The sequence below is a fragment of the Catharus ustulatus genome, chromosome 2, assembly GCF_009819885.2.
Source record: "Catharus ustulatus isolate bCatUst1 chromosome 2, bCatUst1.pri.v2, whole genome shotgun sequence".
Taxonomy (NCBI): domain Eukaryota; kingdom Metazoa; phylum Chordata; class Aves; order Passeriformes; family Turdidae; genus Catharus; species Catharus ustulatus.
In genome coordinates this window covers 84,268,019-84,511,811 of record NC_046222.1, presented here as the reverse complement: position 1 = coordinate 84,511,811, position 243,793 = coordinate 84,268,019, and the positions used below count along the sequence as shown (strand labels likewise).

The 243,793-nt window shown below is 41.4% G+C and overlaps 2 protein-coding genes across 5 annotated transcripts; both read right to left on the bottom strand.

Annotated features, from left to right (window-relative positions):
* Positions 1-1,933: 1,933 nt before the first annotated feature.
* Positions 1,934-192,030, bottom strand: CLYBL (citramalyl-CoA lyase). 4 transcript variants are annotated; one of them, XM_033052011.2, is made up of 9 exons: positions 157,885-158,033; positions 103,051-103,240; positions 53,447-53,635; positions 49,808-49,909; positions 47,945-48,038; positions 46,420-46,587; positions 41,308-41,432; positions 26,096-26,195; positions 1,934-2,112 (listed from the first exon to the last, which is right to left on the bottom strand). In XM_033052011.2, exons 1-8 carry the CDS (start codon positions 157,926-157,928, stop codon positions 26,100-26,102), a joined length of 1,008 nt encoding a protein of 335 aa, XP_032907902.1. In that variant the 5' UTR covers positions 157,929-158,033; the 3' UTR covers positions 1,934-2,112; positions 26,096-26,099. The 4 variants fall into 4 exon arrangements, with proteins under 4 accessions (XP_032907902.1, XP_032907900.1, XP_032907901.1 ...); XM_033052009.1 differs by lacking the exons at positions 1,934-2,112; positions 157,885-158,033 and adding exons at positions 25,545-25,697; positions 191,976-192,030; XM_033052010.2 differs by lacking the exon at positions 1,934-2,112 and having other exon boundaries at positions 25,545-26,195; positions 157,885-158,032.
* A 14,296-nt stretch (positions 192,031-206,326) lies between these two features.
* TM9SF2 (transmembrane 9 superfamily member 2) lies at positions 206,327-236,953 on the bottom strand. The gene is made up of 17 exons (XM_033052204.2): positions 236,694-236,953; positions 231,929-231,996; positions 230,654-230,747; positions 229,836-229,963; positions 224,343-224,472; positions 222,636-222,760; positions 221,648-221,759; positions 219,638-219,717; positions 219,448-219,556; positions 219,192-219,324; positions 218,821-218,940; positions 215,963-216,020; positions 215,165-215,324; positions 213,605-213,756; positions 212,466-212,577; positions 210,973-211,144; positions 206,327-206,986 (listed from the first exon to the last, which is right to left on the bottom strand). Exons 1-17 carry the CDS (start codon positions 236,823-236,825, stop codon positions 206,919-206,921), a joined length of 1,953 nt encoding a protein of 650 aa, XP_032908095.1. The 5' UTR covers positions 236,826-236,953; the 3' UTR covers positions 206,327-206,918.
* Positions 236,954-243,793: the final 6,840 nt, after the last annotated feature.

Genomic DNA, 243,793 nt, shown 5'->3' with positions numbered 1-243,793 from the left:
CATCCCACAATGGGCGCTCTGGGGCGTCTCCAGCCTGACCTCTACCCGGTTTTAATAGTTTCATAGGAACTTCATTAAATCAATTACTTAGTGAGCACATCATCATTTATTTGTAATTAGCACTGAAGAGCTTGATTTTTGCAGCAGCCCGCAGCCCGGTTCCCAGCGGGGTTGGCCATGTACTACAAGCACTTTTGTTTGCTGTGTGTGTTGACTCGTGGTATTATTCGGCCGCCACAATAAAAGTGTAATCTTCACGTCTTAATCTAGCGTTCAGGGGGGAAAGGAAAACAAACACGGCGCGGACGAGGCACCGGTTCCTTGTCTCCGTGTCCCCCCGTGCTCGGGCCGCCGGCCCCGCTGCGCGCGGCGGGCGCGGTGCGGCTCCCGGGCCGTGCAGCGGGGAGGAGGGCGGAGGGGCGGGAGGGTGGGACGGAGGCCGGGGCCGAAGGGGGGGAAAGGGAGGAAATGGGTCATCCGCAGCCAGGACAAAAGAGAGCGGCTCGGTGCCTTGAAGGGCATGAAATAAGGGCTGCAGCTGCGGGTCGGCTGCCCGCGGCCGTGGCTGTGCGTGTTGGGGGGAGACCAGAGGGGCTCAGAGCTGGGGGCGGGGGGGCGGGGGCAGCAAGAAGGCTTTTGGGGGGCTTCGGGGCAGGAAAGGGGATGGGGCAGGGAAAGCCGCATCGGGCGTGGGGTGAACCTGACTGTGTGTATTGTGGGCGGGAGGAGAAGAGCATAAACTCCCCCCATGTAACCAGCCAGGCCTCTTCCGCTTCTTCCCGCAGCCAGCCCCTTGCCATCGCGGTTCCCCACGGGGAGGCGGCTCCACGCGTGGGCCGCCCCACGGCTGCCCCCAGGCGACAGCCCCAGCCCCTTTCTCCCACCGCGGGAACTGCCGCGGCCGCGTCTCTGCGCACCCCGGTCCGGGCCCTGTGCTGGATCCCGGGCCGCCCCGGGGAAGGAGGGCTTTGCAGCCCCCTCCTTCCTCGGGCTGTGCTGGCCCCCAGAAAGAAGCCCTGCAGGCAGGCAGTGTTTGAGGAGTGGGGGCTGTTTTGGGGCGTCTGCCTGCCGGCCGCTCCCATTAGAGGCTGCAGCGCACCCGCAAGCTCCTGCGTTTATGCGCCCCACGCGTAGCCGGTCGTGAGTGGGCACCGAGGCTGCGACCCAAGGGAAAAAGAAAAAGGATGCGGGTTGGGCTGTATGTACCCCTGTATGGAAATAGTACCGTGTTCGGCTTTGACGACACTCCCACTCTTGGCACTCAGGCGCTGCCCACATTTCGGCAGTTCACCTGCAAATGGGCTCCCTCGCCCCGCTGCCGGCTCGGTCCTTCCCTACGGAAACCCGTCCTGGTGAACGGGACCAACAGCCCCGCCGGTAATTGCCTGGGTCGGCTCCTACCGGCTGAGGGGATGGGGAGATCCTTGATTTCCAGTCTCGAAGTGGTGAGAGCCCGGGTCCGAGGCAAGACAAGTGCAGGGGAGGGTGCAGATGTCACCCGCGACGGCGCCGCCCCTCACCGTGCCGTCGGGCATCCCGTCGAGCGTGATGGGTCTCCATCCACCCCGGCCCGGGCCGTAGGGGAGCGAGCCTCGGAGACCCCCAGCTTCAGCGACCGCTGGCGGTGCTGGCAGGGCAGAGGTCACCGTGCAGGGCTGCCGTGGCAGCTGCCAGGTCGTTCCCATACGGATAAGACACTCCGGGGTGGGTGGCGAGCCCTCTCTCCCCTCCGCCCAAAACCACCGCTCGGCATTAATGTAAGGGCCAGAGGTTCCCAAATAGCAGTGAAACTCATCTGGGAGTCGGTGAAGAGAGAGGCGCTTTACTTGCGCGGAGCAGCAGGGACACGGCGTGATTTTAATTGCTACATATTTTTAATATTTAATAGCTTAAACATCGAATATATCCAATCTCTTCTGTCTGAAAACGACGGTCCGAGAAGCCGAGCGGGGCGGGTTTGTCACCGCCGGGGTTGGGATAAATGGGAGTTCCCCGGAGGCGGTGAGGGAGGCTGCGCGGACGCGGAGGTTGCGCGGCGGCCGAGAGCAGTCCCAGCGCGGCAAGCTCTCTTCTTGCCAAGCAGGAGACCAAGCTCGGGATAGAGCCAAAACCCTAAACGTTGAAAAGATAAAAGTGTTTCCTGTGGGGCAGAAAACCCGTACCATCCTCTTCCCCTCCTCCTCCCAAATCTACAAATCCCGCAACTGAGTCCACGGGGAGTGCTCACGCAGAGTCACGGAACTGGTACATGTTGTAGGGTGCTATTTTTAGGGCGTGGGGCTGGAAATGGAGGGATAACCCTAGGCTTTGCAGAGCAAGAGACCTGCAGGTGGGGAAGGTAGCGCCGGTTGCAACCGGACGAGTCAGTGCGTCAGCCGTGGGTGACACGAGTTGCACGTGGGAGGAGGGAGAAAGAAAGAAAAGAAAAAAAAAGAAAGAAGGACCCCACGCCACCCATCCTCCCCGTCCAAGCCAGAGCCCAAATTTGCCGGCAGCCGTGGCGGTGCTTGCTCCCGCTGTGCGCGGCTCCAAGGAGCAGGGGCGGCCTGCGGCAAAGACACCTGCCCTGACCGGGAGCGAGTCCTGCCCTTGCCCGTGAGTTTTACGGAACTGCGAGCAGGTTCCCAGCCCGGACGTGTTTTATAGTCTAACTCCCGTTAGGGTGGGTAGCGGCGTTGCCGCTGCGCCGTCCTCAGGCCCCACGGGGAGTTGTGTCACGGGTGGAGCCTCGGGAGTCGCGGGCAGTGTCCGTGGGAGGCGGTTCAGCACTCCCCAGGCTCTGGCTCCGGTCTCTTCTGCCCCACGGCCCGTCCTGCCTGTCCACGAGTGTTCCTGCTCGTGCCTGCCTGGTCCCACTTGTGCCTGCCTGTGCTTGTCCGTCCTGCCCGTGCCACCCCTCCTGCCTATACTGCTTGGTCCTGCTTCTCCTGCCTGTCCCTGCCTGCTCAGTCCGTACCCCCTGGACCAGCAACCCTCAGCCTCTGCCCCTAGTGCTGTTCATCACTGGCAGGGAGCTCATGGACGTTTGTTGGGGGCTGTACCCTCTCGCACTGTACATCCCTTTAATCTGTACTAAGGAGGAGGGAAGCTGCTTCCTGTGGGAAATGGGTGAGGAGAGAAGGGTCAACAGGACAAACCCACTCAGCTCTTCCCTATCCCGAACCTGGAAGCAGTTTCCAAGACACCTGCCATCACCAACCTAGATGGCAATTCATGTTTCTTAGTTGGGGCCATGCTACCAAATATTTTATAGCAGCTGTTTAATGTTCTCCTACCCAGTTATTAAACACAAATGGGAGTAAATTAAAATGGCAAAGTAAAGTGAAATAAACCCCCTTCTTTCATTCTACTAAAAGACAACATCTAATTAAGGAATATTTGAATTCCACAAAAATGCAGACTCTCCACAGTGACATAAGACATCGCTTTTAAAGCTATAGCCAAATACAAACCAGCCCAGCTCAGACCAAGCTTAGGCACAGCCTCGATCCCAAGGGCCAAGGGCCAGGGCAGGCCAAATACAAGGGCCTGCTGCTTTAATTCTACCCCAGCTCAAATACCCCCATTGTGGGGGGTCTCCTTTGACTTTTTGTTCTCATTTCTTGCAGGACAGGGAAGCAGGCTTGGCCCAGAGCAGATTTTTAGGTTCCAAGTTTGCTGGTGGTGAGCCAGGGCAGCACCAGGCGCTGGCTTCAACAACCATACCCAAGTGCCCAAGCGTGCCTAACTGTTGGGGACAGCCCTTGGATTCTTTTTCCTCCTGTTCTCTAGCACAGAAAAAACCCCAAAACTCTCCCTTGAAATTGTTCATCACGCAATGCCTGAAAACCTTGAATTATTTTATGCCATCACCCGACCCAGGGCAATCTGCCCGGGATTTTATCAACATTTACTTCATCAGTACTTAGGTTTCTATTCTCTAGTTGGCAATGTTCATATGCCAGATGCATTTGCCATTTAGTGCATCCTGCCAGGGTTAGAGAAATATAACCGAGGAAGGAGATTAACCTGGGAGCATACCTGTAGGGTTGATGCTTGCAGCTGGCATCTGGGATCTTTTCAGGGAAATGAACCTGCCTGGCAGTCCTTGGAGAGGGAACTTTGAGCTGGGGGCATGCAATTCTGCACCAGGTGTCTCTCAAATAGAAAGCAGAGAAAATGGGAAGAACTTAACCCCAAATAGAAGAATGAATTGTGGGCATTGAGCTCTTCCAGTGGGGTAGAGAAACAGAGAGGTCAATAGTCCCAGTTGCCCCAGACAGTAATGAGTTGGCAAGATTTAGCAACATTTTATAGCCATGTAAATGGAGCTACCTTCAGTATTTTGTAAGGTACCATAAAATGTAAGTCTCTCTGTCTCTCGGCTGCTCCCGTTCTGCTTTGTGTTTTATCCAAAAAGAGACAATGTCTGCAACTGCAACTAAAAGCCCTCTAGACACAGATAACACATGCATGTACAGATAGCATGTACCTTACACCTGGTTCCCAGCCCTCCCCTCCACACAGGCACTGATCTCACCTGAACACCCTCAGATCATGTTCATTAGAAGAATAAATTCCACAGGGATTTTCCCAGAATATAAGGGAAAGAAAATCAACCTTGAAAGGAAGATGATGCTGCTGGCATCCACTTGCCTTCTCCCCTGAGCTCTCCAAGGACACTACCAGCCCCTTACCACCGTAAGGCGCATGGGGCACAGAGTGACAGCAAGGTCCCCTTTAATGGCAGATGTGGCCTTATATTAACAGCCTGTTTTGTAGTGTTTTCTTTATTTTTATTACCTTGTTGCTTAAGTAGCAGAGTCCCAGCTTTTCTAGGGATTAAGGTGTTTCTCTTTCCCTTTCTCTGCTCCTGTCTGTTGAACAACTAAGAATTCTACAAAACCCATTTATTGTATCTAAAGCAAATTAAAAATGAAAAGGTGGAGGATTTTCTTTAATTTTTTTTTCTGACTGCCAAAAAAACATGGCGCCAAATCATCCTCAAGTCCATCTCATCTGCTACCGTACCAGAAGCATCACTTGCAGCTTCCACTCTCCCCAAAGAACCCGGAGGTCTGACAAGCCAGCAGGGGCGGGGTGGGGAGGAACATGTATCCCATCCTCTGGCAGGGCAGCTGGGCAGCCCAGACATGGGACTGGAAAGGGTAATGTTGAAATGAATGTGCAGACAGACCAAGCTGGTCCCCAGAGGAGAGGACCACGCACATTTTGTCTGCAGCTTCTGTCTGCTGCTTTGAGGAGGGCAGCCTTCACCTCCTGAGGGAAGGACCCCACTTCTACCCTTGTTGGGGCAGTGCCCATACTCTGACACGACAGGACACCTTCCAGCTCAGGATTCCCCATGGCAACACTGGACTTCTGACTCATGGAGGGCAGCACAGGCCCTGGTGCTCCCCAATGACAAAAGGGAGCAATATGACAATACGTGAATTGCTGGTGACATGGATGTGCAGGCTTGTCTGTGGCTGCCAGCTCTGGGAATGAGTGCAGCTCAGTGCTGGCAGAAGGTGTTTGATTGATGGTGGGGTATTATGGGGCTGCAGTAGATGTGTTGTGCCAGCTTCTGTGTGCCCAGTCCAGAAATCCAGGGATTATATCAAAATGGCAGCTTACAACCATGCCTAAATAATAAAGGTGGTTTCTTACAAGCGCAGTGAACCCAGCCATTTCCTAATGCCAGCACTACATTTGCTTTCCACATTTGCATCTGTGGCTTGTCTGAGCTCTGCACGTTGGGGAATTTAAAAACAATCATTCGTATTTTTTTCCTTGTTTCTGAATGAACTAGGCTCCTGCAGAAAAATAGCAGGGGGGAATATATTTCTGTTCAGGGATATAGCATTCTAGGCATTTGGAGAGTAAAAACATAAATGTACAAAGCTGTGAAGAGATAATACATGGGGAAATGATTTTTAAAACACAGAGGTAAAACCAGGATTACACTTTTCCAGAAGCAATTTTTAGACTCTGTGGCAATAAGAATTGGCATGGCAAGTGTGAATCTTGGCTATGCACATATAGATGCTATAGGGATCCCTCACCAGCCATTTAAGACAAATGATTAAGGCCACAACATGGTGGTGTGCACACATTAAGGTGAGATACATGCTCACACACAAACACAGACATGTATGTGCACACACACACTATTCTTTCATTTTCAGAAGGTTTAGAGATTTTGAAGCACTCTCATAATTTATGCTTACCTTTGGGGTCTCAACCGTTGGGGAGGCACCTGGTTTATTTCTTGTTGATGTTGATGTCAATAATTTATTTCAATGACCAGAGGGGATGTGCTATGCATTAATGATTACTTACGTGCTCTATACATATTCAGATTTTGACTCCTGAGACTGTGCACATTTAGTTTGCCAAGAGATGCTGCTGACTCTCCAGCAGGTACTACGAACTGAGGCAGCATTAAAGCATCAAGAGGGGCATTGGGAAAATATCCCTGATAGCTGAGAAGAGCCAGGAAGAGATATTAAACTAAACTTCACTAAAGCTGAAATACACTCAGGACATTATCTTTCAATGAAAGATTATTTAAAACTCAAGTCTTTGAGCGCAGAGAACATAATGGGATCAATTACATTTTAGAGCCAAAATTGTGTTGCCAGGTTATAAACTCACATTTCTGTCATGGTCCAGTTGCTGCTAGCTAACCATCTCTTCAGCCAGCAGCACTGCATTTTTAAAGAACAGTTTGGGAAATGCATGACTTGGGAGGAACCAGGGGTGCCAGGGAGTCAGTCTGGTTCAAGACCGACTCTTTCTTTTTGTAGCACGGGGTGGGGAGCACTGGGGCCACGGCACCGTCAGCTCAGAAGAGTCAAGGGAAGCACAGACAGAATTACTAACCACATCTCCCTCCATGACAAACTTGTTTCCCTTGTAAGAGGTGAGATACTTCCTCAAAGCACAAAGGAGAGGGGATAACTGGCAGGTGGGGCTCTGTTTGAGCATGTAGAGATTTTCTCCCCCTTCCCTGAGGTCTGTTTTTTGTGGTTGTGGCTGCCTTTGAAAGGCAGTAATGAGGTAGGAAATCTCCACACTCCTTTTGGTGTTGAAGGGTTTCAGATCAGGATTGATGCTGGATGGCTGGAAAGAGAAAGTCCAAAACAGGAGAAGCGTTTTGAGGTAGTGTAGTTTTTTTTAGTGGCATACATTCAAATAATTAGATATTAGTGAGTACATGGACAGCTAGCAGAGCAGGATCATTTACAAGTTTTCCTTAATGATGGTTCTTGTTGCTGATTGTCATTATGCAGACTTGATTATTCTTGCTTCTGAAAGCCTATCGTCTTTAGGGTCTCTCTGGGATGATGTAAAGTTTTAATTGACAATATGGATTTCTATCTCAGCTAATACTAACAGTGCCCTTAAGACAAATCATCACAGCATTGGCAGGAAGAAATAATTCCCTTAGTGGAAGCTGGAAGGCGTTTCTTTTCTCTCTTGTGGGAGAGAAACAAAATTCTGCCCTCAAATCTGCTCCAAGAGACATGGTCTGTGCACAGGCCTGAGAGCTGGGATGCACAACCACTAATCCCAGCCCTGACAGACCCCCTTGGTGGCAAATTTCCCCAGCCTCCCTTTCAACACCTGTAAAATGGAGAAAATGAGCAGAACATCCTCCCTTCCTTGGGGTTCAATGCGTTAGCTGCCGTGTGCGGAGCTGTCAGGGGCTGGTCCCCCAGGCGTGCCTGCGTACAGCCCTGCTCCGCGCGCTGGCATTTTGTTGCCATTTGGTTGGCATAAATACCCCACAACAGCACAGTGCTCCAGACGATCACGGGCAGGCATGTAGCACTCATCCTTTGTTTTCTTTAAATGATTTTAACCAAATAACGTCTCTTTTTCTGGAGCTGCAGGCAAACCATTTGGCCTTCTGGCAGACAGCTTTCCTAGTCCCCGTGATCCTACTGCCATTTACTGAAGAGGCTCGTGTTGCGTTTTCTGCCCCTTTCCCTCAAAATGTTCCTTTTGGGGAGGGGAGGAGGGGAGGGGGTGCTCTCATTCTCTTTTATTTCATTTTTCCAGCCCCAGAGCTGGCAGAAAACAGCTACCTCAGAACTGGTAGAGAGCAATGGCTGTGGTGGGGATGCTTCCCGTCTGCACGGGCTGTGCGCCCGTGATTGAGATCACTGTCATAGAGAAAGCAGCACTTCTACAGGGTTTTTCATAAAGCACCCAGCAGAACCCAGCATGAAGCAACAAGAGACCTGGCAAATGCCAAAATGGCACTCAGAGTGAATTTTCTTGTCCTTGGAGAGATTTTTAAAAAACTCTTCTATATTGACAAACTGTCAAGGAGAGATATTTCTGATTTCCAGGCTGAAACAAAGCACGACTCACACTACGGCCCTAATAAAGGCAGGCAGGTGAAACAAGAAAGGAGGGAAGAAACACTTTCTTGGCTCTTGCCCCCACAAATTTGTCAGTGTCGCCTCAGCAAGCTGCTACCTCTGCCACACAGCCACCACCACGGTGGCCCACAGTGTCACGGGGAAACTGTCCAGATGCAGCCAAGGCCAGCAGCCACCAAAAAACAAAAGCCACTCCCTGCCTTTCACCAATTATGTAATTTCCCCCCCATTTTTCTTCCCTGAGAAAGTCATGTATGAAGTTGTGGCAGAGAGGGCTCAGGCCACATCAGGGACTGGAATTTAAGAGAGCTGAATCCTACATCCACCTCCTGTCCCGTCCCTCCATTTTGGAGACAATTGTGTTGTGTCTGTCCTTCTTTCAGTTGTCCTGTTTTTTAGGTCAGGCCTGTTCTTGTTATTTGTACCATAGGTAGAACCAAGGGGGCTCCCAATTCACTGTGGAAGTCGTAGTAGCAGTAGTAGTAAAAATAGTAATTATAATTATATTAGGAGACTGAGCTGTAGCCAAAACAAAATCCCTTTTCACACATTCCTATTGAGATGTGATCCATAAAACCGCATTTTTATGTTAACACATTGGCAAAGCCATAACCCAGAGGCTGGAATAGGCAAAGGCATAGCTATATGCATATTTATTTTATATCAGCCCATTTTTACACCAGTGTGTGTATGATTACATGGCACATAATAATTTATTCTCCTGTGTTCACTGAGATAGGCATACATAGCAGTGATCCATTTACACAGCTGATGTTAAATGAGTAGTTTGTTATTCTGGACAGTGCACAGGTAGCCTAAAGTTTTTTGAACAGATGAGAGCTTATCTAACTCTTCTATGGTGCCAGAAAGGATCACCAGGCTTATAACTTCATGGAGGCGAGGAATTGGCCCTTGCCACTTGTAGCTTAAAAAAAAAAAAAAAAAGAAAAAAAGAAAAAAAGACTAATTGGCTAATTGCAGGAGGTGCTACTACCCTCACTTCCATCCTCTGATGTGGTATCTCCCATAGCAGCAGATTGTCTCTCTGGCTTATGCAACCCTGGAGTCAGTTGGTTGTCAAGATCTGACTTTTCCCCCTCTGGTATTTTGGCTCTTGGTCTCTAGGTTGGAGGCTGCAATTTTCAGCACCTGCTAATAATTTTTCTTAACAGATGATAGAAAGGAAAATTTCCAAATGCAGCAGATACAATCTGCTGTTGCCTGGGTCAAGCATGGACCACAGGATTCATTTGCCCCAGACATGGGTGGCTAATGATGTCTGTGGTTCTGGCAATTAAGTTGGGTTCCTTTAGGATGATGCTCAGTGTGGCACCCTTGCTGTAGAGGAGAAGCACACCGTGTGTGACCTCTCCTCCTCCTGCTGCAGCAGTGACCAGACCCTCTGATATCAGGAAAATCCACACTGCCAAGAACTGTAATTTGCATTATTTCAAACACACTTTCATTTAAAATCCAAAGGAAACATTGAACTGATTCAATATATGCAGGTTCAAATTGCAGCACTGCCACAGTAAGAATTTAGATGCTCTGTTCCTTGCAGAGATTGTGTCTAAATCAAGCCTTGACATAAAACCCTGCTTCAATATTTCTGGCAGCTCTCTGTCCCATGACTTCCACCACCCTTTGCTAAGCAAGTCCCTTGCCCCCTTCCCTCTGTTTTTCTTGTGATAGTGTGTGTATTTTAATCCAATATAACTATTTGTTCTCATAGCCTTCCCTGGCCAGCAGGAAGTAATGGGACCTCTGAACGGCTCTTGAGAGGCAAGGGAAATAAATAAAAGACAAGGAAATTGAAAGAATAACAAAGAACAGACCATCCAGGGCAGGTTTCCATTAGGCTCAGGAGGCAAATGACAACAGGCATGGAAGGTTGTAGATGAGACAAAATGTCTCGTAAGGTTTTGTCACTCTCCAATGACACTGGCTAGAAATAAATATGCCTTTTTGTCTTTCTTCTGAGTCCTAAGCTGATTCAAGGTGGAAATCAGGAGAAATATAGAAGGTTGAATGTTTTCAGAGTGCATGTTATAGCTGGGGCTTTTCCAGTGCTTATGTATATAACTACATGTACACATCTGTAACGTCAGCCATGTCTCTGTGCTGGTGACTGGTATGGGAGAGCTGCATTGGCTTCCTCCAAGAGCTTTTTGTTCATCCTTGTCCTAGCCCACAGGTGATGGATACACATGCTTTTGCCCTCCTTCCCTGCTTTTTAATTTTTTTTTTTTAATTTTTATTTTATTTGCTTGCAACACTCCTTTTCAGGTTTGTAAATTAAAGTTATTTTCCTGCCAATGTTTTCTGATTCCATGTGGCAAACATTCCTCTTTCCAGTGGAGCAGAAGCCAGCATGGCTGCCTCTAGCATGCATTGGTTTTGTGTATCCTATCAATTCTTCCCCAGACAAAGTGAACAGTCCTGAGATCTGTTCTGCTTCCCCCTAGCCCACTGTCAATCCTCAGTTTTAGCACACCATGCATCAACCTGAGGCAAAGTACTGGCTACTTTTTCCCTTGTAAATACAATTTTGAGGACATTGCTTGTTTTATGAGAACTATGAAACCTTTTCCAACTTTTCCCTGTACATTTTCAAGCTTGGCTATACTGAAAAAAGTGATCTAACACCCAATGCACAGACTGCCACAGGATTGGGTCTGAGCGACTGCTCATCATATTTGCTCAGGTCCCGGATAAAGGGATCATTTGTCCTAATTGCTCATTATGTGAACTTTTTGTAAGGACTCTGGCCCTTACAAAACACAGATCAGTGTTGGTGCAGAGTCTGAGACAGTGCAATGAGCTGGGGTATCTCACTGTCCTTTACAGATGGAGGAGGTGAGTGAGCTGTGGAAGTGCACTGGAAGTGTCAGTGCTTACCCTCATCCTTTCCACTGGGAACCCTGCACACACCCTTGGGGACAGGATTCATGGCTTGCTGGCTGTTATTTGTCCTGAGATATAGTGCTTATACTCAAGTAACAAAAGCATGAAGCATAAAGGAAAAGAGCTTCAAGACAAAGCAGGGTTTTTTTGTCAGTGCATCTTAAATACTTCTGTCGATTGTTCTTGCTACATTTGTATTCTTTCCTGCAAATCCATTTATAAAATCAACAACTATAGGAGTTGTATGCGTTTGCTAATATATAGGGCTATGCATCTCTTCTGGATAAAATCCATGGTTGTGGATGAGTATTATCTTGAAACAAGCGTGTGCTCTTTGCCATGGAGAAGTCCCAGTCCATGGGAACTTGGATCATGAACTGGAGTTTTCTATCGTGTGTCTGGTTGTGTCTATTGAGGGGCTTAATTATGGAGTCAGTAGCTCTGGGTCCTAAAAAATTATGTTAGGCTGATTCTCTCTCCTTTTAACTTTGTTTTCATATTTTGCATTCTGGACAACAACGATTATAATATTGTCCATGTACTGTTCCTTTTTCACACAGTATGAACATTGCAGCCTCTGTTGAAGAGTTTTTAGCTGTTTGCTGAGTAAGAGCAGATGTAAAATGAAACAAGATTTCAGGTCATAGCACAGACTAAGTACCAGGTTTCAAAAGCTGTATTTTGGGATATGTTTTAAGTTTGGCTTCAGTTTTTATGATAAAATTGTTTACTGTGTTGTCAAAAGATTAACTTCTGCTCTACCTCTGCCCTTATGATACCTGTACTGATGACTGGTTAACTCTTGCCAGAGCGTGTCTCCCATATTGTGAATAAATTGCCACATTTTGCTCTCATTGAGGAATCACTGTTTTATTCATTATGGTGTTGCTATGGTTCTGCCATGATGGACTTTGAGTGTGATTCTGTTATTCTCAGCAAGTATGTGAAAAAAAATACACTGTCTTGTCCTCTGATCTGCCACCTATTAATCAATGAATATGACTTGACATGATTTGACAGTTAATTGCCAAAGACATATGCCAGTTGGGACAAGTCCAAAATGATTTTGGAAAATAGCTGATAAACTCATGGTCACTCAGGGCAGAATTTGCCCCTGCAATTCCATTCAAATAAATCCAGAAATGCCTCCAAAATAACTGTTGCTTCACCTATACCCTCTTCTTTTGGGGCTACTATTTATTTCTATCACTGGATTAGGCACCATAACAAAGCAGTGGTCCTGAGAATTGCAGAGATTTATTCCATGATATTGGAGTCTTGGATCTGTGTCACTGAAGATTTCCATATGCTGGTAGGGCAGGTACAGAGGGGAGTTTCGAGAGCTGCAGCCATTGGATGTAGCATGAAGATGAAGGCTGGTACTTGTGGTGATTATCTGAGAGCTTTTGTTTTCATGACTAATTTCAGGGAAAGGATGAGGCAATATAGGGGGTGAAAGAAAGCAGAAAAGTCAGACTGCCAGGAGGTGTCTTCTAGACCTCTAGCAAAGAGTTTAGGCCATGCACCTTGGCAGCTAACTGTAGTCAAGGAGCTCATAGAAGCCCACCAAGAGACAAGGCACAGAGCTGAATGTAAGCCATCTGACATTGACCTTGAGCTCTGATGGAAGCCAGATCATTTCGGCAGTCCTTACCCAAACCAGGCTCTCCTTGGACCAGCAAGGCTTTGGTCTCTGTATGGACTGCAGATTCTGGGCTCTGACATATCCTGTGGTGGCAGGCTTCTGCAATAAACTGATGGTGCAAGGCCATTGCTCGGGGCTTCACCAGGAGAGAGCGAGCACAAGGGGAAGGGATGTTTCCAAATGAGAAATATTTTTTTTTTTTTAATGAGTGATATGTTGGCTTCAGGCAAATGGCAGAAGGTTTTACTGAAACGGCTTCTTTATGGGATTGTGGTTTAGCTTGGGGTAGCTTAGAGAAGTCTGTAAACCCCAGGAGCTCAAGGGGTTTGACAGGTTTGACAGGCCTTCCTGCTACTTATGAACAGGAGGCTGGAACAAGTGTTCTTGAAATCACCTCCCTGTTTTCCATCAAAGCATGCTGGCAAGCCAGACGAAGAGAGAAACTGTTTTCTTCCTCCATTTTATTTTCTCATATAAAGACAATCTTATAAATATTTTTTTTCTGGATCTTTAAAACTTGGCGCTTTTTTTGGGCTCCTCTCAATACAAAATTCCTTTCCACATTTCTAGGCTTTGGATTAGATCCTTCCACGGAGCCTTGAGCACCTTAAAATCATTACAGCAATAATCACTAGTGACATACCAAAAACTGGTATACATCACCTCTAAAGAACCTGCCAGCTCTAAAGAGCCACTCTCTCACCTGGACCCCATTACCACTGTTAAGCCTTTTTGTGTTCATTTAACTGTACCACACTCCACACGCTGCCTTGTCCCAAAGTGAAAAAATAATGGAAATAATGAAAATTATAAAAATGATGAATGAAAGTAATTGAAATAACGAAAATGAAAATGACTGTATGTGTGTCTACTGTGCATAGAGCTCTACATGTGTCATGTGCAATGATAGTAAGAGCTGCATGTCCTGGTGCTGACAGGGAGAAGAGCCCTCTTTACTCTCCCTTTACTCAACTATGCCTCCACACTACCCCTGATCTTACTCTGTAAAGGGAGTGAGTGCTTCTAATTAACACCACATACTTGCCAGGTTTGCAAAGCAAAGGGCTTGGATTTCTGCTGTAACAGCAGTGGCTGCTGATGCAATACTTGAGGCGTCACTGGTCAGAGAGCTGTTGCAGTGTTTGAGCTGGGGGTCACTGCCCTGCAAAGGGAAAGCCTGGAAAGAATCAGTAATTCATGAAAAATGTACACATAAGGAGGAATTTCCTATTTCTTTGAATGACAGTAATTTAATTTAAGAAGAAATCCAGTGACAACTTCCTAGGAAATAAATGCCTTTTTGTAAATCTCTGTGGTGAAAATATGCTTAGGTGAAAATCAACAGAATTCTTCTTACTCTAGTTTCTAAACATGCCTGAGTTCCTAACCCAGCCCTATGCTTGGAAACTGAAATGAGCTCTGACACCATGAACAGAATGCTTAGGGCAGAACAAACCCAAGAGATTAAGCTAAATTTGCCAGCTGAAGGAAACTTCTAAGCTTTATCACACATACAAGCTGGAGAAAACTCTGAAGGTGGCATGTGAGCCTGCTAATATCTTCCACAAAATCTTCCAGCCACCAGGAGCTCCTCAGACCTGGGGAGGTCTCCCACCTCCTGAGGATAAGGACCAGCTTAGCTCCAGAGGCCAGCCTGTAATTCCATAGCCTTATCCCTGGCAGCACCTGACCAGCCCACCTTATCCAGCTGGCCCAGGTGGGAGGCTCATGGGCAAACCACTTCATTTGGCACAGCTCAAAAAGAAGAAATTATAATCCCATAGGCAAAACACCAGAGAAGGCTAGCTGGAGTGAAGAAAGAAAAGCAAACTCTTCAGCATAAATCCTTTAGCTCTATTCTACTTTAGTCTTTTTGTTTTTTAAAAAATATTTTAAAAAATTATTCTTATTGAGGTATTTTAATACAAATTATGTATTTCAGCCTCTTAATTCTCATACAAAGCCAGTTTCTGCTTTTCTGTGCTCTCTGTGGTGGACTATGTCCTACCATTCTCAAATATTTTCATGGAACAAATATTTTGTCCCCCTTCTGGATAGAGAGTAATGAAACCTTGGGGTTTCTTTCACATCATCTAGACATTTACCAGGTTTCTTCAATTAGGGCAAAGACTGCAATCCTCAAACTGCTTTGCTAGAGCTGTGCAATCACAGTAAGAGGTGACCTGTATGCCAGACTGCATCATCTAAATAGACAAGACAAAGGAAACACTAATGTTCCAGCTGAGTAAAGAGGAACTGATGTACACTGAAATTTCAGAGAAATTTCCACATAGGAAATGTATGCTAGGAGAAAAAATTCAGTTTGGTCCAACTTAGTGCTTTATTACCTTGTGGTTCTCTCTCTGAGTAGCTTTCCTCTCTGGAATTAAATGTTACCTCCCAGATTTGCTTTTTGCAGGTTCAGATCAACCCAGCGGGGCTGGAGGAGTTATCACCACAAATCACAGATGTCTTGTGGTGGATATGGACCTGATGATGCTCTGAGCTGCAGCTAGCTGCATAATCACCCAGATCACATCCTACAAATGAAAACCAGAGCATCCCTCACATACCTCCATCATTAAACAGTTGGCTACAACCATATGAAACCCTTCAGGAGCTGTGGGAATTTCCTTGTGGCTCCCAGTCTGGGATTTGGCGTGCACCTCCCCCTGTAGTCCTTCCTAATGAAGCATCCCTGTGCTGGTGACCGCCTTTTGCTTGAGTAAGGGATGTCCAACATAGCTTTTCAATTTGAACTCAGCTCCCACTCCACAACTCATTTTTATTTTACTGGGATACCGGTGAAGCTGTAGCTCAGTAACTGATGTTAAGAGGAACTTTTAACACCTCAACAGCAAATGGAGGAGAATGTTTCCCATTAGTGGCTGAGGAAGTAGTGCTCCTGTAACTTCAGCCTTGAAAGCTAATGAAGCTCAGATTGTGGCCGTGGCCTTTGATGTAGAGATGCCTGAGGTCAGTGTAGCTTTCAGAGGTGCCAGTGCTATGCTGTGTCACTGCATTCGTCTGGGCGGGGGCCCAATAACTCTAATCCTGTAATCATGTTTCTGTAAGCAACAGTATTTATGGTGCAGATAGTGCGGGATAGCTGCAGTGGTAATTAAATCAGGGATATGCTGTAGAGGAGAAGCTAATCCAACCCTGTAAGATTTCCAGTAGAGGAAGTTCCCGCCAACTATGTCAGTAAATAAGTAGCAAAATACTGGAATCAGTGCAGGGAGAGAGTGTGGGGATTAAAATGCCATGTTTGGCCATCTAATCCATCTCCCTGCCATGACCCTCATTCTGCCAGGGGAGTGATGGGAACACACTGGCAAAAATCAGGCAAAAACAAAGCTGTGCCTTGACACTGCATCTTTGGCTCTCATGGGGAAGGGGGTTAAAGCACCCACTGATTGTTTGGCACAGCTAGCTTTGAATTTATTTCCTTCTCTTCATCTGTTTTGCAACCTCAGGCCACACACTATGTATTTTATGTCTTCTAATGTAGGCTGCTGTCTCCCAAGTGCATGTGAATTGTTGGAAAAATCCAATGATGTATCCCACTCTAGTGGGGGGAAAAACATGTGTTTGAGTAAATATGGTTTATCCGGGAGATGAGGAGAGCCATCAACAAGCTGTTCTGCATAATTAATGAGTAAGGGTATAGACATTTCTGTTATTTTATCTACATTATCTATTTATCTACTCCATTGTAGATAAATATCTTCCTATGTACTTTTTGTTAAATCAGAGGTCTTTTATACCCTCACTATTTTAAAGAGGAGAAAAAAAAGGGAGTACTTGGTATATTCCTCCTTTTTGATGTGGATATCTCTAACTTTGGTGGGGATTCTGTGTGCGAAATTGGTCGCAAAGAATCCACTCTACAGATCAAAGAATAAAGAAAAATGATGGTTTAAGGAAAATCTAATGTCAGACTGCAGACTTCAGTTGCATTACTCACAAATGCACACATGCACATACACAAATAGACTAATATATAGTATGTATGTATATATGCATATATGTCTAGAAATATACACTCAGAAATGTATTTCCTTTAGCTCAGTGCCTGAAAGTTCATTTGTGGGCATCCTGATTCTTGATATATTATTTGTAAACAGAGGGCCAGGGGACTGGAGTATTTCCTTGACTTCAATGGATGATGAGGCTTCAAGCTGTGCACTCAGATTGGGACCTCTAAGTATCCTGCTGCTACCTAACAGCTTGCTGAAAAATGACATAATTTGTGACATCAGCAATATGCTGCTTTAATAGGGGTTTATAAAGCGGTTTCCACCCTTGTGTGTTAGGACAAAAACATCTATAGTTACTAAATCTGAGGTGGCCCCCTCCTGTACTCCTCACACACCTTGCATCCTTTGTACTTTTTCGGCGTATGTGGCTATAAAGTCCCAATATGGGAAGAGTGATAAGCAAGCATTCAGCAACATCTGTGCGAGAACTCCCTCCCCACCAGTGCCAGGGAAGATGTCACTTTTCAGAAGAACAGTGGCTGCCAGCGGGAGGTTCAGCAATGCAGATTTTAATGTGGAGATTTAATTTCAAATACAATTCACAGTTTGTATGCAGTTGAAAAATGTTTATTACCACCTGGATGTCCAGGACATTGTTTCGGATGAAATAAATTTCAATTTGGACAATTGCTGCTTTTAAAGCATTTCATAGCTCTGTAAACAATGTGCTTTATATAATTCTAATGGTAACAGTGAAGAGCACACCAATTTTAAAATCACCCAAAATAATTCCAAAAAAATAACTGGCAACTTTGGATAATGGGACATTAGTCCAAAATTGATTCAAATATGAGGGTTATAATGACTTTTGCAAATCTTCCATTCTGTAATACAATAAAAAAATAATTATTTGCCTCTGGTGTAAATTTGTTTTAAAATAAGATGCAAACTAAAACCCCTCACATTTTGAAAAACATAAACATCATCAGAACCTGACCAGCAGTAGGAGTGAGCTTCAACATGAAAGAGTTGGTGCTCTGGTGTCACTGCTGTGTCACTGATACATGAAATGAAGTCAGTACCTGACAGAAAATGAAGTCAGTACCTTCCACCCTGGAAGACGAAATTGCCCGGTCACACCTTCAGCATCTACTCAGATTTCTGGGTGGAGGGAGGCTTGACATTCATGAGAGAGGGGTGTGACTCCTTATAAATGAAATGGGAAGGTGCCTCAGGAGACAGATCATCTCTGCAAGTGAATACCTGATGGAGGAGGCAGGGTACCTGCCACTTCAGAAGACCATGATCTGGGTTTTCCAGTCCACCACCACTTTGCCCTGAGGCAAAGGGGAACTGAGTTGAGAAGAACATAGAATAAACCAGGGAGGGCCCAAGCTAAAATATAGAGTTCTTTTTCTTTCTAAATAGTAGTGTTGTAGTAGTGGTGGAAAGAAAGAAAGAAAGAAAGAAAGAAAGAAAGAAAGAAAGAAAGAAAGAAAGAAAGAAAGAAAGAAAGAAAGAAAGAAAGAAAGAAAGAAAGAAAGAAAGAAAGAAAGAAAGAAAGAAAGAAAGAAAGAAAGAAAGAAAGAAAGAAAGAAAGAAAATTTTTTTTTTCAAAGAGAGAAGTTGTTCATTAGTGTAGCTATCTAGGCAGCAAACTGAGATGCAAGAATGGCTTGAAAAAAATAGAGGAGTAAAAAGTAAATTTCCTATTCTTCCCTTGTTCATTTTTAAAGATTCCTCTTTTCCCTCTTGTTTTTGTTCCATCCCTGTACATTTTATAACATCAAAAATTTGCTACAGTACAAAAGATTCCAAGAAAAGATCTCAGACACCTAGTCTACCCCCTCAGGAAGGCCCTGTGGCAAATGTTTACTTTACCTACCTTTTCTAGAGAAACTTCATCCCTTTTCTTTAGCAACTCATCTCATTGTGCAACTGGTCTTCAATTAGATTCTTGTTTTACAAATAGTGAAGATGCTCATGGATGCCAAGAACAAGGGGATGACACCACTGCAGGGTATGAGGGAATAGGCATACATCTGTCCTCTCCACTCCCATTCCTCAGCCATTTTCCAGCCACTCTCTACCAGCAATTCCCATGCCTGTTTGGTCACATCTCTGTTAACATTTGCTTTGAAAGTTGTTTTACATGCCCATCTACTTTTACTCAGAGTTGGTTCTTTGTTCAGGCTGTTAACTGGATGCACCAGAGAAGTAGCACAAGGGCTTCCACAGACAGCTCTGGACAAAAATCACCTCAGATGAGATTTTACCACGGGGAAAGATGGTTTGCCAGATATTCTAGGACTGAGCGGGAGGCAAGTATGGAAGGGGATCTGTAAGAGTAGAACTCAGTGGGTTGTGCCAGCTTCTCTTCAAACGCCACCAGAACTGCAGTGATGCAAAGAGGAGCACATTGAACTCACAATGCAGCTGGGCTTCAGCCCTGCATTTACTTCTGTGGTAACAGACATGAAATATGGTGTAGAAGCAAAAAACAATTTCTGATTTTATCCGTAACACTGAGTTGTAGCTAACATTAGCTCTCTGCTGATGCCTTGGTTTTATGCACATTGACTGTATCCGGAGGGAAAGCCATGGCTTCTATTTTCATACTTGGTTCTCACATGAAATAATGGGGGGAGAGGAGGAGGGGGGAAGATGCAGCTGCAAAAACAGTCAGTGAAACATAAAAATCCCTATTGTTTTGTTGTAGTTCTCGGTGCCCTTCAACTTCTGGGCACAGACAAGACCTCCCCCTGCTCAGGTTCAATACGCAGGGGAGCCTTGAGGCTCAGAACTCCCTTCCTACTTTTGCCTAAGCTTTGCTGTCAATTGTGCTTTTGTTCACAGAAAAAAATATTAGCCCAATGCATGCTAATTTATAGCCAGGGAAGCAATTAAAAAAAAGTTTATTATCCTTTCCCCCCTGCCTCTCAAATGGAGTGTTACAGCAGCGGGGTTTTTTGGTAAACTTGACACAAACTGATGTCAGTGATGGGGGAGCAGGGCCAGGAACTAAGCACAGGTCTTTACATCTTCCCTCTATGTGAAATGGGACAGCCTTCCAATTTTCTCTGTCTGCTTGTACTCAGGAATGTGCATGCTTTAGGAAAACCTAGGCACAAAGACATACTTTATTTCCTTAGGCTTTGTCTGTTAGTGTGTTCTGTACACACTGCCCTCACATACCCACTTTGAGAATTGCTTGTTAAACATTAAAGAAAGGATTGCCTAATATAGCCACAATGTAGAGACATATTTACCTTTTATTACTGAACTTACTGTGTGCCTTTTTCTGTAAATTATGGCATGTTCTTAATATTCAACAAAATGTTAGACACCACCTAGTCCATATGGTGAGGTAAGTTAACCAGCTTCCCTCTGGATTTTGCAAAACCTTAGAACTGTACCAACAGAGAGTTTGCCATTAGCACAGGACTGGCCTTTTCTTTCAGGAGATGTTGTTTTTTTTGAAAGCTGATTGTAAAGAAAGCAACAGATATCTCTCCTTACTACATATTTTAAGTGGTGTCTGAGTGGAGTCATGATGTGGAGTTGAAAGTGCCTGAATGCTTTCAAATGAGCAGGGAGCTTTCACATGTGCCTCAGAAATCACACAGAGCAGGCAGGGATGGGCAGACTCTGCAGGGTGAGCTCCTTTTGAGGCATCTCATGGGCAGAGACCATGCATTTCCACCAAGTACCACAGACCTGGGGGACTTCCTTCCAGCAGTTGACAGTAAAACACAAACTCTTTGCTGGTGACCCAAGTGCTGATCATTGAAGAGGGTGGAAGTGATTTTTTTTTCTCTGGCCTGTGCTCTCACTCAGTAATACAAATGATGTAACCAGACAACTCTTTCTGCCACTGGTTTCCCTCTCATTTTGCAAGTATTTAATTCTGTGTTGTACAAACAGGCCTCTTGGTGACAAATCTGGAGGCAGGGCTGTCAGTGATGGTCACATTTGTAGTGATACATGCACTACTGACTATCTGAGCAGCATTTTCAGACAGAGCAGGACATAGAGAGTTAACATGAAGCACTTCCAGTGGCATCCCATAGAGTAACAGACAAGCACAAACACTACTTAATATACTAGGGACTACTGTAAAAGCAGGCTAGGAAGTAAGTCAGGTATCTGGAAGCCTAGACTAGGTCTTCCCAGCAGCATGAACATCTGCCATAAATTCTAGGTTATTGCAGGCATGTGTCACACAGAGACAAGGCTTTTACCTTCAGCAAGCTTCAGTTCAGAAAATTCTTAACCGGTGTTTGTGCTTGATAACACAGTATTAGCAGCACCAGAAGAAGTAGGAATAAAATTCTAAACATAAGATCAAAACCTACATGAGTCACATTTCAAATTACAGAGGCCCAAGAAAGTAGCACAGGCATTTATCACTCCTCATTCTCATCAGGATGATCAGTTTAAAATGATGCCAGCAGGCAGTGGGCACCTACAACAGCCTTAGAAACAGGGCCTCTTGCACTTCTGAAGACATTATTCTGAGCATCACCTTACAGTACTGGCTTTGATATCACATATTGGGAGCTTCAGAATTAATTGAGGAAGCAATAACCCTAAACACAGTGAGGTGTCTGGTCTCTCCCCTGATTGCAGTGTGGGCATTCTCAGGACATTTCCACTGTGCATCCTATTCCCTGCACCCCAGTGTGAGGAGGAAAGCCCCCATTCTCTTCCCACTGAGGGACACCCAGTGCTGGGAGGAAAAGGGAGGTTTGAGGAGCACCATGAACACAAGACCAAGGAATGCTGTGGGCCTGAGGGTGGCTGGAGGAGACCGTTTTTGTGTCAGAGTAATGAATGTGATTAAATCACTTCTTCCTCCTTCTGCCGTCCTTTCCCTTTCCTCCCTTCCCTTTCTCCTCCGTGGACAGGGCTCCTGGCAGCAGCCCGGAAAGTCACGGGACTGTCCTGATCCCTGCGGGGCCAGGGGTTGCCATCCATCCATCCATCCATCCATCCATCCATCCATCCATCCATCCATCCATCCATCCATCCATCCATCCATCCCATGCCCGGTCTCGCAGCTGCAGCCCAGCGGTCCCGCAGCAGCGCAGAGCGCTCCAGGAGTTTTCCTGCCCGGGCACCACTGCCAGATTCTCAGCTCCGGGTGGGAAGGACACCCGTCCCATCTGCGGGGCACCTCGTGCAGGTGCCAGCACCCCAAAGCCACCCGCAGTGCTCCCCCGCCCCGCCGGGCGCTGCTCCCCGGGGCTCCGCTCCGCGGATTGCGCGGCTCCCCAGCCGCAGCCATGGGGAAAAATAGAAGATAATGGACTTGCCCGCACGAGCTTTTATTCGCTTCTTCCCACTTTTTAATCTTTATAAGAGTTGTTATAAAAAACTAGCCCTGCCTCGGGGCTTTGCCATGCTCTGAACCTGAGGGAGGTGAAAGTGGGAGAAGAGGGTTGGAGGGATGGGATGGATGAAACGCAGTCGAAGTTGGTTCCCCCCCCCGACCCCCCTCCTCCTCTAATTCAGAATTAGAAATTACTGCCCGAGGAGCAGATACTCCGTTTTATTGGCTCGTTAAAAAAAAAGTTTTTCAAAGCCTAATTTCGACCAGATACATTGATTTTCCGTTGAAAAGAGAATTAAAACAATACGCGCGAGTAGGTGCCATTAAAGCTAAACCATCTCTGGCTGTTAATCACGGGAGAGAAGGATTAGAAAAGTCAGTAAAGGAGCACTGGGTTTGAAACACAGAAATCCGGAGTTTAGGAAGAGTAAGCTCAGAGGGGGCTGAAGTAGCTCAAGAAACAAGGAGAAATCTTTAATAAGAGTTAAAATTCAGTGTCAGGTTACTTCTCGATATTGCAAGAAATACGCCGTTCCTGTAAGGGATTTGTGGTTGTGAAAGGCATCTCTTGCTAAAATACCGTTTGGTGTTCGTGCTGAAGAGAAAACCAAAACAATATTTTTTCCTTTAAAATCCCGATTTCAAACCCAAAACCAAACGCCATCCAAATTAAAAAAAAACACCCCAGAAAAATCCCACTAAATTTCCAACCGCAGCTTTGAACAGCTTTCCTGGCGAGATTTGCTTCAGATCTCACAAGCGCAGTACCCCTGTGTTCCCAAGGTCTCCCTGCCCTCCCTTCCCCCTTTTCTGCTGCTTGGATGGTCGGCAATGCCCGGCTAAATAATTGCTAGAATTTGAAAAAAAAAAAAAAAAAAGAAAAAAAAGGAAAAAAAAGAAAAAAAAAGGAAAAAAAAAAGAGAGAAAAAAAAAAAAGCCGGGAAAATGCGCACCAGCATTCAGGTGCTAACCTACTTATTTGAAAGCAATTTATTTTCCATTTTGCCCGTTTTCCCCCTTTAAAACAGAACGCTGAAAGAAAGAATAAGTGCTTTAACATTTCAGTGTTGTGCCCTGGTAATTACTTTTTCACTTTTCCCCTAAGTTCCAATGTGAAAACCTCGCAGGGGGGTCTTTGCTGTAGCAGGGCTACAGTTCCCAATCCCAAGCGCAAGATCTGCAATTACAAACCCATTCGGTGCCCTTCCCTATCATTAATATGCACAAAATCCTGCTGCTAATCTTATAATCTGTTTTGTTTCATCAATTGCTTGCCTAGCACCAGGCGGGAAAGAAAAAGAGAGAAAGAAAAAGAAAGAAAGAGGGGAAGAATAAAGCCGGAAAATCGCGGAAAGCTTCGGAAAGTAAACGGAAAAGCCAAATAAATCGGATATCATTTTTGATAAAGCAAAAATCGTTTAGGCTGATAAAAGGAAGCAGGATTTTCCGCTGGAGGGGTGGGTGTCAGGGAAATTTAAGGAAAAATCTGAATATATCCAGCATTTTATTTGCATATTCGATTTCTCCGCGTACGGGTCACGAAGTTCCTTAAGCAGCCAGCTGCGGAGGAGGGAGGGGGCGCGTAAACCTTTCAGGAGAGCGTGTTACAGTGTGTTACTGCTGTCCCCTCGCTTTGCCCAGGGAGAGGAGGCGCCGAGCGCGGGCGAGCTGTGGGTGCGGGTCCGGGGGCACCCCCGCTGCCTTCCGCGGCCATTAAGACTTGAGTAAAACAATGAAGACATTAGTTTTTGAAATCGTCCTCATCCTACTCCCCCCTCCCCCCGCTCCCTCTTCCTGCGCGGTATTAAGGGAATAAAACCATCTGCACCACACGCGTCCTATGGAGATTAATGTAAAAATTATACCAAAAAAAGAAAAGGAAACAAAACCATATCCCCCCAACCCACAACAAAATAACAACCCCAAACAACCCTTTTCTCATATATCTTATGCTCCGTGCCCCGCGCCAGGCCTCGCCGCCGCCTTGCCGTGCACCTGATGATTTATTAACGCAATCTGCGGGGAGAGCGACACGCGCGCCCGGCTACGGCTCGTCCCAGCTCATCTCCTAAGTAATTGTTTCTCATTAGTTCTGATAATGTTTTAATGGTGCTGCCCATAATTTAGTCAGCCTGGAATTAATAACGGAGGGTGTCCTGAAACGCGCGGGGATGAGGGGGAGCCGCAGTACAAGCAGGTAGTCTTTAATTAATCAGATTAGCCCGGAGGTCCCCGCGCTGTAAGGGATCCCCCGGCGCAGCGCTCGGACGGGACCCGGGGGGCGGAGGGGGAGAGAGGGGGGTCGGCCCTGGCTGCGCATCCCCAAACTCCGCGGAGCGGCTCCGGGGGGCTCTGCTCTTCCCCGGCGGGGAAGGACAGGGGTGGGCGGCTCTCCCGCTCCCCGGGCCGCTCCCGGGAGGCCGCCTCAGCCCCGCTCCTTCGCCGCTCCCGGGCCGTTCCCGGGGGAGCCGCGGAGAGGCGCTCCCGCCGCCCCCGCGCTCCCTTCCCTCGCTGCTTCCACGCGGGCCGGATGGTGGGGTTCTTCCTCCCCCCTTTCCCTCTCCCCTTAATTAAACCAAAAATAACCCAAAATAAGCGAAATCGCTGCTCGGAGACGGAGGGGAAACACACTAAGCGAGGAAACGGGAGGTATAAGGCACTGTGGCTTCATACGCGAAATGGCCACGGAGGCGGTGAGAAATGAAACTAAAAAACAACTGTTTTCTATTTACAATTTTAAATAAACAGAACAGCCTTCCCCGCGGTGTTTGTCTAAGTGCAGCAGCATTGCTGCTGTGTAGGTCATGAAAAGGTTGGTGCATAGTTTAAAACTTCCCATTCTGTTAATTTCTTAAAGAACAGTCGTTCATAGTCTGAGCACAAAAGCTCATGATTTAATGAGGAACAGAAACAAAATCTCTGATTGTTGGTGTTTCAAACTTCATTGGAGTCCTCTGGCAACCACAAGTTGATCCTCTGCAGCTTCAATACCCTTTAGCCCTCCATATAAGAGTACATGCTGAATAGAGGACAATGCCTGGTTGTTATGTTTATTTACCCTTACTACAAGCTGGGTTAACCTCTTCAAAACAGCTTTACTAAGCCCGTTAACCACACAGCCCACATGATCTGTAGCCGTATCCCTAATGTGATGTAAATCTGACTCGAGACCATATGCACAAGTTCTGCTGTATTGTGTCTCCAAAAACTACAAGTTTATTGCCGTCCAATCCTTCCCGGGCTGGACGCTTCCAGGAGGAAACTCTCTGAATAGCAACTGCTTAAAAAAAAGAGAAGAAAGTCAAGAGTCCTGCATTGTTGGAGCATTATTTTTAATGGCTGTTGCACATTTACAGAAGGGCGGTGTGGGGGGAAAGCAAAGCTCACACAGGGTAAAGATTTTCATTGCAGTTATTTCAACTGGTGCATAATTACTCGAATCTTTCTCCTTTCTGTCAGGAGTTCTGCAGCAGAGCAGGAAGAAGCACAGAAAGAAATAGAAACAATTGAACTAGCTTCCATCTGCTCTTTTAACAGGGCTCAGTGCTTCCGTTTTGCCCTTCTCCTCCAGTGAAGTCGTAATCTCTCATTTGTAGTAATTACTGTGATGTCACAGATTTGGTGATGTAGCTTCATTGCAGGCTATGACTAGGACATGGGCCATGCAGGAAACGAGCAGTGGTTTGAGTTGGAAATAGTTTTAGTAATTAGCAATTCCGGCAAGCAAACTATGACAGATCAGCAAAATGGAAATTAATTTCTGTTTAAGCCTGACGTCTTTAATTTTGCCCACCACCCCCCCAAGTATTATAGTCATCTTTTAAAACAGCTACTGGGGCCCCATGGCGAGAGCTTCATTTACCAGCTCATTTTTTCTTGATGGCTGTGGCAAGTGTAACAATGTTCTGTGCCTGCTTCAGTAATGGCATGTCGATCATGCTCCCGCGGAAAGTAAATGCTCCCTGGAAAACAGAGAATATGAACTTCCTGAGACACCTCTGGAAATTGTAGTTGGCATATCTTGTTCTTTACAAACATATCTGTTTGCCAAGAAACATCTTCTCCCACAGGAATCCTGAAGAAGTTTTAGGAGACAAACTTATCGAGACAGCACAAGTGCATTTAAAGAAATGTGAAGGGGAACAAGCTCTCCAAAGAGGAGAAAAAAGAGAGAGAAAGGAGAAGCCAGGGTGCAGCTGGCCTGTTTCTGCCTCTCTGCAAACACTGAGGGCCAAGAGCACTGAGGCTGTGTGTGCCAGCTGGGCAGAGGGGCTGGCAGACACCACACTTGGGGGACAGCTCTGTTCCCCGCTTTCAGCATCAGCATCCATCCAGGGCTGTGCCACAGGGCCAGTGGGAAACTGCCTGCAGACAGAGGGCAAAGCCAGAAGTTATCTTTGTCAGTAAACAGTAATGGGTGTTTGTGTGGCTGGAGAGAAGTGTTCTTGACTCGGGGGTTTGCTGACGTTGTGCTGCTGCAGCATCTCTCCATTATGTCCCCAGTGCTAAAGACTGGGCCTGTGCCGAGAGCCAGGGACTGGGATGAAAATTGAAATAACCAAGTGGGTGGCACAATAACATTGCCCCAATCTCCTCCGGAGCCAAGGTAAAGCCCATCTGAGCACCACTTATAGGGAATTTCCCCAAATGGATGCAGAACTACTCTGTGTGCCTCAGTGGTGGTGATCTGGGAGTCAGGATAGGTTTTGAAAGTCACTTTGTATTCCTAAGCATTTTTTGTTGGTACTATGGTGACAAGTTTGAAACAATTAACTATGAATCATAGTTAAATCTTTAACAGAAGACATATGTTTTAAATAGTGCCAAACCTGACTTGTTCCTTTAGATGCTTTAATCCCACATGTCTCTGAGGTAGGATTTGGAAGATAAACATTGCATTAAAACATGCTGAAGTTCAATGGCAAAAAAAAAAAAAATCTTACTTGCAATTCTAACAGTAGTTCGACACATTAATAAACCTCCAAACAACAAACCCAAAAATCCAAGTACAAAGGTGCAATCCATTCCCTGAAGAACTCAGAACTGAGGGCTGGCCCCAGCTCTGCATAGGGCAGCTCTGTGAAGGACTGCAGACCCTTTTAATGTCCTGCTACAATCGGTACAGGATCACAGGCTGGTCTTGGGTTTGGCAGCGAGCACGGCTAACTGAGAGCAAGGAAGGTCCACAGCAGCACATGTGTCTGTGCATGAGCAGTGAGAGAAATGCACAGGAGAACAAACCTTTCTCTGGTTTTTATTTGAGGCTTGATAATTATTAAACAGAGGACTCCAGCAAGTAAAGTGAAAATATAACCCATTTACAAAAATATTTAGGAAATGTGTTGCACCAGTGGCATATCTAGCTAAACTGAAGCAGTATTAATTAAATATTAAATCATGTTCTGGAATAGTTAAGACAAAAATCCACCTTAAACACTAATCTAACACAAATCAATATTCTTGCATGTGAGAGCAGGCTGTATTAAAGCCACTGAAAACACAACAGTAAAAACTATTTTTTAATTCAAAGTAGATTTTCCTACTATAACTTGGAATATTTCAGGTAGGTTTGCAGAATGGGACTGACAGATACTCAAGGGCTGGTTCATCAGATTGAACTTTTTTGTTTACTGAGCAAAAAATCAACCCTACCTTTACCCCACCACCACCATCACCGTCATCATCATAATAATAATTATTATTATTATCACTATTATTATTATTATTAATAATAATATACCACTTCTAGTTATAGCTACATCTCTGCAATTTTCAGTTATACTTTTAAAACTTTAAAGAAAATGCAATCTTAAACTATTCAATTTATTAACTGTTGTGAAAAAAATGGGAAGAAAGTAAACATTTCATGACATAGGACTTATTTGGAATAATTCAGGTCTATGCAGTGATCTCAAACCGTAAGGTACATTTTTTTAGCTGTAAGAAAAACATGGTTAAAAATATGTCCTTATTTTCCTGCAGGCATTCAGTAATGCCCATTCAGTAGCAGCTAATTCAGTAGCAAAATAAAGAATAAAGCTAATTCAGTAACAGCAATTGCTTACAGAAGAAATTTGCATGTGGGATGACAGTCCTAAGTAGAAATATAAGTCTCAAATCATCCTTCCCAGTTCTGTGAAAGGTTGATTAGGAGTACAGTTATCCTAAGTACTTGCAGTGGTTTGCAGAAAGAGATTGTGCTTATCAATGCCAATTCTGATCTCTGGTGGTCCAAATCATGGCTGGGAGGGTCTCAACCCTTCCACTGACTGGATACAGAGTGATCTAAAGTCAGACACCCCTGCAGGTATCTAAGCTGTACCATGATGAATCTGGGTCAGAATGTCATTTTTATAAAGCAAGAGTTAACTGAACACCATGCTTGTCCTCTCTTCATTAAAGTAATATGTTTAAAAGCAAAACAGGATAATGGTGTGTACATGGACACACAAACACCGAACCATGTGAGAAATGCCATACTTGTCAGTGTGCAGCTGTACTTCCTTCGTGTTGCTAGGAATTTGAATTCTTGAAGGAAAAAAATGCCTTTTTCTTTCCCTAACAGCAAAGGGTAACATGAAGTTGGCTTCTCTGCCTGTTCTCTCTGAGGCTTATTTTCCCCCTGCTAATTTGCAGTGTTGAGCTAAAGTCCAGAAAAAGAAACCAATTTTAATGCCATTGAATATACCCTATTCACTGACTCTCTTTCCACCCACAGGTTTCAACAGATAGGAAATACCAGTAATTACAGCTTTGTCCCCATGCTCTCTTTTCCAATTCTGCTAGATGAAATTTGCCTCTAGCATTCTTTTGATTTTCTCTCACATGAATATAAAGAAAACAAGACTTTCTATAAACACCATTTGTTTGATAGCATTAATCTGGGGATTAATTTAGTCATAGATCTAAATTTTCTTTTTGGCTAATTTTCTCAACAATCTCACACTTCCAGCCTGTACTTAGATTTCCAGTAGTTCAACTATGGGACCAAGGGCCTGCTCTTAAGGAAGTTTGCAGCACGAACGGGAACAATGGCGTGTGGGTAATGCAAGGCTGGGATTTCCATCCATCGCATTCGGTGGCTGTGCTTCTTGCTCACCATGCAACCATATAAATCATTCAGAGGGAGCCTTTTCAGAAAGGGACTCTGTTATCAGGCTAATCAAATGTGTCAGACCTGCCTTGGGAAGGGACAGGCCCTCCAGGTAAAGACTGATGGAGAGGTGGGGAGGATGACCATCCAGGAGGCAGAGCCGTAGATGATGGGCATAGCCTCCGGGTGACAATACCTGGATGCAAATAACTCTGCTGTGGGGGAATGGAGGACAGCTGTGGCAATCACCAGACAGCAGTCTGGAAGTGCAGCCCTACTGAGGAATGGGCAGATCTGTGGGCCAAAGACTCTGCCCCTGTTTAAAGTGATGCAGCACAGATTCTGCTGTGCCTATTCAATGCCATCCTTCATGCAGCCACACAGAGAATGTGCTGAAGGAAAAGCCCTGTGAGAAATAGGGTGACTTTGGCACTCACCAGTCTGCAGTGTATGGAAGCTGTAAGGGCACTTTGGCTGGTCCACGCTGTACAGCTGTGAAGGCAGCAGAATGCAGCAGAAGGGTTTGTAAATACAAAATGTCTGTGCTCCCTCAGCCTGATTGCTCTACAGCTCTGTCAGGGCAGACTACCAAGAAGGAATCAAGGAAGAAAGATAATGGGCAGCATTCCCTGTTTGGGTTATCACGCAGACTATCTAAAAGTCCTTCCTGACTGACTGACAAGCAAAGAAAGACTCAAGGCTTTTTCTTCTGACATGAAGTATTGTTCACAATGACATTTAATCATCTATTAGGACAGTAGTAGCATTTTTAAAAAGTGACAGCAATTTATGCAAGGTGCAGGCCAAGTTGAGTAAGGTCTTAACAGCTCTACTTCAAATTTCAGTATATCATAAAGTGCTGTGAGGATGGAAAAAAGATTTGGCAAATATAGAAAACAGCTGCAAATGAATTAAAATTATAGACAACTGCTAGGCTGCTAGATGTTTTTTATTTATTTATTTATTTTTTCCTCAGAAGGTAATGGCAAATGACAGTCTTAGAAAAATGCAAATTCAGAATGGTCAGCTCCAAGCGATGCAAGGATCCAGCTTACAGGTAACAGAAGCCATAAGGCATAACTGACAGAGAACAGTCATTTTTACAGGTCAGGACATGAAGATACAGGCTTGTGATAAAGGAGGGCAAATCAGTTGTGCAATAAAAATAACAAATGCAACAAATTTCCAGGTGGTTGTGGAGAGACTGAAGAGATGCAGAACCAAACTTTGTAACACACCAGTCTGGCAGATTTTGTGCTTGCATCATATGAACTTCCTTTTAGATAAATGCAGCCGCTCCAGCACAGCTCAGACCTATCAAAGTTCAACATGTAATTGAAGGCTCTTCTTTGACAACTTAGAATACAACCCTGGCTGCCATGGATCTCGAACATGGCTCTTGTTATATCTGTATGACATCCTCAAAGATTTCCTTTACCTATAAGAAATGACATGTATCAAGTCACAGAAAGAGTCTCAGAATTGGGCTGCCATTTGCCATGGCAAAAGATGAACACATCAATGGAATGTTTCCTAGAACATCAAGACCTCCTCCTGTATTCGGGAATATTTACTTTGTGAAACTTCTGTGAATAGTTTAGAGCTTTGTAAATCTCTAAGACCATTTCATAAACAGAGTAATACTGGTTTTTAGTGGCAAGAAGCATTTTACCTTTCTAGAAGTTAAATGGAAGGGATTCCAGGGCCATAATTTCAGTGTTGTCTGGAGATCAATATTTTCTGGTGGAACCAGGAGAGGGGAAGAAATTGTACAGGCAGTAGTGTTTATCATGGGTATAATGGAATTGTGTTATATATGAAATTGTGTTGACTTTAACTACACAGGGGATGGACAGGATGGTAAGTGAGGTACCCTTATGTTTTTCCATAGGATCAGGGAATACAAAGTTTTATACTTCTTCATCTGTACCAAAACCTTTTCATATGATACACAATTTTACATGGGGTTTTACTCTCACCATATTTTATTTCTTTATGTACCACTGGATTAAGGAGAGAAATAAGCAGGATAAAACTATCATGATACAGAATGTTTAAGGCAACTCATAGTAATGTGACACAATTATCTCTGAGTTGTGTATTATAAAGCACTTGAGTTAATTAAAATCAAACAGTAATTGTTCTGGGACATGTGGGACAGTGATCAGACGAGCTAGTCCCTTTTGGTTGGCAATACAGAAGAATTAAATGTACTCCTGCACCTGGGAATGCTCACAGCTTTTTCCTCAGCATTTGCTCCATTGGTGGTTACCCGTGCCTCTAACCACATCTGTCCTGATGACTGCAATGAGCTCCCTAAGAGGGTTACTGCAGACCCTTCAGTTCTTAGACCACTGTAATCTATTAATCATCTGCATTGGTATTGATTATGAAGACTGGCTTTCCTAAAACACAGGAAGTATGTAAATTTTGAAGTACCAAATAACTCCTGTAAATTCCAAAAAGTCTGCTGGTTCACTCTCTGTTGGAAGATGGGACTGTAAGCATGAGCATCAATTTTGAGAACTCTGTGCCGTTTTTGGAACCACTGCTGTGATCCACTCAATCATTGTCCAGACTTTGCTAATACACCTTTGATGTGATATCTTGACCTCATCATACATGTAGCCAGCAACTTTAACTCTCATGTGATAGTTGCTAGGATTTTCTCAGATATATTTGTATAGGTTACATTAAGATCATGGCTTGTCTACAGCAGAAAGAAAAACCGAATTGTCTTGCATCAGATGAAAGAATATAGCTAATAGTGCTACATTAGAGTAGGTAAGGTTTTGGCATGGGGGACATTCTGGGCATCTAGGCTAGTGGAAAAAAAGGAAAACAAGACAAGCTAATGTTCTAGGAAACTGCAATATGGACAAGAAATCACCTGCTGCTGAATTTTGAATTAAGTATGGGTCTAAATTAGGGGTTATCTAATGCTTAAGGAATTGCTAAAACCCCCTCTTCCACTCCTTAGGGGAATACTGATTGTATGACAATCTTACAAGTGAGGCGAGGCCTAGGACAGTACTCTGCTGTCACACAGTTAGAAACAGTGCCCCACTGATAAAGATTTTTTTTTTCTAGTTACTTTTCTCAACAATTTTGCAATACTTTCCTTTGCAGACGAAATCCCTGCAGAGTGTGTGGCAGTGTGGTTATCTCCTTGTTCTACTGGGCTGTCTCTGGAGGGGGTGTGCATCTAGGACATGGGGGAAATGGGTGTAAGGGAACCAACAAGCCACCACCCTTCTCTCCTCCACCCCTTTCATCGGTAGGAGAAGTTGTGAGTCAAACAGAGCTCCCACACTGCTCTGGTACCATGGGCCAGAGGCTGTGTGTGAATACAGCCATTGTGTAAACAAGTAATTATGTAAGTCCCCTTCCAACCTCGGTGACCTGTGTCGGCACTCGTGGGCAGATGCCAGGCTACATGGAAATGAGCAGAAGGGGTGATGCCAGCTGGCCAGGGCCAACCCTGTGTACCTCCTAACCCATATAGACAAGTGACCTCAAGTCCACAGACACAAGAAATCTTTGGTCCACAGTTACCTGAGAAACACTAGTTCTTTCCATGGTAATTCAGTGTCTCTCCCACTTCTGAAACCCAAAGGTCTAGTTATGACTTTTTGGAGACACCAAAAATACAAGGAATAAATGCACTAAAATTTGCTTGGGTCTGAGAACACTGCATCTAATCCTGTACAATATTAGCTGTTATAAGGAAATAAGAGTTTTGTGTTCTGCAAGCAGGGCAGATTTGGTCTTCTGAGGAGGGAAGGGAGCAGGTGGATGGCAAAGGCTTCCTCTAAAAAGCATGGCATTCATGAAGATAATTCCGCTGGGATTAATGAAAACACACGTTGTTTTAGTGACTCCCTGCAGAGGAAATTTGGAAGTCTTTGCTTTGGGGCTTAAAAAGAACTCTTGGATTTGCTTACAGGTAATGAACAAAGGAGAAGAGAAGCCTGGTCACAGCAAATGGTGTTGGGTCTGTGCCTGGGGGAGGAGTGATTATCGTCAGTACAAAGGAATGATCTCTCTTGAAACAGAAGGTTGAGACCATATTTTTGGGGAAGTCAAGAGCTAACAGCTGTGATGGTGCTGAATGCAGGTTTAATTAATTTTTTTCTTCTGCAAGTTGTAGCCAAAGAGCTGTCATTAAGAGCTGGGTCATGATTCTACCTTCTCATAACAAACTTCCAAAGGTTAGTGAGCTGCTAGGAGGTGTTCAGTGAAATCTGGGTCAACTGAGAGTACGTTCCAGACTGTGATAAGGTAATGCTTCTTTCTCTTCTCTGCTCAGGTCTGTCCTGCCTCCAGAGCAGGCTCACACATATCTCTGTCTTTCTTTAAGTGTCTTTGCAGTAGGTAAGGAATGCCAAAATAACCAGTGCAGTCACATTTGGCAAACTGAAGACTTCACAGGCAGTGAGCTGTATGGACAAAGCTTTTTGAGCTGTGTATTTTCATATTCTCTCCTTTGGACCCTTTCACATTCACCCCTTTTCTGTAGCAACATAATGGGTGGAAAGACACTTGTACACAAAATCTTTGTGGAAAGGAAATGATTCCTGAAAAGGTTCATCAAAGATACCTTGACAAGAGGAGACTCAGTGAGTCTCTGATCTGTTGATGAGTGCATGGGGAGGGAAATCCGCAAAGTATCATTACCATTAAGTTTCTGTAGCCTTTTTGCTGATATGTAGAAAACATTAGAAATCACTACCTTTTGCTTCTTTTTGCCAGTATAATCTTCCACTGGAGTAGAAGCAGTCAGTGAGTTCAGAGAATAAATCAGTTTGTAAAGCCAGGAGCAGGCCTGTTTGTTTGAGATACGCTTCTGCCTCTAGGAGCAGATGGAAGGACACAAAAGGTCAAGAAAGAAAGAGCAACAACCACATGAAATAGAGATTGATTTTTGCCTCAAATAACTCCTGAGCAGCAGTGCAAGAACTCTGACAGAAGAAACCCTTTCTAAAGCTCAACAGGTAGAAAGGACTTTGTGATCCTTCAAGTCCACAGTGGGGCAGGAAAGATGAAGAACAAGGACCTACAAGGTCCTTCATTTCTTCTCCACCTGGCATTACTGTTTCCAGCCCATGTATAAGGGTTTTGCCCTGCTGTGTGAGCCAGACAAGCTGTTTTTCCATCTTACAGTCCCCCAAGCTGCCTGAACCACCAGGGATAGCCCTTTCAGCTGGGGTAGGCCTGGAGATGCTACTTGGTCCAGCTCCAGAAACTCCGCAGACCACCAAAGTCTCTCCCTCTGCCTGAACAAACAATCTATTTAAGATCCCTGAATAAGAGGCAGAGATGAAGGTTTTTTATTGCTGTCTTTGCATTTTCTTTAGTCACCTTCTCATTGTGTTTTCTGCCTTCCTGTGCTCCTGAGCAGGAAGGATGAAAATTAAAGAAGCAGAGTAAAGTTCTAGAAATCAGGAATACTGTCCACTGGTTTTCATTCTCTGTCTTATACTGTATTGGGAACGGAAGAATCCTAGAGAGCACACTTGCTGCTGCCAAGCAAATCTTTATTTTATAGCACAAAAGCAGCTTCCTGGACAAACAGCCTATCCAGCCATGCATTTTTATTCCCTAGTGAGCATCATGGTTATTATATGGAAGAGTGAAAAGTAACTAATATTAAGACTTTAGGATCCTCAGATACCCTTCATTTAGTAATTTGGGATTAACTTAAGGTTTATAGTCATGGAAGCAGTTTGTTAAATATAAACTAGAAAATTCAATCTGAAAGTAAATTACTACAGGGCATGCAGATTGCATTTGATACCAAAGGGGAAGGTAGATGTAAAATACAATGAAATTGAGAAAAATAATAATAGTGATGTAATAACAAGCATGGAGTTGTCCATATTTTTATATTCCATGTTTTTCCTAATTTCAGATTATTTTCTGAATAGGATTGAACAGCCATTTTTTACTGTGATTCTCTATTTCAACCGACAGAGCTTTTGCAGACAGCTACTCCAGGTTCCTGAAAAAGCTGGCTAGCACAAAGAGGAGTGAAAAGGCAGCAAGACTGCTGCTACTTAAATTAACTGAAACAATATTTTGGCTGTACAGGCTTCTGAATTCCCTCAGTAAGGCTTAAAAAGAGCCATCTGGTCAGAACATTACCTCTCTAGTTAGATCCTGCTTTGGAAATTGAAATGAGGCTCATGAGCGCCCGTTAATGCTTTTTAAACAGGGATTTTGGAGGTGGGTAGTTGCCTTGGTGGGTTGCTTGGTGCCGAGCAGGTTTTGGCACGATGGTGGGCAGGTGTCTGCCGTGCTGGGTGTCTTCCCACTCCATGCTCACAGCAAAGCATCGCCTGCACTGGGAATGTGCTGACACAGCATGGCCCTTCCAAAAGCAACCCAGCCTGCATTTGCCTCCTTGAGCCGATAAGGATGGAGGACTTGTGCCTTGCCCAGAGGAGCCCAGAGAGGTGCCATCCTCTGCAGGGTTTGTGTCCCCTGGGACTGGAGCAGCTGCCTCCTCCAGGGGGATACCTCCAGGTGGAAAGGCTATGGAGGCACACAGATCCATCCTGCTCCTGGCTCACGGTGAAACTTCTCCCCGCAGGAAATATCAATGTGCCATCCCAGTCCTTCTCCCTCTGCCTTTTGGACACAGGTCTTTAATGAGTGGAGGAAAACAGATTAAGAGCCACCAAATGCCTGCTGGGGAGTGGAAAGGGCAGAAGCTGGCAAGAAAATGGTTTTGTATGAGTTTCTGCCCTGCTTAGAAGCTTTAGCAGCCCCATGTAGTAAAATCTGTCTCCTTCTCTCCCCACCTGGCACAACTCCCTCAGGACTGATTGCACCAATGTAGGAACTAGTATAGCACAAGCAATTAGCTAATACAGCCCCTTCTGCTCTATTGTAGAGGTTCAAAATTTGCCCTAGATGGATATTTGTAAGAGAAAAGCCTTCAACCATGACGCAAAGCATATTTATAAAGCATTTTTCAAACACTAGAAGTGTATAGAGAAATTTTGAATACTAACATGAGCTCTCTCGATCTTAGTTTTCACATTAAAATTTCATTTGGCCACTTTTAAAAAAGATAAACAACGTAACTGCGGCCGATGCTTAAATCCCACCCGCACTCTTCATCTTTGCATAGAGATGCACCTGAGCCTATATTTCTTATGGCTGGTCCTCCTTAAAGGTGACAATTTATCACAAATTTCTGAATTCCTCACTCTACAGTGAAAGGAATACACATTGCCTAATTAACGTAAAGGACAGCACATGCCCTGTGCTCTCGGAGGGAGGGCTGACAGCACTGCAGCCCAGCACACACGGAGGTACCCTGTGCTGCCACTGTCACACTGGGATGGGATCCAGCTTGGTTGGTGGCACCTCAAAACTCATCAGTTTGTCCTGGGCAAGGGGAGTGGGAGCCTGGGCCGCTCCCTCACTCCCAGCTCTACATAAAGCCCTGAGATATAATGCCCTGTAAAATGCAATATAATCCCTGTGGATTGATGGGGTTTGATACAGCCCCATGCCAGAGGGATGCTCCCGTGCACCCCTTCCTAGAGGCACCCCTTGGACATGGTCCCACTTTCCTAGCAACCACGGGCTGGATTGAGATAGCGTGGATCCCAGTTGGCTGGGGAGCCCTCTTGGGGTCCATGGCACAGCCAGGAGAGGGAAGAAAGCTGGGAGGGACCTCCCTGCAAGGCAGTGGAAGCTGGAGCTGGCCGAAGCACGAGGGCGCGTCGTCTCTAAGATACAGTGGCTTGGGATAGCTTTTCCTAAACAAAGAGCATTATAAGACAGCCACTGCTGGAAATTTCCATTCCTTTGTTGGGTTGATGCTGTGTAAATAAATGCATTCCTAAGATTTTTTATAATCCTGCAAAGGTCCGTAAATGAAACTGTATAGTTTGCCAAATCACTGGAGTTCAAATATATTATTCCTCAGCTGCTGGGAACACGATATACAATGGCACAGAATATAATGCAAGAAACATATGCTAAAGGTCTTCTTAGAAGCACTCTGTGCATTTGTATGTGGCATGTACAAGTATTTCTTTAGATTTTGCTCTATGGGATTTAAATATTCAACCATATTACAACTTGGGTTTGTGATACACGTACCTTAACTCTAAACAATCCTTACCTGACAAGTGATCTTGGCAGTAGCATTTAGTTATTCCCTAGTTTAATATGTGGGTGCTTTGAAAGCATTTGTCAATTAATATGTGAGGTAAATGTGTAATCAACCTTTCACTTTATTCTTCAGCTTTTCCTTATGTTTGAATTTTATTTAAAAGTCAGGCAATTTGGGAAGATTCAATTTCAATAATGATATTGTGCCTGATGTATTTACACATTGAATGGCTTAAAAATACATTTTCAGTATCTTACATTTTTGTCATATATAAGCACTAACTACTTACAGAAAAGATATAGTCCTGTATCCAGTGTACTGGCAATGTAAAATTCAGGAGTTACCTAAGTAGTAAAGACTATTATGCCCTCATTTTTAGAAATCAGGTATTTTTTCTTAAAAGAGGCTAATAACTTCTCCCACTAATTCTACCCCCTTAGATTTAGTTAATCGTAGTATCTTTAAGTATTTATAAGATCACTTCCCTGTTTAATGTAGAACAAATGCTTTAGAAATTTCTAACAGAAACTGTCCTTTAGACTACTGGAATCATGTTTATCACCTTTCATTTTTAATTTTTGAGCACACCAACATCTATCTTATACTTAGACTTTCTGACAGTTATACCTTCTTTCTCTAGGATAAATATTTTGATTTTGAAAATCATATCCCCTAGTAATGCAGTTCTACTGGAAAAATATTGAAATGACCTGGAAATAACACTTTTCTTTTTAAGCACTTTCCAGTTTTAGATCTCAAAGTTTTATACAAAAGAGACCACCTAATAAATAGTTGAATAAAGTACAAAATCTACTTTTTCAATGTTTGTTTCTACTTGTCCAAAAAAACAACATTACTATTTATTTCCTAGATATGCCATTTCTAGTTGAATTAGAAATGCAAAAAACAGCCCCACAAACAACACAACCTAGAAAGCAAACCAAAGCAACCTCTCAAACCCCGTAAGACAAGCCCAAATACCTTTGGCTAGCTGCTTGGCTCTCTAATTTCCTTCTGTTTGGACACTGCCACAGAACCTCTAATTCTGAGATCCTAATTTTTCCTGACCTCAGTACTCACATTTGGGGACTACTATGTCAAAGCATTTCAGCATCCAAAATGAAGTAGCCTGGTTTAGCCTTCTTTCAAAAGAATATTATTATGGTAATTGTAGGTCTCAAATTGGAATAGATTATAAAAGCTTATTGCTGTATTTTAATATAAAATATTGTTAACTAAGGACATCAAACTTTAAGCCAAATTAATAGCAAACTATGATCCTAGAGACTGCAGAACAGTAACTTATCTACCACACAAACAGCTGCACAAATCCCTCACATTTATTTTTTCCAGGCTTTCAACTTTGATTAATAACATGGTAAAACCATGCAAGTCTCAACCATATTAACCACAGCTATATTTTTAGCCTTACTGACATGAACACTTTAATATAATAAAAGGGAAAGGAAAACAGAAGAGGTGTTTCATTAGGACATGAGGATTACTGAAACCGCTGTGTGGAGCATTTGCCAGGAGGTGGTAGGGGAAGAGTTATTACTCACATTTTAGCATGTTGTTAGGATGTGGAGCGAGAGGATCTCTCAGTGAGATATGTTTGCTTTGGAAAAAAAATTAAGCAATCAGACCGTCCAAGCTCTTCTCACTGATGCAGTCATAATAGCAAATTAGAAACTCAGTTAATGAGTTTCCAGCATTACATGGAAAACTATTTTTCCAATTTTGTTATAAAATCCAGTAATATGACTGTGTTATGAGATCCAGAAGTTCACATATTAACCTGCCAGTCCTTTTTTATTGATAGATGGCTACATGCAAAAATATATGAAGCATGCAACCTGGTTGGTTAAAAAAATAACTTGCACCAAAAACCCCCAGCAATTTTGCCCTTGCAGCTGATTACAGAAGCTTACAACATATTTTAAAAGCATTTATGAAGAGAAAAAAAATCCCCCCAAACCCAAATAAAACCCCTGAATGCTGATAGAAACAAAAAACCTCAGCATTATGTCAGTAAAATAGCAGCTTCAAAACAAATCTAAAGAGTAACACTTGCCTAACATTAAATTATTCAGTATTAAATGTGTTTGGCTTAATGATTGTGTGATACTGGGACTAGAGGTAAATTTGGTCCAGTGTCCTAGTCAACTGCTCATATGATAGGGGTGTTCCTTAGATGAGTTTCTGACACTAAACTCAGCTGAATGAATAATATTAAACACATCATAAAAAATATTTGGCTAAGTAGTCTGACTTTTTTCCTGCTGCATGTACCTGCCTACACATTTGCACCAGCAGTATGTTTGTAATGATGCCTTTTGTAAGGGAGCCAAGCCTTGTAAATCGGAATATTGGGCAAAACCAGTCACGTATTTTCTATTTCTATATCGTTTGCATGAAGAGAGCTACATTTCAAAATTGAGGGGGAGAGAACAAAGAGATTCATGCGTACAGCATCCTAATAGTGACCCTGAAATCTCTGCTCTGGACAGCACCCAAACAGCATAGTCATGGCTGTACTGCAAACAGCCAGGTACCACAAAGGGGATGCAATAGCCCAGCACAGGAGAAGGGCCAGAGCAATATCAAACACCTTGTCACACTTTAACTCTGAGAAGAAGCATAATTTCTGTTTTGACCTTTGCAGCATTTCTAATGCACAGCATCCACAGTATAAGAATAGCAGGAGAACAGGGAAGGCAGACATCCCAATTTTTTCTAATCCACTAGAAGTGGAAAAAAAATGTGCAAATAACGTTTATATGGCACCAGTGAAGTAAGACCTATGTACAGTCTTATAGACAAACTTCTCGACCAGAGGGATTTGTCTCCTGCTTGAATGCCACACAAGCACGTGTGAACCATTCCCACTCATCTGCACTCCCCATTCTGACATCGTGACTTTCTTTTTTTAACTAGCCCAGGCTTGGCTGAGACTAAGATAAACATGTTTGGCTGCAACTTTTTTTTCTTTCAAAAAGAGGCAAACTGGATTATAGCAAATAACCTTTAAGATAATTAACTGACAATGCCGCAACTAGCATAAAATCTTCCTTCAGGCGACCCCTAATTTAAGTATTACTGGCACAAAGTGGAGACAGATTGTGCATCACCACCGCAATATTTACATAGCAGAAACCCACAGAGCAGGAAACGTGAGACTCAATGATGCACTAAATTAGGAACAATCATATTCTAGTGTTAATTTGCTTTCTCCTCTATCCAAAATTCAGGTCCAGCAATTGGTACAAACGCACATAAAACATTCCCATTTTTAATGATTAAGAACCACAATCTGCAAGCAGTTTCACTCAAAAGTACATTCAGTTACTACTGGGCATGTTTGAGGGATCGAACCCCCAAAAGTGAAACAGGTCTAACAAGACAGAGATTTTTTTAGAAACCGAAGGCTTCCTAATCCATTTATTCTTTCCATAAAAGATGTCTGTGCAAGCAGTCTGAGTCCTCTGTTAGGCTATCTGACTTCTGGTTGCAAATATTTTCCTCTGACAGTAACACTGTGGTTCTGTGGCATAATGAAGAAGCAGTTTTAATTCTCTGATGCTGTAGATACCTGCAGGTACTCAAAAGGCTGTGTAGTCAAAGAATTAAAGTTAAAATAAGGAGGAAGGAAAAGATAGCCATTCTATTTCTCAATATATTGGGAAGTGATAAATTCATAATATACACTATCCAGAGACAGATTTCACAAGCAATACTCTTAGATACAGCACACTTCATAAGATAAAAGCAAAGAGCCATCACTGACCTTTCTAAATCTCAAATATTATTCAAATTTGGTTCCACTATGGCATATTAACAAAATATTTACCTTGCCTAATCGCTGATGCTCCTCAAAAGCAGAAATCAGTTCTTGTGCCCACTTTATTTTTTCAGGGCTCGGAGAGAACTGTTCCTGGACAACAGCAATTTGGTTGGGGTGAATCACCTGCTTACCTACAAAGAAGATTAATAACACCAGAATCATGCATCGACAAACAGATGTTCAAGCAAAATGTTCCAACCACTTGAGGCTCTCATATGCCTTGCAGACTTTCTTGCTCTCTAACTAATTATTTTATTTGGTTTCCTTTATTTTTAAAACTGGAAAACAGGCAGACAGCTTTTTGACAGATTATTTTAAGAGCAAGAATACCTTGTGCTATGCTTGCATTCAGTATAGTTTAAAAGAACTCATTATTCTTTCTCTTCCCTCCCCATTTTGATCCATACATTCTCAGTCGTTTCAGGTGAAATTGTTTGTCTTGGGCAGTCAATAACAATTAAGTATAATGCATCTCTGAATTTGACTATATAAATAAGAGCACCAGCCACTCTTGAGTAAGTTGTATTTAAAGTGTGTTCAGAAAATGAGATCTGAAGAAGATGACAAGAGATCTGTAGGGCTGAAAAGTTACCAGTACCCAAAGGATCATTCCCTAAATTCTCAGTATTGGTGTAGCATCATATAATCCTCAGTGTTCTTTAAACTGTTGTTGCTGCAATTATTGGTAGTTGCAGGTAGGCTGCAATATTTATTTAGTCACTAGTGCAACAAACAACCACCAGCAGTGCCCTGAGGTTTTGTGAAGCAGTTTTTTTAATCCTTTCTTGTATAAACATAAGTTAAGAAAATAAAAATAGATGTTGTCTTTTTTCACTAGAGATTTTCAAACGTGAATAGACAGCCACATAATCCGTTTTAATCTGTGATTGAATTTAGCTACCTTAAAACAAATACATGTCTAATTTGTTTGACACTTTAAAAAGTGCAGCGTTTGACGTTATTAGTCCATTTCTATGGGAATTTCACAGACCGGTGTGATTTCTGTGGTTTGCTTTTAAGGCGTATTAATAAAGAGAGGCTACCGTAATTCCCAGCTTCCTTCAGAATAAATGACTCTCCTCGGTGCCAGACAACAAAACTAGTTAGAGGGATGAGCCTGATCCTGCAAACCTGCCAGCAAGTGAGCAGTGCCCTGCAGTCCCACATCCCTGTTGCCGCTGCAGCCTCTTGTGCGGGCGAGGATTTTGCACTTTGCCAGGAAAAGTTGGAAGTGTCAGAACTTAAGGAGTTTCCTGCACAACGGGGTCTGCTCCCATGTACTTACTGACACAAAGCCAGCTGTACTTTAGGAATCAGCCCATCTCTGGTTCTGAGAAGCCTCACACATGAGTGCAGGAATACACCTATTTTCAATGAAATAACCACTGCAGAAATCCCTGGGATTACTTTCATCGGGCTGCAGTGTGTCTGAGTGATAACCTGGAGCACAAAGAACCTCTACTTAATTAAATGAGCAAAGAAATAGTAGTCCTTTAGTGTTGCTACGTTCCTTTGCTAAAAAGCCATAAGTAGCTCAATTTTATTTCTTGTTAAACAACTTTTAATTTATATTTTACAGGCATGCAACTATTGGTTTGAAATTTCAATATCATGACTATTTTTAAAATACCTTAAATATAGGTAAAAGCTTAAACCCCATTAAAAGCTATAATTTTTGAAAGAAATTACACAAAGAATTTTTTTAAACTAATGTGTTTTATCTTAGGTCTGCTCAGGAGTTTTTTAGTAATTTTAATAATATTTTCATAATTAATAAGCTGATGATGTTCCTCATTTGTAATACAACAAATTCTCCATAGCTAAACCATTCATTCCAAAATTGAAGTGTGTACAATTTCTTCAAAAATCCTAAGGAGCTTAACTTTCTGAAAAAATGTTGAGTATATTTAAATATATTTGAAGTAAATCTCTAACTATAACAAAACTAAAAATAAATATATATGATTTTTTGAAGTGTAAAACCATTTCTGTAAAAAATACTTGCTTTTGATAAAGATACCTATAGTAGTAAATTATGCTTTTAATCATTAAAACACTACTGAACAATTTAGAGGGAATGAAATGTAACTTTTGATTTATAGTACTTGGTTGATTTTGTCACAGACTATTTATCCAAATAACTGTATAACGGACATAATGCCGTGCAGGAAAGAAGCAAATATTTTAAACAGAATTGTTGTTATTGACAAGCTACTGAGAGAGTGCAAAATTGGAAGACATTAAAATTTATGACCACGAAATCCTTTTACAGTACCACTTGATATATTGTGCTTCAAATCAATACTTGTCAAGTCTTTTAGGTTAACTGTGTGATGGTGTCATTTTAGTCTTCTAGAAAGACTGAAAAAGAGAGGACACCTAGACTGCTTCGTGTTTATATCTGCTTTCTCAGCATGTAACACATGACTTTTTATAATGACTAAGCTGTTAAAGTTTATGGCAAGGTTTATCTAATTTTTACATAAACATTCCCAAAACCTATGCCCATTTATATAGGCAACACAGTGATTTAAAGTCCACAGGTAGTGTAAAACATCTTGATGGATGTCTATGGATATATAAATATATACATTTTTATAAAAATGTATGTGAAAGGAGTATTAATTTGGCTGGATTATATTTGAAAACATTTGATTTTATGTTTATACATGCATTGAAGGAAAACAAGGCTGATTTTCAGATAATTGGAAAAGAAAACTTGGCTGCAGTAAGCAGTGAGGTTCGCAATAATGTTTAAATACCTGGTAAATTTTTCATTATATTATTTTGCTTGTTTAATCTCGAGGGAAGCATTTTGATTACATTAAGGGGAATCTTAATGACCTAATATGGGAACATCTAAGGACATATAACTGCTGAATATTTTGGATGTGCATTGCTTTGGAGGGTGGTGAGTTCAGCCCTGTTCATGCAAATAAGTGAGTGTTCTCCAGCTATGAGAGGAATTCGCAAGACTTAGCTCATTTTAGTTCCATTAATTTCAGTGGTTTTGATTCCTTATTTAAAAAGTAGTAGGGAGGGATCTTACATTTAAAAATTAGACGAATTGCACATTTTGAACTTGTTATTACGGTGACATTTCAGTACTTTCACATTATCAGAGAACTGTCAGTGGCAAATACAATGTGCATACTTCTGCTTTATACAAGGTCATGGATTAAGCCAAGGCCCATTTGTAATTTTCTGTGATGAATATGAAATTGGAAATGTTAAAATGTTTCACTTATATAGATTTGGAAAAAACAGTTGTATAGGTTTTTGCTATCAGTTTTTAAATTATATTTTATTTCAATCAAAATAAGCAGGAAAGATTATAAAAATATTAGATAAACTGAGAGCAAAAAACAAAGAGCAAGAAAAATATTTAATATTGACCTAAAATATCTTATTCTTTTTGCAGAAGGAAAGTAAAAATACTGTTTTGTTTTAGTTTAAACAGATTGTAAATTTTTTTCTCCTCAAATCCGTAGTCAGTATTGCCCCACCTCTAATTACAGTTGGACTGATTGTCAGGTTGTTTGCTGAATTTTGGAATGTGTTTGATGATAGCTGCAGAAAGGCAGGAGGCAAAGGGCAGGTGCTGTGAGTGCACCTTAATAAAATCTGTACTTTTCCCAGACTTTAATCCCTGTATGGTATGGAAAGGCAAGTATGACATATGTACAACTAAGATAAAAAGTAATTTTACACCCTAAATTGCTATGTGACCTTTTTATTTGTCTTCTGTCTGGACCCTGTTCTAAGGTCAGACAACTTCCACCATAAAGTCAGTGGAGTCCAAATCACCATCAGCATTGGTTATGCTGAGCATTTCTGAATTTCCTAAATTGGCAGCCTCAGTTAAGCATTTAAATGTGCATTAAACATTCAAAGAGAGTGCTCTCAAAGGTGCTAGGCACCTGCAACTCCATCTTCTGTCAACAGGAGGTTCAGATGTTTATGTTTTTTCAAAAATCAAGCCTTTCCTTAAGCTAGGAAATATTGGTTCAGAGTAGGTAGCCGTCAGCAGGTGCTACCATTCAGCAGCTCTATTATTTTCCCAACTTCAAAGGCAGCTGAGTGAGGGATAGGAAGTCCACACGGCTGTGGATAATAGAGATGAGAGGAACTAACCATTTCACCTCCAAAACAAGACTTGGTTTTGCAAATGTCAAAGTTCAACAGACAGTAAAGCAGAATTTGTGCCAAAAAGCATTGTTTGCTATTCTATCACTGGCATGCCAAGGTCACTTAAAATTGCACTTATTTTTCTGTTTGATGCTTTAAGATATCCAGCTAACTGTAAAACCAGAGTTTGCCAGGTGGCACTGCCAGGACCCACGCTTTTGGTAACAGAAATCTAAGGGATGTACTATTTTGTATGTGTATCCTGGATGGTGGTCAGAGAAAAAGAATGTAATGTTTGTTAGAATTCTCTAACGCATGAGTCAAATGGCTGATTTCTATTGCAACCCCCCAATCTTTGCTGGCTTGCACTGTCCCAGTGAGGTGCCTGAGTGACCTGGTACACCAATCACTGGGTAAACAGGCCTGCATTACAGGACTGTGGGGCAAGGAGCCTGCTGCTCTGCTGTCTGCCAATACCCGTAGGTGTCACCAGCACTTACTGGGGGGAAAGCCAGGAGATGAAAAACAAACAAAGAAAACAATAAGGAAATAACTTTCCCTAGCAGTTAGCATATGAGATTTTTCTTCTCAATTTTTTTTTTGCCTAGAAAGCATTTTCTAACTGCTGCTGTTCAAAGAGGAAAGGGCTCCAGTTGTAGGAGGAGCCATTGCAGAGTACAGTATTGCCTTTTCCCGTGCTCTGTGAAGGGAGGAATCACTGCACAGCCTCTACCCCAACTTCTCTTCAAATCCAGTCACACCGCTTCATGGCATGCGGTTTTAAAAAGCAGCCTGTGACTTTCAGGCAAAATTTCCAGCTGCAATTTTAGTTGTAATAAACATAGAAGAGCTTGTTATCAATGAGTTTTTCAATAAATGACCTGAAACAAAAATCAAGTTTTTTGTCCTAAGCGACAGTAAAACGTAGCGACATATTTAAAATGAACAAGACCCGCGTTCTTTTGAGACATCGGCAGAAAGAAGTCGTACCAGTGAATCCCATTGAGGCACCTTCCCTCGACTGCCTGCGGAGCCCATCTTCATCGTGGAAATCAATGTAAACAAGGTCTATTGCTTGAAGGCCAAATGCCTTTGCTGTGACTATTATTTTTTGCCTGGCATATAGAATATCGTGAGTTTCCTTACTGCTTGTTGCACCTAGGAAAATAATAAGAAGAAAGAAAAGCTGACAAGAGTGTTTTTAAACCTTTCTGTTTTAAATAATTTTTTTTTATGTTAAAAAAGGGAATGTTGAGATCTCTATTTAACTGATTTAGAAAATAGAAGAGGGGTGTAAGGCTATACTATAGAGTCAAAATTATATCCTTCTGAGGAAAAAAAGAAAGCTGCTTTAGCAAAAATAAAAACAATGTTCTTTAAACACTAGCTTATGAATTCAGATTTTGATTTCGTTTAAATCAGAAGTTGAAAGCCTGAACTCAGTGGAAGCTTTGTCTGGTAAGGACTGCTGACTTGGTTGAAATGAAAGTAATGATTTGATTTTACTATTTACTGCGTGTACAGTGAGAAGCATTACATCAAGAGAAGCTTTACACAAATTGATATACTGGATCCAACTAAATGGTTAAAAAATTCACACTGAGAATAGAATTGCACTTTCCTTGGTTCTGATTCTTGTCACAACTGATGTCCTAAGCTGAATATTTAAGCTTTAGTATTTGAATGAAAAATTGATGGTAGATGACTTCTGAGAAGAAGCAAAAGTATTCATGAGACTTCATGCGCTCACAAGGCTACCAGCTAAGCAATGTACTCATGTGAAGGCTAGTGGGAAAAAATAATAACAATAATAACCATAAGGTAACTATTTAGATACAGATTTTCACTCTGTAAGGAATATTTTAGTCAAGCAATACTGATTTTATATTAACATACTTATTTTTAATGTAGAAGTTCATAGCTCTGTTTTTGTCTTTTATCTTTAAACTAAATCAGAAGTTAAGTGCCTGCTTATAAAAGAAATGGTGAAGCACTTTTTAGTTTTTAAGAAGACAAATAGGGCTTTCATGTGAATATATGGCTGTATTGACATGTGACATCTTTAAAATAAATTTATGAAAGCAAAATTTGTGCTTGATGTCAAAAGCCTGAGTGACAGTTCTATGTAAAGAAGTGGTGTAGAGGACACCAGAATTTTAGGACTTTCAACTGTAGTTCTAAAAAGCATGTGAATATTTTTATGAATATGATATTTTAAAATTATTTCAGTGACTCAACAAGGTGTGGTTTTTTGTTTGTTTGTTGTTTTTTTTTTTTTTACTAACTTTTGATACTGACTGTCAAGAAGCACAAGAAAGTCTCAGGGCCTGTAACACAAGGACCATATTTTAAATTGCCAGTGGTACATTCTGCACTGAAAAGAATTAAGGGGAAAAATGAAAACATAAAATGCATACTCAATGTCATTACTTTAATTATTGCTGCCAGAAATTTCCCAGGCTTCTCCAATGCAAATGCCACACAAAAACATTTATAGTAAAGAGACAAGTAACACCTATGCTGGCACGGAAATCCTCTCCTCCAAAGACAACTGCATCCAAATGAAAGCCAGCCTGGGATCCTGTTCTCAGTGCTTCTTCACAGACAGCCTTCAAATGAGAACACAGGATTAAGTGTCTACAGAAAAGCAGGGATGCAGAGAGACTACAGAGGATATTACAGCAACTCAGTGTTACCAGAATCCTTCAGAGAGTATTGCTCCTATTATGCAAAGACACTATAGCTGTTTTGACAATGCACAATGCTTTAAAAAATGACTCAGCGAAAGAGAAAAAAGTATTTGCTTTCCCTAATTCACTCAGATAGCAAATACAGGACATCGATAACAGGTTCCCACCTTCTGGCTTGCATTATGCCCCGGATGTTACTGTGACCATGACTTCAGCTATTTATGTAGCAATATGAAACAAAATATTGGCAAATATTGTGCAAAAACAAACAAAATGTATTAAATTTGATTCCTTTGACATGCAATATATTTTCATGAGAAACAGAAATAAGAATCAGAATCTCTTTTATGAAGTAAACAGTATGAATTGTTTACAATTATTTTAAGTTCCTTACAGGATAGAAGGATTGTCAATTTAAAGTCCTTCAGCTACATATAACTAAAAATAAGTTAAGAAGTTAAAAATGCAACAAGTGCTGCAGAAAAGCATTAAAATACAAGTAAAAAAAATGCTGCTGTAGCTTTTTTCAGTGAGGAGAGTAGTATTGCCATTTTATATTGATGTTTGGATAATATTAGTATCTTATAAGGCTAAGGTACATGGAGAGAGACACGTAATTACCAGCTCTACTAATGGGTGTTCTTCTACGGCAACTGGTGGGACACAGAATTATTCCTTAACAGAGTGTGCTTTAAAAGGGAACTCTCCTGCCAGCATCAGCAACTGCAACATTAAACTCCACTATAAAATACTGTAGGTGAAGAAAAACCTCAACGGTTTTAATATAGGATCTAATTCTGTGTTTTCACACCGTTTGTGTGTCCATTTGGTTACTGCTTTATCATGCTAGCAGATAGGTTAGGTGTGTGCTGTAAGATAAATGGCCATATCAAACGATCTGGCTGCCTGTGAGGTACTTCTGGAGGTACTTCTGATCTGTTGTGTCCTCAGCTGGTCCTGAAACTTTCCCTTAGAGCTTGGAAGAGGAACGCAGAGTTTCCTTGTGCATGCACGAGTTCTTCATTTCATTTACCATGTTGCCTTGCCTTTCTACAAAACCTGGACTCGACAGTAAGTGTTGGAGAGTGATTTATATTAAAATGAAATGTATAAATTGGATTTTATCTAAAAATACCCTAAAAAATAAGCATGTTCTTCAAGTATTTTCAAAGGTTAGCTCTGTTTCTAATCTTAGCATTAACCACTCCTTAATACATACAAAGACATGATAACATGGATTTGGTTGTAATGTTATTAGTAGAAAACCATTATAAAGATGCAAGTTTAGCAATAGCAAAATGATGATTAACTCTTATTTCAAGCTAAGTATTATACAAAAGTTGCATCTGACAGCTACTAAATAACCTGTAACACTGAGTATTCCAATTATTTTGAGAGGCCCATTTCCACTCCAAGTGTGTTCAAAACAACAACAAGAATGAAGAGAGGTTTTGTTATTTGGTGTGGATTGTCTGAAACTGTTCTGTCACTGGAATGTGTTGAATTTATGAAGGCCTTTATGATACAAACATCAGAGTTCAATGTGCAAATGTTTTTGGGGATTGAACAATATGTTTTGTAATTTTTTAACCTCTTTTCCTTGGTGAAATTAGGGAGTTACTGAGGAATATTCTGCTTATCCTAGTTTGCTGAGATGGCAAAATAGGAACACTTCAAAACTTTCTTACCTTAAGATTGAGCAAGCCCATTGCAGTTTCCACAAAGGGGATAAAATTCATTGGTTCTACAAGTGTTCGGCCTTTTAGGTGATGTAAGAATTTGTCTGAAAACTAAAACTAGACAGAATGAGCTATCAGAGGGGAAAAAAAAAGAACAGTCTACACGTAAACACAACATGGCAAATATTCACCTGACTGCAACAAACACCTCTCCCTCCCCACAAAAAACCTGATAACTGAAAAAATTAAAACAGCTTTCAACAAGGCCTGTGATTTGAAACTGCAGCATTCCCATACATTTCTAAATTTGGAGGCTGGTTTGCACAGAAAAAAAAAAATAAAAAATTCCAAGCTTAGCACCTCTCACCCTGGCTTAGTGAAATGCAAATCCGTGGGCTCTGGAAAACAATAAAGTGCTGCTGTACCTGAGGTCCGGTTTTGTTTCAGGTCCAGCACTGCCATCACTGGAAGCGCTCCCCAGCCTTCTAAGTGGCATCCGTATTATTCATTACGGCACCGTTACCCTTTTGTTCAATAGGCTTTTCTTCATAATTTTTTAGCTTACCTAGGAAGGCCTTAAAAAGGAAGTTTAATTCTTTGAAGACCAAAGCTTGCCAATTTTTTCCATGAGACCAGTTCACAGCTAGCTCTGAGCTGCCAGTGGGGTAGCCCAAATTCCAAAATCTATCATCTGGAAACATACAAAAGCTCTTGCACAGATTTTTTCCCTTTCAAAAGGGAAAAAAAAAAAAAAGTGGGAAAAACCTTCAGCCCTATATTGTAAATGTATTATGTCTGTCCAGATGAGTAATTTGTGTCAAGATAAACATATTGCAGGTACGCAAAAATGTTAGTAAATAAAGACAAAAATCACATATGCATATATTTTAAATTTAAGGAATATTCGACTATTAATGGATATCAAAGGAAAGGGAATTTTAATCATCTCTCCATTCAGTCTCAGTTGGGTAAATCATATCTAAGAGATTTGCATAAATATAAACCATCAAAGACTTTTCATCTTCAAAGGGGGTTTCAAGACCCTATAAGCTTTGTACTGTAATCATCGCAGGTCACAACCCTGCAGGAATAAGGCTGCTATGGCAACATAAAAAACTAATGCTTAAGGCTTAGCATAATATTCTGACTAATAGAAAGGAAACTCATTTTAAAAGCTGGCAGCCTATTTACCAGAAGCTGGATTAGAGGTGTTATTTCCCCTTTTAGCTTCCCCCTACCACCCCTCCCCAAAAGAAGGAAAATCTAATCACCCAGATCTTGGAAAAAAAAAAAAAGCTTTCCAGCAATTTGCAGTAACTTTACAATTAGACCAAAATAAATCACAGCTTTCTCTGATGAAGAATTCTGCCCTCCCATCTCTGCTCTGCATCACCACCACGGCCCTCTTGGTAACTTTTCTTTAATGAAGAGAATTCCACTCAAAAAGGCACAACGAGGGAAAAAAATCAATTCAATTCAATCTGTACAGTATGGCAGGTTACTACAGTGACAGAAAACAGTAAAGTTCACCCAAGCAAGTGAAGAAAATGAGGTAATATAATGGTATCAGTATAGCTTCTTAAGACTTCTAACTTATTTTTATTTTTTTAAGGGGAGAAAAAAAAAGTAAAAAGTGCTGCTGTGTGTATATTTCAGGAGCAAGTTTTATTTTTTTTATTTTAAAATATTTTAAAAGTCACACTTCTAGAATTCTTGCTATCTTTTTTTTTAATGGTAAAGCAAAAAAAAAAAAAAAAGCACATTTAATTAAATATTGCCTCCCTTCCTCTCCCTTGTAAAAGATTTGCAATAAGCACCAATACAAAAGGTAACGAGTGGAGAAGTTTCAATTAATTTTTTTTTTTTTCAAAAGGAGACGATTAAATGTTTCCGGCCTGGTAAAGTGTTCATTTCAGGGAGAAAGGGGAAAAAAAAAAAAAGAAGGCGGAGGAAAAAAAAAGCCCACAAAGCTTGGGGAGGGGATGAAGTAGCAAGGCCTCAGCAATTCTTTCAATTCCAGTGCACACCCAATAGTGTGTCGGGAAGAATGCACACTGGTCGGGATTTGTGGGAGAATTGTCCCGCCACAAAGGAGGGAGAGTTACGCTTGTTATAGTCCAATAAGCCATGCCAGTCAAACAAGTACCCACACTAGGGACAAAAGGAAAGCAAGAGATTCTCACACAAAAGAAAACAAGTAAGCCCATCTTTTAGTTGTGCATCAGCCTCCAGGTTTTCTGCTGCAGATAAATAAAAATGAAGGGGGGGAGCGGGTGTGTGTGGAGGGAAAGAAACAGCTTCTGGGAGGCTGAAAAATCATGCTGGAGTGAATATTTGGAGATTTGGGAAGAAGGCAGCGGCGTTAGGCAGAGTATGTTCTTTGTTTGTAAAGGTTGGGCAAAGGAAGAGCAAAGCAAAAGAAGGACATTGAGGCAGAAGCTTCTGGGCATGGCTTGTTTTCCATGATGGAAATAAAAGTTAGCAAGAGGGAAAGTGGAAGAGGATGAGAGGGCAAAGAGTCCTGGCATCCCATCTCCCTGCAAAACCTACTTGGTGGCAGCAAGGGCTCTGCCATTTTGGTATCATGAATATTCATCACTGACAAGTTACATCTAACACTTCCATGGCTGTAAACCCTGAGAGGTGCACTCTGGTTAATTTAATTACCCATCGGTGGAAGAGGGTGGCGAACCTTCCATGGCGAGTGGCAGAGGCCGAAGGGGCAGCGCCACAGAATGGACGGGCCCTGTCACACACCCGGCGTCTGGAGCTGTGTTCCATTGTGCACACAGGCCCATCTCAATGGTTTGATCAAGGTTAGATGCTGAGATTAAAATAGATCCTAATATGCTTGCCTGCTTTTCATCACAGCTTGCACGCATGCTGGTTGCTCAGCTAGCGGTTTGCAAAATATGAAGTGAATAATTAAGCATTATTCCTTTACGGGTGTGTTATAGCAATAATGGTATATCCAAACAAATATCCCTCTTTTTTGACAATTAAAACAATTATGGCATAATTAGGCCTATTTCAAAGTTTTCTTAAGTAATTTGACATGCCAACCATTTACATTTCAGGTTTTTATTGGCTGAAAAGTCAGTTGTGAAACACAAACACACCTGTCAGCAATTAAAAAGGAAGAAGTAGAGAACTGTTCAGGAAATAATATCTGTGCTAATTAAAAACACTAGTTAAAAGCTTCCTGTTTGTTCCCCCAGTTGCCCCAAGGAGTGACCTTCCCCCCAACCCATTTTTTCATATGTTGCTAACATGGTTTCCCATCTCCTGCTTCCAATGCACGTAACTAAGGCTCTTGGACAGACAATAATTTTGCTTGTTAGGGTAGTCTGAGAAGAGTCAGGCACTTACCCTTCTACTTTTGATAATATATTCTGACAGCAATATTGGTTCTTTGTCAGCCGTGGGAGAAATACACCTGGTTTTCTTTATAAACGTGTTCCATATATGCTTTTTATACAGCCCATCACACACACATTTAAGTGGATGCACTTCCCAATTACCTCAGCCAAGCAACAACATCATGTGGTATTTGCAGCCTTCCTCTTAACTCACAGTCATTCATCTCTGCGCCTTTGTGAACTTGGCCCAACCGTTTCAGTCAAAAGCTACTGTGTTGTTGGTACCTACCCATCTTATTTCTTCAACATTTTCCACCTTTGGCAGCATCATGCTTGAAGGAAGGGTCTTAGACTGCAAAAGCACCTCTAGATCTTCTTCTGCAAGGCCGCTGGACACAGAATTGATCCTGACACACTTTTCAGCATGACCAAAATCAAACTCTTCAAGCATTTTCATGATGGTCAGTCTTGCTTCTCTCTACAATATATATAAGTTCAGATGTTGAAATGACACGGGGGAAAAGTTAGACAGCCAGTATAGTGGTATCCCCAAAATGTCTGTCACTCTTGGACTTTACTGAAGCAGTCACCACCAGAACCTCACAATTTTACCTTCCTCTTTACTGTTTCTTTATAACTGGTAAATTCAATGCATGGGATTTCTACCACTTGAAGAAAACCATTTTTTGTGTCAGCTAGTGCTGAACATGTGTAACAAACACAAATCTTTATGCTAACATAATGTGTTTCACTAACTGTCTGCTCTCTCAAAAATGGAATATTCTTAAATTTGCATAAAACAATTTTCGTAATTTAGCTCTATATTAACTGAACATCAAAAATTACTTGTATATATACTTAGATGTATATATACTTTGGTTTTCCTTTAGTCCATGTATTCAAAGAGCAATAAAGGCAGTAACAGAATTCACAACTTGCATATACAAAAAACATTGAAATAACTCTAAGGTTTTTCTTAGACCACATAAAAGGGTATTCTGTTGGCACAAAATAAGATCTCCAAAGACACACTTCCCCTGGTCGTTTGCTATTTTTGTGAATGCAAATTCACAAATCTGTTTAATAGTTGATTTGCATGAAAAATACTGGCATACTTTTTTGAAATGAAATGCATTTCTTGGCCTGGAGAAGGGAGTAGAGGTCGAAGGAAGGTGCTGGGCTCCCTGCTTCCTGCCAACTGAAGTTTCAACCCCAAATTCCTTCCACTCACCAACAGCCCCTAACAAATTTGCATTGTCAAAATGCACACTTATCAAAAGTAATTTCATTTGTGAAGAGTTTTTATGGGGCTAATAAAACTTTAAAGCTCCTGACTCATGGAGGCTCAGGAATGACTTTAACAATATGCAGTTGCTGAATAGAGATGCTTTTCAAGAAAACAGGCAAACTCAGAAGGGAAAAACAACAACAACAAAAAATCATCAAAGTTAATATCCAGGCTAATGCAAATCAGCCAGAGAGCACATGACAGTAGATTTAAACCAGACGGATGCAAACCTCTGCGGGCAAGAGGGGCAGAGGTGGTTTCCCAATGTGGTCTGAGTTAAACAGTGTGAGGGAACAGTAGCTTACAGTTGTCAGGACTGATGAGAACAGGGTCTGCCAGGCCAGTTTAAGACAGCTCTGCAGTGTACTGATTTACAGGACTGGGACCCCTGATAATTAGGGTAAGTTTAGAGAAAAGCAATTGGTGGCTCTAACTGGTTAAAAGGAAGGAATAATGAAGCAGAAAGTTAATGAAATCTGAAGCAAACAGCCTTCAGCTTGGGGCTACTAGCCGTGTTCCTCCGAAGGCTGGGAGCATATGCCCGTTAATCGGACAGACAGGAACAAGGCACCCAAGTACGTATCCCTGGGCTGCGATCAAGGGGCACATTCAGAGGTAATCTCTGGAAAATGCAACCCAAAACATTCCAACTGCTGTGAATGGACTCTGTCTGGGGCCATTAGGAAAGCCACATAAAGATGTAGGCAGTTTAGTACAAACACATCCAGCTGGAAGACAGCTCCAGTGCATGGCTGTCTGAAATGGCTCTTCCAAATTACGTAAACCCAACCACATGATGACAATACTGGGAAATACAAATCCCCTATGTTTTCCTTCTCTGACCTGGAGTAATGGGTTTCTAGGGCTGGGCTGTATGTTTCTGGATATGATGGAGAAGGGTAGCTTAAAAACACACACCAAACCAATTTATGCTTTTAATTGAAGTCAGATTATCACCGTTGCAGCATACACTGATGCAATCTGCAAAAGAGAGATCTTCCCAAAGTATCCTCTAAGGCAGCACTCAATTCCAGCTGAAGGCACATCTCCAGCAAACTTGCAGCCTAATTTGTCATGGTTTTTTTTCAGAATATAATAATGAGCACTAGACCATCTCATATCTATTTTTCTCCTCAGTCTGCAAACTCCCTTCCCAAAAAAGACAGATCGTGTCTTTGTAGGTATATTTCCATACAAAACACTTATTAACAGGCTGTTGCTGTTATCAATTTACATAAACTAAATGTGCAGCCCTCTGGTACGTATCCCAAAAATAACCAACAACTTCACTGAATTTATACCAACCAACAAACATGGGGAGGGGGTTGTTGTTTTTTTCCCATATTTTAATAGAAAATATGTTGCTATGTTAGTTAACACACCCATGCCATCTGTTGGGTTGAGAATTTATGCGTTTTCTTAGAACCGTTATGTTTTAGATCTGTCTGCCTAGATTCCCTAGATATGGAAATGTTTACTTTCCATGATATAATACTTCTACAATTTAATTTAGTTTTTAATTGTGGAACAAACTGATGGGACCTGGCTGCCAAAGCCAGAGTTTGTGAGGGGGCTGACTCAGTGCCTATCCTTCCTACAATGGAGGAAATCCAACTGGTGTTAGTAGGGAGTATCAGGTTCCCATAAAAGTTTCCACTAAAACACTTGATGGGTAAATAAAAAAAGAGTATATACTAAAACCTTTCACCAAATGTATTAAAAACATGGAGAAAAGTGAGACTGCTTTCTACTTCAATAAGCAGGGAAATGTAAATGCTCTTCTTAATGTAGAATTAGCGCAAAAGCTAAAATCCTAATCTACGTAAACTACTTCAACATTATAACAGAGAAAAAGGTAGTCTTTGATGTAATGATATCCTTACTGCCAAGAATAGGAAAACTAGAATTTTTAAGGAATGGTGAGAAAAATATTTGCCCTATTCTTCACATGAGAACTAGAACATCAAATAACACTTTGTCATGAAAGAATAGCTGATAAAGAAATAAACCAAATCCTTAAGTAAAATATTTCATGCTCAGGTAGCTTGGTATGGTGATATCCTCCTTGGGTCCCATGTGAGTTGGGTTCTTTATCAAACTGAACAAGAGGGAAATACAACAGAGAGTTTCGTGGTAAATCGTTATATATTAAAATACTCTAAGTTTGCAACTTGCACTGGAAAGCTCACTGAGGGGTAAAAAAGGGTTGGTCAGGGTGGCTACTTTAGCACCCTTCTGTTTAACTCTGAGGAGGACACAGGAAGAGGTTCATTACCATGTGCAGCTATGCCAACTGGTGAAGATAAAGGTGACGCAGCATTGTTGACAAATCCATTGCTACCCAAACACACTGGCACCGAAATTAAAAATGGGAATATGCACATTGCTGGCTCCACTGGCACCCATTAAACCTAATAACTAACCATCCTCATGAGTTTCTAGCTCTGAATTATCAAATCTGCAAAGAAAACAACATCCGTCCACTTTTACACTCCAGTGGAAGAGGTGGTCCCTCGCGGCAGGGCTGCGCAGTCTCGCCATCTGGAGAATAAATCGAGTGTGAAGTACAGTATAGTTTGGGACCAAGCTCCGTGGCAGCAGCCCAGCAGTTAGTTCATTAGTCCCAAACTTGCGGGGATTAGTGCGGTATCAGCTCTACCGTCGGATGGGATCAGGCAGGCAGAGCGCGAGACTCGGAGAAGGGGGTGGCGGCAAAGAAGGAGCCCCTTGGGTTTATTGGTAAAACCATACTGTATTAGTGCACTTGAATACGTGCTTTTGGTAACAGTATTTGGAAACAGTTTCCCATCATCTGAATCAGTACTTTTCCATTTTTCCTTTTTAAAATTCTTTTTGCCTTTTTTTCCCCTTTACGTTATATGTCAAAACATAGAAATTTCCACGTCAGAACAGAAAAGAAAGAATGCCACAGAACCAGAAGTTCAGCCGCCCACTGTTAGTATAGCAAAAATGAAGCAAAGATGGTCAGATTAACAGTAGATGGAAAAATTACACATCCCTACAATACTGCTTTTCAGCACTGTGATTTCTATACCTACCTGATTTTGAGGACAAAATCTTTGTTTTGCTTCATTTTTCTTGACTAATCTTTCCCCTTTTTTTTCTAAAGACCTTCAGGTCTTCATGTAAAGATAGTGGTCATACTTTAATATATGTTTGTATATAGATCTCGTCCTGTTAACATCTTTTGGTAACAGTTCTTCATATGGAAATGTAAATATATGATGCACTAAAATGGCAGGCCAGAATCTATCATCCTCAATGCCATAATAAGTTGGCATGCTTCAAACAGGAGAGGAAAAATTAATTACTATAATCACAATTCAAGTTCTTTTTTTTGTGATGTGTCTGACATGGTAAAAACATACAATTATGTGTTAATGTTAATTCCTTGGAGTGGTTTGTTTACAGAACTTGACATTACTGAATATTTTGCCACTTGTATTAGTGCATGCCATGTCAATGCACCCCTCAAATTAGATTATGCAGAAGTGCATATATAGATATATATAATATATCTATAGTAGCTTTTGTGCAGAATAGAGTTTCTGCGGGAGGAAAGTCTGACATTTTCTGCATGCATAACTCTCCATCAATGAAGTGATACCATACAGAATGATAGCATACAAGTGCCATTTAGTTTCGAATTCACAAATGGGATTGGCAAGAGAAAAGGCAAATTACATTTGTTTTTAAGGAAACAAAGAGAATCGTAAATGTGAAGCAGAGCACTTCTGAGAGTAGGAGGTACTTGTCTCATGGGACTTGCTTTCTCCTTTACACCTATCAGGTACTTGTGAGAATAAATCTTTAAAACAGCAAATACGTATTTCTAGTTAGTCTTGTTAGACTGAAAAGCTGCTGTAAAATACACGCAAAGATTCCAGGATGTGGTTATTAAATATTTTCTTATTTTTACCTCTGAGCAGTTAACAAGGTTTTAAAGATTTAAGAAATTTTAGAATACATTTTCTTTTGGGTCGACATAGAAACAATCCTAAACTCAGCATGTAACCAATCCTAAAGGGAAAAAGGGGCAGGAGTGGGGAGGAAGAGGGAGAATAGAGTTTCTATCACGTATGTTGGTGTCTCTCTGTATTTCAAGTAAACATATATTTTAGCGTACTTCAAGACACTGATTTTGCTGCTACTCTTTCCTGAAATCTTCATATTATTTCTTTAATAATAATTTGGTCTTTTTTATTTTTATTTTTATTTTTAATACCAACCTTTTCACTTGTCTGAAAAAGATTCTTCATGACACTAAAATGAGTCATCTAACTCTGTGCTCTTCTAGCATCTGCTGCTTTTCTCTCTGCTCTGCTAATTGTCCTTACATGCAGTACATGATCTAGCAACACTGACATGATGCAAACGTCAGTAGTCAGCATTGTGAACTAAGCAGCAATTTAATTATGCTCTGCTGAGGAAACCAAATTTCTTTGCCCATTTCTCTAGAAGTTTCATTTAAGTTTCTCCCTCCCTCTACCAGTGTGGACAATGTGGATCCTGAAGATATTAGGTAGGAGTCCATCCAACACCATCAGAGTTGGGCAATTTCCACATATGATGGTCAGGCGGCCTGTCCTGAATTGCTGTGAATGTGGAGAACCAGTGAACAAGAGCCTGAGGTTGTCTCTCTCAACAGCCAGGAACCAGGACTCATGAATCCCAGTAAAGCTTCAGGGGCGCTCAGCTATGTAAGTACTAAATTTCTGCTGAGCCTGAGTATACAAGGATGTGGATATGAGTGCAACAGCAAGACATTTTCACAAGTTGTCATCAAGGTATTTTTCTGACTTGCACATATCTCAGAGAAATTTAAACCGAGGCAAGTAGGCTGCTAGATTGAACTAGCACATAGCAATATTCTCATAATATGAGGACTGAGTATAAATGTCTCAGTAGCAAAAATGATACAGCATGGTGTATGTGTGTGTGTCTATATCTGGGTGCACATAAACACAGGGACAGGCTTATACCTTAAGACTATGTATACAGAAATGTTTCAAGAGGTTTTTAATGACAGTAATACATGCAGCAGCTTAAATAAATCAAAGTTTTGTTCATGTAGGTAGGTAGCTATTCTTCTGTGTGCCAACTTTATAAACACTTACAAAAGAGATGTAAACAACCTTTCAATTAACACAAGTCAAGCTAGCACTAATTTAAGCTGGCTGCAAGAAGTAGTCTGTTTACTTTTTCCCCTGGCTTTTTGAAGATACTTTTGGTTTTGTGACAGATTAGCATTGCAAATGAAAATTCTTTAGAAGCATTAGTGTTAATTACTCTTCCTGGACAGTCCAAATGAGCTACTGCATGATGCAATAAGGCCACAAAAATAAGCAATCTAATGTATCACTTTAAAAAAAGGTTATACTTTTCTTTCATCTGAACTTAACAGTATGTTAATTTTTATTTAAAATATTGCCGTTTAAGATGTATTTTATTGGCAGCATGTAATAGATAACTACGGAAAATGTGTATGTTTAGACATCTATTTATTATTTTTACAAGTGCATTTTTTGTTAATGCTGATAATGAAATACACTGCTGTTTGTCAAAAGTACATCTGCTTTAGCAAACTATCAATCCCTCTTCAGCTGTTGATTGCAGATGTGATGATTCTAAGTGAGATATGCATGAAATGTTTTGAAGATGGGCAAATTATTGCCTCAATTATTCAAGAAATCAATCGAAAAAACCTCCAGAACTTAAAGCCAAGATAGGTAAACAGAGGTTTTCTGAAAAAAACCCAACTGGTTAGAACTTGTACTGGAGGAACCAGTGTCTGCCCCAAACTGCTTAATAGCTCCTAGGAACAAGGAAGGTATTAAGAAAAATCAGGTTAGGTGTGCCATGGTGTCTTTTATCCTTCCTCTTTTGTGGAATAAACTTTTCCCAGTCTATCTACAGTCTCAATAAAACAATGTGTTTCAAAGAGAAGTCTTGAAACAATGGTTGTGTTTCTGGTGTTGTGCAAACACTGATTAACAGCTCTATCTCAATTTTCAAAAAGTGCCTTATCTGCATTGGTAAATTTGCAAATTGATATTTTGTAATGTGATCAAAGCCTCACAGAATGGCCTAGGTCCAAGTGTTCAAAGCTCATGTTCACAGTAAAACTGTAATGGTACAAAAAGCTCTCAACTCTTCATTTTCAACTTACATTTTAAAGTTAAGTGGTGTCACCTTGTAGATGCATGTATTTCCATGCAGTGGGGATGCAAGACCAAAACTGGTCACTCAGGTGGGTAAATCGCACTTGGATGGGTGACTGGGGTGAGCCAAGAAATCCAAAAATCCCCTGCACCCCAAATGCAGGTTTTAGCATGTTTTAGCAGACAACATTTTCTCAGATGCTCCATATGATGATGCAAAGCCCATTACACCTTCTGGCAGAGTCCCTGAAGGATGGGCAGTACCACAAGAGCAATTCCCTCCCTTCTTTCCACCCCCACATCCCAGAAATGGGAGAGGGGAAACAGCACCAGAACGCCATGTCCCATGTGTCCCCGTACTGGCAGTGACTAGCTGAGGCAGAGAGTGATCCCTGATACAAAATATAATTATTAAAAATAAACTCCGTGACTCATGCATTCATGGCAAGGAGTATGAACTTTTCAGAAATAAATTCACTTGTTTTCTGTGAAAACCTGACAATGAGAATTTTTCCCTGCCTAGATATGTGATTGGTGTCAAAGGAACAGTTTTTTCTTCAGTTTGAAAGTGGGACCTGAGAAGCTGGTTGTTTTCTAGGTCAGATCTCACCCGTGTCAATCCTACAGTTGTAGGGTGGTATTTGTACATCACTGATCGATGTATTGTACTGGTATAATACAACACCCACATTTATAGACATGGTGAGAATTGCTTACTGGTGTTCTTCAAAACCTCTTTAAGTTCCTCATTTAGATATTCGTGACTGCAGTGGAACAACTTAAAGGGCCTTGTGACATTTCCTTCCCTAAGCTTTCCCTCAACTTTACTTCCCTGATGAAATAAATTATTTTTAAATGCTAGGACTAAGAAGGTGCTCCTCAACGGGGCTTCTGGGATATCTATGAAGTTTAAAGTAAAGTTTGTGCATATTCCCCAATAAAATGATAAAACAAACCAATATATGATTATTTCTGCAACATCTAAGCTGTTCCTACCCTCTGCTGCTTATTCCCATTCCATGCTCCGCTTTTTCCTTAGGCAAACATTTCCAATCAACTTTTTCTCGAGCCAACATGCAAACTGGATGATTAAAGCAATCCCATTAGAGAAACTCAGGTTTTTCTGTGTGGGAGAGTAGAATTTTGTTTCTTACCCCAGCCCATTTAATCAGTCCTGTTTACAGCCTGGCCAAACAAACAATTGCACCACTGCAAGCAAGGACATGGCAAAGGATGACAATAAGCAGCTAGGAAGGGCAATATGGAAAAGGAACTTCTTGAGCTGTTTTTTGTTTTTCTTTTCCATCAGAACCCAGCCAGATGAGCACCCAGCACTGCACCTACTTTGGTGCAGTGCCCATGGGAGAGTAGAAGGTAGGATTCAAGCAAATGCCTGCATCCCTTAAAAACTCTCACTAAAAGCCCCCATTCTGGCATCCATATGCATTTCCCCATAAAATGACCTCAGCACAACTGACAGGGGCATCTGGAAGCAGAGCACCTTGTTAAATCATTGATTACTCAACTAACACAACTTTTGCCTTCATTTATGTGGTTCACCTCCTAACATTTTTCCAGACCTGAATATGCAGGGCTCCTTCACCTGTGCTTTTGTAACACACTCATGCATTTGTCCAAATCTGACACAAATTTAATTCACTTCAAGCAGACTGTCAGGGTTTGAATTAAAATTCTTTACACATGGCTTATCAGGTATTTTCTCTCACTTTCTGGAGAATGATTCTGCCAAATCTAGTGTAAGTAAAAGACTAATAAGAAAATGGGTTCAGCTTTGAACCATTTCTAAAAACATACAATAAATCTTGGGGTCAGCCTGGACTTTGTACTGATTTAACTACTTCAGATTTATTTGACACCAATAACATTTAGTTGATGCAATTCTCTGGCATGAAACTATTTGCTAAAATGCTACTAGCAATATAATTTATTCTCCCGTGTGAATAAAATTCATGGACAATCAGGATTTTACAACTATACAACTGCATTAATACAGTACTGCTGTTTTGTTTATCTTATATTAATTTTAAACCAGCAGTGATAAAATACAATTCAGTGTTTACAAGTTTGACACCCATTAAACTGCCTTTTTTCCCTCACTTTCTTTTCCTCTTATATTTTGCCCAACTTTGTTTATTGTTGCGTAACCGTTTGAACAAAGCATGAATTTTTTTTTTGTCCTTTTGACTTTATATGACGCTCGTTCTTGTTCAGAATGGACTGCCAAAAGAGATTAGTGAAAATGTGGTCCACTTACCTAAAAAAAACCCGTCTTTTTGGGGAGCTGTTTTACTTTACTTGCTAAACCTGTTTGTATTTTTTGATTGCCCCTGTAATAATGTGTCTTGTATTGCGAACAGAAGGTACTTTTCCCCCAAAGTGCTCAGAGACATTTTCTCCAGCCAAAATCCCCACTCCCATCACCTGCATCAGGTGCAGGTTAACCCTGGTGGGACTCAGGTGATACTCCCCTCTCTTTTCTTGGCAGTGGCTTTTCCCCAGGCTGCCAGCCTGCCACCAAGCATCGTGTCTGCTTGGCAGCCACCCCTGCAACCTCCGGAAGTTCCCTGGCTCCATTTTGTCATTCCAGCTGGGCACTGAGGCACTGTCCCTGCCAGTGTGTTAGCAGTGCTGGCGTGTGGTTATGCTGCTGGATACTACAGAAGGCTGTTCATGTCCTTTCCTGGTTAAGGTGTCTTTGCTTTTGCTTCGGATGGGGCTGTGGCCAGCACAGTCCAAAGTGGTCCTGTGGTTATTCTGCATCTAGAGAACTTCACTTATGTTCCGAGGACAAAACACACAGTGGCATTAATGCTCTTTGGTTTTATCTGTTGGCAAGTTCCCTGCCCATTGCTCTCCTCACTCTTTGATTTGGCATGCACTGATCAATAAACTTCCTAGGAAGTCTCCTCTTTAGAAGTAGGTTTATGCAGCATCAGTGCAGGAACAACTCCTTCTTGAACCCACTAGACCACTCCAGTATCTGAGGTTGCTCTACAAGGTACAATAATACCAGAAGAATATTGTAAAGTTTATATCTTACCAAAGTCTCTTTTTTTCCTGGTTCTTCATTTGATCTATCACCTCCCCCACTGAGCTTCAGATGAAGCCAAAGAATCGCAGGATTGCTGTGATTGAGGGTGGAAGGGACCTCTGGGGGTCATTTGTCCAATGCCCCTGCTACAGCAGGGACATCCAGAGCTGCACACCTGGGACTGTGTCCAGGTGGCTTTTGAATATCTCCAAGGATGGAGACTCACAACCACTGGGAAACCTGTCGGTGCTCAGTCACCTACACAGTGAAAAGGTGTTCTGATGTTCAGAGAGAACCTCCCATGTTTCAGTTTATGCCTGTTACCTCCAGCTCTGTCACTGGGCATCACTGAGCAGAGCCTGGCTCTGCCTTCTTCGCATCTTCCCTGCAGATATTTATATACACTGATGGGATCCCCCTGAGCTGAACAGCCCAGCTCTCTAAGCCTCTCTCAGAGGAGAGATATTCCAGTTCCTTCAACTTTTTTGAGCCCATTCCTGAATTCTCTCCAGTATGTCTGTGGCTCTTGAGCACTGATACATCTGGCATTCTCCTCCACATGATTTGCAAAGTTTAGAAGTCCTCTCTGCTCTTTGTCAGACATCTTTGAGCATATTAAAGCTGTCTACTTTTTCTTTTTTTTTAATGTTAAGATTCACTTAAAAATAAAATTGCTAGTATTCAGCACTCAGTTTATTTATTAATATTGTTGTTTAAAAAATTCTCATGTCCCTTCATGCTCTCAGCATCACCTTTTCCAATACAATTCTCGTTTCCAACTGAGTGATTTGATCTTTGCTTTAAGATAATTTTTCATCTGTTGCTTATTTGGCTTTATTTCTTCTTGACCACATTTCACAGCTTCAGACTCTGTGTTGGCAGTTTCTTGGCCAGTTTTCCTTTCCTATTGACCAGATATAATCTCTGCCAGTATGGATGCTACGTCCTCTATTGCTGGCCAAGCAAGAATCAATCATGCTGGATCTTACTAATATAAATTTACACTTAATAGAAATGCAATCCTCTTGGGAATTAACATCTGCCCTAACATAAACTTTGCCACATTTTATGAATGCTTATGAATATTCATTAATTATTCTAGCCCACTTACATGCATGTTTGTAAATAGACAGCTATTAGGACAATTAAAATAGCAAGATGAGTAGCAAAATGGCTTCAGTCTAACAGCTATATAAAAATATATGTATATATATTTAAGAATACTGCTTCTGCCTGTGTTTCTCAGGACAGGCCATTGCTCCACTCCATACGCATGTGGACCTACTTTCCAGCTATTCTTGTTTCACATCTATATTGCAGCATCACTGCAGAGCCACAGGCAGGATGAACTCCATTGTCCTCTAGACCATTCAAGCTTAGCACAAATGCACGATCTAGCGATGAGAGCTTTCACACAACCAATTCTGCGTGCCCAGAAGTTCAGCTCAGCTTTTTCATCCTGAACAATGGGGAAGCAAGGGGGATAGCCTAATATTTTATCCTCTGTTTTGCCTACGTAGTCTTTGTCCACCAATGTTTTGTGGCATTAAAGGTGAACCTCTTTCATGCAATAGCTATCAAAAACCCTTCCTCCTCTAGACAAGGCAATGATGAGTTAGAGTCACTATTTGCTATTATCCTGATCTGCTTTTCAAATGAAAATGCTTTTTCTATCATCTATATAACTTGTTCTGCTCCTTCCGTGTCTTCCCGCACCACAGCACACAATCTCTAGGTTAAATAGAGGACAAAATTCTGAAAATTTATTTTTCTGCTGTCCTGTCTCCTCGACATCCCCCCCGCTTCAAGCTTCTCATGTACTTTTTTCACTGCTTGTAGTCAAACAAGTTATTGAAATGTTTTTGTTTGTTTTTTGGTGTTTCCCTCCCTCACCTTCCATCGATGTTTGTAAAGCATTTAACACTACACTAGGCGGGTTAATTTACTGCTCTGGTAAAACAGGCTATTTGGAGTGTCTTGCAACACTGACATGTTTTCAGCTTGAAAATCAGATGTCTCCATCCCAAAGGAAAGAATTCTTGCCAAAGCTTTGTTTATATCGATGCCAGGTGCAATCTGGCCCAACAGTGGTAATGACATATGAACACTAAACAGTTTGTAAAAAACATACTTCAAAATGAAATCTGAATCCTGTCTATAAAGACCCAGGTAAAGGTCTTACTAGAAATTTGCCTGGTGTGGAAAAGTATTTCTTTGTAGAAACATTAATTTGGCTTCTGGACTCCCTTTAGTGTTATTAGTGGCCTCTGATTTCAGTTTTTCATGGCAGTTTGTTTTTCTTTTGCTTCTGGTAGAGTTTTCAAAGCCAAAGGTTTATTGTGTAAAAATATTTTAACAAAAATTACTGTAATTACTGTATTTAGTATTTTATTTTGTACATGGCTGTTGCATGTATGATTAGCAAAATAAACCTTTTCTTTTTTTGCTTCACAGAGAGCAACCCTGACCTAGTGCAAATTAGAAATACTGCAATGCAAAGCATACTGCAGCACCTCTTGAAAGGGAATTGCCAGAATTTAATTGCATCCTCCTCTTCTTAAACAAGTTCAAAATAGGCTTTCATACCTAGAGGCGATTTTTTGGTTACTGGTAAGTTAAACCTGTGTAAGAGTCATGACCCTTAGATGAAGTAACTCCCTGCCCGTAGTGTGAAAGCATCAGAAACCCTGGTAGGCTGCAAATTGCATATGTTTGTCTGATCTCTGTGATGGTCACATCCTTTGCAAACTTACAGTCGGATAAAACTGGGGAAAGCAGAGGTGGGTAGACACACTGAAGCGTTTTTAAAATGTGTCCAGATTTTGTTTGCAAATCTGTATTAAATTAACACACCCACTAAATCAGCGGCCATTTAAATGAAGATCTGGCCCTAAAAAATCAATGACATTTATGCAGTGATCAGATTCTTCTCTCTTCAGAGGGTCAGCGTTAGAACCAAATGCTCATTGCTGCTGTCAGTATGTGTGCTGCTGTAAGGAAGGTGCCCAGTGTGATCTACATATCCTATAGGCATAGAGCAAATCACTTCCTCAAAGAGTAAACCAAACAAAAGCCAGAGAACAAAAGCAATAAGAGACTATTTGACAAAAACCTATTCATGTGCAGAACCCATTACCTCACCACATACCTAAGAGTGAGCCACTGGCTTTGGTTTTTGTCTTAAGAAGAAGCCGAGGGAAATTTTCAGGATGCTTTTCCCATGTGTTCGAAGTAAAACCAGGAGATCAGTATGCCTTTAAAATGAGAGATTAGCCTCTTAATACTTTAACTCAAACTTCACAAATCATGATTTTTGAATCAGTGCCTCAGCAGAAAAGGAAAGACTCAGATTTGCAGATGGCAAGTTGCTTGTTGCAATCTGAAAGGGTCTATACTATAATGGCAAAAAATATGACTATATACACTTTCTTCCTCTGTCCATCTGCCACTGTTATAGTCTAGTGTGGGGGTGATTTTATTTAAATTTGGACTGTTTGCAGGCTGATTTCTCATTTGTGCAATCATTAGGTTTGTCACAAAAAGAGTAAATAGATTTTTTTTTTAAATCCCAACTGCTGCCTTGGTGCTGTGTGACTTAAATGGTGAAATCATTGCTATGGACTGCCACAGAAGAAATCTGTATACATCTGCTGCTGATCTGCATGGTATCTCATTCAGTGACTGTATGTGTACATATATACATGGAGGGAATCTTGGTAAATCTTCTGAATTCTTGCAAGTACTTTCTGAAATGGAAGATGCAAAATCTTCTAGTAGTAATGACCAGACAGACTAAGAACAACAGAAAAGAAATACATTAATAATAGAAAATGAGTAATGCAAATAGATATTTAATTTATCAAAATTTAAAGGTCATAGGAAGAATCATCTTGTTTTACTCACTTATTATTCTCTTTCATCTAGGGAAATTACACAGTAGCTGCCCTGCAAACTAGTTTTCCCCGCACTCATAAGAAAAAAAGTCAATGGACAGAGGTATGTATTTATCAAGACACAGAGATGTTGAAAAGCTGCCAGGAACCATGACTGCAACATCAGATCATTTAACTTTCCCCTTGCTCAAGACTTGCCAGGAAGAGGACACACAGATAGAATTTTGTTTTCTTGTTTTTCGGAGGCAGTGGATTTACCTAGAAAAGCCTTTGTGCTTTTTGCCATCAGACTCTCATCATTGCAGGGACCATTTGGTGGGTCTGCCTCTTGGAATGCTGGTCCTCACGGACAAATCCCCCCAGCCCAGACTGGTCCCCTGTGCCATCCTCATGCCCTTGGCTCTCAGTGGCACTGGTGCATGAAGTTGGTGTCCCCAGGCCTCTGCAGAGTCACCCCCCAGCACTCCTGCTTCCCTGAAGTCAAGCTGGTAACTGCAGGGAACAGAAACAGCTGTCTAAAGCTGTCAGCTCTGCCATGCTGATGGCAAAGGAATTGCATCAAATAAGAGAAATTGGCTCCTTGATACATTACATTTTTAAAATGCCCTGTGATGTTACAGAGTAAATTTTTTTAGGGTTTGTAGATCATTAGCTCAGGAGATCTGAAAAAATAATATCTGAAGACAGACTTTTAAAGCATTCACTTAAATAGCTTATTATGTGAGAATGAAAAAACATCAATCTGAAATTATTGCAGAACACTGATTCCCATCTCTTTTGCACTGCAGAAGAAGTGTCAGCGTGTAAGATGGAAACTCAAGCCCACTGGGACAATAAATATTTTAGATCTGTGTTTTTTTGCAAGATGGAAGAAAACAAAGCAGCTGCCCACAAGGTTTCATCTTGCTCTGAGTCTCATGGCAACCCCACCAGAGAAGAGGGGAGACAGTTTGGCCCATTGCTTGGCAACACCTTGCAAAGTATGCATGGAGGTATCAGTCATCTGCTTGGTCTAAATACCAATGAAATGTAGCCACCTTTTGGATGACCCACCTTCTGTATTTTTTTACTTTCTTTCTCCTTTTTCCTTTTAAATTTAAGAGGAACTTTGATTTTGTTAGAGTTTACATTAGATATTTGTCCTCCATGAAGATGGTATTGATATAATTTGGCATGCATATTGTTCTAAAGTCTTTGAAAACAGTGGTAAAGAGAACTGAAGAACATTGTTTGCCACAGATCTGGAAATTTATAAACATTAATATATTTGTTTAATATAAGAAAATGAATAGGCAGGACACATTTTGTTGCACAGTTCTGAAAATTGGCTCTTTGTCTAAAGACAGTGTAAAAAATAAATGGTTTTTAAGCAATGTAAAGTTTAAACTATCCAGCATCTTTGTCACTTATTCCATGTCAAGTGGGTATAGAATGTAGTGATTGCGATAAGGAGGCTTTTCACATCTATTTCTACCAGTAGTAACCCAAGACGCAGAGGGGGGTGAAGAACAAGGGTCATATTTATAATCTGGAATGCTGCAAAATGTATCTCTTCAAGTTTTCAGCTGAACTGAGATATTTATCTTAACAAGATCTAATTAGACCTAATTTCCATAGCATATCAATTATTTTCCTCATTAGAGTAGCTAATGCCATGTTCAGATATCATGGCAATCAAGCTTGCGATTTCTGGAAAAACTGGTTAGAAGGCTTAGTATTAAGTGTGTTTCCAACTGTGAAATTTATCCTTCTGAGCAATGCCTCCCAGTTTACTCACTTTGTTCCAGGATTCTCTGCAGCATATGGCCACTGGAACCCATTAAATAACACAAAGTAAGACAGGCAGCGATGAGTCAAAAATAGCTGCACTAGTGAATCGCCTTTCAAAATTCTGTCTCTAACAAGAAAAATAATGAAGAATAAGACATGCAATTAGAAGAAATTAAGGTCAATTTTCAAGCCGGGTTGCCGACATGGTGGTTTCGAAATCCATGTTAGGCACCTCAAATAAAAGCAGTCTGATTGAACACCTGCAGCTCTTGGCAATGCACTCGTGTATATAAGGCAGCCAGACAATTCTTGCACTCAGAGTCTCTACCTCTTGATTTTATTTTCCCCAGTTCCTAAATGCCCTAAAACTCTGGGTTCTAATCACCAGGTTTAACATGTTCCTTTTTCCTCCAAAGGAAGATGCCCAGTGCTTCCAGTGCAGGGCCATATGTGTGCCATATACTAGTTGGACAAGTCCCATTCGCTCAGCATGAGAGTGAAGGCACTTTTTTCATTACAGGAGCTTGTCGCATTGTATTTGGCCAAATGCGTTGTCACAATATACTTGGATTCCTTGCATCCAGTCTGAGTCATCTACAAGTTTGGTGTCTGCCTCTGAAGTTTTTGCTAGAGGTTTTGTTACAGAGGTCAGTATATCTGCAAGGATATTTATCTTCTAGAGTGGCTGCCTGAGGCATTGAGATTATTTGTTCTTTGGAGGCACTCAGCTCCCTCAGCTGAAGCACCTTCTTCCTAGAGAGCCACAAGAGTCAAGCTGAATCTCACCTCAGTGTTTTCAGGGCTGGTGTCTCCTCTCCCAGATGAGACATACAGCATTTTGCTAATATAAAAGGCAGAGGTAGAGATCTCTGCTGCTGTAAGAATATTACACTAGCAGTGGGTCTGAGCTCAATGTGTGGCTGTACTGACATGCTGCATGGCAGAGGGCAGCTTCCATTCACAGCAACACCCTAACCAAATATTTATTTATTTCCTCTCATTTAAAATATGTCTAATGCTCTGAATCAGTGCACCTTGAATGAGGCAGAGGAAACATGCAAGTTTCTGAATAAATGGAATTCTAGTTGATGCATTTTCATAGAATCACAGAATGGTTTTGAAGCTTTCTAGTTATTATTTGGTTACGTTTATATCCAACTCCATTCGCAAATAAAAAGATACTTCATCTGGCTGTCCAATAATATACTTAAACAAAGTATACCAGAAGATAAAAAACCTGTGCTCTTCTGACCTGTGTTATGAACAACAAAAAGTTACCTAAAAGTCCAGAGAAGGTACATGCTGTGTTTGTCCCCTTACACCTAAGCACGTATATGAATTTAATGGGCATATTCAGGTATTGTGCAGATAGGAATCCAGCCACATTTCTCCTAATTGATTTGAAATTATATGGACAGTAACGGTGCCAGAAGACAATTTAGTTTGCTCTTTCATACTGAGCTGAAGTTGTTTGGTTTTCTTAAAAGAAATAAAACTGATAATTGTCACTACAGTAAGTAAATATGTCTGAATACATGCAGAAAGCAGATCTATTGGGTAAGAAGGTTACAGAATCTCATTTTGTGGTCCATCTGCTCCCTCTTTGCTTCCCAAGCCAACAGACACTAATCTAGGATGAAGAAACTGACAGGACATGGGGGAGGAGTAGACGGTCATGATTCCTGCACGTTTCAGCTTTTTGATATATGTTCATGCTATTGTGATATAATAGAAGGAAAATAACACAGTGGAGTCAGGAGGACAATTCCAACAATTATGCATTGCAGCAGCATTTTACTGCTCAAGATTTTCTCACATATTCAGAGCAATTTACATATTTTACCACTGAGATCTGAGCACTCAAAATTAATGTTCAATGGGGAAAATATGCATTTCTGGAAAAGACTGTTAAGCAGATAATAAGCTGAAATAAACAGTAAAATAATCAGATTGAGTTAAGAAAAGTGTCCAGGGTACTCCTGATGGATTTTTTCCCTAATTTGTGTCTATGTTGATGGTCTTGGAGAAAATGTGAACATCATCCTAGTAAAAATTTCTAGTGGCCGTAACATGAAATAAAATCAAAAGTGGTTAAAGAGGATGCGATTTAAATAAAGAAGAGATAAGGATAAAAACAAAATTCAAAGTCACAAACCATGAGCGAGAAAGACAAAGCCAAAGTGGCAGTGCGACTAATGAGGGATGAAAATGAGAGAGGGATGTGCTGTACGACTGTGCAATAATCAAAAAAAGGGCCAATGGAGCTGTATCATCTCCATCTCTGCACAGCTCACCAACAACAGCACTGCCAGTTTTTACTCCTAATTCTGGCCACTTTGTCATCAGAAAGACAATAATGAATAGAAATAAGTTTCTACAGAAGCAAAAAGGAAGAAAGTAAAATAATAGAGATTAAAAGAGATAAATATGTATAGTTTCAATAAACTATAATCAGCATGCAAGGCATGTACAAATAATTTAAGTGTTTGAATGCTTCACTAAAAGTGGTAAGTTCTTGAACATGATAAAAGAGAAGCATCACTAGCATTTTGGAAAAGTACTATGAAGAAGTTACAAAAACCAAAGTTGTCAGCAGGGAAGTGTGCCTAATGATTAAAGCACCTAATCCAAGATTTAAAAATAATTTCAGCCACATGATTTGAAGCACTGATGCAACATAAGGTCCCTCTGCCAGGTTAAGGCTGTTCAAAATTTCTGACTTTGGCCCAGATCAGAGGATGTGGGTGTGCACAAAATGACTGGATTTCCCTCAACTAACCATGGATTTGTCATGGATTCCTTCTTATTCCCTTTCCATTCTCACCCTTCTAAAGCCACCTGGCTGTCCCTTGGATGTGGTTACCCTCCCTTACGTGCAGGGCCATGATGATTCATGAGTAGAGTGGCTTAACTTTGATGCATGAGCCAAGATGCTCGTTCATCAGCCTAGAAGAGCATGGGTCCAAGTCACATCCTGATCTGTGTGATGCCTTCAAATGGTCAGAGTCATCACCAAAAAGTCAGTCTAAGCTCTGTCTCCTCACTCTCTTGTATTTTGGAAGCTGGTCTGATGACATTCGTCTTCCAGAGAGGCTGGCAAAAATTCTCAGTTGGAGCACACACAGTCCCTGAGTTTCCATGGCCTAAGGACTTTCCTTACAGGCTTACTCTCACTAGGATTAATGGCTATGAATTACGCGATATTGATTTTGTGAGAGCCAGGAATTTTACACAGCAAAGCCGATACATAATTACAGATCTTTCTATGAACTTCATCTGATGCATCAGGATTTATAAAAATCAAACTTGCACTTGAGATAACATAGAGATTCCCAGCACAGCAAGCTTTTCCATTCAAACTGGCCCAGAACTCTTCTCTTACGGTTTAATGTACTGTGGGCACAGTATGTAATCATGGAATAGGGATATGCTTGGCATGAGCCAAGACGCGCATTCGTCAACCTAGAATAGCATGGGTCCAAGTCACATCATCTGGTCTGTGTGATGCTTTCAAATGGTCAAAGTCATTACCAAAAAGTCAGTCTAAGCTCTGTCTCCTCACTACCTTGTATTTTGGAAGCTGGTCTTGATGCATTCATCTTTCAGAGAGGCTGTCAAAAATTCTCTGTTCCCAGCAGCAAGAAGAAAATAACTTTCTCCTTCTATCTTCAGTGGACCAGAGATCCTTGGAGTAAGTGGCAGGCACTTTGTGATTAATAGTCTCTGACTAGATTATTTCATTAATATACTCTTGCTTTTTGACTGATGTTCATTTCCACACTATCGAAAGGAAAATGAATCTAACTGTTCATTGTGTGAAACAGAGCTGCTTTTTGATTTGCTTGGAACGTGCCACTTAGTAATTTTTCTTGTTTGAAGCATCTTGGCATCCGCAGCCAAAGGCAGACAACTCAAGGACACAGCTGGTCCTACAGGCTCTAGAGAAACCCTGGGAACAAAACCAGGGCTGCAGAGTTGAGAGAGAGAGAGAAGACTCCACAGAGTGAACTTGCAAAATCAGACTTGGTAGAGAAAGCCACCATGAGTGTGGAGCCAGGCTACAGTGAGTGCCTCAGTGGAAAACATAAGGGCCTTTGTCCAGAACATGACTAGCAGAGGTCAGCTAATGAATAATACAGTAACAACACTTTGTCCTAGTCTAAATCCCACGTCCAGCCTTTACATCCCATCTCTTGATGCATCTGGAAAGCCAATGCAAGCAAAGACTACATTGACAACCCATGTGTCTATCACCCACAGGAAGAGAGGACCAACACTCTGCTGGCTTTCACTTTGCAGTCACAAACGTTTGGTAATGTAGTAGAGAAAGCTATGCAATCACCAGCTTCCAGGTGGTCATGGCCGTGGTTTTGTTCCCTCTTTGCAAGGGAGTTCATTACCCATGCGTGTGGTCCTTCTCATCCTGCAGCTCTTGCACTGCTGCTAAGTCCTCACTGCAGCTGCTGGAGCCCCTGCCTGTCCCTCTCCTGCAGGACAGACACTGGAGTGCTCTGTAATTCCAGATCCACCCACAGTCTGGCTGTGGGTCTCCAGGCATGGTCTGGATGGCACAGGAGATGGTACTGGTGGCTGCAGGTTCCAAGAACAGCTCTGATCCCCTTTATAGGGTCTTTGTTTTCTCCCAGCACATGCTTCTGTACTGTGTGAGCTGCTGACAATCAAAAAGTGTCCTGGAAATGGCACAGTTTCTGTGTCAGGTTATCTGATGTGGTGGCCAGTGCCCCACACTGCGGGGGTGGGAAAGCCAAATGCAACAGGGCAAGGGATGCTGTGCACCAGAACTATGTCCAACACTGGCAAAAAGAAGGGAGCCAGGCCAGCCAAAATTACTTAGGTGGGCAGGTTGAAGGAGCTAAGTAATCCATCCCAACTGAGCAGGACCTAGATAAAACTGCTGCCAATCACGCATGTAGAGAAACCACTTGTTGTTGTAAAACATACCCTGAACACAGTTATAAACAGAATTAACATGAAAATACGGATGTTCGGATGAACAAATTAAAAGCAATGACAATTTTGATAGGTTACAAAACACAATTAATTTTTTCCTGCAGATAAATCAAAACACACAACTTGCAAAGGAGAACCCAATGCACCCTATATGGTTTAGGTCCAATATATTTAGCAAAAGCCAAATTTAAGAGATTTAAATAAATCTTTGGACACTGTTGATGAAGAATCCAGCCCCTTGATTGCAGATCATGCAGGAGCTAGTGCTGTCCTCTGTCTGGCAGTAGATTCCACCCTTTCCACCAAAATAACATTTGCTTACTAATGTCTCTTTCTCTGAAAGGTGCAAATGGGCCCTTGTTTGAGCTCATCACAGATTCAGCTATATTCTTTTATCTCCAGTAATCTGGAGATTTTTTTCCCTGCAGATAGTTTCTGTGTTCCATTCGCTGCTATTTGCTAGAGAAAGACTCTTGGGCTTTTTGCCCTTTGTATTTCCTCTCTTCTTTCATGTGGAGAAGACTGCCAACGTGGGATTTGCAAACTGCTGCCAATATGGGATTTGTGCTGCTGCGGCTGCCAATCTTTAATTTAGCATATGTATAAAGCTAATTTTTGGACACGATGCTAGTGCCTGGCATCTCTGCAGGAGTCAGCCAGGTTGTAATGTTTGTATTGTACTGCACTATAAAAAACAATAAAAAGAAAATATAAAGGAAAAAGCCTTTTATCTCTAGCTTTATAGCTACAGATATGGTCTAAATACTTGTATTCTCCCTCTGCATCTAAAATCCGCTTCTTCCTTTCTGTGCCATAGCCCTTTCTTTTAGATTTGCAGTTTGTGTTGCCTGTAGTAGGAGCCAATGACAGGCTTCTGCTCCCTACTGAGAATATCTTCATATTAAAATGTATAAATTCAACTCTTTAGAGGGAGAAAAAAAGACTAGTTTCCCTTTAATTATATTTAAAATACACAGTTGCATGCACAAAGAAATATTTTCTCTTTCAAAAAAATATTTTAATACAGAGACTCAGAGAAAAAAGAAATTAATCACTCAGGAAGCATCTTTCTTATGGAAAACATAAGCTTGAATACCCTTCCTTGGCAAGGACATCTACGGTTTGGGAGGATGTTCCTGCAGTGAATTCTCTAAAATATGGCAGTGCCATTCTGGCCACTCAGTGGGAGTGCGAGTGAGCTGAATTCCAGCTCCAGAAGCCCCCATTTGGAAGACCCCATGCAGCTCCAGGGAGCTCCTTGGTCAGGCCTGGAAGCAGGCAAAGGGAAAAGCTTCTGGGGAAGCCATGACTGCAGGATGGGCTGAAGGAAGCAGCTTTATGCTGCCCCATGATGGTGGCTATAGCAGGACAAAGGCTGTACACTTACCAGTGGTTCTAGATGGATTCACAGGAAGAGATGGATTAATAGGAAGAGCCTTCAGTGTCATTTCACAGTTCTTTCTTATGGAGAGGATTTCCTAAATCTTTACTTAAACTTATTCCAGCCCTTGTACTTGAAGGATGGTATTCAACAGAAGGTGTGTGGCATGAAGGAAACGCCAGTGAATGGGCTGTGGTTTGGAAAAGTCAGGCAGACCACAAGAGTGACAAACTCAGCTAGGGACTTGAAGTCGCACCCACTGACTACACACAGTCTGAGCATCTTTCCCCATGTGCAGGGGAAAAGATCACCAGACAAACAGAGAGAAATACAAGGATTTTGTAAATTTGCTTTTTACAAATATTTACAATATCCGTGGGCTATTTTGATTTTTTCTTTTGTTATCAACAGAGATTTTTGCAGTTTCTTTCTCCACTAGAGATATCAGATGAAGGAAAAGGAAATGGCTCTATCCTGGCAGCACTTTTTCATTTTAATTATTGTGATTTAAATTACCCCATCTACAGAAGTCCACAATATAGTGTTGACTACCCAGTAATAGAAGGTAGTTTTTCCGCACGGCTAGACTGGTATTTTCTAAGAAGGAGATCTGCTAGCTTGCCTACTTTCACAGCAGCAGTGCCATGGGTCGTAATGAGACAGGATTATTGTTGCAACTGCTCTTGAAGGCCTCTCTCCCCAGGCAGCCAAAGAATGACTGAGTCACGCAGGTGATGCATTCGCTGTAATGAGACGGACAAAACCCTGAAATCCACATCCCGAACAATCCCCCACATATTCACGCCTCTGGAGGAGGGTATGGGGGGGTGAGAACAAAACCACTGATGCCAGCAAAAAAATACCCCAATCCAAACTGTTTATTTAAAATAAATAAAAAATGGGGTGGTGGTGGTGGTGGTTGTGTTTCTAAGACCAATATGCCCTGCACAGTCATGCAGAAAAACCGGAGTTTGATTTCTAATCGCAGCCTCTCATTCCCCTGGCTGGCAGGAAGCACACATGGGGTGGAAGGAGGTGCCATGCATCACTCAGCAGCAGCCCCTCTGGCTGCCTAATGAAAGGGGTTGACAGGCTCTTGTGGGAGACCCATCCAGCCCGCCTTGGCTGGAAGGATGATGGCCTTGGCACAGAGCACAACACCACGGGAGGGGATTTTTTTCCCGGCTTTATAAACTACATCCTTGAGGCCCTGTGTTGCTGCCAACTTCTCCTGCCCAGCACAGGACTGTCTAGGACTCCCTCTGGGGCTCATCCGCCGGCTGGAGAAGCTGTTATTGAGAAACACAGGATACCCTCTCGCAGAGTGCGCTGAGCTGGACCACCCTCACTGAGCTTCCCGCACCTGCTGGCAGGGAGACCGAGCTTTGGGACTGGGAACAGCCACAAGAATAGTGCCATTGATAGAAGCAGAAATGTAGAGCAATTATTTATCTTGTGCTTGGATGTGCGAGGTGGCAATTGCGTCGAGACCTCTGTAAGTTAGAAATCTGCTCTATTCCCAGAGCATGGGTGCATCAAGGAAACTCTACTGACAGGCACCTCAGAAATATGGAAGGATTAGCACTCTAAATACCAGGATGGTGTCACCAATGTTGTGCTCACATTAGCAGACATGCTCTGACTCCCCCACTCTCTTCTGAAATGGGGGCAGCAGAAGGAAATGCTGTTATCATCTTTTCAGAGTCAAGCATTGCCACTGAAAGACATGAGACAAATATTATTTTAAGATCTCCATGAAGCTTCAGGATTACAACACAAAAATTAACTTCCAATTTGTAGTGGAGAAAGGAGGGGAATTTTTTCATTTTTGCCTTGATTTGCAAGCTCCTGCACTGGGCAGCAGCTGTGAGCACTGGTGACTGCTCTGGGGAACTGTTCCTTGTGACTAAGGTCTCATTTCCACCACGAGTACCTGCTGTGGTTTGGATCAGTCATTTAATTTCAGAGCATACAGGACTGTCCTCTGCTATGTGCCAGTTGCATCTGAAGCAAAGCAAGCAGTTAAGGATACTTCAGGCCCATCTACCAGGATAAAACCTACCATAGGTTTTGTTTCACTTGTGTCTGGCCCTTCTCTTCTGATTAAATGCCATAATTTATTAGGCTTGCCTGATGCAGGCAGAGCCCAAGCACCTTGTTTTCCCTAACAAGGTATCACATAAGCCCATGCAAGCACGGCTCATCCACAAGGCAAAGATTTTATCCCGGCACGGCAAGAACCAGCCACTGTCTGTGTATGACCAGCCACTGGTGACTCTGCTAAACGTGCCAGAAAAAGGGCTGCTACCAAGTATTGTTTCTGTCAGAGAATTGTAATCTTTGACAGTGCCAACCAGGAATAAATCTGAACCAAGGGGAAAGTACTTACACTGCATGCTGCATCATGAAACCTACTCAGACACAAAACCCAATCCAATCCATACAACAATAAAAGGCTTTTTAGGAGGTCTTGGTATGACCTCATCATTGACCTGCTGATTCACCATTCAGTTAGGCAAAGGATTCATATGACACTAGTCTTCCCCAATCATGTGAGAAGGGTACCAAATAAAATGGACTCACTGGTGTGAAACATGAAATTATCCTCTCACATTTCATCTGTCAATTATTTCACATCAGCAGTCAAGAAAAACAGATGTAATGAACAGTTCATCATTCAAAACAATCACCCACTAAACCCAATTCCCTTGCTAAATATATTCAGGGGAAGATCAGCAATGGTTGGATTTACACACAATGTAAACTGAGTTCACTGGCCTGTGTTCCATGTTGGGCCACACCAGCCCAGCTGTGCCCAACACCTCTGAGGGTCCAGGCAGCTGCCTGCTCCCAACACGTGACCCCTCACTGCACAATACCATGTCCAAAGCCAACTCTAAAAAGAAGTGCAATGCCTCGATGTCACTCACTTGATAACCTGGGCATCTACCTCTCCCAGCATACCAGTGCTCAAAAACCTAACTGGTACAGGGCAATAAAATAGCCAGGATAGGAGAAAAAACACCATTGTGTCCAAGGTGGATCATAATCAACAGTGAAAATGAGAACACATAAATGTTAAAGTTTCATTTCAAAAAAGACTGATGTTCCCCAAAACAATCCCTATTTAAGAGACAGGCAGACACCCATATCTTTCCATCTATTTTTTTCAAGCCTTTGACATCCTACTCACATCTGACTTCAGGACTACCAAAGCTTGAACACTGCTGACTGTATCTCAGTGTAAGAAACACCTTGGCAATTGCACAGATGAGATAAATATCACTGCAGACTGCTATTTAAAAATGTGTTACTATGACTTAAGGAAGATGAAAAGAGATAATTTTTTTGATTTCTCATAATATGGTACACACAATCATTACATCCTGAGCTTTTTACATACAACCTTTTGCTGACGTAAACGCTAGAAATGGATGCTATACGGTCAACAGAGCACTGCTGAAGCACGGGCAATCACACAAGAGTGACGTTTCCCACCTAATTGCACAAACACAGCAACAAACCGCAGCACCTCGGTGGTCTGGTTCCTCACTGATATTTCAGTTGTTCAGCTGCCGCAGCCATGGGCACAGTGAATTTTGAATTAAACACTACTGCTCGGTGATGCTGACACTCGCAGTCAAGCATATCTTGATGAAATTAGAGATGCAGAAAATATTTTTTGACAGAGTGCACGAGCAAAACAGTCAGAAGTGTAGCGAGTTCGGTGTGAATGGCTCGTGCAGAGAGAGAGACCAGGGAGATGTTGAAAATTGGACTCTCTGATTTTGGCAGGAAGAGGCGAATTTTATTAGCAATCTATGCCGCAAACATAACTTTCCGACTATTAACAGTTTTTAGTTGCCAAAAGAAAAACACCATTTCTAATTGCTTCTCAGCTCTTACATTTTATAATGGCAGAAGAAAAAAGGGGAAGGCAAGCAAACTTACATCTCCATTATGCAAAATATCAGACCAGTGGAGAATACAGCAGCATTCCAGTTTAACAAAATCTTCACAAATGTAAGCACTTTACAACCTTCTGCCCAAACCTGTAATTCCATGAGAAATTAGCACACACATTTTAAAAATGTGCAGGAAAGTTTTGCAAAGCATCATAGACTATACAGGAACTGGTCAAATAAGATTGATTATTCTTGCTACCCCTTAGTATACAGGGTCATAAAAGTCTAAGGGCATTTTTTTTCCTTGAAGAAACATGATTTTCCTTTAACAGGATGGAAATTTTAAATTAACGCAAGAGACAGCAGGATTAATTCCAACCTGTAAAGCTCCAAACCCCACCAGTTTCACTGTATTTCTTCCTCATCTAAGAAGGAAAATATAGCCTTTCTGGCTCTGCAAGCACCACCCTGAGTCGAGAAAATTGCTATGAAACAATACTTTAATTGTCTTTGACTCAGAGGTTTGGATGGGCTAAATGAGACTTTTAAAGTAGCATGTCTAAACTTCATTGAAAAGATGCTCTTTTTAGATGCCCTCAAAAGTTCACTAAGACACGACTTGTAAAAAATTACTAGCTAGCTCCTTTGCAGAGAAAGGTTGGCAAGATCAACTGGGCAATATCCTTCAGTCAGAGCAGAGAGAGTGGCCCTTGGGGAAGGGCCCAGATAGACTTGGGTCCCATCGGCAGCTATTTCACCCAGCCAGAAACACACAGCTTGCCACTAATACCAAACCAGCTGCTCTCAACCACAAGGCTGTGTAGCTAATAATTGCAAAGGTGTCTGATGATACTAGTTGAGGTGCCCACACACGTGAGTTTGCCAGTTGCATAAGAAACATTGACTAGCTGCTCTATGAGGTGAGTGGGGATATTTCTTACACTGCATTGCCAGAACATGGACAGCATATATATTATTAGCTTGCGCAAGACAGGGTCTTGAAAATGAAATACAAATTCTCCTACATGTTCTCACTGGAGCCATGGATGCTGGAGGGAAGATAATGGAGAGCTGAGCAGTGCCTGGTGTGCAGTCGTTTGGAACCCATGCAGATGACAAACTAAAGGAGCAACACTGTATGAGGGCACAAGCAAGGCAGGAGAGATGTGTTCCACAAGAGCTCTGTGGTCTACAGCTAAAGCATGCAGCTGGTGGCCACACTTTCTCATTTGTCTCTGTGGCTGGGCATAGCCAAGCATGTGTGACAGTGGAGGCTCATCCTGAGACTCCTGGGGCCCTGGATGCCATCCATATCTCTGCAGCAGTGCTATGGTATAGCCTTGGGTCATGGTACTCTCCTTCTCCATGAAATATTCCCAGACCAGAGGTGACACAGATGAGCAGGAAGCAGCCCATCCTCACAGAAGTCTCTGGTAGAACCCAGCCACAAGGGCAGACCTGATGTTCCTGCGACCAGGTCTAGCTCAGCTCTCATGCGCAATCTGGGTCCCCAGAGTGAGCACGGAGGAGCAAGGGGAAAACAAAACCCAATCTTTCCTTCATCCTTCTGTGAGATGCATGTGTGTGCTTGCAGCTTGAAGCCAGGCCCTAGGAGATGCAGCAACCATGACAGCCTGAGCATGGCGTGCCCTGCCAGGCGCCCGCTGGGCTCTGCACCCACCCCTACTGCTAGCCCCCTCGCAGTGCAACAATTTACCCTTGAATAAATAAGCAATAATTGGAAATCCACTTCACTGGACCTTACGCAGCATGACTAATGTGACTCACTTTTTAGCTCTGTTCCTTTTGTGTGACTACTCAGCAAAGAGGGTGCCTTAGAAAAGAGAAGAACCAGTAAACTTTATGCTATGGAAAAAGAAATTACAGTCTCTGAAGAATGATATAAAGGTTTAATGGGTGCTTTGGATGCACAAGAAGCGAGTGTGCTAAGAGTGCTGTGGGGCACAATGCTCCTACTGATGGCTTTTTGCCTTTGTATCCTTGTCTTTACCTTTCAGATGGTGCATGCTAATTTTGTGGGCATGGGGACAAGGCTCAGGGAAGTCTCTGCAACAACTCTGCAACAAAGGCAATACAAATCTGCAGAACACAAATTATTTTGAAGAAAAACTCCAGACTTTTGCTGCTTACTAGCAATGTTGCAAGGGCTGAGTGGGCTGCAAGTTATCTGAATCTCAGCTTTTGTCTTTGCCTAGATCTCTTATGAGAATGTGGTTAAGCCATTTTAACTCTTCATTTGTGGAAAAAACAATATTAAAGGTTATTTAGAATGGTTAACACAGAGAAATTACAGCATGAAAATATTACATGCCAGAAAGGCAACTTCTAAGAAACAAGAGTGCAAACACTGTTAATTCTGGAGTGTCACATCCATTTTCTTTCATAACTCTATTCCAGCTCATTGTATCGACCTAATTGCCAGGCTATGTTTTTTCAAAAAAAATAAAATGAGGAGCATTCAGCACATAAATGCCTGTGTAAGCCCTGTAATATAGCACAGCTACAATATTCAAACAATTTGGCAAACTCTGTGCACTCACAGTAACTTGCAACCTGGTATATGAAGTAAGCACTGTGTATTACAATACAGAATTTGCGACATAATCAGTGTGGGTTTATTAATGTTATATGCAAATGCCATGTTTAAATATTTATCTTTTGGTACCTGCCAACAGGTATTTTCCATTCTAGGGGGAGTACTTTTCTCTTGATTTATGCACATAATTCCTACTACATGGAGCCCAGATATGCATGCTGAAGGAGAGAGAAATGCATCCCTGTAGCTATAATTTTTTCTAAGACATTAGTGAGACAAGTGTTTCACAATTGCTGTGCAGGATCCTTAAGCAGAAATTGTGGTGCATGAAACAATCCCAATTTCCAAGGAAAAAATTATACCCTTTCATTCTCATAGCAGCATGTAACTAAGGTTTAGATGAGTGAACAGATGCATGCAAAAATCAGCCATGAGAATGGAAAACATTCATTTTCACAATCTGCTAAATCTGCTAGGTATGCATGAAACGAAGCCAAAGAGATCTCCAGCAGAACGCAATGTCACAGTCTTGGCACAAAAGGGAACTTTCTCAGATGCTGCTTGTGCCAGCACTGGCACTTTTACTGTACAGCTGTGTTTAGAGATCACTGAAATACACTGGAATCTCAAAGAGTTAATGATACAACTGCTATTAAAATATATTCTCTCTGCTTCCCACCTTTTCAGGAAATTAGATGTGATTTTTTTCTTATTATTGCAGCTACTGCATTACATGAAGTAACAAGTTCAAGAGTGACATTTTTCCAAGTGTGTTTCCCTCTGCAAAAATATGAGTCCCTTATCAAACCCTTTCAATGAAAATCTGTTTTTATCTTCACATGCCACTTACATGACCCTGGCTTAGTGACCTCATGCAATGCTGAAAAAATCTTATACTATTTTTTAATATTACTGTTATTCTCAGCTAGAGAAGAAATGAGCATATAATTGGACTGAGTAGATTAGATTGAATTAAAGAGCATAGTCAAATCTTCTCTTAAATAGCAAGTTCTCAGCAATACGTCTTCTGACTTTTCAAGGATGAATTACATGTCTTATTCTGTTGAAATGCAGATCTTATCAATGTAACGTCACAGCTGATGTCTGGTCCTCCAAAAGCCTGACTCTTTAAACCCAAAGAAAGCAACTACACCACCTTGTTTCATTTTAGCATGCTGCAAACAAGGGTGGTGGGCAAGAAACGATACATGGAAAAGCAGGAAAGGAGAAGACTGTTCTTGAGTGGCAGGCTTCCTCCAGTAGCTCCTTTGTGCCTCCTCTTGGTGTGGGAGGTCCTCCCATTCTTAAAGAAGGCACTTCAGTGTCTTTTTCCCTAAATGCCATTGCTTGGAAGAACTTGGTTTTAGCAGCACCTTCACGATGAAGGCCTTTTTTGGAAGTGATAGGGAGAGGTTTTCTGAAGAGGTAGCATTGTTTTCTGGTCTCCTGATGGGATTCTTTTTCTTTGGAAATCTGGCAGCTTCACACACAAGGGGAATTTCATAGCTTACCTTTTGGGATCTTGGATTGATTTTAATGGCAAAAAACATTAAAGAACTTGTCACATGGCTTCTGGAACCACATGGAGAGTCAAGGATGTCTCCAAACTCCAAGGCTGCTGCTCAAGCATTGCATTTATATTTCTTGGCAAAATCCGCATTTATGTACTCACTAGATTTCCAGAACAGGGTGAAAACCAGATGCCCTTCTTTGCACCATGCAGCTTACTCCCTGGGATGTCTACATGAAAGATATTGTGATGATGGGGTTTATTTTAAGAAGGTGGTTGATTGGAAGCCTACAGTGTTGCCCTTTTCATGCCACACTCTGGAAGAGAAAAAAAATAACTATGAAAGGAGGTGTGCTTGCGCCAAGGCACTCTGTGAAGTATACCTTCCCTCTGATCTATGACCTGGAATCAGTCCCCAGAGGCAGGGAGGTAGAAGCTGCCAGGATGGCCCTTGGACTGCTTACAAAACTCTGCTGGAGTCCTGACATGAGGAGGAGGAAAATGAAAGGAGTAGTTTAGAAAAAAATACTTTTGTTTAGGCCAGATCTGTGACCTGTAAAGCTGCCTCAAAAGGAATACACAGCCTCTATACTTCCTTCAGAGGCTCCATCAAAAGGAATGCCTGGAATCTGCAGCTCCATGCAGTATAATGTTTCATTGCATACTCCTTACTCTTTGTTATGCTCCAGAAGTGTGCATTACAATTTTGTACCTTCTTCAATGACTTCTCCTTTTGTAGGGTATCTCTCTTTTTTGCAATTTAAAACATTTCCAGGGAAATTTCCACCAGAAGAATGGACAAATCATCTGTCTGAGTCAGATGCAAGATCAGCATCTGCTTCTCTGGCTTGTCCTATAATTGACAATAATGATTTTTAACACTGCTTTGAGGAATGAGTATTCTGTATTTAGGAAATCCAAGCAAGGTCTGCAAGTTTTTCAATATTGTGATGAAAGGCCTTTCCTACTGTGGTGAATGGGGTGCAAAGCCATGCTTTGGGATGCTATGTCATGGGTTACAGAGATGCTTTCACATAAATGAAAAACATGTAATCCCCATTCTGTGACAGCCTGGTGCAGCCACTTGGGAAAAAGCCACAACAACAACAAAATCCAGAACTAGTTCACTGTGGTTACTGCAAAGCAAGCTCTTTACTGAACCTGCTGTGAGGCTACCTTGGCAGGGCTATAGGTTGCTTCCACAAGACTGACAAATGCTGGGGAAACCATTTGCATGGTTTGATGAGTCCATAGGAGAGAAGATGGTGTGCAACCTCGGCAAGCGTTGAAAGCGCAAGTCACAGAAACGTGTAAAGTGCCAAAAGGGAGCCGGCAGAACATTACACTTGTATGAAATGGGAGTAATCTCATTACCAGAGGTGATAACATTGCACCCCTGATGGAAATGCATAATTACTGAAAACAGCTAATCAACTGCAAGAGCAGCAGGGTAGCCAGAAGCCCCCATCTAAACTATCAACTGTGCTTAACCCAGTTGAGAGCTGCTCCTCCTCCATCACCTTCTACAAAAGGATCAGTAAAACATGCTGCACATACAGACCCTCACATGTGGGTCAGCCCAAATGAGTGATACAGTTCTTTGAATTTTTACTTGCAAATAAAACATGTATAAGTAAAGTCTCCATCTTAATTCTACAAGATGCTTGAGCATGCCACACTTGCAGCAGTTCATTTCACAGCTACATCTGTAGATGAACAGAATTTGAAATAACAGCATAGCGCCTGACTTCTGTTGAAAAAAACAAGGTGACAGCAAGCTTCTTGTTTTTAATTCTGACTTTGAGAAAGTTTGCCTTTAATTTACTAACAATATATATGGCTATGGACAGGAAGAGGTGGTAATTCTCAGGATAATGCTAATGTAAATTGACCTGTTAATGGGATCTGAGGAAGACTTGCTTAGCCTCATTGATGGTGAAACAGGTACTAACTGGCTACTGGATTCAGCAGCTTCAAGCACATTATTTTTTAATTGTTCTGATACTTGCAGTGTCTATCCAGGTACTTCCAACAAAAGGAAGAACTGGCTTGGATTGCTTATCGAACTGCAACAGGTGAGGGAAGAGCTCAGAGGGAGGGAAAAAGTAGCTCTTGACAGTTACAAGTAAAATATATAATTTTCCAGTTACAATTAGAAAAGCAGTAAAAACTGCACAAATTGTTCCTAGGTCTTTAAACAGGGCAAGCTGCTCATGGAGCTGGCAGCTTAAAAAACCCAAAAATGACAATTTCCCATGTCTGTTGAGGATCTGGTTTCTTGATTATGGTAGTAAACTAGGAATAGAACCACACAGGGACACATGCACTATGATGCTTGAAAAAAAGCCATAGATCAAAATGTACAAGCTCTCCTCGAGGCACAGATATAAATCCAGGTCTGTCTTCTCTTCGTTCATGTCCTGACCACTAAGCTAGAAAGTCAGCTTCAGGCCTAGACTTGGGCTGTAACCCAGTTAATATCTACTTACAGTAATTTCACGATTACAAGCCGCACCGTTTTGACTAAAATTTTGCTCCCACCCCGGAAATGCGACTTACACTCAGGAGCGGCCAATATGTGAATAATTTTCTGACATTTCCAACCCCAGAAGTGCAAACTGAGGTGCAGAGTCGAGCACCTGGCAGTAAAACCTGGCTTTGCGCGATTGTTACAAATTGGTTACTCTGTTGTGTGGCGGGTGGAGCCTGGCTCCATGCCAGCAGCATGGGGTGGGTGGGGGGGGAAGGCGAGGGAGCTCCCTCCTTCAGGCAGCGCAGCCTGAGGGAGGCGGGGGGCTCCCATCCCCGTGTGCCGCTGCCGCCGTGGGCGCCAGCGGGCTCCATCCCCGCCTCCCACCACCGCCACAGGTGCTGACGGGTTCCGTGCCGCCCTGCCACCGCGGGGCAGTGCCGGGCCGGGGTGAGCGAGCCCAGCAGTGGCAGCGGCCAGCCCCGAGCGGCCCTGCCGAGTGGCAGCGCCGAGCTGGGCCACCTGGCCCCATCGGCAGCCCCGCAGCCTCACGGCCTGAGCCGAGCCAGTAAACCCCGTCATGCCGCAATTCTGTTACTATTTGGTAACTTTATTGCACGTGGGTCCTCGCTGCGAACGACAGAGTGGCTTAAAATTGGGTGTGGTTTGTGTATGGACAAAGAACGAAATGTTTGCCAACACCCGGCAATGCGGCTTATAGTCAGTGCGGCTTGTAATCGTGAAATTACTGTATTTAAAGCAAGGTGGAGGATGTCTCTACCACAGGGGTGCATACATACAGCTGGAGCACCAGAGTTTTATTTAGGAAGCAAGGTGCTGCTGTCATCACTCCAGATAAGGACAAACAGGTCTGTGCTCCTGGCTTCCGGCACAAGTTTTCTAATCACTAAGAAAACCATGCAATCACACGTCTGTTTCAGGAAGGAAAGGGACCTCAGGCAAGCACCTCATCCATCTGCCTCCTCAAAGCAGGGTTAACTACCACTCTACACCAGGCTGATAAGGGTTTCACCCACCCAGGGCTTGGATACTCCTACGGAGCAAGGATAGACCAGTGCTCTGAACAACCTTTTCCAATGTCTGACCATCTGCTTGGGAAAGACTTTATTCCCTTTGTCTCCAGGCAGCATCTTCCTTCAGGCAGGCTGTGGCTGTTGATTCCAGACTGTCTTTGGCCTTCCTCATTCTTCATGCTTACATATATGCGTACATACCCAGGTAATATTTCTCTATTCCTCCTTGGTAGCCCATTCCTGCATCCATTTCCTGCATGCTTCCTTTTCATGTTTGAGTTAAATTGAGTTCCCTGTTCAGCAAGCTGGCTGTCTGCCATGCCTGCCTATTCTTCTACCCTTCAGATGATTTTTTTTGCATTTTGTGCAGATTGTCACTGAAGTCTGAGTAGCTCTTATGAGCTCCCTTGCCTTCAGGGGTAGCTTCATGTGGAATCAGTTCTGTCTACCAGCTGAAGTCTTGTGTCCTTGCCTTCTTGCTGCCTTCAGGATCATAAACTCCAGCATCTGACAGCTCCTGCAGTCTAAACTGCTATTGACTGACAGTTCATTTTCATTCAGGATTCCAGCAAAGCATCTCCCTTAGTTAGCTGTTCAGCACTTGCACCAAAAATTTGTCTTTCTTGCATTCCAGAAAACTAGGTTTCTTGTGACCCATCACCTGCTCCTGTCATTAGATTCTAGCACTGTTACAGTTCTCCATGAAAGTCAGAAAGAATTTGAGATACTTCCTTCAGTTGTTTAAGGAAATATTTCTCCGCAGTCTCTCTTTGATCAGTCACCATCAAGACATTCACGTATTCTGGCTTCCCCTCTGACCCTGATCTCCCAGCTTTCAGTAAGCCTTTTACCCATGCCACCATGGACATACTATTATTTCCTTTTTCCCATCCTAGCCATTTTTAAATAAAAAGGCCATGGCTCATGTGCTTTGCATGTGTCTTTTGTCAGAGTCTGGTAGGCAAATTTGATTGCTCAAGGCCCTCAGACAGAAGATATATGTCTGATAACCTTGGCATGACAGGGACAACAAGCTACCAGAAGAAGACAGAAACACTGTTAATTAGGGAAAAAAGCAGACTTTGAAGCACTTAAGAGCATATTCAGCACATCCCAATGTGGCTGGGAATAGCACTCTCGAATGCAGCTGTCTAAAGTTAACTCAAGGCAACTATAACACGTTCCAGTGCTAAGGACACTTCAAAATACCTGAAATTGTGAAGTTGTATGGTGAGGTAAGAACAAAGTCTATTGTTCATGATATCTATTTATTCCAGCTGGGTAAAGAAGAAGACAGGACAGAACAAGATGATGTCATGATTTCATGATAGTTACTCAGGGCTGGTGAAGCTGCTCCTGAAATACAATCTCCAGCTTTAGCCACTTACTTCGAGAGAGGTGTTGAGAGACTATGGAGGGCAGTCGAGATGTGAGAAAGCTTTTGACACCGCTGCATAAAGCAACTTCAAAGGAAGCGTGCTAATGCGACAAACGATCCCAAATGGAAGTTCTAGTTTCCCCAAAAGGACATAATTCTATAAATGCTCTGCTTCACTCAAGGAATTTGGCTTAATAGCCATAGCAGATTTACTACACATACTAAGTTTACTAAGCATCTATGGAGTTCAGGGTGTAAGAAAGACAGTTGTCTGGCTGACAAGGTGGGAACTTCCTGTGTGTAACTTGCCAATTTAAAAGGTAGCACAAGTTCTCTTTTCTTAAAGAGTGAGAGTAAAAAAAGGGCGTATAGGCAGCCCCATGGGAAACCCCAGACAAGACTTCATTGAGCTGAGAGGCTGCTGCTTTGTTCCAGTGTTCCTCAGCAGCACCTCATTTGCTTCCCTGGCATTTCCTCACACCCTGTCTTCCACTTACCAACTCTTGGACCACACTGGAAAAGAGCCTCTTTACCTCCATCTAGAGTGGACACAACCAGCTCATGGATGTCAACTCTGCCATTATCTGGACTTCCTGGCACTACCTGTTAAATATGCACAACATACAATATTATTATAATTTTTTTTACTTTAGTCTGCTTTCCAACACTATATGCCTTTGAAAGGTGAGACTTGTGGCTCTATTCACCACTAGCAGCACAATGAAATCCTAGAGATTCCATGGCAAAAAAAAAAGGCGGGGGGGGGGGAAGTCTCTGAGAGCCCTTGCTTATGGCAAAGACCTGCTGCTCTTCCTCCAGGAAACATCTCCCCCATGAAGCCATGAGCCACACAATGTTTTGCTATGTAGCACCACATCTCAATGAAGAGGTGGATGTAGGAAGAGGTGATGTCTGCTGACCAGGAATGGGAATTGCTGTCAGAGGCTAGAAGCCAGTTGCTCTTTCTGCTAGTTACTGTCAACTCACATCAAGCACTTCTCAGAGGTTGCATGAATCACCTCTAGCTACAAAGTAAAGCATATGTGTGCAAGGCTGCTTGTAACAGCCTCAGGCACTGAAAACCACAACCCACCTTCACATTTCTGGGCATTTCTTTTTCTTCTCATCACTTTCACTGCACCTCATGGATGATAAGCAAATTTGACAATATGAAGCCAGATTCTGAGGTCAGGTGCCCTGACTGGCAATGCTCAGGCAATATTGCTGTTATTTTCCACATGTTGGCCCTGAATGAGCTTCTACAAAGCATCTACTCCAGAAAAACACATACTCAGATACAAGAGTGCTGAGTGGCAGAGCAACCATCCTCCATCCCTCCCTCCCTCCCCATCCAACTCTTCCACAGTCAGGCAGCAGAAAGTTGCAGCAGGCATAGGATCATCTGGAGGAAGGGTCTTCTGCTCAGTAAGCCCATTGCCCCCTTGCATCTCCACCTCTCTCTTCCAGACACTGAAGGCAGCAGATGATGAGTATCCAGTCAGGTGATGTGGCTGCAACTCTCTGGTCATATGAGTCTCATTGCACATAATTTTTCTTTATTTGTCATTTGACAGCTGCTTCCATATAAAAAATGGAAGAGCTAAACCTATTGACACAAGCTGAGGAGATAGACAAACATTTTAAAAACAATCTGTCTTATGGGCCAAGTCTGCATACCTTCCAACTCTTGACAGCAAACAAGGAAACAAAGTGCCATAGCATTGCTCATTACTTAGGGGGGAAGGAAAGATAGATCCTTTATCAAGGACTGTGTGCTTCTGGGACACATCTGATGTGAGAAATCACAGGCACTTTGTCATTCAATTTCTCTGAACATTCCCAGCACCTCAGAGGGTTGTGGCAATGGCTAGAAGATCCCTGTGTGCTTTAAAACACCAGGTTTATGGGTTGTTGCATATGGAATGAAAAAACACATTTGGAGGACAGATTTTTGAAAAAGAGACACAACAGAGGGTGAACAACTCTTTCCAATTCCTATTAGGGCTCATTATTATTGGTGCAAAATGCACACAACAGGATATAAATCTTGGTCCTGTTGATGCCTAATGATGTGAGTTTTCCCACTTGAAATAATGGTTCCAAGGCTCTTCCTCATGGCACTGCCTTCAGAGGAGGATAAATAGTTTGGCAACTTAGATATTTCACACTCCCATTTGTAATTATTGAAATTCTCTATTTGAGAATAAAGAAGAAATTTATGAGACAAGATGGAAGCCAAAAGAAGTTACGGTAAAATCTGTACTGGGTCAACAACACTGAATATGATGTTGCAAAATCTAGAAGAAATTGTTTGTCATGTTTTTGTGACTGGTAAATTAATTAAGTGGATTCTTCTTAGCCATTCACACAGAAGATTACTAATTTCATTATTTCAATGCTGCAACTGTGATTAAGTAAAGCCTTGGATTCTAACCACAGAACCTTTAAAATAATTTACAAGAGATGTATAATTCACAATTTTAAGTAATAAAAGTTTTGTTCTGCAACTGTGAACAAAGTTTTTAAAATTGAAATATGCCATGGTACATACCCTTATAGCTATTCAGTCTATGTATTGCAGGACGAGCAAGTTCATTGTCCCACTCATCCCCTGTACTGCCTACAGCAACTGCCCCAGAAGTGTTCTTAAAAGCGTGTAAGGAGAACTTCATCAGGGTCTCTGTGGAACAGCTTGATGGGCCTTTCAGTCAAGGGATGAGGGTTCTTTCTGTGCTGCTGTCAGTCTCTCTACAGCTGGAATGCAGAGACAGCCTCCCAGGACAGGAGAAGGCCTCGGTGATTATCCCATGCTCATTTGGATAACTGGGAATTAGCCACAAGGCATGTACAAATCAATGTGTGGGTTATATAGGAATTATCAATTGCGTTATCTCTTCCTACTCAGTGTATTTCTTTTGTATTTGAGACAGAACATGACCACTCCCAGATTTCACCTCATGCATATTTCTCTCAATTCTTCCTTCCTACACTATTTGTACCATTTATCTTGTCCTATATTCACTTTCTTTTTTTCCCCTACTTTTGGGAAAAGCATCTAATATCCCTGTAGCATTAGTTTTTCTTTGTTAATGTCAAAAAATGTTAATCCGTGAAGACTTGCTTCCTAGATAATGTTAATTCAGCTGCCAGTTTTATAATAGGATTATGCTTTCCAGGATTTAAAAATCCCACTTGTTAGCTACAAAACAGACTTCTACTAACAGCTATAAAATCTAATTTAATCCCTATTGGCATTAACTAAATAGCTGAGGTATAATTTCTGTCTAGCTGCACTTAACACCCTGCTATTGCCATAAATATATAAAATTCCCTTTGAAGTTATAAAAGAAAATGTTTGGTAGGATAAACAGGGTCTCGTGAGTCCAATCATATGTTATCTCCAAGGCATAACAAATGTTGTTTACATATTGTAAGGATTTGTGGACAGCGTATTTAAATAGATTCATCCATGTTTACATGTATTAATTTGCCCCTTTTTCTCAGAAAATGCACACCAAATTATGATCTATAAATATTCTATTTAAAAATAATTGGTTAATGAGTGGAAGATTTGGTCTGTGTGGAATCAAAGATTAAAATGTAACCAAATAACCTGACTAAGCTGGAAGAAAATACTAATTTGTTCAACATATCCCCTTTTAATACACAATTGTATTGTGAAACTTTAGAAGATAAAATTATCTTAAGTCTGGCATAGAAGCAGCTATTTTGAGGCAATCTAGCAAGAGGCTGTAACAAGTAAGGAGGAAAGAATGAGCAAGCCATGGTTTATAATCATCCTAAAATGAACAGCCAGGATCTTTATAACCATTTGCTCCCAAATGAGGAACAACACAAGGATTTATCATCTTCTGCAGCTCAGTGATCAAAATAAAGAAAAGCATTTATAATTATTTCTCCCATCTTGAAATAACTGGTTAGTACATTGTTCTGGAGAGGGTAGCCCTACTGCACTGCAGTGAAAGAAGAATAGCAAAAGAGCCATTACAGCGATCCACAGTAGGCAGCACTATGTTATGCAGGAGTTAAACCAGCAATCTCAGAGCAACCAAGCTGCCTTAAAGATAGAAATTGTTAGTGAAACTCAGAAAACACTAGAATCTCATTTATGCTTTCAAAAAGATGCAAAGTACTGATCAGACTCCACAGTCAGCTTATCACTTTCCTCATCGACAGACAAAAAGGCAGTTAATTTTGTGATATCATAGCCAAAACCAAAGATGAGCAACCTCAGCAAAGCAGCTGACATTAACATCCAAATCTGTTGCAGGTTGGATTTGTAGACATGTGCAGTTGTTTTTGGAGAGTTATACAATATACTTTGGACAGTACATTTAGATATGCTAACAACTGCACATGTTCTATACAGCTATAAAAACCACTCTCAAAACAGCTGCTTATCAAATGCAGCTAGAACGTTTTTGATTTACCCATAATGAAGAAAAAAACTGGCAAGTTTTTCACTTCTTTATAAAAGAATTTCTTGCTTGGAAGAAATGCCCAAACTCTGGGCATGGCAATGTGTAACCTAGGGATGCATTAGGAGCTTTTCATGTCCTGTGAGCCTACTGCATACTGTGGAGCCAGCCAAACTGTGCAGGTTTACATGGGAATAAACAAATGCATGAGTTCCTAATGCTCCATTCCCGTTTGTTATGGCTTTTATGACAGGGACTAGAAAAACTTGCATATTGTGTTTTATTCTGTATGTGAGTGCACATTAAATTTGTAGCTCTGGATGCCCTCAGCTATCTGTGAGCCTAAGATTTTGGGTATCAGCTTGTTCCATGAAAGTGCATTCTTTTGGTGTATAAAGCACAGCTTTACAGTCTTTCACAATTTGGAGAAGAAAGTAATTCACAGAATATGTAAAAACCAGGGCTTTAGGAAATCGTAATCCATGCGTTTTGTCTTCTGTTGAACAGAGATAAATCGCTCCACTCTAAGTTAAAGGGATGTCATGGCATGAGTTTGATTCAGAGTGGAAATAAAAGGCTGGGTTTAGATGATTCTATGCTTATTTTGCAACCAGCAGTTCACATGCCTTCAATTCAATGTATGCTGGTGTATGGGAGGAAGAAGCTCCAACTCCCTAAGGGCTTAATTCTGAGTTACTAATTTAGACACAAATGTCCTTAATTCATTGTGAAATGTTATCTGAATAAGGACAGCAGAATCCATAGCACCGTCAGTATTGTGTGTCATACAGTGGAAGGAAATTAGGCTTTTGCATAGGTACTGGTGGTTTAGTTCCCACCACTGAGTGCTAGGATCCTTTTATCTGGTCTCCAGTAGAATAGTAGATGAACCCAAAGATACAGATGTTAAACATCATATTTTTTTGGAATCTTGGCTGCTGACACCTGCCAAGATTCCCAAGCCTAGTCATGACAACACACACCTTCACCTTCATCTGTGACTCCCACATACATGGTTATGCTGTTTCTACACCTGACATAAAACATTCTTTTCTCTTACCCCATATCTCACCACATTTCCTTGTTTTGCTACCTAATAATACTACTAAAACCCAGGTGAACAGGTATTGTTTAAACAGTTTGGTAAAACAAACCACAGATTTCCCCATAATCTTCTGAGTATCTCTGAGGTTCTTCCCACTCCTCAGTGGGACAGGTCCAGCTCTGATGGCACCAATGCATTGGGAAAAGTACCATGCATTTCTAGTTTTCCTTCCCACCTATCTTGCCCAAATCAGACCAAAGGACCACTGTACCACTGCCTGTGACCATAGAGATACCTTGTAGACAAGTTTACCAAAGAGGGCAAGGGCTGTCTGTGTGTCCTACCACTTTCTGGTCCATGTTCCTGGTCATGGAGGTCTGTGGGTTTTCTCATGCTTCACTTGTCACTCTGTTTTTGAAGTGTGGGCCTTGCAGTGAGGAAGAATAAGTAGGGTGGACTACTGGCTATGAGCACAATGAAATCTTAAGTTCAAGACTAGGTTTCAAGATTAATTGCAATAGAAACTTGGATACACTGACACATTCCAATGCCTGCTCACTGCCAACAAAAAGAAACAAAGGGGATCTGGAGAAAACGGTGTTAAGTGCTGAGTACCCCTGTGACTGAGACAGGGGCGGTGTCTTTATTGTTTCCTCACCTGTGGTGCCATTGCAGCCCTGACAACACAACACAACACAACACAACACAACACAACACAACACAACACAACACAACACAACACAACACAACACAACACAACACAACACACATACAAAAATGCTTTGTAGGCTTTGCATACAAAAAAAAGTGCACAAATTTGATTCCACAGATTGTTTTTCAGTTTCAGTTCAGTAAACTGAACTTTTTTAGTATTAGCTTGGTTTTCTGTAGCACACTTGAAACTCAACAGCTCCCTTCAAACTAAGTGCTAGGTGCTCAATGGCTGTGCAGTCAGGTCCCTTCTGCTATGAGGACAGATGAAATATTGACACTTGGTCCAGAAATGTGTAGCAACACATTCTAGTCCTGCAGTTAGCCTTCAGTACCCAGGTATGCTGATGTGCCTGCAGACAGTCGACTACACACAAAAGCCAAAGGACTGTGACTTACAAGTCTATGCAAATATTAACTGTATAGTTTAAAATATTTTCCCAGGTTTATTAATGTATTCCTGTCTGAAATCCCTGTTAATACTGAGCCAAGACATTTTCCCTAAGTTTCTAGACACCGTTCTGTCAGCAGTAATAGTTATATCAGTACATGTCCAAGTCAAACTTAATTGGATACATCTGAATCAGTGGAAAAGAAATAACTGGCAATTCAAAGGCTCTGCTCGAAGAGAAACAGGCATTACTGAGCTCATTAAGAAGAAAATTGCTGAATATTGCGATCTCCTTATGAATCCTCAAATCTTTATGTAACGAAGATGATTGGCTTGTAGAGTAAAACAATAGGAACAAAAACTTTTATTGTCACAGTCAGTACTCAGGAGTGGCAGTTCTTCCAGGACCATGGTGGGATTAATGAGGAAATGAAAACACTTTACAACTTTCATAAAAATGTATATTCATCAGAACTCTTCAAGGATCAAAAAGGCCTTGCAGAGTTTCACCATACAGTTCAGCTCCCCTACAATAAACCAGAGAGACTTTTGGACTCCCCAATTCCTACAGAAGAAATTTCCCATGCTTCTCAGACTTTTAATAATGGCAAGCCACTGGGGAAAGCAGCATTCCCATTTTAATTTTGTGCATCTTTTGAAGAGAAGTCACCCTACTATGCGCCTGTGTACATTTAATCATTCTCTACACACTTTATCAGCAAGCCTTCTCCCTGTAGGAGGAATACAATTAGGTACAGTACTAATTTATTATAAATAAAGCAAAGACCTGGTAAAATAACCTAGTTATCAATGTTTCATGCAACTGTGCCTATGAAGTACTAGCTAACAGTCTCACTATGAGCCTAGAGAAATACCTGCAGCATTGATAAATCCTAACCAACACGGCTTTATTAAAAAAAAAAAAGAGAGATTATCATCATATAATACAGGAAAACTGTTGGTTTTAATTGAAGTAACTAGAGATTTATGGAAACCAACTGGAGGTTTCTTCCACTAATACAATAAAATCCTTCAATACCATCAATAAGGAAATGCATCTCAACAAAGAAAGCCTTGAATTTTTTTTTTATACCATGCTGACCCATTTAATGTATTTATCTCCACCCCTGAATTTAGTTGAAGTGTTGTTTTATATGCAAGAGCCTCTTGTCATCAATGATAAGGAATAAAAGGGTCAGAAGGTCTCAGATTAAGGGGAAAATGGTAGGCAAGGATGCCCTCTCTCTGGTGTGCTGTTTGTTCTGATCCCAGGATCAGATCACTAGAGAGATGGAGGAGGTATTCTCACAGGGAGAAATCTCCATAAAATCAGCATGTTTGTAGATGATCTGCTACTAACTGTAATGAACTAAGAGTCATCTCTTACATATGTGTTATTCATAACGGAACACTTTGAAAGGTGGCCAGGCTTTAATCCTATTTTTAAAAACAGACAATTCAAAAGAATTACAGTAATTTCACGATTAAAACCCGCACCTGATTATAAGCCGCACGTCTGGGTGTCGGCAACTTTTTGTTCTTTGTCCATATATAAGCCGCACCGGATTGTAAGCCATGCTTTCGTTCACAGCGAGGATCCACGTGCAACTTTCACAGAGTTGCCAATTAGTAACAGAATCACGGGATCGTGGGGTTTAATGGCTTGGCCCCACTCAGGGCGGCTGCCAGGGAGCGGCCCCGGCCCCACTCACTGCTACCGCCAGGAAGCAGGGGTGCGGCACGCCTGGTTGCTGCTGCTGCTGTGCTTGCCGGGGCCGGGCTGCGCCATCGCGCTTGCCGGGGCCAGGCAGCGCTGCCGCATTTCACGGGGCCAGGTTGCACCGCCGCGCTTGTTGGGGCTGGGCCGCGCCACTGCTGCCATGCTTGCTGGGGCCAGGCTGCACCGCTGCTGTGCCACCGCTGCGCCATCGCTGCCCCGCCACCCGGGGCTGGGCAGGCTCCGGCTCAGCTCGGATCTGCTGCGGGTTCCCACATCCAGTTTGGGAAATTTTCGAAATTTGTTCATATATTGGCCGCTCCTGAGTGTAAGCCGCACTTCCGGATTGGGAGCAAAATTTTAGTCAAAATGGTGCAGCTTATAATTGTGAAATTACTGCACTTGATTTCTCCTTCTTCCATGACACAGCACAACGAGTTTTTAAGTGGCACCATAGTAGGAACACAATTGTGCTATGATTCTAAGAGGACTAAGAGGACATGCTTCAGATTAGCAAAATAAGTCCTCCCCTATACCTCCTCTTAACACAACCAAACTCCCCTTCACTGTGGAGGAAACTGGGGAGAACAGGAGAGGCTCAGGAGCCACCATTTCCCTTCTCAAGGAAGGAACATGGAGAAGGGACAGAACTGAGGCTTCCCTTTCCCCAGCTTCTCTTGCTTTAGTGCTGGAGGAGAGAGCAACTTTTTCCTAAAAGAGACAGTGACATAATAACAATTCACATTAAATAAAGCTTAGGACCTAAGCTCTAATTAGTCTGACATAATTTTACAGTGCAGCCCTAATTATCAATATTTTTTAATTGGACGAATGAGGTCTACATAGTTCCTGAGGACCAACAATAAAATTTTCTATTTTCAAGTGTTTTATGTTAGAGGAGCGCACAGACATTTCTCCGCCATATGTACACTCCAAGGGATTGCTTTTACACCTCTGATTAAAAAAAAAACATGAGCAGAGGGAACATGGGGCTTTGTTTTGATTCTTAATTATAACACCAGCATTCCCCATGGAAAGAAAAGGCCAAATCCTAGCACTTCCAAAATTTGCCTCAGAGAATTTTCAAAGGTCATCTTTGGCAGGAGGGACTGTGCCCTGGCTGGCCTGATGGCACACTAAAGGGAGCTGCAGAGTGCACTGTATTATCCCAGATTTTCAAAATCACCCTGCAGACCACCAACAAGATAAAGCCACAAACAGCATTGGTTTGGAGGTGTCAAAATTCTCCAAAACTCTTGCCAAGAACTCAGAAAGATACACAAAGACTACAGCAGTAACCCCAACTGTTCTCTTGCTAGGTTGACCTGATACTTAACATCTCCTGGATGCTCTGAAGAACAGCACCACCCAGACAGGATCCTGCTGGAAAAAATGCAGTTTTAGAAAACTCTCTTGTAAGGGCAGTAACTTTACATAATCCATGAGAACTAACTACAAAATCTCATCTCACTATGTCCTTGGGAAATGAATTCACTGACATAGAAATCTCCCTTATTCCAACAGGAAGAGAAAACTTTTCCATCTGATAATAGATCCACCTGACCTACAAGCACAGTGAGTAATGCAGAGGAAAGCCATAGCAGGGACTGCTGACTTGGCGGAGAGCCCTTGAGACAACTCAGCTCCTACACAGAGATCTTTCAATTTCATAAGATGCAATTCAGCTTGCTGGCTTATATGAATCATACAAGTATGTCAATGCAGCCATTTTTAAAACCTTTTTATTTTTTTACAATCAAAATGAAGGCATATTCAGACCTTTTCCTGTGAAGAGCTGAAATAGATACAGGCTATTTTTGTCTCTAAGAGCGTGATGCATTTGTGACATATCAGCACTGCAATCTGTATTATTTCTAATGTTAAAGTTTTAGAATTTTTATTTGAACTGTTGACTTTAAAATATCACCAAGTCCATAACTCTGAGCAATTTCTTTAAAATGTATAACAACACTTGAGAAACTTCACATGTACATCAGTGGCAAAGAAATCCTATCTTTCTCTGTGAATAGTACCTCAGGGAATGTAACTTCCCTTTACTAATATTCAATTGTTCCCACAACCAAAACTTAAATTTCTGTTGTAGAAATACCCAATGTCTTAAAGAGTCAGATACCTTAAAAGGCAGCTGACAGTCCACATCATATGACACTATGCATCTGGACCTCTAAAAACAGCATGTGGATCCCCAACCAGGATTTGAGAGCAGCATGACTTGTAGGGTATGTTCAGCAAGACTAAAGCTACCTTTGTAAAAGAGATTTTCAGCAACATCAGCATATCTTCCTATCACCTTTCCTATTCTGAATTTTTGAAGACATTCTATCACTCTTCCTGGTCCCAAAGGTGTTGCAAAAGCCTCTCTGCTACTCATACCAGGATCAGGTCTAATCCTACTTTCAGGGTTAGTACTCAGTATACTAGAACAACCTTGCTTTTTAGCCAATTCTTCCCACTGGCTCTCCTCAGAAAATTCCCTGGAAAATTTTCCCCTTCTGAATGCTGTGAGATTGTTTCTCTTTTTCTGATATAGTCAAAATATCAGCTAGAAAATAAGATAGAAATGAAGGAGAAAGAGATGACACGTGAAGTTGTGGTCAGTGCTGCAGCTCTTGAAATTAAGAAATGGTAAGGAGATTAGGGTATGGGTATGGGTTCCCCTCTCATGGTCCTGTCAGTCATTAGAAAACATAATCATAAGGGTAAGGCACAGGGATCTGTTAAAACTTCATTAAAAATATTGTATAGAAAATAGTTAAACATTTCCATTTTATGGCCACAGCTTCAAAAGCTGCTACTGCAACCAAATGCAGTTTTGCAAATGTTATCAGTTTCAGTAATAGGAAGTTCATAGTTTCCTTCTGAATGAGCAAGCAAATAGAGCTGCTGACATGCCAGATTATCAATTTGTCAAATTTCAACTTAATCCTAATATAAACCACAGAGCATCTTGTTAAAATAGACCCATTAGATGTGGTTCAAACTTGCTGCTTGGAGTTCATGCAAATGAAGATCTGTAGACAGGCAAGTTTGGCCCAAGGCACTGTGAACCTTCAGTCAGGTCCTGTTTTTTCCCAAATTCAACATTTCTGCAGCAGTTTGGAGGAAGTCCATAAGCAGCATTTTAAGTAATGTAAGACACAGCAATAAATAGTAAAATTCATCAGTACTGTTTAAGAATAATGAATAAAGGACAGACTCATGTTGCTGTGTTTCCTAGTGGGTTTTTTCCCTCAGTTTGAAATGACCCATTTGCAATGAGCCACTGAACATTGTCCCTCAATGCATGTTTTTGACATATCTTTCACACAAAGTCTCCAAACACCTCATAAACATTAATAAATTAAGCTGCAAGAGCAATAATAATTTCAGCTTCACATTCATAGAACCTAAGTCTCAAACTCTTCCTGAGTATCTGTGGCAGATCTAAAAATGAAATTCAAACTTCCAATCACTTTGAATTAGGCTTCTCTACTAAATCATGCAATCACACAGTCTGATTCAGGTTGGAAGAGATCTCAGGAGACCACCTCAAAGCAGCACTAACTACTGCTCTACACCAGGCTGATCACAGCTTCATCCAGCCAAGGCTTGAGTGCTCTCAGGGAGGGAGGATACACCACCAATGGACAATCTCTTCTAGTCTCTGACCACCTGTATGGGCAAGATATTTTCCTTGTCTCCAGTCAGCATCTCCCCTCATGCAACCTGTGCCCAAAATTTTTTCCTTGCAGCATTTCTGAGCTCCTCTGAGAAGAGTCTGTCTCTGCTCCCATTCAGCTCCCCTCAGGAAGCAAAGTGTCCATCAAGACCCAACTCAGCCATCCCATCTCCAGGATGAAGAAACAGCCCCTCAGCCTCTCCTCTGTGCCATGATCTGCCTGATGGCCCTTCATGGCCTTCTCCCCATTGGTGAGCCTCTCTCTTGTCCTGGGATCTACAGCTTGGCACAGGGACTCCACAGACTGTCAGAACCAAGTGGAGAGGAAGGACTCTTTCCCTGGACCTGCCGGGTGCAGCTGTGCCAGCACAGCTGGGAGTGGTTGGCCTCCCTTGCTGCAAGGACACACCACTGACCGTGTGCAGCTTGTTGTACAGCAGCACCCAGAGCAGGGCAGAGGTGCCTTTCTCCAGGCTCCAGGAACATCCCCCAGCCTTGACCTTTCAGTGATGGCAGACAGCAGCTTTGTGATGACACACGACAGCTCCCTCAGAGGCCTCCAGTGTGTCCTGTCTGGTCCCACAGAGCAGCTTATTTAAATAGACCCTAACTCCATCCTCCCCTACAGGGCTGCTCCCTCTATCCCCCGAGTTTTGCTTCTAGGCCTGAGACTGGGCAGACTCTGACAGTAAAGTCTGCAGTTTCATGGAGTAGTGCATCCATCTGACTGGTTTTCCTTCTCATTTTTACTGCTGATACACTTTAGTAGCCATTTTTGCTGTCCTGCTCATCCCTCACCAGTTTTGATTCCAGACAAGCTCTGAACTTCCTCATTCTGCTCCTACAAGCCCAGACCAACACTTTTCTGTTGCTTCTTGGTAACTTGTCTCTACTTCTACCTCCTGTCTGCTTTCTTTTTGCATTTAAGCTCAGGCAGGGGCTCATCTGTCATCTCAAGTTTCCATTACCAATATTCCCCCTAATTTCTTTGAAATGTTATACCCAGTGGCACAACTTCACTTCAACAGAGCTAGAATTTTACCACCCTTGAGAAATTACTACTGTCAACTTTCTCATCTTGATCATAAAATGCTGGTTTTCTGTCACTGTTTATTACAAATAAATGCTTATGCTATAAATTATTTTATATAATTAAGCTGCACCTAAAAACACTTCAGTTTGATAGATAACTACATCTTGCATCATCTTACAGCAGCAGCCTCTGAAATGTGATGAAACAATGCTAATTCACTGTGACAGGAGATATAACTTAGTCTTTCAACACAGAATTTTAGGAACTGAAAAATACTTTCCAATCATCTTCAGCAGCACACAGGAACATCCAGCAGTGCTATTTTCACTTTTCAGAATTAAAAGAGGTACATGCAAACTCTATAAAATTTTTCCTTTCCAACATACCTGTAAAGAACTGAAGGTTAAAGAGAGCACTATCCAAGAGAGTCCTTCTGGAAAGCATTAACTCACAAGAAAAATAAAAGAATAACATTTTTGAAAGGACATGAGAAAATTTTCAAGCCTGTTTAACTTTCTGGACAAGACATTTATACTCAAACCCTAAATACTTCTTTCTGTAGTCTAAAGCATGGAGACACAGTTAGGAAAATCAGCAAATACGAAAATAATGTGGCAGGAAACTTACATCCCTGTTGAGAAATAGTTTTCACTAGGAAACGTTTGCACCAATTTCTTGTATACATTGTTTAAGATGGCTGACTTGGCAGTTACCTTTAAGGTTGGACTCAGTGATCTTAAAAGTCTTTTCCACCCTAAATGATTAAGATATGGAACATACTAAAATGGCTACTTCCATAAATTAAAAAAATTAAAAATTATTTGCAAGCGAAACTGAACGCATGCTAGATCATTCTCTCTTTTTCCACAGTTTAAAGTTAACAAAAACTTGGCACGGGTACATGATACATCTACATCCATCTCACACTCTGCTCTCCATCCCTCTTTCAAACACTGATATGCTCAGGATCTAACTTCTCCTTCCTTTAGAAACATCCCTAACAGCATTTCCCCCAAAATTTCAGGAGGTGTATCTTCCCAAGGCTCAAGCCCAGACTCACACTGTTCTGCTCACAGTCTGAAGATGCTTTTATTTCAATAACAAACCATCCACCTGGTAATTCTGAACTAACGCTTCCTTTCCCACACCTCTTCTTACAGACTGTTTCTTCCTCTTCCCTAAGAAATGTGTTGCAATAATAACAGTATCTCCCACTCTTCTGTGATGACAGCTTATGCCCAGTACTGTATTCCTGCAAAACTCCCTTCCTGCAAAACTCCCTCCCTGCTTACTCCTACGGGATCTCTTCGAGCTCTGGGTAACCAGATTTTCCCAACGCCTTCACAAAGCCTATCATTGTGACATTACTTTGTATATCTTAAGAATTATCTTTGTCCTTCTGGTTGTCACTTCCCCAAGGCAAAGGCAATGTTCTTCCACAAATTCTCTTTAGTGCTGATTATATCACACAGATAATTTTTAATTACCTTTCTGTTCAGAGCCACACCATCTTCACAGTCCAACACTGCACAATCTACATTTAGTGATGGGATTTTTCTTATCTTCTTTTCATCATCCGCAGGTACGTACAGCACCGCCCGTCTGGGAACATACTTGTGTGATGATGTAAAGTGATAACTAAGCTTAGGAACACCATCTGGCAGAGGAGAATCCACCCTGTAAAGGATATTGTTGAAATTAGACTATTGGTAGCAATGCTGCAAATAATACTTGACTATATTTTAAAAGCAAAACATTCCTACCTAGATAGTGGCTGGTTTGGGGCTATTTATATGTATTTTTTCCCTTTGGAAGAGCAAGTTAGGGAGATATCAGTATTACAGTTAATTACAATATAAAACTCCAAAACCACTGTCTTCAATAGAAGTTGCAAACTTCACCATAATTGAAGACCTGCCAGGGCTGAGATTTATCCATGCAGCCTTAATTACACTGCCTGTCTGGGTGCTATGGCAGGTATGAAATACAGAAGGGTGGTGGTTGGTTTTTTCCCTGTCATAGGACTCCTCTGTAGGATGCAGATAGTGCTGGGAATGGATCAGCGCTGCTGTGGGGAGGAGGCTGCTATCTGCCACATATCCTCCAGGAGCTGGATGCCATGCTGTGAATGATGCAGGGGTGTTGGTTAAAGCAAACACAGGTTTGTGAAGTTCATTTTGCAACCTTAGTGTTATATCAACAAATGTATTTGCATACAAATTTTAAATAAGCAAGATAGATGGAGGGGGAAATGAAGAAAACAGAATGCAAGCCCCATGTAGTGCAGAACCTCACTACTCTCTTCAGACCTCCAGATCCACAGCACAGACTTCCACCGACAGAGTTCGTAAACCCACCAGCATCAGCAGCAGCAGAAGGCTTTTGGCTGTGGTGTCTTTTAAAATTTGTAAATGTTTTATACACTGCACTTGAGTGCAGGTGTGAGTGCCACATGGCTTGAGAGGATAATATCCCTGTGGCCCATAGGTGTGAGATCTGGGGTGGTCTCCACCACGTGCTGACATTCCTGGTGAGGGTCCAGCAAACCTACTCCAGGCAGGAGCTGGGTTAGTGCACTTGGAGGCTGTGGGACTGCCAGAGGAGGCTGCTCTTGAGTGCCCTGGGGATCTTGCTTTGCTCCATAATTACAAGCACAGAGAAATAAATTATAGAGGGTGCCACTGTGTTTCTTGGCCTTCCAAAAAAAAACCCTTGCCTGCTCCTGTTCCTCCCCACTGCATGCTGTACTCCCCAGGCCTATTCTGCTACATCGGAGATGAGGACAAAAAATAATACAATTTACCTTCATACTAAGCACAAGCACTTACACCACAAAATAATCCTACCATATAACACCATTATGCATTATCATGTATATTATTCAGCACTTTGAATAATGCAAAGCTTTCCTAGCACCATGCTGAACATGTCATTATCGCATCATGTCAGGGACCCATGCATTTTCCTATGCCCCTCTTAATAATGCTTCCTAAGTTGCTAGACTTGGATGACACATGGCTACACACACATGTGGGTTTTCTTCAAAGCAAATATGACTAACGCTCTCAAATGCTTGGAAATGAGTCCAGTCAATTTAAATCAAAACCAGTGCAGTACGCCACTGACAGACCACTGTAATATTCACCTTTCTAAGCTCAATCTGTTGAAGAACCCTCTCTTTCCTAGAAAGTGCACCCTAAAAGTTGAATATAAGACTTGGATTAAAAATATGAAGAAAGTCTTCATCACATTTTATCTCAGTAAACTAAATTGAAAAGGAAAACTATTTCATCTGCTGCATCTCTGCATATCCACTGTGAATCCACACGAAGAGCCTACAAAAACCACTACCAGGCTCTTCTTTGCAACATGCCTCGTAATGCTTAATTCAGTTTAAGAAATGGGATAGCTTGGAAGTTAAATAGAAATTCTTTTATTAAAAGTGCCAGTGTTACCCTTGTTAATAACAGCAACAGCTTCAAGACAGGTGGTGGGGGTTCTATCAACACCTGCAGACATGCAACTGGTATTCAATGAGCCACTTCAAAGTATTCTCTTTGCCTCTCTCTCACCAACTACTTCACGTTCCCTGCTTCAGGCTGAAGTGGGGATGGTAACAGAACTTGTGGCAACTCAAGTGGCTGCTAGACAAATCCACTTATCTAATTTTCTTGCAGTAGTACACTTTGGGAGAGCAAGGACGAGGTGGAAGTGTGGTTTATCTCAAATGGAAAGGGGAGGATCTTTTTTTCAGTGTGACACAGAGGTCAGTAAGAAGTCTGCAGTCCTTCCCTAAACATATATGAGGGAACAAAAGTGATTAGTTTCTATTCTCTTTCTCTGATGGCTTCAGCCTTGTGGTTCCCAAGGGCACAAAGGAGTCAAAGAGCTCAGTCCATTAATAGTTAACTCCAGCCTAGAGCCAAGCAGTGCCTGAAGCCCCCTTAATGACTGCCTCTCACCAACCCTCCAACCTGACAGAAACCTGATAGACACGGCTAACACCATAATCTCAGAGCATGCTGAGATGAGATGTATCTTCTGTCACACACGTTTCCCAGGATTTCTTCTGGGCTGTCATCAAACCAAGGACTGTTTGACCAGCCGTTTTCCCTCTCACTGCTGCAAGCCCCATGGAGGCAGCCCTGCTCTGCATACCACACACAATGGCATGTAGGTGTAGGTGAAAGCACCATTACCTGCAGACCAGATTTAGTCCGGTGTCACCATCCAGGTCTGTGAACTTGTGTTTAGATGGAGGAACAGAACAGCTTCCTCAGCAGACCACCTGACTCCAAACAAGTGATAGACTTAATCCATTAAAACGCCATCATTTAATAGGCTTATGCTGGAAATGCTATTGCCTGGTGACTATTGGTACCTCCCTCCTCAGCTAAACAACTTTGTAGCCACATGGGCTCAAACAACAGGTTTCTCCAGACACAAATTATTATTAAAAAATATACTATTGATGTGTCAAATTATTAGTTTTACGGGATATCTTAGCATGTTGAAGAAGAAATATTTTTTTCGAAAGATATGGCCAGGAAAAAAATATATACAGCAGAAACTGGTGTCAGTGGACCAACATAGAATCCTTCTCCTTTCAAACAAAGAGCTCTAGAAATATTCATATAAAATAAGAGTTTTCAGCAAGTATCTTTAGGTATGACTGCAGTAAATGGTATCACATGCTAATTCTTTGACATATATTCTTTAATTATCACTATGCATTCTCCTTTCAAAGTCATAATTTATGTTCTGCAATAAAAAAGCAGAGGAAGACATGGATTAATTATTAGATCTGTTTGTCTATAGACTTATTTTAAACAGTGGCAAGGCTTGGGGTGCTCTGTATATGAGCAGTTAGCTAGTCTGGTAGGAAACATACTCCTGATTATCTTGACTTCTGTTATTTTGATAGAATAAAAAAATCCCCAGCAGTTGCTTTTTTAGGACAAAAAACCCACACAGCACTGCAGTCTCGATTATACTGTTAACCCTGTGCCATAAAGAGGAGGAAAATCTTACATATGTTTCCTGGCTCCAAGTATTTTAATGATTCAAACTAAGCTTGACTATGCTTTAAACTAAACACATGGACAAAAGCCAAGTGAATTTGCTAAGACAATGTTTCTTCCTTTAAGCACTGTAAGTTAAAACAAGGACTAGGCTATTGGGTAATGCTCATTAAATTGTTTTACAGCAGCATATTTTCATTCATAGCATCTGGCAGCATGCTGAGTGCTCTTGGGTCTTGGAAATAAAACTAAATTTCTTCAGCAAACATAACACTCTACTAAAGTCTTCATCAAATATGTAAAAGTAGATGGCAAGTTAAAGTTACTCATGGTCCTATGAGAACCATTTCACCCAAGAGTGAATAGTTCATCCTCAGGAAGGAGAAAAGAAAACCTATTTGACTACTAAGAGACACTGCAGTTTGCAATGGCAGCCATACAGTGTGACTGTGAACAGTGAAATTACCCCAAATTATGCAAATTTCCCTGCTGTAAGCTTCATTTTCACATTCCAGCATTGCTCATACTCATACTTAACTGCACACACCTGTGCAGTCACACTGGAGCCAACAAGATATAGCTCACAAAGTAAAGTATTCGCACAAGTGATTTCCAGCACTTTAACCTGTGCCTCTGTTCTTTGTTTATTTGCTAAATCAAATCACCCCTGGAAGATCTGCCAAACACATAGAAAAATATTCATTGCTCAATAGGCCAAATCTTTCCTTCTACAATCTTTGCATAGAGTTGGCAAAGTGCAAAAAGTCTTTTTAGACATTTTACTAAAAATATTAAAAAATCTGGATAATTCCCACAACATGTAGTTTTGATCTCTGTGCATGTAACTGCATACCACAATATCTGCAGAGCTGTAGAAGAAGGACAGAAGTGATCTAAGACCCACAACACCCCCTGAACAAGACCCAGCTAATGCAGGAAAACCTCCTAGAAATTATTTCTGCAATATGTGCAAAAAAACCCCACTATGGAGAAAACATAATGGTTTTCCTGTGTTGAATTTACCGGGGAGTAGCACACCACCGCACACAAATAATCTGCCAAAAACAAAGGAAACTTATACGGAATTACAAAGCCCCGCAATTTGCATAGTAATTCTTTCTAATTAAGAAAAGAAGATACAAGTTGTTTGTTATAAACATCAGCAGGCCCTGTGCAAATACGAAGGGCTCACAGCCGCGCTGAGTATTTGTCGAATCAAAGCGACTCGCTGGAGAGTTTTATTGGTACAGCTGCGGCGCATGCATTTTATCACACATGCTAATAATCCTGGTTATGGCACTAACATTTTAATCATTTGTTCTCTGGGCTTGTTTCTCAAACAATTAGCACTAATGAATGGCCAAAATACCTCGGATCATATATGTCTAATTGCAGTCAAGAGCGGTTATTGTCCGCATGTACATTTCAATTCACCTCTGGGGATAATGTTTGTTAATTGTATTTCTTTATATAGCAAGTGAAAAAAGGCTGTTCACTCAAAAAGGGACTAAGTGTTCTCTTCTTTCCCTTTGTTCCCACAAGAAGCTAAAGTCACTTCAAGAGGCACTTAATCCCATCATCCATGGTTACAATTGCCTTACAGCATCAATCAAAAAGAATCTGAAGTAAAATGATGCAGCTATATTGTGTAATTAAAAGCAATTCAGGTAGTTATTACTTGGGGCATTTTCCAGGTCCAAATACTTAAAATGGCACTGCGGGGATTCTAAATACTGTAGTGTTTTAAATTTGGTGAACTACAATATCTCACAGAGAAAGGGAAGGAATATGCAAAAAAAAAAAAATCTCCTAGTGTGTATTGTAAAGTGAAAGAAAAGAGGAGGAACAGCTAACGTTTGAAGTGACAAAATCTACAAGTCTCCATATAAAAGGGAAATAAAAATATCAAGAAGAGAGAAAAGGGGAGGAAAAAGAAAAGGACAGCAGTTTTCAAGGAAAAGAAATTCCTCGTAATTGTTTAAAAGTTAACATGTGAAAAAATGCTAACATTTCCTCGGATGGAAAACAAAAGCTCATGTCACAAGCTTTACCATCAGAATGCAGGTCCCCAAAATCTTAGTGCTCTCCTCGTGAAAATAAATACGGGTAAAGCAAGCAGCTCTTCTTTAGGATAAAAAAAAGGAAAAAAAAAAGAAAAACACTTGGGTTAAAAGCGAAGAGCTATGATATTTACTTTTGAATAAAATGTAAGGGAAGGAACTTTACGTAACAACTGTCACTAACCCTGATCCAATTATGCTGAAATTAAAACTGGGGGGTTATCAACATACCAAACACTCAGCTTTACATTTTGATTTCTTCCTTTGTTCCAGACTCACTACGGTCATTTCCCTGACCCTCGAAGAACTAATTAAGAAACCCCCCAAACCTAAGCCCTTGCCAGGGCAGGCAGAAGCCACCAGCTCTCATAGTTTGAGATCTCTTGACAAGCAGTTTTCTTTACCAGGAGAGGCTTTGCCTGATTTAAACTTCCCACCATAAGGCTGATACTATCTTGCACAGATGTAACACGAAGATTAATTCTCCTGAAGCTGATGGAAGACATGAAAGTATAAAATTGGTCCCCCAAAAGTGTGAAGAAGGTGAAAGAATAAACCTTAATACTTCCACAGCATCCGGAGGGAGACAGGCGGTCTGCACCCAGCTGCGGGGACTGAGAGTGGTGAGTTGAAGAAGCACTCACAAAAACTCAGCGAATTAAGAAATTTAACCCCCGTAACAACCAGCTTTGGATATCAAAAGGGACAGATTGGAGGGGGTTGCTCCTGAGAGTGCTTGCCTGCTGGAAAAACTGTAGCAGGGAGAAATGAAAAGGGGGTTTCCAAGTGATCTTTCACAAGCACTCACTCCAACTGATCAGGACACATTGCTTTATAGCCAAAAAACAGAGAGCTGAACCAAATGGGGAAGGAGAACCTCACTGATATAAAAAAAAAAATTTAAAAATTCATGATACAGAGAAGTGTGAGTGGAAATGAAAGTTAACCACCAAATCCAAAGTTGCTGGAAAGTAATTTTAGGAAAAACATATGTCTTTGTCTGCTATTTATAATTTTTTCCTATCTCCAGTAAATCCGTGTAAGTTATATAACTGGGCACCAGAGAAAAGATTGAATACAAACCAGGAACTTGCTTGAAAGGCTTAAAATTATGGACCCCTAAGCCATAAAATGATAAAAGGCTATCATAGGTTAAATAGTTAACCAAACTTTCTCCTCCCACCAGCACTAAATGTAGGGAAAAAAAAAAAAAAAAAGACCTTTTATTTACCTCACCATGTTCTTTCAACTACATTTGACCCTGTTGTTTTGGTTCACTCTGAGCTCCATCATGCCTTAAATTGCTTTGACTGAAGATCAGGCTTTTTTTTTCTCAATTCAAAATGGCCAAATTAGACAGCGAAGATAAAAATAAAGGACCACTGGCTTCTCATATTACTAATGTCTCCTGTTTTCAGGGCAGCAAAAATAGTCTGTTTGTGAGGAAGAGGAGAGTGCTATGGTTCTTTGACTTAAGAAGTGAATTTCAAAAGAGATTTAAATAATGGCTCAGGGTGACAAGGGCTGCTGCTTCCTACTAATGGCAACAGGCTGCTCCTCTCGGGCAGCCTGTGTGTGTGTTTGCTATCATCCAAGGTTAATTGGTGTCCTGTCTTGGGGTGCTTTAGCATATGTGACATACAGTTGAGGCTTTGCTCCCTTCCTTACGGTGTGGATAACTCTGAATAACTCGCCATGCCCATAAAGTATTCTCAAGCTGAGTTGTACCTCGCTTTGCTTTTACCACTGACAAAGTGTCTGGCTTCTTGGGCTTCTTGGGATGCTTTCTGCTGCTTAATCAGACTCACAGTGCTGCAGGACAATGGAAAAGCACTCTGTCTGTCTGTAACACATTCACTTTGCCACTTTCACCTAAGGAACATGTAGTTAAGATAACAATTAATTTCACTGTCTTCTTAAATATAAAGATATAGATACAAACACTAAGTATGGTCAGTTTTTGCTTTAAGAAAAATTTAAGTGCTTTCATTTATTTAACTAATTCAATTTTAAGTTGTATTTTTAAAATCTACACCACTGTAAAGAGATTTTGCAAAGTTTTGTTTAGTTGTATGTTTTCTTAAGGGAAACTCGCGCATTACATTTTTTTAAACAGAATTGCAACTAGCAGCTGCAACAGAAATTTGCAATGTGTTTTAAAAACAACAAAAAAATCCCCAAAATAAAGATGAAGATCTGATACCAATATCAAGAGGTTTAGAAAAAAACTACACATAAATTAGCCTTTTTTAAGGTGTGCATTGAGAAGCAAGAAGATGCTGCTTTGAATGCATGACAATGTATGATTTGTTTTGATTTCATTTTGGGTTTTGTGTACAAACAAATATGCACCAAGTGTTATCAGAGCTGTGTGGCACGAAGGAAAAAGGATGTCTTTGGAGGTTGAGAATCTTCCAATTAATGGGGAGGACCAGGCATATATAACCAACAACCTGTCCTGGAACATCCCATGCCAAAATCTGTCTTAGGAAGTGAATATATAAAACCCACAAATCTGCAATTGTTGCCCTTTTATACAGTCAGACCCATTCTGGTGGCCTCTGCAGAAAAGTTGAACTTTGAAGAGATTCTTTATGTCACTGCAAAACCACTCTTGGCTCTCCAGTTCTCCCCTCCATCTTACCACCAGGTACTTACTTCCCTTGCTCCTCATTCTGCCCCAGCCTTTTCTCACACTGGCTTTGCTCCCACCCATCTCAGTGTACATGCACAAAAATCGGTAACTATGTTTGGGCAGAATTTCTTTTCTTCTCAAACATGCTTTTCCTCTCTTTTCTTCCCCACTGCCCTCTATTCCCTCCGCGTCGGTTCCCACACCAGGACACCGGGAGCATCCCCAGCTCTTGCAGCCCCTGTCACCGGTCCAGCTGTGTGCGCCTTGGCTAAATGCTACAAGGTCAAGATCGAGACCAGGATTCAAAAATTCCACGCTAATTACTGTGATTAAAGCCTGAGTCCCAAACTCATCCAAAGACTCCTGAGCAGTTTAGGAGCAGGCTGCTAATGAGTTATATACAAAATAAGAAACAGGCACTTGATAAAGTCAGAATCAATAAAGTGCCATTCCTGCCTGTTAAAATGATCTTGCCATCCCTAACAGACAGTCACTATGTTCACCAGAGCCTGTGCAGGTTAGATATCCATGTCTGCATGGTGTGAGACAAAAGGAAAACAGTACAGTCCTTGAAAGCTCTTCTGATTTATATTTGAGTTTAAAAAAAATTACACTAAAGTTGTGACTGACAATATTTGCAAAAGGAATTGAATGGAATGTCAATGTACCAGTGTTGCAGAAGTCAGAAGAAAGAAGAAATTTGTCATCCACTTCAGGTCTTTCAGAATTTCTGATTTTTTATTACAAACTGTTGTCTTCATAGTTTTGGTTGTGGTGGGAATATTTTACAAACTGAAGGTCCCTTCACACTTCTAAGAATTTTTCACTGGTAGACCATATTTTATCTCAATTTGCAATTTATGTCAGTCTACACTTAGTCAAACCGCAAACATTTTGATGATTCCTGTCCTTAGAAACATAGGTAAATTATAATACTAAATTAAAGCACAGAAATTTTTACCATATAGGAAAAAGAAAACAATATTGCAGTCTTCTCTGCATTTTGAAATTGCTCCTGTAAACCCACTTGAGCATGTGTCTAGCCCAGAGAAATCAAAAGGACTAGTCAAACACTTACAGTTAACCATGTACTTAGGTGCCTCCAGGACTGGGGATTAATTTTAAATTATGAAACTGTTCCATCTCCATGTGTTCTTAGGCTATACATGAGTTAACCTGCTTTTTTCAGGTTTTCGTACAGAGACTTATGCAAAATTGAGACTTAGATGCAGCCCAAGTAGTGAATATCTTTATATCTTTTAAACAATATAAAGATGCCCAATTTCAGCTGGAGGAAAAAAAAATCAAACTTGCATAATATTTTCAGAATAAGATTAAAAGTAAAAATATTATTTATGTTTAGCTAAGTACTATTCTGTAGAATTATTATATTATACAGAGGAATTATTAAATGGAAGAATTATTTTGCATTAAACTGGACTTATTCAGAATGTTTCTGTGCCAAATAACTGAACAGTGAAGAACAATTTAGCAAGCAATTAGTAAATATTAAACCGCTGAAGAACAGAACTATAAAACTACAATGCACTGCAATTACTTCAAAAAAGAGAAAATGTTGTAATTACATCAAAGCTGATGCAATATGACAGAAAAAAGAACGAATACACAATGCTATTAGTTCAACAGCAATTGTGGCCACACTAATTGAAAACCAACTGCTCTCTGGTTTTGAATACAAGCCTGGTGGAAATTTAAAAATATTTCCTAAATGGAAGATAAAGAAGAACAGTTACAAATCCTGCAGTGCTTCAGGCAACACTTAACTTTGGAAATGTCTACAGGCAGAAATACTACCCTGCAATATGGCTCAGGATGGCACAAACAAGCATCTGTGTTTATTTTTTAACTAGTGGATTTATAAGAGCAATGAAATCCCTACATAAGCATTTTATATTGACCTGATATGGACTTACTGTTTTAACCAGCTTTTTAACTAACTCCACAAGTTAATAAAGGCAACTACATGAATACTTACTGCCTACACATTAAGATAAGAAAAACATTCATTAAGTAATATCCAGACTGTTTTAATTACAGGAATATCACTCTTATTTGTAGTATAATGTTCGTTAAGTACAGTATAACATTTTCTTAAAATGCCCCAGAGGCAGTTAAACTCTTGATTAGCTATTAAAAAAAAAAAAAAATTCCCTTAACTTCAATCGCATGAGTTAAAGCCTACTGCAATGAAATTCCAGCACTCATAATCATGCAAAAATGTCATATGCAAATCTTATTAACCATGAAAACATTATATAAGATCAAATGAATTTTCTGTGCTTTTAGCACTACTCAATGTGAGCAGAATGTCGGAATCTTTCCATGATGATTGTGGTAGTAACAATAATAAGCCAGCCCTACTTCCTTTGAAAATGACATCAATTGAAAATCAGCTCTTATTTTATTAAGTTAAAAAAATATAGCAAGGAATGCCCAAAAATTCTGACTTCTATATTTTCATGCCTTTAACTACATCACTGTTCTATTATTCAATGTTAAAACATACCAAACTAGTAGCAGTGAGTGGATTAAAAAATATTATAAAGACAGAACCTTCATGATCTCCAGTAAATAAACACTTTATTTAAGTGCTGTATTATCCAATAATGAAACTTCCTTTTTTCCCCCTGCCTTTTCCAGTACATTACAAAATTTAATAGTATTGCTGTTATTGTACAGAGGACAATGAAACATCTACATTTTCTTCAGTATTTATCCCACATCTCCCTTTATTCCATACATCTCTTGAAAAAAAAGCTGTTCATTTTTTATTTGCTAACACCATCATGAATTAAAAAAAATCGTGAGCAAAATGATGCATTAAAAATTGCAATATTTTAAAAATGCATGTTGCAACATTGTTTTTTGGTTCTGGGTCCCTGTCTTCGTATTTTCAAACTTTTTCAAAGACAACAATTTCCTTGAAAAGTAAAAAAAAAAAATGTTAAAGGTGAGAATCCAGGATTAAAGGAAATAACAAATATGATGATGTTAATGATAAATAGGTGACAATTGTCAGCTCATTTCGATCTTTTACATAAGCAGCTGAAGAATAATTCTATTATATGGGAACAGGCATGCCGAACCCTAGCTCAGCAATGGCCCTCCAAAACCACTTCCTTAGCAAGGTCAGCAAACTAAAAATTGCAAATTTAGCACCCACCAGTCTCTTCAAGCTCAGCACCTCTCTATCCACAGAGTTCCCCACAGTGACTGATCAGCATTTGCTACCCTGAAAGGGTCAAACCCCTCACTCTACTGAGCTGCTGGGTCAGTCCTGCCACCCCCAAGGGTGCATATTTGGGGGGTGTGGCCAAAGCCCTGGGTGCACCTTTCAAGGGCAGATTCAGCCATAATCCTCCTCCTGACCCAGGCAGTTCCTGGTGTCCCTTGAGGACGTCAGCATGCTTCGGGGAGATGAACCCCACGCCAAGGTATCCACAGCAGGGAACCAATTTCAAGGAACACATCAGTCATATCATTACAGCCTGTCCTACTTAGGCATAACCTTTGCTGTGTAGGCAAGCTCAGAGACCATAAAGGTGCTGAACTTACCAGGCAGATAATACGAATGTGTGATGGAGGATAAACATTGACCAAGTAATACAATTCAACACTAAATCAGAAGATTGCTATAGCTTTCTTTTTTTAGCCCTATTCCTAAGTTAGTTTTCTAATTTAGTTTTCTAAACATTTTCACAGAACTCTTCAGATTAGCTTTCCCGCATCCCAGGAAACGTAGAAACTTGTCCTAAAACCATGGTTCCCAGGTCCCTGTTTCAGATCCCCCACTTAGAAAGTCCTGTCCCATTTGATGGTCAGTTCATCATCAATATGGACACTTTAAAAAATCATCCAGACTGTAAGTCAAACGGAGTGAAAATCAATTCTCCGCAAAACAGTATGATTTTATTTTCATGAAAGGAAGAAAGGAAGGCAGGAAGGAAGTCAGGAAGAAAGAAAGAAAGGAAGAAAGAAAGGAAGAAAGGAAGAAAGGAAGAAAGGAAGAAAGGAAGAAAGACAGGAAGGAAGAAAGGAAAAAAGGAAGAAAGGAAGGAAGGAAGAAAGGAAGAAAGACAGGAAGGAAGAAAGGAAGAAAGGAAGAAAGGAAGAAAGAAAGAAAGAAAGAAGGAAAGAAAGAAAGAAAGAAAGAAAGAAAGAAAGAAAGAAAGAAAGAAAGAAAGAAAGAAAGAAAGAAAGAAAGAAAGAAGGAAAGAAAGAAGGAAAGAAAGAAAGAAAGAAAGAAAGAAAGAAAGAAAGAAAGAAAGAAAGAAAGAAAGAAAGAAAGAAAGAAAGAAAGAAAGAAAGAAAGAAAGAAAGAAAGAAGTCAAATTATTAGGTAGCAGCTCTTTTTTGGGGCACTTGATGGGCCTGTGCAAGTGCAAGTCCAAGCAATCTTATTTTATTACATGCTCTGTGGAAGATTCTTATCTGTATTTCCCAAGTGAGATTACTTGTGTGTTATGGTTGCTATAACAAATATTTACCCTGGTCAGTAAACACATGAAGAGTCCCACTGCCACTGAGGCAAAGCTGAAGAATCAAAGCTGCTCTCCTCACCAATGGCCTTGTTTCACAGGATGCCCAAAACATCACGGTTCTGTTAAATATGGATTTTCTATCTCACTGTATTGCAACACACATCTTCATCATTGGTTCCCCTCCCTTAAAACTAAATTTTAGAAAACAGCCTTGTCCTTAATGGTTGCCTAGAGGCAAGGAAAGAGTTGGACATTAGAGAGAAGTTGGCAGAGAGGGAAGGGAAAAAAAGAGACAGAAGAAGAGGTCACCAAGCACACAGCTTGCTTGGGAGACCCATGAAGAAGAAATTCTTCCAACTGCCTTAGTTTAAGAGTGAGGGTTTTCCCCCTCTAAATTCTTGACACAGGCTGTTCAATATTTATTTAAAAATAAGTGAAGAGGAAAAATCCACTGCCTCCCTTCCAATCTGCACATATAAAGAAAATGGCTTTTAGCTCTTAATGACGGCACATTATAGATAACCAAATTCCTGGATTACATGAAAATAAAATCTATAAGGAGAAATAGGATTAAGTCTACTTCCACATAACAGCTTTTATGACATTTAAATGTGCAGCTGTGTTTCTTTAAGTGAGTGTTACTGCATTCCACATCTGTGTAAATCTGAACGACAGACTCCCTCAACTCACTGATACATATAACCTTGTGAGGAAAAAAAATCCTTGTGAAAGTGCATAAAAGCATTGTTTGGCTTTCCTTTGAGTCTTCTTTAACAACCTGTGTCATGAATACAGGTTTAGGCTTAAGGAAATAAGACAGTTAGATGACATATGTCTTTTGTCCTGTACTGGATAAAGATAAAAATTATTCCATTACTGAATCAGCCAACTTTTTTTCTTTGGGTAACATTTTAGATATACTATAATGCAAAGGCCTTGAGATACATTTTAATTCTGCAGTGCATGCCAATAATCTGTAAGACTATTAAGAAACAGTACCCCCCAAAGCTGATATAATATATAAGGAATTTGGATGTTTTGAACCAGTTTTAGTTTCACTTGTTTACCATCATCTGTTTCCTTGCTGATAGGAAGAATGTCATGGATGTTTCAATTTTTATCTTCTTCATGAATAACAGTTTAGTTGAGCTGATGTCTCAGTAATGGCAAAATTTGTTGACACAGACTAACATCAGATGTGGTGAAAAAAAATTGTGGCTTATCCACTGTCTTCTCTAGAATACACCCAGCAGGCAAAGCCTTCCTCTTTTTTTGGTGTTGTTTGTGTTTAAAGGAAAACATGCAAAACAATGACCTCACTAGTTCTGTGTGCAAGCAAGAACAGAATTTGAGAGTCCAAGCAGACACTAAAATAGGCCCAGCCTTAAAGGTAAAGTTTTCTTTTGGTCTGCAGCCACAACAGTCGGAGTGAACACTTATATGTGTGCGTGCTTATGTTTATATATTTATATGCCTGTGTATATCTATTTACATACACAATCTATTTATGTATTTGTGCAAATACAAATGTACATATATAAATGTGCATACATGTACACTTGTATGTATGTAAGAAGACCCAACATGGCATAGTACAACAGATGCACTGATCAGTGGAAAGTGGCAAAAAGGATTTACTTCCATAAATCCTATAATAAAAACGGTTTTCCCCCAACTTTTAGTCTCAAAAATTCCTCATACTTTGTGGAGTAAACTACTTGTTCCTGCATCTCCAGCAAAGGCATCACAGTGGGAATTCTCCAGTGGAATACAAAGTGTCCCCAGGACCTCATATATACTAGACTGAAGGCTGAAGTTCCACCATCACTTATCAATGGTGCTGCCTTGCTTTTGCAAGGCTTGAAGTCTTTGCATCACACACTTTACATCCACACACTGTGGGCATCCTGTGTATCTTGCAAGTTCAGGTGTGACCCCTGACATATTTACAGCTGCTGTAGACTGAAGCTGTGTCTCAGTGAGCCAAAGCAGTGCTGCCCCTCATGTTACTGCTATCTTTGACAAATCTCTGCCAGAATAAACAAGATGTGTTTTTTGCCACGAGTGACACTCCTTCTTTCCAGTCCATCTCTTGGAGCTCAACATTTTTAGCTATGAAAAAGTAAACACTCTTATATCCTCTTTTCCTTGATCCTGCTCATACTACTTTGGAGGCGAAGGAGGGAATTTATGGGTTGTTTCACCGGTTCTCTACTAGTATACATTAATAGGGGAGAAGAAAGACTAATGGCTAAAACAGGCATTTACAGCAGTACCTAGAGGCATTAAACTGAACCAAAAGAGTGGGGGGTTGGGAGAATAGATAGCAATTCTTTCTTTTTTCCCTTTTGAGAAGTAACAGGATAAGGTGGGGCATACTCTTGCCATGAGTATTTAGGGGTCTTTTCCAATCTAAATTATGTTCTCCTTCCCTTTTCTAAGGGCCCAGTCTGAGTTGTGAAAACCGCAACTGAGGCCTTAGAAAAACAGATTTTGTTCCTGTCCTAAGCAGATATAATGTAAATTGTTTTCCCACCATGACAACAGTCATACATGTTAACTTGAGCATTTTGAATATGTTGTTAGATTTCGATCCACAAAAAGATATTACAACTATTAATAGGTACATTTATTCATGCCTCTGTGGCTTATATTGGTTTGAAAAATAAATAACCAGTAGTTAAGTTGCAGGTGGTTGCAATTATACTAATCTTCAATATTGTGTTTCATTATTTTCTAACCTCTGCGAAAATGTTCCTGTTATGAAGAAAACAAACAGAAGACAGATTCTAGACCAGGATAGATTGAATTATGGAGAGGTGAAGACAAAAGAGGTTGGAGAGACAAATAAGGTTTGAGGTGGCTGCAGTGTATTTATTACCCTGTTATTTTAGCAGACATTCACATCTTGATAGACTTTTATTACTCTCTACACCTTTTCAATTGCTTGGAAACAGCAATCAACAAACCAATGTTTAACCCACCACAAGGAATATTAGGGTGGCTTTGAAATCAGGGGAGATAGAGAACTTTGTAAGACTGTTCATGTTTGAGGGTCAGTAAGGAAGAAGCCTAAAAACTGTCCACAAAAGAAAGAGAATGAAAAGGCAATTGTAAGCTGCAAGAAGCCAGGTCTGGCAGAGTAATAAAGTGAGGAAAGCCCAGGACCTGGGCAGCACAGACATGAAAAACTGACACAAAGCTGACAACATGCAACAGGCAGCTCTAGAGTTGAGTCAAAGCAAGAGAGGCAGTCCTGGACAGCCACCAAGGCAGGATGGTCCAATTGGCCAGGAGAAGGGTGACAAATGCATAGGGTCCTGGTGAGATGGCCCCCAGGCACCACAAGGGTGAATGGATTTTGGCTTTGTACAAGTGGCAAGGCAGACTGTGCCAGGATATGTCCCCAACCAAGCCACCACAGAAGATAAGGAAGGACTGTGGGAGAGAACAAGGAAAGGATGTGAGACCATGGAAAAGAAACCACACCATTTACCAGGGATGCAAAAAAAGGAGACATAGTAGGCATTCACTTAGAAAGTCTGAAGAAAACAAGGTCAAAGACAAGATTAAAAGAGCAAGGTGAGGATGTAACTTTAAAAAAAAAGGAAGAAAAAGGGAGAGGACGAAGTCAGTGGAGATTTTGATGAGGGAAGAATCGGTGAAGCAGGGACTGAGGAGTCTCTTGATGCAGCATCAGAGGCAGAGAAGATGTATTGACTCAGGGCAGCCAACTGTATCACTTAAGGAAAACAGGGGTAGAGTGGCATAAGTCTTTGAGGAATGAAGCAGTGGAAAGAGGAGTCAAGGATGGGAGCATGGGGGAGGAAGAGGAGGAAGCAAAAAGGAGACAGTGGGATCTTGATTCAGCCAATAAGCTGAGTATAATGTGAAGAGTCTGAGCACTCGTGTAATATCACTTGACTAACCACCACTTTGAATCAGGGCTTGGTTCAGGAGTCTTCCAGTGAAAGACTGGGGAAGAAGATGTGTAAAACACACAGAACATAGTAGTTCAGCAGAGAGAATGGAAATGAAATGGAAACTTCAACGCTCATTCTAGAAGAAGCTCTTCCAAAACTTTCTAAGTGTGACCTTTCACCTCACTTTGTACAGAAAACAGAAAAATGTTTTTACTTGGCCTACATACTGATTTCCTGCATACAATAGATAATTTTAATTTAGGCCTCTAGATTGTTTTGCCAGCACTTAATGTCACATAAAAATAAAGAAACTTCAGCTCCCTGCAAAGCAGTGCGAGTGACTGAACTTCCTTTCCGTAGCCAGAACTGCATCTATTAAATGTGTGAAATGCTAAAGGTAACAGTGTCCAACAATAGAAAATGAAGCAAAAGGAATTTAGACCAACCTCAGGAACTAGTTTGCCAAAATTATGGGTGAATGCTAGGGAAAAAGGACAATTAATACAGGGACAGATGGCTAAGCAAAAACAAAAGCCATTATCTAAAACCTGGCTAAGGAAAGCTTAGCAACTGATTGTTCAACAGAAGGAATTAAAGAACTCAATTAAATATAGTACTATCAATAGTTTGGATCATAAGGAATAAGAAAATAGAGGACTTGCTGTAATTTGTGGCAATATTAAATTCTTCCTGTGCTTACATTAAATATTAAGGTGTGCAAGTTTTATACAGAAACAGACAATTCTCATCCTTGTGAGAAGGTGGGTTATAGAATACAAACAAACTCTAGGCCAATAATGAAAGCTTCAGTGACTTAACAAGTCTTAGAAAACCATATCAGTGTTCTGAAAGTGGTCTGCAGCTGAGGAGATCTTGCTGAAATATGACAGTCTTTCCCTCCCCTCTTGATTCTCCCCCAAAACACACACGCATATAGTCCTGGGGATGATGAGACAGGCAGTCTTTGACTGTGTCTCCATGGGAGTGAAGGGTTACTCCAGAAGAGCAGAATCATTTTTTGAAGGTGAAACACCTGAAACACATCAGCTGACAGCCACCACTGAGTAAGAGTTGGGTGAAAAGCATGGGAAGTGGTACAAGGAAAATATGTCTGACATGTGCTTAGAGTCATGCCAGGATAGAGATCTGTGACCTCTGGCAACTCTTAGCAGAAGGAGGGTGTAGCACAGGCTCTTACAATCAACTGAAGAACTGTATCGCAACCTGAAGTGCTCTCTGCCAAGCAGCCCATGTAAAACTGCATCTGTGGGAGTCGCAGTTGCCCTCCATGCTAAGAGCAGGCACACACATTGCTGTCAAATCACTCGGTCCCCTACAAAAAGAATTAACTCCAAATAAATGTCTGAATTTCTGCCTGCAGCCTCAGTACAAACATTGACTCACTCAGGGGAGCACTCCATGAAGAGTTGCACAAGTAATGGAACTGAAGCCTTCTAACAGCTTTGCACAGCACAAAATGATGGCTAAACCTGTCTGCCATCACTGCCTCATACGAACAGTTTGAACCAATAGGCCTCATTCATACGTGCAAGTGATGTTTGGTTCTTTTCGATACTTTTGCATTACTTTAATTATTTTAGTAATTAGTTGATATGCATTGTTTCAACATATCACAGCTCCATGGTGGCATCTCAGTTTGCAATAGAGGTTTCTTTAAGAAAAGAAACAGCTTCTTAATTTTTTTATTTAAAAAAAGTTAATAATTACAGGAACACTGACAGTGTTGCTATAGTTACGACTATATCAGCCTTTCACTTACAACTCCCTGTTTTCAAGGGTCAATAACTCAGTTGTCAAAAATCCCACTGGGCAGTAGCCTGACACATCTTAGACATAAATGAAACAACTGCATAAATAAAAATCAGCTGTTAGACACTTGTGAACATTTTGAATCAAATCAGTCTTTCCATATGATATTTTTGAGCATCCGACAGTAGGTTTTGTGGCTTTTTTTGTATACATTTTTTGGCAGGCTGTTAGTCCTATAGGTGCCCCAGCACTTTTGGCAACTGCCAGAGGGAAAGGTAGAAGAGCCATCACTTTTTCCTCCAGCCATTTCATCCCATCCCACCAGAAAGGAAGCAATTCTGGACGTGCCCGCTATGCTCCCAACAAAACTTCCCCAGGATTTTCAGGCACAAAAGCTTCACACGCATGTGCAGCAGCTGGATTACCACAAAAGACCATAACGGCCCTAAGAGCCGTTACGGTATATCAAGTGAGTAAACCGAAAACTAAGAAGGATTTACACAATGACCATAGTGGCTCCCTGGGAGCCGTTACGGTCTATCAGGTCAAAAATCCACTTTTCAAAGAGCGCCTAAATATGTGTATACCCAACAGGGCCTTGAATCTCCAGAGCAACTATCATACACATTTTCAAAATCAGCCGGGGAAGAGAAGGGAGATTACACCAAACAACATAAAGAGAGAAATTTTTTACAATGAATAAAAGACATATCATGCGAATTCTAAAGACCTACATTTAAATGGAAAAAAGTGCATGTTAAGTTGAGAAATGGGACATAACATGACTTCTTCATTGTCAAAGCAGGTCCTCTGAGGTTTTTTTTTAAATGAAAATTAAATGAAGAAGGAAATTTCCCACTAAAGCAAATCACTTTAAAAAATAAAAAGTTAGGTTTCAAGAAGTGCAAATAAAATGCAACTACAGCTGGGTTTTGAGTTGCAGTTCTACTGCATTTCAAGTCTCTAGTCACGGCACAAGTTGGTAAGAAGACTCAGCTTTGCCTTCCTCTAATTCTCTCCCATTGTGTCACAAAACGAACAAGTTATTCAAGACAGTAATTTTCTCCGTAAAAGTCACGTCTATTTTTTTCCTAAAAAGAAATCTGTAATAAATCATCAGCCTACTTACTTTTTCTTCTTCCCTTTCCTTTACATGACATATTTGTTCCTGCAGCAAACCTGTAAGAGAACACTTTCTCTCTATGACCTGAGATAACGGTAATGTTGAAAGAATGGCCTCACTTGTCAAAGATTAGAGGGCTGTCTGCAGCCTACACTCGTCTTTACTTCAGCCAAATAGGCCCAATAAATGCTAATACTCAGCATGACGCATTGAGAACGCTAAGCCTCAACACTGACTAAGAAGAAAGTATCACAAATTTACTGAAATTATCTATAGCACAATAGAGAAGAGAAGGAATTAATCAAAGTCTCTCTCTTAATGCAATGCTTGATTGAACTATCCCAATCCCTTTTTAAATAGGATAACCTAGTGGCAAGTGACCCCGATGACATATCCTAGAGAGGTACACAAGTACCACTTGTTCTATTTTTTTTCTTTTATGACCTCATTAAGAAGGATTTTGAAGATTGTTCCTGAGTATGAGAACAAAGTGTCTGAAGATATCTCTAGCTTTTTATGTCTTTGGCCTTTTGCTGTTGAAATGGATTTTGAACAAGTGTTTATAAACTAAGTACATGCACAAGCAAAAAAAAAAAAAAAAGTCCTTAAAAATCAAATCTACTAAAGCTACCTTTTCTTAAATGCAAAGACTAGCTAAGTCTCCAAGAAACAAGAAAGTTTTGCCAAGATGAACTCATGATTGCATCTACCCCCCGCCCTGTATTCCCTCTCTCTCCTTTCCTGTTATAGACCCCATTAATTAGATTTGGCGGCAATTTTCCCTTCCTTATCAGGGAAGACAGAGTCTGCCAAATCTGCTAGTGTGAAAATACTCCATCGCCAGTAACATTTTTTCCTAAGTGTTTGTTGATTCCACGTTTGGATTTAATATCAAGGATTATATTTTATAACCAGAAACAAACAAACAGATTTATAACTGAAGACTGAAAGGAAAACAGCAGAAAAAAAGCAAGCCAAGTACTGAACCTAAATGTAGCATTTTTATTGACTTCTTAGAAACCAAATAACCTGGCATATTAGTGTGTGCATTCTGCAACAGACATTCAGCCCCATTGTACTACTTAGAAGAGAATAAAAAGAAACCCTACTGTTTGAAATCCAGCGGAACATCCCCACAACAGAGCACAACTGTTCCCTCATGCATGAATGGGAAGGAGATGAAAGAAAAGATGGACTTCTGAGGTACAGCAAAAAACAAAGACAACAAAAGTGCTGATCATGAGGGAATGACACAACTCATTGCTGCAAAAAGGATGAGAGAAAAGAGCTCAAACAATAGTGCAGACAGCTAAGTGACATGTAGAAGAATTGAAAAATCTACAGAAGTGTCTTTTCTTTCCACACTTGACGAGAAACAATTAAATGTTGGTACATCTGTCATAAAAAAGATAATTGAAACCTGTTACCATCATTATAGACGGTAACTTAACTACCAAAACTGTAACTGTCCAATTAAGTGTTGCCCCCTCTGTTATCTATACCACTTGCTAAAATGAAAAAACCCTTTAATGTTGGTGATGATTTAGCACCAGTATAGCTGTTACAAGCCATGGAGCTGAACTGGCACGTTTTATAAGGTGGATGTTTAGGCTACAGGGTACCTATGTCTATTTGTACACACACAGATGGGGGAAAGCAGGCACACACGGGTGCATGCAGGCTCACATGCGTGAGCGCACGCATTCATGCACTTGCTCTCGCACACCCACCAGCAAGGACAAATTTTACAAACAGATGAGGTTTTTGACAAGGAATCCAAAAAGCCCAGATAATTGCCAGAAGCCTCACTAGGTGTTTACTCCCCTTAAAGTCCACCAGCCTGCGAAAACAACACTGTGCTAAACTAATCCACTGACTGTTGCTACTTGCTTGATAACGTGCAACACTCCACAAAACTGCAAAGCAGTTATTGACCCTGTCAGAACACCTGATTAATGGATAAATGCTGTAATTGATTAGCAGAGCAGTGTGAATTAAAACAGAATACAGCATCAATAATGAGCCACTGACAAAAGGTAGCTGACATAAAATGTAAAATGGTAGCCTGCAGCCATAAAATGTAAAATGGTAGCCTGCAGCCATATCTCATCAAAGACATGCATTTCTTAAAAACAGAAGAAAACACTACCCCTGAAAAAAACCCACAAGTGCGGTGTCCTGTTCTCTGCATTCTTTAGGCTTTTCTCTTGGTAATGATTAAACCACCAGCAAAATGTTATGGGAACTACTCGAGAATCCACTTCATACATCAAGCCAGGCAAGGCAGTTAAATGACTGCATTATCTTCTGGGCTTCTCTACCCTTAAAGAAATTCATTGCTCTCCATTTCATCCCGGTGAGCTGTGATTTTGGAGTGGCGCCGGGCACATCCAAGGCTGCCTTCGGTGGGGTGCACAGGCGAATCCCACAGTTCTTAGGTGCACAAGGGAGCCCCTCAATGGTGTCACACCAAGGAGACAACTTGGAGCTACAATCATCACATTGTTACACTTGTTTTCCATTCCCTTAAGGGCCTTAGGAGGCCAAATGATCCCACTTTTGTTCCTTTTTCTTTCTGATTTAATCCTCCTCTAAGGCCTGACATTATGCCTGACATTATATGAAATAGATTATATAGATTTCATACAGCACCCGCAAACACACACATGATGTTTCCCTGCTGTAGGAAAGCGAGTTTGTAACACAGTGTCAGAAGCACTAAGTTGCTTCCTTTCATGGCACCTATCTTGGTCTTCCAGCTCTTTAGGCACTGCGCATTACTCTGTGCATTAGGCAAGTTGACACACCTAATGTAATGCCATCAGACATATCAAAGCTGTCCTGGTACAAGCAGAAAAAAACATTAGCTTGAGTAGAGCACTTAATGCAATTACATTGCTCTGACTTCCTGAGCTAGCTCACTCAGAAGTAATTTAAGCATTTCTACATGACACTGCATTGTACCCAGCAAACACAGCCTCTGCTCAAAATGGTTGTTGCTACTGGGTAAGTCTCTCAGAAGTCTCTATATATCCTTTTCCCCTTTAAAATAAAACCCAGAAACTGTTAAACTGAAGAGCCGTGCTTTTGATATGAAAAATACAAATAATGAAAAAAGTGGCATTATTCCCTTGCAAGAATTCTCTCAAAATTTGTCAATCTGATGCCCATTTTACATTCCTCTGCAAAGCATAACATATTTTTCTAGCAGTTCTACAGATTCATAGAAATATATTCAGAGATGTAGTCCTTTGGAAATCCACATCTTTTAGGATAATATTTTCTTTTTTCGTCAGCTAACCATGAGACTCAATTTAGGCACAGAATGGTTTTTCTGCTTTCCCAGCTGCTTCAGGGCTGCTACCTTTTCAGTGGCATCACAACTTTTTCAATTTAAAATTTCAATTCCAGAGCAGATTTCATTACATCTCACATCTAAAGGAGTAATCTAAAGCATTACCTGTGTAGGTGATCCCTATTTATCAAACAAGAAAATCAGGCATTTCCAAAGAAAAAGCCTGGTGTCTTTGGGTTGGAAGATCTGCCCTCCCAATGTGCCTCTCTCCCTTTACTGACTGTAGAAGTTACCCTAATAACTTGTACTTTAAAAGCTACAGCTACATCACAAGGCTTTTGTATTAGCAATTTAAGATAATTGCAATTAAGGAGGATTTTTACCCTTCCTATATTATTCTGGTGTCCTCAGTCCTCCGCAGCTCTTTGTGAGGACCAAGGGATGGAGAAACCAAGTGTGCTCTAATGAGTCCCCTCCTTACTGCAGAACATCTCCAGGCTATCAGGAGCTCCCTCATGGGCACCTCTTTGTCCTAAAACAGGAGGGGCAGGTCACTGTGTCTATGAGTTTGTCCAAGGAAGGGGGTCCTGGGTCTCCCCTTCTGTCCATGTTCTCAGAGAACATGTTCTCCGGTGCTCCAGGATACCAGCTGCTTTGGGGAGGACTGAGGCATAGGTACATTTCTGCCATATAAAAAGCTATTGGCATTTCTTTCTTGCTGAGCTTCAACTGGAAGAATAAGGGATCCTTGATCAAAACAGCAAATGGCTGAACAACTTGGGCATTTTTGGAGTTTGAACTTGGTCAGAGTGATGGTGAGACTGGGCCCAGCTCTCACTGACAGGGCAGGTGGGGTAGAAGTGGAATATCAGAAATACAGGCACCAAGGCACTCCTTAAAAAAAAAAATAAACAAGGGGACTTGCTGGCAGCTCATCTATTTCTTGGAATAACTGTTTTACTTACCTGACTCCAGAGAGCCTGCTGGTGCTGGATCCCCAGAGCTGGGGGACAGCTGCCCACAGCCCTGATACAGAAGTTTGCAATCGGTAATAGGAGAACTTATACCATCTATAACTATGTAGAAAGCACCAGCTTTCTACTGCTTATTATCAAGCCCAAACTGTTTTTACAGAAATAGAATCTTGTCTCCTTTCCTCAGCTATTTTTATATTGTATTGTAAAATATGAAACCTGGCTTCAGCCTAGAAGTATACCAAAAGTAACCTAAAAAATACTTCCAGCAGCTGAAAAGAGGAGCTTACCTTAAAAAAAAAATTCTGTCAAGAGATAAAGTTACATCAATTTCAATAGAAGCAGGATTAGGCCCTTTAACTTTTTTTTGGGGGGGGCGGGGGTGGGGAGTGTAGGGAAGGGGAGAGACAAAACTCTGGCAGCTGAAGGTTCAGCTTGATCCTCAGAAATTTTAAAGAAGACATTCTTCTCCACAGCTATTGTCAGAGCTGGAGACAAAAGTAGAGGCCCTTTCAGCCGCTGAACTTAGCCAAAAAGCCATTTGTAACTCCTGCAGAGTGGTGCTTTTATAGGTCAGGGCATACTCCAAAAAGATTTTCTCTCTTTTTCATTCTCTTTTTGGAAGATTTGGTTAGGACCCAGAAACTTAGCTCAGAAATAAGCAAAAAACATTTCAGCACATTACAAAGAAAAGAAAGGTCTCTAAGTGCATTGTTTTAACACAAACACAGTTTTCTGATTCGGAATTATCTTTTACTAGTTGGTGTACACACCTGCAGCAGTCATTGCTTCTCAGACATAGTTGTCCATGAATTTTTGTTTGGTTTTGGGTCTTGAGATATATTAATGAAGAGGTAAAGAGGAATTGAGGAATCAAATATTTCTTCTAGTTCCTTAACATCAAGAATCTGGAAAACAGTTTTAGCACAAACATTTTACCAATTAGAAGGTGCTAAATTTTTTTTGCCTAATAAACTCAATCAGATTGGCCAGATGAGAGGGGTGCAAGGATCTACCAAGAAAATGTGAAAGCAACAGCCTTGCTGTTTTTGCACCTAGCTAGTAGGACAAAGTTTCCTGGAATGCATGTCTGACTGCACTCAAAGGGCTGTGTGAGAATTCAGGCTTTAACTGAAATGGTGATCTCAGTACCTGGGGGACCAGATCCTCACCTAAAAATCCTTCCTGTCCCCCAAGAAACATAACTGGAACTATTTGTTACAAACAAGCAAACAAGAAAGGACTAAATCCTACAGAATTAAACAGCACAAAAGGAAATGTAGTCAGAGAGAAAAGAAGGAGATTTGAGAAGATTGATAGAAGGACATCAGAGCCATATAGTTAATATAAGAGCAGGAAACAAACCTGAACATTTTGTCAAACGAGAATATTTTAGAAATGCACATGCCCAGCACTCTTGATAAAACACTGCTCTGGTAAGACGCCCATTGATTTCCATGACTTATTAGCTAATTCCTGGTACACATTTAAAGAGAACCATCTTATTTAAATATGTTTTCTTCATATGAGTCTGCATGGCTAAATCAATGATAATCAGAGGCTTTCAGACAATGGTATACCCCAGGCCTGCCAAAACCGAACAAAATCTCTGATGTGTGCAGGTGTTGAACATTACACTGGTAATCAGAGTGATTGCCTGGCCCGTATTCATATTTACAGTGGTGGTGAATGAGCAATATTTGAGTGGGTTAGAAGGTATTTTTGACACTTCTGCAAAATGAAAATATGGACTTTGTTTCACCCCAAGTAACATTACAGCTTTTTGGTGTACTATTTTCAGTGCAAACCATAACTAGGTGCCCTCCTTTTGATATATGCCCTAATTTCTTTAAAACATTTTGAATACCACCTCAAGACATTGTCTAACAGTAATTTGCACTTACAACTGAGCACATGCAAGAATAGCTCCAGAGATAACAAGAAGTCACAGCATGCACAGCAGAAGGAGGTTTTGAAAACAATTTTGGGTTTTTGTTATTTTTGTGTTTTTTTACATGGGTAAATTAGGGTACATAAATGCTGCAAAATGAGGTCTGCTTCTTCCAAAATACCCAAAGCTCTCAGTTCACCAAGTGAAGTCACACAGAAGTGAAGACAACCTTTTAGAAAGAGGATTTTCAGTTTCTAGAAAGTTACTGTGGATGAAAACTTGTGCCAGCTGTGGATGAAAACTGCACCAAGGCAACCATCAACCACCTTGAGAAGCTGATGTATGTTTGCAGGAGTTATTTAAAAGTCACACAGCGTATTCTACATAATGCTACTAAAATATACTCCAAAGTTAAAGATATATAGCATGAATACTTTCCAAAGTTAGTTAGATATAATACTTTGCAAAGTTAGATATATAACATGAATTTACAAGACTTAGTCTGAATTGAACTGTATGGTTACCTATAATGTTTGGCCCTTAAAATTTAAATTTTTCATGTAGTATAGACCTTCTTCACTAACCACAGGAGTTGTTTTACCAATCTACACAGTTTTTCAAAGTCAATTGCCATTGCTTGCACTGATCTCAGCCAGTCCCATAAAGATGAACAGAATGTGTAGTTCCTTAAAATTACTTTATTACAAATCTCAGTTTACACCAAATCTATACCATGCAATCATTAGCTCCTCCTCCAATTAAAGAGCAAGTAAATAGGTTCAAGAAAACACTTTTCTCCATGACACGCACACAACAAAGAACTAACACTCTCATTTCCAAAAAGACTAAAGTTTGGGCATAATCCAGAATAATGATCAGTACTTTTATGGATTTTGTATTATACAAAGGAGATTAAATTCTGCCCAGTGGATTTTATAGCAAACTCCTGTGCTGTAATTCCACCCTGGTAAATCTCTTTAGTATATAGTTAGTAGTGGCATGAGACACTAAGAGTTCATCCAGGCTTACAGTTTGTTTGTTTGTTTGTTTGTTTGTTTGTCTGTTTAACACAGTGGAACTTTGTATCAAATCTATTCACAAATTAAGGAGGAATCTTGATGACTTTGTTCTAACACTCTCCTCCCTCCCTGCACCCCTCAAAAAAGTGTTTCTGGATGAAGAGTCTTTCTCACTGGGTTCACTGATATCAAACTCGGTTCACTTTTAGGTACTTGCCTCCAAAGCAATGCCAAAGTAAGAAGTTCAGGAAGTCTTTCTAATAAATCCCATTTTTCAGTTCTGCTTTAGTAGAGTTTAATCGACTTTAATTGACTGAGACCTCTAATGTGAAAGGCAGCTGCTCAGTCCTCATGCAATCTCATCTGTAGCCACAGAGCTCAGACTGGACAGGTTCTTTCAGTGGGTGCAAATAGTCTTTAATTTTTTACCCAATGATATTGGCTTTGTGGCATAATAAAGTGGGTTGCTTTTAGTTGATTGTAAAATGAGAAGGTTTTTTTAATCTCCCACCTTCAGGTCAGTGTACTCATGTTTTTTGATGACTTGTGGTGACCTATCTACTTTTCATGTTTAGTGTAGAAGAGTTAAGTGACTCCCACATGAGCAACATAAACTTCTTCTATGTTTCTGTAGAGAAAATGAATCACACGAGACTTCAAATAAAATTTTGCTTTTTAAAATCTTCTGCTTTTTCGGATAAGACATTAAAATATCGAGCTGAAAGTGCAAAGATCTTAGTGAAAACCACAGGGATTGCAGATGGATTGTCCTGAAAAGATGTTAAATCAGGGCTCCTTTGCCCCTCTAAAAATGTCATAGAGTAACTTGTGGTGCAGCATTTTTTCTAATGTTCCTACCCTGCTTATACCCTGAGTGTGCCAGGTCACAATCATATACCATGTTATACTGATTTGTACCAGACAACTCTTAATTACTTCCATATAATTTTAGGCACATGTGCTCCGAACCCTGCTGCTTGCTTCTGATACTCCCACAGCACCTGCACACGCTCCAGAGCTGGGAGCCGTGGTGGTGGGGAGCAGACACATCTCAAGGGGCACCTTCCCTCCCCTTCCAGCTCCCCAAGCTGCGGGCTGAGCCCCAGAACCGCGGCTGGCACCTTCCCCGGCCGGCTTTGCGCAGGGGAGCCAAGGGCAGGCGGGCCCGGCGCCCCGGCACGCTTATTTTCTTCCGCCCGCGTGTGCGGATGCCAACTCCGCGTCCATAAAACTGGGTTACATCAAACAGACCAACCGCCGTCATCTCCCCATCATTACCCCCGACACAAGTCCTGACAAAAGGCCGCTGCCAAGGCCTCCGCTGACAGCCCGAACAATAGCGGCCACAAAGGCCCTTTCTGCCTGCGCAGATGACATAAATCTGATGCTATAACGCCGGCGCGACTTCAGCTTGCTCCTTATTTATTTATTTAATAAGCCACTGTCATCCATCTCGGGAAGGTGGCTTCCAAACTCCAAATTAATCAAGCCACTGAATGCGAATTTCCATATTGCTCTGCCAAAGGTCTTCTCCACATCAATTGCCGGGAGAAGGCCCCCGTTGTGCTTTGGTGTATTGTGTGCGGAGCTACTGCTGCTGCTAAAAGCCACTCTGTTTTTAATAAACATGCATTGTTCTTTTTGTAGTAAATCCAGGAAATAATACCCAACTGGGAGTTTGGGTGCAGGCTTTTTCGTAGCATGAGCAAAGCGATGGATGCATTTTCATGTCTGTTAGTGCTGGGATGGCTCCATTTGTTATTGCTCAGAAGGTATTTAATTTTTCAAAAATATAAATTAAGCCAATATTGAAGCAATACTTTCCTCTTTATCTTGGGAAACCTCAAGCTGAGCCCACTGATCCTGCATTTCTGTGTCGGTCATGTCACTTCACCAAACAAGAGGTTTTCTTCAGGTGCCCTGTGCCCAGCCATTTAGCTGACTGCCAGAGCAGGGTTTTCCAGAGCACCATGGAAGAATTACACTGACACTTCTGAATTCAACAAAATCAAAACCTCACTGATTTAACAGAGCCAGGATTTTGTTAGTTTGCCTTTTAACATTCTTTAGTCGACTAAGTATCAGGTATTGAGCCTACACAAGTTATGTTTCTTTTAGGCAGTCTGTTCATAAAGAGGAGCTCCCCATGGAATGGTTTATTGCCCCTGTATCAGGGATGAGCTGAACTACCTTCCTGAGGAAAATCATGATTTCTCTCTCTTTAATACCTTTAATACCTTTAACACCTACCACCCTGTGTTGCACAAGCCCGACCAACTTCCCTGCTGGCAGAGAGGACAAGCAGAAGGGTGGCAGCCCCAAGATGGCAGAAGCAAAATAAGAAGGGCTCTCACATGAGATGGTGACTAGAGGGACTCGTTGTACATGTGGCTGCACAGTGGCCCCATGGACAGGTGTGTATCACAGTCCAGACACTTGAAAAACACTCCTCGGTGGCATAACAGGAAAGGAAAATGAGAGACAGGTCAACATCAAGAGCGAAGGCAGATTGATAGGTCTCTTTCATCTGCTCTATTTGAGCACATATATGATGCTTTCCAGGGCTTACAGATGTAGAAACAGAATTTATCTGCACCACAGCAGGTTATTTAAATGCATAAAGATGTGATGTTTTTTAATTTAAAATGTTTATAAGGAGTTTTCACTAGAAATTGAAGTTGAGGCCTCACCTCTTTTTCATGAAGGATGATAATTTGGAAACAAAGCATGTAAAAGGCTATAAATAGTGCAATTAAAAATTTCTTCTTCACTCAGCTAGTCAGCTTCTGAATTTGCACAAAAATTTAGTAGTATTTTTGAGAATGAAACCAAAAATATCTCTCAATAGTTGCATTGCAAGACAACAAAACAAAATACAGATGGCACTCATAATATGAATAGAGTTTGATGGACAATAATAGGCATAATGAAATCTACCAGTGAACCAAGAGATGAGATAATTATAGATACGTTCGTAGTATTTTAAACATTCCTTTTCCATGAAATAGCAACAGTAATTTATCAACTGGATATTCTTGCTTGACTAAACTCTTCTATCCAGAAATAGTAATCACAACACTAATAGATAGCAAGTTTTGTACTTCCACAACCTTAGAAAAACCCAGTAGAAAATATCAGGTTAAGTTTCACAGTCTATCTCAAATGAAAAGTAATGCTTTTCTAATGAGGGTTAATTATTTTCTTTTGAGGAACAGACAGTGAAGAAACTGCTGCCCAGAGCAAGAGCTGGGATTCCCATGCTGGGCTCAGGCCCCAGAGGCTCAAACACATGACAACCCACAGTAGGGACTTTTACAATCCAGTAATAACACACCTTTGTTATCCCTGCAAACAGGCTGCTTGGTTTCCAAGAACAGAAAATGGATGGGGGTGGAAACTACAAAGAAGCCTGAATTTGCAAAAGAGAGCAGGTCTGGGGAGGAGCTACCTATATCCCAAGCTGTGCTTTCAAACTAGTTTTGCTTTTTATTCTATGAGTCTTCTGTGGGAAGAAGTAGCCTTTCTATGAAAGCAGTGGGAATGGGAACTACCCAGCAACCTGTGAGACCAGACAATAAAAAGTTTTGGAGCAAACCTGAATGGTGTGTCTGGAAGAAGCTTGACCATCTGCAGGCAACTCCATGCAGAAGAAAACATCTGAGGTGGCAAATCAGACTTGGAACAAGTCATAGGTGAAACCCTTAAAATAAGGAGAGTATCTCCAGCTTGAAATTACAAACACACTGAGTTGCACTTTTTAATATTGTCCAACGGTCTCAAGACAGACAAACCAAAGTGTTAGCAATAAGCACAAGCAAAAAGACTCCGAACCAAAAAACACCTTCATAAACTCCTACATGAGAAAGATCATTTCCCCTCCCTGTTTCAGCGTCTAAGTATCTTTCTGAGTAGCTATTTAACATATAATTTTGACACCATATTAAAGACAACCATAAAAATACATGCTTAAAAATATATTATAACTTGCTTTGTTCCTAAGTAACGTACTACAATGTAAGAAAAAAAAAGAATTGTTAATTAATACTGCTCACTGTGTTACAGCCTGACTGATGAAGGGAAATGCATTCAGGCTCCTAAAATGCCGGTCTCCAAGACCATCAGGGTTAGTTTCTGAGTGGCACGTTTTAAAAACATTTAATCAGTGATCTGAATATGTGTCAACACTTTCTGGTAGTGTGCTATAAAATGTGAACCTTGTCAACAGAAACATAAAAAGGCGACACACTTGGGACACAGAGCTTTTATGCCGACACACTGTAATAATATAATTTTAAAATTTATCATCTGTTTAGCCACAAGCAACAATTAATCTTTTAACTAATCACACAATGTTTTAAATAACACCTCCAAAAAAAATCCACCCCCAAACCCCAAACACGTTTCATTTTTACTTTCCTTGCCTTCATAATCGTGTCGCTTTCAAAACCTTATGAAGCAACACGCAATAAATTTTGCAACGAGGATAAAAATGTTAGCGAATAATATGTTTCCCCCTCCTCAGTTAATAAAATTACTTAACACCGAGCCTGCAAGCAAAAAGAAAACCCCAGGAGTAACGCAAGCCTCAGCGGGTTCAGTTCTGTTGTGTTTCTGTCGCATTAAGTGACATTTTATTCCCAAATCACTTAACCTTTGACTTTTATGACTAAATATACAGACCCTGAATTGTTACCGTGCAGGGGACCAGCGAGCGACACTGCTGCCAGGCACTGAAACCAAGTGCCCCGCAGTAGTGGGCAGCTACAGGATAGACATAATATTTGCTCACAAGAGCCCAAGTTTCACTCCTTGCCACCTGGAAAAGGAGGCAGAAAGGAAAATGGGAGTAGGGGAGATATTTCTGCTAGGGACCGCTATGTAACACTAGATGCATGTCCCCAGGGACCTCAGGTACTGGACCTCAGGAACAGTTTTCACAGTTTTCCCAGCAGTGGTGCATGTGCCAGGCAAAGAAGAGGTTAATAATCAGGCAGAAGTAGGAAAAAGCCACTTTATAATTAAAATGTAAATCTTGAGCCCAGCTGGAGCTGCATGAGGAATAATGTCAAACCATACAGATAACTTTGGGAGGCTTTTGTGCAATAAAGGCACAGATAATCATACATGTATGTTCATGTAAGCATGTTCACATTAATAAACAGAAAAAGTGAAGGCATCTCCTGCTTCAGCTCCAAGACTGACTGCCTCCTTCTGGGTGCAGAGGAGCAGGGGGACACCAACCATGTCACTGAATATGACTCCATGGCTGGACAAATACAGTCTCATCTAAGAGGTTAATTTTTCTTAGAAAACTATCACAATAGCAGAGTCTATTAAATTGCATATCTAGCAACTCAGAAAGCTTCTGATTAAATATGCAATCACATTAATAACTTTCTTCTTCATTGCCCAGTGGCCAAGGACTTTGTCCTCTGCTCTTGTCCATGTGAGAGACTTTGCTGGTGACACATGTGATGGTGAGAAGGCAAGGGGAGGAACTTGACTGCCAAAATCAGTAAGGTACTCAGTCAGTCATGTCAGGATTTAGTTTCCAGTCACAGTCCTTGTAAATTTACTGTTTTTCATTAATGATTTTCATCAATAGGATGAAAAAAAAATATTAAAATCTTCTGGGCTAAATACAGATTAGTTCCCAACATACTTTACTTCTAAAGGACAGTGTAATTGCTGGAATCCATCAACTGTAGAAAAGTGGACTCCAGACAGTCTGTGAAAATCACCCCAAACACAAGTTAAGAAAATTACATATTAATTACATACTTATGACTGATGTCTCTTTAGAGAATGGATCATCTTCCCAAATAATAAATATTTGGTGTAACACAAGGGGGTTTGCTCTGTGATTACAGATCATTTACACTCCAGAAAAAAGTATGTTGAAGTTGTATCTTGAATTAATGACTATTTTGGAAGTCTAAGAACTAGCAAAGCAATCCTCAGCTATACCCATTATTAGAAAAGGTAATTATGATCATCCAAAGAAACTAACTATTAAAATCTGTTTAATGAGGGGAAGTTTTTCATGGTATGGAACAGGGACACATGCTTCTTACAATGCACTCTTCAATTTACAGCACACTCTTAATTAATTGCAACATTATCCACATTCTACATTTCAAAACGCATACGTATGGGTAAGGGTATCAGAAAGTGGAAATGGAACAGAAAACATAGCAAATATAAATGTGATGAATGACATGTTAGTAGAATTGTTGTGAGATGGATGGATGAGCAATGACATTTTGCCCCCTCGTTTTATGACTAAAACATCAAAATACTACTGCCATCTGTTGTGCTTGTAGTTACCCTCAACTCTTACTGCTAGAAAAGATAGTTGTCAGCTGCAGCTGTGAAGACTATGCAAGGGAAGTTGACCATTTGCAAAAAACAACTTCAAGAGAGTTGGCCCGGACCATAGGAAGTCATTTGTTCCTCATCCCAGATGACATTTTCCAGTTACTTTACAAATTGCAGAAGCACCATAAGACTTCAGCAGAGCAGTGACTAATGTAAAAACAAATATAATGCTACTATGACAAGGAAGGTGTTCACAAACTGCAGGAAGCAGTTTAAAATAAATTGATGTAGGTTTTGAATTGTCCACAAGTTGGGTTTAGCTTGCTTCCATTTACCTTTTACTGCATTAACATTTCTTTTGTGGTGGCTGCTGCTGGGAACCTATTGTAAGTTTGGGCAATTAGGATTTTTGTTCCATCTGTCCCTCCCCTCAGTCAATACTGTAGCATCAAAAGAGGCCAATTCAGTGTAGGCTGGCTCTGCTCTAAAGCCAGCTAAAAGAGATGTTAGAATTCACTACTGCTCTGGGAGGAAAGGATGCGGGAGGAGGGGGGGGATGGAAAGCTATAATCATAAAAATGCTGTTTCAGGCTTGTTGAGTTCTTAAAATAATCTGACTTAAACCTCCTACACAATGCACACAAGTCAGAGCATGGTAATATACTTCAATGTAGGTTGCCTCTCTCTCCCTAAATCCAAACTAAAATAGATGTTAGAAATCATTACTGCACTATGTCAAATACAGACTAGCACTGTAATCAGAGGGCTGCGGCTTCAGGTTTCAGCGGTTCTTAAAATAATCAGCCTTAAACCTTCTGCAGGAATCAAAGCCTGGTCATTTATATTTCTGTAAGGCTGAGGATTCCATCACCTCAGGCTTCTCCCTGATAAAAAAGCAGCTTGCCTTTTTTTTTTTTTTCCCACTGAAATAACTTGTGCATGTCAGATATAGGCAGGTAGACAGTGGAAACTAGGTACTTCATTTTTGTCGGAAGGTTAACTCCATGTGGAGTCAGGGTATGACCTCAGAACAAAACCCAAGTGCCTTGTCTTCACTGTGTTTTTACCTGAGCTCAGCAGATGTATATTAGCTACCTGAACTCAAAACTGCTTTTCCCAGTGAAGACAATCCTTATATCCCACTATGGAGCACTGTGTTAAAGCAGGCAGCTTTGCTGCTTACTCAAACCACAAATTCCTAGTCTCTGATTTTCATGTCTGCAATCCATGGGTTAGCTGTTCAAGTACAAACGAAAACAAAATAAGGTGAATGCATCTGATTGGGAGTTTGCTCTTCCTCCACTTGCCCAAGAGCTCCTTCTGTGTGATCAATTAGTTCTCCCTTGCTCTAATCCCACCCTGCTCCTGCCTCTTTATTTAATACAGGTTTTCTGTGGCTGCAGATTAACCACAGCCTTATTTTCAAGTGTAAGTACTTCTAACAGAGCACAAGTTATCTGTGATTCAGGCTATAGACATGAAAAGAAGGTAATCTTCCTATTCTTTTGCAAATGTCCAGGAAAGAATATGTTTAACATTGTGTAATAACATCCGGACCAGGAAGGGGGTGGGAGGGAAGGGTGGGAAGAAGCAGGGATGATCTTGCCACACTGATGCAGTCATTAAAACTGAATCTAGCCCATGAAGAGAAAATGGGCACAAATAACCACACTCATAGGGGTATTTGCCTGTTCTCATTTTTGTCAGCGTATAGGATGCTCACTTTGCCTTGGGATTTATAGGCATTATAAAACATGGTATGCTGTCTCTTGTTCACCCTTCCTTTTTGAGAGTCATAGACCTACAGGATGATTTTTAAAAGAGGGTAATTCTCAGGACTGTCTGATTGCTGAGAAAAGTTTGGAAATGTGGCAACCCCACAGTTCAAAGCCAGAACACTCTCAGCATTATTATTACAAGTGCTGAAATCTTGTGAGTTTTAATGTTTCAGGTGCAAATTCATTGAAACCTCATTCACGGAGGAAATCAGAGACTCAAGTGCTCCAGCAGGCCCAACACCAAAGCAAGGCAACTGAGTGGGGTTACAGCATCAGGTAGGATTAATGCTCAGTGCCACACACAGCTAACACAGCCCCAAGCAGACCTGCTTCTCAGCCACACTCAGTTTGTCATGAGGCAGGGTCTGGCCCACCTGTTGCAATTTTTCCACAATCAAACACCAATCTTAAAGGCAAGGCAAGTTCCAAGAGGCTATAGGCTGGGGAAAAACCAGCTTTCCAAGAGGTAGAAATGTCTGAGACAGCCCCACTGCCTCCTGAAGTAAGAAAGGAAAAAAAAAATCACATTACACCTCCTTTGCCCTTATAGCAAAGCCACTGACTTGGGACTAATATGCCTGCTCTCCTTTTATGGGACTGAAATCAGTGGCTCCCAGGAAGTCATTGAAATTGGAGAAGTGACCAAAGTAGTAGTGGGAGAGAGTCCAGAGGAACTATTGCAATATTCAGGTTTACCATCATCTAAAAGAGCTGCAGGTTTTCTCTCAGCTTCTTGTGCTTTTTCAACAAAGGGCCAGTGCAGCTGAATGAAGATGGTACAAAGCCATGCAATGGCTACAGCATCGTGAGGAAAAGAGCTTGTGGTTTACCCCAGCCAGAGCAGGAAACCAGGAACCCCAAATCCAGGGTTAGGTGCAAAACACAAAAAATCAAAACTTCATCTTTGGAGCAAATATCAGAAGAGGCCTGTCTCATGACAAGCATGGTCACTGGAAAAAGATGGTCCTGAGCCAGTTTGCACTGGTATCACGTCTTGCATCAAACCATGGGCTGTCTGTCTGACAGGAAAAAGAAGCAAGCTTCTAAAGAGTTAATCCTAAACAAAGGGTTTCAAGTGCTAGGGAGAAGTGGCCACTGGTTACCCAAGTGATTTAAAGTACTTCAGGATATCTACGCCACATTAATCTTGCATGTATACCTGTCACATTCTTTAGAAATAATTCCTTACAAAAAGATGGTAGGCTTGTCTTAGTAAGATAAAATGTTTTAGGCTTTTCAAAACCTGAAGTTTTTCTGTATGAGGGAAACATGAAAAAGGATTGTGCAGTTAAGTAGAATCCACCCACATAAACCAAACAGGTCTGCACCAAACGAATCGTGCTATAAACCTTGGAATTTTACAAGCAAGTTTTATATTAATTCTTTAGAAACCCTTTGTGCTTATGGTTTCAGACAGAATATAAAAGTACCATATAAATATCAGCACAATATAGTAGGCAGCTGTTAGGTACTTTAACCATTCCCAATCAATTATAATAAACAGAGCAAGCACACTGAATCACATCAGAGCACCATGTAGTAACCCTCCACCTCTGACTTCTCCTTCCTGCCATGTAAAATTAACCTTGCAATAAATTACTTGTTAAATGACAGAATCTGGAATGTTCTGGAAGTTTCTTGGTAGGCTGGGATGGATAGATAGACTAAAACCACTTTTTGAATAACAAACAGCATTAATGGCACTAAGAGTCTTTATTTTTTTCATTTTTTTTAACCAGCTGCAAAAGAGCAGCAGAATGACCCAAACTATTCCATTCAAAGAAGGGAACCCAAAATGTTGGTTCTACAGAAGCACTGGGAAGGAGTGCAAGCATGCCTATCAGATGAGATTTGCTTAGTTGGCTTAAAATAGTACAAAAATAAATGCAGCACTCAGGAGACTTGGGAGACACAATGGGGTGGCAGTAAAGTACAGCAGGGAAGGAGGCACAGCCTCTTGGAGTAGGCAGCACGAAAGGAAGGAAAAGTGGGAAGATAACCACATAACATGTCAAAAAGAAAGTCACTTCTGGAACTGATGAACAGGCAAACAGCTTCTTAGGTGCAGACATCAACTGTCTGTCCTTTGCTTTCCATTTACACACCTCTAACCCCATCCACTTGGATGTGCTGCTTACTTCAGATGGACATGAGACTGAGCCTGTGGAAAACTCACACTCAAGAAAAACAAGAACCTCGTTTGTGTGTTTGCTAAACTGCTTTTACCCAAATATGTGCAGTGCTATTCCAACACCCACAAAATCATCTAAATTATGCAAGGCCACAGGCATGGCTCACCATGACTGCTCTCGCATACTGGATCTGGCCGTAAATGTGGATGCTGATTGGTGGGGTTTGTGTCTGGAGCACTCCTGGGTCAGGCACTTTGTGAATCCCACAGGCCTTGCTGAAATTATACTTTTATTTACAGTATGCTGTGATATGTGAGGTAGGGAAGACAAAATCTGCTGTGTTTATTTACTGTTTCCGCCCACACACACATACTTACAGCTGGTACTTTTTTGGCACTTCAGTAGTCACATGGCTCCTAAAATTACATTAATTTGAATTCAAATACTGTCAGCCAGAGCTATTCTTAATAATTGACATTGTTTTCTATGTAATAACTAATCATTTTAAAACTCCTCTAAAATGAGAATTTTGCAAACTTTGCTTTCATGCTTCAAAACTCTTAATTTAAAAGAAAAATCTTGGAGCTCAAACAACTATCAGCCTGAGGAGCAACTTACGATCTATTTCAACAATGTCAGATTAACCTATTGCAAACTGGCAACAAAGACTATGTTTTTATTTGCACTTCATATTAATACTGCAATTTAATATTATCTGTATCATCAAACAAGTGTATTCAAAGACTTGGAAATATTTTCCCTTGCTGCAGTAAGACTTCCAGACACATAAGTGATAACTAAATGTAGATATCATCCTATGCACTAGACTACCTTAAACTTGGGAATAAGAAAATCAAAAGAAAACATGGAAAAAACATTTTCCTCTAGCTTTCCTCTCAGGCTGACTTTTCTTTAGCACTACATTTTGGTTCCTAGCAAGAGGATGCTCCAGCAGAAGAAGAGCCAGTAATGCACTGATATTTATAAAACTTGACCTTTCAATGATCCAATTCAACCTAGGAGAAGCCGAGGAAAATGCATTTAGAAACCAAGGACAATACACAAGGAGGGGTAACAGAGGTAATGATGATTAGAGCACTTTTGGGCCCAGGCAATACAGTGACTGCTGAGCCCTGTATTCCTATTTCAAAGTGACAGGGTCAGAACATGGTACTGTTTCCTAAAACACAAAATATGAGACAGAATTAAACACTGTATGAGACAAAATAACCCTCCTGGAGCACCTTCCCTGGTTTGTCAGCAAGTCTGTCCTCTCTCACAGCAATAAAACATGGTCTGCAAGGCTCCAAGCCTTTGTAATAAAGAACTATTTCTGACATGGTGAATCATGATGTAAGCTTGGGACAAGCAGACCATCCCAACAGATTTTACTGCTAAACACTTACCACAGGCTCGCATTCAACACTTGAATTCAAGTTAAGATGTGTGTATGTTAAAGAAACCAATATCTGTGATACAGCTCACCCTTTATATCTATTTACCTGTTCTGTGAAATTCTGATGTGTACTCGAGTCACATCTCTCTCAGGAACAGGGTTTACTGAATGTAGGAAATTAATAGCAGTGGATTGGTGGGGAACTTGACCCTTTGCCCCATAGCATCCTCCCAGAAGCTAGCAAAATGGATGTCCCTTCCCCACAGGCATTTCTCTCACAGCACAGCAAATACAAGCAACATAAAACCTCATTCCATAAGGTAGCTGTAAAGGGAGAGCTACAATGGAAAGCCTTAAACAACCTGTGGTACTATTTCATTAGCATCTGAGCCACAATATAAAGCAACAATATGTTTCCAAATGACAGCGTTTTAATAAAGTTATAAAGTTAAATAGAGAAATAAAAATCTGAGCTTTTATGAAACCCCTAAAAGGCAATGAAACACTCAAAACAGTGACAAATCATTCTAGAGGCAAGTAAATCCTCATCCAGCAGAGTTTACAGTTGAATTCTGGTAATACATATGTTTTACAACATACCAATATCTGTATCTCTGGTGCTTCCCATTTTTCTGCCATTTTGCAGCAGAATACCTACAACCCAAAATACTGCCACAACACACACAGCCAGCCTGTCACCTAAATTTTGAAGACAACATGACACAGAAAGATTCTACAGACAATTTAAAACAGGGAGAAGCAGAATCAGTGGTTTATAGTTTCCAGTTGCAAATAAAATTTTTTGGAAAAATTCACTTTAAAACAGCTTTAAATGAAAATCTATATAATTAAGGGAAAGACCATTGCTTCAAACAGATTGACTGTCTTCAACAAATTTCTCTCTTTCTAGCTACTCAGATATGCTATATTTCCTAATTATCACCTTTTAAGGGCCATCTGGGCCCCATTCCTCACCATCAGGGGGCAATTCCATTTGCATTGTTCATAGGCTTAGTCATGATCAAGTAGTCTGGTGGTAAAGTTCATTAGAAATTAGAAGAAAAGCATTAAACCTCACACAGTAAACTAAGTAGCTGATACCTACATACCCACAGGAGAGATAAGCATTTAATGCATATTCTCACACAACTTAACAAGTCTTCAATGAGTATTTTTTTTCCAAACTGCTTAAAGAATCATTTAGACTGATCCCTGACCAGGTATATAATGAAAATTCAATTCAGTCTCTGCATACTCCAAAATATTTCTCAATTAAAGAGAAATGAATGATAAAAAAATCTATTAAATAACATCATAATCTATTTACATCTGTGAGCCTGAAAAGTCTACCAAGCTAATGTAATGATACTACTATTTCTTCTGTTTTTCAGATGCTTGCTATGTATTGCAAATCAAGGGCAAGATTTTTCTAGTAATTGAATGGAACATGAAAATACAGATGCACTCTCATACACTGTGCTGTTATAAAATTACAGAAACATCAGTTTGTATTAACTATATGAGAAGAGTTACTTTGCATTGTCATGTAGCAAGAAATACCAAAATACATTTCCCAACAGGTTAGTATAAACATGCATGGGGTAACAGAGGAGGAAAACTGGGCAAGTCCTTGGCCTTGTACCTCGTTCCCATAGTGTAAGTCCGTATTTCATCATTATGGCCTCTTCAGACACACATTTTTTGTCTCTGCAGCTTGTGCTTTGGGTCATTTCATATCCTGTAGCTGTAGCTTCTGGGAACTCTATGCCCATATTAGAGATGACTTACCACTTCTTCTCTATGAAAAATCACTAGGGGAGATCCTGGTAAACTGCACTGAGACCCACACAATAAAAATTTGGGAATTAAGGACATATGGACACTACCGGCTATCTTTCCACATTATTTAATTCTGGAAGTTTTTTAGTCAGCTTGAGAAAAGCTGAAATGATGGTGTTAATGACAAAACACTCAATGCCATTAAATGTGATACACTATAACTTGAACACTATAAATACACTTGCCCAGCTGCATAAAAATTGCAGTATTACTGAGGTAATGTGATGCATTATGGATGTTTCACAATTTTGGGGTGAAAATGCAAAGATCAGCAAATCATTGGCTATATCAAGAAACTGCAGTCACATATTAATGGCTAGACTGATCTTTTGAGTATTGTAGGCTGTTGTAATGTCAGTCAGAGATGAACTCAGGCTCCAAGATTCTGGAGTAATTGATTTTGATTTTTCAGTGCTTCCTGTGAAACAGATAAGATAGCTATAAATTTATTTCCTGAACAACCTTTTGTGACAATACACCTCATCGGGTACTCCACTCATCTCTTGAAAAGTGGAGGACTCCTCTCAGAAGCAACATCTGCGAGCTAATACTGCACCAAGGAGCAGGTCCCAGCCAGCAGCACTGGCAGACAGCTCTGCTCCTTGATCAGGAGGGCATGGCAGGCCCATGAAGGGATGTCATTACAAGGCTGCCCAGACGGCTACTGAACGTTGCTGGGAAATGCAAGATTTGGAAGCTTTAAAACCTCCTTTCTGGTTTTAGGGAAGATGTATAGGGCAGCTGACTTCTTGCCTCACACTGGTGTAAATTAAACTTCATTGGCACTTAACAACTTGATTGTGTTGTGACCTTTTAGAGGGTGTTTTGATTTTGGACATATGAAAGCAAAGGAGATGTGCAGGTTCCAGGTACTTCACACTGGAAAAAAATCAGCATGGACAAAGCCCACGTTTGAGGAGATGAATGGAGCTCTGATTGCCAGCTCCTCTTGACACTTTTTCTTCTTGTAAAGTAGCAGACAGAGAAAATATAACCTTGGTAGAAAACTTTGGAATTGTCTTTTGCTTACAGATTGTGAAACTCTCATTTCTCAAGCATTATTAGTGATCTAGTGTATTATCAATTATTTCTTAATGATCCTTGGTGTAGGACAACCCTATGGATTTCTGAATGTAGCTCCAGAGGGAAAAAACTAACATTGCATGGAGCAATTAGATTTTGTAATTTGCAATCTAGCTATGCACTTGCAAATCAAGAAGAGCTAAAAGGTTATTAATGAGAATAAACAATACCTCTGATTTCATGGGTTGCCTTTCCTAGAAAGAAGCGTACAATAGATTATCATGGTTAATGCAAAATAATCCAGGTTTTATACCAGATGAAATTTACTGCATCAGGGTTTGGAAAATAATCAGAAGCTCATATAAAATACCACATATGGAGATCTTTGACAAACAAAACTAAAAATCTTAGTGCATTAACTGAAAGTAAAGCCAGACTACTGGAAACTGGTGACAATGATTAAAATGTAGTGACAGACTATCCAACACAAGTTGTCAGGACAATACTGAAATAGCGGAATTTCCAGTTAAATACTGGAATTTCCAGTTGAAAGTCTTGAAAATGACTGTATTTTCTACAGAAAGCCTTGTCTTCCTATTCCATAGGTGAAATAATGTGAAATAGAAAACACTTTGTCCTCTTGGAGGTCCCACCACCCTGATGATTTTGAAAAAAAACAAAAGGAAAAAAAAAAAAAGGCACTAACCCCCCCCCAGCTGTTCTGCCTTTGCTGAGGTTCAAAGACCGAATGAATGTTTATTCTGTAGAAATATTCAACAATTCTAGAGATATTTCAGAAAGAAACTGTATTAATCAGATCAGTCTTCTTTTCTGGATGGCTGTTTTGCCTGTCAGTACCTCTGGGAAGCACTGGTTCATCTTTGTCTTTGGACAGGAGCATGGCTGAGATGAGAAGTCCCCATCACCTGCCAGCACCATTGGTGACCAAGGGCTGATTTTGGCCCTGGGCTGAGAGTATGCAAAATATTTTCAGGCACCTCAAAGAAATGCTTACAGTATAGCCAGTCTGCAGGTGATGACCTAGAGTTTGCAAAATAGACGTTGCCATTTCACATTAAAAGTACAGGTAATTTGCCAGCTTTTCCCTACAGCTGTGCCTTTTACTAGAATAGCTTACACCTGCTTTTGAATATTGTTTTATTATTTTCACTGAACAGTAAAACTTCAGTAAAAATGCAAGCCTTGAGTGGACCTATAAAGCCAGTAAATGCAGTAAAATGTCACTGCCATGTTACAGAATTGCTTTACTACTTAACACTGCACAAGGAGTGTGTTTTCATAGTTGTGTTGAGTTTTAGCTACCTGGCTCCTACTGACTTTAATGGGAATCACACTGCTAAAACTCCATGTACCACTTTGTTACTTCAAAGTAATTTTTCAGTCCCCTGGAGAAGGTCATAGAAATATTAAAAACTAAAGCATTCTCCAAGGATCTCAGATTAAAGACTTGCATCAGACTTTATAAAAGTGATTGGTCGAATATATAATATACTCTTAATGTTCTAGCTCATGGTTTGTTTTCTTTAGAAAGAACCTTTGTGATGTTTTTCACAAAAGGCAATATAAAGCATAAAAAACAGCTCAGCAAGGCATAACAAGAAGACATAGAGAAGAGTTACTTGATACATTTTTACAGTAGTCAGGAATTATTTCTTTTTTTTAATATTATGAGCAAATTCAGAGCAATTCTTAATTAAGACATTGTTACAATTGTATACCCTTTGATTGCAAGCAATACTGTAACACAAATATTTCTATTCCCTTTGATGTGTTCCCTGTCCTTTTTTGTCCCCACAATAATGTGGCTACAATATATAAGCCACATTCCATATGTCTCTCCTAAAGGAGGTTGACATAACTGCTCTTTCAGACCCCAGCATGCACCTGCTGTCCTCTGTAGTTGGTTTCTGGACATACACAACCTTCTTTCTGCTTAGAGCTTTGACATCCTCACAACTCCATTAGGCTTGCCACATTGAAGGCAAAGTGTATCTACACCATAAGCTGCACAGACTGACAGTGACTGAAAGCATTAGGAAAGATAATAAATTAAACATTAATTCAGGAAACTTGTATTAAATTTACGTCCAGATTACTGATGGCACAAGCAGCAACCAAGGTCATAAACCAATTGTGTGTCTGGTTGTGTTACCAAGAAAAAGTCCTTTTATATAAAAAATAGTAATATTACAATCTCAATAAAGATAAAAGTAGCTATCAGAATGTAAGCAGCTTAGCCACAGAATCACATAATCACAGAATCATTTAGGTTGGAAAAGACATCTGAGATTATCAAGTCCAACCTTTGACTGATCATCACTTTGTCAACTAGACCATGGCACTAAATGCCATGTTCAGTCATTTCTTGAGTACCTCCAGGAATGGTGACCCCACCACCTCCAAGGGCAGTCCATTCCAATATTTAACAACACTTTCTGTGAAGAAATTCCTCCTGATGTTCAACCTGAACCTCCCCTAGTGCAGCTTGAGGCCATTTTCTCTCATGGAGTCACTTGCTGCCTGGGAGAAGAGGCTGACCCCCACCTGGCTACACTCTCTTTTCAGGCAGTTGTACTGGCTCCCCTGAGCCTCCTTTTCTCCAGACTAAACAAGCTCAGCTCCCTCAGATGCTCCTCAAAGAACTTACCCTCTAGTCCCCAGTCTTCTCTAGATCTCTTCTTCACACCAAACTCAACATCTTGTTTAAATTGTAAAACTGGAAAAGCAAAACTAGAAACAAATTTTTAAAAATTAAATGCACATAAACTGAAAACAGAATATTTTAAGAATCAGCAAGTGCCTTCCATACAGTGATGAAATACCTTCAGCCCTTCACCTGGAAGCAAACTGAGAAGCTCACTAGCCATACCACTTCTCCCAAAATACTACAGCCTGCATAAAAGCATAGCCAAGGCATGTGGGATAAACCCATATTTATTAACAGGCAAGCCCAGCTATAATCTTAAAAATGTGAATCAAGATAAATATAAGCATGTGTCAATACACAGACAAACTCTGAAGTGGGACATGCATGCCCCTCTCACACCTCCAAACTATCACATTTAAGGAGAAGCATATACATACATGCAACAGATTTCTGTAAAACTGGTAATTTTTTTGTGTTTCCATGATCCCTACACACAGTTGTCAAGTTACAGACCAATTAAGCCGAAATAACCTTCTGCTAAAGTCTTGAACACAAACCAAAGCACAAGGATGATGCAAAGCAAGTGTTACCATCTTAGCCAATTCACATGAAAAGTGACTGTGGCAATATCATCACACTATAGGTATCCTAAAACAAAACAGGTCATGTTTTGCTTTTTTTTGTCACAGGAAAGGCAAATTGATGCATAATTAACAATTGGCTGATGCAAATTCTTTTACATCTTTTAATTGGTGTTAATTAGATTAGAAGTAAATTTTCTTTTATCTCACCATTCTAATGCGAACTAATCTTCTCAGCAGCATGTCAAAGTTTCCCTTTTAATTAAACTTTTCAGCTGGGAACTTCACCAGCACTCAGGCAGCAAGGATATAATTTAAGGCACGAGAATTGTGCTGGGTTTTATGAATGGAACATCTAAAATTTAAAGCGATGATTAAAAAGGCTCAGCAGAATTTCAGAAATCTGAATTTTGTGGAGGCAGCAGTGAGCTTTTATAGCGACTTCAAGAATGCACCAGCAGCACTCTCCAGCCACCCCTTCCACATTCAAATCCATCCTTTTACAAAGGAAAACTACCCCAAATGCAAAACATCTTCTGTGAATTAACTTCCCCCTTTCATACTGCTTCCCCCGAAATATTGCAGCTCCTCTAAAATTGTTAACGTGCAGAGTAAACCACAAAATACATTTAATATCTTTTATGGGAAGTTGACCTAAAATAAAATTTTATGTAGTTAAAGACTTTTGATAGTTCTTCATCCAACTTTTTTCTCTCTCTATGGGGCAATGGTGATTGAAACCTAATGTCTGCTGCACAAAAAGGCCATAAAATGTTTTACACAGAAGTAAAACAGTAGCCATTAAGTTTTGCTATGATGTTTGAGTAGATATGCAGCATGAAAACATGATAAAAGAGCCATAAACTGATTGTGATCAAATGCAATTACAATGACTTCTCTCCAATGAATGACATGTACTAAATGCACTTACAGTTCCTTGCAAAATTACTTTGGGCAAAGGACCAAGAAAACACTATATCCTTTTTACGAACGGCAGCTTGCCAGGGAAATCGCAAACACACGAGCTTTAATATCTATGGCCAAAAAGCACTTGGGAACTCATTAGCAAAAGGTTTAAAAGACTCGCTTGTGAAAGACAGCTTTTTTTCTGCGATCAGAGCAGCATCCTGGAGAGTCCAGCATTTGGGGTGTTGGGAAGAAGTGCTCCCAGAGAAAGGAGAGAGGAGCCCTAGGCAGGGTGGGTATCCTTTTTCCTCGCTGTGTCTTGTTCCCATGACAAAAGTATGCTCCAGAAAAAAAAAAGCAAGTTGTTTTGCAGTTTTTCCCATGAAAGTTTTATATCATGCCCTGACAGAGGACTGGTGAAAATGGCATCATAGCCTAACACAGATTTTGCTAGGAGTATTGTCCTTCAGCATTGAATAGAAGCTGACAGATTCGAAATAAGATAAATCTGATGACTCTTTACTGTGAGAGTGGTGAGGCACTGGCACAGGTTACCCAGAGAAGCTGTGGATGCCCCATCCCCTGGGGGGTTGGAACTAGATGGAACTAAGGTTCCTTCCAACATTCTGTGATTCTGAGTCTGTGAAGGGGGCTCTTTTTTAAATGTGAATAGGAACCAAGATCTTGGGAGTTTCATCCTTTTATTGTGTTTTGCAATTTTGATTAGATAACCTGGTTTAACTTTTACTTCTCCAAAGGACTTCTATATTTTGAGCAGTCAGATCAAACCTCTGGATTTCCTGAGGGGTACACACCAAAGACGAGACACACTCAGGCATTTGACATGTCAGAAGGTGGTGAGCAGTGCCAGGTCACACTTTGGCTAACAAGATTTAAGGAAGATGGTGCAGAGATACTCCAAGTTATCTCTGTGTCAAAACCAAACATGCAATATTAATGTGTCAACAGCAGTAATTTCCTTCAGAGTGAAATTGCCGTGAAGTATTTTGAAAAATGCACACCTGGTAGCCCTTCTTCTATAATACCATGATTTTCTATATCTACCTGCAAATAAAGGGAATGGAAATCAGGACTTTCCCATGGAACTTAAGACATTTTTCTTTATACAAGAAGGACTAAATAGGGTTGGAGCTAGAGATGCAAATTTGCCTGTTTCTATTAAATAGAGCAAGAAAAATTCACAAAACTGTCACTTCCATTGACTAAGAAATGATATAATTATTACATTTTAGAGGCACCTAGAAAGTGCAGAAGGGACTGCTGATGCTAAGTACAGGCACTTAATGGGCTACTGAAGGTTAGGTGCCCAGAAGCAACCTGAATAGAGAACTGAACCCTCTGAGTGAAGAATAAGTTCACACCACACCACACGGATTCGCTTAATGGAAACTTAAGATTTAATTAATTTTATTTTCTTTTATTTCATTAATTTGATGCTATTTACAACTTATAGAGTTGCTCAGAAGTTGAATTATTTATTTTAAAAAAAGAGAAAAAAATACTAACTAACCAGAATTATTCTAATTCACTACTAATTATGTAGAGCAGATTTTTTTTATAGTGGGGTTAGTTAAGGGCTTATCAGTCCATTTTATATAAACTTTAGGTTTATAGTTTGCATTAAAATTTTAGCAAATATTTCAATGCTATAGAAGGTGTCTTTGTAAGCACCTCCCACTACACTGCCGAGTACAAACCAAGAAAGGACAGAAAAGAATCCTTTCTAACCCTTAGCCTGTCTGAATAATGTCATGCTAGATACCCGTATCACCAGTAAGAGTGAGGAAACACACAGTAACTCGAGCTCCTTACCCAGAAAGCCAATAAATCTCTCCTCCTAAAAACCAGAGCCTGCTCAACCTTCTCCTGCCTCATTAAATCATAAACCACAAAAAATCCCCAAAACCAAAACAGCAACAACAACAACAAAAACCAAAAAAAGCCACAAGGCGTTGCTGCAACTTCATATAATTACTGTAAGGCCTCCTAGACTGTTTTAGAAGATGGGAGGAGAATCTGGATATGAAAGCGGTGAAGTTCACTGCTCCAGAAGCAATGCTATAATGCAGCACTGGGTTTTGGTGGTGAGGAACCTCTCTCCTCCAAAGAGCTTTTTTTTTAATCCTATACATTAGTTTTTTAATATTAATTGTCAATTCTGCAACATGGATGCAGTCAGTAATTGCTAACGGTAATTAAATTCAACTGAAATGTAATGGGAAATGTCTATTCCAAGATGTATCTGCTTATGGTACAAAAGCCTTCTACAGCAGCACATTGAATAAGAAAAGCTACAGTATGTTTCAAATCGGGGACATTGAGACTGACTACACTCTCACTCTCCTTTAAAGGTGTATTAATGTGGTGAGGAGTAGCTCTTTTCTAGGTTTTTCAGAAGAGCCCAAACTTATCACGGCTAAACTTCTACACCTTAAAGAAGTGCAAACTGCTCTTGAGCATGACCTGGCCCTCAGCAGTGGTGTGCACATGGGTAAGACACAAACCAGCAGCGCTAACAGTTTAGACTGTGCAAGTATAAAGACTGTATGAAGAAGTGACACAGCCTGACTCTGACCAGTGTCCCTCAGAATGGGAAGAGTTAGGCATTTGCTTTGGTGTTTAACACAGCACAAGCACTACAATTCCTTCACAAAGCCAAGGGAAGTCCCAGAAACTCCGACTGACTTGAGGCTGGAGGAAGCTCCCACTTCTCTAGGTTTTTTGAAACTGCACTTCCACCTGCACCAAACCCACACAACCAAATAAACAGTAACATCCAAGAATAACCTTCTGGGGTTTGCCTGGTGGTGCTCAGTCAAAGGGCACAGGTTCAAGGATTTTGACAGGCTACATTGATGTCTGCTGTAAAGCTGGAGCTGCATGGACTATGCAGCATCACTTCTTCCCTCATTTCCAAAATTGAAAAATTGATAGCAGCCTGCCGCAAGCATGAAAATTATGCAAGTGTTGGACTTGCAAATAGTACTTAAACTCCTCCAGAAAAATAACTACTTAAAAGAAAAACCCAAACAAAACCCTTTGGAGTATGGTCTGCTTCTCGACAAAACCTCTTCAGCTTTCTCTTTCTAAATACCTGGCCATTATAATCTTGGCCATGCCTCTAGTGTCTGGAGTTAAAATACTGAAAAAATAATGTTGATACATGTCAGGCAACCAAAAATTCTCTTGATGGGAAATAGAAGATTTGGTGAGACTGAAACTTACATGCAATAGTGAAAATTCCCCAGAGAAGCTGTAAAATATCCAAGTGCACAAAAATTCCATTTTACTTACAGAAACTTTTTGCTAAGCTGCTGCCGTGGGAGGATGATACAAGGAGCTGCTACCTCCAACATAAAGTGTTTGCTGGTGAGTCTCTCGCCACCTACTCAGCCCTCACCAAACTACCTACCCCAAAATGAAATGATCTTTGGCACACACAAGTAAATTGCTGCAGCACAGACATATCTGGACAGTAATTAATCACTTCGAATGCTCAATGTGTTTGGATATAAAATTAAGAAAGTCGGGTTGTTAAAAAATGACAGATTTAAGCACCATCTGGGCTCTGTGGCCACAGTGGCGCGAATTCCAAAGGAAGGCTTAACAGTGCATGATCCGAGAATCCCATCTGTCTCAGCTGAAATGAAACAAATAAATAAATAAACCAGCAGCCTCATTTGCAAGGTTTTCTCATGTTTCCAATCTAAAAATCATCTTGCAATAGGAAAGAATATAGACTGGAATGTATTACATCTTCAAAACACATCTCATACCTTTTATATACATTATTAAAGTATTATACCTCTAGGGAAAAGTCTCTAGAGAGGTACACCTATCCAGATCACACATTGTGAGACAGCATTTCCTACTATGAGCATATTTTCACAGAAATAAAGTGATAGTAAAGAATTGATGTGATAGGACTCTTCCGTTGATTTGGGAAAGCCAAAGTGCATTCTGGCACCCACAACCTCCCTCCTCTCCCAAGCCATGGCTCACCTGCACCTGCCCCATGGCAGATCTGCTTGTGGATGAAATGCAACCTCCCTCAGCTGCACCCACTCGCTGCAAGGGCAGAAGCCACACAAAACAAAAAGTCACCTGCAGCTAGTTAACCTACAGGATGTCTTCAGTAAAACTTGCCTGGCATGAGAAATGCAAATAAATAAATGAATCATCCAGGACAGATGAACACTGAATATGAACACAACTATTTGCCTCAGAAAAGCTTAACCAGGTGGATTTAAATATAGAGGTGAGGAATACTCTGGTGAAGTTCCTGGGAGTCTGGTCCAAGTGCCTCCCTCCAGCTGGCTGAGCACCAGGCAAGTGATGGAATGGACAACATCTGGTTCTCAAGTACTGCTGTGCCCCAGTGCTCAGGACAGTGCTCTCTGTGTCAAGGTGCTTCTTTTGCTCTGCCGGAAAGATGGGACTTTCCATTCTTGGCATCTTCTGCCCTCGGCATATACCCTGATCCCCACACTGGCCCAACCTGTATGGAGCTAACCCAAAGGAAGAAAAACCCCAAAACTGGTGCCCATCAAAGCCATACCCTCTCCTCCTCCCCCAAAGCCACATGCTCATTTTCCTACTGTTAAGGCCAAAGGAAAGATTGCTACGGACATCTGTGGGCCTTTTCTGAGGTCCTAGGAAAGGGACTTCTCCAAGGGGTTTGACTCTGCCTCATCCTCTTCTCCAGCCAACAAGTGACCACCTCTCTTGCATAGTCACTTTTCACTAAAACTGAGTTATTCTTCCCATCCTGCCTACCTCCAACAGCTGGAAGAGGCTCCCCAGACATACCAGCAGGAAATAAGACCAAAAAGTACTAGTTAGTAGTTTTAGACTTCAATAAAAGATAGCATCATACTGCATAATATTTTAGCTTCTTTCAAATAAAGACATTTGTATAAAGGCTCAATCCTGGAAAATTTTATTGATTTTACTTTCAGTACCACTCTTTGCACCTGCAATATGGAATATGTGGGTACATTCTTCTGGATCAAGAATGTAGCACCCTGTTCTTATGATGCAATTTCCAATGTACAATTTTGCATATGAATTATTTGGACCCAAATGGGCAAGCAAATAGATCATATATTCTGTCATTTAAAATTACTTTAAAATAAAGTAAAATAAGTGGCACTAAATTTGCTTATTCTTTCCTTTTAAAAAAATTTGTTGTGTAGTTTGTAGGGGTCTCCTTTCAGTGAACTCATGCAAACTCCTGTGGGCATTGCTGACAGCTCATCGAGATGATAATGCAAATTATGAGTTTCTACATAGCTCCATATACAAAATTTCCACACGTTAAAAGTAAACAAACTGTACTATATTCTGCAAAATAGGAATTTGCTACAAATCGTAAAGAATAGACATAAGAATGGGGAAATGTGATTATTCTTAAATCTTCTTTCAGGAGATGTCTAGCAGGAAGATATCTCTGCAAAACTAGAGAAATCAAGCAATCTGGAAAAATCACACACAAGACCAAGCTTCTGTACAACAAAATGAAGCTGGGGCCTGATGCTGGCAAGCAGCAGGCAGCAGCCACCAGCCTATTGAAGTCACTCCATGGGAAGGTCTCAGCACCTCTGATGCTTGGGTTTGGTGCCCTGTAAAGGTGAGCCAGCAAGGGCTGCCCAGCTGCTCTGCGTTCCTCTGTTGCTATTGGTCTGCTACTAAAATAAATGACATTTGCCACCACAATGACAGCAGCACAGCAATTGCTGGGCAGGCAAAGCCCCAGTGGTGGGGATGGCTCATGGTGAGCGCAGCCTCCGTGTGCAGAGGGTGACTGGCAGAGCTCACCCTGGCATTCCTGAGCACCTTTCCTGGGAGCGCTGCTTATCTGAGACACTTCGAGATGCCCTGGTTTTGGAAGATGACAAAAAGCACAAAGTACTAATTTAATTTCAATCAACAACAAATATTTTCTCAATAAACACTATTCATGAATTTCCTAGGAGTCAGACAAAAGACGTGTCTGTTCTCTCAGCACATGTTGCATAAAAATGAATCTGCTTCCCAAAAATGGGTATCCATTTTTTCTCTGTAAGTAAATCAGCACATACTCATAAATTTTTCTTTATTCATCAGTTTCATCAGCTTCATTAACTTTAAAATAAGATGAAAATGCATCCTTTTTGGTAGATTTTTGGTATAAAACCCTTGGAGTGTAAAAATAGGCACAGAGCACTTCAGATAAGCTGAAAGAAAATACTATATTTTATATATTCGCATATTATTGTATGGCCTATTAAGTATAGTATTTTTACAATACAGTAAATTGAGCTATACTATTAATAAGATACATTTTGTTCCTCTATAATTTAGCCTTTATCACTCTGGTTCTTTCCATATTAAGACTATATACCGTGTTTTATATGTACAAAACTGGTACAAGTTTCCCTGTGAGTTTTTGTACTGGTTAGTTAAGAAAATAATGAACTCAATCCTCATCACTGCACACCTTCTCAAGGACACAATCTGCAGAAAGGGTAAACATTTTCATGTGTTGTGGTGGGCAAGCCATGCTTGGTGTGCACCAGAGTGGAATCAAATGGCCCACAGGCTACCAATCCATTTGCATTGCATTTGGTATCATCTCCTCCGTTTACAGAACAGCTGTGTAAACTGAAGGGCAGGGAAGGGAGGGCAGCAGGATTTAGGCTGGGGTTTGAGGGTGAACACACACATAACAGAAGAAAGAGACAAGTAAAGGCCAGGCATTCCATCAGCAGCTCCAACACTGGACACCAAGCATCCCTGCGTTACCCATAGGGAAAGCAAAAGCAGAGCACGTTGCTCTGTGGGACACACATGGGGACACAGTGGGAGCCAGCACTGGAAAGCCCAAGGACAGCAGGGGAAGAGCATAGTCCAGCTTGGCCAAATTACTTTAGAGAGGGCAGAGTACAAGGGGCTGCCAGAGACAAAAGTACTGCTCCAGATAGCAGCCTTTGGACACAGAGAGTGCCTGCTTTGGGGCACCACGGAGGGCAGGTGCATCTCCAGCAGGCATGCTCCCTGTCCAGTGGGGGTGGCTGTGGGACCAGGGAGCCGAGTGGGGTGGGACTGCCGGAGCTGGGGCAGCCTGTGGGGCTGGCCGAGGGCACATGGGGCCTGAGTACTAAAAAAAAAAACGGGTTACATTTTCTATTTTGGGCTTGAGAATGTTTTGGGTGCACAGCAACCTGTCTGCACCTTGCAGTTTTTTTACTGGTAAAAGGACTTGAAATGCATGCCTGCGTGGTAGTGCTCTGCTCTTCTAGAAGGAATTGTAAATACTTGGAGATTCTTGGAGGAAAGGAGTAAAAAAGTAATTACCATAACCACACTTAAGAGTTTTCCTTACGGGGAATGCCTCTTGCTTTACATAAATTTTCTATGCAAATTATCCCAAGGTAATTCTAGCCACATGAAAAAAAAAATAGATCTTATTAAATGTTCACGTTATACTGAATGCTGAAATTGGCTGGGTGACACTTCTGAAGAGTTCTGTTGTAAAAAAAAGTAAAAACTCAAGCAAGTAAAAGGTAAAACAAAAGTCTTTCCTTAGTGCTGAACCCAAATGATGGTGAAATCGAGTTAAACAACAGCATGTGTTGGCACTAATTTCCACTCTCAGAGGCAAATTATTTCTGAAAGTCCCCAAACTCGCTTAATTACCCAGCCGATGTTGGCTGTCTCAGACCAAGCACGGCACCATTTCAGCGACGAACCCTTACAGAAGAGGCAAAGCCACCGAAGTTATATATGAAGATTAATAGAAATCTGAACTGCGCTACCTCTAAAATAAACAAAAGCTTTTGTAGGCGCGTTGAAAGGCCCATAAAAGTAAACTACAACCTCGGCAAAGCCTTTTAAACTGACAAAACCGGACGGCAGAGGTCAGGGAGGCAGGCGGGTCAGCAAAGCCGTGCCTGCAGGTTTGGGGGTCGCTCCGTCTCCCCGCTCGCTCGCATGGGGGCCTCGCCGGGGCCGAGGAGAAAGCGCACCGCCGCTCCTCCTCCGCCGGAGCAGGAACACTTGAACTGCCCTTCTGTCTCAACAAAACTTTAGTTTGCTGATTGGGCACGAAACAAAAGAAAGACAGCGGGACGCGATTTATAAGGGGGCAGGGTAGGCTGACATGCTATTGTACTCCAGAGGTATCCACAAGCTGTTAATTCCATTTTAACATTGTTAATAAGACTGTTAACACATCTGACTTTGTTTAGAGACTTTGAAAACATCAACAAACTGAAGGAAAAAACAAAACAAAACAAAAATCAAGAACCCCACCCGCACTAGGAACAAAATATGATCTTTTAAAACAGCATCAAACATCCAAATATGATACTTCTGCCTGTCCGGACCTGGCAGAAAGGAGGAGATATGGCAGGGAGGCTCAGGGACGTGCATCCGCATATTCTTCATCCTCTCGTTTGACTATTTAACTATTCACATTTTCCAGCTTAAATTTAAAGGACTCGTTTCTAACACTACCGCTGTTTTGAGAAGGAGAGGGAAGAAACCTGGACTCCCCCCTCCGCGCACACCTCCTCTCCCTCGCTCGCACTTGCACGCAGGCAAATGTGCAGATTTAATCAGTGTGGAATGTTTTAAATGAATAATTGGGTCTGACAGATTTATTGCAGTTAATTTTGCAATAGAATGGAAAAATGTTTGGATCTCAGCCTTTAAAGTATTAGGAAAACAATTAATCCATCACATAACGGAAATTCCTGTATTACACCCTCATGTCCAATTAAATAATGTCAAGTAATCTTACATTGTAAAATGCTGAAAATTGAAGCTCAAATCATTGAGTGGGATATGTTTTAATTTTTAAAGGAACCTTGGAAAAAAAATCACATCAAATTAAAATCAGATGCTTCGATAAATGGCTTTTTTGGTTTGTTTTATATGGAGGGGAAGATGTTTTTAAATGTAAAAGAGAAAAAAAAAAGCCTTACTCAAAAAACATTAATTTCTCTTTTGCTCTCCGGTTTCTGCATCATGAACACTGCCTTAGCAGGGCAATCTGAAAGCAAATTAAAAGCTTTAGGATGAAGTCTGTGACCGCATTTTAAAAGACCTCATTCTTTTAAAGAACTTTAAAAGGAGATAACCAGCACTTCTCTTTTCCAGCAGGCAGAGGGGCTGATTCCCGGGTACTTACTCAGACACAACTCTCCGAGACTTCAAGCCGTGTTTTGCTTGAATAACGTCCCGTAGGATCGAGTCCCCAGTTTAGGACCGACTGACAGCAAACTTCTGAGCCTGAAAGTAAGCGGGATTCGTTTGTTTTTGTTTACAGCCCAAAGCTGCTAATGCTGTAAAATTGCTTAATGTCACACTCCATCTCCTTTTTATTAAAAGTAAGGGGAAAAGAAAAAAAAAACCAAACCTGCAAATCAAAGAACTTTTCTAGAATAACAAAACCACCGACTTACAAATGTCTTGCCTGCCCCTGAAATTTGAAACTTGGCAAATTCATCTCATTCGGCTGCTGTACAAAAGGTCCCTGAAGCGTGTTACAGTAGGGACCCGCGAGCTTCCCAAATACTTTGACTGTTTCTAAACTAGGGGATACGGGACTGCGGTCTCAGGGCTCCCTCAGCTAGAGCGAAATGAAAGCGATGGTGAAATTTTAATACCGCGGAGGTTTAAGGGGAGTACGTCCGGCTGTTTTTACAGGGGGATTGCCGACGGTCCTGTGGCAGGCGAGGTAGGGAGAGCGGGGACAAAAAGGGATTGGAGCACGTGTCGCTACAGAAAGGCAGAAAAAAAAAGTTGGAGGCACTGAAGAAGGAGTAAATATAAAGCATAAGGAAATATCCTTCTAGTATGTCAACGGCAAAAAATGAACTGAAACCTCAGGTCGCATTTAAGGGCAATAAATACTGTAATGACTTGCTGGCACCTTCGTTAAGGCACTGTCGGCATGGCTGGATAGAAGAAAATAGGGATTACACTGAATGAAAGAAGTGTAAGACTTGGCCACCATCGTTCAATTTGTTTTTCCAAATTCAACACGCTTCTTATTTTGCTGGTTTCTTACAATCTTGACGTTCTGGATACCCACATTGCCACCCAACTATTTCTGTTGCCATAACAACATCAGAAATTTGTTCCTCGATGTCCTTTTTAATAAAATAATTTTGGGATTTGGGAGTTTTCAAAGACGGGACGGTTTCTCAATTTAGGCAGCTTACACCTTTCTCACAAGGAACCTATTTGTTTCTGTTTCCCTAAAAAAACAAGGTAATTTGAAAGCGATGCCCCCTCCTTCCCCCCTTGACTTTGGAAACAGGCCTGTTGCTATAAACAGTTTTTCTGGGGGACTTAGATTTTCAAGAAACAGGCAACCTACAGCAGCCAGGGGACCACCTCCTAAGGCTGACAGAAAAGGAAAGAAGTACTGTACATGCAGCCCAGCGTCTGAAATAACGGCCAAGTTTTCACCCCCTATCCGCAGGATGGGTTTCAATATCTTCAAAAATTAAATATACAACCAAAAATTACTAAGGAAGTGTAATAACGCTGTATATTTTGTATGATGTCGCTTAGGAGATCCTCATCCGTCCCTGAAGGTGACTAAAGCTCTTTTCGAGAGCTGCTCCTTGACGTGGCTATTTTTTTCCCTTATGTTTTCTTCTTTTTCTTTCTCAAATCAGCTCAGAATGAGTGGAATAAGAAATACAAAAACAAAAACAACAACAACAAAACCCCACCAAACAACCCCCGTCTCTTTACCATTAAATAAATTGGATTCTCAGCACAAACAGCAAAACAATGGCCAAGAGGATGTGACTAACAAACGCCGAGGGAAGAGTCAAGCTGCCCTCTCTTTGCATATGCAGCCAAACAGAAGTCACTGGGGTTGGGATTCTTTCCCTTCCTATTTAACATATCTGTGCATTTCAATAAATTGAGATGAACAATGCCCGGCTTTCAAAAGTTGCAAATTACTGGGAATACATTGCAAAATGTGAATAGCCCATAACATTGGAAGATGTTTAAAACTATTTTTCTTTGGGTTTTTGTTTTGTTTTGTTTGGGGTGGGGGATTTTTGTTTGTTTTCGTTTGGGGTTTTTTTGGGGGTTTTTTTGCGGGTTTGTTTTGTTTTTGTTTTTGTGAGTTTTTTGTTGTTGTTGTTGTTTGGTTGTTTGGTTGTTTTTTGGGGTCTTTTTTTTTTTTGTTGTTGTTGTTTCGAGATTTTTAAAGAGGAAAAGAAGAGGGAGAAATCATAATGTTCCAGGAAAAACCAGACTGGGAAAAAGTGTGCCCGTGAGATATGCAAGAAACTTCAAGGGATAAAAATGGTTTGAGTGTGTATTTTGCAAAAGAGCAAATATCCAATTATCTCATTGGCTGGTTCAAGCCAGATAGGGAGTTCTTGCTCATGTGTATTGATGATCTTCAGCAAGATGTAAATATTTCTTGTCCTTGCAGCCGATGGACACCTGCACACCTGCACCTCGAAAGGGGAAAAATTCCCCTTTTCGCTGTTACCGGAGGAATTTCCATAGGTGCTAAAGCAGCGTGATGGGAAACGCGCCCTTTCGGAGCAGCCGCTTTGGCAGCACAAGTCGGAGCCCGCCAGGCTCAGAAGAAGGGAGGGGAATACTCCCCACGCAGGAAAAAAACTCGGCAACCCCCTTGGTAAAAAACCGAACCAAACCAAAACCAAAAAGCCAAACCCGAACCACCCGACGCTTTTAAAGTGTGGGAATGTCTGTGTGGAAATGCCTCTCTCTGGACCCTCCGTGGGGTGGGACGGTCACCGCTCGCCCCGGGGTGACCCCCCCGCGCCTCTCCGGCCCCGCGCCCACGGCACGCCGGAGCAAAGCGGGGCCGCGGCGACACCCACCGGCCACCCCGCGAACTGCAGCCAGGGCCGCCCGCCCCGACGGGCACGGTCGGCCGGGACACGGGCAGGGATGCGGGCAGGGACACGGGCAGGGACACGGGCAGGGATGCGGGCAGGGACACGGGCAGGGACACGGGCAGGGATGCGGGCAGGGACACGGGCAGGGACACGGGCAGGGATGCGGGCAGGGACACGGGCAGGAATGCGGGCAGGGACACGGGCAGGGATCCGGTCAGGGATGCGGGCACGGACACGGCCAGGGACACGGGCAGGGATGCGGGCAGGGACACGGGCAGGGATGCGGGCAGGGACACGGGCAGGGATGCGGGCAGGGATGCGGGCAGGGACACGGGCAGGGATGCGGGCAGGGATGCTGGCAGGGACACGGGCAGGGATGCGGGCAGGGACACGGGCAGGGTTCGGGCAGAGATATGGGCAGGGATCCAAGCCGGGATCCGGCCAGGGATGCGGGCAGGGATGTGGGCCGAGATCCAAGCCGGGATCTGGCCAGGGATGCGGCCAGGGATCCAAGCAGGAACACAGCCAGGGATGCGGGCAGGGATGCGGGTAGCGGCAGGCAGGGGTGTGGGCTGCGGCAGGCAGCGCGCTGGGAGAGGGTAGGGAAGGGGCGGGCAGAGATGGGGATGGGGCAGGCTGGGATTCGGTCAGGGTGCGGGCAGGGGCAGAGAGGAATGTGTGCAGGGGTGCGGGCAGGGGGCAGGCAGGAAAGCCATCAGCTCAGCATTCCTGGCTGGCTTTAGATCTCCACAATTGTTCCCCCTTCCCTCCCGGCGGGGTGAGAAGGGAAGCAACCACTTCAAAGAGGAAACTTTCTGCATGAGGCAAAGACGAGAGTTGTTGTGTCTCTCCGTTACCCGGACTATTACTGTTATTAATATTTCAATATTCTCGTTCTTCTCTTCCCCCCCGCCTTTTTTTTTTTTTTTTATTTCCTTTTTTGTTTTTCGCTTTGTGGGGGGCGTCTACCTCTCTGCTTTTTTTTTTTTTTCTTTTTTCTTTTTTTTTTGTCAGCTTGCTAATGAAGCTGTTGTTATTCCTGGGAAAGGAGAAGGCAACACGCGGTGAGGGAGGCGTGCACACCGATAACTCCCTTTCCAATTTGTTTTCTCCTGAAGAAAATAGAAAATATCTCTGGCGAAGGAATTGGCCAGCAGCTCTCTCTGGATCCTCCGCTCCCCTCCTCGCCCCGTGGGGCTCTGACAGCGGCAGGACTCCGGGGTGAGCCTCTTCAGCCCCAGGGCAACCCGCAGCACCTTCCAGCACCTTCTGTCTGAGCATTTTCAAAGGGCTGCACAAACACTAATTAATTACCCGTGCTTCGTATCCGTGCAAACGGGGACCCGGGGATCCATTTTACAGATGGGGAACTGCTTGCACGAGGAGAGCCAGTGAGTCACCACAGTCGAGACAGAAACTAAAATACCAAATTTCTCTTCTTTAAATATACAACCCATTGACCACTTTACCATTCCAAGGGAAGGGGAGAGACAGGCTGATGGAGAAATTAATTCCCCTTCTTGCATTCAGCTTAGAGAACACAAAAAGCCTAACAGAAGCATAACAGGCAGCTTCCCTCACATTCATGACCATTTGCACCGTGTCGTTTACCCTCAGATGCTTTACACAGTCAAAACAACACCAAGAAAGAATTAAAAATCATTAGGAGGAGAGGAAAACTAATTTGAAAAATATGGGAACGCTCATAGCTGCTCAACTGAGCTTTTAACCAGCTGAAGAGCCAGTTTGGTAGAGAGAAAGGAGAGGGATGTCCCTGGTGTTAGGAACTACAAAGGAGGAGACTCCTGCATCAATACAGGCCAGAGTGCAGGAGACAGAGACAGAAGACAAATATTCATGGGAGCCGGAGGGGTGCAGTGGGGTGGCGTGGTGTCACAGAGATAGATGGGGACCAGATTTTCCAGGGCAACTGAAGATGCAGACAGGCACCTGGCAGGATTTTCAAAAGCAACTGAGCAATATAGGTACCTAAATCCCAGCGATTTCAGTGGATGGGAGGATGTCTAACCTGCTTATGCTCTTTTGAAAATCCTATTAAGTGCCAGCTGCATGTTTAGGAGCCCAAACACATTTGAAAATTTATTGTAAGGCTCCAGGATGGATAAATTTTAAGAGAAAAGTGTCGTTGCGATGATGTCAAGAATTAGAACAACAAAGCCAGATTCCCTCTCTGTCCAAAAAGAAACCTGGTGGTTAGGAAGTAAGAGGATACTTCTTTCTATTTAAATACATAAATTTGCATCTTCGAATTTAGTCTTCCTCATTTCCAGCTCCTCTTTGTCTTTCATAATAAACCAACTGGAGTGAGTAGGGGTTTAAGGCAGAAAACAAGTGATGCTGCCAGGCTCCTGACACAAAGTGTGCTTGTGGCAGTGCTGGGGGGACACACAGATGGGTGCAGGGGGGGACAGGTACTGCTGGGCTACACAGGGCTGCGGGGAACGCTGCTGGGACAGCGAAGTGTTGCTGCAAATGCAGGGAGGCAGGAGACAACAGGCAGGCATCCGGGAACAGCTTTGTCATCACGCTCAAATGCAAAACGATGTGACCGAGGACACCGGGTGACATCCCTTTACTTTCAGGGGGTGCTTTGGGGCAACTCAGATAAAGCAGTATGCTACCATGAAATAGCTGTATACAGCATGTACCTTGTCAAGAATTTCAACACTGATGACAGACGGATTATTTCTTTCTCAGAATCAAGGTGATTTTGCCAGCATGAATTTTCCTGTAAATTTTGATGCTCTCATTTATATTTTTTTGAAAACTGTTAAAACAGGATTGTTAGGGACCGCCGGATTTTCCCATGAGTTTGCTTTAAATATTTAGGTAGCAGCTGTCTCTTGATAACTGATCACTGATGAACTTTAAAATCCACAGAGTAAAATCTCAACAAACAATTGTGTAAAGACAGAGACTTTCTGAGAGAGTCTACAAAAAACCCCCACTATTTTTAAAGCATCTTAGCGCCACCAGTTAAACTGACACAGCAAACCCATTGTGTTTTGCACCAGTTTTGTTTTGCACTATACAGCTGTGTTTTCACAGATGCAAAACCATGTGTCTTCAGCAAAAGGTCTACTCTTCCCTTCAGATGTGAGCGAAGATCAAAGGTTCAAACACAGAAATACAAGCTTCTTTTCCCTTTGGAACATGTTTTTATTTTTTGCAGTGGCTCTACACCAGAATTTCCATCTGTTGTCCTTATGCAGCGTACAGGTTAACCTCAACAGCCGGGTTTGCGATGCTGTTATCTCAACCCAGAAGCACAGAGATGAATCACTCTCGCATGCAGCCTCTGAACATCTCACCAAGCAGCAGAAGCAGAGCTGCCTCAGACAGCCATCATCTCATGGAGGTGGTGGCTCAAGGAGACTTGCGCCTTCCTTTCCAACACAAAATGAGGAATTTCCTGAATATCATATGACTATGTGATGACTATGGTCACATATAAAATTCTCTAGCCCTAATCTCTGTTATAACAGAATGGTGAGAATAATTTAAATGGCAGTGTCTCAGTTTGTAACACGAGGCACTTTGGTCTATGGCGTTTAGACAGAGTCACTTGACATTTTGTCTCTACTTCTCCATCAGAAGAGGCTGGAGAACAGCCTCGGAATTAATGTTTCCCTGGAATGGCCTGGTTTGGAAGGGACCTAAGAGATCCTGGCTGGTTGGAAAGGGCCCTGCATTGCTGCTGTTTCCACGACTGGCAGGGAACAACTTATCTATACTTCACCATAACGTGATATTCAATATATTAACACATTAATAATTACCAAGCAGGTAAATAAGAGTGCTGGCGGCAGCTGTGCCCAGAGAGCAGCTCTGAGGCGCCGTCAGACGCCCCCGGCTCCGAGCAGGCCGCGCGCCGCTCCGCCGGGCCGGCACTGCCATCTAGCGGCGCCCCTGCCCCGCCGGGCCGCCCGGCCGGGCCCGCTCCGCGCCCGCCGCCCCCGCGTCCCAGCCTGGAAAACAAGCGCGAGCTGCGACAGGACAGCCCGAAGCTGCAGGTGAGGCAACCCCAGCTTGCGGGTGCCCTGTCCGCAGTGAGGCAACCCCCGGCGAGGAGCTGGAGCAGCCCCCGGCTGCCTCTCGCCCCCGCACAGCTGTGCAGGTGTTCGTGGCGCCGCCATGTCCTAATTCACACAATTCCAGGTGTGGGGCGCGCCCGCGAGCCGAAAGAGGAGCCTAAAGAGCTGCCACCACGGGGGTCACTGCGGCAGGCCATGGCAGGCGCGGCCCCTCCGTGCTCCTGGCAGGAGAAGCCACAGCTGGCATCGCCCAGGCGTGTGGCTTTATCCACACGATGCCTGTGCCGTTCGGACGTCTGCTCGCAGAGGATCGCCTGAGCCCTGGCGTACAGTGCGGGCAGCTGGGTTGCTCGGCACTTAAAACAAGCTGGGTAAATCCTTTGCGCCATGTAAAGTGAAGGCATTGCCGTGATTTCACCCATTGCAGAGACTTCTCGTGAGATGGAAATGCCAGGGGTGAGCTTGTTTTGGGCTCCACTCCTGAAAAGCAGGGCTAGTGGAAGGCACAGCCCGGCGCCTCTCTGGGCCCGAGGCGAAGGGCAACCATGGCATCACACCAGCTGCTCCTTGTGGAATTCCAGTCACACGGCTTGGGCAGCCTGCTGGGATGGGATCATCACCATCAGAGCTGGACCTCAGTTCCATTCCCAGCTCCGGCACTGAGGTCTGCTACCAAAGGACAGATGCCCCTGCCCACGGTGATAGGAATCTTGTCCGAGCTCCCCCTTAGGCAGTGGCAGCTCTGTGATAGCAGGGTGCACAGCAGCCCCCTCCTTCCACAGCATGCCTTCCCTGGAGCAGCCCAGCAAGTGCAAATCTGCACATTTTATGGGCCTGCATTGAAGGCACATAAGGCTTTGGATTAGACTTGCTCAGTACTTTAATGAGTATTAAATTAGCTTTGGCAGCAGCAGAAACCCCCAAAAGCATGCTATGCAAATTACTCACTTTGAGAAAAACACACGGCAATGTTGTTATTTGGAGAAACCAGCACAATCATGGAAGAATAGCTCATCAGTAACTCTTCCTTTGAAAAACATCTCCAATGAGCACAGTAGGATTTAATTTCTACTTTTTATTGGAGAAAAAAAAAATCAACAGTTAATAGACTATAGCATTGGCAAAGATAATTGCCAAGTACAGCTTTTGTGAAGTTCAGCCTTTCTTGTTTTCTTCTGCCTAAGTCCCTTTAAATATGCAGGACAAAGACAATGCCACGGTTCCAGAGCAGAAAAAGAGCGGAAATGAGTGTGTGCCAAAGAATCAGATGGATACCTGTATTTTCGTCATCAGATTTTCAAGTTTTTGTAAGTAATTTTAAAAATATTTTTGTAAAACTCAGCATGTATTACCATTTGCTAACATAAATCAAATCTTACAAGTCTTTCAGAAAAGAAATTGCAAAAGGCGTGATCTTTTCTTACACTGTGCACCTCCAGTTGTGGCTGGTTTTGCCCCTTACAGTAACAGCCAGGGTTGGGGGGAGCAGTAATTCCACATTTCACAGGGGGTATGACTTCAGCATTGTGTTTCCCCAGGAACACAAACCCGAAGGGTACAGCCTACAAACTGCTGCTACAGAATCTCATCACCATCTTACTGCTGCTTATGAACAACCTCCAGGAGTACTCCAAAGCCATTACTCACTAGGGCTGGTTGTTTTTTTTTTTAATTAAGAAATAATAAATTTTAAAAACCCTAAACCCACTGTCAAAGCTATTTTGCTATTCCAGTCAAAACTGGGAGGCAAAGAAATATAGGCATAACCTGATCTATTGTTTTCGTTTCACTGGCCCTCTATTTTCAAAAAGGCAACTAATATAAAAAGGGGAATAGGAAAACTAGGAAAAAAAGGGAAGAGAGAGAAAGGAAAGAAAGAAAGAATAACAAAAGGAAAGAAACCCTTTTTTTTTTTAACAACAGAAATATCAAGAGGAAAGAAGTGTCCTTTTCCAAAACTCTGGATACTTTGCTTTATGTTTGTCAGTCAGTTTGAATGTTATCTAAACAGCAGCTTAGTAGAGATGCAGCACATCGATCAGAGAATGAATTTGCTCTTCATGGAGACGTGTAAAAAACAAACACTGTATTATGATGAGGTATGTGTTTCCGTTGACTGAGTACCCATGTGGGAGGAAAGCCTATGCAGTTCAGCTAGGGAGAGAGAGAAGAGGAACATGAAATGCTTTCCAGGGAGCTCTGTGCCAAGCAGAGGCCATAAAACATACCAGCAGGACACCTACTGCTTTCAGTGATTGAAGGCTGCAGGCAGACATCCTCTTCTGAACCTAACCTGGGATGGCATCACCTTGGGGTGCTGGGGATCACCAGGACCGGATGCAATTGTCTCCAGAGCCGTGCTGGTGGGAAGGGGCTGCATCAGTTCGCCCATAAGCCCCATTAGCGTGTATTGAACTTCTCCCAGGCAGACCTAGGGGAGCCATCGCCTCTCCTGGAGCAGCAGTGAGAAGGGGAGCAGTGCCACTCTCAACCTGCATGGCTGGCTCCAAAGTGCACAGATATGACCTAGCTACCAGCTGCTGTTCCAGGACATCAGTTCCAGTTAACAAGCTCGGGCTGAGCATTTTACTCCTAGGCCATGCTTTCGTACAGCCCAAGCACAGTTTTGCTTGCTTTCTCTGCAGTAATTAAAATTGAGCTGTGAATTCCCTTCTCTCACACAGATTCATTTTCATTTCAGTACCAATTAGTAAAGGCTCAACTTTAGGGAAACTGTTGCACAGCCAAACACCAAATGAAACTCCTCTGTTTCTTCTAATTCAAACAGAAATCCTTAGTGCCTCTTTGTTGTGAGAGCAACCTAGATCAGAGAAGTGACAACGCATTTTCACAAAGACAGTAATGTGAGAGCCCACTATCTGAACACAAGGTTGTAATTCAACATGATTAAACAGCCTTTTTTGCTGTAGAAAGATGTAAACAATTGTTGCAATAATGACACCTGAGTTCTTCTGCAATTGCAGACTTCTTGTGTGCTAATTTGTTAGTCCAACACTCTGGTGTTCCAATAGTAGGGGGTCTGCATCAGCAGCGTTGGTCTTTTTGTTATCAAAACCCCTCAAACCTCCACATCTAGAAGCTCTGCACCTGAGCACTGGAGAGGGGTTTCATTGCCTACAGCTTGAATTCATTCTTGTAAAGTTCTGGAATTTGCAACCTAAGCAGTCTGGAAAAATAACTATTTTTCTCCATGAAGCCTGCAGAAACTTTTTTTTTCTCCATTAGCACAGCAACATCATTCTCCATATTCAGCTTCCCTCATGGAAGTAGGCTATCTACAGTAGGATCATATTGTAGCCTAAGTTGGCATATAGTTCTCAGTTTCAGTTGCATGCTATTCTTCTGTAAGTAGGAAAAGGAAATGCCAGGGCTCCATGTCCACTTTGGGCTAAAGTTCTGAGAAATTTACAATGGTAACACACAATTTCAGAGGGAGGTTCTTCTGCAGTACAAAGTTATCACATCACCTGCAATGGCCCTGCTGCACTTGGACATCTTAAGTTACAGAGATTCCCCCCGTAAGAAGAATCCAGAAGAAGTGTCATAGCTCCACCAACTATAATTCAGTTGTTAGACAGTAAATGGGATTCTGGCAGGAGGCAGCTCCTGTGATCCTCTCATAGTGGGGGCTCAGACATTGTGATGAAAAGCTGTAGCAGAAAGGGGTCCTAAAAGCACTGAAATCCCTGTTTCCTTCTACTCCCTGCAGTCCTGTTGTCTGTCCCCTGCTCTTAGGAGGACAAGGCTCCTGTCTGCCTGCCCTGGCTTGGTGCTGAAGAAGCAGCCTGGCAACCTCCCACCCACAGATGGCACCGGGTATGAACTATGCTCTGGGGACAAGGGTGGCAGGGGCAGTGGCTCAGTGACCCCAGGCCACTCTGAGGAGACAAAACGCCTGTGCAGAGAATACCAACAGTGCATCAGTGCCTGATATCTTGGTACCATATACATATTGCTCAGTGAAATATTGCAGCACTACCTGCACGTTGGCCCCCACAGCACGGTGCTCTTCAGCTTGGAAGCCATGCTGACAAACCATGTGGGGTCCAGTACAATTTCAGGCTAAAATCTCCTCTTAGCAATCTGCAAAAAACCCACTAAAATACTTCTGCAAAGACTCTGAAGTAAACCAACAGAAAATTAAGAAATAGCCATTTTGACATTTTTGTGTAATCCAAATTCAGCCCTTGGGGCACACAGTTTATGAAACTCTCTTCAACAATATATTTCCGCATAGATGTTCTATGGGACAGACCTTAATAATGACTGATAAGAAAGATTATTGTCTGTAGGAACACGAGAGGTTTTTTATTTGTTTGTTTGTGTGTTCATTTTAAGGTTTTTTTAAGGTTTTGCCCTTCCTGGCAGACACATTGCAGAAGCATGCTTGCTGGCATGCAGTTACATACTCACTGCATCTGAGGAGGACAATCCACAAGCATGGATCCTCCCCCATGCTTGACCTTTGAGGACAGTTTATGAGACTCAACCAAGAGCTGCTTTTTTACTGTAACCAATACTTGATTAATACCAATTACTTTGATAACTAATTGGAGCAAGGATGGAAACTGGGTCTGCTCCCTACCAAGTGAATCCCTCTGCCTGTTCATTTAGAAAGTCATAGTTTTACCCATTACTGGTTAAAGCAGTGTTTTGAAAATACAAGCTTGAATAACCTAAAAAATAAGAATGAACTCATGCCTTTACTCCTTATTACTGAGCAACTTCTAAAGTAAGAGGACATTCCTGTCAACATTTTTGTTTCTGTCCTCTTCTGGAAGGGTCTTACCTAATTAAGTCAAATTCCAAACTGCTTTTGGAGGCAGGAGTTTAGATAAGTGACTCTAATATAAAGGGCTAAAAGCTTAGAATCTTGAGTAGAAGAAACAACTTTCCTGAAAGCCACAGTAAGGATACTAAATCCATGAAAAGGCTGTGATTTAAGGAATCATATTCTGCAGTATGTACTTCCCCTTGTCTAGGTTGAGGTGATTCCCTGCTCACTCAGAAGGTAAGTATTTCCACCTTTTCTCAAGTTGTAATGAAGTCAACTGCCATGATGGTCTGTGAGTCTCTTTAGAAGTTTCTACTTGATACAGAATTAAAATTATTTGGATGTTCAAAGGTAAAAGAGTGCAGCTGAAGAGAGATCTCTACTTCCTTAACTGTAAGCTGACAATGAAGGACCCAAATTTATGGGACACTCCTGACTCTCATCTCTGTAAGCCTTAGCTCCCTATCTGTAAAACAGAAGTAATATCAGCCCTTTTTATCGTGAGGGTTTTCTGAAGATAAATTAATTAATGTTTGTTAAGCATTCAGATATTTATAGCAATAAGTGCCATAGAAAAGCTCATAAGGAAATTACCAATTCTGTCTTCACAGCAGGGTTTCAATAGTGTGCAGTAAATAAGGCCTAGGGCTACACATTGAAAAATTAGGAGAAAACAAAATATTGAATAACTGCTCATTAACTCAGCATCGTCCATCTTGTTCACTAGCTGAGGCAGGGGTCCTGTGGAAAAAGCTATGTATGATCTTGATTTTAAAAGACTATGCTATCAAGCAAATATATAAGGGGGCTGAACTTAACTGCGCCAGCCATCTAAATTTTGACATTTCCTAACTCCTGAATATTTTACTCTGCAGCCTTAATGAAGATGCTTTGAGTTGCTGCAAGACTTCACCAGCTCCCCTTATAAAAGAACACTTTTAAGAATGCTGTGTGCAGGGAGATACAGAGGCTGAAAGAATGACAGAATCATAAAAGAAAACAATGCTAATAATATGAAAAGAAAACTTCGGCAAAATTTTGCTCAAGTCTTTTAGAAGGCAAGAAAATATCAGTGAATCAGCTTACATTCCACAACAATAGTATGCAACCAATTGGAATTTCTAGAGGAAATGTCATCAGTGAGAGTATTTACACACTTAAACCAGATTGGGTCATCAGCATTCAACAAGGCAGCTTTCCATGCAATTGCTTTCTCCATACCAACATTTGGATATGAACTGGAAGTTAAGTGTTTTTCCAAACAGTAGGTGATGGAAATCTGGATTACTTTAAATAAAACACCGAGAGCATTTAGAGCTTAATGATTCCTTATCTGCAAGGGCCCGTGGAAAAGGTGAGTGGAATATTAAGGATACGTTAAGAGCAGAGCAGGAACATTGCCTTGGCAGGACTGCTTCTGGGCAGCGGGAAGGGGACTGCACAAAACAGGCTGGAGGGAAGTATCCCTTCACACAGTCATTCTCAAAGAGGGAAATCTGTGAGGGCGCATAGCAACAAAAATACTTGTCTATTGGACAGAAATCACCAAGCCCTAGCTGTGACTGCAGCAGCAACTGATGTGACAGTGCATTTATGTGTGACATCATCATAGCTAAAACAAGACAAAACAAAATTTAAAATAAATTGAATATGTAGCCTGAAAAAACAGAAAGAGGAAATACAGTTACCAAACTGTGTATATTGACCTATTGGCAAAGTCCACTATATTTTTGTCAGATATTTAAGCCCACAATGAGTTTTCTCTTCAATAAAGAAAAGGGGTAGTTTAGGAAAAAAGACAAAACTAAAAAACCCCAAACCCAAGACTTAAAATGTTAAGTGCTGATCGGCATAAAAAAGATTAGGTGGGAACGCAGTATATCTTGTGAAGAAAACAAACCCTAAAAGGTGTGTATAGTAACGAATTCAAAGCTATCAAAAGAAGAGCAATGGGAAAATGGGATTTTTCATTTTTGTGCCGCTTTGCATCTGCATTCATCAGCTAAGGTTTTATATATTTTGGCTATTTTTTTCTTCCATCAAAATAAAGAAAAAAAATAGTGGGGAAACCACAACATACTTGTCATGATGGTAAAATGTTAATTCTGCTAGAAACACTTGCTTATTCTTTCTGACTTGAACATATAAACCTGTGGGGGAAAATCTCAAGGATATTTTTATACTGTGCACTGTAAACATTTTAACATTTGCTTGTTGAGGAAATTTTTGCAGTGAAAAGTTTCTCTAGAGAGATTATTTACAATATTAATTTAAGGCTTTACTTTGTAATTCCTCCTCGAAGGAAAAAAATAAATCCCACTGGCTTCAGAGCAAGCAAATTGATTGCTTATGATGAGATTACTGCAATGAAGATTCAAATTATACACTTTTGCCAGGGATTGTGTTTCTTTTGTACCTTTCCAGAATTATGCTAATTAAATACCTACTAGAATGCCTTTCAATTAATTAACATATTCTCTCATATTCTCTCATATTCCTCATTTTACAGTAGCTTTTAAAAATAATTAGGTATTAATTTCAAGATCCCAGGCACCTGCTTCAGCGGCAGGTTGCATTGTGCTGAGCCCCACAATTTCTTGTCTACACTAACAGTCATATGAGGAGTGAGGGAATTGCATTTTCCTTAGATTTCTGGGGGGGTCTATTGGTCATACGTACTTTTGTGGTGTGTCAGCCTTTAACTTGGTCTTTGAAACTCAAGAGGAAAATCTCAGACAGTCTGAAGCCAAAGGGAATTTTGCATTGCCTTCAGCCACACTGTGATTCCACTTCCCCTCAAAGCCTTTTTGCTTCGGACTAGGATGTTTTTAGCAGCACCAGACACTGTTCCCAACCACCAGACCACCACAAAAGACAAGACAGTGAAAACGATGTTAAAAATTTCTTCAACTGGACTTCAGCCTTAACTGGTGTGACCGTCCAGCTTTTCTCAAGGTCAGCTTGGCAAAGCACCTGGAAACGTTTTACTTCAGCAGGGCAGACAGCTCAAAGCAAGGCCTTCCTAGCCCCAGCCGCTTCCAGCACACCATTGTCTAGGGCTGGTGGCAAAGCAGCATCCGTGGCAAATAAATAAGTGCTGCCAGCAGTGCAGCATGTGGGGGGCAAACCTGCACTGCATCGCGCTCAGCGCAGAGCGCAGGCACGCGCGGCCCTGCGCACGCAGCCCGCTTGGTGCTGGGAACATGGACAGACTGAGGAGCATCTGTGCTGGGGGGGGATATGGAACAAATAAGTAATTGCTGTTTTTACTAAGCAAAGCAGAAAATTGCAGTGTATTAACAGCCAAGCGTGTTCGTTGCCTGGGAAGAACCATTTGTGTTCCAGTTTGGGCTTTTTTTACTCATCTGAAGGCTGTGCCTCAAAGGACATTAAAAACATTTTAATTATTATTGTGAGTTTATGTTCTCATATGGATTTAAAGTGTATAAATATTATGGGGGATGGGAAGAGAAGAAAGTAAAATAAATAAATTCAAGAAAATATTCTGTATTTTTAACAGTGGAATCTGGTGGTGGATGCAGTTCTGAATTAGTACTTTAGAAAATATATAATTCTTTTTAGAGAGCATTTATTGTATTAAAAATGTGTCCTGGTTTATCAGAAAAGTGTGTGGCTATGTGTATATTCTCTTAGCCACATTCAGGTCTCTTCAAAAAGACATCCAGCAGAATAGCACTCTTTAGGGACAGTTGTTTCAGGGTTGACAAGAACATTAAACCATATTATAATTATCTCTTCAATGAAAACACGGCTTTGTAGTGGAGGCAATGCACAGTCCTCAAGGCGAGTGTTATTAGGCTGTATGTGTTTTCTTGGAAGGAGATTCATGGAAAGAAAAAAGCTTTATAATTTACTGCAAGGAAAAAAATACAGAGTACATGTCATGCATAGCAAAAGGGATTTTACAAAGAAGGCACTAAGTTGAGTGCCTCACTTATCGTCAAGAATGCTTCTACATAATAAGTGTGGGGATCGGTTTAACACAAGCTACGATATAGATATAACACACACATACAATTCCCTGTGACCATTTATATAGATAACTGCAAAAAAATTGTCTGTAAAGTAAGGTAAATATAAAGCAATTGCCTCCTGTGACATAAATGTGTTCAGTCTCATTCTTTGAGAGTCACCCCTGAACAGAACACATGCTTATGGCAGTGCAGATAATAAAATTTCTTATTCTTAATGCGAATACAAGGATTTTCTAACCCATTTTCCACATTCAAAATACTGTTTTCTCAAATTAATCTGAAATTATAAAGTATGAGTCCTGATACAGCAAGCAAAGTTACAAACTGCACCAAGAAGATTCTAATATGTTCATAAGTGACAGTATTTAATATGCATATCTTACGCATACTATCCACACACGCACATTTGGACTTATTTATTAATGTTAAAAAAAATACTATGGATTTTTAATACTTATGCAAATGCCTGAATTATATTAAACCAGGAATTTTCTTCTTGTTTGTGAAAATAAGATTGCAACTTTGTTTTGTTTAGTATGCTGGCAAATGGAGAGATTTAAATTCCTTAAAATTTGAATTTTAGGAATTCAAATGAATGAACTAGAGGAAAGAAACAAATAATGTCAACCAACAGTTATATATATCCTGAACACAGCAAACACTGACAATATTTTGAAAATCTTGTGTTAATGAAGAATTAATTGTAAAGCTGTGACATTTCAGTTGTCTGCAGGCAGGTCCAGGCACATGCAGGCATAAAGACAAAAGACAACAGCCCCACTAAACAGCTACCAAAAATATACCCAAGTGGCCAAATACTAGACACAACAGCTTGAGCATTTGTAGGAAAAAAAGTCAGAAACTCACCAAATCTTGGTTTTAAAAGCATGCTAGGTATCCAGAGAGAGAGCATTCGGAATAGTCAATTACTTTCACATTTTGTCCCAGGACTTTAAAAGTTAAAGGCATAGTTCTGCCAATTGTGAGATGCCCCATCCAGCACAGACCACCCACAACTACTGATTTTCCATCTGGTGAACAAAACAGACATCTCCCTAATTATTTTTAAAAAGGTTTTTTTTTTCTAACATACTTCCTTTATTTGTCTGTGACCTGGAACTTAATGGAAAACCTGGTAGATGCCAACCTCATTTCTTGTAATGAAGCATCTTATTTTCCCTACTTTAAGCATGCTTATTTAAAGGCTATTTAACAGAAAGTTATTACCTAAGCTGATCTTTGATAGGACTTAAATTACTACATAGTTTGAAATTAGAACAACTTTTATCGAACCCTAAATGTTCTAGTTAAATATTAACCGTTAAAAGCCCTTCCCTTAAAGCAGCATATTAAAACAGGAAGCAATGAGGTTTACAGTCTCATATGCTGGGTTCCCATATTGCCAGTGTCAAAATTTATGCCTTTTTTCAGCAATATGGTTGCCATTGCCAGCACCACACTTATAAATGCCAACTGTAATTAAAATCTGGCACCTTATACAAGCATTAAACATGCTTACAGATTAAAAAAAAAAATCTTTATTTTAAAATACTCATTGCAGCATATGCAGGCTTAAAAAAAAGTTCTTTTTCTGCCAGTTTTAGAAACATCACAGGAAAAAAAAATCAAGGTCCAAGTTATCCTGAAAATCAGTCCAGAGAAAACTAAACACTGTGCTAAATTTCACAGTGGATGTATTTGAGGGAGGGATGGCAAAATCTGGATTTTCACTTGAAAGGGGCTGCAAATAAATGGCATATTTAAAACTCTGGAGCCTGCGCAGACACACAGAGCAGGTAACACACAGCCTTTATCTCAGTGCCCTTTACACTGGTGGTTACAGTTCAGTAAAGATGTAAAGCCTCATGGCTGTCACAGTGAATGCCCAAGGAGGGCTGTGGATCCCAGAGCCCAGCAAGGGAGGCTGCAGAGAACAGAGGCTGGGATGAACCCGTAGCCTGTTCATCTTAATAGTTTTGGGGATGTAAACATGATCATCTGGGCTTTTCATCCCTTAAACACCTATCATTGCTGCATTGCTGTGCCTCCAATAGTGAGCACCAGGTTGGGTGGCCAGTTCAGAATAATCTTCTCCCAGGCTTGTCAACAACAGAAGTGATCAGCAGGAGGCTTCTGGAGGCTCAGGACGCACACAGGGCTTCCTTGTAAAATAACCTTGGGGAAAATAGAGAGCTGGGGAAAATTCTACCAAGTAAAATGTATAGCCACTATTTCCTTTTCTACTTGCTAGTGGGCTACTTCTAAGTTGCACAGCTGTCTTATGGACTTGCTGGAGATGAGAAACCCATGTTAATGAGAGTTTAAAACAGGAAGAAGCTACCCAGGCATACAGATGCAGGTACCTAAACAGGGTGCCGCAGGTACATAAATGGGGTGCTGCAGCACCCTGAGATTGCTTCTTGGTCTGGCAGCACTGCACCAAGGAGTGGTCTCTATTGCTCCAGGTATTCATCTTGGCTAAGTGGTGAGGCAGAGTCATCCAGTCACACTGTCAAGTAAGTTGCTGGAGAAGGACTACCTCTCAGAAACTCAGCACCACCTGGAGACTCTGTTTGTGCGGAACTGCCAAAATGATTTCTAAACAGCATCTGAAAGCAATGTTTTTTCAAAGCAATTTGATGACAGGTTATGAACTAGGATTTACAGGAATAGCTTCCAATGTCACCAGTAGATGGAGAGGAACCATGATGGCTCCATCCCAGGAGACCAAAGGCAGCAGGACTCAGCAGCGTCTCTGCCGCAAAGGCGTGATGACCGCGACACTCCGTCGTGTCCTCCACACCTCATTCTGCTTGTGCCTGAAGCAAGGTTTTTTCTTGTGATCCTACTAGCAGAAGAGGTAATTAAATTTCATTGTGGGGTGTCCCGTGTACCAAATGTTTATGGGCAGGACTGAAAAATTGTATCCTCACATTATCTTGACATAGCTTTCTTGGCTGAATTTCTGAATCCTTATGTCAAGTTTGCAGTGATGTTTATGTTCGCTTGTAGGTACTTCAGCTATCAATGACTTTCAGCAGGATTAAATCTTTCAAGACACTTTTCTTAAAAAGAAACTAAACTACCAAATGGGAAACCTTGAATTAGATAATTAATTTGAAGTGTGTTTTCCCATGTAAAGGTTTAGTTATTTTCTAAGAGAAAGGTTAATTCTCACTTTGTAACCACTAAAGTATGTTGCCTTGTAACTAAATATAGCTTTTACACTAAATTTGGCACTCCTTATTGCTAGCCAGAAGGACAGAGTAGCTCTGCTGATATATATTTAAACTTTTCTATACCTCATTATACATTTTTTTCAGCTTAATTTTACTGTTTTTATTAGAAAATTATGTATGGCACACTTCTTATTTACTAGTTGATCTCTTTGTGTTTACTTAGGATTATGTTTCTTTGGATGAAAACTGGAATGCAATTTAAAAGGTAATAAGACAGTTTATTGCTTGCATAGCACTATCTGAGAGAGGTTAGACTTGTAAAAAAATTGTGATTTAAAAATTGATCTATTAAAATAAATTGGTATTAGCTAGAATTAGCACCAATCTAGTATTTGGTCATAATATCCTCCAATATTGTAGTATTAGCAAATCTAATCCTCTCATAATTAGCTTTTATTCACAGATTGGTAGAGAAGAACAAGCTTTTCTGCTTCTTTCAACTCCCAATTGGTCAACTTTGAATAAATTAGTCATTTAACTGAGCTAATTGAATATACTGAAGAAAATATTCTCTTGGTACTTGCAGAGGAGGCTATTGATCTCAAAAGCCAACACAATACTTCAAACACTTTGGGTTTCCAGAGTTTAGATTTTGACTTTCATCAGCTGAATGGTTCAATCCACAACCTGGAAGCACTGTTTCTATTTTGGTTTGGGCTGGGGGATTATTATTTAAACAGATTATAGGAAATTTAGGATTTGCTATAATTTTAATAGGCCTATTTTTAAGAATAAGTACACCTGGCATAAATTTTGAAAACTGTTTTTCTTATTTATTTCTTGATCACAAAGTTGTTGCCATCTCATTGATTTCAGTTCTCTGCTTATCATTTAGTTCCAGATTTTTTTCCTTTAATGGAGGAATATGCCAGCATTACTATTACTGGTGGCAGAAAGCAGCAAGACCTACATCTCATGCATTTTATATAAAGATGCCAGAACATAATTTTTATCAGTTGTAAACAGGCTGAAAGTGGTCTGAAAAAAGAATCTGGAGGTGTCTGAAGTGTTAAAAATTTTAAATGTTTTTCTTTCCTAAACGAATTCCTTTCATAGTTGTGAAGACATCCTGCAGGCACCACTCTCCACACTGCAGACCTTGTCAGGCATTGCAACAGATCAGTCTGGCAAGGGGTATATATTCCTGTCTCTGGAGCCAAGGCCTCCCAACATATTTGTAGTCTACAATACCTGAAAGACCCAAACTTTTGCTGGTTTGCTCCAGCAAAGTTTATGCTTAGGTTCAAAACCATTTAATTTTGCCATTACTATTGCATAATCAATGTCATTTTATACAGTCATAGAGTACAGTAACAAATCTAAACTATTATGTCTGTATTTTTGTTTCTTAGATTCTGCCATTTGTGGTCATGTTTTCAGGTTAATATACCATTTTCCAGGCAAAAGCAGTCAAAGAAGCTGATAAAAAATACCCAAAGCAAAAATGTCCAAAGAAACGCAGCCCTCTGAGAACACATTCATTTTCTGGTTTATCTTGTTCAGGAACACCAGTGCTGAGTTTCTGTGGGAAGACAGGCTGCCAATGGCATGTGTCTTAGATGATGATACTAACACTAAAGACAAGGTTCACTTAACTGAGCTCTGTATCATTTCAGATATACTCAAAGGAAATCCACTGTGATTGCATAAAGACCACAGTGCACTTCAGTTTTGTCTTAGAAATTACAAATCTGGAAATGCCAAGTCAACTTTCACACCCTGAATGTGTCCTATTGCAAGCACTGTGTCACTGTGTTTTCCTTTTGGTTTGGTTTTTTTTTTAATTTGTTGTGTATGTGTGACATGGTTCTGTTCATTCCAAATTACTGAATCTAGGCAAGATTTTCCCTATTTTAACGTTCTCTACTGGAATGAAAAAAAATGTTAGAAAATGCCACACCACTTTTTGATAAGTCATTTTCATTTCTTTCCTACATTTACCTGGCCACATGAATGTGCAAAATAGGGCTTGAGAGTACTCAAAAGGGAAGGATGCACTGCTCAGGTTCTGTTTGGCAGAGAAGGTAAAGTATGTAGGTGGAAAGGAGCCCCTTTGATTTTTAGCCTCAGAAAGTTTATAGCTCTGACACCAGGTTTCCCTACTTCAGACGTGAGCCAATGCAACCAAACTTCTAGAGTGTCAAAGAGTTTATGTGGATCCAGCATTGTAGACAAAAAAGAAACATTTGCTCCTAAAATGAGACTCTTCCTCCTTAGGCAGAGGAAGGGGACAAAGACAAATTCAACCTGTACCCTCTCTGTAGGGCACCACAGCCTTTACCCTAAGATGGGCCCTGTTCAGCATGCTGTGCTTCATGTGCTGTGGAAGCAAGTGGTGTAAACTGGTGAGCAAACAGCACACATACCAAACCATCCACACTGAAAGACATGGATGTGCTTAAAGCATGACAAAAGTAAAGAAACACATGGCAAGAGAGGAACTTTCACGCTGAAAGAGTGCCATGGGTCAGAAAACACACTTAATCAACAGCAGAAACAAAAGGGGAGGGGGAAAAAATCCCAGAGGAGCAGAGCCCAATCCACTGAGAGAGATGGAGAATTTTGGCATCAGTCTGCCTTTTGTAAAGCAGTTACTGGCTCCACCAAAATTTGGCTGATGGGCTTCCTTACAGCATGTGAATATAACTTGCACTACAGCCCTGCTGGACTGATGGATGACTAAAATTGTATAAAAGAGGGTAAGAGAAGAAAAATGCAGAAAGATAGGAGCTTTTCTTACCCAACAGCATTTTTCAGGACTTCATTCAAAAAATAACTAGAGAAGATTCCTGCAAAGACAAAACTGCAATCCAAGCCAGGGATCATCTTAGGAGGAAACTGCAGAATTATGCTTTCTGGTAGATGTGATACCTGAACCAGCCAGGCTAAACTAGATAGCAGTGTTCATTATCTTGAGATAACCCCTCTTGCAGCAGGCCACCACAAGAGGTTATCCTGTAGCTCTAGAAACACCAGCGTCACAATGTGTAAGAAAACAAAGCCTCTAATTAAAAATGTCTTCATTATTTATGGGTACTGTGAAACATGTATCTCAAGGAATAAGTTAAAGTAGGGCACAGAAGGAACACATGCCTTTGGAAAATCATGTACTATCTCTTCTGCACTGCTTCTATAGGGAAGTACTCAAACACTCAACCCTGTGGGTCTCGGGCAGAGCTGGCACATCAGGAGAAAACACCATCCATGCCGAGTTGTTTAACACAATCTCACGTCTCTTTTCCTGTGAATTGAGCTAGAAAAAGATGTACTCCATGGCTTGAAATCTCTCTGGAGGAGAGACAGACTTCAGAGCAGCAGTCCCTGGTCAGAGCACTGTTTCATTGAATTGTGTCAGGTACAGTAATTTCACGAATACAAGCCGCACCAATTTGACCAAAATTTTGGTGGAAACCCGGAAGTGCGGCCAATATTCCGGGGCAGCTAATACATTAACAAAATTCTAAAAGCTGCCAACACGGAAGTGAGAGCCCGCGGCAGCCCCAAGCCAAGCTGGAGCCCGGCCGGCCCCGGCTGAGGTGGGAAAGCCTGGCAGAGGCGGGGCCAGCAGTGTGGGGGGCGGGCGGCTGAGCCTGAGCCAGCAGGGCGGGGCAGGGGGGGCGGCAGAGCCCAGGCCAGCAGGGCGGGGAAGCCCGGGAGAACTGGGGCTAGCAGTGCAGGGGAGCATGGCAGAAGCAGGAAGGCCGACGGGTGGGGCTGCCTGGCAGCGGGGGAAGCCCAGCAGAATCGGGGCCAGCAGCGTGGGGGAGCCCGGCGGTGCGGGGGCCTGCAGTGCCGGTCAGGGCGAGGAAACGCGGCGGCGGTGCAGACGGGAGGGGGCGGCCGGCGAGCCTGGCAGCGGCGGCAGCAGCCCTGCCTGCGGGGCGAGCGAACGCGGCGCAGGGTGAGCGCGGCACGGGGCGAGCGAGGCGCGGCGCGAGCGAACGCGGCGCGAGCGAACGCAGCGCGGGGGGAACGCGGCGCGGCACGGGGCGAACGCGGCGTGGGGCGAGCGGCGAGCCCGGCGGCGGCAGCCCCGCCAGCCGGGCGAGCGAACGCGGCAGCGGGGCAGTGCTGACGGGAGAGGGGGGCCAGCGAGCCCGGCGGCGGCGGCAGCACCACCCGGCCAGCCCCGCCGAGCCGTGGCGCTGAGCTGGGCCACCCGGCCCCGTCGGCAACCATGAGCGGGCCGAGCCTGCCTGGCCCCGCCCCGAGCCAGTAAAGCCCGCTATGCCGCGATCCTGTTACTAATTGGCCAATTTGTGAAAGCTGCGCACGGATTCTCGCGACGAACGAAAGTGCGGCTAATATTCGGGGTGCGGCTTATCTATTGACAAAGACAGCAACATTGTCGAGGCACCGGGGGTGCGGCTTATAATCCGTGCGGCTTGTATTCGTGAAACTACTGTAAGTAGCAACTACAATTTTTTTATTATTCAACAGATGTTTGCTGGTTACAGTGAAACCATCAGAAAGGTCAGAAACTTGAATGTCCTTACAAATTAAACTGCCTTCTCAAACTCATGATTATTACTTATGTGCTCCAGGTTAAGAGAGGGCTATGTGGAAAAAATCGTGGGTCTCCATTGCCACTGAAGCTGTGCCAATGACAGAAGAACCTCAGGCTGCAGAGAGGGTGCCCAACTGCAAACTTTTACAAGTCCTAAAAATTTACACTGTACATGAAGTTTCAAAAACTGAAGATTAATTACATGTTTTGTTTTGCACACTGCCTGTTTGAATTATATCTACTTCTAATACTATTCTTTTCATAAAGTTACTGTTCTCACCATAGAGCACACCAAGAATCATTAAAATCTGAGTAAGTCCTGTTTGTTGTTTAACACGATTTATCTATTTATCTAAGCCCATGTGCTCCCCAGGAGAAATGGCAACGCATTAGTTCCCTCCTGCCCAAGCAAAATAGAAACACTTTGTATTATATTACATTATATCATAAACTTGGTAACCAGTATTTCCCTTCACAAAAACCCACACATGTTGCCCTCTGCCTTTAGCAGGCACACATGGGTTCCAACTGGCTGCCATTAAGTTTCAGGTTTTAAAACCTGCAAACAAACATACGGTAGAAGTTAGAATTATACACTGCTGCTAAATTTGCTGTGAGTACTGCAGGATGGTCTGAAAAAAACATGTTAACAGTTCAACATTTAGACAAAAAGAAACAAACTAATTAAAAAACACAAAACAGAGAGGGATGATTTTGAGTTTGTATTTTCTGTCTGCTATATCTCATTTCTCCTCATTTAACTATCTGTCCATACTAGGAACACAATCAGCCAAGACTTTAAGTGAACAGGATCAGTGAGATAAATTTTGGGACACAAAGTAATGGAAGCCTTTTATTTTTGTTCCAAACAGTAAAACTGCTGCAGGGTGAGGTGGGAGCAGGCGGCAAAGCCAGGGGGTGTGAAGGGGACTGGCCATTAACTTATCAGTTCCAGGCCTTAGCTTTCTAATTGACAACCTCAGGGCTACTTTCATCACTTGTCGAGTTCAAACCCACACTCAATTTTTCTTTTAGATAATGATGCAACTATAACATAACGGTGTTTCTGACATATTGCAGCATGTAGCAGTAGGAAGATTTCCTCAGTAGCTTAGTTTAACAGGAAAGTAAAAGAAAGCCAACTGTTAAATGGTTTTTGTTCTATCAACTTCTTTAAAAGAAAAAAAAACCAGTCAGTAAGAAAACAGATTTTATACTTGCAGTATGCTGAAGTCACTGTTTGGTGCTGACCCAAAGCACATTCAGTGCTTTAGTATCACTAGAGATTTAACAAAACAAGTGAATGGTTAAGGCAATAAGCCCACAAAACATGCATTCATATATAAAGCCTAAATAAAGGAACCTGCAGAAATCACTAATGCACTACAAGCTGAGGAGGACTTGAACAATAAATTCCCCAGAAGTGTCATTAAAAATATATATTAATGACATGACACCTAGAAACCTTACGTCCTTCACAAAGGAAATAGAGAAATAACAGGAATGCTGTCATGGACACATCCCTACAGAGAGCCTGAAAAACCTGACTCGCATCCCCCACAGAAGTCTGAGCAGTGGCTGAAGGCAGCCGAGCCATTTACACAGAGCAAGGTCATCAGGTAAGTATATTCATCACATTTGGATCATAAATTTAAAAAATACTAAATTTTGTCCAGTAACAGCACATCCACAGGCAACAAAGCACCTGGCTCTAACGTAAACAGTCACATAACTGCCTTTTAATAGTGGATATAAAGGTTTGAGTCCTGCAGTCAGCTCTGCAAAGGCTGGGGTCACAATGAGCTCAGTGCAGTGTCTGGGGCCCTGAGCACGTCAATCCAGGCAACAAAAGCAGCATCAGAAAATGGAATAATACTCATGTGCTTCCAAAGCGTAGCCATTCCACTGAATGATCCATGTGAGGAGGGGTGACAGGCTGGATACCACACTGCACAGCCAGGTGCTGCTGGAATAGGTGTGCATAAGCAGGCAGGTGTGGAACTAATCCAGATTAACAAAGTAAAGATGCTGCAGGCAGACTTGATGTGCAGTCACCTCGTTTCCACCGGCATTTGGGCTCTGACGGTGCAAATGGGCACCCAGGTAACTTCAATCACAGGACATTACTGTGGCCATGAATAGTTGGCTTATTCTGGCCTGACTGGAATAGTTCAGCCCCAGTCATTTAAGATTACGGATACGGATGGGTCATTCCAGGCAGTAATTGCTACATTTTGGTCATGAACTTTAAAACAACGGCTCCAGCTCTTATCTGAGGATTAGCAGGGGAGCAGGTAAGGAAAGCAGTATCTGTTCTGAGAAAAAACACTGGGCTCAGTGTTTTCCTGAGCTGCCTTTCAGGCATTTTAAGTCCATAAAGCTGCAGCATATTGTGAATTTTACAGATTACACTGCCTGTTCAGGTTGTAACAATGGCATATCACCATATCACCCCCTTTCAAGTGTTGTACATGCTGCTACTCCTTCTCAAGCAATAAGGAGGCAGGAGGTCTCCCTACAAAATGCCTGGCCCATATCATGGGCAAAGGTCACCAGTTGCAAAATATTATTAAAAAGTCAGGACAGACTTATTTTATAGCCAAATTAACAGCTCAGCAAAACAGTGGGCTGTAACAGGGAAGACAGTAAGTCCAACAGCTGGGCAGTTCAACTGCTGAGGTTTTTACTGTAATCATTGCCAGGGATGTTTTGGGGTTGTTCTGAGAAAAAAAGAGTTATCAACACAAGAAGTGTGAAAACTCAAGTTATTACATGAAATATAAAACGGCAGGTGTTTTTCCATTTTTAAAACCAAACCCCACCACCTTTCTCATTTTGCCACTCCAAGGCTGCTACCAGCAGTACAAACCAGTTCCCTTTCAGGGTTTGGAGCATGGGTTTTACAAGCCTGTTTTGCCTTCCTGCAGGCACTTTGAGCTTATAAATGGCACCTTTCAGTGTCCTGAATTATGAAGGGCAGCTAGTCCCGAATTCTCCTGTCGCTTAATGATCTCACATAAAATGAGGTCCACAAAACTTTTACTACCACTGAAGTTCAAATTCACAGGTGAAGAACCACCAGGGAAAGGATGTGGACATCTTTTGCTTTCCTAATTTTCCAGGTGCAAGAAAGTTTCCCACTTGGACTTGAACAATTAGTTACTCTCAAAGCGAAGCCTGATCTAAATAAAAAGACTTCAGTATGTTCCTCTGATAAGCACTAGGAAAATCCAAGGGGAAAACACTTGAGAACACCATACAATAGCATCAAATTTAGGTTAAAAAATCAAGTTGAAAAGACGCTATCTAAGTATTTATTAGGGGTTTTTTTGCGCCTAATATTTTTCACGTATCACAACTAAGTATATCTGACACTCAAGGATTAGATAATATTTAATTGAAACACTGGTTCTGCCCTTCTTCTGGTAATACTATCCAGTGTTTGGAAAACATACTGCACCTTAGCAGTATAAACAAAAAGTCAAAAGAAAGTCTTTCCAAAAAAAAGAAAGGATTTTGTTTGTTACAAATTACTTCTGCATTTATATAAAGATTTAACGATTCATGGCATGCCAAATACAGTGCTAATGAGCTTTGAGTTGTGTTTTTCATTTTTGTTAGAATTTTTTTCCTGCTAAAAACAATTACTAGGGGCCATTCAAATGCCACTGCATAAACCAGGAAACCTAGTAAAACTGCAGGTAAAATTGGTATTTTGTTTCAAGTATGGCTCAGGAGTCCAATTCACTTGCATATTTCAAATAGCACCTACAACTCCTTCAGAAATGGAAGCCAGGTAAGATGCTTTTAAAATAAAACATTTATAACATTCATTAATGAAAAACAAAAATTAAAGAGTGTAAGCTTACCATTTAATTCCTGCCTTCCGAGGATGAACATCTTAGCCTTTCTGCTTTCTTCTCCACTTACCAATGAAAGGTAGATAAATGAGCAGAAATATAAGCTCTTAATTCTCAGCACCTCTTAGAGGACACACATGCCCATAAGAGCTTAAAAACCTTCCTGGGGAGCATTATTAATCTTGCTGCTAACAGCACAGAATTTTAAAAGCCTATTAAAACACCATCTAGTCATAGACAGGCAAGTTCTGCTTTTTAGTGACCTGGTTTCAAGAAACAAACAAAAAGTCAGTGGAAATTATGCCAAATTAACTTTCATCATTCAGTTACACAGATCATTGCCCACCTCAGCTACTATCTAGGTAGCAAACATTGTCCTTCTGCAACAAACCTTGCCATCTACCACATAGAATAGTTTGAGTTGGAAGGACCTTTAAAAGTCAGCTAGTCCAACCCCCTGCCATGGCCAGGCCATCTACTACTAGATCAACTACTCCACATGTTGATGCTTCAGTCCAATGGAAATCCTACTTTGACCTTGCTTCATCCTTGACCTTGCTCTTCCACCTCTGCCTTTGGGCCTAGGAATATTTTCAGAAATCTGAAAATAATTCCAACTGCCTTCTTCCCAGGGTGTAGCACTCCTGCTTGGCTGCAGCCAAGCTCCTGCTCATTTACACCACTGCAAGTCAAGCTACTATTAATCCCTTGGACTTCAGTCTTCCAAGTAACATGTGGATTACTCCAAAGGCTTTCAGATGACTTTTTAACTGAAAACATCCAGGATGTTGGGGTTTTAACAAATAATCACAGCTATTGCCCAGCAGCTGATAAGGCTGAAGTTAATTAATGTAATTAATGTTAATTCATGACAGGAAATAGAAATATAGCTGTGATGAGCTAGTCTTGTTATGCCCATATTCAATATTTCCACTCCTTTCCTTGAAGAGCATTTCACCAACTTAACAAAACCCAAAGAAACAAACAAAACCCCCCAACCCAACAGGCTGAGTGGATGAAAGATATTCACATTAACTAACCCTGCTCTCCAGTTCACCCCCACAAAAAATCCCACTGACAATATCAAGAGTGGGGAATCAAACCCCTTTATTACTGAGTCTACAGCAGATAAAGCAGCAATTGTGCTTATACAGTACTGGAAGTGTAGCTACAACATAGCGTGACAGCTTGTTAGTGTTGAAAATATATAAGCTCTTTGTAATTGTGCCTTTGGAATGCCATCTGTCTTGAATTAACGTCCACCTGGGATCATGTTTCGATGACCAATATGGACAGATTACTGGAACTTTAAAACCTCGCTTTCTTTGTAATTGACATTTAAACTGTTTGAAGTTTCTCATTAAGTCCTTTTTTACAAATTAGGTGCAGATGTATAAAGCTAAATGTACAGTACTAAGGGAAATTAGGTCACCTGAACGCTCAATAATAAAATGTATCAACTGTTTAAGTGCAATGAGTACATTAAAATTTAGAGATCAACTTTATGCCCCAAATTCTTCAAAGTTTCATCATTCCCCTTTCATTGCTGCAGAGCCCCTGATGCCAACCATTTTTAATTAAAAAGGCAGAGAAGACGGTGGGTTTGGCCATGCAGCCAATGACAACTGGACACAGCCCCATCCCACAAAGAGCTAGAGAAGGCAGGGTAAGCAGCCACAGAGATGTCCATTTCACAGGGACAGGCAAATCCTATTTACGCGAATTATGCCGGGAGATTTAAAGGGTTCAGGGAGACCTGAGAAGTAAATACAGGTCTGACCAGAAAATAAGGAAAAATATGTAAAGGAGACTTGTTCAACATCCTGGGGCTAAGTAACCACAAGCTGACCTCCAGACCCATTTGCAGTCGAAGTTCTGCAGACCTGCTGTGCTCCTCAGCCTTGTAGGGCGGAAGAGGGACGTGCATAAAAGGGCAGTGGCTGGAGAAACACCTCCATGCACTGCCTGACTGACAAAATAAGGGCAAATTGGGTATTTCCCCTTTCCAAACAAGGAGGTTCAGAACTCAGGGAGGTGTGAGAAAGCGGTCCAGGAGAAACCACCACCAGAAGCTCACATGATGTGCAGAGGGCAGGAGGAGATACACGAGGGTTCATCAGCAGAAATTCTACAAAGTTCTTGGCATCAAGGAGCTTTTACCTGCCAGTTCTTAAGACAAGAAACTTCAAGTACCGCAGCCCAATCTCCCCAACAGGTATGAAAACCCCAGGGACCCCACTCACCCAGCCTTTATGAGTAGCCAAGAAATACTGCACAAGTGTGTAAAAACTCAACGATGGAAGGCACTGAGCACCCCCCAAGGGAGCACACACCTTCTTTTCCCATGCAGTGCCACCAAGCAGGGGTGGCATTGGACCTCAAGATGCCATCCCGCAGTTGGCAGTGTTTAAACTCAACACAATCACACATGTTTGGTGGAAGGTCCATTAACCTTCTCTCCTGCAAAAAGGCCTCCCACTCTAAGTTAGGACACCATCTACATAAAATGCACAAATTCAAACCCTTTTGGCACCAAACCTGGCACGCTGGTTCTGGAAACAATGCTAGGATGTGTAATCTGGCTTTCTGCTCGTAAGCATGGAGGTGTGATGGAAGAAACAGTCTTCTCTTAAAAGCTGGTGAACCAGACCAGTACTGTCAACCAGATCTCTTTTTGTTTGCTTAGGCTTAATTTGTGTGCTTAGTCTACTCTTAAGCAGAGTGTCTTCAGTACCACTACTTATTACAATTATTTTTAAAAGCTTTTCTGCTCACACCCCCTTATAACCCTATTCTGGTGAGCTACTAAAACTCTTGGCAAAAGAAGTGTAAACTTTTAACTGGATACATTTCTGCTGCTTCTGATAAACACCCAAGCAACTCTGCTGTGAAACTGTCCGTGTTTCTGGTTGCAAGATGAACAACAAGCCCCCACTGGTATCAGAACAGGAGATTCTGGTTTCCTCATTCACAGCCTCTTTCTCCAGTTCTCCTACACATCTTCAGTTCAGAGTCGAATTCAGAAAAAAATTGTGTATTCTACAAAGAAGTAAAATTGAACCACCCACACGTAAGCAAACCTCAACACCTCGGAGAGAATAAAACCTGACCAATATAATACAGCAAGAAAGCAACATTTTCCAGGAAAGTACAGCCCAATTCATTTGCAAAAGCAATGAGACAGAGGAGTAACTCATTTGCTATGCATATCAAACAAGAAAGGCTTCTAAGAAAGATGTATTTGTACCCAGTTCTCTTTGCTCACGCATTTTACAAATACTGGCTTTCGTTTGGGTAATGAGTTTGCAAAGGCAGGTACAGGAGCACACAGGACTGTCCAGAACAGCACAAGCTTCAAGCAGACCAGTTGAGGTGCCAGTGGTGATTAACTGGACACGCTCAGCTTTGCACCCTGCTTCTCATTAGCATTAATTATCCGTCATCATATCTCTGCTGCTGCCAGGATGAAATCTGGCTCAGGCAGTACTTTCACGGTCCTTAATGCCAACTGTGGAGATGCCAGAGTGCACAACAGGGACCTTATATTGGCCCTGTGTCTTTCTGCCAAGGGCAAAGGAGAGCAGAGACCTGGTTGAGCAGAAAGCTGGAGCAGAGTGAACGGGTAATACCTTCTTTGCTGTAAGACCTCTCAATGTAACTTTAACCTGACAAAAATGTTTGACTGAATTTGAAACAACAAGAGCTAAGGATCAGTTTTGTATTGTGCTTCACCTGGCCTAGCAGTGATGGCTGATGGAAGGCTCCATCCTACACATGCCCTCACACCCAGCCCAGTGATGCTGGTTGCAAGGTAGACTGAGGCTCCATCAAGTCCATCCACAGAGACAGGATCGCAGTGCTAGGGACTTGATTAGTGGTGCTCAGGGTGTCCCCTCCCTTCCCAATGTGAGCTACTATCAGGTTCGCACTCATAGCAACACAACAATATTAGTTTAGGTGAACCAAAGTGACCTTGTAGAAAAGCAGACTCTGCACATACAGCTCAACAATTCTGCCAGATAAAGTGTTTTTATCACTAGAAAGTCACACTTTCAAATAATTTTCACCCTGAGGCCATAATCTCAAAAGACACACTTAAAAATGTGTAGAACATAAAATGAGTGATTTTTTTTTTGACAGAGGTTGAGGAAAGAAATCCCTCACAGACATAACACTTTATTGATATTCTTGGTCACAGCTCTACACATGCTGAACAGGATCAGCTACTGGTAAGGCCCACAATTCATGTCCTTCCATTTAAACACTGCAACAAAGAATAAAACTATTTCACAACTAACAAAGGAGAACCCTTTAATTTGCTAGAACAATTTCAGCTCCCATTGCATTAGCACCCTCCAGTGTCCAATACATGAAAAACAACATCTTCACTAATTTACCAAGCAGACACACACTTGGAGCCTGAAATGCAAGACACAGGAGTGGTGGATTCCTGAGAGGGAAGATGGCAATTGGTGATGAAAGAAGAATCTCCCAATGCTAGAAATTTTAAATGACATAGGCACAGTCTCTGAAGAAGAACTGACACAGGCTTAGTACTCATCAGGTTCCTTTGTTCCTAGCAGTCATGCTGGTGTCTGCACCTTTGGCACGACAGGCTCTACATGCCCACACTGTATATTCCACACTCAGCAGCATTCCACTGAGATGTGGATGCTGCCTTTAACTGATTTAGCACAGGCATGTGGGTATGGATGTGCCTGGAATATGCCATGTAAACGGATACATGTAATAAAACCCTCTCCTACCTGGGTGGGGCGGATTGGCTCGCTGGGGCAAACAGGTGATAGCGCTTACATGTGCAATGCTCTTCTCTTACAGCATAATCACCAAGAGAGAACAACAGAAAAACCAGCTGCATTTGCTACTAAAAAACAGCTGGATGAAGGGGTTTTGTAAAACTTTTTCCAGTACAAAAATCTTTCAGAGACATGGAGAGCCCAGTAAGCTCTGGAACATGGCAAATAAGAAAAACCTGTTCTGGGTACCTGCCTGATAATGACACAAATACTTGGTTCACCTTTTCTGGGGAGCACTGCTTCCCCACAGCTTAAAAGGGGGAGCAGCCTGCACATGAAGAGAGGATGGCAGCAGCTGGAAAGGCAATCACACCACATTGGAGGTACCTGCTGTAATTAGGGTCTCAAGCCAACAGCATGGCAGAGAGCTCTGTGGGACACAAGAACCACAGTCCAGAGCCAGTGGCACCTGCCAATTGCTGCTAAAGACCAGGACGCTGCTAATTAAATCTAATCAACATGTTCATTGATTGCAGCCATTTGAAGTCATCCCTGTACTTTCTCTCCCAAGTGCACACAGCGCCATGGCTCCCTAGCTCAAAGATGAGCAAGAACTCCTCATGCTTCATCCTGCTCTGGTCTCTGACTGATTGGATGCCCAAAATTCTGTGGTCTCTACCTGCCCAGTGGCCTCTTGGGCTCCACAGCAGCACTGATTACAAGGAGCAGGCAAATCCCACCACAGGGAGGCCATCATGTCTTCTGGGAGTCATGCAGGGGTGTTGTGATGCCTGGCAGCCACGTCCCAACCCATGGAAGCAGCAGCCAAGGATGCCCTTTCTGAGCCACAGCTGGAAGAGAGCAGCCTCACCACAGGCATGCAGGCAGCCTCCTCTCCCAGCTCTGAACAGGTGCTGTGCACACATAAATGTCCTCACCTGACTGCCCATACACTTCCTCTTCCTCCCACAGTATGACTATTCAAAATTCTTCATGACAAGAAATAGCAAGGCATAGCATTTATGATTCTGCACTAACATGGGGGAAAGGGGGTGAAAACAAGGGGGGAAAAAAGGCATGTACATGCATGCATCTTTTCCAGAAACTAGCTGTAAAATACACTGAAGGAGATAGGCTGGAAAAATGACCCTGGATGCTTTGCTGGACAGTTACTGTGGGCAGGAATGACTGACCTGGACTTACTGGGCTCTTCACTGCACCTCTAGCACAGCACAAAGCACTCCAGCTGTCCCTGAGGTTCCTCAAGAACACCAGCATCAATATTGCATGATCACAGTAACATCTATGCTACAGTTTTACAGACTGCACAGGCTTTTGTCACTCAGCTATGAAATATTTACAGAACCACAGTCTCAGCAGAGAATGTGAGAATTTAAAGCTTTAAATATTGATATTAAAATGAACTAACACTTGATTGCCTTCTTAATATCAATACTTAAAAAAAAAAAAAGTGTTTTCCTTCTAGCAGTGCTGTTGAAAAACCTGCTTTAAATGAGCACAGACCCATCAATCACTCCCTCTGGCAGAAGTCACTCTCTGCCCACCGGGAAGATGCAGGCACACCTGCAGGCAGAAAGCCGGACATCAAACCTACACACATCTTCAGGAGGAAGGTGCAAGGGAGCCTTTGTCTTCCCTGGCACTTGTCACTCGGAGCCTGAACTGCACACTGACTTGTACGGCGATCCTCTTATTTAAAGCAGAGTTTTTCCTAGCATTCCCTCACAGCTATTCACGCACCTGTGGGAAAGCACCTGGTGATTTCGGGCCCTTTACAAGTGGTATACGTTGCCTACATACCGTTCCCTCATCCAGGCCCTGCCAACACAGGAGCACGGGGACTCCGCACTCACGGGGGGTCCCAAGGCCCAGGATTAGGGATGCTCAGGCGGCGTCTGACAGCCCCGCTTCTGCCCACATCACCTCTTATACCGGGCCATCCGTGGAGCAGGCGACACTGGATGCTCTTGTAACAACGGGAAAGCCAAGGGTGTGGATCCAGCCCGCCTTGCCCCCGGTTCCCCCTGCGGGAATGGGCACGGCGGCCCTGAGGAGCCCGCTCGGTCCAAGGCTGGGAAAGACCCAAGGTCACTCTCCAGGTAGGATCTGCACCAAAGGGGACAACCGGACAAGAGCCATGTTCTGGTAACTGGAGGAATCACTGAACAGTTTGAGTGGGAAGGGACCTAAAAGGTCATCTCATTCCAACTCCCCTGCTGTGGCAGGGACACCGTCCGCCAGAGCAGGAACTGAACTTCCCTTCCCACGCTGCCCGCGCCCGAGCGCCAGCCCCGCCGCCCCGGGCCCGGCCGCCCTCCGCACTAACGGGGGCACCGGGGAGACCCCGGGCGCGGCTCCCGCGGTGAAGGGGAGGAGGCGGCGCCGGGGGTCCCGCCCCGCCCCAGCGCGGCCCCGTCACTCACAGCCTCCGCCTCCCCGCGCGCAGCCCGGCCCGCCAGCACAGCCCCGCCGCCATCGCGCCGCCGCCGCACGCCCCGCGCCCCCATTGGCTGGGCTGGGACACTCCCCGCACTCCCATTGGCTGAGCTGGGACACGCCCCGCGCTCCCATTGGATGCGCTGGGGGCCCCCCGCGGCACGCCCGCGCCTCGCGCTCGGCTCTGACGTCACGGCGGGCGCAGCTCCCGGATCGCTGCCGCTCTCCCGCTGCTCCAGCGCTTTCGGCCTCCGGAGCCTGTAGTGGGTGGGATGCTCCAGCTCCACTGCTCTCAGTGTGCGAGTGACTGCCGTGAGTGGGAATAGAGAGAGAAGACCAAAGATTACACAGGAGGTAGCAGTGGATGGGGTGGGAAAGATACAAACTTGAGAATAAAAGGGTCCGGAAAAGGAAACAGAGGATTCTGATTCTATTTTCCATCAGTCCAAACTTAGATTGAGCATATTATATAATTTTCTTCTCCGTGATGCTGGAATGTGCCAGAGCCACAAAGCATAACGCCAGCAATCTCCTCCAACGTTGTGGATATTTCAGCTTAGTTTCCAAAGGACGCTTTGAGCTTGGATCATGCCACCTGTCTGTACTGTCATCTCTCATTCCTGCCTTCCCACAACCGCTGAACATGTTGCCCTGGTCATGAGAGAGACATCCCCATTGCAACAGCTTTTGTAAAAACAAGACACACATTATGAAACACCCCAAACCAGTGCCCTCATTCCTTGGAAAACCCAGGTTCACATCCATGTAGGTTCATCGCAAGTCTTCATGGAAGGAATTTTTTCTTTCCTAGGGTCATTGAGTTTTGCCATATAACTTTGTTCTTTTCCTGACACAAAATTGGCTTGTCTTTGTCAGAGAGCTGTGTGGAAATTTTCCAGTCTGGCTTAGCATCACTTTACTGGGGAAGCGGTGTCAGCAAAGCATGAGTTTCCCCTCCTAGCAAAAATAAAATATGCTGTTTTGCAGAGCTGTGCTGAACCGTGAACGTGACCTGCGCTCAGCTTCCCTTCCTGATGTAATCTTGCGTGCAAGTCATGGGTGATACCACTTGGATCTGACACACTGCGATAACAAACATTTCGTTATCACCATCAGCGTGACAGCATTAACCCTTCTCAGCACAGGTCCAGTAAACTGTGTGTGGCAGACACGGTTCCTTCTCCCTCCTGTCACTGATGCCTCCTTCCCTTTGCTCTCTCCTCCTAGCAGTTTTACCTCCTCGGGGAACTTCCTCATGAAGGGTGATATTGCATGAGGTGGTGGAAAAGAACCTTGGACTTGTCTCCTGCTCCTCCGTTATATCTGCAGGAACAGATTTCCTTCCTGGCATCTCTCTTGTCTTTTCCCCTTCCAGCTCCAAGACTCGCAGGTGTACAAAATGCTCTCCTTCCCCACTTTGCTGATGAGGATGGCCTGCAGAGGGGAAAAAAAAGAGATGTGTGGCACCTGATATAGGGGAGGGGAGGAGAGGAGAGGAGAGGAGAGGGAGAGGAGAGGGAGAGGAGAGGAGCAGCGGACAGCCAGACCTCCTGAAATGTGTCTCATAAAACCATAGAATATCCTAAGTTGGAAGGGACCCACAAGGATCATCAAAGTCCAACTCCTGGCCCTGCACAGGGCATCCCCAAGAATCACACCATGTACCTGAGAGCACTGTCCAAGAACTTCTTGAGCTCTGTCAGGCTGGTGCTGTGACCACTGTCCTGGGGAGCCTATTCCAGTGACCAACCACCCTCTGGGTGAGGAACCTTTTCCTAATGTCCAACCTAAACCTCCCCTAACACAACTTCATGTCTTTCTCTCAGGTCCTGTCACTGGTTAACACAGACAAGGGAAGAATCTTCCTTGCAGCAACAGCATTTAGTGCAATAACGTCAGGGGAAGGCAGGACACTGCTGACACAAGCAGCTTTCAGGTTTTGTCAGAAATCCAAATAACCTTTCTTCAGCATTAGAATGTAGGTTTTGCATCACCCAGTGCCGAAAAACCTAGAATATCCTGGCCTGTTGCATCCCTTTGACTTGTAAATGATCATGGCAACAGAGGGACATTAATTAAATCTCATTATCATCTTTTCCCTTCTGCATTCTGGGAAAAATACTGTTTGTCTCGTCCTTTTAAAATGGGAAGCCTTTTAAAGATGCTAAGTTTTCACTTAATTGGATTAGCCAGTGTAACATTTTCCAGGATGCTCAGAAGGTATTTATGAGCCTAACTCTCACTGGCATCCTCAAGAGTTAGGCACAAGGTACTTTTGAGGATGTGGGTCCTATAGCAGCAGTATGGTTGGGGCTGAGACCCCTGGAGCCATGTGTACATGAAGAGTATGTGCAGTAAAGGGCAGCTTAGCTCATCTGGGGCTGGTCATCAGAATTATAATACTTCTGTGGGTGTACTTACTGGGTTTTGTATCTCCTTGCAAAATCTCATCTGCACAAGTGTTTCAGCTCAACGTGACAGCTACACACAAATTCATCAGAGAGAGGGATCCTGCAATTTCTCAGATAGAAGATAAATTATGAAGCTCAAATGACTCATGGACTGTGCTGGTGAAAATCATTTAGCAACAATAATGGGTTAGGAAAAATGTTCTAAAAAAAGATAACTACCTACCAGTTTTTCTTCTTTTATTTCAACAAAGCATCACACCAAACACAGTGTATATTTAATGTACAGTATTTTTTTCAATTGCTGGATTTGAAACACCTTTTTTGTAACCTTGGTCTAGTATCTTCTGAGATGTTGAACAAATAAGGTTGCTACAAAACCAAATATTTTGGCAGGATATGTGATGTTTCTTGTTCTACAAGCATTTTTCTAATTCTATGATGATCTCTTAATGGTATGATAGTGACTAAAGTATTTTTGAGTAAGAAAAGGAAAAAGAAGCAGTGTACTACTGCAGTACTGTAGAACTTTTAATAAATCACTCTGATAAAAGGAAATAATTTTTTATTGGAATCTTAGTAGAAAAAAAGAGCTGTGCTGCTGCCTGAAGCTATTGCATGTCAGTGTCCTCTTGACACTCATTTACTTTGATTTTCAAGAGAGAAATGAGCATCATAACAGCGAAGGCATGTTGTGCCTTCCTCTTTGTGTTTGTGTGAACACAAAAGGATGTCCTCCTCAGTTCATTGTGCAAGAATGGGAAACAAATAACTGTGGGCACCAATCTCACTGAGGCTCCCGTGCCTCTTTCCGACAGGCACTTGTTTTTGCTGGCCAGCAGTGTCACAGAGCCCCTGTGGTGAATGTGCTGCTTTGGGCCTGAACTCCTACCTGCCCAAATGTTTGCTGCCTCCCAGCTTGAGACCACAGATCACCCAGGGAGCTTTCTCCTGTGGTGCCTCCTGTGCCACCAGACAGCTCACAGCACTCCCTCACTCCCACACATCTCCTTCCCATAGGATGAGAGCCAAAGGAGCAATGTGCTTTCCAGCAACAGAAAATTCTGAGAACCTCCCCCAAAACTGTGTTATTATACAACTAGAAATAAGCCAGCATTTTCATAATTAAAAACTAATTGTCCAATGTCTTTTCATTGCACCGTTATGTTCAGTGGAATTGCAGTGTGTGTCGTATCCCAGCAGCATGTAGTGTTTTAATCCACCATAAATCCATGTAGAGTACATCATCTGGAGCCTTTAGCGTGATGGATTCTGGTGAAAATGGATTGAATAGTCCTGGTATGTTGAGACAGGATCATTTTGTTAAGAAAAGCTTTCTCTGTGGTCTTGAAGGGCCCAAAGCTTCCCTTTCTGAACTACCTTAAAAGCACCACTCAGGCAGCTGCTTCCTCCACTTGGGAAGGGCAGAGGCCCTGCTACCATCATCCTATTTAACCAGGGGACATCCACGGCTTTATGCTCTTGCATCCTCTCCAGATCTCAGGAAAGGTAAATATCCATGCTTACCTGGGATGCTTTCCAGAGGCTGCTTGTCCAAGTCTGGTTCTCCACCTTTGAAATCAAACTCTTCCCTTCCCTGGTAAGCTGGGGATGCTGGTAAGCATCATCAACAGATAGAAAAAGGAAGTAAAAATGGCAGAAACCTATGGAAAAAGCAAAGGGCCAGTAGCTTAGGTGAAGCTGCAGGGAATATAAACTATGAGAACAGGTCCAGCCATAAATTGGAGAAAACGCTTGATAAAACATCTGAAGAATTCCTGTTTCCAGACATCAAAAGGACATTACAGTGAATTCATTGCCATACAATTCAGATGCTGTTATGCACTATGCGATTTTGGGAGGACCTTATTGAAAAGTGGCTCAGTGGAATCATTGGAATTCAGAAAAGTCAAAATATTTTCATGCTAGGAAGCAAAACATATCCCATGTGCTCTATACACTGGCTGGGAAAGATTAGAAGGAAGAGGGGATGGGGAAACAGGGTAAACAACTGGGAAACAAGAGTTTGTACAAGGCTTTGGAGAGATGTGCTTGCCAGTTCTTCAGGTGGGAGCAGGTGATCTATTACAAAAAGAGGTGTGGTTTCTGCACTGGGTTTCTTACGAGCTGACAGCAACAACTCCTGCTCCAGCAGGAGTGTGTCCTTTCCCTGACTACAGGCAGAGCTTGGGGAAAATAGCCTTGAACATGTGGTGACATTGCCAGGTGAAGTGGGTGGGAGGACACTCCTCCCCTTTGCACGGTGCTGGAGAACCTCTGCTGCAGGCACAGCGGTTTGACCTAAAGCGAGGCGGCGGCGCTGGAGTTCAGAAGCAGGAATATAACAGATCAGAGGACTATGTGGAGCAAGTTAATTTAAAAAAGAGTAAAGAGCATCATGATGGGTTTCCTACATGAAATACTGGCAAATTGTAAGAGGAAATGAGGATGCTAGGAGAAAGTTATGATGCACATGTAGAGAAGGAGTGGGCCAAGAAAGCAGACTGTCCTTCTTAACAATGTGTTTTTGACAGATTTCAAAACTCAAAACATTCTTTATATCTTCTAGTCGATTATATAAAAATGCTTGTTAGTAATTATATGATTACTTTTATTTCAAAGTCGTGTCTCCCTATAGATTTGATAATGTTTTCACCTTTCTGGAGATTCATTAAACTTGCTTTCCTGCAGAATGCTTTGAAAGCCAGGAGATAATCTGCAGGCTTGTTGACACCATAATGCTATGATGGCTTGTGTGCCATTAAAACAGATCACAGAAATGTTCATCTATAGAAACTGAACTCAATACACTGTGTCAGTATACAGTATAGATCCCTTAATCCATAGACTATTATTAAAATAGTGGATTAAGGAGTTGTTTGGGATCAGAGCATGCTGTATGTGTAACAAAACAGTTTAGCTGAGATTAGTATTTATTAGTCACTGCAAAATTTGATAGACGAATTCATAGGTGCTTATAATATCACAGTTTTTATTTTATCACTAAATTACTGACTTTTTGCCATACAAGCTCTTGTTAAGACCTGAGAACTAATCACTGTATATGAAAACAATAAAAACTGAGTAACTGACATAAATCTTAGTAAAATATTTTAGCTTCATAAAAATATAAAATACAGTATTTGGATGTTTAAAATGCATTGTATAAGAATTTGCTTGGAAAGGACATTCAGACTTCCAGAAAGTTAACTTGTAAATTAAAAAAAAATATTAAATGAGTTCACAAACTGTTATACAGATCAGTATCAATCTAATCTAAGACAAAGTGAACTGGAACCCAAAATATTTTTCCATACAATCTTCTTCTGTCAACAGTCTTGGTGAAATTGTCAGAAGGAGGAGTTTGATTCAACCTTGTGGTGAACTGAGTAAGATAATGGCAGTTTTAGACTTGTCTTTCATGCAGCAGAAGCTTGTCAACAAGCCTTTTCGGTGACATCTCCATGTGAGCATGGCAAGCAGATGATTTGAGGATTACCAGGGTGCTGGACAGGTCAGCCAGCATCTTAAAAATCTCTTCCATAAAGGATCAAATCTGCAGCCGGGAGCTGTTTACTGGCTGAAGGGGGAGGGAAATGGGTGTGTCTAAAAGGCAGAGACCCTTGGGTTTGCTTGTTTGTGTGTGTATGTGAGTGCTGTCTCTAAAACTTGCTCTGTGCAAGGGAGCGCTGAACTCTGCTTGACACTCAAGCAAACTAGGAGGCAAAATAAAATTTCCATTGTGAGGTGCCAACATGTAAAGAAAAGAATTGTGCATAGAAATCATGATATTTACAAGGTAAGTAGAACAGAGCCACTTTTCTGGCCCAAGGTGTATCATGTTTATACTAAATTTCTGTTATCCTGCAAGACATATTAAAAAATTGTTTCTAATCCCAGTTTTAGCTGTGGATTTGTTTGATTTATTTTTTAGTCCTGTTGCTGCTAGTCCAGGTCCCTATTGTACTTTACAGAACAGCTTCAATATTTTTGAATGGAGGTCCAGACACTTCCACATCAAGCAGATTAAACTCCTGCGAGCGTGCCTGTGCTGGAGATTTCTCTTCCATGCACTATCCGCCAGCTGATCGTCTCTGTTAGTTTTCAGGTCCACTTCCTACATCTGCACAGCCCCTGGGCAGATGATGCTGTGGTTTGTAAGAAGGTTATGAAACCCCAAGCAGAAGGGCACAGCAAATGGAGCCAGCGCAAGGCGTCGCTTTGGCAGCAAGCGTGACTTGGTAAGCAGGGATGACTGTGGCACCTGAGGCTGTGAATGCTCGTGCCCAGGGTCATGCAGCAGGAACTGGGAACCTGCATATCCTGAAAAGAATCACGTGAATCAAAATGAAAGAAAAGAAGGACCTATGGCAGCCTTTCAGTGCATCTCCAAAAGAGTACTTGTGGCCAGAGAACTGGGGAATCAGCTCTGGGAAACCGGAGGAGAAAATACGTAGAAAAAAGCTGGTGAGCTTTATTTACCTGCACAGCTCTCCATGAGGCAACATTTAAGGAATGTCCAGTTTCTATCTAATTCTAAACTAAATGTTTGTACAACTTAGCCTTTACTTCTCCTCAGTTAAAAAGTCTTTTATAACTTAGCCCTATGGTACGAGCAATTTAGATTTTGTTGCTGCTGGCTTCAGAGGTTATTCTCCACTATAAGAAAAGACAGAAAGATGAAAGAAAACATTTAAAGAAGTCATGGAGAACTTGAAACTAGCCAGTCTACCTGCCACTTGAACTGACTACATTATATTTAAGCATTTCTGAACATTTTCCTACATAAAAGATTATACACAGTACATTATCCTTTAATGCCAAAAGGTAAAAAAAAACAGAAAAAAGAAAACCAGGAAATAGAGCTTTCACTGATTTCCAGTAAGATTTTCTCAATCAGTAAATTCACTGAGATCAAGAAGGTAAGAATACATGTTCTGAATACAGTGCGTATTTGGAATACATTATTCTCTATAGAATCTGAAACATCATTTCAGTGCTGCTGCTTTCTGTCATGTCAGAAGGCAGTGGATCTCAAAATAAAATAGTTTTCCAAAGACCATTAAACATCCAAAGGGTGGTCTTTCACACTACTTCAATTAGGTAACATTCTCATTTTTATAAAGAGAAAAAAAGGATTTGGCAAGTGTGATTAGATTTTGTGAATGTTTTCGATGTGTGAAACATCAAGTGAAATTATTTTGTTTTCCTCGAATCAGCCAGGTACCAGAGCATCCCAGCAAAAAGCAGGGACTCTTTATCAGATGAACAGTGAGACAATTTGTTACACTCTATCCTTAAGCACAGACCATTAGTGCTGCCAGCAGAACTCCTTCAAGATCCTTACAGGCACTCAGGAGGGCTCAGGTCACTGAGAAAACCTGGAATCCCTTGAAAATTTACAGAAGCGCCTTGCCTTCCATGTACTGTCTCAGCTAGAAGTTGAATGACTAAATTTGCCTTTCCCCTTTGCATAGGTTCAAATTGTAAGGTATTGTGTTCATTTCAGTGGGTAAAGTTTCCAGGTAACTCCCTCACTGACTCGTGCCAGTGCTCCATGCCACCTGCCACAATCAAGCTGGGAGCTCTCTGTAGCTCTCCATGTGGATAAGGCAGATGTAAATTTAGTGCTGGTCCTAGATCCTGGACTGAACTATCTGCTGACTTTGTCATCCATGTTTATCATGCCCATCAGGAACACAGAGCTCCTGCATCTCAGTAGCCTCACAGTGACTGACATTACAGGAATACCTTGGAAATACACTTTCCATTTAATCTCTATTTAAATTGATTTCAGTTTTGTGACTGACATGATGGGAAAAGGAATTGTTGTCAATGATTTTAATGACACATAAGTATTTTCTGCCATCAAGTAGACCAGAATCATCCATCATTACAGATATTGCCATATGGCTATCACATGGCAGGAAATACATCCTCTAACAACTTGGGCTACCTTTAGATCAGTCAAGGACTGAAAAAATTCCCACCTTAGAGCCCATACCTAAAACCTGGAGAGCAACCTGAGACTTAAATGCAACTAAAAGGAGTGCAAGCAGATGCAGAAATTTGCCACTTCCTGTACCTCACACATCTGTTACAAGCAAAAAGAGAGTTGTGCTTTTTAGCAAAGCGATATAGAGACTGTTTCAGGTAGATTTGCACCAGTTGTGGTCATAAATGGCCTACTGTGACCTGCAGGATCTCCTGAGCTGCCTGGTGGGTGACTTGAGAGAAGGGATCATATGATTGCTCCCCAAGGTGTTTAGTTGAATTCAGCTGGTTTAAGTAGGAGATGTTGGCTACCCAAGTGTGTTTGAAATGAAATGAGCTCAGGGTGGTCACATAAATGTTTCAGCCTGCAGTTCTAACTGGAATGTAGTCTCTGACCTACCATGCTTGGGAGCAAAACCCCCCAGCCTGGCCTCGCAGGACACAGCCACAACTGAACAAGGACTCTATTTCAGATTCTGGTGAAACAATATTGGTTTTACCAATTTAACAAATGGTTGAATATTCTCAAAGGGTGAATATTTACCTATATACCTACTAAAAATCTGGGTCGACACACCGTATTCCTCCCTATGCTAATGATCCAAGTGACTATAAAGGAACTTGGCTAACAAAACATACCACACTCACAGAATAAGCCCACAGGCCAGTTATGCTTGACAAAAATACTTTTGACAAGGAGGTGTAATTCATTGTTTAAAATCACTGAAATGTATTTTATAACTGTTATTCTCTGGCACTCACCCCAAAGGAGTAGCTGTGCTGCTTATCCAGCTGCTGAAGGCATAAGGCATCCACTATAGATACAAAAGAAGTGAAAAATTTTGTCAGTTTTTAAAATATGTCTGTCACACAGGAATTCCTTACATTTATGTCACATTAGCTTGGTGTTTCCTATCTATATTTTTAGTTTCACTTTCCAAATTTCAATCCATTCAAATAACTTCATCTCAGACCTTGTTTTTTCCTTCAAAAACTCACTGCCATATGGAGGAAACATTAAAATTATTGGATCCAAAGTAAAAACAAAAGCAGCTTAGTGTTAGTGCAAGAGGCTTAAATCAAGACAATTAAACCTAAGTTAAACTGAAAGTAAAAATGACAAATAATTTTGGCCAGATGAAGACCACACACCAAACAGAAAGTTATTGTGTATGGTGGAAGCACAGTTTTCAAAAAACAGATCATCATCTTCAGAAATAGTGAAATAAATTTCCAAGAGAAATCTGTGCTCTAAAGCAGACAAGAAAAACCTCTAGCAGGAGTAATTTGAGAAGAGGCTGCCTTCCAGAGTTTCACCAGGGGATCACTCACTGCCACGCGACCAAGTGATTGCCTACCATTTTGGGCAGAAGGTCATGTGGTGTTTTCAGCATGGACAGGACCCAGGATAATCCTTCTGCAGCCCAGCTTTCCTCTCCTGTTTGTTATTTTAATGCTATGGTTTGTACTTAATGCTGCTGTGAGTGACAGCTACTATGACAGCTGCCTGTGTGTCTCCCAGATAACGACGGCTGGCCTCATTAACTATTGTGGCATTGGGATATTTAGAAGGAGCCTTCAGTTGTTCACACTTGGTCACCATATTATGAATTTAGTCCACATATATAAATCTTGTCAGTGTTCATTGACAGAAATAAACCTGGCCCCTCAGAAATTAAATAGAAATGTCTAAATTTCAGATATTTAATTTGTAATGTTACCAATTCACTGATACCAATCTGTGATCCTCTACCACAGCCTTCCACGCTGCTTCCCAAAGACCACTAGGTGTTAATTGCTAAGACAGACCTGCAGGTTCTAACTGAAATTTTGTCAGGAGTGTGACAACAGGGAGGAGGAAAAAAGCCCAACAAACACCTGACCAATTTGTTGAGCTGCCAGGGCAGGCAATGAGATGATGGAATAAACAGTTCAAAATTACAATGAAAGCAGTGGGTAATAATTTTTGCTCTCTAATTTGTTAGCCCTATCCAATCTCTTTTACTCCAGCTGTGGATATTGCCACTGCTGGCAAGGCATGGAGGCAAATACCCGCTTCTCCTATGCCTACATTACTCTATTGAAGCTGTGCTAAAAAGTAAAAGAGAAAGTTTACATCCGCACAAATAAATGCAAAAGGCTGGAACATGTCTATACCAAACTGGACCCTCTGGCTTGTGCTGCATCTGGGGAAGTCTGTCCTCTCCTTTTCCCTTTCATTCCAGACAGCCCAGATTTTCTTTTGAAGTTTAACTGTGGTAAATGCAGCTCTTATGATTGATTCCTATAAAGCTTTGAAGTGCACATTTATTTGTTCTTCCATGAACTTCTGGTGTGACAAGCCCCAACTTAGATGGATTTCTGCTATATACCGTATATGAACTAGCAGTGCTGCAGCTTTATCTGTATTTGCTCAGGGTGTGAATTTCAAAGTTGAGTAAAACTCCAAGAGGGAGTATTTGTCTTTGCTGTCATCTATTTGCAGCCCGAGAACTTTGCATTTTTAATGAAATTTCTGTTTCCTACTTATCCCCCGCCCCCCCTCCTTTTTTTTTTCCTGTTACATCAAACTCTAGGGGTTTCTGTTGGGTATTTATATGGACATTGTGCACTTGGAGCAATAAGAAGTGCATTTCAGCATCAAAGTACATGGTAGATGGCTTGCTCAGGCTATTCTCTGAAGTGTCAGAGCAATTCTCTGAAGCAATTCTCTGGTGTCAGAGATGAGTGGGACAGGAGACAGTGTCCCATGCAACAAAACTGAAATTGCAAGTTCTGTCCCATTCTGTGCAGCAACAGGCCTTCACAAACATGTTGGTAAAGCCGTTTCCAAAGACAGAAAGATAGACACATTTCTTGACACCTGGTCAAGAAAATCTCTGGGTATTTAGTCATATTCTTAACCTGCCTACATTTGTCTGCTAGTCTTGATCTATTAAGAAATTCAATTCTGGATCTAAGATGTCTCTTCCAGCAAAAACCCCCACTTAAAACAGGTACCACACTGACACAAAAGACTTGAGCTTAATAAACCATCATTTCCCTGGCACAATAGTCAATTCTTTGTTTGGACTGTGCCCCCTGGGTGTGGAGAATGCCCTCCTTGAAGGGAAGGAAGCCTTTCTCTAATTTTTATTCAGTGTGACTACAGTCACCCAGCTTTCTGGGATAAACAGCAAATTTAAGGCCACCACTGCTTCTCTTTGCCTTGCTCTCCACCTACCTTGGGGCTGCACTGACTTGGCATTATGCAGCAGAAGAGAAGATATGATTTAGCTCTGTTGCTGTCACTACAGCCTGCAGAAGAACTCAGAGCAAGAGAACATCAATTTCTTCTCAGCTGTCTTGCTAGCCTTCTTCCAGTGGACAGAGAAGAGCAGTTTCCAGCAGCAGAGTGGAGAGGGCTCCTTGTGAAAACTTGCAAAAATGTAGGAAATAGATCTGATTCTCTGACTGCTCCATTTTGTAGCTCCTAAGCAAGGCTGGAGAAGAAATGTCACAATCCTACTGCTGCTTGTATCCTTGGGCTACAAAGGGAGAGGATGGGTCACTCTGGAAGCCCACTGACCTCCTCAGTAATATCCCAGAGCAACCAATTACTGGTGCATGCAATAGGTGGGAGCTGAACACAGCCCACCTGCCTTTACCATCCTCCAGAGAAGAAGTTTGCTCACCTTCTGCAACACAGAGGGCAAGCAGAGGCCACACTGTGCGTGTGCCTGCCTTGCTGGGATGTCACTTTCCTTTCTCAGTTGCTCATTTCCCTTCGTCAGGTCATGTAGCCAAGTCAGTTTAATGATTTCACACACCTCAACCAAATGTGTAATCATAAACAAATCAAAAGACAGTCATGGGAAAATGGGAAAATATCAGGAAGACCATCTTCTCTACCTGAACAATTGCCCCAAAAGAGACAAAATCGACTTGATATAAAAAAACTCCAACAAACCCTGAACAAAATCCCACCAAACAACCTGCTCCCCTCCACCCCGAAGAAAAACCCAAACCACCCACACAAGCCATATCAAGTCTTAAATCTTGCAGCAGCATCAGCAGAACAGTGGTTGTGCTGAATTGTTTGAAAACAAGGCATTGGCACTATTGAACTTGAGAAGCTGGCATGTGGCATTCAGCCCATCTCACTGCCCAGGCTGGAGAGCCTCTCAGGACACCTTGTGGGCCCCTGTCTGAAGCAGCCTTTTGCAGTGAACTTAGAAAAACTGTTTGAAGGTATCAGAATGGGTTCCTGAGTAAAGACAATTAATCCTTATAAAGCAAGGCTTTAAAAATACAGTGAATTCTAGAGGGCCCGTGCTAGCAGCATGCCCATACTACATGCAGGAGACACAACGTGAGCAGTGAGGAATTATTTGTGTAATTATTGTTTGCCAAGATTTTTGGCTGCACACTTTCAGAAACTTAGGATCATGCATATTTAAAGATCTAATGCTAAATCCCTAAAGTAAACTGCTTTGGTGAAACCTTTCTATCATCCCTCTGCTCCTGCTACCTGTACCTGTGTGTGCTGTGGCCAGCAGGCAATGCTTGAATACCTGAAGGAAGGGAGAACTTCGACTGCATTTTCATTGGAAGTCCTGGAATCCTGGCACGTGGCAACAATGTGCCATCGCCCAAACGTGACACACTTCATTTGTAATCTTCTGGCTTATCTGATTTACAAGCAGTTAACTACTCTCATCTCATCAACAGCAAGTTCCAGATGTTTCACATAAGAAGAAATAGTACATGATGGCAGCTGTACAGAAATCAGCTGATAGAGTCTCTCAGTAGTCCCTGAAGATTTGTGCTTTAATCCAAAGTGTCACTTGTGTAGGCACGTGTACCTGAAGTCATTCTATAAGGTAACAGGAGAAGTATTTCATTAATCTGTTGAGGAATGTATTTATGGAGATATGATAATAAATAGATTACTAGTGTCTGACATAAAGAGAAAGAGCGGAATACTGAGAATAATAATAATACTCACCCTTTTCCTGTTCTGAACATAAACCATGGAAGATTTACCTAAAATCAGCACTTCCCAGTGACTACATGTTGGGAGGGGCACAAGAACAAACCTGTCCACATCTGAGCAGAGCTGTATCTGGTGACAGGCAGAGCACTAATGCTGCAGTTCACCTGGGAAGGGTTGTGGAGCACTGCAATTGTGGGAATGCCTCCTGAAGCCTTGATGTACCAACTTCTGGGAGGTTAATAATGACAAGTTACCTCAACTAAGGATTATTTTTATTGGGTCCAATATTCAAGCATTATCATTAAGGTCCTTTAGAAAAGTAAACTGGTAAGAATAAAACTCCCCAACCTTATGAATGATAATTGGTACATGAAGTTTAATTTTAAATAAAATTTTACCAACCAAATTGTGTTATGTATCTAAAACTACCGAACAAGGCTTGAACAAAACACTCCATTTCCAAAAAAAGGCAAATATAGGTTTAATGCCAGTCATCCAAAATTGACATTAGTCTCTTAATATAAGGCAAAAATAGTAATCTTCTTTTATTTTTTAACCTACATTAAGTACAGTCAGCAATAGCTGCTCTATAGAATATGCATCATTAAAATCTACAAGCAAGATCAGCAGAGAGTGCTGACTCATGCATTGTAAGATCTTCTCAACATAGTGACAACTCCATAGCAATCTCTGGAAACATTTTTGGGTTAAAGACTGGATTAATGCTGCAGAGTGGTTTTGTTAAATGTGTGTGTAATTCAGTTCTCATGCACCACAATCACATGTCCATGTTATAGGTGTTTAGCACAAACAATAATTCTTGCAGATCTAAATGTGTGTCAATATACATTAAACCATAGAAAATGCCGTAAAATACTCTATGCAATCTTTAAGCATCTGTCTTCAATATAATTGTATTTACATATTTTTATGAACTCATAATATGTAATAAGTCAATGAAGACATTTTTACAACGTTTATTAGATTATGAATTTATAAATTCAAGGACTCAGAGGCACATAGTTTAAAAGGCCAAGAACACCAAAACTAATTAAGTCACAGAAATCAGAATATTTATGGACGTAACACCAGTAAAAAATAAAAATCACATCCAGACTAAAAGTAACACTTCTTAAGAGTCATCCTTCAAAGTTAGCATAATAAAAAGTTCTCATTTCCCTCAAAGAAAAATAATTCATCCCACCTACCAAGCTAGAAAAACCTATTTACAGTTGTACTTTGATCAGAAGTATCATTGTGTAATACAGCCACTTCTATTCTGCCATTAGAATTTAACATTTCTTTTAAAGTATAGTTGTATTTACAAATGCATAAATATCATAACTCTGATCTTCATTTAATTTGAATGAAAACAGGTTGTTAAGTCACAATACAAACGCGTTAGTGGAAAAGTAGGTGCATTTCAGTATCATTCTCAAGGAACAGGAAGCCAATACTTCTGATAAAGCTCAAGTTCATCAACAAGACCAGGTTTTTAAGTTACGTTAATGAAGATTAAACCTCTTCTGTGTTAACTCTTTACATTGGTTTCTTCAGTCGACTTTCACTACGCTGTAAATTTTGGTTACAAACCAAAAGCATGCAAAGAATCCAATTGTCCCTAAAAGAAAAAAAAAATTACATGTTAAAACACTGACACAGGAGACATTAATTTCTACCTGGATTTTATAAGTCAAGATGTATATATAGGTGATCTACTGTCTTTAGTCTTCAGTACATCAATCAGATCAGATAATGGAAAGTTATAGACAGTACCTGGTTCTTAAAGGCATCAACTACTCTATAACCTATGTCATTGTTTTCAGGAACATACAACAGATCCTGTGGAAGGCTCTGGTTGCAAGATGTTCCTGTGTTATTTGTCTTATATTTTGTTCTCGTTGTTCCAGTGTGCTGCAGTCCCACTCCTTCACACTGCTCCACTTCACTGTTTCTCAGTGACTACTCACACATACTTTATCTGATCTGCTCAGCTATCAGAATATTATTATGTTCAATAAACGTAATAACAGCATCAGAGTTCCCATCCTTTAGCAATACTTGAAGGTCTTGGAAAACTAGAACATTACCTTTATTTCTCCATAGACTGAGTTAATACAAATTTCAAAGCATAGTGTAGTTACTACACAACTTGTAGTCCTACTGAAAACACGTGTTACATACCTTAAAAATATACACTTTTGAAATACTTATGTCAAAAGGTACACACAGATTTGAAATAAAATTGAAGGATGAAGACCATTTCCTTGAGAACTTATCATCCTTCTAGCAGAATAAAAACAGTTTAATCCCTTCTCTTTGTATAACTCCAAAAGAAACTTTTTAACAAAAATATTTTGAATGTGAAATAGTGAATATAGTTGGGCTTTGTTAATCTAACTGGATTACATTAAAATTCAGTCTCCATCAGAATGATATTGGATTAAACAGCAGCTCAGAACACCTGTTACAGGAATCTTAAATTCCAAAACCAACTAGGACAGAAAAAAGCCCTGAAGATTATCTGATTTTTGCCTCAGTACCTCTTCTAAAATCATACCCCTAATTTATACAAGTGTCAAGGAAATTCTTTAAGAGGAAAAAAACTTCCTTTGTTTTAGATCTGGTAAAAGGGACAACAAAAGCGTGGTAACCTGTTCTCCGTAAAAGCCCGAAAGGAACCATGAATGATATCATGGTCATTTTTTTTCACTTTACACTTGCTAAACTACTGATGTTTAAGGGACTCATTTACTATGATACGTAGTTGTGATCCCAGCTGTGAATCAAAGATTTGTCATGTAGCTCCCGGTATTCTGCCTGCTGAGTCTGATCAATGACCTGGAATGCAGTATGGATGCAAGTGCCTGAAGCATGTGTTATACCGACATAGCAGCAGGGCACCGTCAAAACCCTTCCTCCCAATCCTGACAATTTTTCACAGATGAGTAAGCAGCAGCAGAATAGTTCTCATACAATAATTATGACTTTTTCATTTTAGCTTTTTTATCATCCTGACATGGGAAGTCACTTGCCTTTGGGAGGAGTTTTTGCTAAATTGCTAATACATTATTTTGTTTTAAAAAATGGAGAAGAACTGCCTCTTTTTCCTACCTCTCATTTTTTCTGTAAATCCTTATGTCAGAGCACTTCAGTAAATCTCAGAGAACTGAACATAATCTGCTTTTACATTCCTGTCAATCTAAATGGACAAAATTCTTCTTCAATCTTAAGAAACAGGATTATTTCTCCAAATTAAAAGTTAATTTGCACTTCATCTTGTGGGAAGTAGGTAAAAAAATCGTTAAGCACAGAGTGTTCTACAATTCTGTGTGGTTAACCTCACGTGTATCCTCCCCTGATTTCAACATAGAAATTGAAAGTTTAAAAAATCCAAGAGCATACAGACTCTGAAAACTTAGTTCTAGTTGTACAGGACGACTTGCATTTCCACTGTCCCAATTACTAATATAACTGCCACAAAAGCAGCTGAAAGGGGCTGAGAATAAACCACCTCTTCTTTGCATGCTTGTGAACCTACCCTAAAAATTTGCTGGCAGGTGCTGCACAGCCACTTGGTCAACTCAAAGTGAACATGTGAGCAAAGGAACAAGGAGATGCAGTGGACACATCTTAATGCCTCTAGACAATGTCATGTGACATGACTGACTTGAAAGAATAAGGACAAAAGATACGGGTATCTGAAATGCAAAAAGGCAGCTAAACGAAGTCTCAGCACAGAAAATTATTATAAATCCCCTTTATCTTGAATGAATCCACTTCAGAATTAGTGCATGCATCCAAAGTAAACAAAGTGAACAAAGGAGATGGTAAACACAATTCTGGTTTTGGGCAAAACTGTTTACTATAACATGTAGACTTGCTGAACATCTGTTGAAAAAGCTGGTGAAACGAAATTAATTGACCTTACACTTATGTAAGGCCTTATTATTTTTCACACTACTTTGTAAGTCTGCACTGCATTTAAGATCAGTCTGCATATAGCAGTACACATTCATTTCTAGTTGAACAACTACATCCTAGGATTTTTTAGTTCAATGAAACTATCAGTACACTCAGACCAGAAGTAAAGGTTAAGAGAAAAGCAGGGTGAAAAAGAAAAAGTGAGCAAGGGAGGCAGAATCTCTGATCTATGCATTCAGAATGACTTGCAAACTGGTACAGAAATGTGAATAAAAGTAGAGATGCATAAATTACAAACTATCTGCAAGCAATGCCAAATGACATTAGACTGACTTAAAACGAAGGACAGAAGATAAAAACTGCCCACTTTTGGGACACAGCTTGATCACTTTTCAATGAGATTATATAATGCTCTCAAGTCCCATTTCTTCCTTTTAACAGGCAATGACCCAAGAAAATTCTTGCAGGCGATTGCTCCCGTTCATCATCATCATCTGCACTCAGTTATAGTGCACAAACTGCTTCAATATTTCCTTAGTTGAAGTGGAAATGTCTTTGAAATATTCGGTTACACTTAAAGTGAACACCATTCTTAGTTCTCTTCCCTTTTTCACTATTTTTGTTCTCCCATGTTAAGTGGAAATGAAAATTCTCCTTAATAGTCATAGTGAGATTTGTATTAAAATCTCTGATAACAAGCCATTTGTAGTCTAGGAGGCCTCAAAAGATGGTGTCTATACATAAACACATATCCAAGCCTTTGGAATCATGGAAAGTCATCATCAACATGAAGCCTGATATTATTTAAACCACTGATCAGTTCAAAGTAGTTTTAGAAGTACTACTCTAGGATAGAGTGCACAAGGATGGTCTGCATTCTGCTGGAGCAGAACACAGAATTTTTAAGATTTTTTTTAAAGTTGGCAGTTGCTGCCTTCTTCAGTTTGAAAGGAGACTTCTTGCATTTTCACTGCCACTTTTCCACCCTAAACAAGGGCTATTTCTATCTGACTGAAGACTACAACGGAAGATTTTGTGACCTCATCTCAATTACTGAAGAGGAAATTGAAATGCAGCACCTAAGACAGATGTTTTTTCCAAATGCTTACAATGAAGATTACAAGATTCTGACAAGACTGATACAAAAAAATATTAGAGAGATTCTGTCTGCTTCCCATGCCACTTCAATGCAATTGGAAAAAAGGTAAATACATTCTGAAAAAGAGCAAATTAAAAAAAAAAAAAAAGGCATTCTTTGTCAGATTTTACTCCTCTCTCTTCCTTCCAGCTATTCCATAAAATCTGCAGTTTTTATCTTGACACTGTAACTTTATACTTGATTGTGTGTGATTAGAAGTGTGCTTCTCCAAAGACAATTAATTTTAAAAACTGAGTTTGTCATATGACTATCATAAGAATGAAATTTCAAAAGGTATTTATCACATATTTGTAGACCTAATTATTCCTATAATTAGCTCAAATTAGCAGTAGTTTTGCCTCATCCTCACTTGTTTCTTTTATTAAAATTTGTAATCACATAGTTGCAATATGCTACACCCGGAAAAAAGAATCAAAGGCATACATATATTTATAATTCTGTATCAAGATTAGTTTTGTCAAGAATTTTACTATGCAAAACTAAAGAGAGATTCAAAATTTAAAACTGAGATTCAATACACTTACCTGTGAAAAGGAAGAAGATCAAAACCATAATCATGGTATAACCGAAATATAAAATGGTGCTAGCTGTTCCTGTGATTTGCAGTTTAGAAAAGAAGTAATGTATTGCATATATTAGGAAATAAACTGCAGTGAAGCCACTAGTGAGAAATGAACGCCACTGCCAGTGATAGTCCTAGAAAGAGTGAAGAAAAAATACAGATGTGTGAGAAATATTGCGTACTCCTCTAGCCCACTGATCCTACTAGTAAATGCAGAGCTACTTTCTCTGACTTTATCCAAAAGAAAGTTTTTGTAGGGTTTTTTATCTAGAGGGAGAAGAACTATATATAGTATATATAATACTGCTTTAATGACACCATTCAAAATGAGAGCTGTTACCTAAAGATCAACAGCAAATACACAAAATTCTAAGACCCAAAATAAGCTAGATGTATTGATTTCCAGCCATACAGATTTTTTTCCCAAGGCTGGGTATGTCCAAAATGCACTCTGATTGAACAAAATTAATGGATTAATTTAACATCTTCAGAAAACAGGGAGTGAGAATCTAAAGATGTGATATCTGACTCAGCAATACCCACTGTAGGGTTTTAATATTTCTTACAAGTTTTGCCAAAAGTAGTCTGCTTCACTTTTTAATGACATGGTTTAAGTACAGTAATTTCACGACCATAAGGCGCACCGGACTATAAGGCGCACCCCCCAGGAGTCGGCAAAATTCGCAACTTTGTAGATCAGATAAGGCGCACCAGACTATAGGGCGTACTTTTCTTTTGCAGCGAGGCTCCGCCCCCAGCTCCCTCCGCGCGGTTGCTGGACGAGGCCCCGCCTCAACCTGGCAGTCATGGGCCCCCGGGCCTGCCTGTACCCGGCAGGGGCGGTGCCGTGGGCCCCCAGGCCCGCCTGTACCCGGTGGGGCCGGGGCATGCCCACCACTGCTCCGTGCCGCCTCTCCGGGGCCGGGCTGTGGCCGCCGCCCCTCTGTGCCGCCTGCACGGGGCCAGGCTGTGCCTGTGGAGGGGCCATGCCGCCTGCACAGGGCCAGGGAGTGCCTGTGTAGGGGCCGTGCCGCCTCCACGGGGCTGGGGGGAGCGTCTGGAGGGGCCGTCCCACCTCCACAGGGCCGGGGCATGCCTCTGGAGGAGTGGCTCCGCCTCCACGGGGCCGAGGTGTGCCCGCCGCTGCTCTGCGCCACCTTCACCTGGCAGCCACGGCCCTGCCAGCTACCCCCGTGGCTCACAGCTCTCACTTCCGGGTAGGCAAATTTTTTGAACTTTGTCCATCAGATGAGGCACACCGGACTATAAGGTGCACTTCTGGGTTCCAGGGAAAATTTTAGTCAAAAGGGTGCGCCTTATAGTCGTGAAATTACCGTACATCTCATCTAGCACTAGTGTTCATGTTGAATTCTGGAATACTTCTTTTTAATTACAAAAGCACTAAAAATTTTTTAACCATTCTTAGAACATTATGAGGTTTGAAATATTTCCTACCTCTGCACATAGATGGAAGTAGCAGAGCAATATTGTAGCCTCAGAACATGTAATAACCAAAATAATGAATACCAGAAACAGGAAGCCAAACATGTAATACATCTGGTGGGACCTATAAAAGGGAGTTAAAAAAAAAAATTAAATGGCCATTGTGCTATTATTATCTCTTCATATGTAGTAACATCACCTTCACCCTAAGTACTTCCCCTTCCTATTGAAATACTGTCAATTGTGCGGCTATACAATTGACTAATTTATTTTCTAACTAAAGAATTGGAACCTTGGCAGCTCAGTCTGAGAACACTGAGAAAGCAAACCAAAGCATGCCCCTGGTTGGGATTTTAGAGAAAGAAATGACTAAACATAATGGTGAAATCACAGCTCCAGTGAAGTCAGCATGACCTCTTCCACTAACTTCAGCAGAACCTGGATTTCACCTCACATTTCAATCAAAGGGGCAGAGCTCCAAAATAACAAGAAATGTCAAATGCTGTAACTGTCTGTGTTGGGTAGAGGCACCTATTCAAGGTTCAGAAACAGTTTAACAAGATCCAATAACTAAATTGTGCCAGAAGGAAGACAAATTCCTCACAGTAGATTAGTTTGTCAGTGACCTCACATCAAAATTCACTTATACTGCACTAGTCTATGGTTCTCTATTTTTAAAAATAATTACTTTTTTAAAAATAAAGATTACACAAGAATATGTTCTTGGTTCTTTTTATCCTCCCCAGAGTAGTAATACTTTTTTAGCCTAATAACAACTACCAAAAAAATCTCAAGTTTATTTTAATAAACTTTACTACTGTCAAGTTATATGCCATATATCAGCTTCAGAGCCACTTCCATATGAAGTTAGAAGAGTAGAATGAAAAAACAACAAACTATCTGAAGGTAGGTCAGCTGTAAATTGCTAAGCATATCACAGCCACCTCTCTGTACACCCCAACAAGCACAAAAAGCACTGAGCATCTTCGAAACAACAAAACATTGAAAAGATGTTAACATTTAAGTTGCATTGAACCAGTATTATGGTAGCCTTGCATCCTCAAAAAATGAGGCATAGCATCTCGAAGAAAACCTTTCACAAAGAAATTACCACTTTTTAAGACAGAAAATTCAATTTATAGTGAACTTACCAAATACTATTGAGAATAAAGAACAACTGTATAAAGATACATCCAAAAGGAAGAATCCCTCCCATGATAATGCCAGGTAATGGCTTTGTATAGAATGATTGCTCAGGAATCTGACGTGGAATTTGGTTCGTGCGAACAGGGTGTTCAATAGCCTTTAAACGAAAATAACAAAGAAAGAAATAAATAAAATGTTTAACATTTTTGCTTTCTTTTTGTAATGAGTGGTAGCAAAAAGACTACCCATTGTTTTGAGCATGTGCATGCCCAGCTATACTACATTTGCTTTTATTCCCAGCTCAGTTACCAACACTTGCTTAGTAAACTCGCTTTAAAAACAGCTCTTATTGAAAACACAGTAACAGATATTTTGGATTTCCCTTTTAATGTTCGCCTAGCTATCATCTGTTACGGAGCCTGAGCTGATTTACCACATTTCAGCTGAGGTGCTCGTGGTGCAGACTCCTGTTTTCACCTTCCAAAAATTCTAGCATGTTATTTTTCAGGATTTACTTCCAGAATTGCACTAGGATAAACTTAATGAAAGGACTCAATCTGGAAATTTGATCCTAATTTAAGACACATGCATGGATCAGCATGGTGGGAGAAAACAATATAAGGCACTGTAAGATACATGCATACTTTGCATCTTTCCCCTTTCATAAAGATCACATCAAAAGCATCAATAGATACTTCCTTTCTGATTTAATTTTCAAGTCTTTGCAACAACGACCACATTGCCTTATTAGCTTATCAAATCTTCCTTTCTTAAAAGATGTACACACCTGTACAATGCAGGGGAACTTGACAGAATTTCAACATGGTTATCAGGAAAAACCCACTGAATTCTGGTTAAGAAAAAGAAGGTAACTACAGAACTGACTTAAGAAGTGCCTACTACAACAATAATTTCTGAAGGAGATCTACAGAGAGATGGAATCCTGGGCTTCCTATGCAGGGAAAAAAAAAAAAAAAAGATCCAATCTCATTATTTAATGATTTGGTCTCCAAATTAAGAAATGTTTGGTCACAAGGAGCCCTCTTAAAAATACGTGGAATTGATTGGCTTAGGAGTAAATCACAATTGATGTCTGCCAAGCAGAGATAACCATTTACAGAACACTTATGCAAACAGATTTCACAGAACTCCAGCAATCTGATCAGGTAACATCCTCAGTGTAGAGGGCAGACAGGAACAAGAAATACACGATGGAACCCAGAAATGCATGATTTGCTTTCCTTTATGCTTGCTGAGTCAAGTACTTGTTTTAATATATGAAAAATGTGCTCGTTAAAATAAAAATGCTCAAATCACTGATTTATTTGTAGCAGTCACTCATTTAAATACAATGATAACCCAAATCGCTGCAGAAAAGTATCACTGCCACCAACCATGTGTCACAGCCTTGGAATACTAAGACTGGTTATCTAATGCAATTCTGAAGTAACCAAACAGTACAACTAGCTTAGGTGCTACCTCAGTCATGGCCTACACAGAGAAAAATATTTATGTGTGTGTATATATGTATACACTTAAAAAAACAACTTCTCAGAAACACTTACGTTTTTCTTAAACCCAAAATAGGCACCAATAAACGTCAGTGGTACAGATATGCAAAACCAGAGTGCCAAAATAGCAACCAAGGTACCAAATGGAATAGCTGCTGAAGAGCCTTCTCCCCAGAGAATGAGGTTCATGATAAAAAAATCTGCAAATACAATTCTGAAAAACACACAGCACACTTAAAGCATAGAAATACTTCTTAACATTTACTAATGTTGACAAAACAATGGCACCGCTTTAAGATTTTAGTTGGAATCTCTGCTAAAACCAAATGACACACACAAAATATGAAAACAAAGAGGTCAGACAAGCAATTCTTTGTTAATCTAGTGGGACTGAACTCCAGCAGGCGCTGACGTTCCAACTAAGATATTTCAAATATATGCTTGTCTTAACTACACTTCAGGGTAAGACTGCTTGCTGTGATTAAGTGAAAAAAATTACCAGAGTGGTTATACATTATATGACACTATATAAGACTGACTACAGTGTAGTCAGAGAAACAGTCCAGAGAATAAAAGAAGACAATGAAAAAGTGAGCCTAAAACTTACTACTATCATAATGCTTTTTCCTCATCAACCTTTTCATGTGGTGAGAGTAAACAAACGCTTACAAAAAAAATCTAGGGATGATATGCCACTTACTCATCTTTGTCAAAAGCACCATGATACTCTTGTAGCTTCCAGAATAAAGGGACAATCTAAGATTTACTTGTATAGTTGAAACTTTAAAAATTAGCTATGCATATCAGAGAAACAACTTAATTCTCTTAATCATGGCAATATTCTCAACTTACCCAGGACAAAGGAATGATGTCAGCAGGACATTTGTTTTCCATTTCTCACCTCCAAATGCTGTATATTAAAACATTGGATAGACATTAACACATGCATTAAGCTCAACTATTAATTTTCCAGTCCATTTACCCATTATACTTAGCTTGCAAATACTCAAATAATGTGCTACCATGCCAAATTTAAAACAGTAAACTAAATATTCATTAATAAAATTAGATTTCTTTATTCCATTGCTTAATCACAGAACTTTAAAGCAAAATGTCTCATACCAAGGTCAGGAAAGGTATCCAACTAAAACTGTGTGTCTGACCACTTTATCTACTACAAGGAGGGAGCAGATTTGCAGTATTTCTAAGTCTTAAAAAAAATTTAAAACCTGAAGCGATTAAGAAATTCAAGCTTTCTAGCATTTGACTGCAGATTTCAGTAGGTAAAGATACGTAAATATGTGAAAACCAAGCTTAACAATTTTCTTGAAATAAGTCTTGCCTGTGAATCTTACAGGAGAGTCAGAACTAACACGCTTACAGCAGCAGTGATGTTTTCTTGAGTCTTAACTGCATTAAGCAGCGGTGAAACCAAAAAACCAAAGACAGCTTTATTAAGAAAATCTTTATGAATTTGCACTGTACTGATAAAAATTCTAGTCAGTACACTTTCAAATGAAAATATACTGCTGGAGTGCAGTGAAGCTGATAATTTCATCTGAGCACTGCCATAATGACATGCTTCTTTATTTCAAGTCAGAAGTGATTATGGTTAGAGTGATTTTAATTAAGTTTCTATTTCTTCATAAAAACTTGGTAGAACATGACAGCAGTTATTAAGATTAACCATTTAATTTCAACTCAGGTTTCACTTTTTAAATGCAATTTTGAAAAAACCACCCCAATTTTAAAAACTGGATATCCATTTCAGTTGCATTTTGTTTTGTCTCACATTACTTTATTTACATAATATAAAAAAAAACCCAATCACATTTACATGCTCTAAGAGTATAAACCACTTCTTGTTATAACAAAGATATCTCTGGATCAGTCATTGACTGACTGTCTTAGCAATTCAACAAAACATTCAAGTATCAATTAAGTGATTCCCAGTAAATAAAATATGAAATTTTATCATTAATAACTACATTTCCACCAAAGACACAGCATTCAATTTGCCATCAATACACTTAAAAATATCCTTCAAAACACACAGTATACACCACAATATAAAGAAAAATTATGTCCTCAATTATGTTCTTAGTACTAAAGTTTCCTTCTGTTTCAGTCTAACTGGCTTGGATATCAGGAATACAGTAATTTCACGACTATAAGGCGCACCCTTTTGACTAAAATTTTTCCCGGAACACGGAAGTGCGCCTTATAGTCCAGTGCGCCTTATCTGATGGACAAAATTCAGAAATTTGCCTACCCAGAAGTGCGAGCTGCGAGCCGCGGGGGGAGCCGGCAGGGCCGTGGCTGCTGGGTGGAGGCGGGGCGGAGCGGTGGTGGGCACGCCCCGGCCCCGTGGAGGGGGGACAGCCCCTCCACAGGCACGCCCTGGTCCTGTGGAGGTGGGACGGCCTCTCCACAGGCACCCCCTGGCCCCGTGCAGGCGGGACAGCCCCTCCACAGGCACAGTCCGGCCCTGTGCAGACGGCACAGAGGGGCAGGGGCCACAGCCCGGCCCCAGAGAGGCAGCACGGAGCAGTGGTGTGCATGCCCCGGCCCCGCCAGGTACAGGCGGCCCTGGGGGCCCATGGCTGCCGGTTTGAGACGGGGTGAGCTGGGGGCGGAGCCTCACCGCAAAAAAAAAAAGTGCGCCTTATAGTCCAGTGCGCCTTATATGATCTACAGAGTTGCGAATTTTGCCGCCTCCCCGGGGGTGCGCCTTATAGTCCAGTGCGCCTTATGGTCATGAAATTACTGTACTTCACTACCACGTCACCACCACTCTGTAAAAACTCCCTACAAAATACATGCTGTTTTCCCCACATGAAAATTACAAAACAGTTAGAAGAAAGAACTCGAGTATCTAGTGCTAGGCTAAAGGTCTAGAATAAACTTCTCCTCTAGCCCGCTATATTCACAACTAAAGTAGTCCAAAAGATCCATCTCTCTCAGTCAAAGCACATTTCACCTTGAGTAAGGTAATTAAAACCTTAAATTAAAACCTAAAGCTGTATGTGGAATGCCATGCTTCACCTACAAATAAATCAGAGGATAAAGGGGTAAACCATCTGAGCTGGCACACAGACAGGTCTTGAAACAATAGCTGGAATCAGTGAGGGAAAACACCATAAACTCACTCCTGTCAGGGGCACAAATACCATAGGGTGGTTTCTACAACTACAGAGCACCAAACAATCCTTCTCCCTTGTGCTCCAGCTGCAGTCCCATAACCAAATTATTAAACCAATTATTCTCCAAAAACCATGGGAGCTAGCTAAAAAGAGGTCACAAATCCCAGCCATGTAAGAACTGAGGTTCACAATTTGGGGGTGCAGATGTGTGTTACCAGCAACATCCATGGCTAAAACTAAATGCAGGTTTACACTTGTCCTCACAGTGATAGGAAATAGAAGCAGAAAACTTCTGGTGTAAAGATGTAATGACTTTAGTACTAATACTATTTTATTTTACAAATACACAGCAGCAAGAGCAATTCAGGGCATTTAGGCACGATTACGTCAAAAACAGTGTAACTACGTTAAGTGTTCTATATATATTTTCTGTTGTTAAGGTAAGTACATTTCTCCAAGATGCCCCAAGGGAAGCTATGAACAATGCAGCAAAATAAAAATCAGTTCTGTAGTGATAATTTACATCAATGAACTTAAGCATTGCCATTTTCAGTAACTATTACTCACATTTGTAGAATCTGGCAGCAACATAACCAGCTGGAGTTCCAAGCAGTACCCACAGAACTACAGCACAGGTCATTAGAGCTCCCCTGTTAGCAGGCGACAAAAATCCCAGGCAAGCAAAAACTGTGAAGCAAAGATGCACACTTTCAGAAATTAGGTTAGAAACCTTAGACTATATGTTTGACTTAAAGCCAGTACATCAGTTATCTTAAAATCTGTGCTTAGTAAGTTGCATGTCTACTACATCAGCTCAGCTGTTTCTAATGACTTTTATGAAATTTCTAGACAAAACTGTACTGCTATTTTTACTAGCACCATGCAGTTAGCAGTGAAAAATCACGTACAATCAACTAAATCCTCCCCACTTTACTTACACAGGGTAACAAAAGTCATTATTAATATTTGTGTGCCAGAGCCTAGAAAAACTGACAACAGCATTCCTTTTCTTGGGGGCCTGAAAATATCACCATGAACCAGTTTCCAGCCAAATTCTTCTTGAGCATCTTCCTGTAAAAGAAATACATCCAATTTAATACAGCAGATTGCAACTTAAATAGCCTGTTACAACTACACATTTAAGTGAAAAAAATACATTCCAAATAAATCTTAGGAGCTACATTTTAGACTTACAGTGGAATCCATCTGATTGTATCTTGCAATATCTTTATGCAGTGTCCTCAACATAATCATAGCTACCATTCCAGACAGAAAGAGGACAATCACCAGGGAATTCATAATACTGAAGAAAAAAAGAAAATAAATGAAAATCATAATTTAAACTGCAATGTAAACATTTCAGTACAATAAACTTCTTTCTTACCTGAACCATTGGATGTGAGTGTGAGGCATGGATTCCAAAATATAATCCCATCTTGATGCCCACCTGATACTTTTTTCTTCCTGAAAGAGTAAACACATGAACTTCAGATACAGTCAGTACCCAACTCATACATTTAAAAGTTGATGTTTGTGCAAAGCAATCTTAAATCTTATGACTGACTGAAATTTCAAGTTCCATACCTTACAGGGAACAGTTTAATAATAGCTACCTAGAGTAAATGTAAGATTTAACCATAGAATCTAAACCAAAATATTTTTTCTGAATTTGAGCACCTATGTCTTCTTAAGACATTAAGGCTTACCAAATTAATTCTATTGTGCATCCTCCCTTCAAGAACTGCATTAGTTCATCTGGAATGGTCTTGCAGAATAGTTAAGGAACATGATTTTTAAACACCTGTAAATCCATATACCGAGAAATAAGCTATGCTATACAGTCTCCAGCATAATACTTCACTCTCTAGATCATGCTCTGTCCAAATTATCCACTGCTTTCATACAACCTCATTTCAGTACCTTAGTAACTACTAATCCTATTACAAACAGCTTTTACTGCAAGACAGGTGTGGAGACAATACTATAGAACTTACACTGTTAGCAGAGGGAAGAAAATTATTCCTCCAGGCATTTCAACAGATTAAACTTATTCAAAATGAGCATTCATTGATCAGAAATGCTTCAAAAAGAACATTTTTTCTATTTTGCAGGATAAACAGGAAAAAAAGGATTAGACAGTGCTAATTAAGGTGAAGATTGCTATTAAACAAACTATAAACACTAATAGTGATTAGTAAAATTGGCTAGGTGTCTGACAGGCTGATACTTCAGTAATTTATAACATACAAGAGCAAGAGTGCTTTCCAGTAAAGCCAGGTTTTGAAAAAATCCAGTGGGTTAAAAAAATTTAGTCAAAATCATATATCTAGTTCACTGAGATAACAAAATCATGTCTCAAAGCAACAAATTTCTAAACCAGTATCAATGACTCTAGAATAGAACTGCATTTTTCCTCATATCTAAACTGCCTTTTATTTGTCTTCCTGAGATGACCTGTCTGTCAACCCAATGGAAATTCAGAAGATTACCTCCAATTGATGTAATACTGTGCATAAGACAGTTGCACACACACAGCTGGGCATGTCATTATTAAGGACAAACAATAAAATAATATGAAACTGAGGTTACTCTAAATTACTAACTTCTCACAGGTTTCCAGAAATACTTGCTTTTCAGTATACAAATTCATTTCAGCACCATAACTGATATAATTTCTCAAAATACAGTTATATAGTATATACATAATATAATCCCTCCTGAGTGCATTTTTATACTACTTATTGTATTTTGAACTCAGAGTGACATGGAAACAGTTTTCAAGAAGGAGTAAGAAACTTTGATAAACGGTTTGTCCAGCAAACTCCATTTACAGAAAAACAAAACAAAACCACAACCTCCCTCTCTTGTTAGTCAGCAGAATGAGAAATATTCAGCTATCACTGTTGCCTGCAGTTGCCTGCTATACTGCTCCTCTGCTTTGAAATAGTGAGTAGTAGAACAAAGACTACCTGCTTCTTACTCTTTTGCAGGTTTCCATGGAAGGAAGACCTTGGAGAGAAGGCAGGTTTTGCAGCAGGAGGGCAGAAAACAATCAGCTTCAACCTACCTACAACAGTAATTTGCTGAAACACACAATTTCTCAGACTCAAGAACTTGGATTGAAAAACAGTCTACCAAACAACCTAGGCAGACGTGGAAAGTGTGACACTTTTAAAAACCACATATGTATTTCACATCCACTCTGTGTGTGTTGGTATGCAAAACTGTAATGTCATGTGGTTAAATCCCAAGCCACCTCTGAAATTCCAGTTCAAATAGAGTTTTAATACTACAAATTTACTATTCTGAGCTAATTTTAATTGTCCATCCTTATAATTCAGAGTATTAATGGGTGATTTTAAGAGGTAACTACCACAGAAATCTTAGTACTCACTTGAAAAGTAACTGAGTATGTGTACGCAATTTTGACTTCTCCACTAGCCTTATTACTTATATCCATGGGTACTCCTGAGCAGTCAGGGTTGTCTACATGAGTATGCTTGTAACTGTGGGAAGAAAAGACACAGAATGAGAGCCACTTCACTGACAACATTTTTAAGAAATAATTAATTCACCTTAAAAAAGCATACCGAGGATTCTTCCCTTAAATGTAAGAATTGTACTCAATGTCTCATAAATTTCAGAACTCATAAGGAACATATCCTAAGCTCAGGAATTTTTGAAACCTGAACTTCTTAAACAAGATTCGTCTCTTCTAAAGAGAGCACAGTGTCTAAAGCAGAGTAACAAAAATGAAAGAAGCCTTAGTATTGCTATGAACTACTAAAACATTTTAAAAGTTACACCACTAGAATTATTAACTTCTGCCAAAAAAAAATACTTTCAACTGAACCAACAATGCAACAAGCTCAGTTACACCATGAAAGACAAGATGCTAAAAAATAATACCGCAGACACCAGTTGTGCAAAAGCCACACGGACACCAGAACAACTGATGAGTGTATCTGTGAAATATTTCTATTTCTATAGAAATATTTCTGTTCAAATCCTGATTGTTGAAGACATCAAATCTTGCACTCCAGTCAAGCCTGCAGCAGGCACTGGTGGCCTATTCTGATACAAGACAGAATATGCCCTGGTAGGGAAATTAGGGTTCTACATGCATGCACACACACACTCATCACACCCCACAAACACGTGCAGGTTTTATCTTTTCTTGGTAAATAGGAAAAAGTAAACCAAGGTCCATCAAATTTAGAACAAAATGACATTAGACTGTCCTAACTACACTACATCAATCAACAGGAGAAGTAATCTACAGGTCACATATCTGAAAGCATTTCTGACTAGCAGCAGGTTCCAAGATCAAAGTGTCTTGGGATGGATCACTTTTTGATAAAAAGTTACTTTCGATTACTAACCTTTTTGGTTCAAGTTTAGCAGCAACTAGTCTTGCTCCCAGAGCTTCATTTTCAACAACATGGTAATATATTTTTATGTCAACATGGTTGAAAATGTAAAAGGTGTCTTTTTCATGAAATTCTGACTGCAATGATAAAAGATTATATTAAACAATCAAAAAATATAGACATCTCAAAGCCTTAGACAGAAGCCTGCATAACAGAATTTTACATTGCATACAGTTTTTCATCAAGAAGTTCTCCTAAAATATGAATGTGAGATACTGGGAATTATAAAGACAGTAAGTGCTTTTTTGCATTAAAAGCACAAGTTAGAAAAGTTAATGCTAATATCAGTCTCATACAACTGAAAAGCAAAAATATTAATGCAAAATATTAAATATCTATTTATTAATAGATTTCTCTAACTGAAGATGCCCTATTTTTTTAAGTAGCAAACTGAATAGATAACTATGTGACAGCTTTTGTTATCAGAAACATTTAATAAACATCTGCTATTTTAGAACAATGAGTATATTTTTCAGAAATTAAACAGAACCTCCCAAGACAAATGCAAATAAATGCTCCCTGTGACAGAACCACCTTTGAAACCAAAGATGCACAAGGATAAACAGCAAGCAGCACCCAAGAATGCTGAATGCAAACCTCGGATGAAGAGAAAACATCACCTTGGAATTTAGTCAGTTAAAGACATTGTTAAACTCTCAAATAATTTAACAGCTATGCCGACTGAGGTTCACATTAGTACCTCCTCAGGGGTTCTATCCCCACCCTTTCTATAGAGCACCCCCAATTATAAGAATAATTACATAAATGAAACATTCTAAGAATAGTTACATAAACAAAGCATTCTACAGTACATTAGTCACTCCTTCAAAGGTTATTTTCCTTTTATTAAAATCAAGTATTAAAATAAGATTAAAATAATATTGCCAGACTACATATTTGATCATAAATGCATCCATTCATATGAAGCCCCTGAAACCAACTCATTATGGAGGCAATTAAACAAAATGGGCAACCACAGAACCTGTTATCTTTGGTAAGATCTATTAAGTAAAATAAACCATTTTGAAAAAACCCAATAGCCTACTCCAAGTTCTCAGTGACCTTGCCATGGAAGAGCTCTGTGCTAAGTCTAAAGACTTCCTGGACTTTCTGCTTATCTCCATAATGTTTTCAGTGCACTCATCTGGACATCTGGACATCCACCACTATATCATCTATCACAAGAGAATCTTTGCTCATGCAGAAATCTTATGTCTTTTCCATCAGCTCACAGTTTTAGGGAAAGCAAACCTTCGAAAAGTATGCAGAGGTACAAACACACCTATGCAAATCTGCTTTCATGAAAACACTTCTATCCCACAAAAATGTAAAGTCCAGGCCTTCAAATGTTTCAGTTTCTTAGGCAATGAAGGATGACATGCTTTCCTTCATCTTTACCCTCCACATGTACTAAATTCCATACATGTTCATCCCTTGATCTTTTAGAGCCTTTCTGTACTATGCAACATGAGAGACACGGTTCTTTGGCTTAGATTGGGCTTTCAAATGGAGGTACCTGCAGACCAAAACACTTGTCTATTTTTAGGCAACATGGGTTCTTAAAATAGCAAGGACTCACCGTAGAAACTGACATAGGAGAAATACTAGTCTCTAAATTAGTAAAAAGGGGGTATTAAATATATAATTGCATAAACATACATTAATAACACAGGCATCTTTTGGACGGCCATCTTCTGTAATATAACAGCCAATAGGAAAACCAGGATTACAGAACCTCTGGCCATCTTCCACATCATAACACCACGTCACAGGCATGTTGTCCACAATCCTGTAAATGACACAGTGACACTTCACAATTTTTCAAAATACACAGTGTAATGGAAACAAAATGATATTAACATTAATCTAAATAGGGAAATATTAACTTTCAAACCTGCTGCTTTTATATTACTGCCTCACAAGATTTATACTCGTATTACCTAAAATCAGGGGGTTTATAGGTCAGTTTCAATGAAAAATTTGTCAAAGTGCACACTCCCATGATGAGTTGCAGAAAGTTAAAAGACAGCAAGATACAAACTGTATCTAACATGCAACTAACAGTACAAATGTCAAAACCAAAACCATACTTTTAAACATAGAAAAAGGATCTTGTCCCTTTCTAAAAGGAACTACTAGAAGACCCTAAATCAATTTATGTTTTATGAAATGTTTTAACTAGCTAGAAGATAAATCCCCAAAATATGTCATGTAAAGAAGACTTAAAATTCAGTATCTGTCAGAATTAATTGCCCAAGATATATTAACTTCATATATGAAGACATTAGACAACTGCCACATTCTGTGCATCACTGAACTAAAAAAAGGACATCCCACTGAAAGCTAACACAGTTTTGTACAACTTATCAAGCTACTGAATATCTTTACAATTAAGTGTCTTAAAGATACTTTTAAATAATTAAACACATGAATTATGACTTCAGATAACAAAAACAAAGCACTATTTAATCTGCTGCATATTGGAACAGGCTCTAAATTAGCACTATTTTTCAAAGCACATCAGCAGACAGGGAAGAAGAGAGTGGTATGTGCTGCCTTTACCCACGCAACATGGAGAGAGCTGTAAAATCCCTACCAGTAGCTACCCAGCAGAAATAAACTGCAGTATTCTTGGTTTATATTGACACAATAGAAATGGTGAAGACAGGCCCTACAAAAACAAGAGTTGCTAGGTTTTCAGGAGATTCCAAAGACTATCGCAGTTGCAAGCAGCAGCACCAACCAAATCCTACTCACTTCACCATGCTACTACAGGGTACAATGAAGTTGCAAATTAGGAGCTATTTCAGATTTAGATTAGTTACACTTTGACCATAGCATATGAGGCCAATGGAATGAGGTTCAACAAGGCCAAGTGCTGGGTTCTGCGTGTAGGTCACACACAAGTGGGCCTCATGCAGCACTACAGGCGGGGGCAAGAGTGGCTGAAAAAATATCCAGCAGAAAAGGACCTGGAGTGCTAGTCCAGAGATGTGGAACATGAACCAGCAGTGAGCCCAGGTGGTCAAGAATGCCAACTGCATCCTGGCCTGTATCAGCAATAGTGTGGTCAGCAGAACCAGGGCAGGGATTGTCCCCCTGTACTCAGCACTGGGGGGGCCGTACCTCAAATCTGGTGTCCAGTTCTGGGCCACATGCTACTAGAAATACATTGAGGTGCTGGAACATGTCCAGAGAAGGGCAACAGAACTGGGGAATGGCCATATGATGAGTGGCTGAGGAGCTCAGGTTGTTTAGTCTGGAGAAAAGGAGGCTCAATAGAGACCTTACTGCTATCTTCAAATGCGTGACAGATGTTCAAGGTAGAGATCAGTCACCTTTCCCAGGCAACTAGCCATAGGACGAGAGGAAATGGCTCCAGGTTGTGCCAGGGCAGGTTCAGGTTGGATATCAGAAAAAATTTCTTCACAGAAAGGGTGGTCAGGCATTGGAACAGGCTGTCTAGGGAAGCATTTAAAAGACTAAGCATTTAAAAGACTAAATATGGCACTTAGGGACACGGTTAAGTAGTGGAATCAGCAATGTTAAATCAATGTTTGTATTTGGTTTGCGGCAAGGTGTTGGTTGGCATGGGGGTATAGAAGTTTTTGTAAGAACTGACAGAGGTTTTTTTAAGAACTCCCATGTCTGAGAGAGCCTGTGCCAGCTGTCTCCAGCATACATTCCCTGCTGGCCAAGGCCAAGCCCACAAGTGACCAGAAGCAGCACCTTTAGGAAACAGATTTAGGAAAGGGAGGAAAAAATCCTTCACAACAGCATCTGCACCTGAGGGCAGGAGTGGGAATACGTACAACTCTGAAGACATCACTGTCAGTGGAGGTGGGGGGCGGGGCAGGGGAAGAAATGCTCCAGGCACAGGAACAGAGATTCCCCAGCAGCCTGTGGTGTAGCCCATGGTGAGTCAGGCTGTCCCCTTGCAACCCATGGAGGACCCCACATCAGAGCAGCTGGATGTGCCCTGAAAGAGGCTGTGACCCATGGGAAAACCACATTGCTCCTGGCAGGACCTGGAGCTCCATGGAAAGATGAGCCCACTCTGTAGCAGGTGTGCCAGGACTTGTGAACTTATGGGAGACCCAGGCTGGAGCAGCCTCTTCTTGAAGGACCGCACCCCATGGAAGGGACCCACAGTAGAGCAGTTCCAGAAGAGCTGCAGCCCATGGAAAGGACTCACATTGGGGAAGTTAATTAAAAACTCTTCCATAGGAGCAACCCCACAGCAAGGGCAGAGTGTGGAGAGTCCTGACTCTGAGGAAAAAGGAATGGCAGAGACCATGTGTGATGAGCTGACCACAATCCCCATTCCCTGTGCCCCTGTGGGCAAGAGGTGGCGAAAACTGGAAGTTGAGCCTGGGAAGAAGGGAGTGGTGGGGAGGAGGAGTTTTAAGATTTGGGTTTATTTCCCATTACCCTTCTCTGATTTGACTGGTAATAAATTAAACTAAATTCCCCAATTTGAGTCAGTTTTGCCCATGACAGTGGTTGATGAGTGATTCCTCCCCACCCTTATCTTGACCCTTTTGCTACATACTCCCTTCCCTTTCCACTTGAGAAGGGGAATGACAAAGCAGCTTTGGTGGGTACCTGGTATCCAGCTAGGGTCAACCCACCACATGGTTGAGCCCAATGATGTTAGAGGTCTTTTCCAATGCAAACAATCCTGTGCTTGTATATTTGAAATTTTACCTCCATAACATATGCTAAAGAGATTGCTCGCTTTTGTAAGTGTTTTCATCTCCTAATCAAAACAAGGCAACATTAACATATTGCAAGTAAGTTTGGTTTGGATAAAGACTTTCCTCTGTATCTATGCAGCAAAGGCATACTGAGCTGCCTTCAAGCAGCAATGCTGGAACAAATTGATAGTTTAAGTAGCAAATCATTTTTCACAGCTAATCTTAAAATTTAAAATGACTTGAAGAGATTATACATGTGGAGTAAATACGCTATTCAAGAGTGTTCTTATATGTCTCTCAAGAACATCTGGTGATGAACATTGTCAGGCAAGATATCAGCATAGCTGTTGAGTCCAATTCAGTATGTCAATTCCTAATCTTATTAAGTGGCTTTTGAAACCTTAAAGGTACTTTGCACCATCTGTGTTCCCCAGGAATTTCACGATAAATTGAAGCCGTATAATAACCCTCTACTGAATCCTTGCTCATGCTACCTTGTTGATCCCCGTACAACATACCTCCATACCCTACTCCAGGAGCACGCATCATTAATCACAAAATCCAGCCACTGCTACTTTGTAAAGCTGTGGTTAAGGAGGACTAACAGACATAACCAGCGAATTTTTAGTGGTTCTAAAGTTTTAGGGTAGTGGTCAGAGGGGAGGAAAAAAAAAGTAAAAACGCCATTAAAAGAGCTAAAAAATAACCTATATTTCAGGGGAAGTTTTCACACTGAAAAACAGAGTTATATCTTACTCAAATCTCAACAGTCCTATCAAGACATCGATTTAAAAAAAATTATACTTGAATACACTAGGTATATTTTTAAACAATTTAATCTACAGGGAAAACCCCAAACCAGCCAGAAGTACTTTTTTGTACAATTAGTTTTACACAGTTCTGTTTCAGCTTCTATCAGCTTAAGTTATGGGTTTTCCTAAAAAAATAGTAATTTCTTTCAAGCCTCATAGCCTTGGAAGGCTATTGTTAATTTACACACCAAAACATACACAACCTTTTATAGCTAAGTCTTTTATGCCAGATTCACATGCATTACTGAAATTCAAAGTGGTGCAAATATTACAAACATATGTAGTATTTAAGAGAAGTATAATCAAGTCCAGCATGTTTGAAGCTCCACTTATTTTAGCATTAGGCATATACACTTCAAATCCTTGCAAAAGTAGCTGTACATTTCAGAGTTTCTTTATGGCTTCCTTGTTCACCTACCTGACCATATGACTACTGCCTGTGAACCTATCTGACATAACCGATTAAATTCCTACTACACTAATTTTCAAGAGGTTCCCAGAAATATCTATGGCAGCGAATCAGTTTATCCTCCACAAAGGGATATCCCATATCAGTTCCTGAGTAGAAGATGCACTTGTTACCTTTCCAACTGTTTCAAAATTGAAGGAATGGAATGCGACATTTCAGAAAAACAGTTCATGACAGTGGCAACATTCAACATGCATTTTTACTAAAATACCCAAAAAGTTTAAATCCAGTTAGATGAAGACCAACACGTTTGTTTCCATAAAGCAGGAGGCCCATATCTGGAATTAGAGTACACCTATGAGTGTCATCAGTTAATGACATTCATGCATTCCTTGCAAAGACATGCCTCAGGAACTCATGCCCAAGTTGTTCCTTCTATTCTTGCACCTGAAAGCTGCTATTGGCAGAGAATGCCAATACATCAAGTAGTAAATAAACACTGATAAGGTGGCTGGGTATTTACAGTGTCAAGACTGAGCCTGCTGATAAACATTTCACAGCTCCTGGATGTGGGTGCAGTGTTGGGGAAATTGAAAATCTGCCTGAGATTCAGCACACACATTCAGCCTTGCCCCACCATTACTGCCCATCAGATAAAGATTCAATGCCTGAGCTGAAACAGAGACCCAGCATGCTCCAAGGTCAATCAGATGGTTCCAGAAAAACTCAGAATAGGAAAGGACCAAGCGTTTATGCATGAAATTATTTCATTAATTCGTTTTCATTGACCACCTTTCCCTTCCACATCCATAGACAAGAAACAAATACTGCCTAAGTCTCAGAACTGTTGATCCTGTCTCCTGGACACAGCATTTGAAGGTGAGTGCAAGGGCTCTTGAGGAAAAGACAGACAACACAGCAACAGAATAAAGATCCTGTAAGACTTCTCCAGCTAAGGCGGGACTAACTTCTACATTTACAGGAGAAAAAAGCAGCAGTATTTTAAAGTAAGCACAAAGCTTTGTGTTCAGAAACAGATTCATTTCCATTGCTCCTAGTGCTTATCCTTCAAGTGAAGACAACAACATAGTATTTTATGTAAAAACAGAAAGGAAAGAAATTAAGTGCACATATCTAGTGTTCCATCTGTATTAACTTGCAAATACAAAAGTATAAACTGAATTATCACCAACATACTACACTAACCAATCTATGAATTTTGATACCAACTTACCAGTGATGTTGGTAATTCAGTAGCATACTTTTTTTCAAAAAGTCTAATTTCTGTTTATCTTCTGGCTTTGTGGTATCATACGTTTTTGTACAAACAGATTTACATGTCTCCTTCTTGTTGAATGTGAACTAAGAAAAATGAAAGACTCGTGAGCAAAAAGGTTATAACAAACTCTCTTATTTCAGTACACAATTTCTCCTATATATTTCACTGCTACACTATTACAATGAAAACACTGAACAAATTACTGAGACTAGGTACACTAACCCTCCAGAGGAGGTTTTTATACTGGTGTGTGCCATAAACCCCTCCACTGCTCACTGCAGGAGCCTACAGCAAGAGCTCCTTGTTACCAACTAAAACGTGTTTTCTGCCATGATTTACCAGATAAGCCAGTTGACCTCACAGCAGCCATGCTGTCATAGGTAGCTTCAATTGGTAACTTTCTCTCCTACTACCTCTGTAGGAGAGAATGTGAGACCTTCAGTCACCAGAAAAGGCAAGCAAGCTAACATCATTTATAATCCCCCTGTTTTATGGTTGCAGTATTTTCAGGTCTGGTTCCAAGAAACAAGAGTGCTGAGCAGCAATAATCAGGTTTTGTCAGATCCCAGAGAGAGAGGATACCCTGCACAGCATTTCAGCCTACAGCTCCACAACGCAAAGCACACAGTTACAATTAGGTTAAACCGACATATTTCTATTGTGTGGAATTTCAGATGCTGAAGCTTTCTCAGATAAAGCCCTTCAAGATTCTGATCTCCTTTGGTTACATTTGAATGCACACATTACCAAACACCCCCTGTCAGAGAACAAACCCTGTAAGGAGACGGTTCTATCCTCTCTCCAAACAAGACTTGGCCAAGGTTTTCAGACGGACGCTTCTTTCCTTCTGCTTGACAAAAGTCAAACCTGAATTAGAGAAAAGATACAAAAAGGAATAAATTATTCTGAGCTGCAAATAATATTCCCAAATCAACGTGCTCATCACAAGTAAAGGAACTATACAGCCTTCCCTGTAGACAACAGTTTCTTCATTTAACTTGTGAAGTGTGAAAATCACTACTCTGGTTTGAAAACAAACCAGATGAAACAGAACCATCAATCAAACAAATCTCTTCATCAGATAGTTCAGAACATTGTAGCATAAGTTTCTTTGAGTAATTAAAATTCTCCTATTTGACCAGGGATTTTATATAAGAATTAAATCTTCATCTAGAGTTCAATAATGACTTTGAGGAAAAAAGCATGCAGGCCAGATTCTGGAATTTGAGGGAAAATAAAATTAAAATGAAAAAAAAAACCCCAACAAAACATAAAATAAAAAACAAATAAAATACAACACAATACTGTACAATAAAACACAATATCACAAAGACAGCTCCCCTACAACAAACAATATTAAACAGGTTTATTCGCGAACACATTTAATAGCACATCCTCCATGTTTTTCCAGACACATTTTGACATAACATCTGCATCTCTTTTTCCAGTCTTATTTTAAAATATATCACATTTGTGCTCCTTAAAGTGTAGACATAACTGGTGCTTAAGCTCTTCAATATTAACAGTCAAAATATTCTTTATAGCAAAAACTTTACATAGTTGTACCAGGCACTGATACATTTTGTGCACTCCTATGATGTGTACAAAGAAAACATTTAACACCTCATTAAGATAATTGATGGGATGTTTGCACCTCATTACCACTTTAACTCATCTGGCATCGGCTACTAAAGACAGAGGTAATACTTTGATCTACAGTGACAACTAATGCAGTAAAGTATCATATATTTATACACACATATTTCATCCTTAAGTTACACTACACCAGTGATTCAACCGGCATGAGGGCCTATGAATCCATGCACTGAAGTACAAACAAAGACAACTGAAACAAAGGAAGAGATGTAGGCATCCATCATCTGCCCATTGAAAATTCTGTATTTGTAAACTTATGTCAGTAAAATAAATAGCCATGCCCCGGTGGCACACTGCTGTAACAAGACATAGCTAATACTTTTAAATAAATTAAATCCAACTTTTTGGAAAAACTGACAATTAAAATGGCAGAAACAGTGAAATATACTTACGCAGTGTATTCGTAGGGGAGGACAGACTCCACTGAGTCAAGTCTGTTCACAAACAGCTCGATTCCAGACTGAAAGAGCAGAGAGAATCAGCAGTTATATTTAAAGCACTTCTTCGATTCCCATGGATATGTAAAAATAGATTTGTGTGAATAAGGTTAAGGAAAGCTAAAAATGTAAGATTTGTGTAATCGTATATCTTGATGTGTAATGAACTGTATCTCCTGGTACCATAAGTAAAGCACTAACATCACAAATGCAGTGACCACACGACAAAAACTCTTAAAGGCTAACATAACCATTCCAACTACATGATAGCAGGAAATCATGCACAAAAATATTATCCTCAGCACAACTGCCAGTGTTTGAGTTTAATGTACCAAGTTAGAGTCGTATTAGTCATCACCACAACTTTTGCATAATAGAAGTCTTAGAAGAACATGAAGAGAAGTGCAGATGAGACCAGCACTTCTCCCTGTAATTAAGATGCTCCACAATTTAATCTGTGTAGTAAGTAAAAACTGAACTATGAGAATTTCAACAATGTATTCAGACTGATACAACGTTTTAAGTTTGAACATAATCTCTTTTCAAAGAGAAGGCAAGGATACCCACATTTACCTTCCTATAAAAGTTTTTCAGTAACTCTGTCAACTCTTGAGTAAGAACCTGAAATTCAGTCTACTGTGGTTTCAGACTAGTTTGGTCTATATACATTAATTATAGATGGGCTAGCCCACTTCCATGGAAAGGGGGAGGTCTCTCACTCTTCCCTTTTAGTCTCAAAATCACTTTCCTTATTCCAGTCTTGCAGTTCCAACAAATTTCAACTGCTTGCCTTACACTGCTTTTGACAGTTATCAGCTTGCACAGTAAACCAATCCAATGGGCTTAAACAGCAAAAGACTTATCAAAAAAAATTTTAAGAGCAGTTCTTAGTATCACAGCAAGCTGTCCTCACTCCGGCTGGGATATAGTTTTCTTCTTAGTAGCTGGTACAGTGCTGTGTTTTGTATTCGATGTGATAACACACTAAAGCTTTAGTTGTGGCTAGATAGTGCTTACCCTGAGTCATGGACTTTCCAGTTCCCCATGCTCTGCCAGCAGGGAGGTGCAGAAGAAGTTGGGAGGGAGCATGGTCAGGAGAAACTGACCTGAACTGTCCAAAGGGCCACTCCTTACCATGGAATGCCACACTCAGTATATAAACTGGGAGAGTTGGCTGGAAGAGGACGATCACTGCTCTGGGATGAACTGGGCATCCATCAGTGGGTGGTGACCAGTTGTATTGTGCAACTTGCTTTGCCTGGGTTTTATTCTCCTCTCTCTCTCTCCTTTTCATTAAAATTATTATTACTATTATTGTTACTATAATTAGTAGTATATTTACTTTATTTCAATTAAACTTCTTATTAAGTTTAATTATTATTTAATTATTCTTAATTACAGTTCTTATTTCAACCTACAAGCTACTTTTCCCCCTAGTTCTCCTCACCATCTCACTGGGGCCAGCAGGGAACAAGCATCTGTGTGGTTCTTAGTTGCCAGCTAGGGTTAAACCACAACACAACTTGAGCTGTCTTACTGTGTAATCAGACAAGAGCTGAAGAGCAAAACAAAGGTGAATGCCCTCAAGAACAAGCCCTCTCCCTTTCAAGAGCAAGCCATCTATTTTCTTACCAACAGAAGAGTTTCCTCCCTATGAAAATTCACTCAAGTTAGCCAAACCAAGAAATTCTGGAGGAAAAGAAAAGATGGAAATGTTCACATGTATCTGTAGCTCAGATACTTCAGCTGGGCACTGTGTTTTACTGACATACTTTAGCTGTCCGTGTGCAAGTCTGGATGCAGTCCTGGGAGATACAGGAAGTTTTGTGAGCGGTTAGCATGACCCACTAAGTGAAGACACACCTTGAGGCTCATCTTTCCACTGCCCTAAGCCATGCAGACCTGCTGCTCACCTCTGGGTAGTGCATGCTTGCCATAATTCTGTAAGCCACTTCAACTCCCTAACACAGAATAAAACTAGACTGGTGAAAAGTTGGATAGTTTCCTGCCATGTTAAGCTCAAAAAAGCAAGTAACACAGCTGGGTCAATGCAGAGGACAGGAACACACTGCCCAGGGGAAGACAGGAATGAAATCTCTCTCTCAGCAGCACGGAATTAGTCTGCCTCGGCTGGCCACAGAACCATGGCCTTAAATTAGCTCCTTTTCATAGGAGGAGATTTAAGTAAATGCTGCAATTTTTCCTAAGAATTATATGCATTACTGCAGATCAGCATATTTGATAAACCATTTCCCATACAACACCAAACCCTTCTTGAAGCAATCAGTGTTTTTAAAAACTGAGTAATGATTCTTAATCTTCAGGCAAGAATTACTATTTAAGTCTGCATAGATCCCATTCCATTTCTGATATTCCAACCAAAACCAGAAGAAGCAGCCAAACTGAGTTTGCCCAAGCAGATTAGCAGGAAACTTGGCAAAAGGGGGAAAGCCATGGGTCTCACTGCTCTTAGCTACATGCCCCCTTAACAACATCTCAACCCATCTCACCAACACAGGACAGGACATCACAGGGATCATAACAGACAAATAGCAGGTATTGAGATCTGGCATGTGGATCAAAATCCTCAGGCAGAGGAAAATTCACTATTATCGACATTGCAATTAACAGTGGTAACTGCAAGAAATCTGTGAGAAATGTAAAAAATGAAGCCTGTTCAAGGAAGCTTAATTTTATCCACTAATATAAATATGATACTGCAATAATCTGACCATATATTGTTTCTCCTTACCACAGACCAGAGTACAGTCAGCTGCAGACTACATGGAGGGAATTAGATGTGAAGAGTGCTTCAGACTTCTCTATATACCTATGTCTAATATGGAAATTGATAAGAGGTGGTTAATTGCAGAAAGAATTTTTGCACTACTACAGCTGTTGAGGTGTTCAGCTGCCTGCTGGTGGTACATTTACATTACCCAAGCACCTCACTTTGCATTTATTAAATGATAAATTCTCAGGAGAAGACAAACATTTTGCATGTGTTATATGAGGAATAAAAATGCAGAGACATCTGAGAAAGACCACCCCATAAGCGTCTCAGGTTGGTTACAAAAGATAATAGGTTATGTGGTCCACCTGACTTTAAAGAATAAATCTTTCTTCTACAAGCTTAAAACAGGAATAATCCAAACATAGCAATATTTTTTCCAGGGATGCTGTGAAAAAAACACAAACTGAAGCTTCAAAGCTTTAGCCTGTATTCGGAAAAAGCCCATTCCTTAAGAGGTAGTGCAGCACTATAACAGCTCACCCAGGGAGGAGATGGATACTCTAAGCTTGGATGTTTTCAAAGCTTGCTTAAACAAAGGTAGAGCTGAGTTGATCTAGTGGTGACAACAGTGGTGCTTTCTGTCCTCTCATGCTCCATACTCATGAGGCTGCAGTATGTGACCTCCCGAGGTCACTCCAAACACCATTTCTGTGGTCCTATAAAAGAATGTCCACAGGACATTTTACTACTATAACCGAAGAGCCTTCATTATGTGTTTGGCTTATTCCCGGTTCTGCTGATTCAGGACAACAGAAGGATACAGTCAGCACATGGTATTTACCAAAAGCATACAGTATAAGCAGGCTCTTATTCTGAAAAATTATGAACCAGTGTTTCATGCAGCACAAAAGCCGAGAGCTCAGAAAGTGCAAGACAGCCACAGTAGTAAGACCATGGATCATAAAACTGATTGGTCTTGAACTTTCTCATTTGAGTATTAAAGCACAGTCTGCTGCAATTTCCATCACAGCGTCAGGAAACAACTTTAAAAGGTGCTCCAAAGGAGCTAAGATGATTTTGCATCAGAGGAGATTTACATGAATGCTCCCCACCAGTATCCTCACAAATGAGTTATTTGGTTATGTGAACTCTGCTAGTCACTTCTGCAGGCATAAAGGCAAATTTAAGCTTCACTTGACACAGGGCCTAGAAGTCCCTGCACTTCAGGTTCCTGCAGCCAGGACGACACAGCAAGGAAAGTTACTGGATGCTTACTTTGATATCTGCTCCAGCCACCAGCTGCTCGCTCCTGCCAAGAATCACACACACTCCCCTCGGTATGACCTGTCGCTACCATCCTTACTTGCTGCAGCTTCCTGCAGGGATTTGAAAGGGCCCGAGAGATAACAGACCGGAGCTTCCGACTTCCCCGACGTGGCCGTAACTCACAGGATGAGTCGACAGCTCCCTCCTTCCCTCATCGTGGTCACTTGCCAGCCAGGCCGGAGCTGAGCCAGGCAAGCACCTCTGCCATTCCCCTGGGTCCTCTATCTCATCAGCTTCTTTATCAAGGAGCAATGGCCATGAATTCAAACACGAGAAGTTACCCTCAACATGAGGAAGAAGTTCTTTACACTGAAGGTGGCAGAGCACTAGAACAGGCTGCCCAGAGGGTCACGGAGTCTCCCCCTCAGCCGACATTCATGCCATCCTGTGTCACCTACTCCCTGCTTGGCGGGGGGGTTGGCCCAGGTCATCTCCAGAGGTCCCTTCCAACTCTAACAATTCTGTGAGCGACCTGAGCACAGCGGGAACCGCACCACGCCCCGAGTCCCCGCAGCCACAGCCCCTCGGTACGGCACAGCGGGGCGGCTCCAGCCCCTCCGGACAAACCCCGACACATAGCACCCGCCCAGGGGACAACACTCAGGCCGCACCGCGCCCGGGCGGGCTCGGGGCCTCCCGTCAGCGAACCCCCGGGCTCACCTTGCACTCGGGCTTCTCCTTGCCGGCCTCGCAGAAGTTGACGGGCGCCAGGCCCGGCAGGTAGAAGGCGGCGGCGGGCGCGGCGGCCGCCGCCAGCGCGGCAGCGAAGAGGAGAAGGCGCCGCAGAGCCATGTCGGGCCGGGGGGCGGCGGGGCTGGTGCCGGCGGGGCCGGGGTCGCTGGGCGGCAGCGGGGTCGCGGCTCCGTCTCTCGCCCCCCGCGCCCGCCCTGACGCGGCCGCGCCGCTTCCGGCTCCCCCCTCGCGCGCGCGCGCGCGACACGTCGTCACCCTCCGCGCGCGGGGCCGCCTGACCGAGCGCCGGGGGGGGCGGGGCCGGCGCGCGCGTTCGCTTCCGGGGTGTCTCGCGCCCCCGTTGCCGCGGCAGCGCGAGCGCGGGTCCGTCCCGCCGGGAGTGCGTGAGGAGGAGCCTTGCTAGCGGGGCGGGGGTGGTGATCCTGCCCTGCTCTGCAGCCCCGGTGCTGTGTCCAGCTCTGGGCTCCTCAGTGCGAGAGAGACGGGAGCCCCTGAGCGGGTCCAGCGCAGGGTGACAAAGATGATGAAGGAACAGATGTTACCAGGACAGGCTAAGAGAGCTGGGCCTGTTCAACCTCGGGCAGAGACGGCTGAGACGGGACCTCATCAGTGTTTATCAGTATTGAAGTGGGGGTGCCAAAAGGAGGGAGCCAGGCTCTGCTCGAGGTGCCCAGCAATAGGACGAGAGGAATCGGACAGAGACCGATGCACAGGAAATGTGACCTGAGCACGATGGTGAACTTCCTTCTGTGCGAGTGACCAAGCACTGGAGCAGACTGCCCAGAGTGGCTGTGGAGTCTCCCTCACTGGAGATATCCAAGAACCATCTGAGCACAATCCTGTGCCGTGTGCTCTGGGATGACCCTGCCTGAGCAGCGAGGTTGGACCAGATTTCCCACTTGGTCCCTTCCAACCTGTCCCATTCAGTGACCCTGTGATGTCCACAGGTGATAGATAGGAATGGTGCTCAGCTGCCATTTGGGACCCCGCACCTGGGCTGGCAATCCCAGCAAAGCCTGGGTCCAATGATCCCGGTCAGGCTGCACCGGCTTCATGCTTTTTTAAAATAAATTTTGTCTGGATTTTTTTGGTGGTTTGTTTCTTTCTTGTTGGTTGGTTGTTTGTTTTGGGGGGGGCGGTTGTTGTGTTTTGGGGTTTTTTTGGTGGTTTTTCTTAATTCACAAGGGTTTCACTGGGAGGAGGGAACTGCCATGCCCAGCCCCTCTTACCAACACATTTGAATTCCCAATAGCTTTCAGTTCAAGAGTTCCTCAGTGAGGAAGGGGTTATTAAAGTTAATTTCAAAGCACTAAAACAAAACAGTGCTTTGCATCTTCTACATGCAGCAGAATATGGTTGTCATTGGAAAAGGGGGCAGGAGCAAGACTTTTTTTTTTTTAACAAAAATATGCAAAATTGCATGCAAAATATAATCTCTTTAAAACAGAAAATCCAGTCTTTATTCCTCACTTCTCTTCCCATGGGCTCTTGTGGGGAATTAATGACTGACACAGGTAGGCAGGGAGCAATCACCCCTGAAGGCTGGGTGGCCAAGGGGGCAGGATGGCCTCCAGGCTCAGGTGTCGTGTGGCCATGGTGTGATGCTGCCCATACCAGAACCAGAGCAAACAACACCCATATCTGGTTTTGGTCTTCTTAATTCTCATGGGGTTTTGGTTTTTTAATTCTCATGGGTGGACAGCTCTTCACGGTTTTCAAACCAAGTTCTCGGGGTGAGACATACTGCTGGCTGAGTGGAGCTGGGGAGGAGGCAGGCAGACAGACAGATGTTGGCTATGGTGGCTGTCCATTGCGGCTGAGCGTTCAGAACAATCTGTGTCCCTGTTCCCTCCATGTCACTGATGGCTGCTGTCATATAGCACTGACAAAAATATACTGAAAAGAATCCCCACCAAAAAACCCCTGCCCTGTAAGAGGGGCAGACACAAAAAGTCTGTTTTGATAATGTACGAGATAATTGCCTTGGTTCTCACAAAATCTTTTATTTCATTTCTGCAATTTATTGCAAGGCTCAGGGGACACATCTGTTGATCACACAATCCTACAGTAGCCAACCCATCTAGGGCAGGGTGAAGCTTCAGCAATTCACACAGCATATAGGGGTGAGCATCTAAGCACCTAGACCACATAACATAGTCCTTAGGTAAGGCTCTTTTAATAGGCTTTTATGAATTTTCAACATTACACAAAACATTTTTCAAGCTTTAGATGAATTCATGTTAATTTATAGCATATACATTATATATTTTTGAACTCACCATATATTTAAAATAGAAGTTGTTTGTCTACCTTTTTCATTCCAATTCCTACTTGTCTCATCCTGTAGATATCCTAAGAGCACAATTATAAGATCAAGCCTTATGACAAGCGCAGCTGGAGAAGAAATCCCAGTTCCCTCTTTTTATTTAAAATTACTCATGGTTAGGATAATCAGGTTGTAAATGACCCAAGTTCAGTTTCTTTTCTGCCACAAGGGAGTTCAAACGTATCTCCCATTTCCCAGGTTAATATTCCAAGCAAATTACTTTTGTGGGCCTAATTCCATTCCTTTGCATGAGAGAATATTTAATAGCCTTTGCCCGTCTAATCCTCCTCTTCCTTGAGAACGCTCCGAAAGCTGCTCCATGAGTAGGAGTTGTGGTGTGTGCATAAATGCTTTGTGATTTGCTTAAATATCTCTCCTCTTGCTCTGCCTTCGTGACTGCAAAACCTGCTGACTCAGAGCTATTTTGAGGAGTGCTCTGCCAGTTGGTCCAAACAGCATTTCTGTGGATGTGATGCCATATGCTGTGATGCTCCCTCCTCACTGCTCTGCAAAGGTGATGTGGAAAAACAGTTTGTAGGCTGTGTTATTTTGGAGCAATTATAACCATGGATTACAATCCCAGGAATGTCCATGGTCTTTGAAATCCAGTTTGAAGCTGGGCAAAACCCATCTTCTCTAATGAGAAATTCAGTGGGAACTTGCTTGATAATTTCTCTTCTTGACAATCCCTGCTACGAGTTTTATAGCCATAGGTTACAGTTCAGGGGGTGTGGTTTTACTACTGGAAGAACAAGTATCACAGGTTTTATCATCAGAAATTTCCAGGTTGTGCAAGACTGTGAAACAAAATGCAGGAAAAAAATATTGTTTCATTGGCTAATGAACCAACAGATAAGAAGATAAGAATATAGAGCAGTTGATTCTGAGGAAATAAGTGTCACTCCTTGAAAAGTGTTGCCCCTTCTTTTTATCAGAAAGCGTTGTGAATAACTTTTGCTATTCTTGTGGTGGTTCTCACATTTTGCTGCTCACGTCTGGGTTCCAAGGGGTGCCTTCTTCATCTGAGGATTCACAGTTCCCACAGTTTAGCTCTTATTTTCAGAAACAAAGTCCCAAAAGTCCCTCATATCCTATAGCTCAGTGTCTAATACCTTCACCTAGCTTATTCCCTCCTTTGCCTGAGTGCCTTGGCAGCCAAGCTGTGAGGCTGTCCCACTTGCTGAGGAACAGAGAAATAATCCTTGCTGTGGCAGGTGCAAGCACACAGTTGTTTCCCCTACCACAGGTTACAATTCCTTTCCAGTTTTAGTACCAGAAGAACAAAATAATGCTCTGCTACATAACACTTAGGGTGCTAACTGGAAACAATATCTATTTTGCTGTTAATTGCCGTTTCAACTTTTTTTTCCTTTAAAGTTTAATATAAATTATCTGTTTGTAGCCTGTAACCAAAAGGTCCCCTAGCAACTTAAATACAGAATTTTGTAAATAAGTGCATTCTTTTTCTCTCCTGAGGCAACCAGCACTAACGATGGCAAATTTCATATTTGTCATTCATATCCATGGGGAAATGCCCTGTTATTAAGTAGCCCCTACACTGGGTAGGTTGGCCATTTTTTTAGAAAATGAGAAGTAATGGTGAAGATTTCATCCGGGCTTGGTGGCACGTAAGGTGTGCTTCTCCTTCAGGTCCGAGCAGAGCCACAGGAAAAACATATCCTTTTGTACAGAAGCCACATCATTACCTAAGTAAACAAGACAGTGTTCTGAATAGTCACAAGGTGTGTAGAAACTCACCTGGTTGTGCCATTGATGATTTTGTTTGGTTTTTATGACTTGCACGTCTGGTTTTGTGGCACTTTTTTTTTTTTAATCTTTCTTCGGGCATTAGATTCAGCACTTCCTGCGATTTTATGACCAACTTCAAATTAATATTTAACAGAAATACTTTCAGGCTTTTGGTATGCTATGGAGGCCTATGTCCTTTCTCCCTCTGTTGCACAGGTCACTAGAAATATGCAATCAGTCCAACACCTATGTCTTTAAGTTAAAAAGGATGGATTTAATAAAATAGGCAAAGAGCAGCTCAGTCAGATAAAAACAGCTAATGAATTACATCTAAAAAGAAAACGCTGAGACAATTTTGGTATAGTTAAAGCTAAATTCAGCTCAGCTGACTCCTTTGCCTGAACAATGGGGCAGAACCTTTGGAGAAATGAGTGTGCCAAGAGGTGATGATGCCTTGCAGCAGACACAAGCCAGACTCCTCCAGGAGGGACAGGGGACACGTGGCACCAGCCAGAGCAGCCTGCACACTCTGAGCCTTGGGAGCAGCTATGTTTATGACTCATTTCAGCTGGTGCTATTGGTAAGGTTTCTGTGAGGTCCCTGGTGAGTTTTAAACCGGCACAAAAGGAAGTGTGGAATATTGCTGCCTGCCTGGCTCACATCTCCCATGTTTGGAGTGGGTCTGGTTCAGGCTGCACCAATTAGTGTATAAAATTATAATGCTGTTAATGTCAGTATGTATTACAGAGAGTGCAAAGAAACAAACCCTTATCTGTAATATGTTTGTGGATAAAACAGAGAAATGCTTTCTTTTTATAGCTCTGTGACCCCCAAATCTGCTGAGCTGGTTACCTGTTCAGCAGTGAGCATGGTCAAGTAATAGTTTTACTGTCAGCTTATATGCACAGGCTTATTTAAGTTTTCAAGCTTAAATCACTCTTAGTGGTCACTGATTTTTAACAAGTGGGAAAAGAAGAAGCTGCTGTAGATTTTTTTTCCTCTGAGAAGACACTGCCCAGGATCTTTGACAAGAGTTAAACTAGATATTTTAGGAAAAAATCATTTTTAAAAAGTATTATAATCTGTTTCTAGCTCATAAATGGGAGCATAGAGAGACCATCTGCTTATTAGCAGTTAATCTGGGGTCACATTTCTGAAGTGTTCTGTCCTTTCCCTGTATCCTTCTGTGGCTGACAGTAATCATGCTTGTAGTCAGCCACAATCATTGCTAAAGGTCTTTACCCAAGGCCAGTTCCTGGTGGTAAATTTTGCACTTCAGATTGTGAGAAGCTTTCTGGAACACCACAGTGAAGGCTGCAGAGCTGACTTGAGATGCATCTGCTGGAAATCTAGACATGAAGGCATTGAGCAGTTAAATCCTTCTGAGACTCCTATTTTTCCACTAATTTCAATTGAGACTTATGTTCCAAATTAGGAGCTGGATATGCAAGTACGTTGAGCTTGCACTGTGCTCCTTAGGTCTTAATTTCAGTCCCTGAATTTTGTAAATGTTATGATGGGTATTTATAGAAAGAATGTTTGTAGCAATGATTTCCCCTCACCAGTGCTGCAGGAATTGCTTTGCCACATGTCTGGCACTGCCTGGTATTCAAGTCTCTAACAAGGACTATATAGCACTCCATAAGAAGCACTGTTTAGAAAGGGAGTTTCTCAATAATCCCTTCTGTTCCTGGAGTTTTATGCCCTGAAGTATGAGAAAGGTGATCTGTTGTAACTCTTAAGCTTACTTTATCCATGTGATCTAAGTGAGTGTTCTCCTGAAAGACTTAAGCTTTTTTAGATTTCAAAATATTTTGGTCTTGGGTATTAAATAGTGTAACTACCTTGTTAAATACATGATCAATTACATACGAAAAGTTTGTTTATTTGTTTTTTCTAAATCTGGAGATTCTGAGTTTCATCCCCTACTCCTAGTATTGAAAAAAGGGGTAGATGGCAGTGCCCAGTTTCCCTACTTTGCATCACCACAATTCTCTTATGATTGCTCCTTACACTAACCCGTCTTGGGAAAAACATCACCCCTGGTATTTGTCAGGCTCTGAGGAGCATTCCCATCAAAAAAAGTCTTGAGCTGACTGAAATTGTTCTTTAATACACAAGATTTTCAAATGATGAAGAAAGCAGGACTGGGGCAAAGCAATGCTGGAGTGACAGTGAGAGTGATAACCCTGGGATCAAACCTGTGTTGAAATAGATCCATGGGAACCAGCAGCTAAAATGATTGTTGTCTTAAATTACGTCAGGCTGGAACCCTGTAGAGATGTTACATAAACATCTACGAGTTGTGTATGTCCTGTCAGGCAGTTGCAGTGGTGACAGCTCTCTAGGACTGTTGTACTATATGAAAAAGTGGATGGTTCTGCAAACATCCTCCTGAGGATCCCCCTGGTGGGAAGGTGGCCTGAGCAGTCCTGTGGCCAGGCCAGCCTCCAGCCAAGTTTTCAACATTTGGAGCACTTACCTGGGCTCAGCCCCTCCCTGCAAACACTGGGCTACATGGCTGATTCCTGCCTCTCACACTGGGGTCGGAGCAAGCGGTGCATGGCAGGAGACGACTGAAAAGGTCATGAAACAAGCAGCTATCAACTGGTGACTTGTGCTGGGAGGCAGCAGGCGAGTAACCTTGCTCCATTTTATGGTAGTGCTTCACCTGCAAGTGCCCGCTGTGAGTGAAATTGCCTGGGCTGGTGCGGTCCTTTATCAATTTCACTCTCAGCAGGCTCTGCAGGTGAAGCATTTCATTGTGGGAGTTGGACTCTGCTTTCTCCTTGACAGCCTGAAATAGAAAGTGGAGAAAGGAAAGAAAGTAATAAGTGGAGAAAAGCAAAAGCAAGACGGAGAACCACAAAAAGCAGGATATGTGTTAAATGGTAATGGTAATGTAGTGCAACCAGCCCTTTACATTGGGGAAAATTTGACAGTGCAAAGAGCTTTGCATAGCTCTTTTAAGCTTGGCACTTGGAAGTAAAAG

Bases quoted from the DNA above. Each gene is read 5' to 3' on its own strand.
- TM9SF2 (XM_033052204.2), bottom strand. From the start codon at position 236,825: ATGGCTCTGCGGCGCCTTCTCCTCTTCGCTGCCGCGCTGGCGGCGGCC. The intron at 230,748-231,928 runs GTAAGTATATTT...TCTCTAATTCAG, and splicing joins CTCCCCTACGAATACACTGC to GTTTGACTTTTGTCAAGCAG. The intron at 213,757-215,164 runs GTAAGTGTTTCT...TTTCGTTTAAAG, and splicing joins ATTTTGGGTTTAAGAAAAAC to GCTATTGAACACCCTGTTCG.
- CLYBL (XM_033052009.1), bottom strand. From the start codon at position 192,028: ATGGCGGCGGGGCTGTGCTGGCGGGCCGGGCTGCGCGCGGGGAGGCGG. The intron at 49,910-53,446 runs GTAGGTACCAAC...GTCTAGTTTTAG, and splicing joins ATGTTGAAGAAATAAGATGG to TTTTCAGACAAATTCTTACA. The intron at 26,196-41,307 runs GTAAATATTTTG...TCTGTTTTCCAG, and splicing joins AGCATCAGCGATTAGGCAAG to GGAGCATTTACTTTCCGCGG.